This window comes from Dendrobates tinctorius, unplaced genomic scaffold (assembly GCF_039654945.1).
Source record: "Dendrobates tinctorius isolate UK_male_01 unplaced genomic scaffold, ASM3965494v1 ptg000019l, whole genome shotgun sequence".
In the NCBI taxonomy this organism is placed as follows: Eukaryota; Metazoa; Chordata; class Amphibia; order Anura; family Dendrobatidae; genus Dendrobates; species Dendrobates tinctorius.
In genome coordinates, this window is record NW_027361687.1 from 66270802 (window position 1) to 66559159 (window position 288358).

Consider the following 288358-nt stretch of genomic DNA (forward strand, 5'->3'; position numbering starts at 1 on the left):
CGGCAGCGGTGAGGGCAATCGGTATCTCACCCCCTTCTAGTTCGTCGTCTCGACTCTTCCCTGGGGTTGTATGTCGAATCCTGGAGAGAGCATCAGCGTGTACATTCTCGGCCCCTCTTTTATAGATAATTTTATAGTTGAATTTCGCAACCGGGCCACCCATCTTTGTTCCAGAGCTCCCAGTTTGGCGTTTCCCAAATGGGCCAGCGGGTTATTGTCGGTCTGCACCACTACCTCGGAGCCCGCCAGGTACTCTGCGAATCGCTCCTTCATGGCCCACACTACTGCGAGGAGCTCGAGCTTAAAGGAGCTGTAATTGTCAGGGTTGCGCTCGGAATCATGGAGTGAGTGGCTTCCATACGCGATCACTCTCTCCCGGCCATCTTGAACTTGTGACAACACAGCCCCCAGCCCGTGAAGACTCCCATCAGTGTGCAGGATGAACGGTTGCGAGAAATCCGCATAAGCCAATACCGGAGCATCCGAAAGCGCAGCCTTAAGGTCTTGAAAGGCCTCTTCTTGAGGTTGTTGCCACTGGATTTTTTGTCCATTTGCCCCAGCGGGAGCCCCCTTCAGCAGGTCGTGCAGGGCTCGAGCCCAGCATGCAAAATTCTTTACGATACGACGATAGTATCTGACCAACCCCAGGAAGGCCCGCACGTCTTTTATCGTCTCGGGGGTAGACCATCCCTGAATGACAGCAACCTTTTCCTGGGACGGCCTTACGCCCTCCGCCGAGACGACATGGCCCAGATATTCGATCTGGGTGCGAAATAGATGGCATTTTTGGGATTTTACCTTCAACCCATACTTTTGCAGCCGGCCGAGTACCTGCCCCAACCGCTTCAGGTGGTCCTCAAACGTGGCAGCATAAATGATAATATCATCCAGGTATATCAACGTGGCCTCAAAATTGAGATCTCCCAGTCACCGCTCCATCAACCGCTGAAAGGTCCCTGGGGCGTTAGCCAGTCCAAACGGCATTCAATTGAACTCAAATAGTCCCATGGGAAGTATGAATGCCGTCTTAGCCCTGTCTTCTTCTGACATGGGTACCTGCCAGTACCCACTGGCCAGGTCCAAAGTAGAAAAGTACGTTGCCTTCCCCAAGGCGGACAAGGATTCTTCTATTCGGGGCAGTGGGCATGAGTCTTTGATGGTGCAAGCATTCAGCTTTCGATAGTCCACACAGAATCGTAAGGTGCCATCCTTTTTGCGGACCAACACAATGGGAGCTGCCCAGGGGCTTTGGCTTTCTCGAATCACTCCCTTTCGTAGCATTTGGGCCAGCAAAGTTTTCACCTCTTGGTAGAGTTGTGGAGGAATCTGTCAATATCGTTCACGGATTGGGGCTGCTCCTGCCGTTGGAATTCCATGGGTCAGGGGTGTAACTACCGGGGTAGCAGCGGAAGCAGCGGCACTGACGGCTCCCTGGCTGGCTGTCTCCAGCGGCGGCAGCTCTTGACTCACTCTGTCAGGTCTCAGGTGACGCACTGACGCCGGTGGCGATGAGTCACTCTCCTGGGCCCTGACCGCCGCGTGACCTGGTCCTTCTCTGCTGTCTGCAGGCAGTGGTTCGCGTGGGCGGTGAGTCACCGTCCCGGTCCCGCATTTCTTTCCTCTCCTCTCCGGCTGTAGCGATCCCCTGCTGGCTGCTGCTGTGTGTGACGTCTGCCTGCGGGTCTGGGCTGCAGCCAGGCAACACCCCGAGAAACACTGATACCCTTTACCCCTATACAGGGATCTGGATTTATAGCAGAGCCCAGGAGGCGCTGTCTGAATAGGAGCAGTGACCAGAGCAGGACGGTCGCCAGAAAGGTGTTCCAATACAGGACACAAACGTGGAGATATGCGAGTCTAAACCAGTCGGGCAGCAATGGTACAAAAACGGTAGACAGAAGCAGAGTCAGATTCAGGCCGAGAGTCATAAACCAGGAGAGTAGCAGAGGTACAGAATCGTTAGGCAGAAGCAGAGTCAGATTCAGGCCGAGAGTCATAAACCAGGAGAGTAGCAGAGGTACAGAATCGTTAGGCAGAAGGAGAGTCAGAAGTCCAGGCCAAAGTCAGTCAGTCAGAAAGCAATTCACACAGTAACACACAGGGGAACCAAGAATATATCCGGCGGCTTGCAAGACCAGTCCCAAGGTATTTCAGGGATCAGGTCACCCCTCATAGGTTACTGGACTGATGATGTCATCAGTACCGCCCCCAGGACCAGGCCAGATGGAGATGCAGTAACCTCTTGATGACTGACAGAGGGGTGGAGCCTGCATCCACCAGATGCCTGCGCAGGTGCCCTTACTCTGTCAGCACCATAACTCCCGGGCGAGCCATGGCGCCTCCTAGTGACCGCGACAGGAGCAGCAGACCCAGAATTTAACGGCGACGTGACAGACCGGCGCCTCCTAGAGGCTAAAGCCCGGACAGTAGGCTCTGAGCCTGACGTGACAGAACCACGGCCCTGTCCAGTGGCCGAGGCAGGAACAGCCGTCCCTGAGTCTGACGATAAAGTGGCGGTCCGGCGCCTCCTAGAGGCCGCGACCGGAACAGCAGGCCCTAAGTCTGGCGGAAACGTGACAGTACCCCCCCTCCAAGAGGGGCCTCCGGACCCTCAAAACCCGGTTTATCAGGGTGAAGGAGGTGAAACCTTCTAATCAACCCCTTGGCATGAATGTCACTAGCGGGGACCCAGGACCTCTCCTCTGGGCCATAGCCTTTCCAATGAACTAAATATTGCACAGACTTTCTCACTAAACGGGAATCAAGGATGCCCTGGACTTCGTACTCCAAGGCACCCTTGACCAAAACTGGAGGAGGAGGGGACTGGACGGGATGAATTGGGGAGCGGTACACCTTGAGAAGGGATTTGTGGAAAACATTAGGAATTTTAAAAGACTGAGGGAGCCTTAAACGAAAGGCTACCGGGTTAATTACTTCTAATATCTCGTAGGGACCAATAAACCTGGGCCCCAGTTTGGCAGATGGCACCTTAAGCTTAATGTTTCTGGTAGACAGCCAAACTTTGTCCCCAACTCCTAGGTGCGGCCCCGTGGACCTCCGTTTATTTGCGGCCGAAGCCTGCCTGACCTGGGACCCTTTCAAGTTTGTGTTCACCTCCGACCAGATTGTCCTTAAGTGACGTATGGAATTCTCTACTCCCGGAAGCTCCGACATCTTGGCCGAAAATGAACCAAAACGTGGGTGCAAACCATGATTGCAGAAGAACGGGGTGGTTTTGATAGATTCCTGGTACTGGTTATTTAGAGCGAACTCAGCTAATGGGAGATGTTCCGCCCAATCAGACTGATGTTCCGAGACATAGCAGCGAAGATATTGCTCTAGAGCCTGGTTGGTACGCTCCGTTTGACCATTGGTCTCAGGGTGGTAAGCGGAGGAGAAGGATAATTCAATACCAATACGTTTGCAGAATGCTCTCCAGAATTTGGAAACAAACTGGGTACCTCAGTCGGACACGATATTCTCTGGAGCGCCATGCAGCCTTATTACATGAACAATAAACAACTTACTCAGAGTTTCTGAATTAGGTAATCCAGAGAGGGGAACAAAATGACATTGCTTACTGAACCTGTCCACCACCACCCAGATACATGTCTTCCCCTCTGAGGGTGGTAGGTCAGTAATGAAGTCCATGGAGATGTGGGTCCATGGACTCTCTGGAGCGGGCAAGGACTGGAGCCAGCCGGCAGGCCGATTGTGAGGGGACTTGGCGCGAGCACAGGTTTCACAAGCTAGTACATAATCCTTGCAGTCCTTAACTACCGTTGGCCACCAAAAACTCCAAGTCACAAGTCTGGCGGTATTATTGACCCCAGGATGGCCTGCCAGGACGGAGTCGTGCAACTCCTTCAGAACTTGTAGGCGAAACGGCGCTGGAACAAACAATTTCTGGGGGGGCGTCGAGTCAGGGGCTGGTTCTGGGGACCTACGGATCTCCTCCAGAAGGTCCAGAGACACAGCCGACACAACAATACCATTGGCCAGTATTGGAACTGGCTCCGAGTCCTCAGCCTGTGAGGGGCAGAAACTTCGAGAGAGAGCATCAGCCCTCACATTTTTGGTACCAGGACGAAAGGTTATTAAGAAATCAAACCTAGAGAAGAACAAGGCCCACCTCGCTTGTCTAGGATTTAATCTTTTTGCTGACTCCAGGTAAGTCAGATTCTTGTGATCTGTAATCACAGTGATCTTATGTTTGGCGCCTTCGAGGAAGTGGCGCCATTCCTCGAAGGCCCATTTGATCGCCAATAACTCCCGATTACCTATATCGTAATTCTTCTCAGTGGCAGAGAATTTGCGGGAGAAAAAGGCACATGGGCGAAGCTGAGTGAGTGATGCAGTGCCTTGCGACAGCACTGCTCCCACTCCGACCTCAGAGGCGTCCACCTCTACAATAAACGGGCGGTCCAGATCAGGCTGAACCAAAACTGGGTTGGCTACAAAGCACTCTTTTAACGTAGCAAAAGCCTGAATTGCCTCAGGGTTCCAATTGGTCACGTCTGCCCCTTTTCGGGTCAAATCCGTGAGTGGTTTAGCAATTTCGGAGAAACCCCTGATGAATTTTCGGTAATAATTTGCGAACCCTAAAAATCGCTGCAGCGCTTTTAGCGACTTGGGTTGCACCCAAGTTTTAATAGGTTGGATCTTGGCAGGATCCATACGGAAGCCTGTGCTTGAAACCACATATCCTAAAAATTGTACCTCCTCCGCAAAAAAAACACATTTCTCCAGTTTAGCAAACAGGGAGTGTTCTCGCAGTCTCTGCAGTACAGAGCGAACGTGCTGAGCATGTGTCACAGGGTCAGCAGAATAAATCAAAATGTCATCTAAATACACGACGACATACACCCCACAAATGTCCCTGAAAATGTCATTTAGAAAGTGCTGGAACACGGCAGGTGCGTTACTGAGTCCGAAGGGCATTACCAGGTACTCAAAGTGGCCAAGAGGGGTATTAAAGGCTGTTTTCCACTCATCCCCGTCTCTTATGCGGACTAGATTGTATGCCCCCCGGAGGTCCAGTTTAGTAAACCAACGGGCTCCCATTAGCTGATTAAAAAGATCAGGGATGAGTGGAAGCGGGTACTGGTTCTTTATAGTGATTGCATTCAATTCCCGGTAGTCAATGCAGGGTCTGAGACCACCATCTTTCTTTTCTACAAAGAAGAAGCCAGCTCCAACTGGTGAAATGGACGGTCTAATAAACCCCTTTTTTAAGCTATCAGCTATGTACTCGTTCATAGCCTGACGCTCTGGACCTGAGAGATTAAATATTCTCCCTTTTGGGAGACGGGCATCTGGAATCAGATCTATAGGGCAATCATACTTTCTGTGAGGGGGTAGCTTTTCAGATTTTGCAATAGAAAAGACATCCTCAAAATCTCTGAAGGCAAACGGTATGTGGAGGGGTTTAACTTTAACTTGGTTTACTGTTAGCGACATGCAGTTTTCCTGACAGTGTGAACTCCAGCGTATAACATCGCCTAGGTGCCAGTCGATGACTGGATTATGCTGGCGTAGCCATGGCATCCCCAAAATGACTGAAGCAGACAAATTATCCATCACAAAAAATGACATAACCTCGGTATGCAATGCTCCCACCGACATAGTGATTTTGTCAGTAACAAATTTAACCCCCTCCTGGACAATAGATGGGCCATTAATAGCCGTAGTTTTTATAGGGGCATTAAGTCTTAATAGGGGTACACCGAGACTTTTAGCAACCAAAGAATCCATAAAATTCCCTTCAGATCCACAATCCACATATGCGTTCACACACTGAGATTTCTGACCAAAAGAAAGGGCAATAGGCAATAAAACTTTAGCCGCATCTGCGGGCAATACCTGTGCCCCTGGGCAACCATAGCCAGAGTTGCCCAGAGGCCGATGTCTCAGTAGTATGGATCTCTGACGCTCAGCTCTCTCTCTGAAGGCTCCAGACTGCAGCATACTGGTGCAGGAAGATGAAAGTGCTCCTTCAGGCTGTGCACTGAACCAGGTGTTTAGGCCAGAAATCAGCTCAGTCAGAAGAAGGGAGAGAAAAAAAAAGTTCAGGGAGACTGCTTTTGTATATGCTGGATATATACACAAGAAGCAGTTTTTTTTTATATGGCCGGATATAATGTGACGTCCGCCTGCGGGTCTGGGCTGCAGCCAGGCAACACCCCGAGAAACACTGATACCCTTTACCCCTATACAGGGATCTGGATTTATAGCAGAGCCCAGGAGGCGCTGTCTGAATAGGAGCAGTGACCAGAGCAGGACGGTCGCCAGAAAGGTGTTCCAATACAGGACACAAACATGGAGATATGCGAGTCTAAACCAGTCGGGCAGCAATGGTACAAAAACGGTAGACAGAAGCAGAGTCAGATTCAGGCCGAGAGTCATAAACCAGGAGAGTAGCAGAGGTACAGAATCGTTAGGCAGAAGCAGAGTCAGATTCAGGCCGAGAGTCATAAACCAGGAGAGTAGCAGAGGTACAGAATCGTTAGGCAGAAGCAGAGTCAGATTCAGGCCGAGAGTCATAAACCAGGAGAGTAGCAGAGGTACAGAATCGTTAGGCAGAAGCAGAGTCAGATTCAGGCCGAAAGTCATAAACCAGGAGAGTCGCAGAGGTACAGAATCGTTAGGCAGAAGGAGAGTCAGAAGTCCAGGCCAAAGTCAGTCAGTCAGTCAGTCAGAAAGCAATTCACACAGTAACACACAGGGGAACCAAGAATATATCCGGCGGCTTGCAAGACCAGTCCCAAGGTATTTCAGGGATCAGGTCACCCCTCATAGGTTCCTGGACTGATGATGTCTTCAGTACCGCCCCCAGGACCAGGCCAGATGGAGATGCAGTAACCTCTTGATGACTGACAGAGGGGTGGAGCCTGCATCCACCAGATGCCTGCGCAGGTGCCCTTACTCTGTCAGCACCATAACTCCCGGGCGAGCCATGGCGCCTCCTAGTGACCGCGACAGGAGCAGCAGACCCAGAATTTAACGGCGACGTGACAGACCGGCGCCTCCTAGAGGCTAAAGCCGGGACAGTAGGCTCTGAGCCTGACGTGACAGAACCACGGCCCTGTCCAGTGGCCGAGGCAGGAACAGCCGTCCCTGAGTCTGACGATAAAGTGGCGGTCCGGCGCCTCCTAGAGGCCGCGACCGGAACAGCAGGCCCTAAGTCTGGCGGAAACGTGACACTGTGCTGCTGCTCCCGCTCTGTCCTGTCCTTAGTGACAGTGTCCTGTCACTGTGTGTGTCTGACAGACTCTGTTACCGTACCGCTGCCGCATCCCTGAGCGGCGCCGTGACTGAGCACTCCACTCCTGTCAGCGGGTCCGGTGAGTACCGTGATGTGAGTGAGTCACACTACTAGCATAATACACACTGGCTGCGTCTATTCCAATGTCCTCAGCTGATGGCTGTGTCTGTGTGGTGGTGGGTGGGGGACTCTCTCTGCTCTGCCGGCTGTGTGGTGGTGGTGGACGGTGGTGGTGGACTCTCTGCCGGGCTCCCTGTCTGACTCCTGCAGCCCTGCGGCCTGCTCAGTGCGTCCAGTGTCCTCCTCCTCGGTCATGCAGCTCTGCCGGCTCCCGACTACTGCTGTCCTGCAGTGCCGGACAGTGCCGGCCCGGCTGTGTGGTGGTGTTGTGTGCTCTCTGCCGGCCTCCCTGTCTGACTCCTTCAACCCTGTGGCCTGCTCAGTGCGTCCAGTGTTCTCTTCCTCGGTCATGCAGCTCTGCCGGCTCCCGACTACCGCTGTCCTGCAGTGCCGGACAGTGCCGGCCCGACTGTGTGGTGGTGGTGGTGTTGTGTGCTCTCTGCCGGCCTCCCTGTCTGACTCCTGCAACCCTGCGGCCTGCTCAGTGCGTCCAGTGTCCTCCTCCTCGGTCATGCAGCTCTGCCGGCTCCCGACTACCGCTGTCTTGCAGTGCCGGACAGTGCCAGCCCGGCTGTGTGGTGGAGGTGGTGTTGTGTGCTCTCTGCCGGCCTCCCTGTCTGACTCTTGCAACCCTGCTGCCTGCTCAGTGCGTCCAGTGTCCTCCTCCTCGGTCATGCAGCTCTGCCGGCTCCCGACTACCGCTGTCCTGCAGTGCTGGACAGTGCCAGCTCGGCTGTGTGGTGGTGGTGTTGTGTGCTCTCTGCCGGCCTCACTGTTTGACTCCTGCAACCCTGCGGCCTGCTCAGTGCGTCCAGTGTCCTCCTCCTCGGGCATGCAGCTCTGCCGGCTCCCGACTACCGCTGTCCTGTAGTGCCGGACCGTGCCGGCCTGGCTGTGTGGTGGTGTGTGATTGTGTGCTCTCTGCCGGGCTCCCTCTGTCTGACTCCTGCCCTGTGGCCTGCCCTGTGTAGAGCTGGCTAGCCTGGTGTGGTGAGCTGCTCTGCTGTCTCTGCACCCTCCCTGGTGATGGGGCCCCAATGAGAGGAAAAATAGGTTTCTGGGGCCCCACGCAATGGTGGTCACCTCTATGCTGTGTTAATAGTACGTCACCATCCTCCCTGGAAGTGCCGGCTACCTGATGGGGTCCCACTGAGAGGAAAAATAGTTTTCTGGGGGCCCATGGTTGTCGCCTACGCAGTTTAATAGTATATCATTCTCGTCACCATGCTCGCTGGAAGCTGTGCCGGAGCACAGGAGGGCATAGTATGCTGCATGGAGGAGCACGGGGGCCATAATGTGCTGCATGGAAGAGCAGGGGAGGCCATAATGTGCTGCATGGAGGAGCAGGGGGCCCATAATACTGTATGAAGGAGCTGGTGCCCCATAATACTGTATGGAGGAGCATTATATGGGGCACATAATACTGTATGGCGGACTATGTGGTGCCCATAATACTGTATGGCGGACTATGAGGAGCCCATAATACTGTATGGCAGACTATGTGGGTGCTCATAATACTGTATGGTGGACTATGTGGTGCCCATAATACTGTATACTGGACTATGTGGTGCCAATAATACTGTATGCAGGACTATGTGGTGCCCATAATACTGTATGGCGGACTAGGAGGAGCCCATAATACTGTATGGAAGACTATGTGGTGCCCATAATACTGTATTCTGGACTATGAGGTGCCCATAATAATCTTAATCATAATAATCTTAATTCTAATAATCTTTCTGCAGTGGTGTTTGGTATGTTAACAAATCTATTGAGTTCTAGAGGTGGGTGAATGTAATAGAAAGGACATGCCATGTCCTTTCTTTGGGCTGTTTCACACGGGTGATTTTACCGAAGGGGCTTGTGTTGCTGGTATTTTACAGAAATATCTCGGCTTCTAGTGGTTTAATATAAACTGGGTGGTGTTAGACTGTTGGCACCTAGTGATATTATGGATCTGTTTATATGTGGTACTTTATTTTTGCAGACAAAGTGCAAAAGTCACACAAGATCACTCACTATGTCAACGTATCACCATCTGAGTGGTGCTCAAAAACGTAAAAAGAAAATGGAAGAGGGTTTGAAAAGTCAAAAAATGACTAAAATTAGTAGTTTTTTTTCGACCCCTAAAGTTGTGGGTGAAAGCTCTAAAACCCCGACCACTGTGGTATCTGTTGCAGAAGAGACAAGTTCAGAAAGTTGCGATCCTATTGTTAATGTGGAAACCCAGGTGGCGGAGTTTGCCAGCACTAGGCAGTCTGCTGTGGATGATCCTCACTTAGTAGATGAAGATAGTGAAAGTGTATGTGATAGTGATATGAGCCTATTACAAGCCATCATCCCCACCTCAGATGAGCCGATGCATACCAGTGCCACCAGTGAAACTGCAAGCACATCTACCTGTAACATTTTAGATGCTGCTGTTTCTGAGAAGTATGCAACTGATAGGGCTAATTATCCTATAACAATTTTTGACCCCACTGTAAAAAGATTCTTTATTTCCCAGGATCCCTGTAGGCCTTCTGGTCCTTTTCCCAGAGATCATGATTCAGATAAAAGATATTTTTCTGAAAAATATGAAAGAATCACACAAACAGGACTTAAAATTCCTGTCATGTGGCTGTGTTATTCTCCTAAACTCAATGCTGCTAATTGTGAACTATGCTAGTTATTTGGGGATCGTAAAAAGCAAGGTTTTGAACCAGCCTGGGCAAAAGTTATTAATAAATGGAAGAATTTAACATAAAAAATTCAGACCCATGAGAGCTCAAATGCTCACATTGAAGCATGTATGGTGTATGACCAGTGGAGGAAACAGGGAACTATAGATGAGGAAAATGAGAAGCTAATCAGGCGGGAAAAGAGCTATTGGAGGCAAGTTCTCCAAAGAATTATAAATGTGACATTAACTATGGCAATGGCAAATTTACCATTTCGCGGTCATCGAGAGCATTTAGGTGAAATGAATAATGGGAATTTTCTGTCCATAGTTCAGCTTCTTGCAGAGTATGATCCAGTTCTAAAAGAACTTGTTCAAAAGCCCCAGATATCAATGCAATATCTGAGCCCAAAAATCCAAAATGAGATCATCCAAATTCTTTCACAACAAGTACAGAAGGAAATAGTCGCAGATATTAAACAGGCACAATTTTACTCTGCTATCATGGATACTACACAGGACATTACAAAAGTCGATCAGCTAAGCCAGGTTTTCCGCTATGTTTCTATAGCCAGAGATGCAAACAGAAGAGCAACCGGTGTGAAAATTAATGAAGTATTTCTGGGTTTTCATGCTGTGAATGATCAGAGTGCCGCATGCATAGAAAATGACATCATTGGCTGTATAGAGAGTAAAGGCCTATCGTTAAAAAAGTGTCGTGGCCAGGGATATGATGGAGCTGCCACAATGAGTGGCATATACTCAGGAGTTCAGGCCAGAATTTCTGAAAAAGAACAAAATGCTCTTTATGTGCACTGTGCAGCACATAATCTTAATCTGGTACTGCAAGATTCAATGGCAAATGAGAGAAATTGCAATTTTTTTGACGTTGTGCAGAATTTGTACTCATTTTTTGGTGACAGTATAAGACGGTGGGAAATTCTTTCCTCTTTTGCAACTACATCGAGCTTGACTTTAAAAAAGTTATGCCCCACTCGTTGGTCATCATGCCATGACTCCCTGTTAGCCTTACGTTTCCGATTTATGGATGTATTGCAAGCGCTATCAAAGATCATGCTTACCTCAACCAAAACAAAAGAAAGAGAAGAGGCAGCGTCGCTAAAAAAAAAATTGAATCATTTGAGTTTATATTTTTAGTTGTTGTTCAAACAAAGATTTTGGAAAATATAGATGCAGTTTCGAAAGTTTTGCAAACAAAAAACATTGATTTGTCAAATGCATCCAAACTAATTAAAAATGTGCTAGACAATTTAAGTGACTACAGAAATCAGTTCGAGGAAGCAAAACAGACTGCAGGAATACTTGCACAACGTGGGGAATATCATCACAATTTGGAAAGAAATGGATCCCAAAAGTCAAACGTCATTTTGATGAGTTGGCAGTTGATGAGAGGTTAAGTGATGCCGAAAAACATTTTAAAGTTAAAGTTTTTTTTCCATGTTTAGACATTATAACATCTCAGCTTCAAAACAGGTTTAGGGGACTTGATCAGATTCTAAGTCGATTTGGTATAATTCAGCCTGAAATGCTTTCGTCTGCATCTGATGATGTTCTATTCAAAGCCGCAGCAAATCTGCAGGAAATCTACAAACAAGATTTAGCACTTGATTTTCCTGGTCAACTACTCAGTTTTCGCTCTGCATTAAGGGAAGAGATCCAAAAGTCCTCTTCTGTCAGTGACCTTGCCCATCTCCTTTTGGTAGACAACAATGCCCTTTCATCCACATTGCCAGATGTGTGTGTAGCCTTTCTGCTATTTTTAACACTACCTGTTACAGTAGCCAGTGCTGAAAGATCGTTTTCTAAACTAAAATTAATAAAAAACTACATGCGGAGTACCATGTCGGAGCAAAGACTTTCTGGCCTTGCGATTCTGAGCATTGAAAATGAGAGGGCTAGGAAACTAGACATAGACAGCATTGTGGACGCCTTTGCTGAAGTGAAGGCACGCAGGCGTGTGTTGTAAGAAACGATGGTCTTCTGCGTAAGTGTAAAGGAGTTTGGGAGTTGGGAAGGTTTTGACTACTAATCGTTGAACCGGTGCATGTTTTTGTTGAACTAACACAGTTTTACTAACAAAGTTTCAAGTTAAAGTTCTATTCCATGTTTGGTTTTAAGTTACACCCCAGAAAGGAATTATTGACCATTTACTGGTCTTTACAGTGTCTAAAAATATAATATTAATTGTGTTATTGTTACTTTTCTTTTAGGTTGATTAATCTTTTTATAGTTCTATTGGAGTTCAAGTTTTGTTAATGTAAGTATGGAATTTAAGTTTTAACAGTAGTATTGTAACTAAAATATATTTAACTTATTAATTTATAGAACTATAAATGAATAAAACAGAAATGTACATATAGATTGCTTAAATTTCGTTCTTTGGCCTTTAGATTCCCTCATTTTGAAACTTAGACATTTTATAAGTTGGAATACGTTTTCAAATTGCAATTGCATATCTTTTCAAGAGATGAAAACAAGTTATTTCTGCTACAGTTTCAAATGAGTTTTGTTGAATTACGTTTAGGTTTACAAATAAGTACATTTTAACTGAATGTTATACTGATATTTTAGTTTACTTTATGAGACATTTTATGACGGTTTAATAATTGTCTTCTTTTGGTTTTAGGTTGTACTTACTTATACATTTTAGAAGTTAGAACGGGTTATTAACCCCTTCACTACCAAGGGTGGTTTGCACGTTAACTCCCGGGCCAATTTTTACAATTCTGACCACTGTACCTTTATGAGGTCATAACTCTGGAACGCTTCCATGGATCCCGGTGATTCTGACATTGTTTTCTCGTGACATATTGTACTTCATGTTAGTGGTAAAATTGCATTCAAATAACTTGCGTTTATTTGTGAAAAAAAACGGAAAATTGTTGAAAATTTTGAAAATTTCGCAATTTTCCAACTTTGAATTTTTATGCCCTTAAATCACAGCGATACGGCACACAAAAAACTTAATACATAACATTTCCCACATGTTTACTTTACATGAGCACAATTTTGGAACCAAAATTTTTTTTTGTTAGGAAGTTATAAGGGTTAAAAATTGACCAGCGATTTCTCATTTTTGCAACACCATTTTATTTTTAGGGACCACTTCACATTTGAAGCCACTTTGAGGGGTCTATATGATAGAAAATACCCAAAAGTGACACCATTCTAAAAAATGCACCCCTTAAGGTGCTTAAAACCACATTCAAGAAGTTTATTAACCCTTTAGGTGCGTCACAGGAATCTTTTGAATATTAAAAAAAAAATGAACATTTAACTTTTTTTCACAAAAAAAATACTTCAGGTTCAATTTTCTTTATTTTACCAAGGGTAACAGGAGAAATTGGACTGCAAAAGTTATTGTGCAATTTGTCCTGAGTATGCTGATACCTGATATGTGGGGGGGAACCACTGTTTCGGCGCATGGCAGACCTCAGTAGGGAAGGAGCGCCGTTTGACTTTTTCAATGCAAAATTGGCTGGAATTCAGATCGGACGCCATGTCGCGTTTGGAGAGCCCCTGATGTACCTAAACAGTAGAAACCCCCCACAAATGACACCATTTTGGAAACTAGACCCCCCAAGGAACTTATCTAGATGTGTGGTGAGCACTTTGGACCCCCCAGTGCTTCACTGAAGTTTATAACGTACAGCAGTACAATTAAAAAATCATATTTTTTCCACAAAAATGATCTTTTCACCCTCAATTCTTATTTTTCCAAAAGTAACAGGACCCTAAAAGATATTGTGCAATTTATCCTGAGTACGCTGATACCCCACATGTGGGTGTAAACCACTATTTGGGCGCATGGCAGAGCTCGGAAGGGAAGCAGCGCCATTTGACGTTTTTGGCTGGAATTGAGATCGGACACCATGTCGCGTTAGGAAAGCCCCTGATGTACCAAAACAGTAGAAACCCCCCACAACTGACACCATTTTGGAAACTAGACCCCCCAAGGAACTTATCTAGATGTGTGGTGAGCACTTTGAACCCCCCAGTGCTTCACTGAAGTTTATAACGTCCGGGCGTGAAAATAAAAAAATCGTATTTTTTCCACAAACATCATCTTTTAGTGCCCATTTTTTTATTTTCCCAAGGATAACAGGAGAAATTGGACCCCAAAAGTTGTTGTCCAATTTGTCCTGAGTACGCTGATACCTCATATGTGGGAGAAAACTACTGTATGGGCACACATCAGGGCTCGGAAGGGAAGTAGTGACGTTTTGGAATGCAGACTTTGATGGCATGGTCTGCGGGTGTCATGTTGCTTTTGGAGAGCCCCTGATGTACCTAAACAGTGGAAACTCCCCACAAGTGACCCCATTTTGGAAACTAGACCCCCTAATGAACTTATTTAGATGTGTGGTGAGCACTTTGAACCCCCCAGTGCTTCACAGAAGTTTATGACGACCGGGCGTGAAAATAAAAATATCGTATTTTTTCAACAAACATCATCTTTTAGTCCCCATTTTTTTTATTTTCCCAAGGGTAACAGGAGAAATTGGACCCCAAAAGTTGTTGTCCAATTTGTCCTGAGTACGCTGATACCTCATATGTGGGAGAAAACTACTGTATGGGCACACGTCGGGGCTCGGAAGGGAAGTAGTGACGTTTTGGAATGCAGACTTTGATGGATTGGTCTGCGGGTGTCATGTGCGTTTGGAGAGCCCCTGATGTACCTAAACTGTTGAAACTCCCCACAAGTGACCCCATTTTGGAAACTAGACCCCCCACGGAGCTTATCTAGATGTGTGGAGAGCACTTTGAACCCCCAAGTGCTTCACAGAAGTTTATAACGCCTGGGCGTGAAAATAAAAAAAACATTTTTTTCCGCAAAATTATATTTTTGCCCCCAATTTTTTATTTTCCTAAGGGTAACAGGAGAAATTGGACCCCAAAAGTTGTTTTGTAATTTGTCCTGAGTAGGCTGATACCCTACATGTGGGGGTAAAACACTGTTTGGGCGCATGGCAGAGCTTGGAAGGGAAGGAGCACCATTTGACTTTTTCAATGCAGAATTGGCTGGAATTGAGATCAGACGCCATGTTGCCTTTGGAGAGCACCTGATGTGCCCAAACAGTGGAAACCCCCCAATTATAACTCCAACCCTAACCTCAACACACCCCTATCCCTAATCTGAGCCCTAGCCCTAACCCTAGCCCTAACCCTAGCCCTAACCCTAACCCTAACCCTAGCCCTAACCCTAACCCTAGCCCTAACCCTAACCCTAGCCCTAACCCTAACCCTAACCCTAGCGGGAAAATGGAAATAAATACACTTTCTTTTAGTTTTATTATTTTTCCCTAACTAAGGGGGTGATAACGGGGGGTTTGATTTACTATTTATGGCGGTTTTTATGTTTGGCAGCTGTCGCACGCTAAAGACGCTTTTTATTGTAAAAATAGTTTTTGCATCACCACATATTGTGAGCTATAATTTTTCCGTATTTTGACCCACCGAGTCATGTGAGGTCTTATTTTTTGCTGGACGTGTTGACGTTTTTATTGGTACCATTTCCGGGCACGTGACTTTTTTGATCGCTTTTTATTCCGATTTTTGGGACGCAGAATGAACAAAAACCAGCGTTTCATGAATTTCTTTTGGGGGGTGCGTTTACACCGTTCCGCGTGCGGTAAAATTGATAAAGCGTTTTTATTCTTCGGGTCAGTACGGTTATAGCGATACCTCATTTAGGTCATTTTTTTATGTTTTGTCGGTTTTTTGCAATGAAAACAATTTTATATAAAAAATAATTATTTTTGTATCGCTTTATTCTGCGAGCTATAACTTTTTTATTTTTTGCGGATGATGCTGTATGGCAGCTCGTTTTTTGCGGGACAAGATGACGTTTTCAGCGGTACCATGGATATTTATATGCGTCTTTTTGATCGCGCGTTATTGCACTTTTTGTTCGGTGGTATGATAATAAATCATTATTTTTTGCTTTGTTTTTTATTTTTATTTTTTAAGGGGTTCGCTAAAGGGGTTAACTAATGGGACAGTTTCATAGGGCAGGTCATTACGGACGCGGTGATACCAAATATGTGTACTTTTATTGTTTTTGGGTTTTTTTATTTTGAAAAAATGGATTTATTGGGGAATATTTTTTTTTTTTTTACTAATTTATTTAGCAATTTTTTTTAAATTATTTTTAACACTTTTTTTTTTTTTTACTTTATTACCTTGTCCCAGGTGGGACATCACTGTCCTGTGACAGATCGCTGATCTGTCACATCACAGATCACTGTGACAAATCAGCCATCTGTCACAGGCACTGCTGCAGACTTCCTCATGCCTGCGCTTTGCAGGCAGTGAGGAAGTCAGCTCCCTGCAGGCCCCCGTCGCCATCTTGGATCCGGGGGCCTGTAGGGAAAGAGCCCCCCGCAGCAGCGCTGCACATTGCGCTGCCGTGGGGGGCTCAGGTAAGCACGGAGGGAGCCCCCTCCCTGCCGATGCTTCCCTTTAACCCCCGGTACACCGCGATCGCGTTTGATCGCGGTGTGCAAGGGGTTAACGTGTCGGGGGCGGTCCGTGACTGCCCCTGACACATTGTGCCGGGTGTCAGCTATGATAATTAGCTGACACCTGGCCGCGATCAGCGGCGCTCACCATGTGGGCGCCGCTGATCGCTGGGACGTAATATTCCATCCATGGTAGTTAGGTCCAGGGTCACATGGATGGAATATTACGTCCTTTGTAGGTAAGGGGTTAAGCAAGAAGAGATAGAAACTTGTCATGTCCACGGTAGTACTTCAAATTTCAGGTAAGTGTTTAATGAACTATTGTGTATTTGTATTTACATAAGTGAGCAATCCTAAAATATAAAATTATCAATGCTTAACTAATTTGATTGTATTGACTGAGTTACAGGATTAGGAATAATTGTGTTACATTATTTCTAATTCTGTTACTTAATGTGACTCTAGTTTGCATTATCGGTAAGGGTGTGTGTCTTTAAGGGGGTTTGACTTTAAGGGTGTGTCTTTAAGGGGGTGTGTCTTCAAGGGGGCCCCGTTTAAAAGTTTGCTATGGGGCCCAATCAGTTCTAGTTACGCCCCTGCCATGGGTGATGGCGGTGGTACATCCAAAATCTTCCTCATGACTAGCAAATACCTCGTGGTACTGTCCGAGCAGTGTTTTAATCTGAAAGAGCTGGGCCGCAGTTAGTCCAGAGAGCTCGGCCCGCATTTGTTCCAGGATGTCTCGACCCTTTTCCTGAGTTGAAATTTCGGTAGACTGCAGAGTCCGGATAGTTACTTCCCAAGGGTCCTCGGACTGCACTCTCAATTGAACCGCAGGAGCCGGTAGCACTTCTTCAAAAGGCCTTACTAGCTTGGCCAGTTCTGTCCGGGGCTTCAGGACGATGTCTTGGTCTTAAGGGTTGACGCAGTGCACCAGCACAGTCTCCTTCTGCACTGTGGTCAGGGAGCGAGCCACCAGTATGCCAGGGGGTAAGCGCTCCGAGTAGCATGGCTCCACCTGCATCTCCATGCCCTCCAATGGTATCGGGGCTTGGATGGGTAGGGCCACCACTGTCTGTCCAGGGGGCAGTACAAGCAGGGGAGCCGCTGGCGAGATGACTTTGCCCAGGGCCTCGCCCTCCTGGCAGTCCTGGAGGACTCGTGTGAATCGCCCGCCAGTGCAGTGGGGTACTCAGTACCGGGCCGGTATTTCAGAGGGGATTGTCACAGCAGCGGTGACCCGGTCCGTGGCCCTGGGCGTCAATGTAAGGGAGTGAAGTGATGGAATAAAGTTTATGAATAGATGATTCGTGACGCCACCTGTGGTGTTCGGCAAATGTTAAGCTGACGCTGCAGTCAGATCCTCTGGGACAGATGGTGTAGTGCAGCAATGATGTTATAGCCCTCCACAGGCAGGGCTCTAGTCCCAGGGCAGTGTAGGTGGGTGTTGGGTAGGAAGGTGCAGTGTCAGGCACAGATATGTAGCAGTGCCGGGGAGGTTGCAGCAAGAAGGCAAGGACACAATAGGTTGCAGTTTCTTTACTTTTACTTGGCAAATACAGTCCAGGGTCCTGAGTACAGATGGCACAGAAGCTGGTTAGCCTGGAAGCAAATCAGGAAACACTCTGGCAGATGGGTTGTGCAGTCTCCTTACTAGCGCTCTCTATGAAGTATTCCCAGTACTGAGTTACACTGGAGTTCCTCCTTTCTGATGTTATCCACACTCCACTCGCATGGCAGACAGCCGTAGCCTTTTATCTCTCTTGGCTCACCCATCGCTGTTGTGCCTCCGAGGATTATGTGGGAATAAGGCATTTACAGCTTCCTATTCCTCTGGTTTCTGGTGCAGGACCATTAGTATCCATACACCCTTGGAGACCAGGCTCCAGATCATGCGCTATCACTGGGACTGAGCTCTCCACTTTCCTCAGTCTCCCCAGCTCTTCTCCTCCACGTCTGCACACGACACCCTCCTCACACTGACTTATTTCCCTTCCTGGCCCTCAGAGAGCACTCCTCCCCCAATTCTGGTTCAGAGCTCCCTCTGCTGACCCTGAGTTGGAACTGTGTTGCATGTTATGGTTAACTGCCAGAGAGACCCTTCATTGCTTCCAGGCATGACATCACTCTCCCTAAGAGGAAGGCAATGCCACTGTGGCGACCATACTCCTGGGAGCGCCACACCTGCTTCCCGCACCAACTGCTGGAATACATGTCCTTGGACCGTGCGGGAACCCCACTGTTTCAAGGTCTCATGTGTGGGATCATTGAGGAGTAGGTTGCCAAACTCCCGCAGTATGTTCATGCCCAAAATGACTGGGTGCTGTTTATCAGTTTCTCCGTGGGTCATTTCCTCTACCCATTGAAACTCCGCAACTGCGTTCAGGGAAGCCTCCACGCTCCGGACCTTCCCCAAGGGGGCCGCCATTCCCTGCTCCTGCTCTCGAGCGAGTGCTTGACTTCCCACCTCGGAAAAGTCTACATGTGGATTCATTCTAATTTGTTCCCGTAATGCCTGTTTTACTAATGGGTCCCGCAGGCCAGTCACCAACAGGTCCCGTAATGTAATGTCAACAGGTCCTACCCCTATGCTGTCCTTTCTTTCGATGGCCGTGTGTAACTCTTGGAGGACATTCATATACTTGGTGATGGTCTCCCCCTCCCCCTGCATCTGACTGAACAACTGGGTTCTTAACTCTCCCATGTTGGTTGGGTCCCCATGGGTCTGTTCTAAAATCTGCAAAACCTTATCAAAGGAGTTGCGGTGTCCCGAGGGTTTTAACATCACTGAATTCCGAGCCTCCCCGTCTAATGCCATGATGGTCAGGAGTCATCGGGTGCATTCGAAAGAGCCCCCGCATTCGTTCTGTCCAGCTCCATAGCATGGTATTGGAGCCGGAAAATTTGGCAAGTTGCTCAGCATAGCCCCCAACGAAATGCTGGAACGAGGGCCTTCGTCAGCTGTTAAGTTCACGGCCCTGCCCTGGTCTGGGGCGTCGTTGTCCGCGCTTGGAGACTGCATCCTGCCGACTACGCCAAATGTAGGTAACAGCAGGTTCGCAGGATGCAGTGACGAGATGCGAGACTGGTTGAACTTTGAAAAGCAAACTCTTTATAATTTAAGGCCACTAGGGCTATACTAAGCAACCAAAAAGGGGTAACAACAGTTGTCCTCGCAGGTACTCAGTACAACCAAACACTATTTGGAAAGAACACGGCTAACCCGGCCGAGGCCGGTTACTATGGGGCCACGGTATGGCCGTCTACGGGTCCTTATACTCTATAATGTCACTTATCTGTCCTGACGTCCCTCGGTGTCTCTGTGGAAGCTGCGTTGTTGATGAAGCTGCTTTGGCGTCTTTGATGAGGCTGCTGTGGAGTCTTTGATGAGGCTGCTGTGGAGTCTTTGATGAGGCTGCCTTGGCGTCGCAGCCGCTGGGCCCAGCTGCTGAAGATTTGGAGTAGTCTTCGGGCGCCCCAGTGCCCAGGAGGAGTTGGGGCACAACAGGCCCTGATGGAGTCCTGAGATGAAGTAACCCCCTGTTGTAGCAGCGGGGTTGCACTTGTTAGCGAGTTCAATGGGACTCCTGTTCCCAAGCAGGGTGGTGTTGCAGTGGTCAAGAGTGGGGGTTTTACTGGCCGCGTGCACAGCCTGGGGCTGTGTGCAGAGTGCCTCTGTTGATGAGGAACAGGCCCCCACTGCCGACTGCAGCGGGGTGAAGGCGGCTGTGAGCGGTGATAGACAGGTCGCAACCACGGACTGACGTGAACCGGCAGTGTCCGCGGGTGGCAGCGGGCAGGCCGCAACCAGGGGCTGAAAAGGAATGGCAGCAGCCGGGAGAGGAAGCAGACAGGCTGCGGAGGGCTCGAGCTCAGCGGTAATGGCTGAGGATGACTGGGGGCAGGCCGTAACCCGGGATTGGGGTGAAGAGACAGTCCCCTGTCGGTAAGCTCGGCGCCTCTTTCCTGAGGGCCACTGCGTATCTACCCTCTGCTGCTGGTCGCTTCTCTCAACTGTCAGTGTCCTTCCCGCTCTCTCACGCCACCTCCGTCTCCTGCTCCGTGTCTGACGTATCACCAACTGACTCCCCTGCGCGCTCCCTGTCTCTTTTATACTCGCCCCTCCCCTTGCTGTCCTGTCACTCTCAGCAGTGCACTCTCCTCCTCTGCTCCCTGGGTACTGTTTCCTTAGGAACTCAGATGGCGGTCCCCTTGGTTCCGGTGTGGTAGTGGCCCGGATTGGGGGGTGGTCCGCTGCTTACCGCGCACAGACAACATAGACAACAGACGGAGGCAGATTTTGCTTGTAACAGGTCCGAGTTTATTGGCCGTCCTCCTGACGACCATAGCCATACACCGCAGCTCCTTTACAGCTCTCCATATTCAGGCCTGGGTACCTTCACCTTCCTTCAGTCATAGTGATGTTCCTCACGGATTTTTCGCTGGGGCTGTCCTAGACCTATCTACCGCCTGCGCTTCACATGTCCGAGGTCATCATCCAATCGGTACCCCCGGGGCCTCGTCTGTCCTGTGGTTCTTTGTGTCAAGGCCACCCCCTGACTGTCTCTTCCTATCAGTCCCCTGGTCGAGCTCTCCACCGTCGTCAGTCCTCCATACTGAGTCTTCTCCTTCTGAGCTCCTCCTGGGACTAGCCTCGCCTGGAACCCTGTCCTGTCCTATTTATCTCCTTCCTCGGGAATTCCCCTCCTGGGTTCCTATCTCCCCGCCCCCCATGACTAAGCGATTTCGTAGCCGTAAGCTGCTGTCAAGTCCTGTTCTCATGCTCCCCCATGCCATCTTGTGGTCAAATCTAGGTACTGCACTCCTATTCCATCTTCCCCAGCTGTTTCCCTTCTTTTATTATAAACGTCCATCTACAGTGCACAAATCAACCCTTCTCCCTTCAGTCAAGTTCGTCCGTCAGGTCACCATCCCTACACCGGCCCGGACACTCTGCGGGGGTCCTCCTCCCTACACGTGTGTCCATAATCATCCCAGGGGTGAGACAAAGAGACAGAGCAGAGCACATCTTGTCTATTTATGTGTTCAGCTAAACGAGGAGTGTCCAGCTCTAGGTGTGGGGAATGAGGTCATGAGTCTATTATCCACTAAGATACATCCCCTCAATAAACCTGTTTGACTAGAACATGGCAGAATACAGTAGTCTGGAGGAGGGGCTTCTGAGCACATGTGGGGGAATTCTGTATAGATAGATCTATCACTATACACATCTCTATATAAAGATATACATTTTGGGGCACTTCCCTTCTACAGTGTCATGACAACTTCATTCATTTCTTGCAAGACATTGGAGTATTGCATTAGAGTTTCGCTTTCCAGCTGTGACCAGTTGAAAAAGAAACTTCACAGTTAAGTTACTTTGGCACGCCCACCATGGGTTCCTTCCAGCAGCGCAAGCATTTTGTCAAAGGTGTCTTTTTCGTAAAGTACCATTTCTGTCTGTTTGCGGTCACCTTTTAGGGCATTCAGTGCTATTTCTGCTAGTTAGGGTATGTTCCCACATTCCATATGGGAATGTTCTAACATTTTGTTAGATTAACTAGGTAGTTTGCATCCATTAATATATAAGGTGGAAGGTGGAGTATATGTTTTTCATTACCTGTTGATAAGATTTTATATACTTATACCAGGTGCTTTGTTAGCACATTTGCAAATAATAGTATCATGAAGGGTTTGTGCAGGGGTTATTGTGTTAAATGAACGCGATTGTGCGGTTTTAATTGTTTTTATAATTGCACTGCATGTTGTTTGTTTTGGATGATTAATAAAAAGTTTACTATCTTGTATTTTGTTATACCTTATTGGTGATCCCTCCACTTTACATGCCTCTTTTCTGGTTTATGATATTGGTCTTAAGCATGTAATTGGTGATCCCTTATAGTGGTGCCCTCCACAATTTTTGAGGTTATAACTGTTTTCTGGGGTATCTCTTTTGGTTCCCCTTTTCATAGGAGGAGGCACGCTATAGCAATTTTATTGGTATTTTACCATTGAGAGATGGATTTATCTGCCAGGGAAACGGCTTGGAGCCAAAGGGCTCAGGGGATTTTTGATACGGGCAGTAGTGATGTAGGTGGTCCATCTAATACAGATGAGAGCTTTACCGCCACTACTAATGAGTTGATCAATCTACATAAATCACTCACAAAAGTATGGTGGAATATAAGGAGTTTGGAGGAGTATAAGGTCACAGGCCTCATACCAAGGGGCTTGAGAGTACAAATTTTTCCAGCCTGGGAAGTCGATGAGACTTTTCAGGATATGTGGGAGGCTGGTTTGGTTAAATGTTTCCTTTTATTGATGGACATGTTAATAGCCCATGATCAGGGTTTGTTGGTCAAACTTAAGGATGATATTAAACTGTTGGAGACTAAACTTCTAACTTTTGACCCCACTATGGTTTCTCCATTTAAACAGCAACTAAAAACAGTTATAGACAAATTTGAAAAGGAGATCATAGAGGGGAAACGTCATAAATTTCAGCGGGATAAAATGGATTTCAATAATGGCCGAGCCTATAAGTGGAGACATAAAGGGAACAAGCGGGCTACCTTCTCTCAAACAGTGACCCATAAAGAAATTAACCCTAGATACGAACAGTCCTCTAGTGATTTTTTATCTTCGGACCACAGCGACCCAGAAGGAGCAACAGGAGGGGTAGATGCAAGAATAGGTGGCACAAGGAAAAGAAACAGGGGCTACAAACAGACGTCTCCAGCTTACAAGAGGGAAACGAGGTACAACCGCAGGAAACGGTGACCACCCCCTCCTCATCATCTGCAACAGGTGGTACATCCGGTCCAGGTAATTTACAAATTATCAACTTAACATCTTATAATCTCACTACAGCTGAGAGATCTGTTTTGGAACGGGGTCTAACTTTTGCTCCCATGAACACCTTGGATAAATTTACCCTTGTAAAGGATGTGTATCTCTTTTGTCGGCAGCTGACGTTTAAGCTGCTTTACCATCATCCCTCTCCAGTCGATAATTTTCCGAATGTTGATAGACAAGTCCTTAGAGACCTGATGGACTTGCTGCAGGAGAATGAAAATACGACCTCCAGAAGACCTTTTACTAGTCGTCTGCCTTCCCAAAGTACACCTTCTTTGGCCCTTTTTCCAGCAGTTCATATTTTCTTTATGAATGTATGTCGGGACATTCAGAATCTTCCTCTTGACACGCTTAAGAATCAAAATTTAAGTAAGGACGAATACAAAGCACTCCTTGATTTACAACGTAACAAGGACTTTTTGATACGGGAAGCTGACAAGGGGGGAAATATTGTTCTGTGGCCTAACTCTCTCTATTTACAGGAGGTGATGCGTCAACTACAAGCCACTCCATGTTATACCCGCCTTCCAGCTGATCCCAGTGAAGTATTCAAAAAGAGGTTGGATGCTCTAATTGGACAAGCTTTGCGTCAGGGGACCATCAATAAGAAAGAGGCTGATTTTCTGACTACTGATGACCCAATAGTACCTACTTTTTATCTTCTTCCCAAGGTACACAAATCTTTGGAAAATCCACCTGGCAGACCAATAGTCTCTGGTATTGGGGGTTTGTTTGAAAAACCGTGTATTTACCTTGATTTCTTTTTACAGCCTCTTGCTGTTAATTTGAGCTCTTACATTCGGGACTCGACATATCTTATTCAAATTTTGAATAATTTTTGCTTACCATCACAGACCTTACTGGTCACTTTGGATGTTGAGTCCCTGTACACGAGCATTAGCCACGATTTGGGCCTGGAGGCCATTGCCTTTCACTTAAACAAAGATTCCATGGGCGACAGGGCACACAACCGCTTCCTTTTGGATTTACTTTTCTTTATTCTCGATAAAAACTATTTTGTATTTGATAGGACCTTTTACAGACAGAGTATGGGGACTGCTATGGGAGCACGCTGTGCCCCCGCTTATGCGAATTTGTTTTTGGGGTGGTGGGAGGAGTTGGTGGTGTATTCTCATGTTGGCTTTAAAACACACTGTTTTAAATGGCTACGGTATATTGATGATGTCATCTTTTTCTGGACAGGCACAGAAGAAAGTTGCAGATCATTCATCAGTGAGCTGAACCAGAATCCCTATAATATCAAATTAACGTTTAACATTTCTTGTACGACGGTGGAATTTCTGGATCTCAGTCTCTCTTTGGAAGGTTCGCATATTTCAACTAAATTATATCGTAAGCCTACAGCCACCAACAGCCTCCTACATTATACCAGTTTTCACCCCCAACACTTAAAAAACGGTATCCCCACAGGTCAGTTTTTCCGAGCTAAAAGAAATTGTACTGATCCATCGGACTTTTTGTCGGAAGCAAGAACATTGACAGATCGTTTTAAGAGCCGTGGTTATCCCAAGAAAGTTATCTCTGCCTCATATCAAAGAGCAAGAACAAGTACACGCGCAGAATTGCTACAGAGAAAGCCACGTGAGTCTTCTAGACCTATAGGGATAGTGACAACTTACAACAATCAGTGGCACGATGTACGTAAAATCTTGGGCAAGAATTGGGGTATTCTATTGAGTGAGGCAAAATTGGTACCACATATCTCCAATACGCCCAGTCTGGTAGCACGAAGGGCTCGGAATCTCAAGGATCGGCTTTGCCATAGCCACTATATACGCCCCACGGTTAGACTGAACAGGGGGGTTAGGACTTTGGGTACCTACCCTTGTGGTGATTGCAATGTGTGCCAGTACATGGTTGCCAGACATGGCATTTCATTACCTATCTACCCTTTCCAGATTGTACCCAAAAAGGCATACTTTAATTGCAAGTCACGAAATTTAGTCTATGCCCTTGTCTGTAATTGTCCAAAGATATATGTGGGACAAACCACTCAAGAATTCAGAAGGAGATTACAACAACATCTTTCTAATATCTCCACTGCCAACAGGGATCGTGACAAGGGCAAACATATCAACCCAGTGGCTGCACACTTTTTAGAGGTACATAATGGACGTTCCATGGGACTAAGGGCAATGGCCCTGGAAGAAGTGCCTACTAATATTAGAGGGGGCGATGTGGGCCTGAGACTGCTCAGATGTGAATTCAAATGGATACACGATCTGGGCAGTCTCTCTCCAAGGGGCCTGAATGCAGAATTACTCTTTACAGGGTTTTATAAACAACTATAAACGATCGTGACTCTGTTGTGCTCCCTCTGGGTTTCTACTTTATGGTTTTTGTGTATAGCTTTTTCATATCTCATCATTCTTTATTTCAACAGATTTCTTAGTCTCCTTCTCCTTTTACGGCTCAACTGGACATGGACATCTTTATTGCCTAGTATTCAACTTCAGTGCTCACAGACTGAGAATTGGTCACTGCAATCAAATCCGTTTTAGATCTTTGGTGGACCTATTTTGATTTTCATTATGTTTGCCGGTCCTTGCGCTTTTTCATGGGGGCTAGTCAATTATTATATCTGCATATACCTTTTTTTTTTTTTTTTTTTCTTCTTATCTTTATAAGTGTATATTTATTGTTGTATATTGCAATGGGTTATAGGGGTAAAATCTGATTAAAACTTAAGGAATATAAATTTAAAACCTATTTTTTCTTGGTATTTCAACTCTGCAGATGAATTGTATTCTATCTGCTTAAAAAACCATGGTTTTTTAATTAAATGCAAAAGAAAGCATGGAACTGCTAGTCTGTCAAACTCATATGAGACCTGTTTTTTTCTCTTTGTGTATATTTTCAGGCTATATTTTCAGGCTAGTTGCCTCAATTTTATTGTAAGGTACACATGTGGTCTCATCATGATATAGCTGGCCGCTATTCTAATCCCCCATTTAACCCCTTTTTCATTTTCTCCTATTCTTTTCTGTATGGTATTTTTTCATACACTTTTTCTATTATACCAAGTAGCACCTGAATAGAACTGTGGCTTATGACTTTAAGCTCTCTTAGCGCATTCATCCTAAAACTGGGATTTCGTTATTATTTTTATTACAGAGTGACCTTTTTTTTTTTTTTTTTCGGTCTCTGATAGGATGTGGGAGATGGCTGGTGACCCTTACCCGCTCATTATTGTCTTTTGTATCTAGGCATGCGCTCTGGAGCCCGCCAGACGCCATCTTGGTGTACTTTGTACGCTTTATTTTGGCCTATTACGGCTGCGCAACACCGGACATTCTACTTCCGGTGTGGTCCCGGAAGTTGCGCTACTTTGGGCATGCGCATTAGAGTTTTCTCAGCGCCATTTTGGTACACCATTATGAAGACTTCATTTCAGTCTACTGCGGCTGTGCAAAACCAGACACCTCCCTTTCGGTTTGTGATTATTGCACTATGTCATGGTAACCCTTGAGCCTTGCTCTCACACCTGTTCCCTGGCTGAAAGCTGATGTTATGGGTATTCTTACACCATCCACTCACAACATGACACTGCTCCTGATGAAGCCAGTTGCTCTGGCGTAACGCGTCGGGCGTTTCCTCTGCCCCTGCCTCACCACTTCTCACTCTTTCCTCCACTGGTTACTGGATTAGGGCTTTACCTGCCAGCATTATTTTGCTCTTAACAGGTTGTATAGAGGGGGCCATTGGCAATTGGGACCCTTGATTTTTGGCCTGTTTATACTGCATTAGCAGTCCTTAACCCTATCAACCCCTATGCTCATATTTGTGCATATACACCGTTTATTTGTTAGGGGTTTTTGTGCTAATTTGAGCAGGTTTTTTGTTCTAACATTTTGTTAGATTAACTAGGTAGTTTGCATCCATTAATATATAAGGTGGAAGGTGGAGTATATGTTTTTCATTACCTGTTGATAAGATTTTATATACTTATACCAGGTGCTTTGTTAGCACATTTGCAAATAATAGTATCATGAAGGGTTTGTGCAGGGGTTATTGTGTTAAATGAACGCGATTGTGCGGTTTTAATTGTTTTTATAATTGCACTGCATGTTGTTTGTTTTGGATGATTAATAAAAAGTTTACTATCTTGTATTTTGTTATACCTTATTGGTGATCCCTCCACTTTACATGCCTCTTTTCTGGTTTATGATATTGGTCTTAAGCATGTAATTGGTGATCCCTTATAGTGGTGCCCTCCACAATTTTTGAGGTTATAACACATTCCATATATGCAGCGCTTTGGATGCAGCTCCGCCCAAAGCGCTGCCGACTTTTGTACGCACGGTGATTCCGCATGTGTTCATTGAACACATGTGTAATCACCGCATCCTATACATAGACTGTGTAATTTATCTTGCGGAGATTGAGTGTCTCCGCAAGATAAATAGACATGCTGCAGTCTAGAAAGACGCTCCGCATGTGCGTATACGCAGGTCTGCCACTTGCGTCTTTGAACTCATAGTGGACATGATGTTTTATAAAATCCTCTCCACTATGCTGTAACATCTGTCCCCTGTGGATTGGACGCTGCGGCTGTACGCAGCATCCAATCTGCGTTTCCTGACTGTGGAAACATACCCTAACTCTAGGACCAAGTTACTCATTTTAATAACATCCTTTCTGTCCAGTCTTGCAAGCTCATGTTTTTACTGTCATATTTTGCCAAATGCTGCAATAACGCCCCAGGCGAAAGGTAACACACTGGAAATAAGACTGTAGCACACAGGTTCGGAACCTGAGCTGGGGCCACTGGCAATAAGGGATTATTTCCCTCCATGTTCTGGTCCATGGCGATCGATGCATCCTGCTGACTACGTCAAGTTGTAGACAACGTACCGGGGTGGTCACTCCCAAGATACTGTGGGCCAAGGACAAAGAACACAACCAGACAATTTGTGAAGGAACTTCTCTTTACTAACAACGGAACCTGAGTACCCTGACAAAGCAAGATAGGAGCACTGTTAAATTTCACACTCCTAGCCTGGGTCAGCAATGACCCCTGCGCTGCACAATGGAATATTCTGGGCCTAACGGTTACACTATAATTTGTGGTTCCACCTAATGCGGCAACCGAGAGTTACCCAGGACCAAGGATGTAACTAGATGGGTGCAAGAGGCGGCTCCTGCAGTGGTACAGTGCAGAGATTCACAAACCTAAAAATTCTCTAAGATTACAATTCTGTTAGGATATCTGTACACAAGTTCCCCCCTAATTTGGTGAGTATTTAGCTCTGGTTCACACAGTCCTACTGTCACGCTGGGTGAGGGAGAAGCAAGGTGCACATGGATCGCCCGCTAGGGCTGTGGGGTACTCGGAGCCTGGCCTGTTGATTTCAATGGGAGATGTCACAGTGGCGGTGACCCGGTCCGTGGCCCTGGGCGTCCATGTAAAAGAAATAGTGTGGCTGATGATTAAAGTTTATAAGTGGATGATTCGTGACGCCACCTGTGGTGTTCGGCAATAAAGATGTTAAGCCGACGCTGCAGACAGATCCTCTGGGACAGATGGTGTGGTGCAGCAATGATATTGTGGCCCTCCACAGGTAGGGCTGTAGTCCCAGGGCAGTGTAGATGGAGAGGTAGTGAGGAGAGGAGAACGATGTAGTGTTAAGCACAGAGATGTAGCAGTGCTGAGTGAGTTGGCGCAGGAATAAGAGGAGGACACCAGGGCATGTAGTGCCAAAGCTTTACTCACAGTCTGTTGTGCATACAGGTGCCCGCCTCGGTGCCGTGTCCTCCAGGTCAGGGGCTCAGCCAACCTCCAGGCAAGATGAAGTACTCCGTTCCAACACTCCGCCAACATATATGACTTTTCTGAACGTCTCCTTTCTAGCGCTTGTAATGAAGTACTTGGGGTTGTGTGTTAAACCCAAGTTCCTCCTTTAAGATGTTCCTTTGAACTCTACTTGTACGGCAGACAGCTGTAGCCTGCTTCGGGGACTCCTTACTACCAAGTCCCGGCTCACTCACGTTGCTGTTGTGCCCCCAAGTCTTGTGTGGGAATAAAGTGGTGACAACTTCTGTTCCTCCGGTGTCTGCTGCAGGACCATTAGTATCCATACAACCTCGGGGTCCGGACCCCGGCCATGCGCTTAGAACTTGAGGAAGGGCCCTGCTCTGACCCTAGTCCTTAGATCTCTTCTTCTCCTCACATTCCGTACAAATCTTTCTTCCTTATGGAGAATCAGGCTTTCTATAGCTTTCCAGTGCCAGCAGCTCCAGGTCACAGGAGACTGCTGCAGCACCTCCTTCCATCCTTCCCACTCAGGGGATCTCCTCTCACAGACTGACCTAGTCCTAATAATCTCCCGCTCTCTTGTGCAACTAAGCTACACCCACCTCCCAGCACTCTTCGTGTTCCAAGCAGGGAGCCACCAAAGGTGCTTTGCTACACTACTATGTTGTGTGGGATGCAGGTGTTGGAGTGTGGTCAGGTGTCTCCACCTTACCTGGATGATGGGGCACCACACCTCAGGAGGAGGTGCAGCACCTCTGTGGTGACTAAACCCTCAGGGGCGCCACACACAACAACTGGGAGAGGGAGGGGAAGCCCAAATACTAGGGAAGGGGGGGATGGAGACCCCTAGACAGATCTAACAACACCCTGTCTTGCCTGACGGCCCTGAATAGGTTCCTCACCTATTGCCGAGCAGGAACCTAATCCTTGCCTGACTCTAGTAATAGGCACTTGCTAAAGAGACTAAAGGTATTCAATCCTTCAGCAAGGGTATGTTAATTAGCAGAAAAAGATGATGGAAACTGTTGAGTCCTAGAGGAAGAAGGATATCACTCCATAACTGAGATGCAAAAATCAAACAGGTGCTTGCAGAGCTAATTGCAATGACCTTCTACAGCAAGATCCAGCATGATTGTCATACCTGACACACTCGTGACACCTACTAGCAAACAATATCTCTGAGTATCTATGTTTGGCGCCAAACTCTCTCTACAGTCTGCATGCATGCTCCCACCGTGATTCGTGTGGTGGGGCCTGATTTCATGACTTACCGGCCGTAACCTGGTTCCTGATGAGGCTGGCTGATTGTTTGTTTGGCTGTTTATCTGTGAGGCCAAGGAGTGGATCCTGGACTTGTCACCTGAAGCGTAGTTTTAGCCTGGTAGAAAAATAGGAGGCCTTCCATGTCACAGCAGATGCCTTGGGGGGGAATTCAACTGTGCATCAAACCACAGTCATCTTTTCTTCACTACCCTGATCACTTTCTAGCACAGAGCACACTCGGAGCTTCAGAATGTCATTGGATTGTTCTACTCTGTTAGCTCCAGCTCCAACTGAAAAACCAACATGATGTCTGCAATAGCGTCTATTTAAGAGGCAACATTGATCTCTTGTGGCTGGATTCCGATACTGCATCAATTCATTACCACTCACACAAGGACCGTTCACAACATTATCATGCCAGGTGTCCACACATCTTTGAGGATGGGTTCCTGTACCAAAAGAGGCAAGCTACACTAAATGTCCAGCCAGGGGACAGTTTTCAAGGAGGATTAAATGAAGGATCAGGAACAATCGTTTCAGAGCAGGGTGGCCCTCAAATCAGCTCACATGCATTACTGAAGCATGGCTGGGGGTTGTGGTACAGTAAAGGGTGTTTTACTGGATGGGAGATATTTTTCTCCCAGCAGATTAATGGTTGGCCAGGTTTTTCCCTAAAGACAGGACCTGCGATGATGTCAGGGTCACGTGATCAGCCCATGTGATGTCTATCTCACTGGTGGGAGGGGTTGGGCCCTATGTAATGGAGGTTGGCAATTGCCACAAGGAGAGTGTGTTTCTGGAAGCTACAGGAACTTGGCGGACTCAGCCTGAGACTTGTATACAGGATCCCCATGCTGCAGGACTATAGCAGCAATGTCACGCCGTTTTGTTTGTATTTGATTCTCGGCGTGACAATACATGTTTTTTGCTTTAACCCCTTACTCCTTTCCCCCTAATTGAGCAGGGATACTGCTGGCTTTTACCTGTATGGAGCCTGCTCAGTTCCCTGCTCTGCTGTGTAGCTGCACATGTGATGTTAGGTCTTTACTCTGCTGCTTGACCATTCACATGTGCGGTCCCTGGTTGCTGCTGTGGAAGCTTTCCGCGGGTTGTGAGGTCATTTGCAGCTGGTGCATGACTTTCCACGTGTGTCTTGGCTGGCAGCCATGGCCAGGTGCTCTAAGCTGCAGTTCCTGCACTGATTGTGCTGCAGTGGTTTCTGTGTGTGCTTAGGGTGTGCGCGGCCACACCTCCCCTGCTTTTATCAGGGTTAGTGTGTGTACTTGAATTGCTGTCCCCAGCCAATTGCTGAGGGGCAGCTCCTTTATAAGCTGGCCCTGCCCTATGCTAGTGTTCCTGCTGAGCATCTACTATGCTGTGCTCTGACTACCATGCGGTGCTAGCTCCATGCAGGCCCAGCAATCCTGCGGTGTTAGCACCATCACGCTTGAGTTCCTTCCTAGGTCCGATGCCAGGAGCCTGACGACCGCAGTTTAGAACCTGATGACCGCTGCCTGGAGCCTGGGGCTGGATGACTCCAGTGGTGCCTGTAGGTCGTGTTGGATGTCCAGAACCAAACGACTCCCACCTGATGTCTGCCGGTGACTCTGATGTCCTGTGGGTAACCCTGATGTCCTGCCTGCGTCTGCATGACCTTGTGTATCCTGATGACCTTGTGTGTCCTGATGTCCTGATGACCTCGTGTGTCCTGATGTCCTGATGACCTCGTGTGTCCTGATGTCTTGATGACCTCGTGTGTCCTGGTTTTGTCTATGTACTGTGACTTTACTTTAAGTAAACTTTACTTTATTTGTACCTGAAGTTGTGTGTTGTCATCAAGTCCTACGTGTCCTTGTCCACATGCTCAGCTGCCACAGAATCCCGCTGCCCTTCCCTAGTTCGGGTAGGCCCGGGTCCCCCTCTGTGGTATAGAGGGTCCATATTGCGTCCCCGGGGGATGCCCGCCCCTCGCCATCGGCGTGGAGGCGCCTGCTGGGCCGCGTCTGCGGCTGCAGTCGTGACAAGCAAGACTCAGAAGAACCCCGGGAATGGCACCTGGCAGATGCCGCAGGACCTGGCAGCCGCTTAGTTAAGCCTGTCCTGTGCAAGGGGTGAGTCTGGGACCAGTGGTTCTCCAAGCTGGAGTATGTGTATGGTTTTTCCTTATGTTCTGTTAACCAACTGGTTACTAAGTGACATTAAAACCACTAAACTGGACTTTATGCCTGTGTGTTGCCTCGTTACTGCCGCCCTGCCATTGCCTACCAGAGCGAATCCCTACAGGGGATACAAACGCTACATTGGACACAGACATACACCGCCCATTGAGGACAGCTTGTTGTTGTGACGTGCCCCAGAGGCTGTGGGATACTCGGTACCGGGCCGAGCGTCTTAAAGGGATGTGTCACAATGGCAGTGACCCGGTCCGTGGCCCCAGGCAGTCATGTAAAAGGGGAGTATTGATTAGGGATAAAGATTATGTCGTGATTCGTGCCGCCGGTTGGAGTGTTCGACTGTAGTATAGCCGGCACTGCAGATGATCCCTGGGGGAGTAGATGTTGATGGCAGTGCAGATGTTTAACCCTCTCCAACCAGGGCTGACCCCCAGAGATTGTGATGGAAGTAGAAGGCATGGAGTAATCAGGCAGGAGACAAGGAAAGTCACTTCATCATTTACTGTAGTTCAGGTGCAGTTCAGAGGAGATATTACAACTCTCACCAGGTTACAATATGCTCTGCAGAATGGGAGTTATCCTTCACTCTGTTGTGACTCGGTGTAAGCTTCCTGCTATTCTAATCCCTTCTGGGAGCAAGGCTTTCCGGAGTCTAGAACTTCCCGTATAGCCACTACTCACTGTGTATTCCTCCTCTGGCAACTTGCAGCTTGGATCCTGTGTGAAGCTCAAGTTCCTTCTTGCACAATTCTTCACTGATCCTAGTCTGCTGCAGTTTTCCCGGGGGAAAACACTCTGCTGTTGGTTGTATAAACCCACACAGTCTCTCAGCTTACCACCCTGCTCTGAAAGCATGGATGGTCTAGGGGCTGATTCCCTGATTCTTCTTTGCTTTACTTCTGGAGGGAGTACATGTCATAGCTTCCAGGAGCATTCTCCATCTTCCTCCACCTTCTTCTTCACTGAAAATAACAACTCAACTCCTCCCCCACCCAGTTAGGGTATGTCTGCAAAGCTCCAAGCTTCAGACAAGTAAGGGAGTGAGGTAAATTGTGTGTGTGTGCGTTGTGGTCTCTAGCAGAGAAAGCATAACTCCCATTGCTCACAAAACACATACAAAATAGTGCATATTTAACCCTTTTGTGGCGGTAAAGACGCAGGGCGACACATTTGCCTTTGGGCAGTCTTGCACACATGAGGCAATACATACTGCTGTGTCTGCGCAACAACAGCTGAATTGGCAGTATTGTTACAAGTGCTGAGCTGAATACTGTGTGGCCACCCTACTGGATCCCCACTACAAGCACAGCGTGTCATCCTAATTTCCATAACTAGAGCGTGGTCCTAAAATGCAGGAACACAAATGCACACTGATAGACGCACTTCTGATGGCGTCCTCACCTGACAGTGGGGGATCAGTGGAGGCACAAGGCACAAGAGGAAGAGGAAGTCACCAACACAGCTGGGAAGGGGCATTAGTAGGGATGAGCGAGTAGTGAAATACTCGGACTCGCTGTACTCGTTACGAGTACCTCCTAATACTCGGGTACTCGTAACGAGTAGCGAGTCCAATGTAAGTCTATGGGAAATGAGAGTAATGGGCTGTGTGTGTGCTGGGCTGAGTGGGAACTGTGCGAAGACTGTGCCAGGCTCTGCGAGACTGTGCTGGACTGTGCAGGTACTGTGCCGGTACTGTGCGGGGACTGTGCTGGGCTGTGCGGGACTGTGCCGGGCTGTGCGGGGGACTGTGCTGGCTGTGTGGAACTGTGCGGGACTGTGACAGGCTGTGCGGGACTGTGCTGGCTGTGTGGGACTGTGACACTGTGTGGGACTGTGCAGGGACTGTGACACGCTTTGCGGGACTGTGCTGGCTGTGCGGGACTGTGACAGGCTGTGCGGGACTATGCTGGCTGTGCGGGTCCGTGACAGGCTGTGCAGGACTATGCAGGACTCTGCTGGGCTGTGTGGGACTGTGCGGGACTGTGACAGGCTGTGCGGGGACTGTGACACGCTGTGCGGGACTATGCCGGGCTGTGCGGGGACTGTGCGGGCTGCTGTGCCGAATATTGCGAGGCGAGTAGTGAAATACATGGCTGCATCTTCTTCCTGCTGGAGAGGAGCTGGCGGATGGGTCAGACCGGAGACATCAGTAAGAGCTTCAGCTCTCTGTGTGGTGAGGAGGATGCTGCTCACCTCCCTATAAGTCCAGGGCCGTGTGTGTCTGGCATCAGCGGCCACACTGCTGATGCTCACAGATTTTTTGCAGGAGTTGGGTCACCCTGTCAGTGCCAGGTCATTGGCTCCAGGGTCACCAGACTTCAGTAAAGTTCAGTCTGATGCAATAAATATCCCTATACTGAGAGTGACCAGAGACTCTATACAGAATCCAGCACTGGAGTGATCAAGCCTGAACCTGGTGACTTGACATCACATGCTATATACATGGCCCTGTATGTATACAGTGTATATATTTTTACGGACCACATCACATTTGAAGTCACTTTGAGGGGTCTATATGATAGAAAATACCCAAAAGTGACACCATTCTAAAAACTGCACCCCTCAACGTGCTCAAAACCACATTCAAGAAGTTTATTAACCCTTCAGGTGCTTCACAGGAATTTTTTAAATGAACATTTAACTTTGTTTCACAAAAAAAGTACTTCAGGTCCAATTTTATTTTACCAAGGGTAACAGGAGAAATTGGACTGCAAAAGTTATTGTCCAATTTGTCCTGAGTACGCTGATACCTGATATGTGGGGGGAACCACTGTTTCAGCGCATGGCAGAGCTCAAAAGGGAAGGAGCACCGTTTGACTTTTTCAATGCAAAATTGGCTGGAATTCAGATTGGATGCCATGTCACGATTGGAGAGCCCCTGATGTGCCTAAACAGTAGAAACCCCCCAAAAGTGACCCCATTTTGGAAACTAGACCCCCCAAGGAACTTATCTAGATATGTGGTGAGAACTTTGAACCCACAATGGCTTTACAGAAGTTTATAACGTACAGCCGTACAATTAAAAAATCATATTTTTTCCACAAAAATGATCTTTTCACCCCCAATTTTTATTTTCCTAAGGGTAACAGGGCCGTAAAAGTTATTGTGCAATTTGTCCTGAGTACGCTGATACCCCATATGTGGGTGTAAACGACTATTTGGGCGCATGGCAGAGCTTGGAAGGGAAGCAGCGCCATTTGACTTTTTTGGCAGGAATTGAGATTGGACGCCATGTCACGTTTGCAGAGCCCCTAATGTGCCTAAACAGTAGAAATCCCCCACAATTGACCCCATTTTGGAAACTAGACCCCCCAAGGAACTTATCTAGATGTGTGGTGAACACTTTGAACCCCCAAGGGCTTCACAGAAGTTTATAACGCCCGTGCGTGAAAATAAAAAAAATCATATTTTTTCCACAAACATGATCTTTTAGCCCCCATTTTTTTATTTTCCCAAGGGTAACAGGAGAAATTGGACCCCAAAAGTTGTTGTCCAATTTGCCCTGAGCATACTTATACCCCATATGTGGGAGAAAACTACTGTATGGGCACACGTCGGGGCTCGGAAGGGAAGTAGTGACGTTTTGGAATGCAGACTTTGATGGAATGGTCTGCGGCTGTCATGTCACATTTGGAGAGCCTCTGATGTGCCTAAACTGTTGAAACTCCCCACAAGTGACCCCATTTTGGAAACTAGACCCCCTCACGGAACTTATTTAGATGTGTGGTGTAGAGAAGAGTGACTTTGCCTTTTTTCGGGTCGAGTCGGGTTTCATGAAACCCAACTTTCACAAAAGTCGGGTCGAACGAAATCGGCCGGTTATAGGGAAAAGTCGGAGGCCGATTGAAACACGAAACCCAATGCAAGTCAATGGGGAACCAAAGTTGGCAGGGAGTGGAGGACAATAAACACACCTACAGTGCCCATTTCAATGCCAAAAACATCAATTCTTATAACTGAAGCTTGTCAACCTTAATTTACTTCCTAATAATAGTTATGCATTGAAAACTGGGGGTTATTTGGCTAAAGTTGTGGGGGGGTTGGGCTGGCTCCAGGTTTTCGTGTGCCCTGGGCCAAAGAGTGTCAGTGCGCCCCTTTAACACATACCACAACTTATGATGCTCCGATACGCCACAGAAATATAGGTATAGTACAATGACACATACTTCACTGCTTACCTGACATGACTGATCTATTGTAAATTGTACAATAGCTCAAAAACAGGACAGTATATTACTCCATACAGTGTTATGGGCACCACATTGTGGGCCATACAGAATAATGAGCCCCATATATTTCTCCATACCAAATAATTAGTCACATATAATGTTCCATACAGTATCTGATGAGCTCCAAATAATGCTCCATATATAATGGGCCCCATTTGTAATGCTCCAGTGTATAATGTGCCCCTTAGATGCTGCTCCAGTGTCTGATCTGCCCCATTTACATTGCTCCAGTACATGATGGGCCTCAAGGATTTATGGATGATGCTCCAGTGTCTGATGGGCTCCAATAACGCTCCATATACTGTATAATGGCACCCATTTGTAATGCTCCAGTGTATAATGTGCCCCTTAGATGCTGCTCCAGTGTCTGATCTGCCCCATTTACATTGCTCCAGTACAAGATGGGCCTCATGGATGATGCTCCAGTGTATCATGGGCTCTAATAATGCTCCATATATAATGGACCCCATTTGTAATGCTCCAGTGTATAATGTGCTCCTTAGATGCTGCTCCAGTGTGTGATCTGCCCCATTTACATTGCTCCAGTACATGATGGGCCTCATGGATGATGCTCCAGTGTATGATGGGCTTTAATAATGCTCCATATATAATGGGCCCCATTTGTAATGCTCCAGTGTATAATGTGCCCCTTAGATGCTGCTCCAGTGTCTGATCTGCCCCATTTACATTGCTCCAGTACATGATGGGCCTCATGGATGATGCTCCAGTGTATGATGGGCTCTAATAATGCTCCATATATAATGGACCCCATTTGTAATGCTCCAGTGTATAATGTGCCCCTTAGATGCTGCTCCAGTGTGTGATCTGCCCCATTTACATTGCTCCAGTACATGATGGGCCCTATTTTTAATTAACCCAGGCATGGTATGTGAAAAGAGCTCCATGGAGTAATCTGAGGTGTGTGCTTCCACATCCTTCACTTTTGGTGTGGGTGAAGGACACAAGGAAAGGGGTTGCTCCTGACCAGAAGCCTGCAGTTACGACTCAGTGCTTGCATTTTTTACAACTTCAGAATAGGAGGCGATAGAGCTGGAGGATGTTTCAGCAATGTAAGCCACAAACAGTTCCTGATACTCCTGCTTTAAAAGCAGTCTACCAACTCCTAGAAAAGGGAGCCTTACAGGCCTTCCAGAGCTACACCATGACGCTGGCTCAACACCTCCTGCCTTAGCTGCTATTGTGTTTTTGGCACTACCAGCAGATGCACCACCACCATCATTATCAGGTTGCCCTCCACGCCCACATCCGCATCCTCTTCCACCATACTTCCTCATGTTTTTGAAAATGGACCCAAAATACCAGCAGATATATGGTACTGTATCATAAGCGTACAGCTCTATACAGTCAATGGATAACAGTAAATCTCCATATATATTTCATGAGGCATACACAGACGCTCACAGGCTCAGTATGGATTACCCAATAAAATAACAAGTTGAAAGAGGGTACAGTATCATCAGATAAAAGGTATATATAGTATAGTGTAAACATTCTGATTCTCCGTATACATTTCAGGAGGCAGACACAAACGCTCTCAGGCCCAGTATGGATTACACAAGAATATGAAAAGCTGTAAATGGGTTATGTAACACATGTGTACAGCTGTATACAGTGTTGGGGTAATCTTAAAGTTCCAAATATATTGCCGAAGTAACAGACAGACGTTTACAGGCTCATTATGGATTACACCAGAATCTAAATAGCTAAAAAGGTTACTGTATCAGAAGCGTTCTGCTGTATACAGTGTTGGCCAAATTGAAAATATTGGTATATATTTCTGTATTCACCCTCAGATGCTCACTCAGTTTGGTTTTGACCATAATAAAAAATGTTGTAAAAAAGGTCCTGGATAACAAGATAGCAAGTATATATTTTTTAGGGGACAATTGAAATCTCCGTATAAATAGTCCCGTAGTCACTCTCAGACGCTTACACAGTATGGATTGGACCGTAATGCTAAATGTCGAACAATGGTACTGTATTACAAGATACAAGCTGTATCGAGTATAGTGTAAAAATTTGTTTCTCCAATTCACTGTATATATAGAAGGCGTAACCCACACACGCTCACTCACTATGGATGATGTAGGGAAGGTGGACTGACAGACAAACCAGCCTGTAGTGAGAAGTAGAGGTGTAGCGCAGTGTGGGTGTGAAACCGCTAAGATAAAGAGAAAGGGTGCAGTGTTTTAGCTTGCCCACTGGAGGGCAGTATAGAGTGTAGGAGTGGAACTGAATAACTGCCATTGGTCAGAGAAACTGTTAGGTGATGGTGGGCGGAGTTACCAGGACTGGAAGTATAAAAGGCTGAGGGAAGGTTCTGGAAGAGTCAGTCAGCAAAGAGAGCGCAGTAAAGAGGAAGTTCTGCTGAGGAAATAGAGACAGTGGAAAGGCTCCAGAGAGGACTGACAGTTGAGGTGGTCATGGGGGGTGGGCCAGAGGACGGTAGCCACAGACAAAGACGGCCTGGGGCTATCATACGGACGGTGTGCTCAGACTGGTGCAGCGCTGTGGTGTTTGGGCCTAGGCCAGCCACAGTGGAAGAGCCACAGAGGACGCCACGATTATAGTTGCAAAGGAAGTGAAGGTACCAGGGCCTGTGTACAGAGAAATGTGAAACGGCTGTGGTGAATTGCTGTTGTTGACAGAAGGCTGGGCACTAAAAACGAACCTGTTCAATACAAACTCAGTCTCGTGTTTGTCTGCGGCAAGAAGAGGGTCCCCCCCCCACAGTTGGTTATCCTACAGATGATACCTTAATACAAATTTTTGAAACAAGGTACTGTATCAACACATACCAGCATACCAGGTGTGTCCAGTCTAGGGTTAAATTTCTGTCTATACTTCCGGAGTCAGACACAGACACTCACAAGCTCACTATGTATTACACCAGAATTAAAAAAGTAGAAAAAGGGAAAGGTATTCATAGTGTACATGAGTATACAGTGTTGTGGTACTTTTAAATCTTCGTATACATTTCAATCTCAGTAAGCCAGTCAAGAATCTCCGCTACTGGACAAGTATAGATGCAAAGTCGAGTGTCAGCAGAAATTTTGGAATTACTCATCACGGGGAAACCTCCCGGTATATGTTGCAGAGGCGATGCAGACCCTCAATTACTGAGTCTGTGGAGAAAGCGAAAAAGGTTCTTTTTGAAGAAAGGATTGCTTTATCGCAGTAGCGTGGATCACATCACCGTTACTCGTCTCCATCAAATTGTGATCACAGGGAGAGATGTACCCATGGTCTTCACTGCCTATCATGATGTGTATGGTCATTCTGGAATGCAAAAGATAGAAGCCACAGGCCGTAGGCGATTCTATTGGATTGGCATGAGAGGAGACATTGAAAAATGGTGGCAGGAATGTCACACGTCTGTGACTATCACAACTGTGAAAGGTGATCATAAAGCACCACTGCATTCGCTTGTAAGTGCTGTGGCCATGACCAAGAAGGGGGGCACAATCGTGGTCGACGCTACTGGCACAGGGCCCCTCATAGTACACTTGTGTGTCTGACGGCGAGTGGGCCCTCCAACCGTCTGAGGCACTCTATTGTACTATGAGTGGCCCTGTGCCATTGCTGGCGGCCATCAGTGGGCCCATCCACCTGATCAGAGCAACGGCACTTGCCTGGGTGCACCAGGTCTTGACCCCAGTCGTTGGGGGAGGGGTGGGCAGCCCAGTTAGGGAGGTTTAAAAATTGGCATATGTAGATGTGTTGGCTGGACATTCAGCTGATGCAAAGGGCGTAATTGGGCAAGTCCGAGGAAGAGGAGGTGTGCTTAATGGTGGCGGTGGTCTTATAGTGGGGGTAGCGATGGAGCGTTGTTGGCTACCTTCAGTCGGAGCAGGTGCACATGTGCTACCTGAGGTTTTGTAGTGCGTCCACGCTTGCAAGTGCATGTTGATTAAATGTCTAAGCATGCAACTGGTATTCAAATTTCTGAGTTGTTTACCTTGGCTAAAGGTCCTTCCGCACTTACAGGTAACCTTTGCCTCATCAGTAGGATTTTGGACAAAGAAGTGCCACACTGCACTCTTCCTACTATGGTAAACATTTTCTGGCCATGCACGCTGTGCTAAGTTCACCGTCTGGTCAAGCTGTCCTGCAACTCTTTTAGTTTTTGTTCCAAGTTTTAGGACAGCTACGGGCCTGCCGGATAACCGCTGCTGCGATGTCAATGCCTGCTGCGGATCCTTCTCCTTATCTGAACTATTGCCAGCGCCAGCTTCCTCCCCCAATGGATGCCAATCCAGTCCAGAAATGGGTCATCCATCACCTCCTCTTTAAAGTCATCTGCACCTTCCTCTTTACCTTCCTCTGTGTCACCGTGTAAGGTGTTATGGTATGTGGGAAGGGGCACCTGGGTTTCATCAGGGTCAGATTCTGGCTCAATAGACTGCGAGGGCAATGTAGTGCTGTGGGTCAATGTACCAGCAGAATCATCTAGCAGTCGCTGTGCATCAGTGCAGTCCATGTAAGATTCATCTTGGACTGGGGAATTCAGGATTTGACTGGATAACCCAGGCATGGTATGTGAAAAGAGCTCCATAGAGTAATCTGAAGTGTGGGCTGCCGCATCCTTAACTTTTGGAGGGGGTGAAGGACACAAGGAAAGGGGTTTTTATGACCAGAACCCTGCACTGACAACTCCGTGCTTGCAGGTTTCGACCGTTCAGAAGAGGAGGCAATAGAGCTGGTGGCTGTTTCGGCAATGTACGCCAAAACCTGTTCCTCATGCTCCGGCTTTAAAAGCGGTTTTCCTACTCCAAGAAAAGGCAACCTTACATGCCTTCTTGGGCCAGAGGATGATGCAGGGTCAACACCTCCTGCCTTAGTTGCTATTGTGCTTTTGCCAGAACCAGCCGATGCACCACCACCATCATTACCTGCCGTGCCCCCCTGCCCACGTCTGCGGCCTGTTCCACCATACTTCCTCATGTTTGGGAAAATGTAACCAAAATACCAGCAGAGAGATGGTACTGTATGAGATGCGTCCAGCTGTGTAAGGTGTATTAAACAAATTAAATCAACGTATATATTATGTTAGTCACAGACGCTCTCACAGTATGTATTGGACCGTAATCCAACAAGCAGATATACGGAACTGTTTGAAAAACGGACACGACTCTAAGGTGTAGGTGTGGAAAAACGGACAAACTCGTTTTTTTTTCCAGAGGCACACACAGGTAGCTTCTATTTGTCCGTGCTAGAAGGCGGTACACAGTAGTGTGTGAGGAGCCTACACCGCTGTACGGTGTGTATGTAAAATTGTCAAGCTCCGTGTATTTGTATACAGACTGACACATGCTGTCTCTGTCTAGTTTTTACCATAATCAAACAGCAGATATTCGAAACTGTTTGAAAAACGGACACGACTCTAATGTGTAGGTGTGGAAAAACGGACAAACTCGTCATTTTTTTTTTCCAGAGTCACACACAGGTAGTTTCTATTTGTCTGTGCTAGAAGGCGTTACACGGTAGTGTGTGAGGAGCGTACACCGCTGTACGATATGTGTATGTAAAATTATCAAGCTCCGTGTATTTGTATACGGACTGACACACGTTGTCTCTGCCTAGTTTTGACTGTTTGACTGTTTGAAAAATGGACACGACTCTAAGGTGTAGGTCTGGAAAAACGGAAACACTCCTCGTTTTTTTCCACAGTCATACACAGGTAGCTTCTATTTGTCCGTGCTAGAAGGCGGTACACGGTAGTGTGTGAGGAGCGTACACCGCTATATGGTGTCTGTATGGAAAATTGTCAATCTCCGACTATTTGTATAGGGACTGACTCACGCTGTCTCTGTCTAGTTTTGACTATAATCAAACAGCAGATATACAAAACTGTTTGAAAAGTGGGCAGCACTATAAGGTGTAGGTCTGGAAAAATGGAAAAACTCCTCGGCTTTTTTTCCCAGAGTCACACACAGATAGCTTCTATTTGTCCGTGATACAAGGCGGTACACGGTAGTGTGTGAGAAGCGTACACCGCTGTACGGTGTGTATGTAAAATTGTCAAGCTCCGTGTATTTGTATACAGACTGACACACGCTGTCTCTGTCTAGTTTTTACCATAATTAAACAGCAGATATACGAAACTGTTTGAAAAATGGACACGACTCTAAGATGTAGGTGTGGAAAAACGGAAAAACTCCTCGGTTTTTTGTCCAGTCACACACAGGTAGTTTCTATTTGTCCGTGATACCAGCCAGAATACACAGTAGTGAGTGAGGAGCGTACACCGCTGTACGGTGTGAATGTAAAATTGTCAAGCTCTGTGTATTTGTATACAGACTGACACACGCTGTATCTGTCTAGCTTTTACCGTAATCAAACAGCAGATATACGAAACTGTTTGAAAAATGGACACGACTCTAAGGTGTAGGTCTGGAAAAACGGAAAAACTCCTCGGTTTTTTTTCCAGAGTCACACACAGGTAGTTTCTATTTGTCCGTGATACCAGCCGGAATACACGGTAGTGTGTGAGGAGCGTATACCGGTAGACGATGTCTGTATGGAAAATTATCAAGCTCCGTGTATTTGTATATGGACTGACACACGCTGTCTGTGTCTAGTTTTTTCCGTAATCAAACAGCAGATATATGAAACTGTTTGAAAAACGGACACAACTCTAAGGTGTAGGTCTGGAAAAACGGACAAACGCCTCGTTTTTTTTCCAGAGTCACACACAGGTAGCTTCTATTTGTCAGTGATACCAGCTGGAATACACGGTAGTGTGTGAGGAGCATACACCGCTGTACGGTGTGTGTATGTAAAATTGTCAAGCTCTGTGCATTTGTATACGGACTGACACACGCTGTCTCTGTCTAGTTTTGACTGTAATCAAACTGTCAGGATCCTGTCAGCGTCGGCAACTGCCAAGGCTGAGCAGGGTGACTTACCCACACCGCGGGAGAGCACGGGGCCCAATACAGTAGTGAAGGTTTAAGCAGACAGGACCTGAGGCACGGAAAATAGTAAGGAGTACCAGGACCTACAATAATGTGACTGCAGGGGGCGGGGCTTAGCATCCTACTACTGCAGATGATGTAATGTACCTACTGCAGGAATACTGTAGTAGAGGAGAGGAAAACGCAGGTCAGACAAGCAGAGGTCATACACGAGAGGGCGGTGCAGTACAAAAGGGATGAGCAGAGAATAGTCAAGTCACAAGCAGAGAGTCATACACGAGAGGGCGGTGCGGTACAAGAGAGACAGGCAAAATCGTAACAGGGACAGAACCGGATCAAAACCAAACAAGCAACAAGCTATCAGGCACAAGGCACAAGTACACAAGAGGTCAACTAACTCAGCCGAGGGCAGGAGTATAACTAACACACCGGTGTACGCTCCTCACACACTACCGTGTACCGGCTGGTATCACGGACAGATAGACCTATCTGGGTGTGACTCTGGAAGAACAAGCCGAGGATCTTTTCCATTTTTACAGTCCTACACCTTAGAGAGCTGTCCGTTTTTCACACAGTTTCGTATATCTGGTGTTTGAAAACGGTCAAAACTAAATAGAGACATCGTGTGTCAGTCCCTATACAAATAGACAGAGATTGACAATTTTCCAGACAGACACCGTATAGCGGTGTACGCTCCTCACACACTACCGTGTACCGCCTTGTATCATGGACAAATAGAAGCTATCTGTGTGTGACTCTGGAAAAAAAGCTGAGGAGTTTTTCCATTTTTCCAAACCTACACCTTAGAGAGCTGTCCGCTTTTCAAACAGTTTCGTATATCTGCTGTTTGATCACGGTCAAAACTAGACAAAGACAGCGTGTGTCAGTCCATATAAAAATAGATGGAGATTGACAAATTTCCATACACACACCGAATAGAGCTGTCCGATTCTCAAACAGTATTGTATGTCTGCCGTTCGCATTACAGTCACATCTATACAGAGTCAGCGTGTGTGTGTGACACTCCGTAAATACATATAGGGAGATTGTTAGTTACACAAAAAGCGTATACAGCTATACACTTCTGATACAGTCCCGCATATCTGCTTGTTCGATTACGGTCCAATACATACTGTGAGAGCGTCTGTGACTAACAAAATATATACGTAGATTTAATTTTTTTAATACACCTTACACAGCTGGACGCTCCTCAAACAGTACCATCTCTCTGCTGGTATTTTTGGTACATTTTCCCAAACATGAGGAAGTATGGTGGAAGAGGCCGCGGACATGGGCAGGGGGGCGCAGCTGGTACTGATGGTGGTGGTGCATCGGCTGGTTCTGGCAAAAGCACAATAGCAGCTAAGGCAGGAGGTGTTGAGCCTGCGTCATCGTCTGGCCCAAGAACGCCTGTAAGGATGTCTTTTCTTGGAGTAGGAAAACCGCTTTTAAAGCCGGAGCATCAGGAACAGGTTTTGGCGTACATTGCCGAAACAGCCACCAGCTCTATTGCCTCCTCTTCTGAACGTTCGAAACCTGCAAGCACGGAGTCGTCAGTGCAGGGTTCTAGACAGGAAAAACACCTTTCCTTGTGTCCTTCAACCCCACCAAAAGTTAAGGATGTGGCAGCCCACACTTCAGATTACTCTATGGAGCTCTTTTCACATACCATGCCTGGGTTATCCAGTCAAATCCAGAATTCCCCAGTCCAAGATGAATCTGACATGGAGTGCACTGATGCACAGCCACTGCTAGATGATTCTGCTGGTACATCGACCCAGAGCACTACATTGCCCTCGCAGTCTATTGAGCCAGAATCTGACTCTGATGAAACTCAGATGCCCGTTCCCACATACTATACCACCTTACACGGTGACACAGAGGAAGGTAAAGAGGAAGGTGCAAATGACTTTGAAGAGGAGGTGATGGATGACCCAGTTCTTGACCCGGATTGGCATCCATTGGGGGGGGGAGGGTGGCGCTGGCAATAGTTCAGATAAGGAGAAGGATCAGCAGCGGTTATCTGGCAGGCCCGTAGCTGTCCAAAAACGTGGAACAAAAACTAAAAGATTTGCAGGACAGCTTGGCCAGACGATCAACTTAACACAGCATGCAAGGCCAGAAAATGTATACCATAGTAGGAAGAGTGCAGTGTGGCACTTCTTTGTCCAAAATCCTACTGATGAGGCAAAGGTTACCTGTAAGAAGTGCGGAAGGACCTTTAGCCAAGGTAAACAACTCAGAAATTTGAATACCAGTTGCATGCTTAGGCATTTAATTAACATGCTGTCATGATCCAGCGTGGATCTGACAGTTTAAATGTATAAGTGAACTTTTTTTGATAATGTCACGGTCACGTGTGTCTGGACGCAGCGAGTACCGCAAGGCCAACCCATATGACACACGTGACCCTGGATACACCGCCTCCAGTGGGGCGAATTTAAATAATAAGACGTGCAGCTGGATACGCCGCCTCCAACAGGGGAATTTAGGTATTACACGTAAATCTGGAAACCCCGCCTCCAGGAAGGCGAATTTAAATAATAAAGGGGGAACCTGGGTAACATTAACAATGGTGGGCCCTGCAATAGGCACTAGGGAAGCGGAGACCTCCTGTACTTCCCTGAGCCAGTGTCCCTGCACTCCTAACGCTCCCTATGCCGGTTCCGCACCGGGCGACGCACAGGAACCTAAAAACCCTAGCTCGCCCTGAACCTAAACCCTTACTAGGGAATTGGTTGGTGCGGAAACTAATCCCACCACTGCACTAAACACCCATGAGGGAAAATGACAATACAGGGGAAACGCCACTTAGCTTTGCTCTGTTGCGTACGCTCCTAGCAACACAGCCCACCACCCTTGTGCATATTCTCCTCCAACCGGATGCATCACCATAACTAGATCCTTCACCATAGTGCAGCCTTGGAGCAGAGTCCACCACCAATTGCAGAAGTCCAGTAACAGAGTCCCAAAGATGAGTTCAGCTCCTGCCCAAAAAGTCAAGCATGCTTGAGTCCAGCTCTCAGCAACCAAGTCCCGCATGCTGAGTGCAACTCTTTCCATAGTCGTCACTCCACCAAGCCATGCAAGCACTTCCTGCCAACACCATAAACTGTGACTCCACCACGCCATGCCAGCCCTTCTTGCAGACCACCTAGCTGCCACTCGTTCCCTCTGGCTGGGCTGCGCAGGACTCATGTTCAGCTCCTTCTTTCACCCAGGCTTCCTTGTGAATGACTAACACACAATATCACCAACTGTCATCAAACCCACCTGACCCGCTTTTATAGAGCCTAACACCTGATTTGTAATTAAGTGCACATTAAACCAAAGAAACTAAAGTGCACTACCGCTCACCACCACCGGGGCAACTTAGAATGAACGACACCACGTGTAATAATTCTAATGGCCACCGGGGGGCAATCACATCACTTTGGCACCTAGCCAAAGGAAAAAAAAAAGTTCACTTATCCATTTAAACTGTCAGACCACGCTGGATCATGACACATGCACTTGCAAGCGTGGACGGACTACAAAACCTCAGGTAGCACATGTGCACCTGCTCCGACTGAGGGAAGTGATGGAGTGTTGCGGGCTACCTTCACTGTAAGACCACTGCCACCGTTAAGCACACCACCAGCACTAAATGTGGAGGTGTCGTCGCAAGGCCAAAGCACTTAGGGAATCACAATGGTTTTGCAACACAACACTGAATCTAGGCCATCACCACCAATACCATCACCAACCCCCACTCACTCCGTCCGGTCTACCGCTACTTCCCCCATATGCAGCTCTCCAGTCCAGCTCACCCTACCAGACACTCTGAGTAGGACAAGAAAGTACTCATCATCTCATCCGCGTACACTTTGTTTGAGCACCTACATTGCCAAACTAATCTCATTAGAGATGATGCCCTACCATTTGGTTGAAAGCGAAGCTTTCCATGACCTCATGGCCTACGCTGTCCCACGCTATGACCTACCCAGTTGGCACTTCTTTTCTCGAAAAGCCATCCCTGCCCTCCACCGGCATGTGAAAGACTGAATTGTCCATGCACTAAAACAGTCAGTGAGTGGAAACGTGCAACTCACAACAGATGCATGGACCAGTAGGCATGGCCAGGGCCATTACGTGTCCATCACTACGCACTGGGTTAATGTAGTGGATGCAGGCTCCACTGGGGACAGCGGCGGTGGAACAGTGCTGCCTAGCCCACGGTATAGGAAACAGTTGGCTGTAGGCTTTCGATCCTCCTCTATCAACGAAAGCTCGTCCACAGAGCGCAGTCGCACGAGCACTCCATCCGCAGCTGGCAGTGTTGCACACGAGGTGTCCCACTATCGAACAGCTAGTGGTAAGCGTCAGCAGGCTGTGTTAAAGATGATGTCTTTGGGTGACAACAGACACACCGCGGAGGTACTGGCCAACTACTTGCAGAGACAAACTGAGTCATGGCTGGGCAGTCTACATCTTGAGGCAGGCAAGGTAGTCAGTGATAACGGCCGTAATTTTGTGGCAGCCATAGCCCGTGCAAAACTTACACACATACCCTGCCTGGCTCACACTTTGAACCTGGTGGTGCAGTGCTTCCTTAATAATTATCTGGAGTTAACATCCCTGCTCCATAAGGTGCGAAGACTGTGCTCGCACATCCATCGCTCAAACGTCCACTCCACTCGTATGCAGAAGCTGCAGCGATTGCTCCACCTCCCCAAGCACCGCCTAATCATAGACGTTGCAACAAGGTGGAACTCCATCCTGCACATGGCTGAGAGGCTGTGCGAACAGAGGCAGGCTGTAATGCATTTGTGGGAGGATACATGGGCAGGCAGTTTGAGGGAAGACATGGAATTGTCGGGTGTGCAGTGGTCAAAGCTGAAAGACCTCTGTAAAGTCCTTCAGTGTTTTGAGGAATGCACACGCTGGTAAGTGCAGACGACGCCATCATAAGCATGAGCATCCCACTTATGCGTCTGCTCATGCAAAGTTTGATGCACATTAAGGATCAGGCGTCTGCAGCGGAGGAGGAGGTGGAGGGAAGCCTTGATGACAGTCAGCCATTGTCTGGTCAGGGAACTGTCCTGGACAAGGTGGAGGAAGAAGAGGAAGAGGAGGATGAGGGGGATGATTATTTTGGGCAGGAGGATACTTCTCAGGGGGCAAGAGAAAATGTTGGCGTTCCAAGGTCAGGTACAGTGTTTGTGCGTGACTGTAGGAATGTGGATTTGCCAGAAAGTGCTCCTCCACCCACCACTGGCAGTGAATCATTGACACCTGGAACATTGGCCCACATGTGCAATTATGCCTTGCGGATCCTAAAAAGGGACCCCCACATTGCCAAAATGATGAGGGATGACGACTACTGGCTGGCCAGCATCCTCGATCCACGCTACAAAGGCAAATTACACAACATCATGCCACAGGAGAACCTAGAGATAATATTGGCTACCAAAAAAGCAACTCTGGTAAACCATTTGTTTGAAGCTTTCCAGCACACAGTAGCGGTGCTGGTTCTCCCACGAGCCGTAGTGGGCACAATGGAAGAGATGATGGTGGTGCACACAGCCGAAGTGGCGTTGGAGACAGGGGTTTAATGACCATGTTGTGGAATGTTTTCTCAAGTACCGCTCACACGACTGCTAATACTGCATCAATTAAAAGTGACAGGAGACAGCAGTTGTCAACTATGGTTACAAACTACTTTTCCTCCCATATCGATGTTCTCCCTCACAGGTCATTCTCCTTTGACTATTGGGCCTCTAAACTGGACGCCTGGTCTGAATTGGCACAATATGCCTTACAGGAACTCGCTTGCCCTGCTGCTAGTGTGTTATCTGAAAGCGTCCTCAGTGCTGCTGGATCAATCCTGACAGAAAAAAGGACCCGTCTGTCTACTCAAAATGTTGATGATCTAACCTTCATTAAAATGAACCATGCATGGGTTTCAAAGGATTTTTTACCCACCTTCCCCTGAGGACACATAGGTTGCCAGAAAACTGCCTCGCTTTTGTCCTCTTCCTCGGACTTGCCCAATTCCACCCTTTGCAGCAGCTGAATGTCCAGCCAACACATCAACATATGTCATTTTTTAAACCTCCCTAAGTGGGCTGCCCACTACCCCCAATGGCTGGGGTCAACACCCAGGCAAGTGCTGTTGCTCTGAACAGGTGGATGGGCCCACTGATAGCCGACGGCACTGGCACAGGGCCCCTCATAGTACAATACAGTGTCTCTGATGGTGTGGGGGCCCACTCGCCGTCAGACACACCAGCGTACTATAAGGGGCCCTGTGCCAGTACCATTGACCACGAGTGTGCCCTCCTGCTTGGTCATGGCCACAGCACTTGCAAATTGCAATACTTACCTCTCCCTACTCCACCGCTGTGTAGTCTGAGCAGTTAAATCCTTCACAGGGATGGCCACTAGAAATTTGGTTTATTGATCGATGATGGTTAAGATATAGCTATGGCCTTTCCTGCAGGCCTCTACCTTCAGATGATCAATGGCTACCATTTGTAATGGATGTCAACTTACAAGCGAATGCAGTGGTGCTTTATGATCAACCTTTCACAGTTGTGATGGTCACAGACGTGTGATATTCCTGCCACCATTTTTCAATGTCTCCTCTCAAGCCAATCCAATAGAATCGCCTACGGTCTGTGGCTTCTGTCTTTTGCACTCCAAAATGACCAGACACATCATGATAGGCAGTGAGGACCATGTCTACATCTCTCCCTGTGATCACAATTTGATGGAGATGAGTAATGGTGATGTGATCCACGCTACTGCGATAAAGCAATCCTTTCTTCACAAAGAACCGTTTTCACTGTCTCCACAAACACAGTAACTGAGGGTCTGCATCGCCTCTGCAACATCTACCGGGAGGTTTTCCCGCGATGAGTAATTCCCAAATTTCTGCTGACACTCGACTTTCCGTCTGTACTTGTATCCATGTAGTTTCCAGTAGTGGAGAGTCTGGACTGGCTTACTGAGATTGAAATATATACGAAGATTTAAAAGTACCACAACACTGTATACTGTTGTACGCTTCGACTACCTTTCCCTTTTTCTACTTTTTAAATTCTGGTGTAATACAAACTGAGCCTGTGAGTGTCTGTGTCTGACTCCGGAAATATATAGACAGAAATTTACAATTACCCCTAGACTGTACACACCTGGTATGTGCTGATACAGTACCTTTGTTCAAAATTTTGAATTACAGTATCATCCATAGTGAGTGAGCGTGTGTGGTTGACGCCTTCTATATATACGGTGAATCGGAGATACCAATTTTTACCCTATATTCGATACAGCTTGTATCTTGTTATACAGTACCTTTGTTCGACATTTAGTAATACGGTCAAATCCATACTAAGTAAGCGTCTGAGAGTGACAACGGGACTATGTATATGGAGATTTCAATTGTACCCTATAATATATATACTTGCTATCTTGTTATCCAGTACCTTTTTTACAACATTTTTTATTATGGTTAAACCCAGACTGAGTGAGCGTCTGAGGGTGACTCCGGAAATATATACCGAGATTTCAAATTTGGTCAACAATTTGGCTGTACCCTTGTGTTACATTGCCCATTTACAACTTTTCATATTCTTGAGTAATCCATACTGGGCCTGAGAGCGTTTGTGTCTGCCTCCTGAAATGTATACGGAGATTCAGAATGTTTATACTATACTATATATACCTTGTACCTGGTGATACTGTACCCTTTTTCACCTTTTTATTTTATTGGGTAATTCATACTGAGCCTGTGAGCATCTGTGTATGACTCATGAAATATATATGGAGATTTACTGCTATGCCTAGACTGTATAGAGCTGTACTCTTCTGATACAGTACCATATATCTGCTGGTATTTTGGGTCAATTTTCTAAAACTTGAGGAAGTATGGTGGAAGAGGAGCGGACGTGGGCGTGGGGGGCCACCTGGTACTGATGGTGGTGGTGGTGCATCTGCTGGTAGTGCCAAAAACACAATAGCAGCTAAGGCAGGAGGTGTTGAGCCTGCGTCATGGTGTAGCTCTAGAAGGCCTGTAAAGCTCCGTTTTCAGGGAGTAGGTAGACTGCTTTTAAAGCCGGAGCATCAGGAACTGTTTTTGGCTTACATTGATGAAACATCCTCCGGCTCTATCGCCTCCTCTTCTGAAGTTTTAAAAAATACAAGCACTGAGTCGTAAGTGCAGGCTTCTGGTCAGGAGTAACCACTTTCCTTGTGTCCTTCACCCACACCAAAAGTGAAGGATGCGGCAGCACACACTTCAGATTACTCCATGGAGCTCTTTTCACATACCATGCCTGGGTTAATTAAAAATGGGGCCCATCATATACTGGAGCATTCAAAATGGGGGACATCTGACACTGGAGCATCATCCATGAGGCCCATCTTATACTGGAGCATTCTAAATGGGGCAGATCAGACACTGGAGCAGCATCTATGGGGCACATGATACACTGGAGCATTAGAAATGGGGCCCATTATGTATGGAGCATTATTAGGGCCCATAAGACACTGGAGCATCATCGATGAGGCCCATCATACACTGGAGCATCATCCATGAGACCCATCATATACTGGAGCAATCCAAATGGGGCAGATCAGACGCTGAAGCAGCATCTATGGGGCACATGATACACTGGAGCATTAGAAATGGGGCCCATTATGTATGGAGCATTATTAGGACACATAAGACACAGGAGCATCATCCATGAGGCCCATCACATACTGGAGCATTCCAAATGGGGGATATCAGACACTGGAGCAGCATTTATGGGGCCCATTATACACTGGAGCATTAGAAATGGAGCCCATTATATGTGGAGCATTATTTGGGCCCATAACACACTGAAGCATCATCCATGGGGACCATCATATATTGTAGCATTATGTGGAGCTCATCACTGTATGGAACATTATATGTGGCCAATTATTCTGTATGGAGAAATATATGGGGCTCATCATTCTGTATGGCGCACAATGTGGTGGCCATAATACTGCATGGAGTAATATACTGTCCTTATTTTGAGCTATTGTACAGTTTAAAATAGATCAGTCATGTCATGTAAGCAGTGAAGTATTTGTCATTGTACTATACCTATATTTCTGTGCTGTATCGGAGCATCATGAGTTGTGGTGTGTGTTAAAGGGGCGCACTGACACTCTTTGGCCCAGGGCACACGAAAACCTGGAGCCAGCCCTACCCCCCCACAACTTTAGCCAAATAACCTCTTGTTTCAATGTGTAACTATTATTATGAAGTAAATTAAGGTTGCCAAGCTTAAGTAATAAGAATTGATGTTTTTGGCATTGAAATGGGCACTGTAGGGGTGTTTACTGTCCTCCACTCCCTGCCGACTTTGCTTCCCCATTGACTTGCATTGTGTTTCTTGTTTCAGTCGGTTCCGACTTTTCCCTATAGTCGGCCGATTTCGTTCTTTTGAGAAAGTCGGGTTTCATGAAACCCGACTCGACCCTAAAAAAGGCAAAGTCGCTCATCTCTACTGGTGAGCACTTTGAACCCCCAAGTGCTTCACAGAAGTTTATAACGCCCAGGCGTGAAAATAAACAAAACCATATTTTTTTCCCACAAAAATGATATTTTTGCCCCCAATTTTTCATTTTCCTAAGGGTAACAGGAGAAATTGGACCCCAAAAGTTGTTCTGGCCCTGCGGGTCTGCAGCAGTGTCTGCTGCGTTGTACAGTACCATTGTTTTCAATGGTAAAACAAAAACCGCTGTGCACACGGTGCGTTTTTTTCCCGCGTGGATTTGCTGCGGGTTACAATCTGCAGCATGTCAATTCTGAGTGCGGAATCCGTTGCGGTTTCACACCTTATCCATTATGAGGTGTGAAAACCGCAGGCTAAATCGCAGGACTTTTGACCTGGGGATTTGTGGCGCCCCTGAGGCTCAGTCGCCACCGAGGTACTGCACCTTCTCCTAAGGTGTAGTGCCCCACCATCCAGGTAAGGTGGGATCTCCTTTCCACACTCCAACACTCGCACCCCACACAACAGGGTAGTTCTACACAACCACAATGCGGCTCAGTGCTTAGAGAGTAGCAGAGCACCTCTGGGGGTTCCCTGCATGGAACACTGAATGTGCTGGGAGGTGGGTGGAGTTGAGATATATAAAAGAGGGGGAAAGTGTAGGATTACAGGGCAGTCTGACAGAGGTCAGTGAGGAAGGAAGCCACTCGGGAGGAGTGAGGATCCCTGGAAGAAGGGATGGAGGAAAGAGATGCAGCTGCCTCAGTGATCTGAGCGAGCTGGCACGGGAAAGGAACAGAAGGAGAAAGACGTAGAACTGCAACCTAAGCTTCCATAAGAGAGAGAAGGATCAGTACAGAACGAAGGAGTAGGAGAACAGAGAGGAGACGTGGGTTGGAAGAGGAACCCTGCCTATAGGTTCTCAGCGCGAGGCCGGGGTCCGGTCCCCGAGGTTGTATGGACACTTATGGTTCTGCAGCAGACACCAGTGGAGTAGTTGGCTGTAAATGCACTACTCCCAACTAAGACTTGGGGCACAACAGCAATTGAATGGAGAGCCAGGACTCTGGAGAGAGGAGTCCCCGAGAGAGGCTACAGCTGTCTGCCATACGAGTAGAATTCTTAGGACCATCTGACAGGAGGAACTCCAGAGTACCACGGTACTGGAGATCTTCACAATTTGAGGCGCTATAGAGGAGTCTTTTCAGGAAAGGTACATGTTGGCGGAGTGTTGGAGAGGAGCTTCCCTTCTGGCCTGGAGGTTGGCTGAGTCTCTGACCTGGAGGACACGGCCCGGAGGCAGGCACCCTTGTGTACCGCAGACTGTGAGTAAAGCTTTGGAACTGCAGGCCTTGGTGTCCTCCATTCATTCTTGCGCCAACCCGCTCAGCACCACTACATCTGGGTACCATTCTTTACGCTGCCTGCGCCTTTCCACAACCATTACAACTACACTGCCCTGGGACACCAGCCCTGCCTGTGGAGGGCTATACCATCACTGCTGCATCCTACCATCTGTCCCAGAGGATCTGTCTGCAGCGTCGGCTTAACACCTCCCATGCCGAGCACCACAGGTGGCGTCACAAACTATTCCATTCCATTAACTACAACTACATTCCGCCATTGACTTGGGCGCCCAGGGCCACGGTCCGGGTCACCGCTGCGGTGACTCATCCCCCTGACACCGGCCCGGTACCGAGGACCCCGCAGCCCTGGGAGGGCGACCCAGATTTACCTGCGTTTTTTTACAAATCCGCAGGGACAAATCTGCAGCTCTCAAAAGTACGTGTGCACATAGCCTAACTCCAACCCTAACCCTAATCGGAAAATGGAAATAAATACTTTTTTTATTTTATTATTTTTCCCTAACTAATGCTAATTTCACACTTGCTTTTTTTTGCAGCGCGTTTTTCCCGCAAAAAAACACATTGAAAAAATGCATACAAAAGCATACAACTGCTGCGTTTTTTTCAAGCATTTTTATGAGCATGCATGAAAAAACGCAGCGTTTTTATGCGTTTGTATGCGTTTTTAGTGCGTTTTTACCGCGTTTGCGTTTTTTTCCAAACATTAGGTGGCCCCTCACACTAACCCAAACCATGACTTTACTAACCCTAACCCTAACCCTTAACCAAACCATACTTAACCCTAACCCTAACCCTGACCCTAACCCTGACCCTAACCCTTAACCAAACCATACTTAACCCTAACCCTAACTCTGACCCTAACCAACCCTGACCCTAACCCTAACCCTGACCCTAACTAACCCTGACCCTAACCCTAACTAACCCTGACCCTGACCCTAACCCTGACCCTGACCCTAACCCTAAACCCCTTTAACTAACCCTAACTCTAACCCAAACCCCTAAATTCCATGGTTAACAAAAAAAACACATGTGCAAAAAAACGCATACATAAGCATGCCAATGCGCACATATGCGCACCCATAGACTTATAATGGGTGTCTTGCTGTAAAAAAACGCATTGCGCGCGCATGCGTTTTTTTGAGGCAAGTCGGACGCCCAAAAAATGCAACAGGATGCATTTTGTGCGCATACCGCAAAAAAACGCATGCGCGGAAAAACGCGTACAAACGCATGTGTATGCGCACATAAGCGCATCCCATGCAAAGTATAGGAAAAAAAATGCATGCGCTATTTAGCGCTAAAATACCGCGAAAAAAAACGCAAATGTGAAACCAGCCTAAGGGGGTGATAAAGGGGGGTTTGATTTACTATATATGGTGGGTTTTTATGTTTGGCAGGTGTCACACGCTAAAAGATGCTTTTTATTGTAAAAATAGTTTTTGCATCACCACATTTTGAGAGCTATAATTTTTCCATATTTTGAATCACCGAGCCATGTGAGGTCTTATTTTTTGTGGGACGAGTTGACGTTTTTATTGGTACCATTTTCGGGCATGTGACTTTTTTTGATCGCTTTTTATTCCGATTTTTGGGACACAGAATGAACAAAAACCAGCGTTTCATGAATTTCTTTTGGGGGGTGCATTTACACCGTTCCGCGTGCGGTAAAATTGATAAAGCGGTATTATTCTTCGGGTCAGTACGGTTACAGCGATACCTCATTTATGTTGTTTTTTTATGTTTTGGCGCTTTTATGCAATGAAAAAATTTTTATATAAAAATAATTATTTTTGCATCGCTTTATTCTGCGAGCTATAGCTTTTTAATTTTTTCGCTGATGATGCTGTATGGCAGCTCATTTTTTGCGGGACAAGATGACGTTTTCGGCGGTACCATGGTTATTTATATGCGTCTTTTTGATTGCGCGTTATTGCACTTTTTGTTTGGCAGTATGATAAAAAAAAAAAAAGCAAAAAATAATGCTTTATTATTTTTTAAGTGGCTCGCTAAAGAGGTTAACTAATGGGACTGTTTATAGGGCAGGTAGTTACAGATGCGACGATATTAATATGTTTACCTTTGTGTTTTCCAAAAAAATGAGTTAGGGATTTTTTTTTTTTTTTTAATTTATTTAGCAATTTTTTATAAATTATTTTTACACTTTTTTTTTTTTTTTTTTTTAACTCTATCACATTGTCCCAGGGGGGACATAACTGTCATGTGTCAGATCGCTGATCTGACACATCACAGATCGCTATGACAGATCAGCCATCTCACACAGGCAGTGCTGCAGGCTTCCTCATGCCTGCGCTGTGCAGGCAGTGAGGAAGCCGGCTCCCTGCAGGCCCCCGCCGCCATATTGGATCTGGGGACCTGCAGGGAAGGAGGCCCCCGCAGCAGCGCTGCACATTGCGCTGCTGCGGGGGTCTCAGGGAAGCACGGAGGGAGCCCCCCCCCGTCTCCCTAAGGTTGGAGTCACACACAACGAATAAAAAAATCGGTCCCATTTTAACCGTCCGAAATCGCACAAAGGTATCTTAACCAGTGATGCGTTTTTGATGCGATTTATCTTCATTGATGCGATTTTAATCGCATGTAAGCATCCTTTTGACATCCGTCTGGCGAGATTTTCTCGCAGGAAAGCAAAATGGACATATAATGGAGCCCAATGACAGGTTTCCCCACACAAACTAATTAATAGATATAGACACATTAAATAAATATATATATATATATATATATATATATACACTCACTGGCCACTTTATTAGGTACACCTGTCCAACTGTGTGTTAAGACTTAATTTCTAATCAGCCAATCACATGGCGGCAACTCAGTGCATTTAGGCATGTAGACATGGTCAAGACAATCTCCTGCAGTTCAAACCGAGCATCAGTATGGGGAAGAAAGGTGATTTGAGTGCCTTTGAACGTGGCATGATTGTTGGTGCCAGAAGGGCTGGTCTGAGTATTTCAGAAACTGCTGATCTACTGGGATTTTCACGCACAACCATCTCTAGGGTTTACAGAGAATGGTCCGAAAAAGAAAAAAAATCCAGTGAGCGGCAGTTCTGTGGCCGGAAATGCCTTGTTGATGCCAGAGGTCAGAGGAGAATGGGCAGACTGGTTCGAGCTGATAGAAAGGCAACAGTGACTCAAATTGCCACCCGTTACAACCAAGGTAGGCAGAAGAGCATCTCTGAACGCACAGTGCGTCGAACTTTGAGGCAGATGGGCTACAGCAGCAGAAGACCACACTGGGTACCACTCCTCTCAGCTAAGAACAGGAAACTGAGGCTACAATTTGCACAAGCTCATCGAAATTGGACAGTAGAAGATTGGAAAAACGTTGCCTGGTCTGATGAGTCTCGATTTCTGCTGCGACATTCGGATGGTAGGGTCAGAATTTGGCGTAAACAACATGAAAGCATGGTTCCATCCTGCCTTGTATCAACGGTTCAGGCTGGTGGTGGTGGTGTCATGGTGTGGGGAATTTTTTCTTGGCACTCTTTGGGCCCCTTGGTACCAATTGAGCATCGTTGCAACGCCACAGCCTACCTGAGTATTGTTGCTGACCATGTCCATCCCTTTATGACCACAATGTACCCAACATCTGATGGCTACTTTCAGCAGGATAATGCGCCATGTCATAAAGCTCGAATCATCTCAGATTGGTTTCTTGAACATGACAATGAGTTCACTGTACTCAAATGGCCTCCTCAGTCACCAGATCTCAATCCAATAGAGCATCTTTGGGATGTGGTGGAACGGGAGATTCGCATCAGGGATGTGCAGCCGACAAATCTGCGCCAACTGTGTGATGCCATCATGTCAATATGGTCCAAAATCTCTGAGGAATGCTTCCAGCACCTTGTTGAATCTCTGCCACGAAGAATTGAGGCAGTTCTGAAGGCAAAAGGGGGTCCAACCCCTTACTAGCATGGTGTACCTAATAAAGTGGCCAGTGAGTGTATATATATATATATTATACATGTTATAGAGACACATTAATATATATATATTTCTAGTTCATACAGTTCTTAATTGCAGAATAGCCGCTGACACATTTGCCGGCTTTTGTATAACATTCTCCTGCCCGACATGAAATGACACATGGTTTACATATAAAAACAAAAAACATGAAATGAAATGGTTAACTATGTCTATCACTAGAGTTGAGCGAAACGGGTCGAAAAAATTCAAAAGTCGCCGACTTTTGGCAAAGTCGGGTTTCATGAAACGAAACCCGACCCTAGGATGAGGTCGGCCACGAGGTCGGCGACTTACGCGCCAAAGTCGCGTTTCAAAAGTTTGTTTTGCGCTCTTTTTCAGCCAATCAGGATCCACGGACACTGTGGGCAACGTGATGACATAGGCACGGGTCACCACCATCTTTCAGAAGGGCATGCAAGTGATTGGCTTGCTTTGGGGGGCGTCACAGGGGGTATAAAAGGGCGTGCAGGCCGACCGCCATGTTACTCATGCTGATCTCAGAATAAGGAGAGCTGCTGCTGCTGCTGATTTTGTAGGGAGAGCGTTAGGCAGGGAAGAAGACACCAAAAACTGCTTCTGCTGCTAGCGATTTTGCCTGTACAACACACCAGTCACTGTGCAGTGCAAGGGGAGGCTATATAGTGGTGTATCAGTGGTGTTGGTTGTTGGGCTGTCTTCTAAGGCTTCCTGACATTCCTGCATTGCTGTTTACCCACTGCTCCGCAAACTGCTTTTTTAAAAGCAATCCCAATTTTTTTTTTTTGTCCTGCTGAGAAGAAAAAAAAACTGCTTCTGCTGCTAGCGATTTGGCCTGTACAACACACCAGTCACTGTGTGTGCAGTGCAAGGGGAGGCTATATAGTGGTGTATCAGTGGTGTTGGTTGTTGGGCTGCCTTCTAAGGCTTCCTGACAGGCTGGCATTGCTGTTTACCCACTGCTCTGCAAAAGCAATCCAATCTCCCTTATCCTCTAGTCACTTTTGTCACAGCTGTGCCATCGAGCCTGTGACATAGCGCTCAGATATCAGTGGGCCTCACACAATCCAAAAGTGTCCAGTGTCCACAAGTGTCTGCAGAAATTCAAAATCTCCCTTATCCTCTCGTCACTTTGGTCACAGCTGTGCCATCGAGCCTGTGACATAGCGCTCAGATATTCATTGGGCCTCACACAATCCAAAAGTGTCCAGTGTCCACAAGTGTGTGCAGAAATTCAAAATCTCCTTTATCCTCTAGTCACTTTGGTCACAGCTGTGCCATCGAGCCTGTCACATAGCGCTCAGATATTCATTGGGCCTCACACAATCCAAAAGTGTCCAGTGTCCACAAGTGTCTGCAGAAATTCAAAATCTCCCTTATCCTCTAGTCACTTTAGTCACAGCTGTGCCATCGAGCCTGTCACATAGCGCTCAGATATCAGTGGGCCTCACACAATCCAAAAGTGTCCAGTGTCCACAAGTGTCTGCAGAAATTCAAAATCTCCCTTATCCTCTAGTCACTTTGGTCACAGCTGTGCCATCGAGCCTGTCACATAGCGCTCAGATATCAGTGGGCCTCACACAATCCAAAAGTGTCCAGTGTCCACAAGTGTCTGCAGAAATTCAAAATCTCCCTTATCCTCTAGTCACTTTGGTCACAGCTGTGCCATCGAGCCTGTCACATAGCGCTCAGATATCAGTGGGCCTCACACAATCCAAAAGTGTCCAGTGTCCACAAGTGTCTGCAGAAATTCAAAATCTCCTTTATCCTCTAGTCACTTTGGTCACAGCTGTGCCATCGAGCCTGTCACATAGCGCTCAGCTATTCATTGGGCCTCACACAATCCAAAAGTGTCCAGTGTCCACAAGTGTCTGCAGAAATTCAAAATCTCCTTTATCCTCTAGTCACTTTGGTCACAGCTGTGCCATCGAGCCTGTCACATAGCAACAATCCAAAAGTGTCCAGTGTCCACAAGTGTCTGCAGAAATTCAAAATCTCCCTTATCCTCTAGTCACTTTGGTCACAGCTGTGCCATCGAGCCTGTCACATAGCGCTCAGATATCAGTGGGCCTCACACAATCCAAAAGTGTCCAGTGTCCACAAGTGTCTGCAGAAATTCAAAATCTCCCTTATCCTCTAGTCACTTTGGTCACAGCTGTGCCATCGAGCCTGTCACATAGCGCTCAGATATTCATTGGGTCTCACACAATCCAAAAGTGTCCAGTGTCCACAAGTGTCTGCAGAAATTCAAAATCTCCCTTATCCTCTAGTCACTTTGGTCACAGCTGTGCCATCGAGCCTGTCACATAGTGCTCAGATATTCATTGGGCCTCACACAATCCAAAAGTGTCCAGTGTCCACAAGTGTGTGCAGAAATTCAAAATCTCCTTTATCCTCTAGTCACTTTGGTCACAGCTGTGCCATCGAGCCTGTCACATAGCGCTCAGATATTCATTGGGCCTCACACAATCCAAAAGTGTCCAGTGTCCACAAGTGTGTGCAGAAATTCAAAATCTCCCTTATCCTCTAGTCACTTTGGTCACAGCTGTGCCATCGAGCCTGTTACATAGCACTCAGATATCAGTGGGCCTCACACAATCCAAAAATGTCCAGTGTCCACAAGTGTCTGCAGAAATTCAAAATCTCCCTTATCCTCTAGTCACTTTGGTCACAGCTGTGCCATCGAGCCTGTCACATAGCGCTCAGATATTCATTGGGCCTCACACAATCCATAAGTGTCCAGTATCCACAAGTGTGTGCAGAAATTAAAAATCTCCCCTGTCCTATAGACACCTTGTACCTTGTTTTACATTACTATATAGTTTGTTGGATTTTGTCTACATTTCTACCAAAAATGAGGAAGGCTGGTGGAAGAGGCCGTGGAATTGGGCGGGGGCTGGCAGCCGGTAATGATGGTGTTGGTGGTGGATCTGATGGTAGTGGCAAGAGCAAAATAGGACCGAATGCAGGAGGTGCTGACCCTGCGTTATCGTCTGACTACATAAGGCCTCGAACGCTTAGTTTTCTAGGAGTTGGCAAACCGCTTTTAAAGCCAGAGCATCAGGAAAAAGTTTTGTCTTACATTGCTGACTCAGCCTCCAGCTCTATCGCCTCCTCTTCTTCAGTTGTAAAAAGTAAAAGCACTGAGTCGTCATTGGAGGCTCATGTTCATGAACCACACCTTTCCTTGTGTCCTTCACCCCAACCAAGATTGAAGGATGACGCAGGCCATACTACTGATTACTCCATGGAGCTGTTTTCACAAACCATGCCTGGATTATCAAGTGAAATGGTGAATTACCCAGGCCAAGATGAATCTGACATGGAGTGCACTGATGCACAGCCGCTGATGGATGATTCTGCTGGTACATTCACTCAGAGCACTACATTGTCCTCGCAGTGTACAGAGCCAGATTCTGACCCTGATGAGACTCAGGTGCCCCTTCCCGCACACTATACCACCATACACGGTGACACAGAGGAAGGTGCACATGACATAGAAGAGGAGGTGATGGATGACCCAGTTGTTGACCCAGATTGGCATCCATTGGGGGAAGAGGGTGCTGCTTCCAATAGCTCAGATGAGGAGCATCCACAGCAGACATCGACATCGCAACAGCTGTTATCTGGCAGGCCCGGAGCACTCCAAAGACAGGTTCCAAACATCAAAATAGTTGCTGGACAGCTTGTCCAGAGGGTCAAAAGATCACAGCGTGCTAGGCCGCAAAATGTCTGCCAAAGTAGGAAGAGTGCAGTGTGGCACTTTTTTTGAACAAAATCCTCATGATCAGGCCAAGGTTATCTGTAAGAAGTGCGCAAAGACCTTTAGCCGAGGGAAAAATCTGAAAAATTTGAATACCAGTTGCATGCTTAGACATTTAACCAGCATGCACTTGCAAGCGTGGACACAACACCAAACCTCAAGTGCCACATGTGCAACTGATCACAACGAAAGTAGTCAGCAACGCTACATTGTTTCCCCCACTGTAAGCCCACCGGTTAGCAGAGCAGCAAATGTTGACGTGTCGTTGCAAGGCCACAGCAGTCAGGGAATCCCACTGTTATATCAACGAAAGACTGATTCTAGGCCATCAGAAAGAACAACAACTCCATCACCATCATCAACCCTCTCTCAGTCCGCCCTGTCCACCGCTACTTCCACCATATGCAGCTCTCAAGTCCAGCTCACCCTCCCAGACACTATGAGTAGGTCAAGAAAGTACTCAGTCTCTCATCCGCGTACACTGGGTTTGAATGCCCACATTACCAAACTAATCTCGTTTGAGATGATGCCCTTTCGGTTGGTGGAAAGCACAGGGAACATTGGCCCACATGTCAGATTATGCCTTGCAGATCCTAAAAAGGGACCCCCGCATTGCCAAAATGATGAACGATGACGACTACTGGTTGGCCAGCATCCTGGATCCACGCTATAAAGGCAAATTACAAAACATCATGCCACAGGAGAACCTTGACCTAATATTGGCTAATAAACAAGCAACTCTGGTAAATCGGTTGCTTGAGGCATTCCCAGCACACAGCAGCGGTGATGGTTCTCACACGAGCCGTACGGGCCGGGGGCAGCTTGACAGAGGTGTTCGTGGTGCACACAGCAGAAGTGGCGTTGGAGACAGGGGTTTCATGACAATGTTGTGGACTGATTTTTCAAATACCGCTCACACAACTGGTAATACTGCATCGATGGAAAGTGACAGGAGACAGCAGTTGTCAACTATGGTTACAAACTACTTTTCCTCCCATATCGATGTTCTCCCACACAGGTCATTCCCCTTTGACTATTGGGCCGCTAAACTGGACACCTGGCCTGAATTGGCCCAGTATGCCTTACAGGAGCTCGCTTGCCCAGCTGCAAGTGTGCTATCGGAAAGAGTCTTCAGTGCAGCTGGATCAATCCTGACAGAAAAAAGGACCCGTCTGTCAACCCAAAATGTGGATGATCTAACCTTCATTAAAATGAACCATGCATGGGTTTCCAAGGATTTTGTCCCACCTTCCCCTGATGACACATAGGGTGACAGAAAAATGGCTTGCTTTGGTCCACCTCTTCCTGGGACTTCACCTATTTCGCCTTTTGCATCAGCTGAATGTCCAACATCAACATATGCCACTTTCTAAACCTCCCTAACTGTGCTGCCTCCCCCCCGATGGCCGGGGTCACCACCTAGCGCACGACACCGTGCGAGTGCCGTTGCCCTGGACAGGTGGGTAGGCCGACTCTTGGGCGCGGGCACTGGCACAGGGTCCCTCATAGTGCAATCAAGTGTCTCTGACGGTGGTGGTGCACACCCGCCGTCAGACACACCGCTGTACTATGAGGGGCCCAGTGCCAGTACCGACGCCCACGAGTGGGCCCCCCTTGCTTGGGCAGGGCCCCAGCATTTGCACTCTTTACCTCTCCCTGCTCCTCCGCTGTGTAATCTGGGCCGTCAAATCCATACTGTGCCTGACACCGTCTGAGCCTGCCTCCTGATGTATAGACATATATTTTGAATGTGTACGCTATCCATACATGTTATCCGGGGATACGGTACCCTTTCTAACCTTTGTGCAATCACGTGCAATCCATACTGGGCCTAACACCGTCTGAGCCTGCCTCCTGATGTATAGACATATATTTTGAATGTGTACGCTATCCATACATGTTATCCGGGGATACGGTACCCTTTCTAACCTTTGTGCAATCACGTGCAATCCATACTGGGCCTAACACCGTCTGAGCCTGCCTCCTGATGTATAGACATATATTTTGAATGTGTACGCTATCCATACATGTTATCCGGGGATACGGTACCCTTTCTAACCTTTGTGCAATCACGTGCAATCCATACCGGGCCTAACACCGTCTGAGCCTGCCTCCTGATGTATAGACATATATTTTGAATGTGTACGCTATCCATACATGTTATCCGGGGATACGGTACCCTTTCTAACATTTGTGGAATCACGTGCAATCCATACTGGGCCTAACACCGTCTGAGCCTGCCTCCTGATGTATAGACATATATTTTGAATGTGTACGCTATCCATACATGTTATCCGGGGATACGGTACCCTTTCTAACCTTTGTGCAATCACGTGCAATCCATACTGGGCCTAACACCGTCTGAGCCTGCCTCCTGATGTATAGACATATATTTTGAATGTGTACGCTATCCATACATGTTATCTGGGGATACGGTACCCTTTCTCACCTTTGTGCAATCACGTGTAATCCATACTGGGCGTGAGAACGGCTGGCGAGCTGTTAAGCAAGCTACAGCACCTGTGGTTTGCACACGTAAGTTTTTAATTTTTTTCAGGAATGACGGTTAGGCCTAATTCCGGAACTGCGGTTGACCTGCACTTACTGGGAAATCATCGTTCGCGGGTAATAATTGTAATCACAGATCCCCATCACTAACGTTGTTCAGCGGGTTATCTGCACCTGTAAGCGACAAACGCTGGCCTTTTCAGTGTAGCGCACATGCAGCCACGGACATGTAAGGGCATGACACACCAGTTATTGGCCAATCTCATGTGCCAGAGCCTCACGTGTCCCTCTAGTAAGCCGGACTCGGACCGCGGGGCATGACGGAGTCTCGTTCGTTAACGGAATTAAGCTTGCAATGTGTGCATCTGTTCTGTAGCTGGCATGGTTGAGGTTGCCCGTGTTGAGTCAAATTACGCAGTAGGCTCCACTCCTGGTGGTGCCCTTCTGGACATTCCTTTAAGGTTCAGCTTTGCAACCATACTGCCCACGTAAAACAAACACTTTGCCTTCATGAACGCTGTTTGGAGGGTCATGACTCGTGGGAATAACACCGCCCAATCAGTTAACCTGCTAGAGAGATCCTTCGTTGCTCCCAAGCATGACATCACACTCCCTAGGAGGAAGGTAATGCCACTGTGGCCACCGTACTCCTGGGGGCGACACAAGTGCACTGATGCCCAGCCACTGCTCGATGAATCTGCTGGTACATTGACCCAGACCACTACATTCCCCTCGCACGCTACCCGGCCTGAATCTGACCCTGATGAAACTCAGGTTACCCTTCCCATATACAGTTCCATCTTACACGATGACAAAGAGGAAGCTGCAGATGAAAGTGCAGGTTCGGCCCACCCGCCATCAGACACACCACCGTACTATCAGGGGCCCTGTGCCAGTGCCGTCGCCAATGAGTGGGCCCCCCCTGCTTGCTCAGGATCACAGCACTTGCAAGGTTGAAATACTGTGCAGTGAGATGGAAGATGGGGACGACGAGGAGTCCAGACTAGTACAGGGATTCCCTAGCGTGGAGACTTATTTCATTGTTTTCAATGTTGGGACAGCAATTTTTGGGGAGCACTATACTCTAGAGAATGATAGATGGGGCCCACCATACACTGGAACATTCCAAAGGTGGACATCAGACACTGGAGCAGCATTTACAGGGCCCATTATACACTAGAGCATTAGAAATGGGGCCCATTATGTTTGGAGCATTATTTGGGCCCATAACACAGTGGAGCTTCATCCATGGGGACCAACATATACTGTAGCATTATGTGGAGCTCATCATATACTGTTTCAAACATTATACGGGACCAATGATTCTGTATGGAGAAATAGATGGGCCTCGTCACGAGATGTAAAAGGTGAAGTATTTTTCATTGTACTATACCGCTATTTCTCTGCCGTATCGGAGCATGATGAGTTGTGGTATGTGTTAAAGGGGCGCTCTTTCGCCCAGGGCACATGAAAACCTGGAGCCAGCCCTACTTCCCCACAACTTTAGCCAAATAACCCCCATTTTTCAGTGCGTAACTTGTATTATTAAGTTAATTAATGTTGACAAGCTTAAGTAAGAAGAATTGATGCTTTTGGCATTCAAATGGGCACTGTAGGTGTGTTTCCTGTCCTCCTCTCACTGCCGACTTTTATTCCCCATTGACTTACATTGGGTTTCGTGTTTCGGGACGACCCCGACTTTTCCCTATAATCGGACGATCTTGCTCGACCCGACTTTTGGAAAAGTCGGGTTTCACGAAACGAAACTCTACCCTAAAAAAACAAAAGTCGCTTAACTCTATCTATCACTATTAATTATATGAGGGCTTGTGGGTTAAATTTTGGGCTTGTAGGGGTTCATTTAAGGGGTTAATTCGTTGTATTAAATTGCGGAGACTCCCGCTGACGTCACTGAGGCTGCAGGGAGTCCCCGTAATTTAATACAACGAACTAACCCCTTAAATGAACCCCTACAAGCCCAAAATTTAACCCACAAGCCCTCATATAATTAATAGTGATAGACATAAAAACAAAAACATGAAATGAAATGGTTAACTATATGTAAACCATGTGTCATTTCATGTCGGGCAGGAGAATGTTATACAAAAGCCGGCAAATGTGTCAGCGGCTATTCTGCAATTAAGAACTGTATGAACTAGAAATATATATATTAATGTGTCTCTATGACATGTATGAAATATATAAATATATATTTAATGTGTCTATATCTATTAAATTGTTGCTTTATTTAACCGGTCACTGTGATTTTACTGTATTTAGGAAAAAAAATTTGGGCTTTTGGTGCGATTTTTAATCGCAACTCACACATCGGGTCCGTTTGCAATCCCATTTTTTCTCGCCCCCATAGACTTGCATTGGCGAATCCGATCCGAAAATCGGTGACAATCGCAGCTTGTCTCGGTCAGAGGATCGGATGCGATAAAAAAAAAAAAAAAAAATCGCATGATGAGAGCTGCCCCATAGAATAACATGGGTTCAAATGCAATGCGATTTTTTATCGCATTGCATTCGTCCGTTTTATTCACCAGTGTGACCCCGGCCTAAACCCCCGGTACACTGCGATTGTGTTTGATCGGAGTGTGCCAGGGGTTAACGTGCTGGGGGAGGTCCATGACAGCCCCTGACACATAGTGCCGGGTATCAGCTGTGAGCGCCGCTGATCGCTATGACGTACTATCCCGTCCTTGGGAATTAAGTCCCAGGGCCCATGGATGGGATAGTACATCATATGTCAGAATGGGGTTAATGAACACATGCAGAATCACTGCCCATACAAAGAGGGGGGCGCACTTTGGGCGGAGCTGAGTTTTCGCTGTGTTCAAAGCGCAGGGATAACGCCCTGTGGAAACTCACCCTTACGGCCTGTGCACAATTTGCAGACTGTCGCAGATTTTTCTGCACAAATTTGTCAAACCTGAAGAGTTTCCCGAAGTCAGCAAAGTGAATGAGAACCCTAAGGTCTCATGCACACTTTGCTTATTTTTCCTTGCAGATTAAAATTTGGGGCCGGTATCTCCTCCGTTGTTCGAGGCTACAGGGATCTAGACCACAAACTCCTGGTTCCCCCCAGAAAAGTGCAGGTCAGCAGGAGGTGTGATGTGGCCACAATAATGAAGGCTGAAAAAGTAATCACTGCCAGGAAACGTATGGTCCATTCATCACGGACCCTCCATGCACAGCGCAGACCAAGGCAGTCACCCCAATGACTGCAGTATTATCCCACTATAAGACAAAGTGTGCACCATATGGCGGCATAATTTAGTAATGGCATAGTATTATTTCAGCTCTGATTTATAGCATTGCTTGGTTACTGGGTGGTATTAAATAGTGGTGTCATTTCAGCACTTTATTGAGGTATTATTTATGCACTCTGTGGTGGCTTTATTTAGGCACTGTCTGGTGGTATAATATATTAGTACTATTTAGGAAGAAATCAGGATGGAGCACCGGATAGTTACGCCACTGAAGTAAGACTATACAACATTGGCACAAAGCTATAATTTTAGAAATGAATAGGGAAAATGTGAATTTGGGTGGACAATATTTTGGCGTGGGGGACCCCCATTTGAAAGTTTGAACCGGGGCCCATAACTTTGTAGTTATGCCACTGATCAAGCATACAGAACTCAAGGCACAGAGTGCAAACCTGACCTATTGAACGTCTGGCAGAAACAGCTCAGTTAAGCAGCAAGGCAATCACCAGGGATAATGAACACTTAAGAGTCAGCCAGCACCTCCCAGTTTCAGATTGGATAGCGGAGCTCACACACTGACAGCTCAGGATGCCCCTGTACCAGACTGGATGACTTAGCTGTCAATAACTGCATCCCCGACACACTGAGGGGGTGGAACAGTGACACTGCCGAGTTCGAGTCCTGACAGAAGAACCTGCTTGAAGCGCTGGACTGCTTTCCTTTAGGGTGTGTGCACACGCTGCGGATCCGCAGCAGTTTTGGCCCTGCCGATCCGCAGCAGAAATGCTGTGTACAGTACCATAATATCCTATGGGAAATACAGAAAGAAATGACGTCAATTCTTTCTGCGGATTCCGCTGCGGTTTACCATCTCCTCCATTGTAGAGGTGATAAACCGGCAGGGCAAAACCGCAGGATAATCCACAGATAAACTGCAGGTCTTTTGACGTAATATTACAGCAAAGGTATATAACAGCATACTGTAAATAGATATCCGTAAATCTGTGCTGTTAAATAAGGGACAATTAAGGATCAGTTATATAACAGAGCGGGGATGTGGAAAACCACACAAAACTCGACTTCTGGATCCAAATGTTACAAAAAGGATTACTTTATTGAGGAATACGGACAGAACAGGAAAATGGGGGAGCATGTGCAGGGGACAATAAGGTGCGACAGTGCTGAAAGACGCGCCGGTCCTGACAAAAAACATACCAGACAATATCAATACATAAATAGCTGCGAACAAACAGCAATTGTAGAATTAAATTAAATGTGCCACATTAGTATAACAAATGGTAACACCTGTAAATGTATTCTCAATCTCATAATAGTGACCATAATAAAAGACTCTAGAAAAATTAGCCCATGAGACCATCCTTCTCCCAGTGCCCATTACAATTAAGTTGGCACCTCATCAAAGAGTAAACCTGAATCCTCATAATGTTTATGGAAACCAAAATTAGGGAGTGGTAGGGTAATACAATTATCATCTGTCTCAAAATATGGCTAATATAACATACATTGCCCACATGGTATCACCAAAAGGTTACAGGTAAGCACATATAGCTCCATGTGGGAAATGTATTACCCCCACAAAAAGAGTACAAAGTGAACTCCCACAGGACACTACCGTGGGGGGGAAACAAAAAGAAGAAAGAGAAGTCTCGGTGTTTACCTGTATGGGCACAGATGCGGTCGGGCAACAATGGCGGCGCGTCTCCCCGACGCGCTTTTCGGAGCAAGGCTCCGTCAGGGGGCGTGACTATGGTGTGAGTGCGAGAGTAAAAATAGCGCCGGACCGGAAGGCCTCTGACGCTTACCGGAAGTGATGCATGTGTCACCATGGCTACCCAGAAGGCAAGGTGAACGCCGCGTCATGCAGTGGGAGGCACCGGGTATTAACCCCGGTGTCCCCCACCCGCATGGAGATGCCGCGGCCACCATACACGTCGGGGCATGGCTCACATGCGTACAGGGACGCGGTCATGGCCATACAAATTATAACCTCAGGAAGGAAAACTTAGGGGAAGAATAATAGAAATAATCATAGCACATTAACCCCATATGGGCTTGTTTATAGGAGACTATAGCAATGATAACCAGATATATACATAGGAAAATATGGAATAGAGCTATTAGATGGCACATAACAAAAACACATCATAGAGGAAGCCCTAATTTGCAAAATACAACATTGTCACATACAAAATATGTATATCTCATATATTAAGAAAATAAAATATGTATGTCTCATATTTATAATAGGGACATATCATGGAAGAATTCATGATTTACAAAGTATAGCAAGGTCGTAAGCAAAATGTGTATATCTCATATATACTAAACGCATAATCAAATAACTTCAATTGGAGATAACAAGTCCCTCCTCAAGAAACTGTGAATGGTGAAAATGCTCATCCATATAATAAACTCGTATGTCCACCATGTATATCCGTATTCAGGAGACATCATTGAAAAGGCTCCAAAGTCTTCCTCACCGAAGAGATACAAATATTGAAGGAATGACATTCATCGAATCCCATCCAAGCGCACAGGACATAAATCTAAAACAATGTCAAACAGCAACCAATGTTAAAACCAAATTAAAAACAATAATAACACTGCAGCACATACACTCACTGGCCACTTTATTAGGTACACCTGTCCAACTGTGTGTTAAGACTTAATTTCTAATCAGCCAATCACATGGCGGCAACTCAGTGCATTTAGGCATGTAGACATGGTCAAGACAATCTCCTGCAGTTCAAACCGAGCATCAGTATGGGGAAGAAAGGTGATTTGAGTGCCTTTGAACGTGGCATGATTGTTGGTGCTAGAAGGGCTGGTCTGAGAATTTCAGAAACTGCTGATCTACTGGGATTTTCACGCACAACCATCTCTAGGGTTTACAGAGAATGGTCCGAAAAAGAAAAAAAATCCAGTGAGTGGCAGTTCTGTGGCCGGAAATGCCTTGTTGATGCCAGAGGTCAGAGGAGAATGGGCAGACTGGTTCGAGCTGATAGAAAGGCAACAGTGACTCAAATTGCCACCCGTTACAACCAAGGTAGGCAGAAGAGCATCTCTGAACGCACAGTGCGTCGAACTTTGAGGCAGATGGGCTACAGCAGCAGAAGACCACACTGGGTACCACTCCTCTCAGCTAAGAACAGGAAACTGAGGCTACAATTTGCACAAGCTCATCGAAATTGGACAGTAGAAGATTGGAAAAACGTTGCCTGGTCTGATGAGTCTCGATTTCTGCTGCGACATTCGGATGGTAGGGTCAGAATTTGGCGTAAACAACATGAAAGCATGGATCCATCCTGCCTTGTATCAACGGTTCAGGCTGGTGGTGGTGGTGTCATGGTGTGGGGAATTTTTTCTGGGCACTCTTTGGGCCCCTTGGTACCAATTGAGCATCGTTGCAACGCCACAGCCTACCTGAGTATTGTTGCTGACCATGTCCATCCCTTTATGACCACAATGTACCCAACATCTGATGGCTACTTTCAGCAGGATAATGCGCCATGTCATAAAGCTCGAATCATCTCAGATTGGTTTCTTGAACATGACAATGAGTTTACTGTACTCAAATGGCCTCCTCAGTCACCAGATCTCAATCCAATAGAGCATCTTTGGGATGTGGTGGAACGGGAGATTCGCATCAGGGATGTGCAGCCGACAAATCTGCGCCAACTGTGTGATGCCATCATGTCAATATGGTCCAAAATCTCTGAGGAATGCTTCCAGCACCTTGTTGAATCTCTGCCACGAAGAATTGAGGCAGTTCTGAAGGCAAAAGGGGTCCAACCCCTTACTAGCATGGTGTACCTAATAAAGTGGCCAGTGAGTGTATGTCCGCCGCAACATTGCCCATCGAGGAAAGGATATCACAAGAATGGATAAGACAGATTTTCATTCAACCCATGTGGATGAACCGTGCTCAGGGCCCAGATCCACCGTGTCTCTTTTTGGGCAAGGCGTTGGTGGATTTGGGGATACGGGGTAGGAGAATATCCCATGTCGATTCCCCTTACTTTAAGGCCTTTGCAGTTACAATTGTGAAAGGATTTAAAGTGTCTCGGGAGTGTTTTCAACACATGTAAATCTGTTTCATTGGCCTCTTTCATTCCTCATTGAAAGAGGAATTTGAGGATCAGGCTAGAGATATGAAGATCCGCTTCTCCAAAAGGGGATACAGTAACCGATCCATTAAAAGGGCCTATTTACGGGCCAAATATAGTGATAGGAATGTCCTTTTGTATAAATCAAGAGATGTACCAGTTAAATCAGATGTAGTGAGGTTCATTACCAACTTCAATACTCGATCAGAGCAGATGCGGAACATTTAAAAAAAAAAATCATGGGCAATTTTAAAGACGGACCCGGTGATTGCTAAAATTATCCCCGACACACCACAAATCACGTTCAGGAGGGCCAAAAATCATTTAGTACGAAGCCACTATGTCGGGGATCCCCCTAGGTCCTTTCTAGATACTTTTACTCGCAATAGAAGCGGTGGTAGTGCCGCCTGTGGTCATTATGTAGCATGTTCCAATATGGTGAGAGAGGACACATTTGTGGACTCCTCAGGCCATAAGGTATATAAGATCAAAGAAATCTATTACGTGTATGTCTCGGAATGTGGTCTACTATGCCACATGTCCCTATTCTCTAATCTATGTGGGGCTGACCACTCGACAACTCAAGATTAGGGTCAGGGAACAAGTTCTAGGCATAGACGCCGCAGCGAATGAAACAGATTTACATGTGTTGAAAACACTCCCGAGACACTTTAAAACCTTTCACGATTGTAACAGCAAAGGCCTTAAAGTAAGGGGAATCGACATGGTGGATTTGGGGATACGGGGTGGGAGAATATCCCAACGCCTTGCCCAAAAAGAGACACGGTGGATCTGGGCCCTGAACACGGTTCATCCACAAGGGTTGAATGAAAATCTGTCTTATGTTCCATTCTTGTGATATCCTTTCCTCGATGGGCAATGTTGCGGCGGACATATGTGCTGCAGTGTTATTGTTTTTAATTTGGTTTTAACATTGGTTGTTGTTTGACATTGTTTTAGATTTATGTCCTGTGCGCTTGGATGGGATTCGATGAATGTCATTCCTTCAATATTTGTATCTCTTCGGCGAGGAAGACTTTGGAGCCTTTTCAATGATGTCTCCTGAATACGGATATACATGGTGGACATACGAGTTTATTATATGGATGAGCATTTTCACCATTCACAGTTTCTTGAGGAGGGACTTGTTATCTCCAATTGAAGTTATCTGATTATGCATTTAGTATATATGAGATATACACATTTTGTTTACAACATTGCTATACTTTGTAAATCATGAATTCTTCTATGATGTGTCCCTGTTATAAATATGAGACATACATATTATTAAAATATGAGATATACATATTTTGTATGTGACAATGTTATATTTTGCAAATTAGGGCTTCCTCTATGATGTGTTTGTTACATGCCATCTAATAGCTTAAGTCCATATTTTCCTATGTATATATCTGGTTATCATTGCTATAGTCTCCTATAAACAAGCCCATATGTGGTTAATGTGCTATGATTATTTCTATTATTCTTCCCCTAAGTTTTCCTTCCTGAGGTTATGATTTGTATGGCCATGACACCGTCCCTGTACGCATATGAGCCATGCCCCGACGTGTATGGTGGCCGCGGCGTCTCCATGTGGGTGAGGGACACTGGGGTTAATACCCGGTGCCTCCCACTGCATGACGCGATGTTCACCTTGCGTTCTGGGTAGCCATGGTGACACATGCATCACTTCCGGTACGCGTCAGAGGCCTTCCGGTACGGTGCTATTTTTACTCTCGCCCTCACACCATAGTCACGCCCCCTGACGAAGGAGCCTCGCTCCTAAACGCGCGTCAGGGAGACGTGTCGCCATTTTTGCCTGACGCATCGGTGCCCATACAGGTAAACACCGAGACTTCTCTTTCTTCTTTTTGTTTCCCCCCCCCCCGGTAATGTCCTGTGGGAGTTTACTTTGTACTCTCTTTTTGTGGGGGTAATGCATTTCCCACATGGAGCTATATGTGCTTACCTGTAACCTTTTGGTGATACCATGTGGGCAATGTATGTTATATTAGCCATATTTTGAGACAGGTGATAATCGTATTACCCTACCACCCCCTAATTTTGGTTTCCATAAACATTATGAGGATTCAGGTTTACTCTTTGATGAGGTGCCAACTTAATTGTAATGGGCACTGGGAGAAGGATGGTCTCATGGGCTAATTTTTCTAGAGTCTTTTATTATGGTCACTATTATGAGATTGAGAATACATTTACAGGTGTTACCATATGTTATACTAATGTGGCACATTTAATTTAATTCTACAATTGCTGTTTGTTCGCAGCTATTTATGCATTGATATTGTCTGGTATGTTTTTTGTCAGGACCGGCACGTCTTTCAGCACTGTCGCACCTTATTGTCCCCCTGCACATGCTCCCCCATTTTCCCTGTTCTGTTCGTATTCCTCAATAAAGTAATCCTTTTTGTAACATTTGGATCCAGAAGTCATGTTTTGTGTGGTTTTCCACATACCCGCTCTAGGTCTTTTGATGTGCGGATTTTGCAAAATCCGCGCAGATCAATCTACAGCGTGTGCACACACCCTTACTTTGCTATTGTGTGCAATGGCAGAGTCGGGGTCAAAGCTCCAACTGTGTTGGGAGAATACCAACGGTGAACTAGAATTACTTTATTTCCAGATGCCTCTGTTAGTCCTTTCACATTGCAGTCAATTTCCATGTTTAAGTGTTAATTTTTTTCCTCATGTTCTTCCCAGAGTCATAACTTTTTTTTCTGTTCACACAGATATTTGAGGGCTTGTTTTTGTTGTGACAAGTTATACTTTTGAATGACACCATTCATTTTACCACATAGTGTATTGGAAAAGAAAAAAAGAAAAAAAAGTAACAAGTTACAGTTAGGGAGAAACTGCAAAAAACGCAATTTCCAAGACACGTAAAGTTTTCATTTTGCAGTTGGAGCTGTGTGATGGCTTATTTTTTGTGGGGAGAGAAAATTTTAACAGTCAGGTTATTTTTATATTTTGATAGCTTAGACTTATGAATGTGGAGATGCCATGTCTATTTTTTAGTGGAGGGAAAGCAGGGGTGATTTGATTTTTTTTGATTTTTTAAAGATTTTTTTTTTACTTTTCACTGAAAGCAGTGACAAACCTCCTGCTGAAGGCAAAAAGCTGAAAAGTGCATTGGGTGTACACTATACAGGAGTGGGATCTAGACACTTAGTGAGTATGACTCATGCATTATGCATGAGCACTTGATTTCTGAAGGACAAACAGTAGTGCATATGATTTGTTTCTGCTGATGATTAACCAGTATAGTTTTAAAATGGATCAAGTCACTACATCTATACAGTAATGACCCAATGTATATATGGGATATCCATCAGCAATGTTTGATGCACAACTGCTTAATACACTCTTTTGGATACAAGAGTTTGATGTGACCCTTTACCTTTTTCTTTTTGTGCATTTTTGCACATGTGCATGATCTATTCTATGGTACATTTATGCAAATTGAAATACCTGCACTTTCTATTAGTAATAGTGATCAGCTACTACATTTACCTGCAAGGATTCATACATATTGTGCACTATGCAGAAATATAAGTTCTTCATGTACTAGCACCTTATATATTTATTTTTTAAATCAGTCCGAATATAGGACATAATATAATAGTTAAAGTATGATCCATTATTATGTGCAATAATGTTCAATTCCCACTAGTTATACATTTTAGTTTTTCTGATAGTGTCTTCTGTCTGTATGCATTAAAAAAAAAAAAAAAAAAATATGTCCTTTTTGTAAATCCGATGTCATCACCTGGTCATCAATAAAGATTTATTATACTTTATATCACTTGAACTATTTGGACTTTTTGGTTAAATTTTCTTGTTTTTTTCTACATTAGAGTATCTGCCAAACCTGATAATATCTGAGTGTGGCAGATATTAACTTAATGTGTATTGGGGAATTAAGGCTTAAACAATAGGAGGTGTCGACATCACACTGGCCCACTGGGGTCTTGCTGTGCACAACGCCAAGAGAAGGGAAAAAAGTGAATGTCCATAGCAGGCGCTCCACCTACACGACTGAGAAAGATCAGCCATCAACAGAAACGACGAGCAGATCATGCACACAAAAAAAAAAAAAAAAGCAGGATCTCTGAATGATTTGAAGTTTAAGAGACCTTTCTGATTGTACTTTAAAAGTGATTTTATGTCAGCAAAGTTTATTATTTCTTCATACCTAAAGAAGGAACCAGACCAGGCCCAAAACACTTATTTTATTGCATTCAAAAACAAAGTGTATCGGTGCCCATACAGAACCTGCACAATCCACTTGTCAGTATAAACACTTATTAAACTGGTGGACTACAACCAATGAGTCCCGATATAGCAGTTACTATATCATAGCAAGAATCAACTTTGCTACATAAAACTCAGTGGTTGCAGCTCCCTTTTATTGGTAACTGGTCAAAGGGAATTGATTGGGAATATATTAGCTGGTCAGCCTCAAACCTACCAAAGCCCAAACCAAATACCTAAACCAATTATCACCCAGACAGGCACATTTTACTTTAATTTTATACTGATTTAATAAAATCAAGCCAGACAGTTACAGAATAGAAAGAAATTAATGCCCCAAGTTAGCTATTCCAAACATAATAGTATATCTCTAATGGTGAATCAAGAACATTTTACTGGATTTCAAGGACTCTGAAAACTTCCACGATGACCACGACACAGAAGTACTCCTGTATCGATGTCTTGGTGCCGCGTGCCAAACGCCATTCAGATTTGCCAGTCCGCAGGCGTTAAACCACCAGCCTGCTTGGTATTGGTCACTGCAGCTCTGATACTTGATGTCAGTAGTACCACATACTGGGTGACACTTGTCATGGTAATTATCCCAAGTGCTGAAATAACTACCATGCTGGTTGCTTCCGGCAATGTTTGGAAGTCCAAGAAAACCATCTCCTACAATGGAAAATATAGAAAATATTCAAAGTCTTTGACAGTTTTTTTTAATGTATAATATTTGGTATTCCCAATTTTTATGGAATTCTGGAACTGCTCACCTGCTGTACCCGAATAATTTGCTGCTGACAATTTATAGAATTTGTTAGCCTCCCCTATGCTAAAGGATCTGTATTCTGCATAGGCTTCATTCCCATCAAAGTCCCCCAGGATGATGTGTAGTTTGGAGGGTCTTTGTGTCTGGTGGGTTAGGGCATAAATGTGCTCCAGTCCAAGCCAATGCTCACCTTTAAAAAAAAAATAAAAAAATAAAAAAAAAAAAATTGTAGAACAGGGTTGACATCTAACCATAGGTGACCAACATCAAAAAGAATTTTTACACCTACAATAGAAAATATAGACAATGATGGCATGGTCTACAAGACACTTGTGTTTAATGGACAACAACTGCTGATGAGAAATAGCTTCTTGAAGTTTGTGAATTTTTCAGGGTGTTAAAAAAATGCAACACTTTTAGCATAAAGCATATTTTATAGCATTAAAAGTCTATTAAGAGTTTTAAAACATTGGTCCTATCTCACAAAAAAAAGTTTGTAAAAGCTTTGAGAAGCCTCAAAAATTGCGTCGCAACTCAGTTGCTCCAAAATTTTGCAGCTTTTGGTGTTTTCAGGCCAATTTCTCCCCAGCTCTATCCAAATCGGCAAAGATGGTAAAATGTTGCTGGACTAGGGAGCGGCATAGGAGTATCACTACAGCTCATAATTCATGACAAGCTGTAGTGTTCCCTACACCAGGACTTTCACTCCCCTAACTTGAGTAAAGTTCCTAGTACAGTGCACACCTCTTCATGAATCAGGAGCATCTAACTCCATTACGCCCCCTCATTAAGATCAGTGAGAAAAATCACTGACCTTGATTAATCAGGGCTGCTATGCTTCCCTGAGAAGTTGTAGCTTGTGTCTTAAAGATTTTTTAAGCCTTTTGAAGAAGGTACACAGAAATGTTTTGGGATTTTTCATTGAATTGTATTCTATACTAAAACAAACAATACAAAAAAATAAATAATGGGCTGAGGTTTATGATTTAACTTGTGGCATGATTCAATGTTCTAATTTGCCACATATATACTGCCTATATATGCATACAGGCGAGTTGTGTATAAAAATGTCTCAGTTTATTAGACTGAGTTTTGGAGAGACTTTACAGCATCATAAAGAGTTATTTGATTCATGTCAAAAATTAATTACAAATTTATTGGCCAAAGTTGAGCAATTCTGGTGAATTACCATATATACTTGAGTATAAGCCGACCTGAGTACAAGCAGACCCTCCTAATTTTGCCACAAAAGAAACTGGGAAACCTTGACTCTAGTATAAGCCTAGGGTGGAAAAATGCAGCAGCTACTGGTAAGTTTCAAAAATAAAAATGGATACCAATAAAAGAAAAATAGAGACATCAGTAGGTTAAATGTTTTTTGAATATCCATATTGAATCAGGAGCCCCATATAATGCTCCATACAGTCCATGATGGCCCCATAAGATGCTCCATACAAAATACTCCCCATATAAATGCTCCACAAAAGGTTATTAATGGCCCCATAAGATGTTCCATAAAGGTTATGGCCCCATAAAATGCTCCATAGATTATGCCCCATATGCTGCTGCAATCCAAAAAATCCCAGCCAGGACAGGAACCCTACTGAAGATAAAAGGGCGGTACCTCTCCCTCGCTTCAGTTGGTTTACAGAGCATGAGAGGCCCCCGGCTTAGTTCACCTGGTAAAACTATCACCACATTACATCTAACTAAAAAAACAACACCCAAACTATAGTGCACACCAAAGGAGTGATAAGGGGGGGGGGGGGGAATACACAGGTGCCATCATGGGCTCCGGAAAAAACGGCTACCGGTAAGTAACCTTGGTGTTTTCCCGTCTCCCATGATGGCACACGAGACTTTTGTAGAATAAGACACCATTAGGGAGGGACCACCGCTTGCAGCACCCTTCTACCAAAGGTTAGGTCAGTAGAGGAAGATAGATCAAGTTGGTAGTGCTTAAAAAAGGTTGAAGGTGAGGACCAAGTAGCGGCTTTACAAATTTGTTCAATCGATACCTCAGCCTTCTCTGCCCAGTAGGTAGCCACAGCTCTGGTGGAGTGAGCCTTGATGCCTTCTGGAACCAGAGCACCACTTGCATAGTAGGATAACATAATGGCCTCCCTGATCCATCTGGCAATGGTACTCTTAGCTACCCCATGCCCTTTTCTACTACCCTGAAAGGCTACAAAAAGGGGCTGATCTTTACTCCACTGACTAGTTATTGATATATACACTGTAATATGGCCCTCCTTACATCTAATGTATGGAACTTTTGCTCCCTAGGGTTTCTAGGATTATTACAGAAAGACGGCAAGGAGATTTCTCGAGTTCTATGAAACTTTTGGACTACCTTGGGGAGGTAGGCCGGGTCTGGTCTTAGAACCACTCCGTCATCCAAGATCTGCGTATATGGAGGGTATATATATATATATATCTATCTTGCAGGTCGCTCACTCTACGGGCCGATGTTAAGGCTACCAGTAACAGTTTTAAGTGAGTAATTTTGGCGACAGTTCTAATAATGCTTCAAAGGGATCCTTGGTTAAAGCCTCTAAGACTAGGTTGAGGTCCCAGGGTGGCATCTTTGGGATAATGACCGGCCTGGACCTGCCACAAGACTTTATGAACCAGGACACCCACCTATTGGCTGCTAGGTTGCAGTTATAAAAAACAAATCTGAACTGAGAAAGTAAGTTAATGTGTATGCACAATGTAAGTGCATATTAACACATGACCATTAACCAGAGAAAACAAAAAGCAAAAAACACAAATATCCTGAACTAAAAAGTAAAAAATATACTGCAAATAATGCATAAAGGTAGTAATAATAATAAGGGTATTTAGTAAACATAATTTATCAAAATAATGTACAAGCCATCCCACCATGTCACGGCAACCCTTGTGGGACAGTCCCTACTCTAGTATTTAAAACCTTTTCACTTGCCAAGTGACGTGAATGTGAATAAGGATCGAGCGGCTGAACCACTAGTAACAGCTTAGGCCAGACTGGATGGCTTTCCCAGCTCAGAAAAACTGAACTTACTTTCTCAGTTCATATTTGTTTTTTATTCATTTCATTGTGCATATATGGGTGTGACCGCCCTTTTTCTGAGCTGGGAAAGCCATCCAGTCTGGCCTAAGCTGTTACCAGTGGTTCAGCCGCTCGATCCTTATTCACATTCACGTCACTTGGCAAGTGAAAAGGTTTTAAATACTAGAGTAGGGACTGTCCCACAAGGGTTGCCATGACGTGGCGGGATGGCTTGTACATTATTTTGATCAAAATTATGTTTACTAAATACCCTTATTATTATTACTACCTTTATGCATTTGCAGTATATTTTTTACTTTTTAGTTCAGGATATTTGTGTTTTTTGCTTTTTGTTTTCTTAGGTTGCAGTTATATAGGGCCCCCAGAGCTGAGACTTGGGTTAGCCACTAACACCCTCAAAATCCAAGTTGCAGCCCAGACTGTAGGAATTCTAGAATAGGTCCCACTGGAGCTACATCCCCTAAAGGTTCCCCCAGGAAGTTATTCCATGTTCTACCGTAGATTTGGGATGTTATAGGTTTCCTACTTTTCAACAGGGTGGAGACTAACCCTGGAGAGAATCCCTGGCGACTCAGTAGCGCCCTCTCAAAATTTCAGGCTGCTAGATGGAAGCCCTTCACCTGAGAGTGGACCACTGGTCCCTGGGAAAGCAGGTCAGAACCTCTGGTAATATCCATGGATCTGTCACTGACATGAGTCTCAGAAGGGAGAACCAAGGCCTCCTCGGCCAAAATGGAGCTATGAGAATTATTCTCGCTCGATCCTCCCCGATTTTCCGGACCACTACTGGGATCATTGTTATCGGGGTGGAATGCATAGGCCAGGGTAAACTTCCATGGTATTTGTAGGGCATCTACTGCGAAGGGGTTTTCTCTTTGATTTAGTGAGCAGAAATTCCTGACCTTTCTGTTGCTTGCGGTGGCGAACAGGTCTATTTCTGGTTTGCCCCAGGCACCATTCCCCCTGTCTTAGGTGCCTGTGACTCAGGAAGTCTGCCTGTGTATTCTCTACCCCCTTTACATGCAGTGCTGTGATGGATAACAGATGTTGTTCTGCTAATTGGAAAAGTAGATCTGATATTTCCATGAGGCCCCGAGATCTCGTTCCCCCCTGGTGGTTGATGTAGGCTACCACTGCCTGATTGTCCATCATGACTCGAGTGTGGCAGCCCCGAAGCAAGAGGAGAAAATGTTTCATGGCTTTTTCTACTGTGCATAGTTCTTTCGTTTGAACCGTGATCCTTTTCTAGCGAGGACCAGGTTCCCTGTATGGAGTGGGATCTTAGGTGTGCTCCCCATCCCGTGGTACTCACATCGGTTGTGATGTAGTCGACTGGTTTTTGCCACGGAACACGGCCTGTTAGATGCTTTTCTACAGTCCACCAGAGCAGGGAATCTTACAGCCACTGAGAGACATAGTTCACCCTCTAAATGCCCTTTCAATTGTTTCTGTGCTAACAGAACTTCCCACTGTAGTTGTCTTAAGTGGTACTGTGCCCACGCTACCACGGGTATGCATGATGTCAACGAGCCTAAAAAGGGACATTGCATTTGTCAGTGTCATAGCTGGCCTTTGTATTGCTGTGTGAACTAGGCCCCTTATCTTGGTTACCTTGTTCTCTGGTAAGAGGCAGCGTTGTCGCTTGGAGTCCAGTATTAACCCTAGGAAGGATTGCACCCTTACAGGTGTTAATCTTGACTTGGGGATGTTTACTATCCATCCTAGTCCTACTAAGGTTGATATCACTTCCTTCACTTGGCGTGTGCAGTGGGTCTCCGACCTCCCTACGACAAGAAAGTCGTCCAGGTATGGGACGATCACTATGTCCGGGTGTTAAGGGGAGAATATATGGCACATGAATATATACAAGAATCAAAACTGTACCACTATATAGTGGCTTTGTAGAATATTAGGATCATGTTGCTTTAAGATACTTCTGGCTTTCTGCTGAATTATTTCTGTGCATGACCCACCTAGGCTTCATATAATACCGCAATACTGGGTGGATCGGGTGGATCGGGCTAAAGAACAATACTTATGTACACGGTGATTATGTAGCATATGGGAGCAGTAAACGGTAACCCAGAAATGTACATAATGATTGTGTAGCGACCTGGGAAAAGCAAATAGTAACTGGAAACATGTCCATGATGTAACTGATGATGTAGCTCAAATTCTGTTATAAAAGCTGTACACGTTTGATTAAAGACGGAGAAGAATCATACTGACACGATACACCTTGTCTTGTGTATTCTTTTCTCCGTGCACGTAAAATCTCTACCAAAGATCCAATTTGGCCACAGACAATTAAGACGGGCCACACCCTAGTGCGGCAGAATCAACAGTTGGCGCCCATCGTGGGGCTCAGGACGATACCAGATGATCACAGCCGCAACAAAATCTCCCCCAGGACGGACGTCTTTCCAGCAGGACAAGGCTGCAGCTCGAGACCTGGTGAGAAAATATATCATCTTACCTACCCTTCTGTATTCACGTCCGGCTGGGAGGAGATAGTTGGCTGTCTTCTCTGAACCCTTAAACTGACCACGTTTGAAAGTCCTGAGCCTACGGACCCGGTCAGGTATATAATTCCTTAATTGTCTGTGTGTATTATCCGGTCTAACCAATTCGGAGGGTGTATCTAGAATCCATCTAGTATCTGATAAAAAACTATTTCATACTGCACTAGAGCTACTAGAAACAAAACAGAGCAGAGTACAAAAGGGGTGTTCACACTGGGTTATCACCCTGGTTCCGACCTTAGAAGGTCGAAGAAGTTAAGGAAAGAGGTGATTACTAAATTTTCCCCCCTCTGCTGAAATATCAACCACCTATCTAGAGGTGATTACCACTATTTACTATACCTAAAGTGACAAAAAGCCCAGCCCTAGTTGCCTTGGTAACAAAAGAACAGTGAAAGGGATAAGGAATACATTCATAATAGTTTTTTTTTATGTTTGAAGTATTGATGCATTGTTGTGACACGCCTGTCCGCAGCTCTCATATTGAATATACTGCCATACTGGTTAGACTGCTATTTCAGCTGCATTTCCTGAATGCAAAGTGTTTAACAATCACGCTACATTATCTGTATTCAGTCCGGAGGATATAAAATATAGAGTGTAATAAGTTGTTTTATAGTATACACACAGTAACCCTTCAAGCATATTTATAATTACGGTAATCTAAAAGTTTAATTGTCTGCCTTATCTGCTTTGCCTCTCTGCTTTGCTGTTTTGGTTGTTTGCATACGTGATTGTTACCTCAGCCAGCCTGAAAAGGAAAAAAATATAGATAGGGAGACGTACTGAGCAAATTCACTGTCACTCTGCTTCCGGTCCTGCTCTCGGCTTGACCGATGATCGCAGAAGTCTGAACTGTGTCTCTCCCAGTGGGCAAGTGGGAGTAGGGGCTTGATTACTCTCAGTGATTTTCCAACCTCTAAGTGGTTGGTGACTTCTTGCGGGTTTCCCACCGGACATCATCTGGCTAAGATGATGGTGTTTTAGCTGCAGCATAGGTTCATAAGTTATATGGGTGGAAGGGTAATTTCAATTACCGTGTTGATGTGACTGAGTGATTGCTCTCTCCCTGAAAAGTATGGTTTGCCCAGGTGTAGATTTTTCACCTCTACAAATCAGGCTGGCATATGGATAGGTAAATTGCGAATTGTTTTGGTGTCAAGGATTCGCAGTATTTGATGTCAGTACCAGTTTTAAATTCATTGTCTTTTGTAGTGTGTATAATTTGCAGGAGGCGTACTAGCATGTGGTTAAAATTTTTGAATGCATTCTATGTGTGTATATATATATATATGTTGTGAAATTAGAGAATTGGATAAACTGGTTTTGTTCTGCATACTATAATTATAAGGTTAGTTGGTTCAGGTAGAAAGAGAATTACTTGAATGGTAATTGCTTGATTTGTACAGATATCTCTGTGAGATCCGAGGTCTATTGTTACTTGTTAGTTATTGTTTTACTAATGTCACTACATTTCTCTATGAGATGGTTTTCTTTGAAATGTTTTAGAGCGAAAGTTTTGAGGAAACAGAAATTTTAACAATTTATAAGGTATTTTTATACTACACAGTTTCTGGATACACAAGATTTGTGAAATACTCTGGTGTTAGTTGTTGGTTAATTCCCTATATTACTGTGTTCAAGATAGCTAGACATGACTATGTTCACTGAAGACCCCTTTACTCGGACATAAGGAGTACATACAGCTTTTACAGTCACATATCCAACTGTTCATAACCCCGTGAGAATTTGTTTCAAGACGCCCACATACATATGTTTTTCAGATATACTCAGAATTCAGATGATAGAATGGGTGGGAGCGGTCAGTCAATATCTATAAGACAGATATGACCCATAGTGGAGTGAGAAAGAAAATGTACGTTAAGAAACCCTCCGATCACGAGGGGAGGAGCATTAGATAAGAAGGCATGGAAGAATGTGTTAATGAGTGGAGAGCAGCGTCCCAGCCTCAGGTATTATGAGGTGTTACAGGACCCTGAAGCATTTTATAAGATGGCAGAGGAAGTTAGGAAAAAAGGCATGAGGAGAGGAATATAACAAGATTGCTGAATTTTGTGCAAAACAAATATTTACACAGGAAGATGTCAGTTGCAATATCTGCATTACATTCATTTATACTTCTATATACATTCCCGATGACTGGACGTGTGCCAGCTGTCAAACACAGAATGCAGAATATCGTGAGACTTGTTCTGACTGTCAGATGAGCAACCCAAAGAGCCGTACCTTCTTTCCAACTATTTATATAGACGGCACGTCTTATGCTACATCCATTATAGTTTTATTAATTAATGTAATTTATGAAAAGAATAATGAAGAAAAAGATGAATATGACATGGAGGTATATAATTAAACAGAACAGGAGGAGACAGGAAATAAATAGCTCAGACTGATAATCTACAGTATTTATCGTTATATGGTGAGGGGGATCTTCATCCTCATCCTCCTTCTTCATCATCATCCTCATCCTCATCCTCCTTCTTCATCATCATCATCATCCTCATCCTCATCCTCCTTCATCCTCATCCTCATCCTCCTTCATCCTCCTTCATCATCATCATCCTCCTTCATCATCATCATCCTCCTCCATCCTCCATCCTCCATCCTCCATCCTCCATCCTCCATCCTCCATCCTCCATCCTCCATCCTCCATCCTCCATCCTCCATCCTCCATCCTCCATCCTCCACAATCTACTCCACACAAGGACTCCTGGAAATATGCAGGGAAAAGGAGAACCTGTGGATAATTTCTTCCACCAATGTAACAAAAAGTTTCTGGATCTCAGATTTGAAATGCAAATTAGTCCCCATTTGGAAGAAGCTTGACACCCACCAATACCGAGCTCCAGATTTTAATAGGGTATTGGCATACTGATTCCACAACCCATGAAAGTACGTATACTCTTGCAGCCCCCCCCCCACAAAAATACAATAGAGAAACAACATCTCTCACCCAGACAGAGGTTGAGGATACTCCTCTCAAATTCCTGGTGGGTCCCGATGCAATCAGAAGATTGATCAGGGACATTGATCTACTTGCTGAAGAAGTATGTAGTCTTTTCTTTTTTTTACAGGACACATCTGTAGATCATGTGGGCGTTGAACTAATGGCACTGATCCCAGACTCAATATTGGCAGGCTGAAAATCCAGTTTGTAAAGGTGGGGCAGAAGCCAGTAGCCCAGCTGCCAAGGAAATTGCAATATTTACCCTCCATTTCATAATTTGCAATTATTTCTATGAAGTTATGGATAATACATGACTTATGTGCTGTCAATGAAGTTATAGTACTGAACACATCTATGGTACCAAACCCACACACTATGTTTTGTTTTTATCAATTCTATTTATTTTTCTATGGTTCACGGTGATTGACGTGGCCAATGCTTTCTTCAGTTTATTTCTACATGCTGCAAGCCAGTACCTGCTTGTTTTCACACGAGGGCCAGCAATATATTTGGACTATGATGCCTCAAGGGGCACAGTATAGCCTCTCTATGTTCACCTGAGCCATGACCACGGTCCTGGAGCCCTGGAAGAGGATACATCCCACAGCCACTTTTTTTTTTTTTTACAATACATATGGATGACCTCCGACCCTGACTGAAGACAGCCAAGACAATACTGCTCTTCTACACATGCAACCTTTTTTATAACTATTTTAAGGTTAACCAAAGAAGGTATCGGTGTGTTTTATATACTAAATTGCAATCACATTTTCACAGCTCTAGGACTGCCAGGCTATACCAAACTGTTTTGTCTGTTTGTCATGAAGAAGCCTGACCATGTAAATGGAGTCCTAACACAGCTTCACGGAGGAAGACAATGCCCTCCTGGCTTCTACTCTCCAAGACTTGACCAAGTGGCTCGTGGAGTCCCAACTTGCATGAGAACCGTGTTTGCAACCCACCTGTGCTGGACAAAACTTCTGATATTTTTATGGGTCACCAGTTGAAGATCCTGGCCCAAAGCACCTGTCTGCAATGCCCTACTCTGCTCCCGGACGTCACCATCTCCAGATGTGCTGTCCATAATCCAGCTACTCTTCTACCTCTGCCAAAGGGGGGAGGAAGATGGAGGATGAAAACCACATCTCTGACACATTAGTGGAAGAGGTAGTCGACTCTGAAATGGCTGAACGCGATTGTCTTGCTGTCATGAGGCAAGAGAACACCTGGAAGATCCTGACCTGATGCTCTTTGTGGCTAGACCAAGGTATGCAGACCAAGAAGGCCGTTCGCACACTGGTATAGCAGTAGCCACAGAAGTAACTTGCTGCCAGCAAAACCACTGCCTACATCCAAAGGCAGGACTGCGGGCCTTGACAGAAGCATACGAGAGGTCCACTCAACATGAAGCTGTCAAGATCAATCTGGAGGGAAAGAGGCTTCATCACGGCTAACGGAACACCAGTCTGACACCACAAAGCCATACAAGAATTAATGGAGTCCTTGTTGATGCCAGGAAGAGTTGCGGTGGTAAAAGTAAAAGCACACACACTGGAGACACTTCAAGGGAAGCAGTGGGCAACAGGCTAGCTGAAGTAACAGCAAAAGAAGCAGCAGTAATACCGGTTGACACGGAAACAGAGGAAAAGGAATAACACTCCAGAAACAAGTATCCAAGGAAGAAAAGAAGAAATGGACCTAAGATGAAGTTATACAGGATGAAATACGCCAAAGGATGAACAAGGAAAATTTAAGGCCTCGAACAAAACTCTACATACTTGATGCTACACAGGAAACAGGGAAGTCATAGCATAAGAGTTTAGTCTTTCCCTTGGGTCACATACACGCACAAGTATAATTGCCTATATGTAGACTAAGTTTAAAAACATGTGACTAAAATGCATTTTCGAGTCTTTTCATTCATCCCAGATCCTGAGGACATAGGAGCCCACCAGATCCTGCCCGGTGACTGAGTCCTCATCACCAAGAGGTTCAACAGACGTACCCTTGAACCTAGAGATGACAGCCTGTTCCAAGTCCTGTCAACTATCGCAGCAGTCCATGGGTCCTCGCTTCCCACTGCAAGGAGATGCCGGATCCAGAGTCCAGTAGCGGCTGCCACTCTTCATCCGTCTGCACTTATCCTTCTCCTAGCTCAAGGGGTAGTCAGTCACCAAGGGGTAGTCACTCATGAGAAGGGCATACTGACTTTCTGGTATAATGTCTCCACCCCAAGAGTAACATATCAATTTGACTACTGTCTCACAATAAGAATGTCCAGGCCCCATGGCAGTTTCATATCAGGTTTAATACACAATTCATCTGTGTCACTACTGCTGAAATAGGGGAAGGTTCAAACTGGGAGGATTAGTCTCTTGTTGGGTGGCACACTGGTGAAAGTGACTGGAGACATCAACCAGCCCAGGCCCTACAGCGAAGGGACAAATGGGGAATAAGCCTATTAAGTCGCATGACCCTGTCCAAAGCCCATTTTAAGGGTCAGAGTGGCCTTCCAGATTCAATACTCCCTGTCACTGCCACTCACTGCCCCAAGGAGGGATGCATAGTTCTGTACCTTACTATTGACAACCCTTCAGAATCAACAGTGAGCAAGGGTTATATGTACTAGGCTCAAGTACTAAACTTGTGAGGGAAAATGGTGACACAAAAGGTAAATTTTGGCTAAGAAGCATAGATACCAGTGGGGGCACACAGGGAGCACCTGACAAATTCAAAGTCGAGAACGAGACAATAGTTGTGTTTAAACCCACCATCCCCGTAAATAAGAATGCAAAGCGGATAAACTATTTATACAATAATCAACAACGGTTTATAAAAAAAACACTGGGGATGCCATAAAGGCAATTATTGACCCATTAAGTTTGCAAAAGTTATTTTATGTCCTTTGATCATATTTTCTTTAATTCTATGCTGCATAGTGCCATGCCTTAAGAAAATGATGATGAAAACTATGGAAACCACAGTGATGACCATGCATGCCGATTTTGAAGATCCCCTGTATGAAAGATGTCCCAATGAAAACATGCAAGCACCACCTCCGGAATATGCCTGCTTGAAGCAAACCAACGAGGGAAAGTCCAGGATCTGACTTCCTCCTGTGCAAAGTCCGTTAGGAGGGGGTCCATCTACTAGAGATGGGTCGTCTCGTATATACGGTGAAGATTAGTTAGCTAGGTTCCAGCATTGTTGAGATAGGTAGGCCGGGAGGACAGATTGATAGGTTCGACGAGATTAGGATTTTGATTTTGCATATCTCCAAAGGAGGGACTGTTAAGGGGAGAATATATGGCACATGAATATATACAAGAATCAAAACTGTACCACTATATAGTGGCTTTGTAGAATATTAGGATCATGTTGCTTTAAGATACTTCTGGCTTTCTGCTGAATTATTTCTGTGCATGACCCACCTAGGCTTCATATAATACCGCAATACTGGGTGGATCGGGCTAAAGAACAATACTTATGTACACGGTGATTATGTAGCATATGGGAGCAGTAAACGGTAACCCAGAAATGTACATAATGATTCTGTAGCGACCTGGGAAAAGCAAATAGTAACTGGAAACATGTCCATGATGTAACTGATGATGTAGCTCAAATTCTGTTATAAAAGCTGTACACGTTTGATTAAAGACGGAGAAGAATCATACTGACACGATACACCTTGTCTTGTGTATTCTTTTCTCCGTGCACGTAAAATCTCTACCAAAGATCCAATTTGGCCACAGACAATTAAGACGGGCCACACCCTAGTGCGGCAGAATCAACACGGGGAACGAAGAAAAGACATTACTTCGGCCATCACTTTGGTGAAAACTCTGGGGGCTGTGGACAAGCCGAATGGAAGGGCTGTGTATTGGTAGTGTTTACCTGACCTTGGACAGAGCGCTACTCAAGTATTTTTGATACTCCCGATGAATCAGGATTTGATAGTAGGCATCTTAAATCTAATCACTGCCATGAGGCAGTGCTGGAACAGGATCTTTGTGGCCATATTGATTGACTCCATTTTGAAGGAGCAATTGTCTACCCACTGATTGAGTCTCCTCAGATTGACTATGGTTCTCCAGGAGCGTCTGGTTTTTGTATTAAAAAGAGGGGGGAATAAAACACCCTTTCTTTTTGCACTGGGACTTCTTGTAGGACCCGTTTTTGCACTAGTCCCAGGACTTCTGTCTCCAGGGCCAGCTGCTGCTCTTGGGCTCTCCTTCACGGTGTCATTATAAAGGTATGCCTGGGCGGTCGGGTGAATTTTATTTTTAAGCCGTCCTTGATCATGTTTAGGACCCATGTACTGGGGGAGATATTTGCCCAGGCGGAAAGAAAGAGAAAGCCTTCCCCCTACCTCCAACCTGATGTCATTGTGGAGATGTTTTGGAGGAAGTAGAGGGCCCTTTAAACATATAGCCCAATCCTCACCTTTCTTTAAAGTCCCAATTTTTCTTATCTCCCATGGGACGCCCCCTGTTAAATCTTCTCCTCCGAAAGGGCGGCTTTTTGAGTTCTCCCGGAAATCAGGGAAAGCCTTTCTTCCTATCCCCCGCATGTTCCAAAATTTCCTCTAGTTTTTTCCGAAGAGGAATTGGCCATCACATGGAATGGAACATAATCTGTTTCGATGGCAAATCTCCTGGACACCCTTTAAGCCACAGGGCTCGTCTTGCCGCATTTGACAGCCAGAGCAGCAAGCCTGTCAATCTCGCAGAATCTGCAGAGGTATCCGCTAGGAAAGTCGCTGCTCCATGTACCAGTGTCAGATTAGACAGTATTTCATCCCTCGGAACTCTATCCTTGATCTGGTCCTCTATTTGTTGTAGCCAGACCATGAGGGCACGAGCGGTACAAGTGCCAGCTATCGCTGGTTTTAATCCACCTGCTGAAGCTTCCCAGATATGTGTCAGGAAACCGTCTGCTTTTTCATCAAGTGGGTCGTTCAGCACGCCAGAGTCCTCTAATGGTAAAGATACCTTTTTTGAGGATTTGGCTACGACTCCGTCAATTTTCGGGACTTTCTCCCAGGTCTCAGAATCCTTTTGCTCAAAAGGGTACCTCCTTTTTGATGTAGAAGGCAAGCCCCCTGACCTCTCAGGTTTTTTCCATTCCCTGTCAATTAAGGCCTTTATCTTATCGTTTACAGGGAAGGTGCATTTTTTCCATTCCTCCAAACATCACATCCTCCAATGATTTAGGAGTCTTTCTTCTTAAGGCCTATAGTAGCCCTGATAGCTTTGACCAGCTTTTCCACGTCCTCTGTTGGGAAACACGGACGGCCCCCTATATCACTGTCCGAGGAGGATTCTGAGGACTGAGAAGAGGAAGAGGAGGTGGAGGGGGATCTGGATCTCTCCCGACCTTTCTGCACTAGCGAGGCCTCCGAATCGGAATCCCTTCTACGGCTTTTTCTATCCTTTTTAAGGGCTGCCTTTAGGGAGCCTTTTACCTCCTGTTGTATTAATGCATTAAGGCTAGTCACCAAATCAGGAGTTTCATCCTGTATGGTTTTATTTATACAGTCAGCGCAGAGGTCTTTCTGCCACTGATCTGCCAGCGGGTGTTTGCATAGGGCGCACTCTATTCTTTGTTTTGCCGCTAGACTTCCTCGACCCCTAGTGATCAAAGAGAAAATGGAACCCCGTTACCATAAGGGTGACATTCACGTAGATCACTCACCACCGCTGTCACTCAGGGGTACCGATCTCAGAGGCTCCTCAGATGCACTCGTGACGTTATTTCTGGACGTCTCCGTGTCATGCCGTTTACGACTGCCGCTCCCACTTGAGCTGCTGCTCCTGGTATGCTGGCGGCTCAGCCTGGCATCTGGCGAGAGCTCTTGCTGCTGCTGACGCTGCTACTCATCCTGCCCCACTTCAATTGTGAAGCTTTGGGCATGAGTGTGTCTTCTGTGGTCATCCCCCTTATAAGGGGGATCCACTGCACTCTCCGCCTCCTCCGGTTACCCCCACAGCCCCTCCCCCCACCACGCCGCCGGGATCTTTTACCAGCCGACGTTTTCCTGATGGGCGACGCCATCTTGGATTTCTGCGCCGCCTCCCAACGTCATGCAGGCACGCCTCTTCCCAGCATGCAACATCAGAGGGGCGCGACCCGGAAGCGTCCGCTCCTGTATTCAAGGCAGAAGGGGGAGGGCGGCACGGCAGCCATGGCAGAGCCCCCAGACACCGGGCCGTGCTGCTCCTACGCCCCGCTCGGACACTGAGCCCCCAGGGGACCCACGGACGGCGCTTCCCCCTCCCGACGCACAGCGCCCGGGACCCCGCCTGTTCTTCCACGCCGGCACGGGAGAGGGGCAGGTACGTGCTCCATCTTCAGCACATGGGTCCCTGTCAGGACAGGAAACCCAACTGAAGCGAGGGAGAGGTACTGCCCTTTTATCTTCAGTAGGGTTCCTGTCCTGTCTCTCGTGTGCAGTCATGGGAGACGGGAAAATTATGACACTCACCTCTCGCAGCTGGGGGCCAGGTGCCGGTGTCATCGCTTGCTCAAGGCCCAGGCACCTGAGATATTCTCACCTGTCCCCGTTCCACCACTGTGCGATGCTCAGTCGTCGGGTCCTCTGACTGTTCAGGTAGAAGGTGCAGTGAGCACCAACTACATCACCGCGCCCTCTGACCTGAACATCAGACAGGACAGAGCGGCGCACTGCGGTGGAACACAGGTGAATATCGCATATACTTACCCCCTCCTGGCACGGTCTCTGCAGCTCCCCTGCAGCTCTTCCTTCCTTCAGCGGTCATGTGGTACCGCTCATTAAAGTCATGAATATGCGCATATTCATGACTTTAACCCCTTCATGACCAAGCCCATTTTGACCTTAATGACCAGGCCATTTTTTGTAATTCTGACCAGTGTCCCTTTATGAGGTAATAACTCTGGAACGCTTCAACGGATCCTAGCGATTCGGAGAATGTTTTCTAGTGACATATTGGGCTTCATGTTAGTGGTAAAATTTAGGTCGATAATTTTTGCGTGTGTGAAAAAAAATCAGGAATTTGGTGAAAATTTTGAAAATTTCGCAATTTTCAAATTGTATTTTTATTCTGTTAAACCAGAGAGTTATGTGACACAAAATAGTTACTAAATAATATTTCCCACATGTCTACTTTACATCAGCACAATTTTGGAAACAAATTTTTTTTTGTTTGGAAGTTATAAGGGTTAAAATTTGACCAGTGATTTCTCATTTTTACAACAAAATTTACAAAACCATTTTTTATGGACTACCTCACATTTGAAGTCACTTTGAGGGGTCTATATGGCAGAAAATACCCAAAAGTGACACCATTCTAAAAACTGCACCACTCAAAACTACATTCAAGAAGATTATTAACCCTTCAGGTGCTTCACAAGAACTAAAGCAATGTGGAAGGAAAAAAAATGGACATTAATTTTTCCAAAAATTTTCTTTTAGCATCAATTTTTTCATTTTCACATGGGCAACAGGATAAAATGGATCCTAAAATTTGTTGGGCAATTTCTCCTGAGTACACAGATACCTCATATGTGGTCATAAACCACTGCTTGGGTGCACGGCAGGGCTCAGAAGGAAAGGAGCGCCATTTGACTTTGAATGGAAAATTAGCACCAATCGTTATCGGACACCATGTCACGTTAGGAGAGCCCCTGTGTGCCTAGACAGTGAAACCCCCCCCACAAGTGACACCATTTTGGAAACTAGACCCCTTAAGGAACTTATCTAGATGTTTAGTGAGCACTTTGAACCCCCAAGTGCGTCACAAAAGTTTATAACAGAGCAGTGAAAATAAAAAAATCATTTTTTTCCCCTCAAAAATGATTTAGCCCGCTATTTATTTTCACATGGCTAACAGGACAAACTGGACAACATCTTTTGTGGTCCAGTATCTCCTGAGTACACTGGTACCCCATATGTGGGGGGGGAACCACTGTTTGGGCGCACAGCAGGGCTCAGAAGGGAAGGAGCGTCATTTGACTTTTTGAAATGAAAATTGGCTCCAATTGGTAGTGGACACCATGTCGTGTTTGGAGAGCCCCTGTGTGCCTAAACTTTGGAGCTCCCCCACAAATGACCCCATTTTGGAAACTACACCTCCTAAGGAACTTATCTAGATGCATAGTGAGCACTTTGAACCCCCAGGTGCTTCACAAAAGTTTATAACGCAGAGCCGTGAAAATAAAAATTATTTTTCCCTCAACAAAAATTAGCCTGCAATTTTTCACAAGGGTAACAGGATAAATTGGACCCCAAAAGTTGTTGTCCTGAGTACACTGGTACCCCATATGTGGGGGGGGGGGGGGGGGGACACCACTGTTTTGGCACACGTCGGGGCTCGGTAGGGAAGTAGTGACGTTTTGAAATGCAGACTTTGATGGAATGGTCTGCGGTCGTTAAACAGTAGAAACCCCCCCACAAGTGACCCCAATTTGGAAACTAGACCCCCCCAAGGAACTTATCAGAGACGTGAAAATAAAAATTTCTCACAAAAATAATTTAGCCCCCAATTTTTTTATTTTCCCAAGGGTAACAGGAGAATTTAGAGCCCCAAAGTTGTTGTGCAATTTTTCCTGAGTACACCAATACCCCATATGTTGGGGTAAACCACTGTTTAGGCACACATCGGGGCTTGGCAGGGAGGGAGCATCGTTTGACTTTTTGAACACAAAACTGGCTGGAATCAATGGTGGCGCCATGTCACGTTTGGAGACCCCCTGATGTGCCTAAACAGTGGAAACCCCTCAATTCTAACTCCAACCCTAACCCCAAAACACCCCCACCCTTAAACCCAACCTCACCCCCAACCCCAACTGTTATGAATGGGTCACCGAGGAGGGAAAAAAAAACAAAACAAAACAAGCTAAGTCTCAGAAAACCAGAGAAGTTGGTAACTATGTAGATTGCAGATCCCTGATCTTAACCACACAACTAGCAGCAGTTGTGGAGCGTTCCTACAATGGTCCTAGACGCCTCATCACAACCGGAGAGCTACATAAGCCTAAAGCAGGAAGAGAGGAAAACTAACTGCCCCAGAGCAGACCCCAAAGGAAAGACAGCCCCCCACATGTATTGACGGTGAAACAAGATGAAAATACAAACAAAGGGAGGAAAATAGGCTGAGAAAACGATGGGGCCCGGCTAACTAAAAAGGACAGGAAAGGAAAGACACTGTCTGCAATCTGCCCAAAAAAACCCTACAAAAATATTGTCCAACACTTCTGATAGCAAAATTAACCCTGAAGTCACTAAACTTCAAAACCTATATCAGCACTCTGAAATATTCTGAGACAGAACAAAAAGAGGCCAATCTAATAAGGGACAAAAAGCAGATTGGCAAATACTGATAAATAGGAGTGGAAATTAAGCATAGCCCCAGCAGGGGCAGGCTGATTACACAAGAAACTGAATTGACCAACAAGCGCAAGTGTGAACATAAACTGTGTTCCAAATTATTATGCAAAAAGAGTTTAGGAGTGATAAGGTTAGAATTTTTTTGTTTGTCATTTAAACTCATTGATGGTGAGGTGTGTCAGGGCTCTTTATATCACTGAAAGCAATTGCAGATACCTGTGCAAATTAGTTTGGCAGGTGAGTCCAAATAAAGGCAAGACTACTTAAGAAGGCTGTTTCACATTATTAAGCAGCCTACATTTTTTGCCAAAATAGGAAAGAAAAAAGGATGTGTCGGCTGCTGAGAAGCAACAAATTGTGTAGTATTTAGGTCAAGGCATGACTACAATCAACATTGCCAAGACAGTTCATCGTGATCATCGCACAATCAAGTAGTATGTAGCTGATTCCCAGCACACACGTGTGCGTGCTGATAAGGAAAAATTGAGGACTCTTTCCAACAGGCAATTGCGTCAGGTTAAAAGAGCAGCTGCAAAAATGCCTTGTCATAGCAGCAGACAAGTTTTTGAAGCTGCTGGTGCCTCCAACGTCCCCCGAACAACAAGATGCAGGGTCCTTCAGAGGTTTGCAGCTGTGCGTAAGCCATCCTGTCGACCACCTCTATCCACTGCACACAAGCAGAAACGGCTCCAGTGGGCCAAACGATACATGAAGACTGACTTCCAAACTGTTTTGTTCACCGATGAGTGCCGTGCAACGCTCGATGGTCCAGATGGATGGAGTGGAGGATGGCTGGTTGATGGACACCCCATGAAAACACGGCTAAGGCGCCAACAAGGAGGAGGTGGAGTAATGTTTTGGGCTGGAATCATGGGGAGAGATTGTCGGCCCCTTTAGGATCCCTGAAGGGGTAAAGATGAACTCCATAATCTATGTGGAGTTTCTAAAACAGCACTTCCTGACATGGTTCAAGAGGAAGAACCGTGCTTTCCACAGCAAGATCATTTTCATGCATGATAATGCACCGTCTCATGCTGCAAATAACACATCTGCATCTCTGGCTGCTATGGGCATAAAAGAGGACAAACTTATGGTGTGGCCACCATCTTCCCCTGACCTCAACCCCATTGAGAACCTCTGGAGCATCATCAAAAGGAGTGTCTATGATGGCGGGAGGCAGTTCACATCTAAGCAACAGCTCTGGGAGGGTATTCTGTCCACATGCAAAACAATTGAAGCACAAACCATCTAAAAACTGACAAATTCAATGGACGAGAGAGTTTAGAAGCTTCTTTCGAACAAGGGGTCCTATGTACAAATGTAACATCACCTAGAATAAAGTTTTGACTTGAAAACTGTTTGATTTCATTTTGTAATAAGCTGATAATGCTTATAAATTTCACAATTCACCATTTTTTTGTTCAAAATAAAAAAGGTTAAACTCTGCTGTGCATAATAATTTGGAACATGAATTTTGAGTGTTCCTTATTTTTAAAAATATACTGTTTTCATAGGCAGTTTGTTCAAAAACATTGCAATTATACTAGAATATTAGATGACTGGAAAACAACAATGACTGCAATTCACATAGGTAATTTAGAGAAAATATGAGGAAATATTTTTTGCGTAATCATTTGGAACACAGTGTAAGCAAAAAAACAAACTTAACTTGAGAAGACTGGAAGAGAGCTGAAGTCAAGGACTTGAGAAGCAGACTGAATCACCAGCACTAGGATAGGGCGTCGGCTGTCTTATATCCAGTCTGATACTCCAGAGATACAATCGTTATCTTCCTCATCAGGTGGCAGATCACTACCACTTAAACCAACCTCACTACCTCCTGTCACCACCAGAGGGAGAACGGAAGGGGAACTCAACTGGTGGAGCAGAAAATGAGTTCATAACACCCAACCCCAACCACAACCTCAACCCTAACCCTAACTGTAAAATAAAAATATTTTCTTTATTTTATTTGTCCCTACCTATAGGGGTAATAAAGGGGGGGCAGGGTTTTACTTTTTATTTTGATCACTGTGAAAGTTTATCACAGTGATCAAAATGAACGAATGGAATACTGCAGCATCGGCCATGGCTGGTTTGTAATATTTAGTCAAATTTCATCGATGAAATATTACTATCGCTCTGATTGGCTGTTTCACTTTTAACAGCCAATCAGAGCCATTGTAACCACGTGGGGCAAAGCCACCCCCCTGTGAAGTACAAAGCCCCCTGTATCTGCGGGTCGGGTGAACTTCATTGACCCCGGTCACCCGACCCGCAGGGGGGCTTTAAAGTTATGACACAGCATATGAGTCATTGGTCGGATTGGCACCGACTTTCATGATGCATACGCTGTGTCACTGGTCAGAAAGGAGTACCACATGACTGCTGAACACAGGCACCTGAGACCGTGGGAGAAGCAGGGGAGCTGTGGAGACACAGAGGGGGTAAGTATGATCTGACACCCTCTCTCCCTCCCCTGCAGACCCCCTGGTTTATATAACTCGAGTATAAGCTGAGAGGGGGACATTCAGCCCAAAAAAAGGGGCTGAAAATCTCAGGCTTATACTTGAGTATATACAGCAAGTTCCAAAGTAATCACTGTCATGATCTTTTTCTGTTATGACTTTGTCCAGTTTACCTTGAAGACGTCCAAATCCATTTTGATATTGTTTCCATGTTGCAAAAAAGTCTAAATCATCTTCTCCATTGTGCTTTTGTATAAGAGTCCAGCCGCCATTTCCAGTCATTTCGCAATATACCTTAAATTGAGAGCATGAATATATTTTTTGTAAAATATAACATTAACAATTTAAGTTATATTATCTTAAAGATTAACTATTAACCAAGTAACTTTTGATGTAAATATGAAATTATTAATCAGTTTTGTAAAGTGGTGAATCTCTGTATTGTACTCCCATTTTCTTAGGCTGGTTTCACACTAGTGTTTTTTAGCACTGCGATTTGTGCGCAATAGAAACGCATGCAAAAAATGCATCATGCGTTTTGCACGCGTTTGAGGTTTAGGTGCATGCGTGTTAACCAGTTTGTAGCCATGTTAACTCTTAAAACGCATGCGGTTTCTAACGCAGGTGTGCGCATGTCCATGGGCATACCTGCGTTCCTATAGGCTGCAATGTATTTTTTCACGCATTCCGTGCTCTAGTGTGCGCATGCATTTTGACGCCGTTGGATGAAGCCAAAAATGCAACAGGTTGCTTCGGGCGCGCCTAGGCACACACTACAGAAACACATGCGCACGAAAACGCATACGTGCGCGCACAAACGCTAGACCATGCGCCCGCCATGTTAAAGATATGGACGCACACGATGCGCTAAAAAACGCTAGTGTTAAACCAGCCTTACCTTGCTTTTTTCCCCTCTTAAAAAAGCACCTTCAGCATAGGGTTAATTTGCCTTGTTCATGCACTTAGTGTTGATGGTTTGAGCTGCTGATCATGAAAATATCTTTACACCAGTATCAACTCCTCTGCTCCCCTCTGCCATGCTCAGACTGGGAAAGTGGTTAATGTCTTGGCATGGTGAAGGGGAGTAGAGAAACACACAGGAGTACAGATATTTGATAGACCTGTAGTTCAAAATAGCTACTCCAGAAACAAACTAGGTGTTAACAATCGCATGATGTCACAAAACTAAACCAGAAGCGGCAACAATTATTCTGACATGTAGGAGGCCTGTCATTGGTCTCATCTAGTGGCCACAAATTTTTAACCAAGGTCCAGCAAGTCTCCTCAAAGATTGATACTTAACCCATTTTTTATTTTTTAATCAAAACCCATTTTTATTATGCCAATCACAATGTCCCAGCAATACATATTACATTCTTATATTACATAACACTGTATATCCATTTTTAACACATTGCTCTGATCATACCTGCATTGTATCATGGTATAACGTTAAAATTCTATTGTAAGCCAATGAACAAATCCCCCCCAATTAAACTACTTAACCCATTTCTGACATCAGACGCACTTATTCCATCCATGTGACCTGGCACAATTTGATCATGGATGGAATAGTACATCTGACCGATCGGCCGTGCTCACGGGGGGGGGCGCGCGAGTGCCAGCTGATTTTGACTGCTGACACCCAATCACTAGGTGCCAGGAGTGGTCACAGATAACTCCAGGCACTTTAAGCCCCAAAATACTACGATCTAACAATCACAGCATTCGGGAGTCGGCACAGGGGCTGACGGCCCCTCAGTCTTTGGATCGGAGACCCCATGGCATCCTAATCATTGGCATTGTGAGCTGGATGTAGTCATGATGGCATCCAGTGAAAATGAGGATGAGTGACCTCAGATCAACATCCAACACTGTGGAGACACCATCACATGTTTCTCAATGCAGTGATGCTAGAGCAATGCCCCCATCCCTTATGGGAAATATGCAAAACATGTAAATCAACAGCCGCAGAAACACCATCACATGTTTCTCAACGCAAGCAATGACTAGCCAGGCCTTTCGGCAATAGAGATGCAAGCCGACGCTGCAGACAGATCCTCTGGGACAGATGGTGTGATGCAGCAGTGATGTTATAGCCCTCCACAGGCAGGGCTGTAGTCCCAGGGCAGTGTAGGTGAAGTGACACGTAGATGGTGTAGTGTCAGGCACGAGGGATGCAGCAGTGCTGGGCAGGTTGGCACAGGAATAAGTGGAGGACACCAGGGCATGTAGTTCCAAAGCTTTACTCACAGTGTTGTACAAACAGGTGCGGGCTTCCGTGCAGTGTCCTCCGGGTTAGTGACTCAGTCAACCTCCAGGCCAGATGGAATACTCCTTTCCAACACTCCGCCAACATATGTGCCTTTTCTGAACGTCTCCTCTTATCGTGCCTTTGAGTGAAGTACACCTAGTACGGAGTTACACTGGATTTCCTCCTGTCAGATGTTCCTATGAACTCTACTTGTACGGCAGACAGCTGTAGCCTGCTTCGGGGACTCCTTGCTATTAAGTCCCAGCTCACTAATATGTTGCTGTTGTGCCCCCAAGTCTTGTGTGGGAATAAAGCGGTCACTACTTCTATTCCTCCGATGTTTGCTGCAGGACCATTAGTATCCATACAACCTTGGGGACTGGGCCCTGGCCTTGCGATTAGAACTTGAAAAGGGTTCTCCTCTAACCCTTGTCCTCTTATTCTCCTCACGTTCCATGCGAATCCTTCTTCCCAATGGAGAATCAAGCTTCCTTTCTCTGTCTCTTTCCTGTGCCAGCAGACCCAGATCACTGTGGCCTGCTGCAGCACTTCCTTCTTCCATCCCTCTCCCGAGGATCTTCTCTGTCTCACATTCTGTCCTTCTACATCCTCACTCACTGACTGAGTGTAAAGACTGACTGAACTCTTCCCGCTCTTTTGGTGCGAACTAAACTCCACCCACCTCCCACTACGTTTCGTGTTCCAAGCAGGGAGCCACCGAAGGTGCTCTGCTACACTACTTTGTGGTGTGGGGTGCAGGTGTTGGAGCGTGGTCAGGTGTTTCCACCTTACCTGGATGGTGGGGAACCACACCTCAGGAGGAGGTGCAGTGCCTCTGTGGCTACTGAGCCTCAGGGGCGCCACAACAGCAGCCAAACAATAGATTTCAACCTGGACAGTGCCAAGATGCGACCGCCCATGCTGAGAACCACTGGTTAATGAGCTGCTGGGAATGCAGCATCGGTAACCTCGATGACATCACAGCTAGTCACTGTGGCTGCATTCCCAGCTGGGCTATACTGCGGTGACCTCAGTAAGATCCCCATTAGCACAGTGAGAAAAGTTTCACTGTGCAGAGGTGAGTTCTTCAGGAGAATGTCACTGCAGTGAATTTAAACTGCAGTTAACTCGCCTCTGCACCGTGAGACTGAATATTTAAAAAAAAAAAAAAAAAAAAAAAAAAAAAAAAAAAAAAAAGTGGGGGCCTCTCTATTCTTGATAAACAGCCTTGCTGAAGTGACATCTGAGGGTTGAAGCCTCCAGCTGTGAGTTCTGACTGGCTTGTTATCAAAGATACAGGGGAACCCAACGTCAGAGGTTACCTCCGGTCACCGTTCCCAGTCAAGCTGAGCTGCGGTGAGATCCCTGCTAGCACCATGTGCTCTCACAGTGCTAGTGGGGATCTCACTGAAGTAACCGCAGTTACTGAGCTCTGCTACCAGCTGGGCTTGAGCTGTGGTGAGATCCGAGGTCACTTATAAAAATTCACAAGCCAGGAAACAGTAGATTAGTTCCGAAAAGGGGGCACTTTGGCATTACTTCTGTTAAAGCACATCAGGGGCTCTCCAAACGTGACATGACACCCGCAGACCATTCCATCAAAGTCTACATTCCAAAAAGTCACTACTTCCCTTCCAAGCTCTGCCATGCTCCCAAACAGTTTTCTCCCACATATGGGGTACCAGCGTACGCAGGACAAATTGGACAGCTTTTGGGGTCCAATTTCTCCTGTTACACTTGGGGAAAATAAGAAATTGGGGGCAAAAAAAATAAATCATTGTTTGCAGAAAAAATTTTTTTTTTACTTTTTTACACTGCCGGGCATTATAAACTTTAGTGAGACACTTGAGGGTTCAAAGTTCTCACCACTTATCTACATAAGTTCCTTGGGGGGGGGGTCTAGTTTCCAAAGTCTTGTCACTTTGGGGGTTTCCACTGTTTAGGCACATCATTGGTCAGGGGTGGATTAAGAGTAGCCAGGGACCCAGGCTGTTCAGACTCTGTGGGCCCCCCGGTCATGTGACGGGGTCAGGAAGTCACTAGTTTTCATGATGCATATGGTGCGTCAAGGGGTGGGAAGGGGTTAAATACTGAGGTAAAAAAAACCTCTGCAAATACGCAACGTGTGCACGAGGCCTCACAAATACAGCTGTAAAAAAAAAAAAAAAAAAAAAAACACACCAAATGCTCAGCGTGTCCATGAGGCCTTACAAATACTGGAAGACTTCCACCCAACATCTAGCCCTGACTCACCTGTACCTAACATCAAAGCCAGCTAATAGTCTGCAATCACCTGCTGACCTGGACCCATGACATGTCAGACAAGTTACTTCACATGAGTCACACAGAGGCTCCTGCATCATGAACTTCCACAGATAGAAGAAGCAGCCTCTGGTGTGCAGCCTGTGGCCAGATACACAGGAAGAGACGCTCCCCATCACAGGCTGTGCCCAACATGTCAGCAGAGGGGTTACCGCCACAGACAAGTCGCCGTCTCCTCACACACTGGACACAACACTGCATCTGGCGACCAACAAGCACATACTGCGCAATGTTAGTCATGTCCCAGATGTTCAGCATGTGGAGGAGCAAGGGGGGACTAAAAAAGACCCCAGGATTGGAACACGAGCATGGGAAAGTGGACGGCGGTCGGAGTAAGTAAATATATGTGGGCAGCGCACACCTGCACAATCCTCAGGTTGTATAACTTTCAACTGGTCAAAATATTTCTCTCAGTAGGCCAAGAAAGAAATGTGACAGGAATAAAGTACACCTCATAATAACTTATGTGTGAGGCATCCATAAAAAATGGAAAGCAGCACACCTTAAAAAATATAAAGGTGTTTATTCAGCCCATAGGGCTATGTGACCATTCAGTGCAACGTTTCGGTCCAGAAAGGGTGCGGACCTTTCTCCAGCTTGAGAAAGAAAGAAAGCGAAAGCGAGCGAGCGAAAGAAAGCGAAAGAAAGCGAGCGAAAGAAAGCGAGCGAACACACACACACACACAGAGAACACACACACACACACACACACACACAGAGAGCACACACACACACACACAGAGAGCACACACACACACACACACACAGAGAGCACACACACACACACACACACACAGAGAGCACACACACACACACACACACACAGAGAGCACACACACACACACACACACACACACACACACACAGAGAGCACACACACACACACACACACAGAGAGCACACACACACACACAGAGAGCACACACACACACACACAGAGAGCACACACACACACACACAGAGAGCACACACACACACAGAGCACACACACACACACAGAGCACACACACACACACAGAGCACACACACACACACAGAGCACACACACAGAGAGCACACACACAGAGAGCACACACACAGAGAGCACACACACAGAGAGCACACACACACACACACAGAGAGCGCACACACACACACACACACACACAGAGAGCACACACACACACACACACACACAGAGAGAGAGAACACACAGAGAGAGAACACGAAAAAAAAAAAAGGGGGAAATAAAGAACAGAAAGTGAAAGAAAGATTCTATAAAGATACTATACGAGCCCGGCTCACATTATGGTTCCCACTTGAGCTTCCTGGTGCAGGACATATCATGATCCACTCACATGGCCGACATCCTCAAGTCAAAGGTGATCCTGCTGTCAGAAGAGGACATGGGACATGGTGATGATCTGAAGCATTCCCTGAAGTGCCTCCATGGTTCAGTTACAATCTCCTCCTGTCAGCTTCCAGCACGTCACTTCCGATGGAATGTCACGTGTGAGTTTTCAAGTGCTCTGCTGTATACTCCTGTGTCCGCGGGTAAAGTAAGCTCCCGGTCGGGGCAGTCTCAGAATCTGGGACAGTTGGGAGGTATGAATGCTCCACATCATACACCTTGCACACGCATGGCTCTGCACATCTCATACACACGGCTTCACTCCATACACCTCGCACACACAGCTCCACTCTGTAAACCTCGTACACATGCGGCTCTGCTCCGTACACAATATACACAGGTGGCCACGCTCCATAAACCTTGTACACACGCGGCTCCGCACACCATGTACACACATGCGGCTTCGCTCCGTACACCTGGCTCTGCAAACGGCTCCGCTCTTTACACACGCGGCTTCGCTCCATACACGCACAGCTCCGTACACCTTGCACATTCACAGCTCTGCTCTGCTCACCTCGCACACACACAGCTACATTCACCCTGTAAACCCCTCCTGACCCCACACAATTCCCTCATCCCGCACCATGACAACCAGCACAGCAGTTCCACATACAATACATTGAGGGCTGTGTGCACAGGACCTGTGATGAGGTCACAGGAGGGGAGGAGTCAGGTGTCACATAATCAGGGGCCTCCACTGAAGGGCCCCTGATCATGTAACCCCTGACTCCTCCCCTCCTGTGACCTCATCACAGGTCCTGTGCACACAGAACAGGGATTTAGTAGTGAGGGGCTGGCGCTGCGGTGGCCGGTGGGTCTGGGAGGGGGAGGAAGGGGTCAGTACATGGGGGGGCATGGCGCTATCGTGGCGGATTATAATGGGGCAATTTTCCTTGGGTTGGTGCGCCCCCCACACCACTGGGCCCTGGGCTATCGCCCAGATTGGCCTCATAATCCGCCACTGTCAGTGGTTCTCCTAATGTAACAAGGCATCCGATCTCAATTCCAGCCAATTTTGCATTGAAAAGTCAAATGGCGCTCCTTCCCTTCCGAGCTCTGCCATGTACCCAAACAATGGTTCCCCCACATATGGGGTATCAGCATACTCAGGACAAATTGAACGATAACTTTTAGTGTCCAATTTCTCATGGATCTGAAGTAAATTTTTTGTCAAGTTAAATGTTTATTTTTTTAATCTTTTTAAACATTCCAAAAATTCCTGTGATGCACCAGAATGGTTAATAAACTTATTGAATGTGGTTTTGAGTACCTTGAAGGGTGCAATTTAGAATGGTATCACTTTTGGGTATTTTCTATCAAATAAACCCCTCAAAAGTGAATTCAAATGTGATGTAGTCCCTTAAAATAAATAAGTAAATAAAATAAATAATCGCTGTTTAAGTTTTAACCCTTAGCTTCCTAACCAAAAAAAATTTGGTTCCAAAATTGTGCCGATGTACAGTAAACATGTGGGAAATATATTACCTAGTATTTTGTGTGAAATATCTGATTTAAGGGCATGAAAATTGGAAAACTGAAATTTTCGCCAAATTTGTTTTTTTTAGAAATAAATGCAAGTCATAGCAAAGAAATTTTACCACTATCATGAAGTACAATATGTCACCAGAAAACATTTATCAGGATCACCGGGATCCATGGAAGCGTTCCAGAGTTATTACCTCATAAAGGGACAGTGGTCAGAATTGTAAAAATTGGCCCGGTCATTAACATGCAAGCCACCCTCGAGGTTAAAGGGGTCGTCCACTATTTTTTTTATCCTAAATAAAAACCAGGATTAAGTTTACCATCTTACCTGAAAGGAACATTGAGCATTTCTTGGTTGTATCATGTATATTCCACTGGTAGCAAAATTATTTCTTTCCCATACATTTGAGCAGTCATATCCTACCAAAAGCAAGAAATGAAAGTCAATACTTTCAACAAATTATCCACACATCTAAACAATCATTGATAGCAATTATATTTTATACATGAAAAAATTGCATATTTTAAATCTCTACAATTTAAAAATACATTTCAGAATTTGGAGATTTTGACTGATACATAAAATGTGTTCTTATTGATGACATTTTATTTTAAAAAATGATGTACTTGAGAAAAAATTCCTAAATTTGTAAGTGGAATTTCTTACCTTGTACAGCTTTGGATTGAGCCTGAAAATCACAAAAAGAAAAATTTGATTAGTAAACTAATTTTATAACCCTTAGTATGTAACAATCCTATTCTGGAAGACCAATTTGTTCGCTTTGCAGCCTTTTATATCTACATTTATTTTTTTAGGCCTTATTTTTGTGTTTTATCATTTTACTTCGTACAATTAACTATATTTGGAATATTTAAAGTTTTTTTTCCCCTTGGAAATTTTGATAAAATTTCAACGTTTGCAAATACAATTCACTTAATCTTTAAGTATTCTAAAAATGGTTTTCAATTTCTTAACTATAAAAAAAAAAAAAAATACTCGCCTGTGATGCACTTTCATGGCAATAAAGATTTACGAATAAGAGACTTAGGAATAGTTTCATGGCTTCCATGGTTCTACTTCTACAAATATAAGAATTATAGTAAACAATTTTTTAATAAAATTAAAACTTATGAATTAGCATTTCAGTTATCTGGGATATAATTACAGTATTGTAAACTTAATATAAAAATATATTGGTATATGTAGAAAAAATAAGATTTATTTTACTTTTTTTTAATTAACCCTTTAGAGACCTATTAATAAACTGCATATGAGGGGGAAAGAAAAAAAATCAAAATGCCAAAATTATGGCAGAGATCATAACATTATATCTACCTCAAAGTGATATAAACAAAAACATTGGCTCAGGACACAAGAAAAAGCCCTCACAGCTCCATATCCTGAAAATTTAAAACTTCACAGCTCTCAGAAAGCGGCATTTTTTTTTTACAATGTTTCACCACTTAAAAAAAAACAAAAAAAAAAAAAACTAAAACTATGCATGTTTTGCATCTGCAAAATCATACTGACCTAGAGAATCATATAGCCAGGTCAATTTTATCATAAAATGAATGCTGTAAAAAAACAAAAAAAAAACAAAACTATTTTTGCTATTTTGCCAAGCTTGGAATTTTTTCCCCCACTTTATGGTCGATCATATGACACAACATGCATTTTTATTCAAAATTACAACTTATCCCACAAAAAACAAAAAAACAAGCCTTTATATGGCTATAAAGATGGAAAAATCAAAATGGTTATGGTTATGGCTCTTGGAATAAAAGGAAGAAAAGAAAAATGGAAAAGCGCCCTGTCGGGAAGCGGTTAAGTTAATTTTGTTTAAAATAATCATTTTAATTTAGATTAAAAATACAAAGTAAGAATGATACTGCTATATGTAGAGAAAATCAGAATATTTTACTTTAGAAAAAAAATGTCTAATTTAACAGTTAATTCAATACATGGATCATGTTAGGAAACAGTTTTTCTGCAGAACTTACTCAATGAATCCAGTGTCCAGATCACCTACATCTGAGTGGAGTACAATATACTTCTGTCATCTTTATAGCTCCGAGCAAAGGGAGGAGTAGAGAAAACCCCACAACAAATTAGTGGTTTTTATCAGTATTTTTCAAATAGGTTGTTAGCAGTTTAGATAAGACGTCTAGACAGATAACGTACAATCTTAAGGTACGGTCACACTTAGCGATGCACCAGCAATCCCAACCAGCGATATGACCCGGTCAGGATCACTGGTACATCGCTAAGTGGTCGCTAGTGAGCTGCGACACAGGCAGATCTCACCAGCGACATAGCAGCGGTCGGCAGTCGCTACTTACCTGTCAGAACAGGCGATCCTGACGTCCTCCCGTCTCTCGTCGGCGCCACAGGAAGCTGACGAGAAACGGCCCAGGACGTTCTCGCGCGATCAGCGATAATCAGCGGGGGAGCCAGTCGGAGGCAAGTATCACACATAGCGATATCACTAGCAATATCGCTGCTACGTCACAAAAACCAGTGACGTTATAGTGATATTGCTAGCGATATCGCTTAGTGTGACAGGCCCTATAAATCTTTCACTTCAACGTGGTCCAGGTTAAATTCTATTTATTCTTTTTAAATTATATTTAAAATGATTTATTCAAAATTTGTTAAATTTTTTAAATTAATGTTAACATTGTTATATAAATAGAGGAAAGAATTGTGGAGGAGGAGAGCGCAGGCATTCTCTTGCCTCTATGCCACCTCGGCGCCTTTCAGCTCCCCCATACTCCACTCAGCATTTCTAGGATGAGACCAAAATAAAGAGCAGTGCTCTTCACGGAGAATAGTGTATTTCACTTCCCATGTGAGACAAAAAAAAGGAAGTCAGACGGACTATTTGCACACATTGCGGACCTGCAGCGCTTCCCCCACAGATTGGCACCAAATCCACAGAGGGTAGCTCAAGCAATGTTAATCAATAGGAATCCAGAATTGGTGTGCACATGCTGTGGAAAATCCACATGGCTTCTCAGTGTTTTATTTTCCACAACAGGTCAATTTTTAGCGGATCTGCAGCGTTTCTGCACCCATTGATTTGATTTAAATCAGTCAAATCTGCAGTTGTAAAAAGGTCCGCGGATTAGCGGATTGCGGAAAGGAAGGAGGAAGTGTGTGGGCGGAGACCATGTGCGTGTGTCTGTGGGTGTGTGTAGCCTGGCATAGTCTGATGGGACTATCATCCCATCCAGCTATGCCTGCTGTCACATATAAAACAGTGACAGCATGAGCAGATGGGATAGTAGTCATCCCATCTGGTGACTGTTCGATTGTAAAACAAAAGAAAAAAAGAAAAACCACATTCATACTCCAACACCTAGTTCGATGGACTCGATCTCCTGCAACAATAAAAACATACATCCCTTTCCACTGTAGTCCATTTAACGAGCGTCCCGTGGTGATCTCACATGTAAAATTGTCACATCGGGAGATGCGACTGCTCTACATTGCTCCGGTGATACACTGACAGGAGGTGATGATCCCACAGTGTATCACTGCGCTGCCATGAGAGGTCAGATGTAGTGCTGTCACTTGCGGCACCGCTGTGTGAGAAATTTCTCTCAGCAGTAGTGCCATAAAGTGAGAGCACAAACTCCAGTGAACTCTGATACACTGACAGGAGATAATCGTGCCTGCAGTGCATCACTGGAGCCACGTAGAGCGGTCACATCTTCTGATTTGACTGTTCTACATGCGAGATAGTTGTGGGAAACTCTGCAATTGGACTACGTCGGACAGGGAGTATTTGTGCTGGTTTATTTTGTTTTTGTTGAGATCGAGTGATTTCGGGATTAGGTGATGCAGCAAGTATGGTAAATTAAGATTAAGTTAAAGGAGTCTGATGATTTCAACTAAAAAGGACTTTATTCTGGGTGTGTTTATTTACCATGTAACTATAGGATTAGTAATGGATAGGCGTCTTATTGATGCTTCTCCATCACTAGTCCGTGGGCTTGATGTAACCAGAAAATACAAAGGTGACATCAACCCTACAAATATTACCCCACTTGCCACTGCTACAAAGCAAGTGGGAAGAGTGAGGGTAAGTGCCTGAATCGGCACATCTATAAGATGCACCATTTCTGGGGCAGCAGAGAACTGATGTTTTTACCTTGGGGGTGCCAATATACACGGCCCCTTCCCAGGCTATTAATATCAGCTCGCAACTGTCTTACTAGCATTTGCTGGTTCGATTTTATAGGGGGACCCCCATGTCAATTGTTTTCTGGGGTTCCCTTGTAAACTAACCAGTAATGGCTAAGCAAACATCTGTAAGGCATGTTCATGACTAGGCCAATTTTTACAATTCTGACTAAGGTGCCTTTAGGAGGTAATAACTCTGGACCGCTTCCATGGATACCGGTAATTCTGAATGTTTTCTTGTGACATATTGTACTTCATGATAGTGGTAAAATTTTTCATGACTTGTATTTGTGAAGAAAAAAAAAAAAAAAAAATGGAGATTTGGTTAAAATTTTCACAGTTTCCCCACTTTGTGATTTAACGGCATGAAAATTCAGCGATATGTCACAAAATACTTAAGTAACATTTCCCACATGTCTACTTTACATCAGCGCAATTTTGGAACCAAATTTTTTTTGCTAGGAAGTTAAGGATTAAAAAGTTAAACAGCGATTTCTCATTTATACAACATTGCTTTTTTTGGGACCACATCACATTTGAAGTCACTTTGAGGTGGTTTACATGACAGAAGATACTCAAAAGTGACACCATTCTAAAAACTGCACCCCTGTAGGTGCTCAAAACCACATTCAAGAAGTTTATTAACCCTTCAGGTGCTTCACAGGAATTTGTTTAAAAAAAAAAAATGTTCATGGTGGTTTTTAATGAAAAAAAATTTCTTTATTTTCACAAGGGTAACAGGAGAAATTGGACCCCAACAGTTGTTGTGCAATTTGTCATGAGTATGCCGATACCCCATATGTGGTGGTAAACCACTGTTTGGGTGCATGGCTGAGATCGGAATGAAGGAGCACTGACTTTCACGCAAAATTGGCTGGAATTGAGATCTGATGCCATGTCATATTTGGAGAGCCCCTGATGTGCCTAAACAGTGGAAACACCCCCCCAATTTTAACTCTAACCTCAACACACCCCTAACCCAAAAATGGAAATAAAAAGTATTTTAATTTTTCCCCCTAACTAAGGGGATGATAAAGGAGGGGTCTTGATTTACTATTTTTGCATAAAAATAAACCAAGAGGTAAAAAACCTATTGTTGCCGGGTGTCAGCCAGCATGCGCCCGCCATTTTGTCCCAGAAGAAGCCAGCGGCCCGGGAGACTTCTGGGGGGCATGCAAGGAAAACGGAGGTACCGTGGGGGGGGGGGGTGATCGGGGGGGGGGGGGGGGAGAAGACTCTCTCCTCTGATGTGCGATCACAGAGAAATTAAATGGAAAAGTCTGACTTTTGCGGTTGCCGTTATACAGTTAATGACAGCGATCGTAACACTGGGCTCGGTAGCTGAGGCCCCGGAGAGATTCCAATGCTGGGGGGCCCTATAACCTTAAACCTCAGCAGCGTTAAAAAGTGACGCTGTGGTTTAAGTACCCTTAACTGCAGCCATTAAAGGTGTATCAGCTGTTAAGGGGTTAAATCTAACTCCTCATTCTCCCCTACTCGAGCCGATTGCCGGCGTTGGTTTTCAATGGAGAATGTAAGAGAAGAGGTTGGACAAGGAAATTACATTATTTAAAAAAAATAAAAATTTATATTTATTTAGCTTGCAAACCCGCATGAAAAAAAAATGAAAAGCGAAACATTTCAAAAGGGAGGTAAAACCAAAACACCACACTATGCAGACTAGAAAAGTGACTATGTGAAACACTGCACAATGTCACCTGGGGCTCCTGACTGGTACGAGGTCTTGTCCTGATGACCTGGTGCATGGCATGAGACTTATCAGTTGTTAGATGCCACAACTGCAGCACCTGCACATAGATATGCACTGCTATAATTTTTTTAGATTGGTCTAATATATTAACACATTAAAAGTAAAGTAAGAAAATAAGAAGCTATACTGAACAAAACATTTAGGCCCGATTCATAAAGGTAGCAGAAGCAGATTTAATCATTGCTATAAGTGCAGTTAATATTCTTAAATTTAAGATTTTTCCCACTTAGAGGACAGTCGTGTCGGCTTTGGTGTGATGCCACCTGCTTTGCCGAAAACCTCCTTTGTGCAATGGAGGCTGAACAAGAAGTACACCGATAGAAAATTGGACCAATTCCTCCCACTAGTCCAATCAACTGAACGAGAAGTACATGGGTATTCTCCATTGTCTGTTCACGTAATCACTTGAATTACATCTGAGTGCAGTCTGATGCTTCATACGCACCTGTGAAGAAACCAGAGTATAATCTTAATTGCCCAGACGGCTATGTTTTAACACGCCTGGAGGAATTGACTTTCTAGCTGCATATTTGACTTGTGGATTTAAGTGTGGATCCTGGTGGGTCAAGAAGGCTGACTTGCACAATGATATACCATGTAACATAGTGTGTGCTTATCTGATGTTTGTTTATATTCTGGAATCAGTTTGACTTGAATGTAGATAGGGAATGGCTGTGAGGGTGTACTGAAGGACACTGGGTAATTCTAAAAATAGCTCACCTGCTTCGGGTATAAAAGACCCAGAGGACAGAGAGACGGTGTCTCATCTCACCACATAGAGCTACTAGCCAGACCCTCCTGCTAAACACCCAATGGACAAAAAAAAAAAAAAAATAAATAATAAAACTCTTCAGGATGCCAGGTGAGGGTACGTCAGACCCGGCTGAAAGAACACTGGACTGCTCTTGGTCATCTCCATACACTTGTTGGGACCTCATCGCTGTGTGTTATCACAGGTGGAATAGCAACCCTGGGAGCTCTGACACAGCATCCACTAGCATCTCGGTGAGTCAGCAGAGGGGTGAGACCCTGTGGTGTGCACCATTTTGGGTACTTTCTGAAATTATTCTGTTTGCTAATGGGTGTTGTAGTTCAATAAAGCTTGGCCACAATGTTTTACCCTAACCCTGTGTTGTCTGTGTAGTGTCCTGCCCACAAGGAGACAGAGCGAGCGTTCAGTGGTATGAGCCCTGGTCCATGCAGTCTTTCTAAAAGGCAGACAGGCCAGCAGACAAGAGCACCCAGTGACCCAGTTTCTCCACACTTGGGGGCAGCAGTGGGATACTACTCAGCCCGGTGGAACCAGGGGAGCTGCAGGGGACTGGTGTTCATAGACACCGTCCAGGGCTTCACAACCAGGGATGCATACTGTACAGACAGACCCAGCAGACCATTGATGAGGCATACATAGAGTAGGTTTCGGATGGCACCATGTCCAACCCCACTAACTCGGCCTTGGGAAGAGGACCAGAGTGGATGTATAGCCGTAACAATAAACGACAACAGGAGCTGTGCCAGCTACAACGTATTGAATACGGGACCACGGACACACGTTCGGATTTGATCAAGGAATTAGTTCGTTGGGATACCCAGAACATCGTGGAGGATGACGAAAACTCTGCTGAGATGGACCCAGAGGAATTGCCAGAACCAAGACCCTGTGCCGGTCTGGAACTATCCAGTCACCTGCAGCCCGAATCCAGGAGTTGTTGGTTGCATTGGGACCTGGAGCCTCAAGCTGTGAAAGGGCTTGTGTTATGGGATCAGTTTTGGGAGTTCCCGTACCCCTACAGCCAGCACCGAACCCTACCACCCCGGAACCAACGGGTTATGTGAGCGTTTCAATGCAACGCTCAAGCAGCTCATTAGTCGGTATGTGGAGTCCGAGGGAGGGGACTGGGAGAAAAACCTGCAGCAGCTCCTGTTCGCCTACCGGGTGGTACCGCAGGATTCCACGGGGTTATCTCCTTTTGAATTGCTGTATGACCGAAAATTACAAGGGCACTTTTCCCCACAGAAGAGGTTCTCATTCTGGAGTATGTCCAAAAGTTTAGGGAGAAGATGAGGTGCCTCATGGCCTTAGCCCATGGGAATTTAGAAGTAGCTCAGGAAAGGCAACGACGGTGTTACAACCGTACTGCCAGATTGCAAGAATTTACCTGTGGACAGAAGGTTCTAGCACTGGTACCAGTATGCAAAAACAAGCTGCAAGCCTTGTGGGCAGGTCCGTTCACCATCACCAGGAAATGCAGGGAGACCGACTACACTGTGGCTTTGGATCGAGCAGGTGTTCGTGAATGGACCATCATGTGAACAGGCTAAAGGCTTATGAGGAAAGGGAAGTTACCAACATAGCGGTTTGTTGTCCCCCTTTAGATGATCCAGATCTGGACCAGATCCCGGACTTATTGGTGGAATCCAAAAGGGGAATGGGGGTAGTGGATGTCCCGTTGGGGAAGCGGCTTGGTCCATCACAGACGCAACAATTAACAGAACTGCTTGGTACATATGGCTCTCTGTTCACGAGTCAGCCTGGTCAAACCCCCTTGGTCCATCATCATGTCAACACAGGGGTAACCACTCCACTCAGACAACCGGCCTACCGGGTGACACCTCCAGTGTTGGCAATGATGAAGGCCGAAATGGATGACATGTTGAACATGGGGGGGTCATAGTTCCTTCCCATGGGCAGCCAGTGTAGTGTTGGTGCCCAAGACAGACAAGAGTACTCACTTCTGTGTGGACTATAGGTTACTCAATTAGGTCACTGTTACAGACGCATACCCCATGCCTCAAGTGGATGAACTACTAGACAGATTAGGTGGATCTCAGTTCATATCTACTATTGATTTGAGCAAGGGATACTGGCAGATCCCACTCACAAAAGAGGCTAAAGAGAAGTCTGCATTAATCACCCCTTTTGGCCTGTTTGAGTTTACCAGCATGCCATTTGGGATGAAGAATGCCCTGGTTACCTTCCAAAGGATGGTAGACCAGTTACTAGAGGGATGTCAGGGGTATGGCCAGGCCCACCTGGATGACATTGCAATCTTCAGCAATACCTGGGAAGAGCATCTACAACATGTGTCACAGGTGCTGCAGAGGGTAGCAAAAGCCCACCTTACCATTCGACCTGACAAGTGCCAGATGGGGATGGCCAAGGTACTATACACCTTGGACATCGGGTTGGAAGTGGGTGCATTCGTCCTGACCCTGCAAAAGTAGAAGCCATTACCCAGTGGCCTCGCCCATCAAAAACAGGTACGGACCTTTCTAGGGATCACAAATTATCGAAAGTTTATCTCCAATTACAGTAAAGTAGCAAAGCCCCTCATTGACCTTACCACCAAACGATATGCCCACAGTCTCATCTGGACCCCAGAGTGCAAATCCGCATTTCTACAGTTGAAAACCCAGCTAGCCCAAAGCCCAGTCCTGACTGCTCCTGACTTTTGCCGTCGATTCATTGTTCAAATCGACGCATCAGAACCTAGATTGGGAGCCGTACTCAGTCAAGTGATGGACGATGGTCAGGAACACCCGGTAGCTTACATTTCTCAGAAGCTGTTGGACCAGGAGAATGCATAAGCAACAATAGAAAAAGAATGCTTAGCCATAGTCAGGCCTTAAAGAAATTGCAGCCCTTCCTCTACAGCAGGGAATTCACGGTCATAACCGAGCATTAATCCTTTGAGTTAGTTAAATCGGACTGCTGGGGACAACGGACGTTTACTCAGATGGAGTCTGGCCTTACAGTCCTATAATTTTTCTGTCTCCCATAAAAAGGGCAAAGATCATGGAAACGCCAATGGACTGTCCCGACAAATAGAGACGGATGACCGGAAGCCAATCACGTCTGGTTAATTAAGATGGGGGAGCAATGTGAAGAAACCAGAGTATATCTTAATTGCCCAGACGGCTATGTTTCAACAGGCCTGGAGGAATTGACTTTGCATATTTGGCTTGTGGATTTAAGTGTGGATTCTGGTGGGTCAAGAAGGCTGACTTTCACAATGATATACCATGTAAGTGTGTGCTTATCTGATGTTTGTTTATATTCTGGAATCAGTTTGTTGACTTTGAATGTAGATAGAGAATGGCTGTGAGGGTGTACTGAAGGACACTGGATAATTCTAAAAATAGCTTACCTGCCTCAGGTATAAAAAAAACCATGAGACAGAGACGGTGTCTCATCTCACCACAGAGCCACTAGCCGGACCTCCTGCTAAACACCCAACGGACAAGAAACTCTTCAGGATCCCAGCTGAGGGTACGTCAAACCCGGCTGAAAGAACACTGGACTGCTCTCAGTCATCTCCATACGCTTGTTGTGACCTTCACGCTGTGTGTTATCACAGGTGGAATAGCGACCCTGAGAGCTCTGACATAACATCCACTAGCATCTCGGTGAGTCAGCAGAGGGGCGAGACCCTATGGTGTACACCATTTTGGGTAATTGCTGAAATTGTTCTGTTTGCTAATGGGTGTTGTGGTTCAACAAAGCTTGGCCACACTGTTTTACCCTAACCCTGTGTTGTCTGTGTAGTGTCCTGCCCACAAGGAGATAGAGCGGGCGTTCAGTGGTATGAGCCCTGGTCCATGCAGTCTTTCTAAAAGGCAGCCAGGCCAGCAGACAAAAGCACCCACTGACCCAGTTTCTCCACAGCACCCAAAGATGGTGGACGTGATCCGATTTGCTGAGCTACCCAGTTTGCTGTAATTTTTTCCACAGATCAATTCAGTTTGTACAGTCATGGCCAAAAGTTTAGAGAATGACACAAATATTTGCACATGATGTGCTGCCCTCTGGTTTTTATGTGTGTTTGTCAGATGTTTTTATCACATACAGAAATATAATTGCAATCATATTATGAGTAACAAAAGGTTATATTGACAGTTAGAATGAGTTAATGCAGCAAGTCAATATTTGCAGTGTTGACCCTTCTTCAGGACCTCAGCAATTCTCCCTGGCATGCTCTCAATCAACTTCTGGATCAAATCCTGACTGATAGAAGTCCATTCTTGCAAAATCAATGCTTTTATTTTGTCTGAATTTGAAGGTTTTTGTTTGTCCACCAGTCTCTTGATGATTGACCACAAGTTCTCAATGGGATTAAGATCTGGGGAGTTTCCAGGCCATGGTCCCAAAATCTCTGTTTTGTTCCCTGAGCCATTTCGTTATCACCTTTGCTTTATGGCAAGGTGCTCCATCATGTTGAAAAAGGCATTGTTGATCGCCAAACTGCTCTTGGACGGTTGGGAGAAGTTGCTCTCGGAGGACATTCTGGTACCATTATTTATTCATGGCTGTGTTTTTAGGCAAGACAGAGAGATCCCAATCCCTTGGCTGAGAAGCAACCCCACACATGAATGGTTTCAGGATGCTTGACAGTTGGCATGAGACAAGACTGGTGGTAGCGCTCACCTGGTCTTCTCCGAATAAGCCGTTTTCCAGATGTCCCAAGCAATCGAAAAGGGGATTCATCAGAGAAAATGACTTTACCCCAGTCCTCAGCAGTCCACTCCCTGTACCTCTTGCAGAATATCAGTCTGTCCATGATGTTTTTTCTGGAGAGAAGTGGCTTCTTTGCTGCCCTCCTTGAGACCAGGCCTTGCTCCAAGAGTCTCCGCCTCACAGTGCATGCAGATGCACTCACACCTGTCTGCTGCCATTCCTGAGCAAGCTCTGCACTGCTGGTAACCCGATCCCGCAGCTGAAACACTTTTAAGAGACGGTCCTGGCATTTGCTGGTCTTTCTTGGGCGCCCTGGAGCCTTTTTGGCAACAAGGGAACCTATCTCCTTGAAGTTCTTGATGATGCGATAGATTGTTGACTGAGGTACAATCTTTCTATCTGCGATACTCTTCCCTGTTAGGCCATTTTTGTGCAGTGCAATGATGACTGCAGGTGTTTCTTTAGAGATAACCATGGTTAACAGAAGAGAAACAATGATGCCAAGCACCAGCCTCCTTTTAAAGTGTCCAGTGGTGTCATTCTTACTTAATCATGACAGATTGATCTCCAGCCCTGTCTTCATCAACACCCACACCTGTGTTAATGGAGCAATCACTGAAACGATGTTAGCTGGTCCTTTTAAGGCAGGGCTGCAATGATGTTGAAATGTGTTTTGGGGGATAAAGTTAATTTTCTAGGCAAATATTGACTTTGCTGTTAAGCTGATCACTCTTTATAACATTCTGGAGTATATGCAAATTGCCATTAGAAAAAATGAAGCAGTAGACTTTGTAAAAATTAATATTTGTGTCATTGTCTAAAATTTGGGCCATGACTGTAGAAAAAAAAAAAAGTGTAGATCAGCACTGCCCCATAGTGTAACATTGGTCCAAGTGCTATCCAATAAAACTCTGGCTAGCAATCGTGTGATATATACTGTATGCCTCTATGAGAGCCCTTAAACCGATCTTTTACAGCCATCAGGGCATTACCTTCTAGTTACACACTTGTCTGATAGCATAAGCTTGTGCAAGACTCCTATTCCCTTAACCCCTTCCAACATGTACCACATATATACTGTGCGGCAAGAGCTGCGTTCCTGCAAAGTGAAGTATATACAGCACTGCTATTTCCAGTCACAACGGGATGTTATGATGGCCATATCTGACAGCAGGCGATCCCTGCACGTTGTACCGGCAGGGGGAGGTGGGGACAATTGTGGCGCCCCTGAGGCTCAGTCGCCACAGAGGTACTGCACCTTCTCCTAAAGGTGTAGTGCCCCACCAACTAGGTAAGTTGGGAACTCCTTTCCACACTCCAACACCTGCACCCACACACACAGGATAGTTCAGCAATGGACCAGATTGCGGCTCCATGCTTAGAGAGTAGCAGAGCACCTTTCGTGGGTCCTTGCTTCATAACACGAGATGTGCTGGGAGGTGGGTGGAGTTAGATATAAAAGAGTGGGAAAGTTTAGAATTAGAGGTCAGTTCAGTCTGGAGGTCAGTCAAGAGAGTCTGAGGACAGATCCCTGGAAGAGGGATGGAGGAAGGAGTGCTGCAGCTGCCTCAGTGACCTGAGCCAGCTGGCACGGGAAAGGAACAGAAGGAGAAAGATGTAGAACTGCAAACTAAGCTTCCATAAGGCCGGTTTCACATTTGCGCTTTATAGAGCAGCGACGGCCTGCGCACGGCCGCCGCTAAGCCCCGCCCCTTCCGGTCATCGCCGCCTACTTGCGCACGTGGACGCTTGCGATCTGCGCACCCTATCTTTAGCATAGGGTGCGCAGATCGTGCGCTAGCAGGATTTTGCTGTGCGCTGCGCACTTTTGAATGTGCGCCCGTGTGCGCCAAACGCAGCATGTTGCATTTCGGCGGGCACGGCGCACCTTCAAAAGTGCGCAGCGCACGGCAAAATCCTGCTAGCGCACGACCAGCGCACGATCTGCGCACCCTATGCTAAAGATAGGGTGCGCAGATCGCAAGTGCCCATGTGCGCTAGTAGGCGGCAATGACCGGATGGGGCAGGCAGGGAGCCGGCAGGGGGTGTGGCTTAGCGGCACCGTGCGCTGCAGGAAATAAACGCTAGTGTGAAACTAGCCTAAGAGAGAAGGAACAGCGCGGAACGAAGGAGTAGGAGAACAGAGGAGTTGTGGGTTGGAAGAGGAACGCTGCCTATAGGTTCTCAGCGCAAGGCCGGGGCCCGGTCCCCGAGGTTGTATGGACACTTATGGTTCTGCAGCAGACACCAGTGGAGTAGTTGGCTGTAAATGCACTACTCCCATCTAAGACTTGGGACACTACAGCAACACAGATAGAGAGCCGGGATACAGGAGGTCCCTGATCAGGCTACAGCCGTCTGTTATACAAGTAGAGTTGTTAGGCACATCTAACAGGAGGAACTTCAGAGTAACCACGGTACTGGAGCTCTTCACACTAAAAGGCGCAATATAGGAGTCGTTCAGGCCAGGTACATGTTGGCGGAGTGTTGGAGAGGAGAAGCCTGACTTGCCCGGGAGGTTGATTGAGTCTCTGCCCCAGAGGACATGGCACGGCGGCAGGCACCAGTGTGTACCACGAACTGAGTAAAGCTTTGGAACTACAAGCCCTGGTGTCTTCCAGTCATTGTGCGCCAACACCGCTACATCTGGGTATCATCCTTTACACTACCTGCACCTACACACTGCCCTGGGGTTACAGCTTCACCTGTGGGAGCTATACCATCTATGCTGCAACACACCATCGGCCCCAGAAGATCTGCACGCAGCGTTGGCTTAACATCTTGCTTGCCAAACACCACAGGTGGCATCACGAACTATTCAATTCCATTAACCACACACCACCATTGACATTGGGTGCCCAGGGCCACGGACCGGGTCACCGTTGCTGTGACACATCCCTCTGACACCGGCCTGGTACCGAGTACCCCAAAGCCCTGGGTGACAAAGGGCGACCCACAATCATTGTGATTGGCTGGTCAATTGACCAACCAATCACAGTGATATCACAATAAAATTTTTTTAAAAAATCCATGTGACATGCTGTGACTTGTGTTTGAGAAGCAGCAGCCCCAATGGATGGGGCTATAGCGACATCACCTCGCCTGATTAACTCCATTGGCACCAATTGGCTGAATAGTTACTGACCAATCAGCACCAAAGTGGTTAAACTAAAATAGCGATCACTACGCTACATACATTCTTTACCATGTTGTTGCGTTGCAGAGTGTTTGCAGACCGACCCCTTTCCTCCTCTCTGCCCAATTAACAGAAAGAAAAAAACTAGTTTAATTTGTGACTAGTGCAATCCTTCCGCAATCTGCAGCAGTTCCTCAATCCCTGTTCCCATCCCTTCACCCCAAATGTATTTTTGGTGAAGAGTCCTGCGCTGAGCATTCATCCTCTTCCCATGACCGCAGCACTCTGATCAGTATCCCTGCTGAATAGAGTCTGTGCAAAAGGACTGTTAGCTAGTTAGAGTAGTGAACATCGGAGTGCAAGTAGCATTATTTTTTTTTTTTTTTTTTAACATCTACTGATAATTTTCTTCTAGGTGTTTCATTCTAAAATTTTTCATTTTCAATTTTCTCTTTATAATAGTACCCTTCACACAAGTCCCACATACACATTCCCCAGGTGTTTTGAACAAAAAAAAAAAAAAAAAAAAAAAAAAAAAGCCTATTCACCAAGGAGACGTTATTCACCAGAGTAGGCATACGCTTTTCGTGTTTCCGACACCGATTCTAGTGGTGAGGAAGATTCCACATTCCTCCATTCTTTTGCATCTAGTGAGGAGGGACCCCCCAGCAAAGCGCTTAGGACCCAGGCAACCCCTGCAGCAATCGATCTCATATGGACTCACTCCCACAAAAATTATCAGCCTGTTATTCCACATTTCATGGGCAGATCCGAAATCCATTCTGTTACAGGCCTCACTGACTGACTTTCAAATTCTTTTTTAGCGAGGAAATAAATTGTGGCCCAGGCAAATTTGTATGCCCATCAATTTTTAACCCCAAATCAAACAAACAATCATACATCAGATGGATGTAAATTCAACAGGGATTGTGACATTTTGGGGCATTGTGAAGCATAAAGGCAAAGTCAGAAAACCAAAGTTCCAGTACTGGAGTACCGATATTCTCTAAAGCACACAGATCTTCCGTATGGCTATGACAAGGAAAGGGAGAAAGCCAATCCCAATTCAGCAACAACATGCTGGTGGTCATGTATAAAGGCAAGAGGGATGTCCTTATCTTGACCACCATACACTGACGTTGGCTCCATTATCACTGTCTGAGGTACCACAGCACCCAAGTTCCAAAGCCAGATTGTATCCAAGATTATAACAAGGCTGTTGGGGATGTAGCAGAGCAGCTCCTCAAACTATACACTGACAACGCGATGGCACTGTACAATGCTTTTTGTGCTCTTTTGATCTGCAGGCAATACAGGGATCTTACTTCAGTTTCAGGCCCTAGTCAAAGCCCAAATGTTTGGCACTCAGGAAAGTGAGGGTCCCAGTACTTCTGAAACTGATGGTACCGTGTCATCCCAGGTCAACATTTTCTAGGAGAGATTCCCTAAGCAATGAAGGCAGGAAGATCACAAAAAAGGTGAAGAGGGGGAATCAGAAAGTACAATTTACCATTGTGAAACCTGCCCTGAGAAATCAGGCATGTGCATTAAGGATTGCTTCAAAGCATACAACACATCCACAAAATAAAGTTTGTATTTACCCAGATGACAGAACACACTTTTAGAATCTGATGTTCTCCGAACATCAGGGGCTCTCCAAATGCGACATGGCGTGCAGAGAACGTTCCAAAGTCTGTGCTCCAAGCAGTCATTCTTTCCCTTCTGAGCCCACCACATGTGGGTTATCTGCATACTCAGAGGAAGTTGATAACAATTTCTGGAGTCTGTTTACTCGTTACCCTTGGGAAAAAAAAAAAAAAAAAAAAAAAAAAAAAAAGGGGGGGGGAAGCTAAAAACAATTGTGTAAGAATTAGATTTATTTTCATGGCTCAACATTACACATTTCTGTGAAGCACCTGAGGGTTCAAGGTGCTCACCACATGTCTAGATAAATTTCTTGGGGTGGGGTTCTAGTTTCCAAAACAGGGTCAGATGTGGAGGGTTTACACTTATTCCCCTCAGGGGTCATGTCACATTTGGAGAGCATCTGCTCTCGATTCCAGACAATTTTGCATTCAAAAAGTCAAATGGTGCTCCTTTTTCAAGCGCTACCATGCATCCAAATAGTGGTTTTCCCCCCACATATGGGGTTTCACCATACTCCACTTACCTTATTGACATCAGCGCTTGGCACTGAAATTGTGTTCACGGTCAGCGTCTCCTGAATGCTGAGCGGTCACATGCCACTGCTCAGCAATGCATCCAGATGTAGCAGAGTTGGAGCATGTCATGGGACATAAGGATTATCGATGGACAGGTAAATACTTTGTATTTTTATTTAGAAAATAAAGGGGTAAGAGTCTTGGAGAGTTTTTATTTCAAATAAAGGAATTTACTCTGTTATCTAACTTAAACTTATGAGTTCGTAATGGGGGCATCTAATAGATGCCTCTAACCCCTGGGCTTGATGTCAGCTGACATTAAAAAACTGACCAACTCCACTTGCCACTACACTAGTGCAAGTGGAAAGAGCCAGGCGGCGCATCTGTTAGATGAGCCTTTTCTGGGTCTGCTGCTTTTAGGCTGAGAATGGCCAATATCCATGTCAATATTGAGGGCCACTATGTGCGCTTCAGCTTGGCTTGTTGTAAAGAAAAAAAAAAAAAAGGGGATCCCCAGTTTTTTTAATTTAAAACTGTGTGGGGATCCCTCCATTTTGGATAACCAGCCAAGATAAAGCTGACAACTGAGGGCTGATGCTTGCAGCTGTTAGCTTTACCAGAGTAGGTTAAGAATAGTGGTGACCCCATGCCTTTTTCTTTTATTTATTAATTTACTACAGAAGCCAGCTGGTGAATACTCTCATCAGCATATGCCTGCACTCACTGCCATCAGCGAGACCAGGCATATGATGGTGAAACACGGGTATTACATACCTGGTAATGTGTTTTTCCATTCTACATGACGGCACCACGAGAGTTAGAGATTTGTATTCTCTTAGGGAGGGATCACAGCTTGTAACACTCTTCTCCCAAATATGAGATCAGAGGTAGCAAATAGGTCCAACCTATAATGTTTGACAAAGGTAGACAGAGCGGACCAAGTGGCCGCTTTACTGAATTGGTAAATGGGAGCGTCTGCTCTGTCCAGGAAGTCGTCACAGCCCTCGTGGAGTGGGCTTTTAGGCCTTCTGGAATAGCCCTGCCTGCACTGTTATCTGCTGGCATAATGACCTCTCACACTCATCTAGCTATAGTTTGTCTAGAGGCTTTTAAGGCCCCTCCTTGCCCCTTGGAATGAGAAATAATGCCCCCTGTTTTCTCCAAGGTCTCATTCCCTCCAAATACTGCAGGAGATATCTCCTCATATCTAGGCCATGAAGCCTCTCCTCCTTCTGGTTGCTAGGGTCAGGACAAAAGAGAAGGTAAGGTTATCTCCTGAGCCCTTATGAAATTTTGATATCACCTTGAGACGGTATGCTGGATCTAATTTTTGACACAATTCTATCATCTATGGCCTGAGTGTAGGGATGGTCTTGTTGATAATGCGAGTAACTCCTCAACCTACTGGCCGACGCAAGCACCTTTAATAAGGCTGTTTAATGTTAGAATCCTTATCTAATGATGTGTTTTTAAATGGTTCCAACGGACTGTCAAAGATGACAGGACTAAATTTAGATCCCAAGGAGGAGGAGTAGAGGATGGACAGAGTCAGCTCTAGTACAGGCCTGGATAAACCTGGCCACCCACCTATTGTTTGTCAGGTCGCAGCTGAATAAGGCTGCCAGGGCTGAGACGTGTACTTTCAGGGTACTGACAGCTAACCCCAATCCTAAACCTTTCTGCAGAAAATTCCAGTATTGCCACTATTGGGACTTTCCCTTCCCATATTGGGTCAGAGGTAGATAAGAATTTTCACATATCCTCCTACAAAAATTTTTTGTAGTCATTGGTTTTCAGCTCCTGAGAATCCCTTTTCCTCTAATAGTGACCTTTTAAATTTCAGGCTGTCAACTGCAGCCCAGATCTCTGAGGGACGCTGTGTTAGAGGGCCCTAGACCTCTGTCACTGACATTACTCAGCCAATAGAACCATGGCCTTATCGGCCAAAAAAAGTGCTATCAAAGTCACTCTGGCTCTGTCCTCCCTGATCTTCCTCAGAAGCGCTGGTATGAGGCATATTAGAGGGAAGGCATACAGGAGACCTGATGTCCACTATCCTGAAGGCATCTACTGCCAATGGTCTGTCCGCTGGACTAGGGAGCAGAATTTCTAAACCTTCCTGTAGGCTTTTTTGAGGCAGAGAGATCTATACTGGGATTTTCCCACATGTGCCTTATCCGTTGAAAAACGGATTCTTTTTGATACTATTTTCCTTGCCTCAAGTGGTTCCTGCTCAGACAGTCTGCCTTCAGGTTGTCTATACCTCGAATATGCAGGGCCGATAATGAGAGGGACTGGTGTTCTGCAAGAGTCATGATCCGGCCTCAATCTGTTTAGCAGAGGCCCTTTGACAAGAGCAGTCACCTTCAGCCTGAAAGGGCCAGTGATTATCTGCCTCAAGGACTGAGAATGGGTGTCTCCCTGGTGGTTTACCTATGCAACCATTGCTTAGTTGTCCTGATAGGACTCTCACGTGGTGTCCACTTTAAGTGTGGTAACAATTCCTCTGGCGTTTTTTCTATTGTTAGAAGTTCTCAATCGTTCGAGGATAGATTCTTTTCCTCCTGGGCCCAGGGATTCTGGAGCCATAATGTGTCTAGGTGGGCTCCCCACCACCAAGGACTAGTGTCCGCTGTTCTCACCTTGGAGGCAGTGTGTGTGTGTGCCAGGTACTCCCCTCGGAGAGGACTATCTGTAACCACCACCTGAGTGACTGGAGTACAGAGTCCAGAAGGGTGAGCTTTTGCTCCAACCTTCCCTGCAGTTCCCTGTTCTGCAGCACACACCTTTACAGTTCCCTTTTGTGGAACTGGGCCCATTTCACTGTTGGTATGCATGAGGTGAGGGACCCCCAACACCAACAAGGTCCTCCACAGAGCTCTGGCATTTATTTATTTTTTTTTTTATCTCCCTTGTCTTCCTCTGGGAGGTGATGCTCCTGCTCCACCGAGTTCGTTGTTAACCTCAAATTTCTAGATCATTGCTGGTTCCAGTTTGGATTTTTTTTCCCCCCCCCCCCCTTCTTTTTGAGGTCCAGCTGCCATCCTAACATCTATAGTGTTTTCATCACTATTCTGACTTGATCTTGACAGTAAGGGAGATTTCTTCCCTATTATCAAGAAGTTGTCCTGATAGGGCATCTTTCCCTCTGAGGTGCGCTGTGATTTCTGAGATTAGCCTTGTGAAAACTTGAGGGCTATCACTACTGCACAGGTCAGGGCCCTGTATTGGAAGTGACACTACTGAGACCCATCCGGACTGTCACTCTGAGACATATATGGCCTTATTGCCGATCTGGTGATAAGTGTTCGTGAGCTCTCGGAACGGTTATATAACATTCGAGGAAGGAGGAATTCTACTGCTGGCCTTATAGTCTCCACCAGGATTATCAGATACCTATTGAGGTCTTTTCAGAATTATAATTGACCTCCAGGAACTTATCTGGGGCTCCTATCAAAATCTTTTCCAGGACATGTTTGTCTAGGAGTGTGTCAGGAACACCACACTGTACTTGCTCATTGAGCCAGTGCGCATGTCCGGAGTGTCAGGATCCTGTCTGCGCCGGCATGCAACCTCCGCTGAGCAGGGACTCACCCACGCTGTAGGGGTACCGGGGTCAGGTACAGCCAGAAAGTACCGATGCACAGGACCTGTTGATGCTGAATTTTAGCAAGCAGACACGGGACCTACGGTCATGTGACTGCAAGGGGGCGGGGCTAGCGTCCTGCTTAGTGAGATGGAAAGACACTATACAGAATTACTCAGAGTCACGCAAAACGGGGTTCATACACAGAGATAGCCGTAATGTACCAAGGATGAGACAGAGCGGATAGTCAGGGCCAAGCAGCAGTCAAAACCAAACAGACATAGAAGGTACCAAGCAGAATCCAAAGCAATGTCCAGAGAACAGACCGAGTCATACACAGATTATCAAGCAACCAGAACACAACAAAGACACTCAGGGGTCACCACACTATGCCAAGGGCAAGAGTATAACTGACAGGGATGGGAGCGTCCCGAGGCTATAAGAAGCCTCTCCCAGAACAAGCGACAGGCCACAATCAAAGCCCCAGGTGTGCAGGTAAGCCTGCATTGGGATCACAACCTTTAACCCCAGAAATGCCAGTCATCAGCACTGGTTCCAGACATTAACCCCACGTGGGCGTGTCAAACCCACACTGAGATCATGACAGAGTGAGGTTGTTTCCCCTTCCAGACAGTCTTTCTTTGAGAGGATTGCATATGTCCTCTTGGAAGCCAGTGGTGGAACCTTAACTCCAGACCTGATCCCACAATTTGCCGGATCCAGGTGTTGAATGAGAACCTCTCCCAAGCTGGGAGGAATTGCACCTGAGAATGCCTGTCACTTGAAGGGTTTTTTGGAGTCTAGAGGGTTTGCTAAAATAGAAGCCTCTCACCTATGGATCGTTTGTCAGAGCTGTTTGTCTTGATCCTTATATTGTCATCTCCTGGATTTCAGGCCCTTCCAAAAGGAGCGCCGAAAGAGGCCTGAAGATGGCTGTCTTTTGGGAAAATCTTTTTTGTTGTCGGTTTCCCCTCATACGTCATCCAATGTCTGACCAAAATAGGAAATTTCCTTCACACAGTAAAGGGCAGAGTTACATCTTTGCCTGTATGTCCCCCAGCCAGCATTTAAGCCATCCTGCGCCGCGTCCTATATTAGCTAAAGTTCTTTGTGCTTGCGGGCTGGTCTCCCCTTCCGGTCCCAGCCCAGCCTCAAGCTGCATTGTGGACGCCACCTGACGTATGCAGTCACACTCAGCCTAGAATGGCCGGTGCCCTAATTTGCTGTATAGCCTTGCTGAATCCTGCTGAAGTTTCAGCAAGGAATACTGCCGCTGCTCTTATGGCTGGTATTGCCTCTAGGATAGTCTCCCTGGGGATTCTTTGCTCTGATCCTCTAGGTTATTGATCCATATCTTAAGGGATCTAACCATACCAGTGGCCGCGATGGCCGGTCTAAAGGTATTGTCACATTTAGCGATGCACCAGCGATCCCGACAACGATATGACCCGGTCAGGATCGCTGGTGCATCGCTAAGTAGTCGCTAGTGAGCTGCCACACAGGCAGATCTCACCAGCGACATAGCAGCGGTCGCTACTTACCTGTCAGACGAGGTGATGAAGACGTCCTTCCACCCACGTCCACGTGTCGTTCGTTGCCACAGCAGGAAGCCGACGAGAAACGGCCCAGGCCGTTCTCGCACGATCAGCGATAACCAGCGGAGGAGCCGGTCGGAGGCAAGTATCACACATAGCGATATCGCTAGCAATATCGCTGCTGCGTCACAAAACCAGTGACATTATAGCGATATCGCTTAGTGTGACGGGCCCCTAAGGGTTTCCGCTGAGGTCTCCCATGCTGTTTTAAACACAATTACACAGGTCTGCGACTAAAAAGCTGTTTGATTATTTTCATCTAATTTCCATGTATTTTGGTGTGCTGAAAACGAAAAATATTAAAAAAAATCCTGGATGTCAGGATTTGCCACAAAATGCAAAATTCTCTTCAAATTTAGTAAATTTTTCTCAATTTTTTTTATCTTAGGGTTTTGAAAGTCAAAATTACTATTAATTCACATCAATGCATTGAAGATATACAATGCCAAAAAAAATCTAAACTTTCAAAGAAAAGAACTTGCAGAGTGAGCTAATGAAACCAGCATCAACATGTTGCAAGCTGAACGAGCAGGCTCTGACATTCCCGGGCTTGTTTCAATTGATTTATCTTGGTTCTCGCCTGTTCACACGTTTTAAATCTCAGTTTGTGTTAGCTTGTCATATTCAACTGTGTATCCCAAAATTAGCATTATGGCTCAGCGGAAGAGTATTAATTCGCCTGACAGTTTGTTACATTTGTGGTGAATATACAGTGTTGAAGCAATAGCTGAATATTACAGACTGAAAAAAGTATACTTCGCATATTTCGGACTAAAGCTTGGAGAACGAGATAAAGCTTGGGCGCCTCATAAAGTGTGCAAACTGTGTTGAGGACCTCCAAAATTGGTTCAAGGGTAAGAAAAAAAAAAAAAAGCTTTCCGTTATGGATTCCTACGGTATGGCGAGAGCAAAAGAACCATAGTGACAATTGTTACTTTTGTTCATGCAATGTGAAAGGGTATAATTCAATATGGAAGCATTCCAATTCATAACCCAATATTCACTCAGCAATTCGTCCCATCCCCCATGGCACAGATATACCAGTAACCAAGGCCCCTGCTACCTTGGAAGAGATAACTAGCTCCGATGAAGATGGAGTCATACCTGAACCAGATGATGAATCAAGTTCTGTCTTTGAAGATGATACAAGACCAAAAATTGTTTTCCCCAGGCAGGGGCGTATCTAGCGGGGCAGCCAGGGCAGTTGCCCCAGGCGCAGCCGGCAGGGGGCGCAGTCCGGGCCGCAATGCAGCGGTCCGCAGTGTCCTCCCTGGTGGCTGCGTTCTGCCGCCCCCTCTGGCCTGAGAGTCGGCGGTTCTCTGTGTCAGCTGTCAAGCTGACAGCTGGCGCAGAGAAGGTGCGCGTGCTGGCTCCCAGGGAACAATATTGCAGCTCTGACCGCCGGGCCAGAGCAACGTCAGCAGCGTGACATGTCATGTGATCACGCTGCTGACGCCACTCCCCGGTGCCCAGAGTGCTCAGTGAACGCTTAGCGCTGGTGGTAAGTGTGCTCCAATGTGGAGCTGAAGAAACCACCGAAGATGGGGGGTGTTAATGTGTGTCGATGGGGTTAATGAGTGGAGAAGAGGTTAATGTGGGGATGGGGATTAATGTGTGGGGGTTAATGAGTGGGGATGGAATTAATGTCTGGGGGGGGTTAATGAGTGGGGATGGGGGTTAATGTGTAGTGGGGATGGGGTTAATGCGTGGGGGGTTAGAGTGGGGATGGGGTTAATGGATGGGTGTTAATGAGTGGGGATGGGGGTTACTGTGTGTGGGGTTAAAGAGTGGGGATGGGGTTAATGAGTGGGGATGGAATTAATTTGTGGAGGGTTAATGAGTGGGGATGGAATTAATGTCTGGGGGGTACATAATGTGTTGGGGGATTTGGGAGTATGGACGGGGGGGTTAATTAGTGGGAATGGGGTTAATGTGTGGGGGATTTGGAGTGGGTGTACATAATGTGGGGGGGGGGATTTGGGAGTGGGGATGGGGGGCTATTTAATGTGTCTGAGGGATTTGGAGTGGGGATGGGGGGGATTTAATGTGTGTGGGGAGATTTGCTAATTATGCAAATTGTCTCTTCAGAGAGGAAGAGGACTAGAACTCTAGTGCCACCTATTGGAGGTAGCAATCCTAAAAGTCAATGTTGACCCTTTAACGAGCCTAGTTACATGACTTAGGATAAAAGCGGAGCAGAGGAGCATTGCGGCTTTAAGTCTCCTCACCTCGACATGCTTAGCATGTCATTCTCCGCAAGGAGAAATGCCACTTCTTGGATATTGGGGAGATTTGAGGACACAGTATGTATGAGGAAACAGTATGGGGGTTGGGTGCAGACAGTATGGGGAGCGAACAGGTTAATGTATGTGGACACAGTATAGGGAGTCAGGGGTATGTGTGAACAGACAGTATAGAGAGTGAGGGGGTAAATATATGAGGAGACAGTATTGAACAGAGGGATCTTAGAGGAGGGAGGGGAGTAGTGTGAGGAGACAGTATATTGCAGACATTTTTATTTAGGAGCATTATAATGACACTTCTATCTTTAAGGGCATCGTGTGGAGATTTGCTGCAGAAGACCGGAGAAGATGGAAGTCTGCAGAGACGAGATGTGGGTGAGAACACTCATCATGGGGTTTGGACAAGAAGAAAAGGAGACCGACTGCAGAGACGACGTCATCTATAAGGTACCTGAATGCAAATGTTATTTGTGCTACTGACTTATTCTCATGTTTTTATTTATGTTAGGAGCATTATAGGGGTTGTCCAGGTTTGTGCTGAGTCTGCAGTCATTCTATGTGACTGCAGACTTCTGAATTCTCAGTGCTCACTGAACGCTGTTAGGATTCTCTTGTGCCGGTGATTTACATACATGTGGTCACATGCTGACTAGACGTGTGTGGCCTCACTCAATGAATATGAACGGAGCGAGGCCAGAATTATATAAATCACATACTTGTGCTGTGCTGACTGTACATCAGCAAAGGAGAATCCTAGAAGTGTGCAGTGCATTCGTTGTGAGAATTCAGAAGCTGCAATGTCAGGATTCAGCTCTGCAGGTTCCAGTAGTCATCACACGGACACTTCACTCATATGCGATTTTCACACTTGACAACGAGCTTCTCTTCCTGCTTACAGTTTTTACTGAACATTGAGAGCATTAGGGAGAGCAGCTCGTGGGTACATGGCTAAGAGTGCAAGTCGCATATGTACCTGGTGGGGGGGGGGCGCCAAACCAAATTCTTGCCCCGGGTGCCAGGAAGCCTAGATACGCCTCTGTCCCCAGGAGGAGATGATTGATTTGGTAAGAGACTTGAATCTTCCCAAAGATGCCGCTGAGTTACTCGGATCAAGGCTCAAAAGCAAGAATTTATTGTTGCCAGGAGTGTCTTGCATGGTTCAGACAAGTTCATTCCTTACTTTGCCCAGGAAGATAAGTTGGTTTATTGCATCGATGTCGAAGGTTTGATGGGTCAATTCAAAATCCAATATGATTCAGCGCAATGGCATCTTTTTATAGATTCTTCAAAAGAAGTCTCAAAGCAGTTTTACTCCACAACGGCGGTTTTTATGCTTCCATCCCTGTAGGTCATTCCGTACACCTCAAGGAAACCGACGAGAACTTGGAATTGGTTCTTCGTAAGCTTAAATATGAAGACCACGGATGGCAAGTGTCCAGGGATTTGAAAGTCTTGTGCATGCTGCTCGGGCAACAAGCTGGGTATACCAAATACCCTTGTTTTCTGTGTCTATGGGACAGTCGAGACCAACAATCACTGGACCAAGAAGAATTGGCAGCCGAGGGTGCTCACAGTTGGTAAAAAAAAAAAAAAAAAAAAAAAAAAATCCTCCGAGAAACTTTGGTTCCTCCCCAAAATGTTCTTCTACCACCTCTCCACATCAAATTGGGATTGATGAAGCAATTCATAAAATCACTTCCAAAAGATGGAGAATGCTTCAAATACTTGGTCACCAAGTTTCCTGGCCTCTCGGAGGCCAAATTGAAGGAAGGTGTGTTCGTCAGACCAGCCATTAGAAGGCTTATAGCTGATCAAGAGTTTATCAATACCATGACGCATCCTCAAAAAAGGGTGGATTGCATTTAAAGAGGTCGTAGAGAAATTTTTAGGCAATAACAAAGACCCTGACTACAAAAAAATCGTCGGACGAATGCTGAAAGCATTTCAAGCTTTAGGTTGCCTGATGAGTTTGAAAGTGCATTTCCTCCATTCCCACCTTGACAACTTTCCTGAAAATTTGGGAGCTGTGAGTGAAGAGCAAGGTGAACGATTCCACCAGGACATTAAAGAGATGGAAAGAAGATACCAGGGAAGATGGAGCATTACAATGATGGCAGACTACTGTTGGACGCTTCAGAGAGACATTACAGATGCTACTCACAAGCGTAAATGTACCAAGAGAAGCCTCACAGGGAAGAAATCGATTTTAGTGTGTGTTAGTGAGCTCATTGCAGTTAAAAAGGATTTTCATGATACATTTGTAATAAAAAATTAATTTTATGAGTCTATTTTCATTTATTTTGAGGTATTGTCTTATTTAACATAGTTACTTAAATTGTTAGAAAACGTGATGTCCTGTGACAAAACGGAGACCGTTTTTGGATTCAGCGCACTCAAAGATTACGTGGAATAACCAAAACAACTCTTGAAAAAAATTTTTTTGCAGACCTGTGTTATCAGAGGTTCTTTCAGGGAACCTAAATCCTTTAAGGAACAGGGAGGACTTTCTGGCAACCTTTGATATCGCTACATCAATTTCGAAGCCTCATCCCAGGATGAGGATGCCTTTTCATCAAAAGGGTACCTCCTTTACAGGGAATTGATTATGAGACTTCCTCTCTGGTTTTTCCCATTCCCTTTTAATGAGTCATTGCTAAAAATAGGGAAGGCTTTATATTTTTTCCCCTCATAGCAAGCTTGTCGAACATAAGTTCTATGGCTTTTGCATCTACCAGCCTCACGGTAGGTCAGACTGCTTGAATAAGCTTATCTGTATTGTATCCTCTACTAGGAACGCATCTTTCTCATCTGAGCTACCTTCTCAGTAGCGAGATTTAACAGAGTCCTCCTCTGATCCTGATGGTCTTCCTGTGAGATCAATGAGGGGCTGGTCTATCCCTTGCTTTGCCATCCATGTTTGTTGACTGCAAAGCCCTTCCTGATTGTAGACTTCTGACAATCAGGGATCTCCAGCTCAGAAGAGCGGGTGTCTCTTCCGCTACTGTTCTAACAGTACAGGTCTGACAACCCCTTATGCCTAAGGGACGTCTCTTTTTTTAATAAGGATTATTCCTTATTCCTAGCTTCTAATTTACCTTTTTTAGGGACCTCCAATGCTCTACCCCACCAATGTATGCAAGAAGAGGGGAGAGAGGAGACAAGAGAAAGAATAGACATTATCGTACTGGACTTTCTCGAAGCTCACTCACCACTCGGACGCTTCACAAGACGGGTACTGGATCTGGAGGCTGACTGGTCTGTACACATGACTCCCATCGGGACTGTGGACCCCTCCTTGTTAACACCATGACGATCCTCCCGTACACTGTCCAAGCGGCTTCCACTGTAGTTATGGCGAGTTTGGCTCTTCTCATCTGAGCGAGACCGCCACTTTTGCACCTCCTGGCGTGGCTGTAAGTAGTCTGGCAAAAAAGGCTCTCAATCTTAACAAGTAAGCTGCTAAGAACAGTCATATTCAACCTAGAATGGTTGGTGACCCCTGCCAGCACTTCTGACAGCATTACCCCATTTTTTTTTTTTTTTTTTTTTAATTAACTGATCACCTGGTTGATCCTGCACGTCACCTGTGCTTCCTGGGTGTTATCCACATGCGCACTACATCCGACTTGTTTGCACCCCCAGTAACCACTACTGGTGTGCGCTGATCTCCTCCCCATGCATGCCCTGGAGCACGCCCCCTTTCTACGCTCGGGGAGACTGACCAGTTCCTGGTGCGCGTCTGTCCTGCCACTACCGGGCACGTCACTTCCGATGCACGCCCGGCTCCCGGCCTCTCCCAGAGTTCTTCTGATGCCCTGCCGCCATGACACCCGGCACTGCTGCCCCCTCCCTACGTGGACCTGCCCGGAGGGGGCGATAATGTTGCCCCACTTCTGGTTACCAAGATGCCCGGTCACCTCCACCTCCTCCATACCTGTGCTGGATTTTACCTGGAGGGAGCGATCACACCGCTGGCCACCACTGTTCTGCAGGTACTCCTTTATGGCCCAAACGGTGACCAGCGTCCTGGGCTCAACTGGGAGGGATTCCGGGAGGATCCTCCAAGAAGTCTTACCTCTGCCTGGGCACCGATGTGCTTCACAGGCTGCATGGCCACCACACGTCAACAGGGAGGGAGCACAAAAGTGGCCTCCGTGGACTTCTATGGGGTATGTCGGCATCTGGGAGGGTACACCCAATGTGGTCTCCGAGGCATAAAACTTGACCTGGGCAATTGCCTCGTGGGCTGTGGCCATGCACTCGCTCAGTGGGGGCATAGGAATATATGGCCCCCTGAGGCAACTACCGGTACCTGGCGACGGGTGTAGCAGACCAGTGCCTGCCAGTGATCACCCGACCCAGGCATCCTTCTTTCTTCCAGAATCTTCAAGAGGTTTTCATCTTGCCGTCATGTAGAATTGAAGAAGTAGTACTCTCGTCAGCAGATGTCTATGACCTGCAGCAACCTTTTTACCTCTGGTCACAGCTGCTGGCTTACTTGGTCATCTTTGTAGCAGTGGGGAATAGCAGTGATTTGACTGGCGGCAACGAACTTGCCACCATTCAAAGCCGGTGTTTCCCGCACTGTCACACACATTACAATGTGGGAAACGCTGGATATTTGGACCTCCCATTCATTTGAATGGGATCTGGGTTCAGGTACCCTGTTTAACCCCTTAACAACCAGAGTTATTGTTGGTTTTGCATTTTCATTTTTTGCCTTTTTTCCCCAGAGCCATAACTTTAATTTTTGGTCAAAATGGCCATGTCAGGGCTTGATTTTGCTACAAATATTGTATTTTCACAAGAGCAAAAGGAGAAAATGTACCCCGAGTTGTTGTGCAATTTCTCCTGAGTTCACCGATATTGGTTGAAAACTACCTTTGAGGCACAGTGCAGTTGTAAGCAGGTTGCAGGATGCAGTGACAGGCAGGAGGCAGAGCAAGGGTTAACAATTTTTACTGTTTTATTTGAACAGAGGGTTAACTCCTTGCAGGGAGATGATATGTTAAACAGGGGAACAAACAGTCTAATTGCAAGAGGATATGCAGAGTTAGGCTACGCTCACACGTAGCGGAACGCGAAGTTACCGTGAGAATTCCATTTCCTGTGGAAAAACTAGCGATTTGCAAGTGTAATTAGCTTGCAGAATGCTAGCGTTTTCCAATCTGGATCATCACTTGGAGAACTGATTGATAGGTTAGTCACACTTGTCAAACAGTGTTTGAGGAGTGTGACCAACTTTTTACTATTGAGGCTGCCTATGCAGCGTCAGTAGTAAAATATAAAAAAAAATTTGGTATTCTCACCTTCCGGCGTCCCGCACAGCCGTCCCGCCTCTCTCCACGCTCCCAGTGATCCTTTGCCGAATGGCCGCGAGACGTCGCTCTCCTGCGAGACTGCAACATCACTGCGGTCACTCTCGCAAAGGATTACTGGGACCGGGAGCGTGGAGAGAGGCGGGAAGGCTGCGCGGGACGCCGGAAGGTGAGACTAATATTTTAATTCTATTTTTTACAGGGATATGGTACCCAAAGCCCGGAGGACAGTCCTCTCCTCCGGACCGTGGGTACCATCCGCAAATGTTCTGCTTACTTTTCGCATTGTGGGCACAGCCACATGTGGAAAGTAAGCAGAACAATGCACTCCTATGTGAGCGGAATCGCCGCGATTCTGCTAAATTAATGCGCATGCTGCGTTTTTTTTACCGCGAAGCGATCCCGCCGCGGAAAAAAAACGCAGCATTAGCACAGCATTGCGGAATCCCATAGGATTGCATGGGATGCTTATTTTTCGTGGCAAAATCACATGTTCAAAACTGCAGCAAAAACGCCACGACGTGTGAACTCAGCCTTAATGAACAAGGTAATGGCAGTTCTTTTGTACACTTATCGTGTCAGAAGTTCCTCAGCGAATAGATACTACTTGGGGGGTTTGCAGCACCAACAAAGGCTGGGGCAGTGCTTGTCCAAGAAGGTCCTGCTGGCAACGATTGTCAATCTTGCGGCAGCGGTTGGTCTCCGGTAGCTTCCGCTGAGCCCCTAGTCCATAAGCAAGTGCTGTGGCCTTGTTTGTTTTGGCTGCACAATCAGAGTGCAATGTGTATGGCAAGTGTCAACTGGCAAGGTAGGCTGCAAATGTCTGCCCAGTACTCTGCTTTCTTTATGTGGCACAGATGCAGCACACATCACCTTGCTCTCTCAGGCTCTTAAGCTTTCATGCGGCGCTCAGCTGAATATGGCTCCCAGCTACTCCCCGTTATTGCGGCAGGCTCCGGCAGCGTCCTGGCGTATGGCCAACCCCATTTAGTGTTGGCCTGGCTGTGCACCTCACGCGCACTCCTGGCCTCTCACAGCTGGCGGGAAACTGCCCGACGCTGTGTGTGCTCTCACTTTTAACCACACCCCCAGCTTCTGGGTAAGAGCACCTGTCCAGGCCTTTTTGCCTTCCCCCCGGAAAACAAGGGACACAGCCTCAGTACAGGTACCCGCAGACTGGTCTTCCTCCTTATACAATGCAGATTTTGGTGCACTTGTTTAAGGGTGCCATGTTACATTGGCAGAGCTCCTGAGGTGCCAGAACAGCAGAACCCCCATAAGGGACACCATTTTACCAACTAAACCTCAGTGAATTCAACTAAGGGTGCACTGATTATATTGACTCCACAGATGTGTCAGACTTTTATACCATTAGGCAGTGAAGTTTTACATTTTTACCACCAAGATTGTGTTAGCCCAAGTTACATTTTCACTCTGGGAAATGGGTAAAAAGTGGCACCAGAATTTGTCACAATTTCTGCTGAATGTAGAAATACTCCATATGTGGCTGTACAGTACTACTTTGACATATGAAGTGATGGAGCGCCATTTGTCTCCTGGAGTGCAGATTTTCCTAGACTAGTTTGTGGATTCCATAAAACAAGCCACCAAGTGCTAGAAAAGCAAAAGTTTCCCCCTCAAGTGACCCCATTTTGGCAATTCTAACTCTTTGGACTTTATCTACAGATCTAGTGACTATTTTGACTCCATGGGTGTTTTCCAGAAACAGGTAGAAGTGAATGTTGCTGAGTGAAAATTGGAAACTGCCGTTGTAGTAACCAATAAGCTGTAGATACCAGTACATTATGCCCTGCTCATGCTTCTGGAGACACGCACTTGTAAATTAGGCAGGCTCTCATCACTACAGAAATGCCAAACATGTGGGCACTATATTTTGTTTAGGCACACTGGGGGAGGGGATAGAACAATTAATTTAAGAATGAATAGAGGTCCAGAAAGATAAATAAAGTGCATGTAAACTAATGCCAGAAGCCTCGCCAACAAAATGTAGGAATTGGAGTTAATGTTGTTGGAACATAATTATGACATGGTGGGGATCTGAGACATGGCTGGACGGTTAATTTACAGGGCTATAGTCTCTTCAGAAATGACCAAACAAATAAGCGAGGGGTGTGTGTGTTTATATGTAAAATCATCCTTAAAACCCATCCTGCGTGATAATATATGAATCTATTGAAAATGTAGAGTCCCTGTGGGTGGAGATAAGGTGAGGGGTAAAAATAATAAATTACTGATCGGGGTTTGTTATAAGTCTCCAAAAATAATGGAAGCAACAGAATATCCTCGTAAAGCAAATAAATGAAGTGACTCAAGGAGAAGTCATTATTATGGGGGACTTCAACTACCCTGAAATACATTGGGGAACCGAAACCTGCAATTCCAGCAAAGGTAATAGGTTTTTGTCAACTATGAGATACAATTACCTTTCACAACTGGTTCAGGACCCAACAAGAGGGGGGGGCACTGCTAGACCTAATATTAACCAACAGGCCAGACCGCATATCAAATATAAGGGTTGAGGGTCACTTGGGTAATAGTGATCACAAATTAATAAGTTTTCATGTATCCTTTAGAAAGATGTATAGCAGAGGGGTTACAAGGGCACTAAACTTCAGGAAAGCAAATTTCCAACGGATGAAAGATGATCTGGGAGGCGTTCATTAGCATCCTGAATAGGACCTGTGCACAATATATACTGTATGAGAATAAACATGCTAGAAATAGGAGGAAACCACTACTGATAATTAGAGCTGTAAGGGGCACAATAAGTGACAAAAAGAAAGCATTTAGAGAATTAAAGCAAGTAGATTAAATACAGAAGAATAAATTTTGTAAAAAGCAAATCAAGGCAGCAAAGATTGAGACCGAGAGACTCTTTGCCAGAGAAAGTAAATAATGCCAAAATATTCTTTAACTACATAAATAGTAAGAAACTAAAAAATGTTATAGTGTTGGTCCCCTTAAAAATAGTCTGGGTGAAATGGTGGATGAGGAAAAAGCCAATATGCATAGGCAGCATCAGTAGTAAGAAGTCGGTCACACTTGTCAAGCATAGCGCTTGACAAGTGACCAACCCATCAATCCCCTCTCCAAGCGATGCTACAAATCGCTTGGAAAGTGCAAGCATTCTGAAAGCTAAACACTTTCAAAACGCTTGTGTTTTGCAGGAAAATGCATGCAAATTCTGCATCCGTTTTACCCGCCGCAGGGACTTGCGGAAATGCTGTGGACAATTCTGCAATGTGGGCACAGCCTAAAGATTCCATAATAGCGTCTGTACCACAGGACTTGTGTATAGCAAATGTGGTGCCAATATTCAAAAAGGGGGACAAAAACTGGACTTGGAAAAAATAGGCCAGTAAGCTTAACCTCCTTTTCTAAAGGCCCTGTTACACATAACGATGTCCCAGCGATCCCACCAATGATCCGCCATGATGGGATCACTGGGACATGGTTAGGCTGAAAGAAGGGTGAGCTGTCACAAGACAGCCCCTCCAGCGATCAGGACCAGCGAAGCTGGATGCTGGTTTCTAATGTAAACATCTGGTATCCAGGAGCTGTGGATCCTGGATACCCACTGTTTACCTTGGAAACCGGCGTACTCGCTGGTTTCCAAGGTAAACATTGGGTATCTAAGAGCCACGCGACTCCTGGATACCCAATGTTTACCTTGGAAACCAGCGTGTACATGCTTACATTAGAAGCCAGCATCGCTGATCTCTCGCTGCCACACGCAGCGATGCGTGCTGGCCAGCGGGAGAACAGCGATAGAAAGACGGCCCAGGCTGATAGAGCATGATCAGCGATAACCGGCAGGGGGGCAGGTCGCTGATCCCCGTCACACGATCAGCGATCTTGCTAGCGAGATCGCTGTGTGTGACGGGGCCTTAAGAGAAGCTATACTGGATTATCTGAAGAATAACCTCATAACCCAATATTAACACGGGTTTATGAGGGAATGTTCCTGTCAGACTAATCTGATAAGCTTTTATGAAGAGGTATTCCGGACTGGACCAAGGAAATGCAGTGGACGTGGTGTATATGGACTTTTCAAAAGCTTTTGATACGGTGCCACACAAAAGGTTGATACATAAAATGAGAACAATGGGAATAGGGGAAAATGTGTAAGTGGGTTAAGTGCTGACTCAAGGATAGGAAACAAAGGGTGGTTATTAATGGAGCACACTCGGACTGGGTCATGGTTAGCAGTGGGGTACCACAGGGGTCAGTATTGGGCCTGATTTTTAACATCTATCAATGACCTTGTAGGGGGCATAGAGAGTAAAATTTCAATATTTGCAGAGGACACTAAACTCTGCAGGGAAGTCAATACAGAGGAGGAAAATTTCATATTACAGGAGGATTTATGTAAACTAGAAGCTTGAGCTGATTAAATGGCAAATGAGCTTTAATGGGGATAAATGTAAGGTCATGCACTTGGGTAGAACGAACAAGATGTATAATTATGTGCTTAATTGTAGAACACTGGGCAAAACTGTCACTGAAAAAGACTGGGTGTATGGATGACAAACTCACATTTAGCGGCCAGTGTCAGGCAGCTTCTGCAAAGGCAAATAAAATAATGGGATGCATAAAAGGCATAGATGCTCCTGAGGAGAACATAATTTTACCTCTATATAAGTCACTAGTGCAACGACACTGAGAATACTGTGTACAGTTCTGGTCTTCGGTGTACAAGAAAGACTGCTGAACTGGAACGGGTACAGAGAAGAGCGACCAAGGTTGTTAGGGAAATGAGGGGTCTGCAATACCAAGACAGGTTATTACACTTGGAGTTACTTAGTTGGAAAAATGAAGGCTTAGGGGTGATCTTATTACAATGTAGAAATATATGCGGGGACAGTACAAAGACCTTTTCTTTTCAATGATCTTTTTAGTTATTATTCAAGAAATGACACCAGTTAGGACTAACCAATTTAAACAAGGAATATAATGGTGTAATGCTTAAAAAGCATATTATATGTACTTATGAAAAACAGAAGTAGAAGTAGAGATGAGAGGGGGGTGGGGGCTGTAAAAGGAGAGAAGAGAAAGAAAAGAAAGAGAAAGGAAAGGAAGTGGTGGAAGCAAGGGAGGAAAAAGGTGGAGGGGGGGTAGAAAAAGTCCGACAACACCACAAACTGAGCTTCGTGTTGGTCATGAGTTCATATATTTAAAGGGTTAAGGGAGGATCTGTAACTAATCCATGGGTGCCAATTTTTCTCAAAAGATAGTACAAAAGCCATTCTAGTGATCTTTTTATTCTTAGACCTGTGACGGGGACAAAGGGGCATCCTCTACGTTTGGAGGAAACGTTTAAGCATAATCAGATTCTTTACTTTAAGAGCAGAGAGACTATGGAACTCTCTGCCATATGATGTTGCAATGAGCGATTGCCTTCTAAAATTTAAGAAGGGTCTGGGTGCCTTTCTTGAAAAGTAGATTACAGGTTATACACACTAGTTTCCTTGATTTGCGTTGATTCAGGGAGCTACTCTGAAAGGAATTTTTTCCCCAATGTGAAGCTTACCGTTTGCCACATGGGTTTTTTTGCCTTCCTCTGGATCAACATGTTAGGGCAGGTTAGGATAGGATATGGGTTGAACTAGATGGACTTAAAGTCTTCCTTCAACCTTAACTAGGTTACTCTGTTACTAAGGGGGCGCATTTGGAAGCGGAGAATGAGCCAAATTTTTGGCGGGTGAGGAGCCATTTCACTTTTCCAGAGCCTGTGTCCTACCAGTAACGTGGAAGCCCCTATGAGAGAGGCCTGTAACTGACATCATAGGCAGACCACAACTGTAAGGGTCAACCAGGACTATAGTCATGGCCAGAGATACTAAAGCATCAGTGTCCAGGCCTTTCTCCCCCCCCCCCCACTGTAAAATACAATCCACTGCTCGGCGTATTTGCGTCTGCAGGTTGGGTCCCCCTGGACACTTCCTAAGAGGCGATGGCCCCTCTGAGGCAATTCCCAGCAACTGAGACACAGCCCATGGTAACTTGATCGGTTTCTTTACTGACAACTTCACACAATATATCCCCATTTGCCACATCACTGATAACACATCCATCTTAACTTGCTTCATCAGCTTTCCCTACTTTGCCATCACTTCTCTACTGTGCGTGACCAGGCAGTCTTAGACTGCTTCCCAGCTCCTTCCTGGCTTAACCTTGTCATGACGATCATTCCTTCCGCCAGTTTTGCTCCAGACTTGAAATCTGCCACCTGGTTTGGTTGCCTCTGGAAAAGATCCGACCCATCTGTAACACTCCCTGTGAAGCTACAGCATCCTTCTGTTCCTCACTCCGTCTGTCTCCTTCCCTAAGAGTGTCCACCCAGGATACAAGTTGCCACATCCTTTCTTATGTCTTGGCTCACTGTAATGATGTCCAATAACCGTGGATAACTTGGACTGTTGCTACTTAATGTTGAGTGGCTGCCAAGCCGTCCAAGGACTATAGCCCATGTGGACACTTCGGGCACCCTGGCCCCGTCTGAACTTCAGTCTAACCTAGCCTAACCTCCCAGCAGCCCCTCCTACACTTAACCCCATCCTACTAAAGAGCTCTATATACTAACGTGCCCCCTCTAGTGTCCAAAGGGCACACTACACTTTCTTAATCTAAAACAGATGAAAATATATTTAGAGCAAATGGTAACTGTTATGATGAGTCACCGAAGGAGGAAAAAACAAAATACCAGCTAAGGCTGGTTTCACATTTGCGTTTTTTAGCGCTGGAAAAAAACGCATACGTGCGCATGCGATTTTTCCCCTATATTTAACATGGGTGCGCATACATGCGCGCTTGTAAGCGCATGTATGCGATTTTCATGCGCTGCGTTTTTTTGGGGTGTGCGTTGGTATTTTCCAGACGCTGCATGTTGCATTTTTTGGCCCTGGAAAAAAGCGCATGCGCACGTATGCGCACGTTTTGCGCTAAAAATGGCCATTATAGCCTATGGATGCGCATACGTGCGCACTGGCATGCGCAGGTATGCGATTTTTTAGCGCTGCGTTTTTTGGGTGGTGTCCACTTTTTATCCTAGTTAGAATCTTCTAAAGTCAAAAAAAAAAAGTCTATATAAAGGAGGTGCCTGCCAAAACTCTGCCACTACTACACTGAGAGATTGAAGAGCAGACAGTCAACCAAGAACCCATTATATCAGCGAAGAATGTGAGTATATTACATTATATGCCTGTCCTTTTAAATTATGTATGTACTAATGATTTTTATTATTTTTACATGCAGTATGTCTTCAGAATCCGAGTATTCCCCATCGCGGCAGGAATTGGCGCAAGCAGACCGTGAGGTGATTATTTTCGTGCATCTGGTAAGTATATCTGCTGCTTCTCCAAATCTCTTACGTTTTTTTCAACTTTCAGACATCGTCATCATCATCTGCGGACGGCACTAGTGAGGGCGAAGAGCAGGAGCAGCGAAGCCAAGTCCCGGTGGTGATACGGAATGTAAGTATCAAATGATTTGTAATGTTCTTTATTTTTTATCTTCTATTTTTACTCATTTTTTTGTTTCTTTTTTTGTAACTTTTTATTCAATTTAAATTTGATTATTCTAATGAATGTGTTTTGTCTAGGTTCCACAACGGGATGAAGACGTCTACCTGGATAATGAGCAGCTCATCAGCCTGGTCCAGGAGCGTTCGCCGTTGTGGGACAGCCGTGACCGGCTGTACAAGGACAATGTGGTGACCCGGCGGCTATGGAATGAGGTGGCCGCAGCGTTGATGGATGGCTGGGACAGCGCCACAGCATCCTCCAAAAAGGCGTTTAGTGAGTATTTCCCTGCTCTGTATTGTGCCGCAGTGACTGTTGTCCTTGACGGCACTGTTGGGTTTCGTGCTAGGCGTATTCTAGCAGGAAACCCAACAGTGTCATCGGTGTCTACAGTGACTGCTTTGAGTATTGTATTGCTACATTGTGCCGCAGTGACTGTTGTCCTTGACGGCACTGTTGGGTTTCGTGCTTGGCGTATTCTAGCAGGAAACCCAACAGTGTCATCGGTGTCTACAGTGACTGCTTTGAGTATTGTATTGCTACATTGTTCCGCAGTGACTGTTGTCCTTGACGGCACTGTTGGGTTTCGTGCTAGGCGTATTCTAGCAGGAAACCCAACAGTGTCATCGGGGTCTACAGTGACTGCTTTGAGTATTGTATTGCTACATTGTGCCGCAGTGACTGTTGTCCTTGACGGCACTGTTGGGTTTCGTGCTAGGCGTATTCTAGCAGGAAACCCAACAGTGTCATCGGGGTCTACAGTGACTGCTTTGAGTATTGTATTGCTACATTGTGCCGCAGTGACTGTTGTCCTTGACGGCACTGTTGGGTTTCGTGCTAGGCATATTCTAGCAGGAAACCCAACAGTGTCATCGGTGTCTACAGTGACTGCTTTGAGTATTGTATTGCTACATTGTGCCGCAGTGACTGTTGTCCTTGACGGCACTGTTGGGTTTCGTGCTTGGCGTATTCTAGCAGGAAACCCAACAGTGTCATCGGGGTCTACAGTGACTGCTTTGAGTATTGTATTGCTACATTGTGCCGCAGTGACTGTTGTCCTTGACGGCACTGTTTTTTTTTATCAACAGTGGACAAAGTCCGAACACGTTGGCGTTCGATCAAGGACCGCTTCAACAGTGATGTTCGTGCTGAGGGCCAGGTTCGCAGTGGATCTGCGTCAAGGACCAGAACTAGATACCGTCACTATCACGCGTTGCAGTTCCTAAGACCGGTCCTTGCCACAAGATCGTAAGTATTATACATTTTGGGTTTTTATTTTTATTAATCTGTGTTTTTCTAATCCACAGCTGATGCTTCTTGTAAAGGCATGGTAGTAATGATTTTCCTTTCTTCCACAGCACCTGGAGCAGCACCCTGCAACCTGGCCCTGGAGCGGTCCTTCCTCGGACGTCCTCTGACCCGTCCCAGCCATCCGACAGCCAGGAAGCACCTTGCAGGTCAGCCACACACACAGCTGGTGACCAGGAAGCTGGGCCATCAGGTGTTCCCCTGTCCCAGGTCTCTGCCACTGGTTATGCGGGCACTACCCGCCAGCGGCAGAGGGCCTTGAACAGGAATGTCTTGCCCGAGTTTATGCATTTGAGCGAGACATTTAATTCCAGCCTCAAGTCACTGTCCGACAGAGTTGAAAGCGGTTTTGCACTAATGGAACGTGGTTTTAACCACTTTGAACACCGCTTCAATTCTGTAGAACAGCGCCTTGACCGTCTGGAGGCCGACCTCAACAGACCAGCACACCATTTTTTTAGTAAGATTGAAAAGGGCATGGCGGAACACCTTAGTCCTGATCAACAGCTGAATGTGCTGCAGGCCTGCAACAATGCTTTCTTGCAGGCTATGCAGCATAATCGGTACGGTCAGCAGTCAGTGGTGTCCTTTCCACCTGTGCCACCATTGACTCGCTTCACCTCACTACCGACTTGTGCTGCATACCACTGCACGGACACCTCTCTTCAAAGCCAGGACACCCACCGTTACACCACCACAAGTCTGAGTGCAGCTGGTCACTTCACCGACACCACCATGGCAAGCGCTGCTCCTGTCTGGAGCACCACCGCCAATCCCATGCATGCGTGGAGCTCAGCCACCACTAGGCAAACATGGAACAGCCCTGCCGCTACAACAACATGTAGTAGCCCTGCCACCACCACTCTGCAAACCTGGGCCATCACTGCCGCCACCAGTCCTCCTGCAAGGACGAGCACTGACAACGAAGAGCAGCATCAGCCACCTCAGCAGCAGCAGCAACCACCTCAGCAGCAGCAGCAACCACCTCAGCAGCAGCAGCAACCACCTCAGCAGCAGCAGCAACCACCTCAGCAGCAGCAGCAACCACCTCAGCAGCAGCAGCAACAGCAGCAGCAGCAACCGCAGCAGCAGCAACCACCTCAGCAGCAACCACCTCAGCAGCAGCAGCCACCACCTCTGCAGCAGCAGCCGCCACCTCTGCAGCAGCAGCCGCCACCTCTGCAGCAGCAGCCGCCACCTCTGCAGCAGCAGCCGCCACCTCTGCAGCAGCAGCCGCCACCTCTGCAGCAGCAGCCGCCACCTCTGCAGCAGCAGCCGCCACCTCTGCAGCAGCAGCCGCCACCTCTGCAGCAGCAGCCGCCACCTCTGCAGCAGCAGCCGCCACCTCTGCAGCAGCAGCCGCCACCTCTGCAGCAGCAGCCGCCACCTCTGCAGCAGCAGCCGCCACCTCTGCAGCAGCAGCCGCCACCTCTGCAGCAGCAGCCGCCACCTCTGCAGCAGCAGCCGCCACCTCTGCAGCAGCAGCCGCCACCTCTGCAGCAGCAGCCGCCACCTCTGCAGCAGCAGCCGCCACCTCTGCAGCAGCAGCCGCCACCTCTGCAGCAGCAGCCATACCAGCAGACGGGGGACCTACATTCCATATTTGCCCCTACTTCAAGGCGAAATCAATCAAGGCGGGCATTGGGCCAAAGTCGGTCCAGGCACACAAGCCTACGGCGACATGCCATTACAACTAATGTAAATGAACAGATTTCCTCTCCTACAAGTGTTCCAAGTTTAATTCCCTTAACTGGACTACCTTCCCCCACAAGTTTTGTTGCCCCTTCCCCTCAAACACCGTCTTCAACTGCAAGTGTTGCATATTCCCTGCACACCCCCAAATTGAAACCATCTGCCCCCAAACGCCGTAAAAAATAATTTTTTTTTTTTTTTTTGTGATAAAAAATAAATTTACATTTGTGGTTCACCATTAATAAGTTTCATTAATGTTGTTTGCGCCGCTCACACACACTGATGGGTAAATACATGTTAAAAACCAACCCAAGGGCTAGTATAGTCATATGTGAAATAACATGGACTAGTATAGTCATTCCAAGGCCTAGTGTAATAACTCTAGTTTTACCAAATAGAATCTGGTTTCATGAAAAACAAACTGTTGAAACTATAAGTTTCTTTCTAGTTTCACCAGTTTGTTTTTTGTGAAACAAGATGCTAGTTGTTAAAAATCGAGTTATTACAGTAGGCCTTGGTATGACTATACTAGGCCGTGGTATTTCACATATTACTATACTACTAGCCCCAAGGCCTACTATACTCATATTTGAAATACCACGGCCTAGTATAGTCATTCCAAGGCCTAGTGTAATAACTCTAGTTTTACAAATAGAATCTGGTTTCATGAAAAACAAACTGTTGAAACTTGTCTAAAAAATAAGTTTCTTTCTAGTTTCACCAGTTTGTTTTTTGTGAAACAAGATGCTAGTTGTTAAAAATGCTAGTTGTTAAAAATTGAGTTATTACAGTAGGCCTTGGTATGACTATACTAGGCCGTGGTATTTCACATATTGCTATACTACTAGCCCCAAGGCCTAGTATACTCATATTTGAAATACCACGGCCTAGTATAGTCATTCCAAGGCCTAGTGTAATAACTCTAGTTTTACCAAATAGAATCTGGTTTCATGAAAAACAAATTGTTGAAACTTGTCTAAAAAATAAGTTTCTTTCTAGTTTCACCAGTTTGTTTTTTGTGAAACAAGATGCTAGTTGTTAAAAATCGAGTTATTACAGTAGGCCTTGGTATGACTATACTAGGCCGTGGTATTTCACATATTACTATACTACTAGCCCCAAGGCCTACTATACTCATATTTGAAATACCACGGCCTAGTATAGTCATTCCAACGCCTAGTGTAATAACTTGTAATGGAGCAGATTACATGAGCAGATTACATTCATCCACTCAATGCTGACTTGTATTCCCCATGGACTTTCATTGGGGTTGGGTTTTGAGGGTTGTGTTTTGAGAAAATCACATACTTTGTTTTAAACTAGTTGCACAATTTTCTCTTAAATGGTTTCCTGATTCATGGCCTGCAGCTTTGCTCATTCCAATATATTTCACGCAGACTAGCAATGCTGCATTTTAACTCGTATGTGTATTTACCTGCCCAGGTGTGTGAACATAACAAAATTCAGTTATACATGGGAAGTTTTTTAATTAATTGGAGTTTAAAAAATATAGTGCACTCAGTAATGGTATCAAATAAGGATTTTTATTACCATAAACAACAACATTACACCATTTCATCTTGCCAGTGCACCCGTCCTACATCAGAAATAAAGTAGGCCGCAAATTTGTCCCTCATTTGGCCAACTTCAACGGATGACCTGAGAGTGTGCTGAGTGAATTCAGGCAATGGGTTAGGAGCATCATCGTCCAGTTCAAAGGTCGGGTGCTCTTTAGCCATCACAAAGTTATGTAGAACCACACAGGCCTTCACCACCTCATCGACTGTTTCAAGTTTAAGATTAATGGCCGTGCCCAGAATTCGCCATCTGGAAACAAGAATCCCAAAAGCACACTCGACAGTTCTTCTGGCCCTGGTCAGCCTGTAATTAAAAATTTTTTTGGTGTGGTCCAAGTCCCGGCTGGAGTAGGGTTTCAGTAAGTTTCCGCACATTTGAAAAGCCTCATCGCCAACCATTACAAAGGGCAGTGGCGGAGCTTCGGTGTGAGGAAGAGGCCGTGGCATAGGGAAATTAAGTTGGTTGCCATACAACCTCCGGCCCATGTCTGAGTTTTTAAAAGCCTGCGAGTCATTACCACGGCCAAATGCTCCAATGTCCACTGCTACAAACATACATCCGGCATCCGCAATCGCAATGAGTACTATTGAAAAGTACTTTTTGTAATTATAGTACTCAGATCCCGTTCTTTGGGGTTTGATGATCCGTATGTGTTTCCCATCAACAGCTCCCAAACAGTTGGGAAAATTGCATACTGTCCAGAATTTGTCAGCAATTTCCATCCACTTTTCAGCGGTGGGCAGGGGCATAAATTCTGGGCAAAGAACATTCCAGAGAGCCCGGCAGGTGTCAGCAACAATTCCAGACAAGGTAGAGATTCCAATACGGTACTGGAAGTGTAGTGAGGATAGGGTTTCTCCAGTCGCCAGGAATCTGTGAACAGACAAAGAAGTAAAATTAATATTTATGTATATTATTTTTAAAAACTATAAAAAAAAATATTAGTACATTCACGAAAACTAATTACCCAAGGTTTTGAATACTAAATTTACAAAAAAAAACATCAGACCACACCCCTTTGTTTTTAAAACATACCGTAATGTCACCAGTAGCCGTTCCTCAGGAGGAATCGCACGACGGAGCTGTGTGTCCTGTCTCCGGATGGATTGTTGGACACGAGCAAGCAAATCCATGAAACTTTCGTGGGACATCCGGATATAATCAGTAAATTTCTCCGGGTTTGCACGTAGCTCGCTGTAGAGGGTGTGGTATGCCCCACGGCTCTCCCGGAGTTCAACAATCGGATGTATCCACATACGCCGCCGTCTTCGCTGCCTCTCTCTCTTCCTTTGTTCATGGCAAGCAACTGCATACGCCTGAGCCATCGCGATGTCCAAATCCAAGTTGAAGTGAAAACTCTTCCAGCGCAGATCCATGGTCACGAGAAGAATCAAGCAAATGTGAAGAATACTGTAGACAGGGTCTATATATATTAACATACCACACCCACAATGAAGTCCCATTGGTCTTGTGTGTTGTTGAATGGTTGTTTTTTCTTTTTTGTGGGGTTTTTCAAAAATCTGTAAAAAAACGCAAACGCACAAAAACGCATACAAACGCGCAAAAACGCTGCGTTTTTTTCCTGCATGCGCATTAAAATGCTGGAAAAAAACGCAGCGTTTGTATGCATTTGTATGCGTTTTTTTAATGCGTTTTTTTGCGGGAAAAACGCGCTGCAAAAAAAAGCAAGTGTGAAACTAGCCTAAGTCCAGAAAAACCAGAGAGGTTGGCAGCTATCGGATTGCAGACCCCTGAACCTATCCACAACAACTAGCAGTGGCCGTGGGGGGTTCCTACGGTGCCCTAGACCCCTCAATCACAGCCGGAGAGCTACATTGCCTAAAGACAGAAAGGGGAAAAACTAAACTGCCCCAGAGCAGACCCCAAAGCAATAGGCAGCCCCCAACATATGACGGTGAAGCAAGATGAAAACACTAACACAGATAGAAAGATAGGTTGAGCAGATGATGGGGCCCAAGCTAACTACATAGGACAGGATAGGAAAGCTGCTGTCTGCCATCCGAAAAAACCCTATCAAAATGAGCCAACCGACTGATAGGAAAAACAGGCCCTGAAGTCGCTAGGCTTCAAAAGACTATATCAGCACTCAGGTATATTCTGAAGACAGAGCAAAAGATCAACAGATCAGAGACAAAAATGGAATTCAGCTCACCCCCGGCCGGGGATGGCAGAACTCCCAAAAAACAAGGCAAAACAAAAACAAAACTGAAGAGTACAAAGCAGAGCAGAAAGACTTAGCTTTGAGATGCAGGAATCAGACTGGTCTCCAAGAATCCAGCAGGAAAGTCACCAGCCAGGAAGAAGGGCATCGGCAGCCTTATATCCAGTCCTCAATTCCAGCCACCCAGTTATCATCTAGCTGCCCAGGTGTTTGGTAATCAGTCTCACTACCTTCCTTCACCAGAGGAGGGAGTTCATCAGACCTCAATGGTGAAGGGAAAAATAAACTCACAACAGGCAACAGTGTGGCAATACCATTTACTCTGGGTGGTAATACATGACGACATGTAGCAGCACCACCAGATTATTATAAAAACATTAACACTAAAGGAGGCAGAGCAAGGAAGTAGTATCATTCCACCCCCTTACACAACTATAAGAGTCAAAATGAGGGGGAAAAAAAAAAAAAAAAAAAAAAAAAAAAAAAAAAAAAATCTAGAAAGTCAACTTGTCTGATTTGGCAACATTTTGCAAATTATGGTGGAATATAATTATTTGGTCACCTAAAAACCATGCAAGATTTCTGGCTCTCACAGACCTGCAACTTTAAGAGGCTCCTCTGTCCTCCACTCATTACCTGTAGTAATGGCACCTGTTTGAACTTGTTATCATAAAATACAACTGTCCACAACCTTAAACAGATTCAAAGGAATAAATTTTATGGATTAACGTGCGCTGCTGAACAATCACTCCTTCAAAAGGTGTGTACTTTATATTTTTATTTCCCAACGCATTTCGAAGTTAGAAACTTCTTCATCATCCCCTGATGAAGAAGTTTCTAACTTCGAAACGCGTTGGGAAATAAAAATATAAAGTACACACCTTTGAAGGAGTGATTGTTCAGCAGCGCACGTTAATCCATAAAATTTATTCCTTTGAATCTGATGATTCGTGGTCACGACGTGGCCATTTGGAAGTGCAGCAGGCTGACCCTTGTTCCTTTTTGTTTGAAACTCTCCTACATATGGTGAGTATAATATATTGAATATATCTATTTTTTCTCGGATAAGACCCTATTGCGCTCTTTGCCTTTCAGTTGTAACCACAACCTTAAACAGTCACACTCCAAACGCCACTATGGTGAAGACCAAAGAGCTGTCAAAGGACACCAGAAACAAAATTGTAGCACTGCACCAGGATGGGAAGACTGAATCTGCAATAGGCAAGCAGCTTGATGTGATGAAATCATCTGTGGGAGCAATAATAAGAAAATGAAAGACATAAGACCACCTATGATCTCCCTTGATCTGGGGCTCCAGGCAAGATCTCACCCCGTGGGGTCAAAATGATAAGAACGGTGAGCAAAAATCCCAAAACCACAGTGGGAGACCTAGTGAATGACCTACATAGAGCTGGGACCACCTTAACAAAGGCTGCCATCAGTAACCCACTACGCCACTAGGGACTCAGAGCCTGCAGTGCCAGACGTGTCCCTCTGCTTAAGCCAGTACATGTTCAGGCCCATTTGAAGTTTGCTAGAGAGCATTTGGATTATCCAGAAGAGTACTGGGAGAGACTGTCTTATGGTCTGATGAAACCAAAGTGGAATTGTTTGGTAGAAACAAAACTCATCGTGTTTGGAGGAGACAGAATGCCGAGTTGCATCTGAAGAACACCATACCTACTGTGAAGCATGGGGGTGGCAACATCATGCTTTGGGGCCGTTTCTCTGCAGAGGGACCAGGACGACTGATCCGTGTACATGAAGGAATGAATGGGGCCATGTATCATGAGATTTTGAGTGCAAACCTCCTTCCGTCAGCAAGGGCATTGAAGATGAAACATGGATGGTTCTTCCAGCATGATAATGATCCCAAGCACACCAGGGAAACAAATGAGTGGCTTCATAAGAAGCATATGAAGTTCCTGGAGTGACCTAGCCAGTCTCCAGATCTCAACCCCATAGAAAACCTTTGGAGGGATTTGAAAGTCAGTGTTGCCCAGCGACAGGCTCAAAACATCACTGCTCTGGAGGAGATTTGTATGGAGGAATGGATTAACATAGCACCAAACAATGTGTGTCAACCTTGAAGACTTACAGAAAACGTTTGACCTCTCATTGCCAAAGGATATGTAACAAGATATTGAGATGAACTTGTTAATCACCAAATACTTGTTACCCACCATAATTTGCAAAACAAATCTTGCCAAATCAGACAAGATGATTTTCTGGATTTGTTTTGTCATTTTGACTCTCATAGTTGTGGTATACCTATGATGTCAATTACAGGCCTTATCTTTAAGTGGAAGAACTTGCACAATTGGTGGCTGACTAAATTCCTTTCCCCCTCCCCCCACTGTATTTCCATTAACAGATGACAGATCTGAGTGGGGATTGGATTTTTTGTGGTTTGAGTGGAAACTTTTGAGAACATTTTACATGATGTTTTGGATCAGTTATTTGGCACTCTAAGCTGAGAACTTTGGGGTTCCCATCTAAATCTTAGTGATGCGATTCAGATGAAACCTTCATTAGATCCATTCACTATAATGAGGCAGAAGAGTTACTCTGGACTCTGTCTGGTGTGATACCCCAGAGTCCGGTTGTCACAGTGACACTGCCTCCCTCTAAAAGGTGAAGTCATGCTTGGAGGCAGAAAGGGACCCCCATGCCAGGTAATAGATTTAATCACAATTTCCTGCTGCAAGTCAGAAAAGGGAGATGCCTTACAAATTCTGGCCAGCAGAGGGGGTTGGCGAGTCAGCTAGAAATCAGCTGAGGGAGTTGTCATGGAAACAAAGCAGCTGTGAGGGGAAAAAAAAAAAAAAAAAAAAATGACACGGCAGTAAAACGTGAGGTAAAAAGATCTTTCTGGAAGATCCTTTCAGATGAAGACAGGGAGCTGATCTGTGAAGGAGTGGGACAAGAGCAGAGACTGAGACTCTGAGGAAGCTAAAATACTGCATATAGCAGACCCCTGAGTGAAGCGCTAATAGAAAAGGGACATCAGAGTCCTAGGCCGACAGGAACTGTACGCCCTGATAGCCGAATCTGAAAGTACAGGGGATTGTAAATTCCTGTGCACATTGAACACCTGAGGGCATGTCAGCGGATAAGGAGCCTGGGGCTGATGGTAAAAAAGGACGGTACCCGTGGAATAGGCTCACGCTGACAGCCATACAGGTTAGTGAAACCATCACGAATAGAGGGTCGCAGCATAGTTATATACAGCGGAGACCCACACACATAGCGCAGATAGGAAATCCCCACCTGGCAAGGTGGATCCCCTGAATGCCTCCAAGCGAGCTGGACTCATTCCATCACCTGTATGTGGTACTCCAGACTGCAATCTATTACCAGTAAAAGGTAAAGAAACTGCAGCTCTGTGTCTCTCTCATTTATCTGCACCCCAACGTTAAGGCTGTGTGCCCACGTAGCGATTTTTAAGCGTTTTTGCCGCGATTTTCGGCGCAAAAACGTTTAAAAATCATGAACAGAACGCCTCCCATGCATTCCTATGGCATGCCGCACATGCGGTGCTAATGCTGCACTTTTTTCCGCGGCGGCATCGCAAAAAAAAAAAAAAAAAAAAAAAAAAAAAAAAAAAAAAAAAAAAAAAATCGCAGCATGCTCATTCTTTTGTGCGAAATCGCAAAGAATTGCCGTGATTCCGCACCCATAGGAATGCATGAGAATCGCTTACTTCCCGCATGTGGCTATGCCCACCATGCGGGAAGTTAAGAGTCTCATGTGCGGTTGGTACCCACGGTGTGGAGGAGAGGAGACTGTCCTCCAGGCCCTGGGTACCATGCCCCTGTAAAAAAAATGAATAAAAAAAAGAAAGAGGTATATTTACCTTCCGGCATCCCGCGCTGCATTCCCAGCCTAAGCGTTCCCAGTAATGCCTTGCGACACGGTCCAGTGATGACGTAGTCTCGCGTGACTCTAGTGGTCTTGCGAGATCGCTATAGCAACGCGAGACCAACGTCATCACAGGTCTCGCAAGGCATTACTGGGAACGTGTGGCCCGGGAATGCAGCGCGGGACGCCGGAAGGTAAATATGCACCGATTTTTTTATTTTTTTTTAGCATTTTAACATTCTATCTTTTACTATTGATGCCGCATAGGCGGCCTCAATAGTAAAAACCTGGTTACACTTGTCAAACACTATGTTTGACGAGTGTGACCAACCTGTCAATCACTTTCCAAGCGATGCTTCAAATCGCTTGGAAAGTGCTTGAATATCGCACACGAAAATCACGGCAAAATCGCGATCATAATTGCAGTAAAATCATGGTGAAATCGCGTGGAAAAAAACGCGCAATTTCTGGGAAGGAGTCCGGTTTTTGGTGTGCGTTTTAACACGCACCGTGGGCACATAGCCTTACAGCCACTTTTACTATTTATTTAACATCTTTGCCCTGGGACTACAGCCATAACTGTGGAGGGCTACAACATCATAGCTGCGCCCAACATCCATCCCAGAGAAGCAACACTGCTGTGCTGGTCACCTCTGACTAGAATACCACAGGTGGCATCATGTATTTCACCATCTGATAAATTTTCATCTTTTTACCACAAAAATACCACACAACTTTCCCCTATTACTGGACACCTCTGGGCCATGGACCGGGTTGCCGCGACACCGTCCCCCATGGAAGTCGATGGGCCCGGTAACGAGTACCCCCCCAGGCCCCGCGGGGCGCTCCACTGGCCTTTCTACAGTGTCCTTTTCAGAAGTGCACAGAACTGTGGCTGACGGCACTTTTATGCAATCATAAAGAGATGGACAACGCCAGATCGCAGGTTAGTCGGCGTCCTGTGCCTCCATCTGCCTCATAGGAAATCTTCAGCCAGAGGTTGTGACTGAATCACATTTCAGAGATTTACATGGAAACCCTGGTGGTATAAAGCTAAGTTCACATTACAGTAGCGTTCGACTGAGCTGCGGACTTCCTCAGTTAACCTCTACCTACTGCATGTGTCCTGCAGGACATGCAGATGCATAATTTTGACTTGCCCGCCAAACGTGCAGAAACACAACATTAGCTGAATGCTAATGTGAAACCAGCCTAAGTGCTCAGCTCAGGACAAATGTGCGCCGAGCCTTACTGCAATCTTTGGGAGGCAGAATCTAAAAAAACTGCATGTGAAGAATGAGTTTTATTTAGTATGCCATTTCTCATGCGGGATAAATTAGACGACTTTATTCTTCGGGTTGTGCGATTAAAGCGATACCAGATTTGTATCGGTTGTTAGGTTTGGCTTCTGTCACTCTAAAAGACACTATTGCGAAAACTCGTTTTTGCATCACAACATTTTTTGAAAGCTATATTTTTAAATATTTCTGCCAACAGAGCCATGTGAGGGCTTGTTTCTTGCGAGACGAGCCGACGTGTATTGGTAGCATTTTCGGGCACATAACATTTTGATCGCTTTCCATTTTGATTTTTTGGGAGACAGAATGAACAAAAACGAGCAATTCAGGGATTGCCTTTTGTTTTTTTATACTGTTCCACATGTGGTAAACTTGGAAAGGCAGCTGTATTCTTCGGGTCAGTACAATTACAGCTATACTTTATGTTTTAGCGCTTTTATATAAAAACTATTTTATAGAAAAAAGTTTTTGCATCACTTTATTCTGAGAGAACTTGTTTTTCTGCTGATGGAGCTGTATTGCAGGCTTGTTTTTTGCCGGAGAAGATGACATTTTCAACAGTACCATTTTTATTTATAGCCGTATTTTTGATCGCGGTTTATTGCACTTTTGCGGTCTGATAAAGCATTGGTTTTTTGCCTTGCTTATTTTTTTTATGGTATGGTGCTCAATGAATGGGTTAACTTGTGGAATAGTTTTAAAACTATAGATCGTTACAGACGTGGCAATGCCAAATGTGTACTTTTATTTACATAAAATATTTTATTTGTACTCCCACATGACAGCACCTCGAGAGAGGGGATCTGCCCTTTGGGAAAAGGAAACCTACAGATACAAGAGGGGGCACCTCCCCCATGCATCAGTTTCCTGTTGGGACAGGATCCTACAGATTCAATATGTCCCCAGGCCTGGCCAGCTCTGGTAGTGGCGGGGGGGGGGGGCGGTTTTGGAGTTTCTCCCATCCCTGACTGATGCGGAGGCCCTGGAAGTACCACGGTGGTCCTCTATGGACTTCACAGCAGTTTGCGTGCAGCAGAGAGCGGGATCCAGAGGATCGCCATCTCCGGAAGGTAACCAGCGCAAGACAAGTATCCCCTGGGTCTCCCTGTGGCTCTAGCGGTGCGGGGGCTCTGTGTGCCCAGGACCGGTGGTGTCTGGTGTGGGGAGCGCATGCAGCTCCCCTCTGGGCCTCTGCGGTGCCGCCAGGGGTATGGTCGCCACACTGGCCTTGCCTTCCTCCAGGGGAGGGTAATGCCAGGCTTTGAAGCAGTGATGGGTCTCTCCAGCAGTTAACCTAATGCATGCAACACAGTTCCAGTCCAAGCCAGCAGGGGGAACTCAACCAGGATGAAGGGGAGGGGGTGTTCCCTGAGGGGTGAGAGTAAGGAGTGGTCAGTTAGTTGAAGGAGGTCCACGTGTGCAGACGTGTGGAACGAAGCTGGAGGTTGAGCTAGGAAGGAGAGCTCCCTCAGCTGAGAGCGTAAGAACTAGAGCCTGGTCTCCACAGTGGTACAGATACTAACGGTCCTGCCACAGATACCAGAGGAGTAGGAGGCTGTCAGTGCCCTACTCCCATCTGAGACTTGGGACACAACAGCAATTGAATAGAGAGCCAGGACTCTGGAGAGGAGTCCCCGAGAGAGGCTACAGCTGTCTGTCATACAAGTATAGTTCTAAGAACATCTGAAGAGAGGCATTCCAGAGTAACTAAGTACTGGGGTGCTTCACACCACAAGGTGCTAGGAAGGAGACTGCACAGCCCTTCTGCTGAGAGAGAATACTGATCGGCTTCCAGGGTAACATGCTCCAACACCATCTGTAATCAGGACCCTGGACTGCATATACTCAGTAAAGATACAGAAACTGCAACCGCTGTGCCTTGTCTGTTCCCTACGCTTCCAGCACTGCTACATCCTCGTGCTGGTTACATCTACACTGCCCTGGGACTACAGCTCCACCAGTTGGGAGCCTTTACATCTTTGCTGCACCCTACCATCAGTCCCAGCAGATCTGTATGCAGCGTTTGCCTAACACCATACTTGCCAAACACCACGGGTGGCGTCACGAACTATTCTACCATTAACTACATACCCCACTGCTTGGGCGCCCAGGGCCACAGACCAGGTCACCGCTGCTGTGACACATCCCCCCCCCCCCCCCCCCCCCGACAACGGCCCGGTACCGAGTACCCCACAGCCCTGGGAGGGCGACCCACATCCTGGAGCGGCCTCAGGACATGGTCAGTGCCATTTTGGGGTTGCTGGGTGACTGGGGGGGCGGGGCCTGTTGGCATACGCAACAGAAATGGACTTATGTAAAAGGAGAACTTTATGCTGATCTGACAATAGATGGTGATATTGTGTAAAGTTTCCTTGCTTAATGTGTTGTAAGAGAAAAGGTCTGTTAATTTCATTTTATTTTACTGCTTCCTGATGATGCAGCATTTTGTATGACTGCTTTTTTTCCTTTACCTCATGCTCTGACAAGTAAAAGCTTGTTATCCCATGTAATCTGCTCTGAAGGTTTTCTAATGAACTGTGGATATTCAAGGAGCTATACAACAAGCTGTGCAATAGGTTATGGGCCCAGGCATGAAGAAATCCCAGAGACTCACCAAGGATCCCAAGCAGAGAATACCACACACCAAGGACACCTAACTCAGCAAACACCCTGGTGAATGCAGAAGAATGTCAGTACAATTCTCTACAAATAAGACAAGTTAAAGATAATGAGTAGCACAGAGCCAAAACTTGCAGTAGCCAAGCTGAATAATGAGAACTATCAGTTATGGAAGTTCAAAGTAGAGATCTTATTGTCTAAAGATGATTTATGGGAATTACTACAGATAGACCTGATGAAGATAATCAGACATGGGATAGAAAAAAATAGGCAAGCAAAAGCTACCATCAGCCTATTAGTGGATGATGCTCAATTAATCCACATACGGAATGAGGATACAGCTAAAGAAATGTGTGAGGCACTGAGAAAGCTGCATGAAAGAGCCAGCTTAAAATCTCAAGTTATTTCTGTTAAGAAAGCTTTACAGTATGAGATTAAGTGCAGACAATGACATGCAAAAGCATATTCTATTATGGAAGGATATCATAGCCAAGTTCAATTGGTGAAGATATTAAGGAAAGCCATGTAGCAGCATTATTGTGCAGTTTCCCGGACTCCCACTGCTTTAATAAATGCACTAGAGACAAGACCTGAAAGAGACATCACATTAGAATTTGTGAAGACCAGACTCAGATGAATATCAAAGCAGGAAAGAACAAAAAGGATTCTTCTACTGAAAAAGATAACGGAAATGCTCTTCGGCTACTTTCAGACTTGCGTTACCAGGCGCAGCACTTGGCCGCCGCTAAGCTCTGCCCTGGCCACGCCCCCTCCGGTCAGTTCCTCCTATGGTCGCATCACGCTGCATGCGATCAGCGTACCCTATATTTAGCAAGTATGAAAGTAGCCTTAAAGCTACAGAATCAAAAAGACCCTATAATAAAGAAACAAGAGAATGTGTCAGAAGTTAGAAAAAAAATGACATTTAGAGAAAGACTGTACTATATGGAAAGCAGAACAGAAGTTATACTAAAGGGAGAATACACAAGGTGAAAAACACAATTTCTGATTCATGTGAAAATTGTAATGGGTCATTTAAAGTAACTAATAAGAAATCATTTGGTTGGTTCATTGACTCAGGAGCAACAAGTCACATGACAAGTAATAAAAATTTCTTTACTTAACTTGATTTAAAATAAGAAGGAAGCCATTTATCTTGCAGATGGAAGCAAAATAACTGCAGAAGGTGTTTGACAAGGAATGCTAAACTGTTCTAACAAATTTTGGCATGATTCAAAAATACTTGTACAGGATGTGTTTTACGTTACAGGATTAGAAGGCAGATTGTTATCTGTAAAATGTCTAACAGCTAAAGGACTGACTGTAAAATTCAAAGATGATGAATGTACAATCCTAGCAGGAAATAAGGTAATAATCATTGTTGGATATAGTGAAAATTACAAATGCTATAGAATCCTAGATCCCCAGACAGTGTGACATTCATTGAGGATCTAAATGAAGACACTATGATTTCACTGGAAACAAAAAATGACAAAGATAGCAGTGATATAGCTGAAGGAATATCTGATGAAAAAAGTTGATAAAACAGAATTCTGAAAGTAAAGAGAAACTACAAACTACAAAGTTCAACAAGAGAAAACTAAAAGCCTCTCATACAAGGCAAGTACAAGAAAAATTTATGAACCTACCTCTTGGGAAGACATATCTCGACTTCCTGAAGCTAATAAATGGATAGAAGCAGCAGAAATAGAAATAAGATCCATGTATGACTCAAAGACATGGACACTAACAGAATTACCAGAAGGAAGAAAAAGCTATAGGATGTAAATGGATTTTTAAAGTAAAATACCAGACAGATGGCACAACTGAACGATACCAAGCAAGACTCGTAGCTAAAGGTTATTCTCAAAAATATGGAGAAGACTGATGAAACATTTGCTCCAGTTGTCATACAATAAGACCTTTGTTTGCAGTTGCAGCAGTGAAACAAATGGAACTGAAACATCTGGATGTAAAGACAGCATTTTTGAATGGAAGTTTAACAGAAGATGTTTACATGGAACAACCTCTACAATTCAAAGATAAAAGTAACCCAAAGATGGTTTGCAAGTTACAGAAAAGTGTGGAATGAGAATCACAGAAGTGCTCACAAATGAAAAATTTCAAAGAAGCAAAGCTGATCCTTTCTTGTACACAAAAAGACTAATTAACAGATGAATTTATGTACTCATATGTTGGATGACATTTTAGTTTGTTTTGAAAAAGATAGATAAAGACATACTAAAAATCCTGAATCAACATTTTGAGATCAAAGACTTGGGAAATGTGAAACAGTACCTAGGAATACAGATAGAAAGAAAAGATGGAAGTTTCTTACTTAATCAAAATCACATGATTCAAGACATCACCGAAATATTTGGATTGAAAGATGCAAAATAGCAAAGTCTCCAATGGAAACTAATTATCTTAAAGTGATGAATAGTGAGAAAGAGGTGTTACCAAATAATGAGTACAGAATCGCAACAGGAAAATTACTGTAGCGACTGTTACAAAACCAGACATAGCAGCATCAGTAGGAATTCTGAATAGAAAAGTATCTAAGCCAAATAAAGCAGATTGGAATGCTATGAAGAGTGTAATACGTTATTTGAAAGGAACTAGCAATGTTAAACTGAAACTGCCTACAAGTGATAAATGCATTTTAACTGGATACTGCCCTTTGTAGTTACCCCCGACCGGCCTCTTGTCCAGAGAAATTATGCCCCCCTGATTGCAGCAGACGGTGAAGTCTCAGGGAATGGGGAGGGGGGGGGGGAGCAGCGCTAGGCCTAGAGAGTCTATAATGCCCATTAATATTCCCCTCAGGTGGCAGAAGAGACTCCCAAGTTCACCTCAAATCTAAAAGGACATCAGAACTGAAGTAAGGGAGTCCATGAAATCCCTGACGCAGGGCGGAAGTTCTAGGCAGGAAGATCCCCCAGAATCCGATTCATTGGTTGACTGGAGGAGAGATGACAGTTCCCCCTGAATCATCCTTCTCTGCATCTTCATCCGAGGAGGACTTGGCCTGCTTCTGTCTGCCACTAGATCAGGTAAATAAACTAGTAAAGGTGGTCAGGGGAACAATGAGGATAGTGGAATCCAGGCCAGAACTATCCATGCGAGACATTATGTTTAACCCCTTCACGACCCATGATGCCTACGTAGGCGTCATGAAAAGTCATGCCCAAACGACCTATGACGCCTACGTAGGCATCATGCTATAAATAGCCCCCCTGCGGGTCGGGTGACTGGGGTCACTGAAAGGTCACCCGACCCGCACACAAAGGACACTCTAGAGTTAATCCCTGGGGGCGTGGCTTAGCCCCCACGTGCCTACGATCGCTCTGATTGGCTGTTAAAAGTGAAACAGCCAATCAGAGCGATTTGTAATATTTCACCAATGAAATTTGGTGAAATATTACAATCCAGCCATGGCCGATGCTGCAATAGCATCGGACATGGCTGGACACTGACCCCCGACCCCCCCACACACCGACTGGCGGGGCCGATCGTTCGCCGCCATCATCTGCTCCCCCTCCCCTTCCTATCACTTCCTCCCACCTTTCCGATCCCCCCTGGGACCTCCGATGGTGCTCCCGGTGTCCCGCCGTGGCTCCCGGCGTCCGGATCATGGGCGCCGCCATCTTGCAAAATGGCGGGCGCATGCGCAGTGCGCCTGCCATTGTCCAAGATGGCGGCGCCCATGAATTTGCCGGTTGCCCGTTCATTTTTCATTTTGATCACTGTGATACACTCTCACAGTGATCAAAATGAAAAAAAAGAGTAAATACACCCCCCTTTTATCACCCCCATAGCCAGGTGCAAATAAAATAAAAAAAATATTTTTTTTTCCATTTAGGGTTCGAATTAGGGTTAGGGCTGGAATTAGGGCTAGGGCTGGATTGGGATTAGGGTTAGAGTTGGGATTAGGGTTAGGGGTGTGTTGGGGTTAGGGTTGGAGTTAGAATTGAGGGTTTTCCACTGTTTAGGCACATCACGGGGTCTCAGAGCGCGACATGGCGCCACGATTTATTCCAGCCAATTTTGCGTTCAAAATGTCAAACAGCACTCTCTCCATTCCGAGCCCCGACGTGTGCCCAAACAGTGGTTTACCCCCACATATGGGGTATCAGCATACTCAGGAAAAATTGCACAACAACTTTGGGAGTCTAATTTCTCCTGTTACCCTTGGGAAAATAAAAAATTGGGGGCTAAAAAAAAAATGATTTTCGTGAAAAAAAATGATTTTTTTTTTTCACGGCTCTGAGTTATAAACTTCGGTGAAGCACTTGGGGGTTCAAAGTGCTCAAACATCTAGATAAGTTCCTTGGGGGGTCTAGTTTCCAAAATGGGGTTACTTGTGGGGGGTTTCCACTGTTTAGGCACATCAGGGGCTCTGCAAACGTAACATGACGCCCGCAGATCATTCCATCAAGTCGGTATTTCAAAACGTCACTACTTCCCTTCCGAGCCCCGATGTGTGCCCAAACAGTGGTCCCCCCCCCACATATGGGGTACCAGCGTACTCAGGACAAACTGGACAACAACTTTTGGGGTCCAATTTCTCCTGTTACTATTGTGAAAATAAAAAAATAGCGGGCTAAAAAAATCATTTTTTGAGGAAAAAAATTTTTATTTTCACAGCTCTGCGTTATACACTTCTGTAAAGCACCTGGGGGTTCAAAGTGCTCACTATGCATCTAGATAACTTCCTTAGGGGGTCTAGTTTCCAAAATGGGGTGATATGTGGGGGAGCTCCAAAGTGTAGGCAGACAGGGCCTCTCCAAACACGACATGGTGTCCGCTAACGATTGGAGCTAATTTTCCATTCAAAAAGTCAAATGGCGCTCCTTCCCTTCTGAGCCCTGCCGTGCGCCCAAACAGTTGTTCCCTCCCACATATGGGGTGCCACCGTACTCAGGACAAACTGAACAGCAACTTTAGGGGTCCAATTTATCCTGTTACCCTTGTGAAAATAAATAGCGGGCTAAAAAATCATTTTTGAGGAAATAAAATGATTTTTTATTTTCATGGCTCTGCGTTTATAAACTTCTGTGAAGCACTTGGGGGTTCAAAGTGCTCACTACACATCTAGATAAGCTCCTTGGGGGGTCTAGTTTCCAAAATGGGGTCACTTGTGGGGGGTTTCTACTGTTTAGGCACATCAGGGGCTCTGCAAACGCAACATGATGCCCGCAGAACATCCCATCAGTCTGCATTCCAAAATTGCGCTCCTTCCCTTCTGAGCTCTCCCATGCGCCCAAACAGTGGTTTCCCCTGACATATGGGGTATCGGTGTACTCAGGACAAATTACACAACAACTTTTGAGGTCCAATTTCTCCTGTTAGCCTTGTGAAAATAAAAAATAGCGGGCTAAAAAAATCATTTTTGAGGAAAAATTTTTTTTTTTATTTTCACTTTTCTGCGTCAAACTTCTGTGAAGCACTTGTGGGTTCAAAGTCCTCACCACACATCTAGAAAAGTTCCTTGGGTGGTCTAGTTTCCAAAGTGGGGTCACTTGTGGGGGAGCTCTAATGTTTAGGCACACAGGGGCTCTCCAAACACGACATGGTGTCCACTAACGATTGGAGCTAATTTTCCATTCAAAAAGTCAAATGGTGCTCCTTCCCTTCGGGACCCTGCCGTGTGCCCAAACAGTGGTTTATGACCACATATGAGGTATCTGTGCACTCAGGAGAAATTTCCCAACAAATTTTAGGATCCATTTTATCCCACTGCCCATGTGAAAATGAAAAAACTGAGGCTAAAAGAAAATTTTTGTGAAAAAAAAAAAGTCCTTTTTTTTATGGATCAATTTGTGAAGCACCTGGCGGTTCAAAGTGCTCACTATGCATCTAAGCATATTTTCCATTCAAAAAGTCAAATGACGGTCCTTCCCTTCTGAGCCCTGCCGTGCGCCCAAACAGTGGTTTATGACCACATATGAGGTATCGGTGTACTCAGGAGAAATTGCCCAACAAATTTTAGGATCCATTTTATCCTGTTGCCCGTGTGAAAATGAAAAAATTGATGCTAAAAGAAATTTTTTATTGGAAAAATTAAAATGTTCATTTTTTCCTTCCACATTGCTTTAGTAGCTGTGAAGCACCTGAAGGGTTAATCTTCTTGAATATAGTTTTGAGTAGCTTGGAGGGGTGCAGTTTTTAGAATGGTGTCACTTTGGGGTATTTTCTGCCATATAGACCCCTCAAAGTGACTTCAAATGTGAGGTGGTCCCTAAAAAAAGGTTTTGTAAATTTTGTTGTAAAAATGAGAAATCGCTGGTCAACTTTTAACCCTTATAACTTCCCAACAAAAAAAATTTTTTTTCCAAAATTGTGCTGATGTAAAGTAGACATGTGGGAAATGTTATTTATTAGCTATTTTGTGTCACATAACTCTGGTTTAACGGAATAAAAATGTCAAAATTTTCGCCAAATTTCCTTTTTTTCACAAATAAATGAAAACATTATTGACCTAATTTTACCACTAAAATGAAGCCAAATATGTCACGAAAAAAAACAATCTCAGAATCGCTAGGATCCGTTGAAGCGTTCCTGAGTTACCTCATAAAGGGACACTGGTCAATATTGCCAAAAATGGCCAGGTCATTAAGGTCAAAATAGGCTGGGTCATGAAGGGGTTAAGGGATTGGATCAGGGGAAAAAAAAAAAAAAGGGGATCCTTTCCCCCCGAATAAAGAGATTGAAGAATTCATTCTCCCGGGAGTGGAAGAGGCTGAAAGAGAAGGGCTCCTTACCTCCGGACCTTGAGCGGAGATACCCCTTTGATGACCTAGCTTGTTCTGCCCATTCATGTGCAGGAAGAAATTTTCTATTCCAACTATGGCCATTAGACGTCATAGTTGCCCCTCTTGTTCATGGATTTAGAACCCTTTCCCTTTATTAGTTCTGTTTAGAACCACCCTCCAGGTTTCCTGGGCTTGAAGCCTTTTTCTCCTGGATCTGAGATACGGTATGTGTCCTGTTCTATGCAAAATCACTGCTTCTGCCAAGTGAATTCTGGTGTAGGTTTAATAGTTATTCGTTTTTCCAATGCATCTGTGTAAGCTAGCCATTATGCGGCCATGTGATATGTGCAATGTTTTTCCAACTCGTTGTAATGCTCTTGCACTGCATGAGGTTAGATGCATCCCTGTTCAGTTAGTGCAATGCTGGAAGCCTTAAGCTTAGATATCTCTCTTCACTGCATTGTGTTGTATATTTTGATGGCAAAATATACTTCTACACATTTTTTCACCTGGATTGGATGCTGCTCCTTTTCATTTTTCTGGATCTTTGTTGTCCAGCTGGGTCTTTGGACGTTTGAGCGTGCATCTCCTTGATCCTGGAAGTGCTGTCAGCTATCTTCTTCTATGCTTGATCATCTCAATATAGACTTAAGCACCCAGTCTTTTTACTGGGAGTGGATGAAGGGTTTAGCTGTATGCTGAAATCCACACAGCATCATACATGGAAGGAGGCAGAATACAGCTGTTACTGTCTGGGAGAAAGCCCCTAAATTGGATGCAGCAGTTTCTGGACCGTGAAGAAGGCAGGTTCTACCGCTGAAACGCGTAGTCCTATCTGCACGACTTTCCTGCGTTATTGCTGTTTTGAACTGCTTGGACCATTGCATTTTAATGGATTTATGAATAAAAAGAAAAAAAATTTTAACAGCATCCTGGATTGCTCACGTTATTGCTGGACTTTGCTTAGTCGTTGTTCACATTTGTATGGATGGACTCCTACATCCAGATCCGGGCACAACGGAGTTAACCAGGTCAGCTGAGGTTCCAGGTGGTTCACAGGAGTGAGCTGGTCTACATTGTTGGATATATATCTCCTGCCTTTTGGGGATATGGAGGCCCTTAAAGGTCCCCAGGATAAAAAGTTGGACATTTTTCTTAAAGGAACTTGGGAGATGGCAGCCAGATCCCTTAGACCTGCAGTGGCATCCACTTGCATGGCCAGATCTATGATGGTCTGGCTAGACCAACGAGTCTCAGCTAAGAGAGGAGCCTCCTAGGAAATTATTCTGGGAGCCCTTACAACAATTCAGGGGGCTGCAGCCTATCAGACGCCTTGGTGGATTAGGCAAGGACAGCAGCAAGGGCAGCTGTCCTCTACAATGTGGCTCAGAGCACTATGGTTAAAGTGCTGGCCAGGTGATATCCAAGCAAGGTCTAAACTCTGCACCATCCAGTGTGGAAAAAAAAAAAAAAAAAAAAAAAAAAAATTTATATATATATATATATATATATATATATATATATATATATATATATATATATATATATATATATTTCCCCCAACCTAGTGTCCTCTGCTTACCAACGCCCCTTCAGCAGGAGAAAATTCAGTCAGAGAAGGCCAACAAGAGATCGTTCCAAGTGGAATGACAGGAAAAGAAGAGGTACTGGCTTCATGTTTAGGTGTTCACCACAGGAGAGAAAGAAGCCATCCCAATGACTAGCAATCCCCGTAGGGGGTAGACTGTCTGCTTTTAATCCAGGCTGGACTCCTATCACCAACAGTATTTGTGTTCAGGATGTGATATCAACAGGACTAAAGCTTGAGTTCCTCTCGATACCAGGGGATAGGTTTAGGATAACTCCAGCCCGTCCCTCTCAGATAGAACAAACGGCTCTTGAAACAGATTGTTGAATTGTGCCACAAAAAATAAAAATCCTAGTGGAAGTACCAGAATCTGAGAAGGGTAGAGGATTTTACTCTCCCCTGTTCTTGGTTCAGAAGCTGGATAATTCTTACAGGACCATTATCAATCTTCAGTTCCTTAATAGGTTCCTAGTAGCTCGGCCCTTTAAAATGGAAACAGTTGGTTCAGCAATAAAAATGTTTTAAAACAGTTTTAGATTTAAAAGACATGTACTACCACATGCCAATTCATACAATACACCAACGCTTCTCAAGAGTGGCAGTTTCCATAGATGGCATAATCCGGCATTTCTAGTATCAAGCTCTCCCTTTGGCCTTTCAGCAGCACCTCGAGTTTTCACAAAGTTAATATCTGAAGTTATGGCCCACCTTTGAGAGTCGGACATCTTAATAGTACTTTACTTAGGCAATTCTGCAGACCATTGCCTTTTCCAATTAGAAAGGTCTATATCTGTTCTAGAAGATTTGGGTTGGCTGATACACTTTGAAAAATCCCATTTACAACCCTTGAAGGTCCAGCAATGTGATGTCCCCATTGGGTTCCCCAACATTTTGTATCCTGGCCATCAGATGGGCTCAGTTTCATACCAGAGCCCTTCAGAGAGATTTTATCTAATGATAGGGCCCTGCTCGGTAAAATTGCAGTAGGTCCATCTGCGTTGAATTCCCTAAAAAGTTGGCTTAACAAAAGCTTGTCCTCCGGAGTTCTCTGGAAGAATCGCATATCCCGTGTAGTAACTACAGATGCAAGCCCATATGGGGGATATTATGGTCCAGGGACAATGGGACCCCTCAGTAAAAAGTTCCTCCAATCGGAGGAACTATCGGCGGTAGAGCTGTCAGTTAACAAAACTCCTTGTGTGCCTACAGGGACACAACGTCAGAATTCTCTCAGACAGCCAGGTGACAGTGACGTATATCAGCCACCAAGGTGGGACCCAATCCAAGGATCTGATTGAGGTAGCAGAATGCCTTTTTGAGACAGTGGAATGACATTTTCTATTTTTATCAGCATTACACATAAGGGGAAAGGACAAAGTCACAGCAGACTCTAAGCCACAATACTCAAAGACAGGGAGAATGGTGTCTGAATGCAGTCATCTTCAACCAGATTGAATGTGGGGTCAACTGGATGTAGACCTCTTCACCACCAGAGAGAACAGAAAAGTAAAACAGTTCTGTTCTGAATTGGGGAGAGAAACTTATGGTGGTTGATGCCTTCCTGAGGAAGTGGGATTTCGATCTGGCCTACGCCTCCCCCCCCCCCCCCCCTCATTATCCCCATTACCTCTGGTAGTAAGGAAAATCAGAGAAGACAGGGCAAGGATCATTCTTATTGCCCCATTCTGGCCCAGAAGGACCTGGTTTTCATGGCTGAGATCAATGTCAGTCTGTGACCCCTGGGTACTTCCAAATCTCCTGGATCTTCTCTTCCAGGGCCCGGTCAATCACCTGCAGGTAGCAGGGCTCCACCTGATGGCGTGGAGTTTGAAAGGTCATTATTGAAGGACAAACGATTCTCCCCCAATCTAATAGACACCCTTCTGAAAAGTAGAAAATCAATAACCAAAATCTATGCTAGAACCTGGAGATAACTTCTAGCCACTTTCGACCATAAAAACCGAAAAGGAGTTCCTATAGGAGAGATTTTAGAAGGGTCTGGAATTGGGTTAGCTTCCAGCACCTTGAAAGTGCAGATTTTAGCCCTTGGTGCCTTATTTAATTGTGATGTTGCATAGAAAGTCTTAGTTACTCACCAGTTAACAGTATTTTTCAGAGTCCATGACAGCACCACCTGAGAGGGGATCCGCCCTTCAGGAACAGGAAATCCTATTGATGCATAAGGGCGGCACCTCTCCCACGCATCAGTTGGTTTAAACAGCACAAGAGGACCACCAAGGTTAATAGCATGATTTATGTACAATACTCCTACTTATTTATTACCAGAGTACATATAAGAGGAAGAGGTGCACACCCAAACTAAATAAAAGGGAGGGAATCTACAGGTACTGTCATGGACTCCGAAAGATACCATTAACTGGTGAGTAACAGACTTTATGCGATTGTCCATGACCGCACCACCTGAGAGAATTACAGAGAGTAATTACTTAGGGAAGGACTACAGCCTGCAGAACCCTTACACCAAAGGAGAGGTCTAAGGAATCACCCAAGTCTAACCTATAATGGTTGTAAAAGGTGTTTGGAAAGGACCAGGTAGCTGCCTTACATATTTGGTCGATAAAGACTTCTGATCTCTTCGCCCACAAGGTTGCCATGGCTCTGGTGGAATGCGCCCTCAGCTTGCCAGGTGCTGACCTGCCCTTCGAGGTGTATGCTAATGAAATGGCCTCCCTAATCCACCTAGCTAGCCAGCTTTTTGAAACCCCAAGGCCCTTCCTAATGCTGTGATAGGAGATAAACAAAGCATTGTCTTTTTTCCAGGGATCGGTAACTGCTATGTATTCCAGGAGACACCTCACGTCTAGGGTGTGTAGTTTCCTTTCCTTTTTGTTGACTGGATTAGGGAGGAAGGATGGAAGGACTATTTCCTGTGTTCCGTTGAAACTGGAAGCTACCTTAGGCAAGTATGCTGGATCAGGTGTAAGTATTACCCCATCGTCCCTGAATCGTATGTAAGGAGGAAGTCTAGATAACACCTGTATGTCACTTACTCTACGGGCTGACGTCAGTGCTACCAGAAAGGCCGCTTTAAGGGACTTTTGTAGAGGCTGATGCAATAGGTTCAAACAGGACCTCTGTCATGGCTGTGAGGACTAGGTTTAGATCCCATGGCATAAACCTTTCGCTACCAGTCTGGATCTGCCTGCTGCTTTAATAAATCTACTGATCCAATAGTTACCTAAGGTTGACACTTGTACTTTAAGGGTACTGGTGGAAAGCCCCATGTCCAGACCTCTTTGTAACAACTCTAGGATCTGCGCTATCGGTGTTGACTATTCAGAACTCAGGGGTAGTAGCTGAAGAAATCTTTTCCAGATCCTAACGTAGATTTTGGTTGTGATTAACACCCTGCTTAAAAGCAGAAAGTCAATCAAGGCTGGAGAGAAACCTCTTAACAGTGACCGTTCAAAATCCACGCTGTCAGATGTAGGCCAGCCACCTGAGGATGGTAAACTGGGCCCTGGGATAGGAGATCCAGGACATCTGGTAGGACCCATGGGTTGGACACCGACATGGTCCTGAGGCATGAGAACCATGCCTTCCTGGGCCAAAATGGGGCGATCACTATAGTCTTCGCCTTGTCCTTCCTGACTTTCCTCATCACCAGGGGTAAAAGAGACAGGGGAGGGAAGGCATATGCTAGCCTGAAGTCCCACTTTATGAGAAGAGTATCTACTGCCAGAGGGCCTTTTCTGGGATTTAGAGAGCAAAACTGAGACACTTTCCTGTTCTCCCTGGTGGCAAAGGTCCACTTCTGGCTGTTCCCATTTTTGTACTATCAGGTCAAAGGTAGGTTTTCAAGGACCATTCCCCTTGTTTTAGAAGGTTGCAGCTTAAGTCCACTGTGGTGTTTTCTCTTCCTTTTATATGCAGAGCTGTTAAAGACAGAAGATCCTTTTCTGCCAGTTGGAATAGCCGCTCTGCTACATTCATCAGGGGTCTGGAATGAGTCCCACCTTGGTGATTGATATAAGCCACGGTGACCTGATTGTCAGAGAATATTCAAACATGATGACCCTGTAGATACACAAAGCTTTTAACCGCCTGTCCTACTACTGTTAGCCCTTTGAGGTTAGAGGACATTTCTACCTGATGGTGCTCCCATAGGTCCTGGACTAAGACCTCCCCCATATGGGCCCCCCCAATTCGGTAGGGCTTGCGTCCGTGGTGACTGCACGGGTTATGTTATATTCCCAGGGCACCCCTCTGGCTAGGTTGTATTCCTCTAGCCGCCAACCAAGGGATTTTATAGTATTTTGGGACAAAGTCAATTGGCCTTCTAGGTAACCCCCAGGGATTTTTTTGATGAAGTAAAACCTTGCCCTGTAGTACCCTTGTATGGAACTGGGCCCACCGGACCACGGGGATGCAGGACAAGAGGGAACCTAGGAGAGACATGGCAGGGTTATTTGAGGCGTTCAAGACCTGATAACGTAGGTGAATGAATTTTTTGGGTGGCAGACACTCCCGATTCTGCAAATCTAAGATTAGGCACAAGAACTGCTGAATTCTCATGGACTGTAGATGGGACTTTTAATGTCCAGTAGCCACCCTAAATGTTCTAGGGCTGACTTAGCTTTTTGCAACTGATCCATACAATGGTCTGTTTAGCCTACAATAAGGAAGTCATCCAGGTAGGAGATTACTAGGATATCTGCTTCGTGCAGATGGGCCATAACCTCAGCTATCACCTTAGTGAACACTCGGGGGGGACGACTGCAATACCAAAGGGAAGGGCGAAATATTGGAAATGCTGGACCGACTCCTCTAAATGAACCGCTACTCTAAGGAAATGCTGATGAGATGCATGGATGGTTATATGGTGGTAGGCATCCTTTGAAAACTGCTTTATGGTGTGTGATTTAAACAGTAATTTTATTATGGAATTGATTGTTTCCATTTTAAATGGGTGAATGACCAGGAATTTATTGAGTACCTTCAGATGGATTGTGGTCCTGTAAGAGCCATCTGGCTTATAGACCAGGAATAGAGGGGAGTAGAAGCCTTTGCCTTTTTCCACCTCCAGTACCTCTGTCAGGACCTTTTTATAGCACAGGTCATGGATTTCAGTTTCTAGGGCAGCTTGTTCCGATAGGGAAGACCTGAGAGGGGGTGATCTTAAAACTGTTCCGGGGGATACAGGAGAATTCTAGCCGTAGACCTGAGGCTACCAACCCCAGGATCCAGTTACTGTTTGAAATCAGTGACCAGGCTGGGTAGAAGGCAGATAGTCATTGGGGAGGCTTCTTGGTCTCATGGGATGATCCGTCCTGGTGTCCCCCTCCAAACATAAAACTGGTGCCTTTCTTCCTCTTATCTTCCCATCTGCCTCGATCTCTGGATGATCTTCTATGGAAAAACCTCTTTCTAGTGAAGGGTTGTCTATAGGAAGGGGTTGGCAGGCTAGGGAATTTTTTTTATCGTCCCCGACTTTCTCCAAAAGTTCATCTAGAACTGGACCGAAGAGATATTCCCCCTCATACGGGATGGAGCAAAGACGGGATCTGGCCTGGATATCTCTGGGCCAGCACTTCAGCCATATTGCCCTTCAGGCTGCATTTGATAGACCTGTGGCTTTGGCCGCCATCATTGCCGAATCATTGGCTTAAAAGGCTGCAGCATTTTGGATTTTAGGAAGGTTCTTCAGGATGGACTCTCGAGGCTCCGTCCTCTGACTCAAGCTGGTCAAGCCAGACCATCATATCTGACTGTGCATGTAGCCACTGCCGCCAGCCTTAGGGCGCCAGCTGACATTTCCCATGTCCCTTTCAGAAAGGAATCTGACTTTTTGTCCAGTGGATCTTTCAAGGAGGCCATGTCGTCAGAGGGAATAGCTGATTTTTTGGATGCTTTAGCCACCGGTGCATCCGATTTTGGGGCTTTATCCCACCTGTTCACCAAGGGGTCCTCAAAGGGATATCATTGCGTAAAGGTCAGTGGTAGGGAGCCCTTTTCTGGTTTCTTCCACCTTACTGTTTTGACTAATTTGTCCACCTGTTCTAGACTTAAGCAGAAACGATTGGAGTCTTCTTTGAAGAGGATGTATTAGAGGTTGAGGGCTCTGAGGAATCTTCATTTCCCCTAGGGGCAGCTGAGGAGTCTGATCCTGAGAAACTCTGCCTTTTTCCTCTTAAGGATTCTCTAAAGTCTCTATCTCAAGGGGAATCCTCTATCACTGGGACTGAGCTCTCCACTTTCCTCAGTCTCCCCAGCTCTTCTACTCCACGTCTGCACACGACGCCCTCCTCACACTAACTGACCCACTCCTTCCTGGCTCCCAGAGAGCTCTTCCCCTTAGTATTGGTTCAGAGCTCCCCTGCTGGCCTGGAGAGGAACTGTGTTGTATGCAATGGTTAACTGCCAGAGAGACCCTTCATTACTTCCAGGCATGACATCACTCTCCCTGGAGAAAGGCAATTCCACTGTGGCGACCATACTCCTGGGGGCGCCACACTGTCATGGACGATCAAATACTGGATATCCAGATTCATTAAAGCAGCTGGCAGATCTAGGCCCATACATAGGGTAAGGTGCGTACCATGGGACTTAAACTTAGTCTTTACGGCAATGATGGAGACTATGCTTAAACCCATGGTATCTGCCTCAATTAAGATCCTATCCCTCAAACAGGGCTGGCGTTAGGGGCAGGCAGCTGCTTAGCGCCCCCGCTCCCCCAGCTAGCAGCACATCATGCAGCTGCTATGGAGCCCATGAGGCAGGAGGGCCTGCCTGACCCCAGTGCCGACTCCCCCTTCGCCACATTGAATGACACTGGTACAGGTCAAAGCAATGATGGAGGAGAGCTCCCCCTCCCATCATTCCCCGCTCTGCCTCTGACACTGCGGGTGCGCGATGGCACACTCACAGTGTACCAGGCAGAGCAGCCGCCGAGACAGGAGCAGGCGGGCATGAGGAGGGAATAGTAGTTTTATGTAAAAGCGAGTACTTGGGGGGGGGGGGGGGGGCTGTACTATATTATATTCTATGGGGGGGTGATTGCATCACACTCTAGAATATATTGTAGCCCCCTCGGAGTGTATGATACAATCACCCCCCCATAGAATATAATGTAGCCCCCTCATATAGGGGCTAGATTATATTGTATGGGGGACTTTGTTATACTATGAGGGGGCTACATTATTCTATGGGGGTTACATTATATTCTGTGGGATGGCTGCATTATATTCTATGGGGGGGTTACATTATATTGAATGGTGGGGCTGCATTATACTGTATCGAGGACTATGGGGAATAGATTATACTATGTGAAGAACTATGGGGTGCATTATACTATGGAAAGTGAATTGTACTACATGGATGAATGGCGGTGTATTATACTATATGGAGCACTATGAGGAGTATCATACTATATGGAGGACTGAGCAGTGTATTTTAATATATGGAGGACTATGAGGAGTGTATTATATTGTATGGAGGACTGAGTGTATTATACTATATGGAGGACTATGGGGCACATTATATGGAGTGTAAACTGAAGATGTGCTGCTGATAACGATACTGTATGGGGACAGATAGATCCATTAGTGATTGTTGTGTCCCCATCATTCTGACAACATTGTCGATCATACTCATTTAGCGGCCTGAACTCAGCGCATGTAAATACAATCGAAATGCTTCTGTGTGATGTGCAGTGTTAGCATTTGGGGCCCCATTTTAAACTTTGCCTAGGGCCCCACTGCCTAAAACAGGCCCTGCCCTCAAAAATAGAATTAGACTTACCGGTAATTCGGTTTCTAGAAATCTTCCACGACAGCATAGGAGGATGTCTCCATGCCCTAATGGGGGACAGGAAGCACGAGAGGTTAAGAGGTCCCTCCCACCTCCCTCTCACCAGTGACTTACAACTGATTACCATAGGTTATCTTAGGATTCTCAGAATTTGTCCAAGAATGCAGGGAGGGAAATAGTGGTGTCGTGGAATTAGAATTACCGGTAAGTCTAATTCTATTTTCTCTAGCAACCTTCCACGACAGCATAGGAGGCATAACAACCTATACTGCACTGGGGGGTGGGGGTGGGGAGTGACGGCCTGAAGAACTTTTCGTCCAAAGACTAGATCCCTGTTGGACACAAGGTCTAATATATAGTGTTTAGTAAAAGTATGTAAGGAGGACCAGGTTGCTGCCTTACAAATCTGCTCTGAAGATGCACCTGCCCTCTCAGCCCATGAAGTAGAGGTAGATTGTGTTGAATGCACTTTGATCCCTGCAGGGGGAGTGATATTTTGCGCCAGGTATGCTTCAGAGATGAAAGTCAGACACATCCTTTGGTAGAAAAGATGGATCAAGGGAGAGAACTATGGAATCGTCTGTTAGGTAGGGTTCCTTGATTGAGAGAGCCTGGAGCTCTCCTTCTCACCTTGCTGAGGTTATTGCTATAAGGAAGGCTAATTTGTAGGTGAGGAGCTGAGAAGTACAGGATGATAGAGGCTCAAAAGGTGATTGAGTGAGTCCCGTAAGCACCACATTCAAGTCCCATGGTGGAACGGAAATTAGTTTTTTGGATGTAGCCTAGCGGCTGATGTCATGAATCTTTTTATCCACCTGTGGTTAGCCAAGTCACAGTCAAACATGGAACTTAATGCTGATACTTGTACTTTTAGTGTGCTAGGTTTTAGACCTAGTTCCAGCCCCCTCTGCAAGAAATCCAGGATACGGGAAGTGTTAGGGTTGTCTGGGTCGGGCAGGTCTGGCAGACACCATGAGGAGACTCTCCCATATTTTATTATATATGGCAATGGTGACCGGCTTCCGAGATTTCTGGAGGGTTTTAATTACTGCCTCAGATAGCCCCTTGGCTCTCAAGATCTGGGCTTCAGAAGCCAGGCCGCTAACCTCATTCCCTGAAGGTTTGGGTGGTATAGGAGGGACCTGCAAGAGAAGGTAGTCTTCTATGGGCAGGATGAATGGCCCATCTACCCGTAGTTCTGTAATTAGAGAATACCAGCTCCTCTTTGGCCACAGCGGAGCTACTAGAATGGTTGGGGTCTGATCCTCCCGGATTTTTCTCAGGGTTGCAGCAAGGATTGGAACCGGCGGGAAGGCATATGCTAGACGGAACCTCCACTTGTGGGCAAAGGCGTCCACTCCCAGGGATCAGTAGTCTCTCACTTGAGCATTCTCTCCTGAGGCTAGAAGGTCCACCTCTGGAAGACCCCACCTGCTGACTAGTATTCAAAAGATTCTTCCATTCAGGGTCCATTCGCCAGGCTGGATGCGTTTTCTGCTCAGGAAATCTTCCTGAAGATTGGCCGTACCTTTCAGGTGGACCGCTGTCAGGGAACGGAGGTGTCTTTTGGCCCAGCAAAATATTCGGCCCGAGACGCCCTCCAGGTTGCTGGATCTTGTGCCGCCCTGATGCCTGAGATGTGCCACTGTTACATTGTCCGAGTAGACTGATATGTTGATCTTGGACCAGATGTCTTGCTGTCCGGAGGGCTTCCTCCACTGCCTTCAGCTCCCTGAAAATTGAGGATCTTGCACTCATTTCTGGCTCCATAACCCTTGGAATGGTTGTCGAGACACTACAGCTCCCCAGCCTTTTTTGCAACTAATTAAGGGGATCTGGGACCAGTTGATTCCCCTGCACAGGTTTTTGCGGTCCATCCACCATGCCAGTGAGGCTTTCACTGTTCCTGGGGTCTGGACTCTTGTTCAGGCAGGTGTGATCCCTGTTCCAGTTTCTTAAGATATGGGATTGGAGCGTTCTGGAGTGGGCCTGAGCCCAGGGCACTGACTGGATGGAGGAGGCCATTAACCCTAATATGGACAAGGCTGACCTGAGGGTCAGGGACCTCTGTCCCCTGAAATATGAGACTCTTGACATTATGGACCTCTGATGTTCCTCCAGGAGGAAGGACATCTGATTCTTTGAATCTAGTAAGATTCCTAAGAATTTTACCTCCAGAGAGGGTTGAATGTGTGATTTCTTTATATTTGGGATCCACCCCAATGATTGAAGAATGTCCAGAGTCTGCGCTACCTGGTCTTCCAGGGTCTGGTAAGAGGACCCTATTATCAGTAGGTCATCCAGATAAGGTACAATACATATACACCGGCTTCTGATGTAGGACATGGCTTCTGTCATAAATTTTGTAAAAAAAACCTCGGGGGGGGGGGGGGGGGCAGAGGATATTCCAAAGGGAAGCACATTGTATTGAAAGTGCTTGACTTCCAGACCTTGACAAATTGCAAAGCTCAGATACATCCTTCCCACAGGAAGTATGGGGATGTGGAAAAGAGCATCCTTCAGATCTATGGTTGCCATGAAGTACGACGGCCCTATCAGAGGAATGGCGGTCTTTACTGACTCCACCTTAAATTTGCGATACGCAATGTGTCGGTTGAGGCCTTTCAGATTTATTATTCTTGCCTCCCCTGTGGGCTTATTTACTAGGAACAATCTGGAATAATGCCCCCTTCCTTGTTCAATGCTGGGATCTGCCGAGGTGGTAGGGAGGTAACTCTTATACCCCGCGGGGGGGAGAGGATTCGAGCTCTAGCAGAAGGCCCTCTCTGATCACACTGAGGACCCAGGGGCTGTTGGAGATCAACTGCCAAGCAAGAAAAAAAAAAAAAAAAAAAAAAAAAACCTCGAAAGCCTTCCCCCGACCGGGATCGAGTCATTGCTTTTCTTGAGGTTACTGCTGCTGGGGGACCAGAATGTTCCTGCCTCTCCCTTTAGCGTAGCTCCATCTTCACATCTTTCCCTTTCCTCACGGTTGGGATGACTGACTCTGGGGGGGCTCGAAAAAGACGCTTTGTGGTCCTCTGCTCTGGAAGCACCTTTTTATCTCTGTGTCCTTTTCTAATTTCGTCTAAGGCTGGGCCGAAAACATGTTCGCCTTTGAAGGGTAAAGAGCAGAGTTTAACTTTGGATGTAATGTCCCCAATCCATGTTTTATGCCAGAGGGCCCGTATGGCGGAATTTGACTGGACCATGGCCCTGGCAGAGGCACGGATCATCTCCATTGATGCATCCACCAGGAAACCTGGATAGGAAGGGAGTTGAGGTCACTCCTTGAGGTACCATGAGAAATATGGCTCTCTAGCTCCCCTATCCATTGGAAGAGGGACCTAGAGACACAGGTGGATGCGATTCCAGATTTTAAAGTAAAGGCAGAGGTTTCCCAGGCTTTTCTTAGGAGGCTTTCTGCTTTACGGTCCATCGGGTCTCTAAGCTGGGATGCATCATCGAATGGCAGAACCGCTTTTACCACTCTTGCTACCTGGACATCTACCTTCGGGATGTCCCATCTAAATTCCTCTCCCTCTAGGGGAAATCTATGTCAGAGTTCTGAAGGGGCCGAGTAGCATTTTTCTGGATACTCCCATTCCTGGGAAATCATATTTGCTACACTCCTGTGAACTGGAAACCCTGTTCGCTTAGGCCCCTCATATCCACCGAACATGCAATCCTGTGCTGTCTGCGTGATGGGTTTGTCCTCTAGGCTCATAGTGGCATGTACTGCACTGACCAGCTCCTCCACATATTCCGTGGAAAGGAGGTACCTTCTAGTGTCAGCTGACCTAGAGGTTCCTGGTTGTTACCAATTCTCAGATCCCTAATTGTATGATCTTTCTGATTCTGAATCCTCTATTTGAATCTTCTGTTTTTTAGGGGGTGGTGAACCCACCATCGGAGGGAGTGGAGGTGGTGGTGGGGGGGGGGCAGCTCAGCTAAAGAGGTTTGAACCTGATTGGTAACCAAGCTGCGGATTTTGTCAATGACGAATGCTCCCACCTTATCCGTGCAAGCTTGACATAGCTTCTTCTCCCAATTTGAGGGAAGTTTTGTGCTACATATGGCACATTTGGCCGACTTGCTAGATGTATTGGTGCTCTTATGGGCAGACTTTTCTCCCTATGGAATAAGGGGGAGAAGCATTTTGGAGGACCTATGCCCTGACCGCACCATTAGGACCCCCCCTGGACACTTACTGTGGCTGGGGCAGCACTGGGCTCTGCAGACACAGGGCAGGAAGACCCGTCCATGCTAACAGGGGATACTCATCTTACCCGTCGGTGTCTTCCGGCGGGTTAATATGAGATTAACCCCACCCTCAGCGCAGTTACCTGTTTCCCCCTCCTACTCCCTGGGTCCCGGAGCAGGCACAGCAACGCTGGCGAGCTCCACGCGCCGGCAATAGGATGGGAGGCCGCCATGATAGCGCGACCTCCACATACCCCGGAAGTGACACGCGCGCTGACGTCACTTCCGGTATCGCACTGCACGCAGTGGGAGGAGGAGAGACCGGAGAGCTGCAGGAGACCTCCGGTCAGGGATCACTGGCCCGCTTTACTCCCCATAGGGGAGCGCCAGGAAACGGTCCCGAATTCAGAGAAGACGGGAGCAGAAACTGAGGGGAGGCGGCGCCACCGACCACCACTGCCCGGCTTTTGGCATCTTCCAAGTATGCTGCGGCAGCCGGCCACACCGCATACCAGACCTCTCCATGCCCCATGGGGGACAGGAAAGTCACTGGTGAGAGGGAGGGACCTTTTAACCTCTCGTGCTTCCTGTCCCTCATTAGGGCGTGGAGACATCCTCCTATGCTGTCGTGGAAGGTTGCTAGAGAAAGTAGCCTTTACTTCGGCACATAAAATAACCTATATCCAGGCACTCTAGGATCCCTCCTTACATGCAGATGTTGAATGCCAGGGTAGTACTTAGGCCAAACCCTACCTACCTGCCCAAGATTGCCTCAGACTTCCAGAGAACACAATAGAGTTCTCCCCTCTTTCCTCCCTAACCAGAAGGAGGAAAAACTTCATACCTTAGATGTTAGAAGATGCCCATTAAAGTATCTGTCACTAATCCCTGGAAAAGAGACAACGCCTTATTTATATCCTTCCAGGGCTCTAGGAAGGGTCTTAAGGGCCTGTCATACTAAGCGATATCGCTAGCAATATTGCTATAACGTCACTGGTTTTTGTGACGTAGCAGCGATATCGCCATGTCTGATACTTGCCTCCGGCCGGCTTCCCCGCTGATTATTGCTGATCGCGTGAGAACGGCCACCGCCGTTTCTCGTCGTCAGCTTCCTGTTGGGCTTCCTGTGGCACCGACGAGCGACGCATGGAAGGACGTCAGGATCGCCTTGTCTGACAGGTAAGTAACGACCCCCGACTGCTGCTATGTCGCTGGTGAGATCTGCCTGTGTGGCAGCCCACTAGCGATGCACCAGTGATCCTGACCGCATCATATCGCTGGTTGGGATCGCTGGTGCATCACTAAGTGTGACAGTACCTTTAGAGTTAAGCTGGAGTCACACATAGCGACTTGCCAGCGATACCGACACCGATATCAAGGTGTCAGGATCGCTGGTAAGTCGCTATGTGATCGCTGGTGAGCTGTCACACAACAGCTTCACCAGATATCAGCACAGCGATGCCAAGCGCCCGGCATCGCTTGCCTTCCCTGTAAAAAAATAGAATTAAAATAAAAAATATTGTTATTCTCACCTTCCGACGTCCCGCGCAGCATTCCCGCCTCTCCACGCTCCAGGTCCCAGTAATCCTTTGCGAGAATGACCGCGAGACGTCACGGTCTTGCGGGAGCATGAAGTCTCGCGGTCATTCATGCAAAGGATCACTGGGACCGGAGCGTGGAGAGAGGCGGGAATGCTGCGCGGGACGTCGGAAGGTGAGAATAACAATATTTTTTATTTTAATTCTATTTTTTACAGCTGATCGCTGGTCTCCCGCAATGATGTGTTCTGGCCAGCGGGAGACCAGCGACCAAAAAAAAAAAAAAAAAAAAAAAAAAATGTCCAGAGGTTTCATACAGCGATCTCGGCAGGGTGGCCGGTTGCTGATCGCTGTCACACACAACGATCTCGCTGGTGAGATCGCTGTTACGTCACAAAAGTTGTGACTCAGCAGTGGTATCGCTAGCGAGATTGCTATGTGTGACTCCCGCTTTAGAGTGTACGTTAGCCAGATGGATTAGGGAGGTTCTAGGTTACACAGCAGGTGGCAGTCTGGCTCCACAGAACTTAAGGGCGCATTCTACCAGAGCCATGGCAACCTCTTGGGCAGAAAGATCGAGAGTCCAACCAGATATGTAAGGTGTTATGAATGAGTCACCGTAGGAGGCAAAAGCAGAAATACAAGCTAAGTCCAAAAAACCAGAGAAGTTGGCAGCTATCAGATTGCAGACCCCTGAACCTATCAACACAACTAGCAGTAGCCGTGGGGGGTTCCTACAATGCCCTAGACCCCTCGATCACAGCCGGAGAATTAAATAGGCCTAAAGAAAGAAAGGGGAAATCTAAACTGCCCCAGAGCAGACCCCAAAGCAATAGGCAGCCCCCAACATATAATGACGGTGAAGCAAGATAAAAACACTAACACAGACAGAAAGATAGACTGAGCAAAGACGGGGCCCAAGCTAACTAGATAGGAAAGGACAGGAAGGCTGCTGTCTGCAATCTGCCAAAACCCTATCAAAGACATAAGCCAACAAGCTGATATGAAAAAGGCCCTGAAGCAGCTAGGCTTCAAACACTAAATCAGCACTCAGGTATTTTCAGAAGACAGAGCTAAAGGAATTCAGCACACCCCAGCAGGGAATGGCAGAAATCCAGAAATACAAAGCAAAACAAAGTCAAAGCACAAATGCAAAAGGCCGAGCAGCAAACTTAGCTTTAGAGGAGCAGGAAATCAGACTGGTCTCCAAGGATCCCACAGAGAAATCACCCGCAGGGCAGAAGGGCGTCGACAGCCTTATATCCAGTCAGTAACTCCACTCAGCCAGTCATCATCATCAGCCTCAGGTGTTTGATAATAAGGCTCACTACCCTTCTTTACCAGAAGAGGAAGTTCCTCAGGCCTCAGTAATGAAGGGGAAAATGAACTCAACAGTAAGGTGGCTATGTGGTCATTGCCTTGCACCTTTAGCCATTATAGGCAAGACATGGGCGATTCCTCAGATCTCAGCTTCAGGTTAAGGGTACTGCAGGCTGTGGTCCCTCCCTCCATGGTGCTGTCATGGGAGTCTGAATAAAGTATTAAGTTACGTACCGTAATGGTATTTTTTGGAAGCCCATGACAGCACCCTTAGTTTCCCTCCCTTTCACGTGTGGGTGCGCACTTCCTTATTTTCACGTGGGTTGATTAGCTCAGGTTGTGTATATATTTTGTCCCATTAACCATGGAGGTCCTCAAGCTATGTAATCCAAATGATGCATGGGAGAGGTGCCGCCCTTTTATATCTGTAGGTTTCCTGTTCCCAGAGGGTGGATCCTGTGGCACCCCAGGAGTTCGGTTGCCATAATGGCCTTGCCTGCCTCAAGGGTGGAGTGAGGTCATGCCAGGGAGCAAGGAAGGGATCCCCTTTTCAGGTAGTTCCAGCATACAACACAGTTCCTGCTTCAGGCCAGCAGAGGGAGCTCTAAACAGCTTCAGAGGAGCTGCTCTCTGGCCAGGAGGAGGAAGTTAGAGATAAGGCCCTGTTACACATAACGATGTCCCAGCGATCCCACCAACGATCTGACATGGATGGGACCACTGGGACATCGTTCGACAGCCCCTCCAGTGATCAGGACCAGCGAGCAAGCTGGTTTCCAATGTAAACAGCGGGTATCTAAGCCACGTGGCTTTTGGATACCTGCTGTTTACCCTAGATACCAGCGTGTGATGGTATCTAGGGTAAACAGCAGGTATCCAAGAGCCTCGCGGCTCTTAGTTATCCGATGTTTATGTTGGAAACCAGCGTCGCTGATCTCTCGCAGCGATGAGTGCTGGCCAGCAGGAGACCAACGATCAAAAAAAATGGCCCAGGATGATCGTGCACGATACCAGGCAGGGGGCTGTTCACACACAGCGATAATCACTGGAGAGATCGCTGATGCGTCACAAAATCAACAATCTCGCTGTGTGTTACGGGCCCTTGGTTAATGCCTGAGCAGGGTGAAGAGAGGACATGCAGAGAGAAGCTGGGGACAGGAGTAGAGTTGAGCGAAACGGGTCGAAAAAAATTCAAAAGTCGCCGACTTTTGGCAAAGTCGGGTTTCATGAAACGAAACCCGACCCTAGGATGAGGTCGGCCACGAGGTCGGCGACTTACGCGCCAAAGTCGCGTTTCAAAAGTTTGTTTTGCGCTCTTTCAGCCAATCAGGATCCACGGACACTGTGGGCAACGTGATGACATAGGCACGGGTCACCACCATCTTTCAGAAGGGCATGCAAGTGATTGGCTTGCTTTGGTGGGCGTCACAGGGGGTATAAAAGGGCGTGCACGCCGACCGCCATCTTACTTCTGCCGATCTTAGTATAGGGAGAGGTTGCTGCTGATTCTGTAGGGAGAGCGTTAGGCAGGGAAGAAGACAAAAAAACTGCTTCTGCTGCTAGCGATTTGGCCTGCACAACACACAAGTCACTGTGTGTGCAGTGCAAGGGGAGGCTATATTGTGGTGTATCAGTGGTGTTGGTTGTTGGGCTGCCTTTTAAGGCTTCCTGACACGCTGGCATTGCTGTTTACCCACTGCTCCGCAAACTGCTTTTTTAAAAGCAATCCAATCTCCCTTATCCTCTCGTCACTTTGGTCACAGGCAGCTGTGCCATCGAGCGTGTCACATAGCGCTCAGATATCAGTGGGCCGGACACAAACCACAAGTGTCCACTGTCCACAAGTGTACGCAGAGATTCAAAATCTCCATTATCCTCTCGTCACTTTGGTCACAGGCAGCTGTGCCATCGAGTGTGTCACATAGCGCTCAGATATCAGTGGGCCGCACACAATCCACAAGTGTCCACTGTCCACAAGTGTGTGCAGAAATTCAGAATCTCCCCTGTCCTATAGACACCTTGTACCTTGTTTTACATTACTATATAGTTTGTTGGATTTTGTCTACATTTCTACCAAAAATGAGGAAGGCTGGTGGAAGAGGCCGTGGAATTGGGCGGGGGTTGGCAGCTGGTAATGATGGTGTTGGTGGTGGATCTGATGGTAGTGGCAAGAGCAAAATAGGACCGAATGCAGGAGGTGCTGACCCTGCGTCATCGTCTGGCTACATAAGGACTCGAACGCTTAGTTTTCTAGGAGTTGGCAAACCGCTTTTAAAGGCAGAGCATCAGGAAAAAGTTTTGTCTTACATTGCTGACTCAGCCTCCAGCTCTATCGCCTCCTCTTCTTCAGTTGTAAAAAGTAAAAGCACTGAGTCGTCATTGGAGGCTCATGTTCATGAACCACACCTTTCCTTGTGTCCTTCACCCCAACCAAGATTGAAGGATGACGCAGGCCATACTACTGATTACTCCATGGAGCTGTTTTCACATACCATGCCTGGATTATCAAGTCAAATGGTGAATTACCCAGGCCAAGATGAATCTGACATGGAGTGCACTGATGCACAGCCGCTGATGGATGATTCTGCTGGTACATTCACTCAGAGCACTACATTGTCCTCGCAGTGTACAGAGCCAGATTTTGACCCTGATGAGACTCAGGTGCCCCTTCCCGCACACTATACCACCATACACGGTGACACAGAGAAAGGTGCACATGACATAGAAGAGGAGGTGATGGATGACCCAGTTGTTCAACCCAGATTGGCATCCATTGGGGGAAGAGGGTGCTGCTTCCAATAGCTCACATGAGGAGCATCCACAGCAGACATCGACATCGCAACAGCTGTTATCTGGCAGGCCCGGAGCACTCCAAAGACAGGTTCCAAACATCAAAAGAGTTGCTGGACAGCTTGTCCAGAGGGTCAAAAGATCACAGCGTGCTAGGCCGCAAAATGTCTGCCAAAGTAGGAAGAGTGCAGTGTGGCACTTTTTTGAACAAAATCCTCATGATCAGGCCAAGGTTATCTGTAAGAAGTGCGCAAAGACCTTTAGCCGAGGGAAAAATCTGAAAAATTTGAATACCAGTTGCATGCTTAGACATTTAACCAGCATGCACTTGCAAGCGTGGACACAACACCAAACCTCAAGTGCCACATGTGCAACTGATCACAACGAAGGTAGTCAGCAACGCTACATTGTTTCCCCCACTGTAAGCCCACCGGTTAGCACAGCAGCAAATGTTGAGGTGTCGTTGCAAGGCCACAGCAGTCAGGGAATCCCACTGTTATATCAGCGAAAGACTGATTCTAGGCCATCAGAAAGAACACCAACTCCATCACCATCATCAACCCTCTCAGTCCGCCCTGTCCACCGCATGCAGCTCTCAAGTCCAGCTCACCCTCCCAGACACTGAGTAGGTCAAGAAAGTACTCAGTCTCTCATCCGTGTACACTGGGTTTGAACGCCCACATTGCCAAACTAATCTCGTTTGAGATGATGCCCTTTCGGTTGGTGGAAAGCACAGCTTTCCGCGAACTCATGGCCTATGCAGTACCACGCTATGACCTACCCAGTCGCCACTTCTCTCGCAAAGCCATCCCAGCCCTCCACCATCATGTGAAAGACCGCATTGTCCATGCACTCAAGCAGTCAGTGAGCGGAAAGGTGCACCTCACAACTGATGCATGGTCCAGTCGGCATGGCCAGGGCCGTTACGTGTCCATCACTGCGCACTGGGTTAATGTGGTGGATGCAGGGTCCACAGGGGACAGCGGTGGTGGGACAGTGCTGCCTAGCCCACGGTATAGGAAACAGTTGGCTGTAGGCGTTCGACCCTCCTCCTCCAGAAGCGACAGCTCGTCCACAGAGCGCAGTCGTACGAGCACTCCATCTGCAGCTGCCACTGTTGCACATGATGTGTCCCCCTATCGAGCAGCTAGTGGAAAGCGTCAGCAGGCTGTGTTGCAGATGATGTGTTTGGGCGACAGACACACCGCCGAGGTGCTGGCCGAGTACTTGAAGCGACAAACTGAGTCATGGCTGGGCAGTGTACATCTTGAGGCAGGCAAGGTAGTTAGTGATAACGGCCGTAATTTTGTGGCAGCCATAGCCCTTTCAAAACTCAGCCACATACCTTGCTTGGCTCACACCTTGAACCTGGTGGTGCAGTGCTTCCTCAAAAATTATCCGGAGTTAACAGCCCTGCTCCAGAAGGTGCGAAGACTGTGCGCGCACATCCGCCGGTCGCCTGTACACTCCGTTCGTATGCAGAAGCTGCAGCGATTGCTCCACCTTCCCAACCACCGCCTCATTATCGACAATGCAACAAGGTGGAACTCCACCCTGCACATGGTGGAGCGGCTGTGCGAGCAGAGGCAGGCCATAATGCATTTATGGGAGGATACACGGCCAGGCACTTTGAGAGCAGACATGGAGTTGACAGGTGTGCAGTGGTCGAAGCTGAAAGACCTTTGTAAAGTCCTTCAGTGTTTTGAGGAATGCACACGGCTGGTAAGCGCAGACGCCATCCTAAGCATGAGCATCCCACTTATGCGTCTGCTCATGCAAACTTTGACGCACCTTAAGGAGCAGGCGTCTGCAGCCAATGTTGATGAGGAGGAAGAGGAGGAGGGAATCCTTGATGACATTCAGCCATTGTCTGCTCAGGGACCTCTCCTGGACGAGGTGGAGGAAGAAGAGGAGGAGGAGGAGGAGGAGGAGGAGGAGGAGGAGGAGGAGGAGGAGGAGGAGGATGATGGGGATGATTACTTAGGGGAGGAGGATGCATCTCGTGGGGCAAGTGAAAATGTTGGCGTGGCAAGGTCTGGTACAGGGTTTGTGAGTGACTGGAGGGATGTGGATTTGCCAGAAAGTGCTCCTCCACCCAGCACTCGCAGTGCATCATTGACACCGGGAACATTGGCCCACATGTCAGATTATGCCTTGCGGATCCTAAAAAGGGACCCCCGCATTGCCAAAATGATGAACGATGACGACTACTGGTTGGCCAGCATCCTGGATCCACGCTATAAAGGCAAATTACAAAACATCATGCCACAGGAGAACCTTGACCTAATATTGGCTAATAAACAAGCAACTCTGGTAAATCGGTTGCTTGAGGCATTCCCAGCACACAGCAGCGGTGATGGTTCTCACACGAGCCGTACGGGCCGGGGGCAGCTTGGCAGAGGTGTTCGTGGTGCACACAGCAGAAGTGGCGTTGGAGACAGGGGTTTCATGACAATGTTGTGGACTGATTTTTCAAATACCGCTCACACAACTGGTAATACTGCATCGATGGAAAGTGACAGGAGACAGCAGTTGTCAACTATGGTTACAAACTACTTTTCCTCCCATATCGATGTTCTCCCACACAGGTCATTCCCCTTTGACTATTGGGCCGCTAAACTGGACACCTGGCCTGAATTGGCCCAATATGCCTTACAGGAGCTCGCTTGCCCAGCTGCAAGTGTGCTATCGGAAAGAGTCTTCAGTGCAGCTGGATCAATCCTGACAGAAAAAAGGACCCGTCTGTCAACCCAAAATGTGGATGATCTAACCTTCATTAAAATGAACCACGCATGGGTTTCCAAGGATTTTGTCCCACCTTCCCCTGATGACACATAGGGTGACAGAAAAATGGCTTGCTTTGGTCCACCTCTTCCTGGTACTTCACCTATTTCGCCTTTTGCATCAGTTGAATGTCCAACATCAACATATGCCACTTTCTAAAACTCCCTAACTGTGCTGCCTCCCCCCCCCCCATGGCCGGGGTCACCACCTAGCGCACGACACCGTGCGAGTGCCGTTGCCCTGGACAGGTGGGTAGGCCGACTCTTGGGCGCGGGCACTGGCACAGGGTCCCTCATAGTGCAATCAAGTGTCTGACGGTGGTGGTGCACACCCGCCGTCAGACACACCGCTGTACTATGAGGGGCCCAGTGCCAGTACCGACGCCCACGAGTGGGCCCCCCTTGCTTGGGCAGGGCCCCAGCATTTGCAATCTTTACTTCTCCCTGCTCCTCCGCTGTGTAATCTGGGCCGTCAAATCCATACTGTGCCTGACACCGTCTGAGCCTGCCTCCTGAGACATATATTTTGAATGTGTATGCTATCCATACATGTTATCCGGGGATACGGTACCCTTTCTAACCTTTGTGCAATGACGTGCAATCCATACTGTGCCTGACACCGTCTGAGCCTGCCTCCTGAGACATATTTTGAATGTGTATGCTATCCATACATGTTATCCGGGGATACGGTACCCTTTCTAACCTTTGTGCAATGACGTGCAATCCATACTGTGCCTGACACCGTCTGAGCCTGCCTCCTGAGACATATTTTGAATGTGTACGCTATCCATACATGTTATCCGGGGATACGGTACCCTTTCTAACCTTTGTGCAATCACGTGCAATCCATACTGGGCGTGAGAACGGCTGGCGAGCTGTTAAGCAAGCTACAGCACCTGTCCAGACAAGTACAGGGATTCCCTAGCGAGGAGACTTATTTGATTGTTTTCTATGTTGGGACAGCAATTTTTGGGGAGCACTATACTCTGGAGAATGATAGATGGGGCCCACCATACACTGGAACATTCCAAAGGTGGACATCAGACACTGGAGCAGCATTTACAGGGCCCATTATACACTAGAGCATTAGAAATGGGGCCCATTATGTTTGGAGCATTATTTGGGCCCATAAGACAGTGGAGCTTCATCCATGGGGACCAACATATACTGTAGCATTATGTGGAGCTCATCATATACTGATTCAAACATTATATGGGACCAATGATTTTGTATGGAGAAATAGATGGGCCTCGTCATGAGATGTAAAAAGTGAGGTATTTTTCATTGTACTATACCGCTATTTCTCTGCCGTATCGGAGCATGATGAGTTGTGGTATGTGTTAAAGGGGCGCTCTTTCGCCCAGGGCACATGAAAACCTGCAGCCAGCCCTCCCCCCCCACAACTTTAGCCAAATAACCCCCATTTTTCAGTGCGTAACTTGTATTATGAAGTTAATTAAGGTTGACAAGCTTAAGTAAGAATTGATGCTTTTGGCATTCAAATGGGCACTGTAGGTGTGTTTCCTGTCCTCCTCTCACTGCCGACTTTTATTCCCCATTGACTTACATTGGGTTTCGTGTTTCGGGACGACCCCGACTTTTCCCTATAATCGGACGATCTTGCTCGACCCGACTTTTGGAAAAGTCGGGTTTCACGAAACGAAACGCGACCCTAAAAAAGCAAAAGTCGCTCAACTCTAGACAGGAGCGATAGCCGAGCTCATCCCCAGGCTTCAGTGCCAAAGACTGGACCCTGGAGTCCTAGGCTGTGTGGGTACTAGAGTTCCGCAGCAGAATCCGGGAGGACAGGAGGCCACAGATCCTCTTTCCACAACTGAGACTCGAGGACATAGCAGCACGTGTGTGCCGGAGACGCCATAGAGGAGCGATCCCTGAAGCAGGATACAGCTGCCTGTCATGCGAGTGGAGTTCTACCCAAGTAGCAGACAGGGAGAGGAACTTGGAGTTCACAGCAGCAAGTACCTCAGAATAGCACTAGAGAGGAGGCCACTCAACTCAACTGAATAAGGAGATTCCCAAATTGCTTTCAGGCTGACAGACTCCAGAACCATCTGTAACCTGAGCCCTGGACTGTACCTGCACAGCTCAGTAAAAAGGTAAAAGGAAACTTCACTGTTGTGTCCTCTAGTCATTCCTGTGTCACCTATCCATCATCTTCAAACACAACATCTTCACTACCACAACTGCCCTGAGACAAAGCTCTGCCTGTGGAGAGCTATACCAACTGTGCTGCATCACCATCAATCCCAGAGGATCTGCCTGCAGCACTGTTCACCTCTGATTAGGCACCACAGGTGGCGTCAAACTTAACAGACTTTTTCCCCCTTTGCAAAACATCCCCTTTTTATTGGACGCCCAGGGCCACGGACCATGTCACTGCTGCTGTGACGCTGCCCTTTTAAAGGATCGTCCTGGTACCGAGTACTCCCCACTGCCCTGGCGGGCGCTCCAATCCCCTCTTGGTTCTGTCAGGGGCTTCTGAAAAAAAAAGCTACTGTACAGTTATGCAGCTTAATACTTTTTATTTAGGGTTTTTTTAAAAAATTCTCACTTTATTTTTTCGTACATTGTCCTGATATGGGATATTACTATATTACTTCAGATCACTAGTCTGATACACTGTAGAATCAGATCAGGATCTGACAGGCAGGGAAGGAGGCATCAGCAGGCGCTCACAAGCCATCTTCCCTACATGACCCGGAAGGGCCCTGTGGCAATCTTGGTGCTGGGGTCTCCATGGGGACCATCAGTATGTTGCAACGCGATTGCAATATGCTGATGGAAGCATGCAGGGAGGAGGCTTCACTATGCTGCTGTCTGACAGTGGCATGAGAGGGGTTAAATGCCCACAATAGGTGCTAGCACCGATCGTGGGCATTGCTGATGGGCGTCAGCTATCACATACATCGGACACACACCTGCCACGGCACTCAGCATGAGGCCACGTGATCCTGCCGCTGTACCAATATTGATCTGGGCATGAACGTACCTCCTGCAGAGCAGTACTTGTACAGCGCATGTCACTAAGGGGGCTAAACCACTAATTTGCTTCAAATTAGTCACTGTACAACAATACTATGCCTCTAATAGTTCATATTGAGGCAATTATGATAAATAACTAGAGATTAGCAAATATTTCACAGTTTTGGATTACAAATCCCCAAATTTGCAATATTTGCCGATTCATTTGTTTTATATTCGCCAAACACCATACAAGTCAATGGGAGGGAGAAACAAAAAAAGGCAGCATACACAACACCTTCAACTGGCCCAAAAAAGCTGCCAAAACATGAAGTTAGGGACAGACACCAGGAAAGTGGCCTCAATTTACCCACAGTACAACCTTTAGAATGGCACGGCAACAATTAGCCATACATGAGGTATTGGGTCTGAGCCAGCATTTATAGGTTTCAATTGAACTTCAAATTAAAGGGAAACTGTCACCTCATTTTTGCCCTACGAGATGCGGCCACCGCCATCAGGGGCTCATCTACAGCATTCTATAATACTGTATATAGTCCCTGATGTAACCTGAAAAAAAAAAAAAAAAAAAAAAAAAAAAAAAAACCCACACACACACACAACACTAGATTATAGTCACCCGGGGGTCCACTTCGGTGCCTCCCATCTTCTAGCAATGACATCCTCCCAACTCCTGGCGTGGCTCCTGCACAGGTGTATTTTATCTACGCTGTTGAGGGCAGAGTGAAATACTGCAGTGCGCAGGTGCCAGACCTCTGACCTTTCCTGGCACACTGCAGTATCCCTTGTTGTCTTTGCTGCAGTCACAAGGGGTTAACTAATTTACAACAGGGACCAGTGCGAATGCTACCAGCCCTGCTGTAAACCACTGCCGAATGAATGACTTCAACTCTGCACAGCCTCCCCGGCTGACCGGAGATGAACTAAGTGTGGGAAAGTTTCTGAACTCTTCCCCATGCTCCCGAGTTCACCTCAGGTCAGCCAGGGACTCCAGGCAGCCTCACTGACTACTGCTGATATCACTGAGGCTGCACAGAGTCCCTGGCTGACCTGAGGTGAACTTGACAGTGTGAGAAAATGTTCTGAAACTTTCTCACACTTATGAGTTCATCCCCAGTCAGCTGGTGAGCATGCGCAGACATGATTTCATTCTGCAGTGGTTCACACCTGGGCCGGTAGCATTAGCACCGGTCATGGTTGTAGACTAGTTAACCCCTTATGACGATTGCAGTGGGGGTCCTGACTGAACTGAGGAGACGTATGGATATTGTTGGTTTATTTTACATTTATTACAGGAGAACGATGGCTTCAGTTGGATTGGCAGCATAAATTTGGTCAAAAACTCTTAAAATTTTTAATTGATGTGAGTATTTAACCCTTTACTACTATAGGATTAATAATTGATAGGCGTCTTGTCTTAACACAGCTTAATGTCACCTTTAAATAGCAAGGTGACATTAACCCATGAGCAACAGCTAAAGGCAATGGGACTAGAGAGGCTGGGGCAGATGTTTTTAGCCAAGGGGGGGGGGGGCCAAAACAATTGTTCCTCTCTAGGCTAATGTCTGCCCTCAGTCACTGGCTTTCCCTCTGGTGGAGAAAAACACTGCAGGAGCCCATGCAGATTTACCCGTTAAACACCTACATGTTCCAAATTTTACACACACCAAATTAGTCAAAGACAAACTAAATTAAATGGTTCTGTTCCATCAGGTGCACCACTGCCTTTGCCACCAAATAAACACCCGAGGGGCTACAGACAAGCCGAATGGAAGGGCTTTGTATTGGGGGGGGGGGGGGGGGAAATAATTGTTTTCCTTTTTATGACTAGATGACTAGCACAAAGATGTGGTGACTCATAGCCTGGGTGGACACCATTAGAGCAGGAGTCATTTAGAGTGAGGAACAGAAGGAAGTTGAAGCTTCGCAGGGAATGACACAGACTTGCCGGATGCTTTACCAGAGGCAACTAAACCAGGTGGCGAATGATTGCAAGTCTGGGGCGAAACAGTCAGAAGGAATTGTCATTGTGGCACCCCTGAGGCTCAGTCACCACAGAGGTACTGCACCTTCTCCTAAGGTGGGGTGCCCCACCATCCAGGTAAGGTGGGAACTCCTTTCCACACTCCAACACTCGCACCCCACACAACAGGGTAGTTCTGCACAACCACATTGCGGCTCAGTGCTTAGAGTGTAGCAGAGCACCTTTGGTGATTCCCTGCTTGGAACACTGGATGTGCTGGGAGGTGGGTGGAGTTAAGATACATAAAAGAGTGGGAAAGTGTAGGATGACAGGTCAGTCTGACAGAAGGTCAGTCGGGTAGGAAGTCAGACAGGAGTGAGGATCCCTGGAAGAAGGGATGGAGGAAGGAGTGCTGCAGCTGCCTCAGTGATCTGAGCCAGCTGGCACGGGAAAGGAGTAAGACGTAGAACTGAAACCTAAGCTTCCATGAGAGAGAAAGACAAGTTCGGAACGAAGGAGTAGGAGAACAGAGGACGTGGGTTGGAAGAGGAACCCTGCCTATAGGTTCTCAGCACAAGGCCGGGGCCCGGTCCCCGAGGTTGTATGGACACTTATGGTTCTGCAGCAGACACCGGTGGAGGAGTTGGCTGTAAATGCACTACTCCCATCTAAGACTTGGGGCACAACAGCAACTGGATAGAGAGCCGGGACTCGGGAGAAGGGAGTCCCCGAAGCAGGCTACAGCTGTCTGCCATACAAGTAGAGTTCTTGGGAACATCAGTCAGGAGGAACTCCAGTGTAACTCAGTACTAGGAGATCTTCACACTTTAAGGTGCTATAGAGGAGTCGTTCAGAAAGGTACATGTTGGCGGAGTGTTGGAGAGGAGTGTTCCATCTTGCCTGGAGGTTGACGGAGTCTCTGACCCGGAGGACACGGCCTGGAGGCAGGCACCTTTGTGTACCGCAGACTGAGTAAAGCTTTGGAACTACAAGCCCCAGTGTCCTACATTCATTCTTGAGCCAACCCGCTCAGCACCGCTACATCTGAACACCATCATTTACACCGCCTGCGCCTCTCCTCATCCATTGCAACTACACAGCCCTGTGGCTACAGCTTCACCTGTGGGGAGCTACACCATCTATGCTGTAACACACCAGCCCCAGAGGATCTGCATGCAGCGTCGGCCTAACATCTCACTTGCCGAACACCACAGGTGGCGTCAAACCATTCCACTTAAACTACATTACAAACTCCCATTGATTACTTGGGCGCCCAGGGCCACGGACCAGGTCACCGCTGCTGTGACACATTCCCCCTGACACCGGCCTGGTACCGAGTACCCCACAGCCCTGGGAGGGCGACCCATCATCATGGGGAGGTTGGGCCAGAAAGAATCTGGGAAGCATCTAAGATGGTCTGAATGTGTGCCGCACAGAAGAATCAAAGTAGGAAAAGCTGAGAAAGCCAGTAAAGTTGAATGTGAATTCCATGATGTGCCAACTGTGGATGTAATGTGTGAAGTTCTAAGTAAAGAAAACATTAGAGTTATTCTGGACTGTCTCCATTACTGGGGGTGGGTCGCCTGGAAGAAGGGCCATCGCTGCCTGGGAAGTGCCCAGGGGGACCTGAACCTGGAGACACAGGTATGCTCAGCAGTGGATTATGGACTTGCTTTGGCAAAACTAATGTGTATTTAGTCCTGCCAATAAAGCTTCTTTGAATTACAGTTTTCTGCGAGGGAGAAGGTTGGGACATGGATGCTTTAGTGTCTATGGCCATGACTACTGTCCTGGCATCCCCTTACACATGCATGTTCAGTTTTTTTTTTAATTTTATAATTGCCTGGTATGATCGATCTGATTTGTTTACCAGGAAAAATGGGGAGTAGAAACCTTCCATCCTTCCTGAGGGACCTCCTGGAAAATCGCTTTGTTCACTTGGTCCAATACCTTGCATTTTGTTCCTCTGGGGAGGATCATAGGGGAGTCACAGTTCTGGGGAGGCAATGAACAGAAGTCTATCCTCAGGCCTGACCTGATAAGGTTTAGTATCCCGTGACTGTTGGAAGTTTTTTTTTCAGGCCGGATGGAATTGGGTAGTCTGCTCCCCACCTGGGAGGGACTGTCACTTGGAGGTCTTCCCATCATGAGAGGAGCTTCTAAAGAGAAATGCCTTTTCTTCCTCCTTCCTGTCTGTTCTCTCAGGGGCCTTATTTGGAAAAATTTTATACTCCGAAAGGACTGTTTGTAAGTGGGAGTGGCCAGGTTAGGGAACCCCTTTTTCTTATCCCCTGCCTTCTCAAGGATGTCCTCCAAATAAACTTTTCCTTCACTGGGAATAAAGCATAATTTTAATTTAGGTTGCAGGTCTCCTGGCCAGCATTTAAGCCAAAGTGCTCTACAGGCTTCATTCAAGAGCTGCAAAAAGCTGCTGCCCCCCATACTAAAAAAGGAATGGACTCGAGCATTCTTATCCCTGGGCACCCTATCCCGGGGCTTTTTTCTAGTTGACCCAACCAGATCATGAGGGATCTAGAGGTGCAGGTTGCTGCTATAACAGACCTAGAACCAACACACACACTGTTTTCCATGCACCTCTAAAAAAAAGGAATATAAAAAAAAAAAAAAAAAAATAAAAAAAAAAATAAAATAGAGATATATATCTAACTGGTCTTTTAAGGCTCCCATGTCCTCAGAAGTGGAGGGCAAATTTTTTTGGAGGCCTTTGCTACTGCAACGTCTAGTTTTGGGGCTTTATCCCAGGATGTTGATGCTACCTCCGAGATAAATCCTTTTTAAGAATGGTATAGAAGAATTTTTTCTATTTGGTTTCTCCTACTCTTAAATCAGGGCTTGTATGTTTTTTGTTCAGGGGAAATGATCTCCAGGAAAAAAAAAAAAAAGAAAAAAAAAAAAAGGTACATTACCCACATAGTGGATCTCACCGCCTTAAACCAGGCTTTCTACCTCTAAGGTAAACAGTGGCACCCCCTACTTAGTGTGAAAATGAGGAACATCTGACGAATCCGAGTCCCTATTTGAGCTAGAGGACTCAGATTGCGGGTGCTTGCTGACCTTCTGTTCCCCGACTATCCCCGAGAGAGATATATTTTTTTAATATTAAAATAAAGGAACTGCCAACCGCCGTCCTAATCACTGATCTCAATTTGGAGGCAAAGTTTGGTGTTTCCTTATATAACACCTGTTCTCTGCATGAACAGCAAAGTCCCAGGTAACAGGTAAATCCTTGTTACACATGGGGCAACTTCTGTTTGGTTTTAGCCACACTTTCCTCTGAAGAAAGAAAAAGGGACCCCCAATTACATGGTGAACTTCACGAAGATCACTCACCAATCAGATGCAGCTGTGGGTACTGGTTTTGGAGGAGGAATAAGGTCCATTGATGGGCTTTGAGAATGGAGACTTGTCCACTGTGCCAGATATTTTGCTGTGCTGAGTGGAATGGCTGCTGGAACGTCCACTCCACTTGTTTGAAGAATCAGTTTTAGGCTGCTGCGGTTTTTGCTGTTCTCCATTCTACTGAGCACAGCTAGCTGCAGGAAGCACGTCACCCCGCTCTTGCTATTTGAACAAGCCACCCAGCATCCTTTATACTACTTCTGGTTCCACCACAGAAGTTCCTCCTTGTCAATTGACCTCTCGGGCCATATCAGAGGGCAACTTCAGAGCGTCCGGGTGCATGCTCCAGCCAGATGCCCTGCAATAGCGTATGGTGCAGTGGCTGTGCAATCTCCTGCAAGACACCTTGGTCTCAGTGGTGGTGGCTTCAGGACACTGCGCCAGCCGCAGCAGGGGCCTCCATGCTGCCTGTACTGGTCTGGCTGGGCCTGGACCATCTTCAGAGACAGAAAGCCAACTGATGCACGCAAGGGAGAGGTACCACCCGTTTTATGTGTAGTTTTTTTTTTCGTCCCTGAAGGGTGGATCCCCTCTCTCTGTGGTGCTGTCATGGGGGGGGGGGGGGGGGGGTGTGGTGTGCTTGTTCTCTCAGATCGGTCAGTCAAAAACAGCGGGCATGACAGTTTCCGTTACAGCTGCCACCGGCTCTCAGTCAGCATGATGGGAGCGGTTAAAGAATCCGATATACTATGGTTGGAGACCTGCGTCACAATACTTGGCATTGTAACAGGAGGAAGTTGCAGCCGATTGTCACAGATGTGGTTTGTGGAACCACTGTGCCACAGACCATGGAGAGCCCGGAGGGACGTGACTAAGCAAGCACAGGACTGTTCACTAGAGCCTCTGATTGTGAGGTTAGGTTTTGCTCCCGATGAACACCAGGTGCCACTCCAGGACAGGCCAACAGTTGCACAGCAGCTGGACCCAGAAGGACAGACTGGATGGAGCAGCAGGCAGGATCTGCACCAGAGTGCAGCAGGGACTGGTACGTGTGTGTGTGTGTATATATATATATATATATATAGATATATAGATATATATAGATATATAGCCTCTCAGCCATTGGCTGGGGAGGTTATGGCAAGTGCATGCGCTAGCCCTTTAAGAGGATGAGGTCATGCACGTGTGTCCTAAGGACATGTCTGGAAGCCTGGCTGGGAGCATGCAACGCATGGGGAAGGGAAGAACCAACCACAGCACCGGCAAGTGAAGATGCATGCTGGAAACCCTGCATGTCAGAGCAGAACTGCGGCGTGGTGCTAACACCAATGCAATTGATGGGGTGGCTGATGTTGTCTGCATTTTAGCATGTTGCTCTGGGAATCCCATTGCATGTTGATTGCACATGTGAAGGCTCATACATGTAGTAGTCAACTTATTGCACTTTTACCCCTCTACTCACTTTTTTGCTAAGTTAGCAGATTACATGAATTGGCTCATCCTTTGCGGTGTCAAAAAAAAGCCCAGGCTAGGCAATATTTGCTGCCCCAACAAGCTGCAGACCCGCAAATGCTGCTGACCTCAGTCACAGTTGTGGCTGAGGCTGTATTGCTCTTTGTGGCTGCATCACTACATGTCTGATGTACAGCACATACATAGCCTCCTAGTCTTCCTCCTCCACCTCCTCAGATGATGAACTCAGCTGTGCGCATCTGTGTTCACACCATCTGGGATCTACCACCTCATCCTCTGTGTCATCACACTTACCATCCTTGGAGTCACCCTCCTCCTCCTCTTCCTGCCCTGACAGCACAGTACAGTCTGTGTGAGCCTCAGATATCCAAGTCTCAGTCATGTCCCCCCCCCCCAGGGTTAATGTCTGGTAACAAGGATCAGGATGCTGCAGGGACCCTACTTCGTCCGGCCCCAAATAAGCTGAGAAAAGTGTTGGGCATCGGTGCGGACAATTTCCTCCTCTTGACTCTGAAGCTTTTCAGTACACTTCTGAATCCCATGGCATAGAATGTGTGAACAGCTCTGCACAGTCACCCAACTGTGGTTCCCCACAGTTAGTTGGAGAGTTGTGACCCAGGGATAAGCAAGAGTAATCGGGGTGCCACCTCTGTGGACTCTACTGGGTGTGATGTTGAGGTGGAGTATGAGGAGGAGAGGCCATTTGAAGCTATGTTTGCCATCCACTCAAGCACATGCTCTTTCTGGGCCTCATCAGCAAGGCGTACCGCTGTGAGTGCCAAAGAAAGTGGAGTAGCCCTTCCAGTAACAGAAATCAGTTGTCCTTGTATATGATGTGACGTTATTGGTTCGCCAGCATTTTCAAACCACCACCTATCCCACATACAGCCTGAACAAACCCAATCCCCTCTCCACCACAACCTCACTTTTTCCCCCAGTCATGTTGCTCAGATAGTGTAGTAGAAGCACACTATTAGCAGCCAAAAAAAAAAAAAAAAAAAAAAAAAAAGAAAAGTGTGGATGAGGCCTGTATGACAAAGATACCCTCCAAAGCAAGTTTCAGACACATCTCCACTATGGTATGTTATTTTTTGGGACCTGTGTATGAAGCCTGTATAACAGACTAGATGCTCCAAACAAGAATAAAACACTTGTTGGCCTAGATTTATGGTACTTCCACAAAAACAAGGAAGCCTATACCAAGTAAAATTGTTAATCTATATTTACTAAAATACGTACACAAATAAGAACAAAAGGAGATACAATTAGACTAACTGCTAAAGCTTTCCAATGTTTATGATGATAGCATATGAAATAAAACTAAAGTGTCTACCACTTGCTTTTTCATGCTACAAGACCAAGTCTTAAATAAAGAAGGGCTACACAAGCTCACCTAGAAGGGGGTTTAAAGTGCAATAACAGTGCCACATGAATTCAGGAAGTCCTATCGGAAAACAATCTAGCTTTGTGCAAAATAAGACGCAAAATCATAGTTACTTACCGATAACAGTATTTTTCTGATCCCATGACGGCACCACGGAGAGAGGGATCCGCCCTCAGGGACAGGAAACCTACAGATGAAAAAGGCAGTACCTCTCTCCCGCATCAGTTGGTTTACAGAGCATTACACAGAACTCTCAGCTGCAACTCAAACTGTTATAAAAAAAATCCAACATTAATCAAATTAAGCTTAACAAAGGCACTGCGTGGCCAAGTAGTAACGCTAACTAACTCACTCATGTGCACACCTGTGTGTGAAAGGGAGGGGGATGTACGGGTGCCGTCATGGGATCAGAGAAATACAGTTATCGGTAAGTAACTACGATTTTCTCTATCCCCCATGACGGCACCACGGAGAAAATTACAAAGATTGTACATCTAGGGAGGGACCACCGCCTCCAGGCGAGGTGAGATCAGAAGAGGAGGTCAAGTCTAGACGGTAAGGTTTGAAAAATGTAGAGGGGGGGGGGGGGGGGGAGACCAAGCAGCAGCTCTACACATCTGATCTATTGAAGCGCCGGCTTTCTCTGCCCAGGATGATGCCACTGCCCTGGTTGAATGGGCCCTTACGTCCTCTGGGATGGCCGCCCCGCAGGACGAGTAGGATAAGGTGATGGCTTCTCTTATCCACCTCGCCAGTGTGGACTTCGATGCCTTCTGCCCCTTCCGAGGACCCTGAAAGACAAAGAGCCCTATCCTTCCAAAATTCCCTCGTGGTTGTCAAATATTGGACCAGGCATTTTTTTTTTTTTATTTACATCTGAAGTGTGTAATCTCTTCTGTTTTGTTTTTGGGATCGGGACAGAAAGAGGGTAGGGAGATTTCCTGAGTCCTATGAAAGTGTGAAGACACTGGATCAGTTCTAAGAATTACCCCATCATCCAGAATTTGCATGAAGGGTGAGTGGGCCGACAAAGCTTGTATATCACTAACACGGTGGGCAGAAGTTAAGGCCACTAGGATGGAGGTCTTAGTGACAATATTTTTAAGGGAATTTCCGTTAGGGGTTCGAAGGGAGATTTGGTTAGAGCATTTAGCACTAGGTTTAGATCCCAGGGTGGGGTGGTGTGTAGAGGGATCAGTCTAGATCTACTTGAGGCTCTAATGAATCTCTTAACCCATCTATTTTTGGCTAGGTCGTGGTTATACAGAGCTCCCAAGGCCCGCACCTGTACTTTTAAGGTGCTGGTAGCTAACCCCTTCTCCAACCCCCTTTGTAGGAATTCCAGAATCTTATCTACAGGGATTTCGCCCGTTTCGTCGGAACCTGACACTGACATGAATTTCTTCCACACTTTGCCATATGCTTTGGTGGTTACTGGCTTCCTACTCTGTAGTAGCATGGTTACCAAGTTTGATGAGAAGCCCCTGATGCTTAGGAGCTCCCTCTCAAAAGCCAAGCTGTCAAGTGTAGGTTTTTTATGTGTGGGTGATAAACTGGACCCTGGCATAACAGGTCTGGATTTTCTGGTAGAACCCAGGGTTCTGTCACGGACATTCTTCTCAGCCAGGAAAACCATATTCTCTGTGGCCAGAAGAGCGCCATTACCACTACTGTCGCCTTGTCCTCCTGTATTTTCCTCAGTACTAAGGGAATGAGAGATATTGTGGTGAAGGCGTAGGCCAGATGATAATCCCAGGGTATCGTGAAGGCGTCTAGGGCTACTGGGGCCCCCCCCGGGGGATCGATTGAGCAGAAGGTCTCCAGCTCCCGGTTCTGACTGTTCGCAAATAAGTCTCTGGTTGACCCCAGAGTTTCACGATCTGGTTGAAGACCAACCAGCTTAGTTCCCACTCACCCTGTTTTAGACGTGTCCTGCTTAAAAAGTCTGCCATTCGATTTTCTGAACCTTTTATGTGAAGGGCTGTCAGGGATTCTAGATTGTGTTCTGCCAGGTGGAAAATGGACTTTGTTACCTCCATCAGTGGTCAAGACCTGGTACCCCCCCAGTGGTTTAGGTATGCTACCACTACCTGGTTGTCTGAGAAAACGCTTATGTGATGGGAACGTAGTGAATCTAGAAAATAAACTAGGGCTAGTTTCACTGCCAGCAGCTCTTTCATATTGGAGGAAGCGGACTCTTCCCTGATCCCAGGGCCCCTGTGCCACCTGGTTGACTAGATGTGCACCCCACCCCCAAGGACTTGCGTCCGTAGTTAGGATCTTTGTTGCAGGCAATGCCCAAGGAACCTCCTTGGCTAGGTTGGCTGGAGCTGTCCACCACGTTAAGGAATGCCTTGTTTCCGGCGAGATGTTTAACTGCGTGTCTACAGGTATGCTGTAGGTTCCCCCGTCAGGGACAGGAAACCAACTGATGTGGGAGAGAGGTACCGCCTTTTTCATCTGTAGGTTTCCTGTCCCTGAGGGCAGATCCCTCTCTGTGGTGCCGTCATGGGGGAAAGAGAAAATAAAGAACTTATTGATGGCTGCCAGCGATTTGTTCAAAAAGGTACATAGGTAAACAGCCTTATACTAATGATTGAGTGTGGTTAGCAGCAAGTGTAATGGATAGAATCAGCAGCAGTCAGTCATGTACATACAAAGCAGGGTATACATCCTGAGTGTGCAGAGCCCCAGTGCACGTTTCACAAGTTGCTTCTTTCTGGGGGGGATTTAGTCTTACCAAGTGTGATGGCAGCTTTTTTTTTTATTTTATTTTTTTTTAACTTTTAATGGGTCCTTCTACCTACAGCTCCAGGGGACAGCCATGGGTATGGCCTGAGCACCATGCTATGTCAACCTATTCTTGGGGCTGTGGGAGAAGGATCCATTTTCATCAGATTTGTAAAAGTATCTCATACCTCCCACATTTCAGTCTTATTCACACCCAGTATTTTTTGCATTCTCAACAGCCCCACTGCCATCATTTTTGCAGTCCTTCACCCATCTTTTGCACATCTCCACTTCACTATTTTTGCATGTTGCAATTCTAATGAATGTTTCCTCCATAAAATCCCAGAATATGCATTTCACTATTGAAATAGTCACTTTAACCATGCTTTGCACTTTATGCTATTAATATTTACACATCGTACAACATTGTTGGATCAGGTTTTAGGTCTTGCACTGTCACTTTATATATGTTCATCAGTTATACCCATATTCAGCATATTCATCTTATGGTTTAAGGACCATCATATGTGTATACAATTATGGCTCTGTGTTCCATTATGGAATCTCCCTGTGCACATTTACTATGGTTATTTATGCATAGTATCTTATTCTTCATGCACCAGTGGGGTGCATGCAGGTCCATCTTCCCCTCTCATCCCATGGAACATCTCCACAGCTGCATCGTGGTCTCTTGGTCCGGCATCTGCTCATTTGATCCATGTGGGAGGGCCCTGGGTCACATGGTCAGGATGCCTCAGTGACATGCTGATGGATGGGAGCACAGTGAGCATCCACATGCGCCAATCCACGCACTGTTAATCAATAAATTACTTGTTCAATTTTGTGGACTCATATCTTTCCTTTTATATGATTTTTCATTCATGTGGTGTAAAGCCATTTCTTTAGTCCTTAATTTCTTGCTCCATTGTTGCATTTCACATTTGATGCTACACTTTGTAGTAATTCTTATGACAGGAGGAACTCCATTTAACAATATCCTGCTGACCCCAATCTAACAGGATTATGGATATGCAGCCATGGAAATCCCAACACCAACCCAGCAGGTAAATTAACACAGCAGGAGATGGACTCCAAGTGCATAGTTTCCAAAGTGTGAATTCCACCGTTACCAACTGGACAAAGTTCTGGAGTAACGGAGTCTTGTCAATTTGAATGGGTCCTTTCAGTCTGTCCCTAATCCTAATTTAAGAGCCAGTCTAGAATTAAATTGGCAGCAGATTCACAGTCAATGAAAGCAAGAGCAGATAAACAGGTTCTGAAAACAAAGTTCCATGTTCATCAATAAAAGATTACATGGAAGTCTAGGTGACCTCCTCGAAGATCACCCAGACTTAAATATATTCCGATGGCTTGCTGGTGTGAGGGCATATTGAGCAGTCCATGAGAAGACATCCAGCACAACCACAATAAAAGGCAGTGTCCAAAATCATGCAGACTCCTCTCCAAGTCCAAAGAGCGGGCTGCTCCAACCTCCATTGGTTCAGTCTCTGGCAAGTGACCAGACTTGGGCAGGACAACCAAAACCCCCTGGCATTCGCCACACCTCACAAATTTGGCAGTCCATTTGAATGGAATGGTTCATGGCCTCCCCTGGGGAACAAGGTGGAGAATGCAAAGCCAGAGAATCCTTTAGAGTATCCAAAAGGCCACAGTGAAACTGACACCTGAGAGCTGCATCATTCCACAAAATCTCAGAGGACCATTGCTGAAACTCAGCTGTAGTCTTCTGCATTGTGGCCCCCCTGTGTCAGGTTATAATATAATTAATTTTTATCTCTATAGCACCGACATATTCCGCAGCACTTTACATGTCAGAGGGGACTTGTACAGACAATAGACATTACAGCATAACAATAATCACATAGATCATAGCAGATATCAAGAGTGAGGGCCCTGCAAACAAGCTTAAGCCCCCGTTACACACTGCGATATCGCTAGCAATATCGCTGTAAAGTCACCGATTTTGTGACGTTACAGCAATATTACTAGCGATATCGCTATGTGTGATACTTACCTCCGACCGGCTCCCCCGCTGGTAATTGCTGATCGCGCGAGAAGCTGCTGGACCATTCCTCGTCGTCCACTTCCTGCGGCGCTTCCTGCTGTGACGACGAGCGACGCGTGGAGCCGGGCGGGAGGATGCAGGATCGCCGCGTCTGACAGGTAAGTAGCGATCCCCGTCCCCTGCGATGTCGCTGGTGAGAACTGCCTGAGTGGCAGCTCACTAGCGACCACCCAGCGGTTCAGCAGCGATCCCGACCGCGTCATATCGCTGGTGAGTCGCTAGGTGTAACGGTACCCTTACAATCTATGAGGGGAAAAAAAAAATAAAAAAAATAAAAAAAAGGTAGACACGATAGGTGGGTGGTAACAGTTGCCCTGATTGTATGGACCAGCCATAATGTTAAGTGTGTAACAGTACAGACAGAGGGATAATGCATACATAAAGCATGTAGGAACATGATGCGGGGAACCTGGTTATGGTAAAAACTTTTGGCTGTGCCACACAGGGATAGATTAGGTTAGTGTGCTGAGGCGGTAGGCCAGTCTGAATAAATGCGTTTTCAGGGCACACTTAAAATTGTGGTGATTGGGGACTAGTCGTATTGACCTGGGAAGTGCATTCCAAAGAATTGGCGCAGCACGTGTATAGTCTTGGAGACGGGAGTGGGAGGTTCTGATTGAGGATGCTAACCTCAGGTCATCAGCAGAACAGAGGGCATTGGTAGGGTGGTATAATGAAACAAGGGAGGAGATGTAGGGTGGTGCTGAGCCATGGAGAGCTTTGTGGGTGAGGGTAGTAAGTTTGTACTTGAGTGGATGGGGAGCCAGTGTAATGACTTGCACAAGGTAGAGGCATCGGTGCAACGATTGGCGAGATATATGATCCTGGCTGCAGCATTCAAGGCAGATTGAAGGGGGGGGGGGGGGGGGGAAGAGTTTGGTAAGAGGGAGACCGATTAGAAGAGAGTTACAATAGTCGAGATCAGAGTGAATAAGAGAAACAGTAAGTTTTTGCGGAGTCAAAAGTAAGAAAAGGTCAAATTCTAGAAATGTTTGAGGTGCAGATAACAAGAGCGCTATAGTGATCGTATGTGGGGGCAAAGGAAATCTCGGAGTCAAGTATTACCCCAAGACAGTGGGCATGTTGATGGGGAGTATGCTATGAGTGGGAAACCGAGGAGGGAAAAAAAAAAAAAAAAAAAAAAAACCCACACCACACACACCACAATAAGCCAAGTCTCAGAAAACCAGAGAAGTTGGTAACTATGCAGATTGAAGATCCCTGATCTTAACCGCACAACTAGAAGCAGTGGTGGAGCGTTCCTACATTGGTCCTAGACGCCTCGTCACAACCGGAAAACTACATAAGCCTAAAGCAGGAATAGAGGAAAACTGCCCCAGAGCAGACCCCAAAGGAAAGACAGCCCCCCACATGTATTGACGGTGAAACAAGATGAAACTACAAACAAAGGCAGGAAAATAGGCTGAGCAAACGATGGGGCCCAGCTAACTAAAAAGGACAGGAGAGGAGAGACACTGTCTGCAATCTGCCAAAAACAACCTACAAAAATATTGTCCAACACTTCTGATAGCAAAATTAACCCTGAAGTCACTAGATTTCTAAACCTATATCAGCACTCTGAAATATTCTGAGAGAGCAAAAAAGAGGCCAATCTAATAAGGGACAAAAAGCAGATTGGCTAATACCGATTAATAGGAGTGGAATTTCAGCATAGCCCCAACAGGGGCAGGCTCATTACACAAAAAACTGAATTGACCAACAAGCGCAAGTGTGAACAATAGCAAAAAACAAACTTAACAAGACTGGAAGAGAACTGAAGTCCAGGACCTGAGAAGCAGACTGAATCACCAGCACCCGGATAGGGCGTCGGCTGTCTTATATCCAGTCTGATACTCCAGAGATCAAATAGTTATCTTCCTCATGAGGTGGCAAATCACTACCACATAAACCAACCGCACTACCTCCTGTCACCAGAGGGAGAACAGAAGGGGAACTCTCAACTGGTGGAGCAGAAAATGAGTTCATGACAGGAGTAATAATGGAACCACACACTGAAATGGCAGTGTCGGGTATAGGTACATTAGTAGGAAACACAAGGAGTTCAGTCTTTGACAGGTTCAGTTTCAGATATAGTGAGGACATGTTAGACAGCATTTAGACAATCGCTGGTGTTGTCTAGAAAGGCAGGCGTGATGTCAGGAGAAGAGTTTAATTGGGTGTCATCAGCATAGAGATGGTACTGGAAACCAAATCTACTGATTGTTTGACCAATAGGGGCAGTGTACAAAGAGAAGGGGGCCTAGGACTGATCCTTGAGGAACCCCAACAGTAAGGGGAAGATGAGAGGAGGCGGAACCAGCAAAAGATACAGTAAAGGAGTGGTCAGCAAGATAGGAGGAGAACCAAGAGAGAATGGCGTCCTTGAGGCCAATGGAACGGAGCATAGTGAGGAGGAGCTGTCTACAGTGCCGAATGCTGCAGAGAGATCCAAGAGAATTAGCATGGAGTAATGACCATTTGATTTAGCTGTTAGTAGATTAGAGACTTTAGTGAGGGTAGTTTAAGCAGAGTGTAAAGAGCGGAAATCGGATTGGAGAGGGTCGAGAAGAGTTATCTGAGAGAGCGGATAAGACGGGAGTGGACCAGGCCTTCCAGGAGTTTAGAGATGAAGGGAAGATTAGAGACAGGTCTATAGTTACCAGTACAGTTTTGGTCAAGGGATGGTTTAAGTAGTGAATGTATGATGGCATGCTTAAATTAGGGAAAGATACCAGAAGAGAGATTAAATATTTTAGTTAGGCGAGTGGTGACAGCAGGGGAAAGGGACTGGAGGAGATGTGACAAATGGGTCACTGGTGCAAGTGGTTGGGCGAGAAGATGCAAGGAGCCCGTTTACTTTTTCTGTGACTTGTTCAAAATCAGAGTGAGCTAGATGCAGTGGGGGAGGAAGGAAAATGCATGGCATGAGTTGATTGGGAGATAATTTCCTGTCGGATCTGGTCAATTTTCTCTTTGAAGTAATTGGCCAGATCATCAGCTTGAAGCTCCGTGGTCGGGGCCTGCACTCTTGGGTTGAGTAGGGAATGAAAAGTGTCAAAGAGACGTTTAGGGTTATTGGACAGTGAGGTGATGAGGGTGTTGAAATAGGTTTGTTTTGAGGGGTGAAGGGCAGTGTTGTATGTTCTAAGCATAAACTTATAATGGATGAAATCTTCCATGTAGATTGGAGTTTCTCCAGATGTTCAGCACACCTGGAGCACCGCTGCAGGGTGTGCCTGGGTTGTCGCATGTATAGGAGGTGCAAATTTATCCAGGGCACTTGGAAAGGTTTCATTGTAATGCTTCAATGCAGAATCAGGACATGAAAGGGAGGAGCTAGGGGCCAATGAAGACTGCAAGTTCTTCATAAGTTTCTGCGTGTTAATGGCCTGCATGTTTCTATAAATATGGACAGTGGAGGTGACCTGAGAGGCCTGGCAGTTCTTGGAGAATGAAAGAAGTTTGTGGTCAAGAGTGGGAGAGGGGAGTTTGCAAAATCATCTAATGCACAAAGCCGAGAGAAGACTAAGTCAAGGGAGTTTCCGTCTTCATGTGTTGGAGAATTAGTAAGCTGCGAAAGGCCAAACGAGGAGGTCAGAGATAAAAGGTGAGTAGCAGATGGGGAGAGGGGGGGGGAAGAGCAATGGGGATGTTGAAATCGTCCATGATGAGGGTAGGGAAGTCACAGGAGAGAAAATGTGGAAGCCAAGTGGCAACATGATCCAGGAACTGATGGGAGGGGCCGGGAGGACAATATATCACCACCACTTGCATGGAGAAGGGGGTGTAGAGTGATGGCATGGACCTCAAAAGGGAAGACAAGTGAGGGTACTTGAGGGATAACCTGAAAAGGTACTTTTTGGTTCATATTCGCTTCTGTTATCTGGGCCCTGTCTGATTCATTCTGGATCATCCCTAAGGCATCTAAAAAGGCATCAGCAGAAGACAGTTCTGGGAACAAAGAATGGCCCTTGTTATAGGGACATTATTCCCACCTGCTGATCAGAAGGTACAGGAGTCATTGCAACAGTCAATGGAGAGCTTTGGGAAGCATCCCTAGTTCTAGAAAACTGACCCTGCAGCTCAGACTGAATATTCAAGTTTATGGTGTTCCCTTGCCAGATCCTGAACCAAATGGGTCAGATTGACCACTTGATCACGAATGGGATCCATTGGTGGAGAGGGAAAAAACAAAAACACACATTTGTGGTCAAAGAGTGACGATTGTTACAACTAGAGGTGAGCGAATATTTCAACGTTCGGTATGGATTAAGATGGCTGAATTTGCAATATTCGCCAAATGCCAATGGAGTGAATGGGAGGCAAGAACAAACATCTTCAAATGTTCCCATTCAAACGGTCAACTTAGGGGTAGACACCAGGAAAGTTGCCTCAATTCACCCATAGCATGGCAGCAATCAGCCATGCATGATGTATTGGGGTCTGGGCCAGCAGTTACAGCTCAATTTGAAATTAAACTGAAAGATGAGGTGGGTGAGGTATTGTAGGCCTTCTGTGCTGGGTGCCCTGATATCACATGCAACAGCTCCACCTGATTTCATGCTCAGCCACTCAGGTGGCACAAATTTTAGTTGGATGCAAGGATAGTAACATGGGTAACTGACTCAAATTGCAGAGGCCTACCAGTCTAAAAGGCCTACTGATACAGGCCATACACATAAAGGAGACCCAACCAGGAGTCACACATTGCCAAAAGTTAGTGGCAGACACCAAAGTGGCATCATTTCCAGTAGATTAGAACTAGTATGATGGGGACCAAAGCCTCTTCCACTACAACCAACCTGGCAGATTGAGACCAACAGGCAAGGTTGCCAAACCACTGTGCCATAGCCCTCGGAAAGCCTAGCAAATCTGGCCTTGGATAAGTAGCAGGCGAAGACCCACGATTTAAGGAGCGACAATTATGCGGCATCAGGTGCTACTCCATGGCTGACCTACAGAGGGTGGCAGTTGACCCCCTAGAGCAAGTAGACTGCTACAGCCAGAATGTGGGATGAAGAATGCAGGCTGGCACTGTATGGAAACTGGAACCAGGGGTGCAGATGGGACCAGCTGAAGAGCAGAAAAGCACTGGTGGGTGCTATCTGGACCAGCTGATGAACAGAAGAGTGCAGACAGTTGTGAGTAGATGGGTACAGGGTAGACAAGCAGACAGGCGGACCTGGGGAACATGACAAGTAGCAAGCATGCAAGGCAAACTAACATTGCTCAAGCTCCTCCATATTGGAGGAGCCTTAAATAGAAGGTGTCACCCAGCTATTGGCTGGGAACACCTTAAGGCGATGTGCGCAGTCTGTTTAAGAGGGAGGGAGCACACGGAGAATAAGTATAGTGACAAGGCCTATAACTGAACCTTGGTGGACACAGACACATAGGGGGCAAGATGAGGTGGTGTGTGTTTGAAACTGAATGTCATGTCTGTTAGGCAAGAGGAGACCCAACAAAAAGCCAAGTCTGTAATGGCTGGATATCTAAAAGTCTAACATTAGGGAATGGTCCCGTGTCAAAGGCAGATCCAGGAGAAGGACAAACTGGCGTCTTTCATTTGGCGGTTAGTAGGTCATTGGTGACTTTAGTCAGGGCAGTTTCAGTGGAATGGTGCAGTCAGAAGCAAGACTGTAAGCGGTCTAAGATGGAGCAAGAGGAGAAGTACAAGGACAGTTCAAAATGGACGTGTTCCAGTAATTTGGATGCATATGGGAGAAGTGAGATGGGGCTATAGCTAGACAGAGGATGGATCAACAGAGGGCTTTTTGAGGATGGGTGTGATCAAAGCATGTTTGAATCAGGACGGGATGACACCAGTTAGTGACAGGCTGATGAGGTGGGTTAGGCTTGGGATGAAGACTGTGGCAAGGTTTGGAATGAGGTGGGATGTTATTGGGTCAAGGTCACAGGTAGTGAGGCAAAGTTTTCACCTGAGATGTGAGGAGATTGAGGGGGAACTGGTGGACGTAGGAAAGAAATAAAAGTACTGAATAGCCGTTTAGGGTTGTGAGACAAGTATGATATGATAGATAAGAAGTCAGTTTGTTTTGCTGCAGTGAGCAATTGTGCAGCATATTTTTTTTTTTTTTTTAACTTCTGTTACTGGAGGGGCTACTCCACTCCCTTTCTTTTGCAACCACACAATGGTATGCTTTGTAGATGAGCGTCAGAACGAAAATGTGCTCCAGTAGATGGCAAGCCCTGCATCTAGTGGCTCCTCTTACCCCACCTTACCATCTAACAGCACTCATAGGTGGCACCCCAGTTAACCTTGTTTTCCCCCCACATCACAACTCTCCAATAGCCCATCTGACTGTTGGGAGCCACAGATGGCTGAGTCTGCAGATCTGTTCACACATCTATGCCATGGCCATCGGAAGTGTACTCCAAAGATTCACAGCATGAAGGTGGAAACCTACACAGATGACCAAGTTTTTTTTAGTTTGATCTGGGGCCAGATGAAGTAGGGCATGAGCAGAATGCAAACCTGGGGGGGAGATTTGGAGGTGATCCTCAGAAGACTCATACTTGAGGCACTCATGGACTGTACTGTCAGGGAACGAAAAGGAGGAGGGTGACTAAGGGAAAGGAGGAAAGGAGTGCGAGAACAGAGGAGATGAGGTAGTAGATCCCACTTGGTTTAAACCCAGAGGCATGCAGCCGAGTAGCTCAGCAGAGGAGGTGGTTGTGTTGCAGCTTTGTGCAATTATGCAACCATGACAAGCAATGCCTCCTCAGCCCCAACTCTGTCAATGGCCAGCAGCATTCATGGGTCTGCAGTTGCTTAGCTTAGGACTTTTATTCAGTATGCCAAAGATTACAAAAATCACAGTATCTGCCAACTTTGTTAAACACAACAGGAGTTAAAAAAAAAAAGTGACCATTACTTACTTCAATTGACACGTGCGTGATCAACGTGTGTTAATATGGGAATCTCACTGTGCTAAAATGCAGACTGGCTGGCCTCGCCAACCACATCTTCTGGTTCTCGCCTCCCTCACCGTCACAAGTGTTGTCACGTATGTCTCCAGCTGCAGAACCTCCACATTTACCCGCTACAGTCGGGGGTGAGTGAGTGCCCATCAGCTGATGCGGAAGTGGACATGCCTACTGTTTTTGACTGATCTTACATACCTAGCACACCCCATCTTTCTTAATCCACTGTAACATCTCCACCTCTCATGCCGTGTCCATCCTACTCCACCCTGTGTCCGCACAGCAGCCAGCCCTCGTTTGTGCAGTTGGGCTCACGTAAAAGATAGTTTTCTTCTACACATGGCAAACCTAAGAGCTTGAACTTCACCATATCTCTATATATAAAACTGAATGTATGTGCGTATCACCAACCAATCATGAAGCATCTTTCATTTCACCAGAGCTGTTCAAAGGAAGCTGAGCTTTGATTGGTGGCTATGGCCAACAGTTTTCCTTGCAACCAATCACTAAGCATCTCTCGTCACCAGAGCTGGTTAAGAGAAGCTGAGCTGTGATTGGTTGCTATGAGCAAGTTTTCCCACTTAACACCTCAGCAGACACTGACATGGTGGGAGAAATCTAGCATCCCCGGGAACAAGCTCCAGCCAGTGTCTGTCCCCCAAAAAGGATCAGAGCACATGACAGAAATGAATCCCCCCCCCCCCCTCCTGTGCCCATATCCCCATCACACAGGCACATCTTGCCTCTTAAAAGGATCTCTGGTATGGAAATTAGGACCGTTCCACTCAGCTGTGGTTCTGACCCCAGTTTCTCTTAAAGCGATGGAATTTAAGGCAAATCCACTTTGCACTTTGGTACTGCCCACAGGCCTTTCTTAAAGGGATCTCCGGTATGGAAGTCAGGGCTATTGCCTTCAAATGCTCTGATACTCACCCCAGGCTCTTAAAGGGATCTCCTGTATGGAAGTTAGAGTGCTGAGAGATTTGCCCTATTAAAAAGATCATTGGTATGGAAGTCAGGGTAAATCCACTCAGCGCTCTGGTTCTGACACCAGGCCTCTCTTAAAGGGATCCCCGGTAAGGAAGTTAGGACCATTCCTCTTAGCGCTCTGGTTCTGAGCCCAGACTGACAGAATGATGTGGGATATTAGGGGTAGTAGTCCAGTGGCTCCTGGATACCCGTTTACATTAGAACCCAGCTTGCTCACTGGTCCTGATTGCTGGAGGGGCTGTCTATGTGACAGTTCACCAGCGACCAGCCTAACGATGTCCCAGCAATCCCATCCATGTCGGATTGTTGGTGGGATCGCTGGGACATCGCTAAGTGTAACGGGGCCTTTAGTGTTTGACGAGTGTGACCAACTTTTTTACTGTTGAGTAGTGTTGAGCGATACCATCCGATACTGAAAAATATCGTATCGGAATGGATCGGCCGATCTTCAAAAAAAAAAAAAAAAAATCAATCAGGTATCGCTGGTTCCGATCCCGGAAGTCCCATTCAAGTCAATGGAACAGAAATATCGGAATTAAAAAACCTCTTTCCCTGTTGGTTAATTCTACTTGGAGAAAAACTAAAAATATAGAATGTATTGTGGGAGGTGTAGGAGACATTAAAGCCATAGAGCTTTAGCCCAATCCAATGGAATAGCAGGATTTTTTTTTTTTTTTTTTTTTTTTTTTTTTTAGACTTTCGTAGTTAAAGATATTGACTATGTTAAAGTCTTTAATTTTTTTGTCAGATATGTATATGTTTCACTACTTCCATGCTCTTCACCTTTTTTACTTCTCCCACACTTTCTCCTTCATCTTCAGCAGCAGCATCTTCTATTCTTCATCATATTCTTATTTGTGTCAGGCATTCCTGTAGTTATCTATAAAAGTTTGAAGATTACACCTTCCGTTCAGCCTGTCACAAAAGATTTACAACAGGATTTGTCCGCGTTCAGTTTGGCCTGCAGCAGCAGGCCTTTTCCAGGGGCACCACGAGGAGGAACGGACTCACCCCCATACACTGCTTAGTCTTCTTCTGCTTATAAACTAGATATCATTTGCTCTGATTGTTAGTCTTATGCTTCATGTTCTTCTGCATCTTGGTGGTTGTCTTCCTGTTCTTTGTCCTCTTGGTCATCTTCTTCAGGGTCATCTTTTAGGTATTCTTCTGTGTGGTCTTCAGGGTCGTCGTCTTCAGGGTCATTGTCAGGGAGATCCAAAAACCATTTCCACAAGCTTGAACTTGGAAAAGTAGCAGAAGATACAAGAAGGCTGAGGAACTGCCGAGAACCAGCTGACGGTACTGGAATCCGGAGGGGCAGCAGAATGAACAAGAGCCAATGGCACAACCGTGGACCAGCTGACGTTGCTGGAACACAGTTACTAAGCAGGAGGTACCTGTGCTCCAAAGCACTACCAAGGATCAGGAGACATTGCTGGAACTCGGATACCAAGAAGGAGGCACCTAGGCCAAAGGCTCTGTCGAGAAACAGCTGACTGTGCTGGAACCCGGCTGGGCAGGAGGGAGTACCCGTGGAAAACACACTCCTGAGCAGCAACATGCAATGTTGAAGCCCAGGGGTCAATCATGCAGCAGGCTGAGGCCAACTTGGAGCGAGTTTTATATTGGTTGTACACAACTGATTGTAACCGTGCTCCACTTTGGCCTCTGGCTCTGTCTCTAGTATATCCCCTGGCCTCCAACCACGGCAGTTGCTGCTCTGCAGAGTTGTCTGCACAAGCCACACTTGTTCCCAAGTTACTGGGGCTCAGTCACGTCATTTGATCCCCTGATGTGTGTCCGGCAAGGTGTCCTGCTCTGTCCACATTCCCACAACTATTAAAACTAAAAGGATGTGACCAAAGATTTGAAAGTCAGAGTATCACCAACTTTCTTGAGCTATTACAATGCAGGCAGGTAACCTACAATGCAAAAGATGAGGCTCCAAAAAAATTGGGTAATACTAATCTGGCTGCAGCTGAAGGGCACAAGCCAGAAAAAAAGGCTCCTCTATCTACTCCAATATAGTGTTTGCAACCAACCAATGTAGATGGATATGGATGGATGCACACTAATAGGAGAAGAAAAAATGAGCTGCAATTAAAGAAAAATGTGTGAGGCAGTGACGCACGCTGAGCAGCCTACAACCAGACGTAGCTGCAGGACACTACTCAGCGTGAGCTGCACTCACACACAGTCAGAGACCTCTCAGACAGCCGTGGGCACTAGCACTGAAAGGCTGCAGAAAGGCTCCGCTGTCTACTACTAGTGTTTGCAACCAACGTATATGGATACGGATGGAAGCACACTAGATAGAATTTTTTAAAACTAAGCAGCTCAAAAAGAAAGATGTATTAGGCAGCAGTGAGGCACGCTGGGCGGCCTACAACCAGACATGGCTGCAGGACCCACTCTACAGCATGAGCTGCACTCACACAGCTCTTGCAGACAGCTGTGAACACTGCTGCTAGGGAAAAGAAAGCTACAGTGGTGGCTCATGTAGCCTGGGTAAAGCACAATATTGTTTTGAGAATCGCCATTTCTAACTGTCCCTCACATTCTTCAACAGCAGCCTGTCCCTAACTGAATTCACAGCAGAGTGACCAGAAATGGCGGCAGCAGTGGCTTTTATTGTGCATCATGATATTTCAGCAGCTAATCACAGCCATGCCAATAGTTAACATGCCTACATGCCTAACAGGATGTGCCCACACTTCTGAGGATTCCCATTGGCTGAATCAAAGCGAGCGGGCTCATAGCATTTTGGGGACTTCCGATTCCGGTATGGAAAAAGTATCAGAAGTCAGTATCGGAATTCCGATACTTGCGGTATCGGAAAGCTCAACACTACTGTTGAGGCTACCTATGCAGCATCAGTAGTAAAAAGATCTAATGTTTATAAAACACACACACACACACACACACACACACACGTTAAAAACCGCTGTGAAAACTCAACGGGTGAACGCAGCCTAAGACATCGGATGACAAGATGCACCTAGGTTTTAGAGGAGGAAATCGGAAAAAAAAAAAAAAAAAAAAAGTTGAAGCAAAAAATGTGGTCAATTCTGTACTTCATATCCCTTAGCCTGGTAGATATGGTCCCCTCATCCCCACCCTGGGAGGCATGGCCCCCCCCTCATCCCAAGACTGGTATGCATGCCCTATCCTGACAAGAATGGTCCCCCTCAACCTTATCCTGTTATGAAGGGCCTCCATGTCATCTTAATATGCATGGCCCCTTAAATAAAAAGAAAAAAAAAAAATAATATACACTTATCTTTCTGGCACTCCATTGCAGTGTCCTGCTCCGATGCCAGCAGCTGCTTAATGCATGTAAGCAGTGCATGGCAGGGACGTCATGTGCTGCTTGCAAGCTGAAGGGCCGCTGCCGGAATACTCAATGCACTGCACGCTAGGACTGTGCGCAAAGCATTGAGTATTCATTGCTATCTCGCAAGCACAGTGTCAGACGGAGCCTTTCTGCTGCTGCCGGTGGTCACGTGTGACAATACCAAGAAAGGAATATTCATCCCATTACTGAATACACATTTCAGTAGGCCAACATTTTGGATTTTAGAATCATTTTTTCAAGCTGGTGATAAAGTATTCCAATTTACTGTGATGATTTTCAGGTTTTCATTGGCTGTAAGCCATAATCATCATTAACAGAAATAGCCACTTGAAAGAGTACTCCATTTGTAATTACTATAATATAGGAGTTGCACTTTTTGCATTAAAGAACTGAAATAAATTCATTTGAGATTCTAATTTAGTGAGAAGCACTTGTATGTAAGCCCTAGATCACGCGACATCACAGGTCATGTCAGCACACAGCAAAGACAGCTTTGCATGTGGAGACAAGGTGGACACCCTCCCACCCACTATGGATGTCCACATAAAAACTAGCCCATTTTTGCTTAAACCATGCAACATGTAGGGTGCTGGAAGAAGTTACTCTGGGTTTCACATCACCGACGCCATTAAGCGTAGTGACACATCTCCCCTCCAACATCTTGCCAGTTACTTTATCACAGGCAGTATATACACAAGCATTCCTGCATTGAAATCCAGAGGTGGATATGCTGTACACTCACCATTAGTTCTGAGATATAGTTGTTAACAGCCTCCTCAGTTGATAGTCGCCCAATCATGTAGTTGTATGGACGACAGGGGCCAGCTGAGAGCTTTAGGGTGTATGCACACGGTGCGGATTTTGCTGCGGATTTGCCTCTGCGGATCCACAAGCAGTGTACAGTACTAGGTTAGCCAATGGCTTTTAAAAACTGCAGTGCACATGCTGCAGATTTTTTCACACAGATTTGCTGCAGTTTTAAATCTGCAGCATGTCAATTCTTTCTGCGGATTCTGCAGCGGTTTGAAACCTGTTCTATTGTACAGGTGTCAAAACGTAGGGGCAAACCCTCAGGTCATTTTACCTGCAAATCTGCAGTTCAAGCCGCACTCTGTGCACTCACCCTTAAGGGCCTGTCACACCAAGCGATATCGCTAGCAATATCGCTATAACGCCACTGGTTTTTGTGACGTAGCAGCAATATTGCCATGTGAGATCCTTGCCTGCGACCAGCTCCCCAGCTGATCGCACGAGAACATCCTGGACCGTTTGTAGTCAGCTTCCTGCTGGGCTTCCTGTGGCGTTGACAGACGAGACGATCATGCATCGCTTGACAGGTAAGAGCCGACCCCCGACCGCTGCTATGTCGCTGGTGAGATCTGCATGTGTGGCAGCTCACTAGCGACCATAATGCACCAGCGATCCTCACCATGTCATATTGCTAGTGCATCGCTAAGTGTGACAGTACCTTTACACTCCAAAGATCAGTGGGTGGTTCTGCATGACTCACGGCCTGTGATCTGTGTGATTATTGGATGGCCAATCCAATCTGTTGTCCATGGAAATGTTGCCTGCCTTGTGGATACAGATGTGTCTGAAAGCTGATGGCAGTATCAGTAACCCAGTCAACATTACATCTCTAATAAAAGATGTGCCTGCCCTTCACCAGCTTGTTGCAGACATCACCTGTTCCCTCAAAAATTGCATGTCTGCCAGGGTGCATTTCAACAATGACACGTGGATGAGCAAGCATGGACCGGGGCATTACATCTCGTTGACTCGGCACTGGGTGACTTGTGGCTGTGGGGGCAAGACTTGTGGAGCTTCCCCCCCAGAAAGGGACATTCACGCCCATGTGGCAGTATCAAAACATGCTTAAGTAATCTTGTCAGTGGTTCCCCCCAAAAAAAAACAAACAAAAAAAAAAAAAAAAAAAAACCAACAGGAGTGAGACACGATGTGTATTGCAGTGATGGGCTTCCAACCCCGGGAACGCCGAATCGTCAGTGCAAGACTAGCAGCACTGGAGTCCTGGGTTCCAACCCCACCAAGAACAGCATCTGCAAAGATTTTGTATGTTCTACCCGTGTTGGCGAGGCTTTCCTCCCAGTGCTTATTTTTCTTCCCACACTCCAAAGACATACTGATAGGAAATTTAGATTTTTCATATAGTACCCCGAGGATAGGGAATATAAAAGGGACAGCACTGCACAGGATCTAAGTGCAATATTAAAAATGTCCCAAATAAAAATACAAAGCTGATGCACTCACCAAATTGAGGTTGAAGGAACAGCATATAGGCCCTGGGGGAATGTCCCAAACCAAGGTCCTAGTTAGTTAGCTGCACGACTCCTGGTCAACAGGGCGATCCTCAGTTGTCTGCAGGTGCAAGAAAAAAAAAAAAAAAAAATTCCAGTCTGATGCTGGCGCTCCCGAAAAAAGTGAAATGTGAGATCGGTTTTCTTAAAGAATTTTTTTTCGTAAAGACTTTTATTCTGAAGTGTAGCAGTAAAAACAAGTTTGGGCTTAAAAAAAATAAAATAAAAAGCATTCATCAGGTAAAAATATACATCTATACCAAAACAATGACCATGTCTTTATAAACACTTCTTACAACTGGAAATGAAGGGGTGTTTGTTACTAGCAGCAATCCTTCACTTACTTTGCATACTCCTCTTAATTAGTTAAACTCTTCAGCAGGGGTAAGTAAAAGATATAATTCACATTCCTTAAGAGGTTAAACTCTAGTGGAAAAAAGAATATAAAAATAAAAAAAAACTTAATAAACCTAATCACTATATCAATAAGTATAGCATCTCTAAACTTTCTCAATCACATCATTCAAACCATTCGGGTACAAGGTTTGTAACTGAAAAATCCAAACGATTCCTTTTTGTTTAATGTTTGATTGCGATTAAGCACTCCGGAAGGCATCATTTCTACTGGTGTAACTGTTATGTGGAATCTATGCTGAGAGAAACCGATTTTAGTATTATGACGGTGTCCATTCATTCTTGCTTTGACAGTTTGTGTTGTGCAGCCAACATATTGGAGGCCGCAACATGTAATTATGTAAACATAGTCACTGCCGCAGGATAGATGCTGCTCAATCTCATAGACCTCACCTGCGCTATATGAAGTGATTGAGCAAGCCCCATGTTGTAAGATGTTGCCTGTATAGCAAATTCCTCAATCCACATTTGTAGACGCCCAGAGATGAATTTCTAGAGACAGCTTTTAAAAAAGCCACAAGTGAGGTGTTTTTTGTTTGTTTGTTTTTTTAAAGTTACTGGGTGCTATTAAATTTCTTATGGTGTGACCCCTCCTAAAGGTAATACCAGGTTTTTTCGGTAACAAGTTCTTTAAGATGGGTGTGTTTGATTAAGAGATGCCAACATTTTTCAAGGATGTCTTATTTCATGATTGCCTTTATTGAACCGAGTCACGAGATTAAGACGCCAGGGATTAGATTGGTTCATCCCATCCATTGTTCAAATTACTCCTAATCCCATATTCTATGGAAAAAAACTTTTCTGGTTAGTCTGTGGGAGGCAATCAACCAGAGTTTTTATCAGATTCTTTGCATATGGACCGTGCACTAATTTTTTGGGGATATTTTTTCCCCCTCAAGAAATCTAGCCTTCAATGTTCCACAGTCATCCTCACTACTGCAATTCTTTCGAATGCGCAGAAATTGGCTATATGGAATATTTTTCTTCCATTTGCAGTAGAGTGCACCATTGCTGTCTACTTTTTTGAAAAAGGTTTGTCACCATGCAGCTGTCTTTGAGGCTTAGGGTACCGTTACACCTAGCGATGCACCAGCGATCCCGACTAGCGATATGACGCGGTCAGGATCGCGGGAGCATCGCTAGGTGGTCGCTAGTGAGCTGCCACACAGGCAGATCTCACCAGCGACATCGCTGGGGACAGGGATCGCTACTTACCTGTCAAACGAGGCGATCTTGCGTCCTCCCGCCCGCGTCCACGCGTCGCTCGTCGGCGCCACAGGAAGCCCAGCAGGAAGTGGCTGACGAGGAATGGTCCAGGAGCTTCTCGTGCGATCAGCGATAACCAGCGGGGGAGCCAGTCGGAGGTAAGTATCACATTCAGCAATATCGCTAGCAATATCGCCGCAACGTCACAAAATCGGTGACTTTACAGCGATATTGCTAGCGATGTCGCAGTGTGTAACGGGGGCTTTACTTAAAGATCTAGAAAGGATTTTATCTTTATCTAAATTGGCAGTAAATGTAATCCCCCACTCATGTTCTGTAATGCTGTAGATAAGCCCCCAATGCAACCTGAAAGATAAGAAAAATTAGTTATAATTTACTCACCCAGGGGCGGTCCGGTCCAGCAACTCCCATCTTCTAACGGTGACTACCTCCTTGCTGCCTGTCATGGCTCCTGCGCAGGTGCACTGCTCTGCCCTGTTGAGGGCAGAGTACTGCAGTGCGCAGGTGCCAGACAGCATTACAGAATGCTGTGGATAAGCCCCTGATGTCGGTGCTGTATTATACAATACAGGTGCCAGCAGCTGATACTCGAAAAATGGGGTGACAGATTCCTTTTAACTGACTGGGGCTCGGCGGAAGGTACCGGAGACAGACCACTGCCGCTATAAGACGGATCATCGTTTAACCGCTTTCTGCCATCCGACGTACTATCCCGTCCATGGGACCTGGGCCCCTATGCCCATGGACGGGATAGTACGTCGGCGCGATCAGCGGCGCCCACGTGGTGAGCGCCGCTGATCGCGGCCGGGTGTCAGCTGATTATCACAGCTGACACCCGGCACAATGTGTCAGGGGTGGTCACGGACCGCCCCGACACGTTAACCCCTTGCACACCGCGATCAAACATGATCGCGGTGTACCGGGGGTTAAAGGGAAGCATCGGCAGGGAGGGGGCTCCCTCCGTGCTTCCCTGAGCCCCCCACGGCAGCGCAATGTGCAGCGCTGCTGCGGGGGACTCCTTTCCTCCAGGCCCCCCGAATCCAAGATGGCGACGAGGGCCTTCGGGGGCCCGCAGGAAGCTGGCCTCCTCAGTGCCTGCAAAGCGCAGGCATGAGGAAGCCTTCTGCAGTGCCTGTGTCAGATCGCTGATCTGTCACAGTGATCTGTGATGTGACAGATCAGCGATCTGTCACAGGACAGTGATGTCCCACCTGGGACTATTTAATAAAGTAAAAAAAAAAATAAAAAAAAGTGTAAAAATAATTAAAAAAAAAAAACGCCAAATATATTAGAAAAAAAAATTATTCCCCCAATAAATCCATTTTTTGGAAATAAAAAACAAAAATAATAAAAGTACACATATTAGGCATCGCTGCGTCCGTAACGACCCGCCCTATAAAACTGTCCCATTAGTTAGCCCCTTTAGCGAACCCCTTAAAAAATAAAAAACGAAGCAAAAAGTAATGATTTAATATCATACCGCCAAACAAAAAGTGTAATAACGCGCGATCAAAAAGACGCATATAAATATCCATGGCATATCCACCGCTGAAAACGTCATCTTGTCCCGCAAAAAACGAGCCACCACACAGCATCAGCGAAAAAATAAAAAAGTTATAGCTCGCTGAATAAAGCGATGCAAAAATATTTATGTTTCATATAAAATAGTTTTCATTGCATAAAACCGACAAAAACATAAAAAAAAGACGTAAATGAGGTATTGCTGTAACCGTACTGACCCGAAGAATAAAACCGCTTTATCAATTTTACCGCACGCGGAACGGTGTAAACGCACCCCCCCAAAAGAAATTCATGAAACGCTGGTTTTTGTTCATTCTGCGTCCCAAAAATCGGAATAAAAAGCGATCAAAAAATTTCACGTGCCCAAAAATGGTACCAATAAAAATGTCAACTTGTCCCGCAAAAAATAAGACCTCACATGACTCGGTGGGTCAACATACGGAAAAATTATAGCTCTCAATATGTGGTGATGCAAAAACTATTTTTACAATAAAAAGCGTCTTTTATCGTGTGACAGCCGCCAAACAAAAACTGCCATAAATAGTAAATCAAACCCCCCGTTATCACCCCCTTAGTTAGGGAAAAATAATAAAATAAAAAAATGTATTTATTTCCATTTTTCCATTAGGGTTAGGGCTGGAATTGGGGGTTTCCACTGTTTGGGCACATCAGGGGCTCTCCAAATGCAACATGGCGTCTGATCTCAATTCCAGCCAATTCTGAGTTGAAAAAGTCAAATGGTGCTCCTTCCCTTCCAAGCTCTGCTATGCGCCCATTTTTTTTTTTCCCCCACATGTAGGGTATCAGCCTACTCAGGACAAATTGCAAAACAATTTTTGGTGTCCAATTTCTCCTGTTACCCTTAGGAAAATAAAAAATTGGGGGCAAAAATATCATTTTTGTGGAAAAAAATGATTTTTTTTATTTTCACGTCCGAGTGTTATAAACTTCTGTGAAGCACTTGGAACTACTGCATTGTATGTACAGTTTGTATGTTTGCCTGTCTATTTCCCCACTTTGTGGGGATATCCCTGTCTTTACAGGGATTTGTTCTCCTACCCTAATCCCCTTGTTTTTGTTCTGTACCCTATTCCCCCTCCCTCATAAAAATGTTAAAATAAATAAAAAATATTGGAACACAAAGTGCTCACCATACATCTAGATAAGTTCCGTGGGGGGTCTAGTGTCCAAAATGGGGTCACTTGTGGGGAGTTTCAATAGTTTAGGTACATCAGGGGCTCTCCAAACGCACATGACACCCACAGACCATTCCATCAAAGTCTGCATTCCAAAACGTCACTGCTTCCCTTCCGAGCCCCGACGTGTGTCCATACAGTAGTTTTCTCCCACATATGGGGTATCAGCATACTCAGGACAAATTGGACCCCAAAAGTTGTTGTCCAATTTCTCCTGGTACCCTTGGGAAAATAAAAAAAATGGTGACTAAAAGATTATGTTTGTGGAAAAAATACGAATTTATTTTCACGCCCGGGCGTTATAAACTTCTGTGAAGCACTGGGGGGTTCAAAGTGCTCACCACACATCTAGATAAGTTCCTTAGGGGGTCTAGTTTCCAAAATGGTGTCATTTGTGGGGGGTTCCACTGTTATAGTACATCAGGAGTTTTCCAAATGCGACATGGTGTCCGATCTCAATTCCAGCCAAAAACGTCAAATGGCGCTGCTTCCCTTCCGAGCTCTGCCATGCGCCCAAATAGTGGTTTACCCCCACATGTGGGGTATCAGCGTACTCAGGACAAATTACACAATAACTTTTAGGGTCCTGTTACCCTTGGGAAAATAAACATTGGGGTGAAAAGATCATTTTTGTGGAAAAAATATGATTTTTTAATTGTACCGCTGTACGTTATAAACTTCTGTAAAGCCCTTGTGGGTTCAAAGTTCTCACCACATATCTAGATAGGTTCCTTGGGGGGTCTAGTTTCCAAAATGGGGTCACTTGTAGGGGGTTTCCACTGTTTAGGTACATCAGGGACTCTCCAAACGTGACATAGCGTCCAATCTGAATTCCAGCCAATTTTGCATTGAAAAAGTCAAACGGCGCTCCTTCCATTCTGAGCTCTGCCATGCGCCGAAACAGTCGTTCCCCCCCCACATATCAGGTATCTGCGTACTCAGGACAAATTGCACAATAACTTTTGCAGTTCAATTTCTCCTGTTACCCTAGTTAAAATAAAAAAAATTGAACCTGAAGTATTTTTTTTTTATGAAAAAAGTTAGATGTTCTTTTTTTTTAAATATTCAAAAAAATTCCTGTGACGCACCTAAAGGGTTAATAAACTTCTTGAATGTGGTTTTGAGCACCTTAAGGGGTGCAGTTTTTAGAATGGTGTCACTTTTGGGTATTTTCTATCATATAGACCCCTCAAAGTGGCTTCAAATGTGATGTGGTCCTAAAAATAAAATGGTGTTGTAAAAATGAGAAATCGCTGGTCAACTTTTAACCCTTGTAACTTCCTAACAAAAAAAAAATTTTGGTTCCAAAATTGTGCTGATGTAAAGTAAACATGTGGGAAATGTTAGTTATCAAGTTTTTTGTGCGCCGTATCTGTGATTTAAGGGCATAAAAATTCAAAGTTGGAAAATTGCAATAAAAAAAAAAAAAAAAATTATATATATATATATATATATATATATATATATATATATATATATATATATATTTTAAACAGCAAGTGTTAGGAAAAAGATAATTAAAACAGGGTATTTAGTTGACACATTTTTTGCAAAAAATGTATACTAAGCCACTCCACCAACATCACAGTATACCCATCTCGGAGCAGTCCTACCTAATGTATTTAAAACCTGATCACGTGAGCAGTACTTATGAGCATACATATTAACCACCAAACAATCATTGTGAATCACAGTAGCAACAAAAAAAAAAAAAAAAAAAAAAAAAAAAAAAAAAAAAAAGGAAAAGAAAAGTTTTCCTGGCCAACAGCTCAAATCACAGAACAATGTTCACCACAGCACTAAATGACAAGGTGGGATACAGCAAGCTTTTTCACATTTAGCAAGTGAAAAAAAACAAAGATTTAAGACAATATAATATACTCATACACAACACTTGTGCCCTACTGGCTTTGTCTGTGAACCTCAGTGAGAGCCAAAATAAAAAAAGTTCTGCTGGAGTGGCAATTTCAAAGCCACACAGGACACTAGCTACACTATTTGACTTAGAAACAGCCGCCTAGCTAAAATCTAGCAGGAAACAGGGGGGGGGGGGGGGGGGGGGGGAAAAAAAAAAAAAAAAAAAAAAAAAAAAAAAGGTTCCAAGCATACAGCACCTCTGAGCTCTCCCCACAAACATGTTCCCCACGCTCATGATACACCAACATTATCCTAGCCAAAACGCTCAAAAAATACTTTAGCAACAACAAATATTTTCAAGCACTTTTTACCGAGCATTTCCGATTTTAGAAAGTTTTGCTCATGTTTCCAATCATGAATCTGAATCTGCCGCATTCGTGCATATTTCATATTTGGTGATGGTTTTAAACAAATTCGATCACCACTAGTCACAACCCACAGACAGGCTGTGAGCAAAATCATGACGTCTGAGGTCACTACCCAAAGAGCATGCAGTAAACCAAGGAGAAAATGCAAAGTCATAAGTCAGGTCACATTCCAGGATCAGAATACCAGAGATACAGCAGATAAGTAAATTGGCTATAACTATAAATACAGTCAGAACACAGTCCAAAGGTCAGCAGCAGAAGATCAACACTTACAGCACAGTAATCAGGCAACCAGCACACACAGACTTAAAACAAGCTTTGACTGGGAGTGATCTTGACCAGACAGCTCAACTAAATAGCAGGGAAATTACCAAGAACAGGGAGCACCTGTGGAAATCTTTGCATCTCCTAGTCTCAGATAGGTCAACCGAGCTGTCAATCAAAGCACTGATAGCTCAGTACATGCCAACACATGATAGGATGACAGAGCTGTCCATCACTGAGTCCCAGACACTCTGAGCAGAGGAATCGTGACAAAGCCTTTATGAGTATAGCAGTACCACAATTACACTTTCTTCACAATATTTGAATGAGGCAGTACAGTTGGTGCCTTCAAGGGTGTATGGATGACCCTGCTAATATTGTTTTTTTTAATTAAAAAAAATTGTTTTACTTAGATTATATTTTTTAAAATCCTTTTTAACTCTTGCCTTATATACAAGCCAATATACGGGAAAAAAAATTCTGAACATTTTTTTCCTGTAAAATGCAATTTCTCGTCGGTTTGGAATGTTTAATTGTCAGTACTTACCCCTTCATGACAGAGCCCTTTTTTATTTTTGCGTTTCTGTTTTACTCTCCCCTTCTTCCCAGAGCCATAACTTTTTTATTTTTCTGTCATTATGGCAATGTGAGGGCTTGTTTTTTGTGGGACGAGTTGTACTTTTGATCGACACCATTGGTTTTACTATATTGTGCACTCAAAAATGAGAAAAAATTCCAAGTGCGGTAAAATTGCAAAAAAAGTGCAATCTCACGCTTGTTTTTTGCTTGGCGTTTTTATTAGGTTCACTAAATGCTAAAACTGACTTTTTTATTGCTACGTTGTTTAACAATCAGGTTAATCCTTTTTTATTGATAGATCAGGCGATTCTGAATGCGGCGATACCAAATATGTGTATGTTTGATTTTTTTAATTGTTTTATTTTGAATGGGGCAAAAGGGGGGGTGATTTGAACTTTTTAAAATTTTTTTATTTTTTTAAAACTTTTTTTTAAACGTTTGGTATGCTTCGATAGTCTCCATGGGAGACTAGCAGCTGTCATAACCCGATCGGCTCTGATACATACAGGCGATGATCAGATCGCCTATATGTAGCTGAATTACTCACTTTCTATGAGCGCCGACCAATGGGTTGTACTCACAGCAAGCCGGCAGTGACAACCATACAGGTCTCCAGGAGACCTCTGGTTGTCATGCCAACAAACCAGTGACCCGCGATCACGTGATGAGGGTCATCGCTTGGAGGATTTCTGAACCGATGGCAGGAAGCATACGTGAAATGCCTCTGTCAGAGTTTGACAACACCATTTAACAAATTAATAGCCGTGGGTGGATCGCAATTCCACCCGTGGCTATTGCGGGCACATGTCAGCTGTTCAAAACAGCTGACATGTCCCGGGCAAGATGTGAGCTCACCGCCGGAGCCCACATCAAAGGTGGAGACATGACATGTGCAGTACTAGTACGGCGCATGTCATGAAGGGGTTAAAATAGAGTAAAAGTGTGACCCCCCATTGTTCTCAACAGCAATCTGGGAGTCAGGGATGCTTCCAGTGGTCTTCCCCATGCTGTTCTCCTTCTATTCACAACTCTTCCCATCGATGTGAACACTTCCACTGCTCCCCCCAACCTCTTTGTAAGGTCTGCCGGTATAAAGCTTGGCTTTCCCATTGACTCCCAATATACTCATTACTTGCCAGTATTAGGAATTGCTTCCTTCCAGTATCGAGCACACGAGCATTTTAGTGCTCGCTCATCTCTACTAATGACCCTTTAGGGCTGGATACAATTACATTATAACTAGTGACAAGAATGGGATCTTACCAGCACAGAGCAGAAGATGTTGCCTAAAGGCTTCTCTGCAATACTACACATTGAATATTTGGATATGTAATTGGCCATTAGCATGTAGGGTTAGAATGAAATATTCATTGTATGTCCATCAGTGTCCAGGTTGTTTTGCACTCCGTCCATGTATAGTCAGTCACAAACATGGACAGCACACCCACCAAAAAGACCCTCAGCTAATTGAGCCCAAGGTTACAGCAGATTGTGGGACTTTAACAAGGACACTATATGTGGACAGGAAAGAAAATGAGTCCTTTCTAAGGAACGAATCATTTTTGGAGGCGTTTATCATGTGGCATCAATAACACATCATCTTTATTCTGCGCTCAGTATCATAACAGCAGTAACATTTATACAGAATTTATTTTACTGTTTTGTATGTTTGCACAATAAAATACATTAAAATAACAACTTGTGGCCATATTCAGAGGTGGACATACTGCATGTGCAGCCAGTGCAGCTGCACAGGGCCCCTGAGGTGGAAGGAGGCCCCTGCAGGGTGGCTAACACTGAGGGCAATCTGACCTGTTTCTCTGGCCCCCGAGGGTCCCCGGCCAGATTGCCCTTATGTGTGGCAGGCAGAAAATGATCCCTGAAGCTACGCTGCCTACAGGAGAAAATGGCAGTGGAGTGGAGCTGCAAGGATCCGTCCTTCACTTCCTTCCCGCGCTTCCTGGCTGTAATAACCCTGCCAGCATCAGTGCATGGCCTCCCATCCCCCACACACCAACTTACTGACTGCTCCAGGCCATGCTGTGACTTCTGTCTGCTGCCGGCTCCATGCTGTGTACGTCTTGCTTCCTGCCTGCTCTCTGCATGCTTCCTGGCTGTATGCATAGGGGGCGGTGCCAGAACTCTGGTTCTTATGCAATCAGGGTGCACCTGTCTAATGTGTCGCTGGCCAATTACCAAGAGGCCTCTAGTAGTTAGGGCAGCTCCACCCGGTGGTAGCTGCCTGAGCAAAGCCTTAACTCGGTTAGTGTCTTGCTACTGAGTTGACTGGTCCTGTCCTGTGTTTCGCCTTCTCTGGAGGCTTGATTTCTAGTCCTGTGCCTGTCTTGTCCCCCTCCAGGAGGCAGAATACTCTGTGTCCTTGTTCCTTGCCTTGTCTTCTACCTCTCCATCCGCCCTCCAGGAGGCAGAATATCCTGGTCCCTGTGCTACTTGCTATTGTTCCTTGCCTTGTCTTGTACCAGTCCTGTCTGCCCTTCAGGAGGCAGTATATTCGACTCTCAGTGTCTTTGTTCCAGTACCTTGTCTTGCACCATTATCGTGCCTCAACTCTGTCCTACCTCTGTGTCTCGGTCTCCTTGTCTGTGGCTCCTTTCCCTGCTGTGCCTACCCTTGTGTCCTCTCTGTCTGCCTGTGCTCCGCACCCTTGCACCTCTGCCTGTGCTCCATACCCTTGCGGTTCTGCATTGTTCAGCTTCTGCTGCTGCAGAACCTCTTGCTGCTAACTGCAGCTCCTCTCTGCAGCCTTGCGAATCTCCTCCAGTGTGAACAGGTCCAAACCTGTTTCTTTATACACCACTCCTTCCTACCAGTACCAGTACCTGCACCTGCTGTGTGAACAGGTCTCTATCTATTCCATACACCACTCCTTCCTGCCCATGTCCCTGTGTCTCAGCAGTGCTCACCTGCCAGTGTCTCAGTCGTGCCCGCCTACCAGTGTCTCAGCCGTGCCCGCCTGCCAGTGTCTCTGCCGTGCCCGCCTGCCTGTGTCTCAGCCGTGCCCGCATGCCTGTGTCTCAGCTGTACCCGGTTGCCAGAGTACCAGCCGTGCCTGCTGTGCTCTCTTGCCTGTCTGCCAGTCATGACTGTCACCCGCACATGTCCTAGAGTCCTGTTCCCCAGTGGGATGAGCAGCCACAGCCAGACACCACCCTGGAGTGGCACCTAGTAGCTACCTGCCGCACAAGCCTGACCTCACCATCAGAGGCTCCAGCGAAGACCGAGGTAGCTGTCCTAGTCACGCCCCTTCCAGGGTAGTCTAGTTTGTGGCACAGTGGCGCCACAACCCCCTCGCTCGCGCCAACCTGCCAAGGTGCCAGCGTGACACTGTCTGACACAGCCACGTGTCTGGATAGCATCAGAGAGGGTAAGCTGCCAGTGATTATGTTGCAGCTGTGGGAGAGTGTTGCGAGTTCATTTTCCCCTTCGTCACTGAGGTCTGGTGAACTCCCTATTCTGGTAAAGGAAGGTAATGAGCCTGATTATCAGGTACCTGAGCCTAATGAGGATGACTGGCTGAGTGGAGTCACGGATTGGATATAAGGCTGCCGACACCCTTCTGCCCTGCGGGTGATTTCTCTGTGGACTTCTAGGACACCAGTCTGTTTCCTGCTCCTCTAAAGCTAAGTTTTCTGCTTTGCCTGTTAGCATTGTGTTTTGTTTTTGTTTTCCTTGCTTTTCTGGATTCTGCCATTCCCTGCTGGGGTGAGCTGAATCTCCTTTTGCCGGTTGCTCTGTCTTCAGAATATTCCTGAGTACTGACATAGCTTTTTTGAAGCCTAGCGTCTTCAGGGCCTTTTTCACTGTCAGTTTGTTGGCTCTTAATTTCATAGGGTTTTTCACGGATTGCAGACAGCAGCCTTCCTGTCCTTTCCTATCTAGTTAGCTTGGGCCCCGTCTTTGCTCAGTCTTTCTTTCTGTCTGTGTTAGTGTTTTCATCTTGCTTCACCGTCATTATATGTTGGGGGCTGCCTATTGCTTTGGGGTCTGCTCTGGGGCAGTTTAGATTTCCCCTTTCTTTCTTTAGGCCTATTTAATTCTCCGGCTGTGATCGAGGGGTCTAGGACATCGTAGGAACCCCCCACGGCTACTGTTAGTTGTTGTGGATAGGATCAGGGGTCTGCAATCCGATAGCTAGCATTTCTGTTTTTGCCTCCTACGCTGACTCAATCATAACAGGAGAGCATATGAAGAGGTGAGCGGTCATGTGTGTGTGTTAGGGTTTCTAGGGAAAACCCGAAAGCGGACCCTCTGGGTAGTGACTCTAGAGCCCCCGAGGGTGAGCGGACGAGGGAGTGTTAGGGGAATGCCCAAGGGAGATGGAACCACAACAGCTGGAGCCAAAGGGGCAACTCAGTGCAGCACAGGGAAGATATGAAGGAGGACTGAGATGAGGACGGAGACAATGGAATGAGAAAGGAGATACCCAGGGACGGGAAAATACGGAAGAGAAGCGGGACCAGAATGACCTGGGACTGGCGGGGGCTTGATGCTGCAAGAGAGGGAGAGAAACAAAATGAGGGCAGTACATAGGGATAGTTCCAGGGAAATGGACACAAAGCTGAGAGGACACAGGAAGCACACGGACTCCAGGCTGAGAGGACACAGGAGGCACACGGACTCAAGGCTGAGAAGGCACAGGAGGCACATGGACTCAAGGCTGAGAGGACACAGGAAGCACATGGACTCAAGGCTGAGAGGGAACAGGAGATACGGAAGCCTACAGGTAGCAAGGCGAGGGGCTTGAGGACAAGGGAAGGCGCCAGATGGAAAGAGGCTACCGCTAACCGTGTTGATAATCAGGCATCTTACCTGTGCAGATGCCGTGCTGAAATACCCAGTGGGCGCCACCATGATGGGGAGGAGCCACTGGATCAGGGCCTCCCAGGAACCCTTGCAGCAGGGGAAGCGCGGCCGCGCATGCACGAACCGCCGACGCGCTGAGCCCCCTAGAAGACAGGTGGGGAGCAGCGCGAGACAGCATTGGGGATGCGCCGGGGCAGAGACGCACTGGTGAGTATCGGTGGCCGTGACAGTGTGTACATGGAGGTGGTGGGGGAGAACAATGATAGAGGTGGTGATAGAGAAAAATGATAGAAGTGGTGGAGAGGGCAATGATGGAGGTGATCAAAAGTGCAACGATGGAGGTGGTGGAGAGGGTAATGATGGAGGTGAAGGAGGAGAACAATGATGGAGGTAGTGGGGGGAAACAATGATGGAAGTGGTGTAGAGAGCAATGATGGAGGTGTTGGGGAGAACAACGATGGGATGCGGGGGGAGGACAATGTGGGATGTGGTGTATTGGGATGGGAAAAATGGCGACTTATAATGGACTTTCGAACAGGGGAAGGAGGATATTAGATATGAATGTAAAATGAATTAGGTGGTGGAGGAGGGTGCTAAGCCCCTACCGTGGACTTACAATTTATTGAGGAGTGGAAGAGGAGGCGATAAGGTGCATAGGACAATTTATAATGAACTGAAAGGTGGGAGAAAATGATGTCAGGGACTTGTAATGAAATGGGAAGTGGCGGAGGATGCTCAGTACCTGATAGCATCTTCTCCCATCCCCAAATTCATTATGATGCTATCAACGAGTTATAATGAATGGGGGGGGACACAGGACAGGGACTAAGGCTATGTGCACATATTCAGGATTTGCAGGAGAAAACTCTGCTGCATATCCTAATATGTTGACAGGAAGGAAGTTGCACAAAATACATTTTTTTTCCACATTTTTGCCATTGATTTCGTTACGCATTTTTCCCATTAGTAGGGGTGAAATACGCTGCAAGATGCAGATTTTAATCTGCTGCAAATCTGCAATGAGACTTCAGGAATCTCATTCACTTCACTTGTACTGTAAAACCTTGCACATTTTCCGTGTGCACATAGCCTTACAGGTAATTGGGGAAAGTCACAGAGACTGAATAATTTATATTATTGGGTGGCAGAGATAATAGTTAATGGGGGGCATAGTTCAGCTTACCACTTTATATTTTTCATGGTGCGTGGCTAATAGCATATTAAGGCCGGGGTTACACTTGCGTTGAGTACAGACGAGTGCTATGCGATTAAACATTGTTAATGTACGGGGGAGCTCCCCTCACCTTTTTTTTCTCACCCGTATTCTACGAGCGAGAGAAATCGCAGCATGCTGAGATTGGCACTGAGACTCGGCCGAGTCTCGGCTCACTCGCACCCATAGTCGAAGGGTGCGAATGACACAGCGCACATCATTCGAATATCATCCATGTGCTGTGCGATATACACTGACCCCGGCAATAGAGGAGATGGAGAAATTAGTTTCTCTGACTCCTCCGCAGCTGTGCCCCATTTCTCTCTGTGTGAGAGGCTCAGAGCACAGTAGCATGAGGCCATGTGCACACGATGCATTTTTCCTGCGGATCCGCAGCAGATTTTACCGCGCAGAAACGCTGCAGATCCGCAAAGTGATTTACAGTGCAATGTTAATCAATTTTTTTAAAAAACCGCTGTGCAGACGCTGCGGGTTTTTCCGTGCGGTTTTTGTGCGGTACAAAAAATGCAGCATGTCACTTCTTTTGTGCGGTTTTCCACCTGCTCCATTCTCCAAATCCGCAGGGAGAAAACCGCAGTGGAAAACCGCACAAAAACCGCAAGAAAACGCACAAAAACAGGAAGAAATCCGCAGGAAAAATGCAGGTCATTTGACCTGCGGATTTCTTCAAATCTGCGCGGAAAAATCCGCAGGAGGAAAATCTACATGTGCACTCAGCCTGACACTCCCGCTCGCAGCAGAGTAGGAGCTGAGGGTCATTGCTATTCGCTAGTGTGACCCCGGCCTAATGGTGGGGTACATATCTGTATTTGGAGGAGACACGTATGCTGTGAAATGTCAACTCACTTAGCTGCTCCTCGGGGTAGACACAGGACCACGTTTGGCTAACCCCTTAGTTAAGGGTACTTAAAGCACAGCGATGTTAATGTGGAAAAAGTGTATAGTGCCCCCCCAGAGTCGGATATTCTCCAGGGTCTCGGCTGCCGGGGATAGCCGAAACCCCAGAGAACATGGGGTAGATAAAAAATCGCATTGCATTCGTCCCAATGTTATTCTATGGGGCAGCTCCCATCATGCGATTTTTGATCGGATCCGATCCTTGGACCGAGACAATCGCAGCATGCTGCGATTGTCACCGATTTTGGGATCGGATTCGACAATACAAGTCTATGGGGGCGAGAAAAAATGGGACTAAAAACGGACTAGATGTGTGACTTGCGATAAAATCGCACCAGGTGTGCTAGCAAAAGCCGGCAATTCTTCCAATACAGAAAAATCACAGAGAACGGTTAAATAAAGAATGAAGAGATCTAGACATATATACACTCACTGGCCACTTTATTAGGTACACCATGCTAGTAAGGGGTTGGACCCCCTTTTGCCTTCAGAACTGCCTCAATTCTTCGTGGCAGAGATTCAACAAGGTGCTGGAAGCATTCCTCAGAGATTTTGGACCATATTGACATGATGGCATCACACAGTTGGCGCAGATTTGTCGGCTGCACATCCCTGATGCGAATCTCCCGTTCCACCACATCCCAAAGATGCTCTATTGGATTGAGATCTGGTGACTGAGGAGGCCATTTGAGTACAGTAAACTCATTGTCATGTTCAAGAAACCAATCTGAGATGATTCGAGCTTTATGACATGGCGCATTATCCTGCTGAAAGTAGCCATCAGATGTTGGGTACATTGTGGTCATAAAGGGATGGACATGGTCAGCAACAATACTCAGGTAGGCTGTGGCGTTGCAACGATGCTCAATTGGTACCAAGGGGCCCAAAGAGTGCCCAGAAAAAATTCCCCACACCATGACACCACCACCACCAGCCTGAACCGTTGATACAAGGCAGGATGGATCCATGCTTTCATGTTGTTTACCCCAAATTCTGACCCTACCATCCGAATGTCGCAGCAGAAATCGAGACTCATCAGACCAGGCAACGTTTTTCCAATCTTCTACTGTCCAATTTCGATGAGCTTGTGCAAATTGTAGCCTCAGTTTCCTGTTCTTAGCTGAGAGGAGTGGTACCCAGTGTGGTCTTCTGCTGCTGTAGCCCATCTGCCTCAAAGTTCGACGCACTGTGCGTTCAGAGATGCTCTTCTGCCTACCTTGGTTGTAACGGGTGGCAATTTGAGTCACTGTTGCCTTTCTATCAGCTCGAACCAGTCTGCCCATTCTCCTCTGACCTCTGGCATCAACATGGCATTTCCGGCCACAGAACTGCCGCTCACTGGATTTTTTTTCTTTTTCGGACCATTCTCTGTAAACCCTAGAGATGGTTGTGCGTGAAAATCCCAGTAGATCAGCAGTTTCTGAAATTCTCAGACCAGCCCTTCTGGCACCAACAATCATGCCACGTTCAAAGGCACTCAAATCACCTTTCTTCCCCATACTGATGCTCGGTTTGAACTGCAGGAGATTGTCTTGACCATGTCTACATGCCTAAATGCACTGAGTTGCCGCCATGTGATTGGCTGATTAGAAATTAAGTCTTAACACACAGTTGGACAGGTGTACCTAATAAAGTGGCCAGTGAGTGTATATATATATATATATATATATATATATATATATATATATATTTTATACATGTCATAGAGACACATTTATACATATATTTCGAATTCATACAGTTCATCATAGCAGAATAGCCGCAGAAACATTTGCCGGCTTTTGTATGATTATTCTCCTGCCCGACATGAAATGACACATGGTTTACATATAGTTAACCATTTCATTTCATTTTTTTTTAATTATGTCTATCACTATTAATTAGATGAGGGTTTGTGGGTAAAATGTTGGACTTGTAGGGGTTAATTTAAGGGGTTAATTCGTTGTATGAAATTACAGGGACTCCCTGCAGCCTCAGTGACGTCAGCAGGAGTCCCTGCAATTACATACAACGAATTAACCCCTTAAATTAACCACATTTTACCCACAAACCCTCATCTAATTAATAGTGATAGACATAACAAAAAAAACATGAAATGAAATGGTTAACTATATGTAAACCATGTGTCATTTCATGTTGGGCAGGAGAATAATTATACAAAAGCCGGCAAATGTTTCTGCGGCTATTCTGCTATGATGAACTGTATGAATTTGTAATATATATATTAATGTGTCTCTATGACATGTAAAATATATATATATATATATATATATATATATATATATATATATGTGTGTGTGTCTAGATCTATTCATTCTTTGTGTGGGGAAACCTGCCATTGGACTCCATTATATGTCCATTTAGCTACCCTGCGAGAAAATCTCGCGAGACGGATGTCAAACGGATCCTTACATGCGATTAAAATCGAATCAATTAAGAAAAATCGCATCAAAAACGGATCAGTGATTAAGATACCTTTGTGCGATTTCGGACCGTTAAAATGGGACCTTTTTTTAATGGTTGTGTGTGACTCCAGCCTTAATGGTATAACGGCGACCGCAAAAAAGTCAGATGTGCCATTTAATTTCTCTCTCTCCTCTGATGTGATTGCACATCAGAGGAGAGAGAAATAGGGTCCACGATCCCACCAATACCTCCCAGTGTCCCTCTGTCTCCAGGCCTCCCCCCACAGCTGCTGGCGTCTTCCGGTAAGAAAACTGCGGCGCTTGCGCAGTGCGTCCGCCGAGATCTGCCGGCCGGCAACTGGCAACAATAGGGAGATTTTTCCTATTGGTTCATTTTGGTCACTGTGATAGACCTTAGTACAGTGATCAAAATTAAAAAAAATAGTAAATAACCCCCGCTTTACCGCCTCCTTAGTTAGGGAAAAATAATGAAATTCCCATTAGGGTTAGAGCTAAATTAAAGTGAGTTGGGCTAAAGTTAGTGTTAGGTGTTGGGTTCCTGCCACTGCACAGCAGGAATCCAGAGCCTTGCACCCAGCAGTCTCCCATTCTTCTTCGGCCACAGTGGAGCCTGCTCAGCAGATTCGTCTGTCCCAGTGCTCTGCCCAGGTCAACACCGTGGGTTTGCTTGCTGCTGCTACCTCTGGCACAGCTATGACAATGCATGCTGATCAGCAGCGAGATTCTCCAGGGACTAAGTCCTCATATCGGGCCACTGAGCATGCCCGTGGAGTGATCTCCCATTGGAGATCGAGGGTCACGTGCTCAGGTCCTGCTTGTGTTCGGATTGGCCCATCCAAGAAGCCAGGAAGGTCCCGGACGCCCGTGGCTATAAAAGGTTTGCATGGCCGCTCGCCCATGCGCTAGGATAGAAGATATTTACAGACTATAAGGTGTGAGAGATGTATGCACGTATGAATGTATCTGGTGACTGACTCATTATGGAACTCCTACCCTTGGTATGCATGTGTTGTGCAGCCTAGTGTTATGAGCTCATTTTCTGCTTCACCAGTTGAGAGTTCCCCTTCCGTTCTCCCTCTGGTGGTGACAGGAGGTAGTGAGGTTGGTTTGATTGGTAGTAATCAGCCACCTGGTGAGGAAGATAATGATTGGATCTCTGGAGTATCAGACTGGATATAAGACAGCCGACGCCCTATCCAGGTGCTGGTGATTCAGTCTGCTTCTCAGGTCTAGGACTCAGCTCTGTTCCAGTCTTCTCAAAGATAAGTTTGTTTTTAGCTAATGTTCACACTTGCTCTTGCTGTTCTTTTCAGTTTTTTGTGTGGTCAGCCAGCCCGGCTGGGCTGTGCTGAATTTCCACTCTTATTTGCCAAATTGCCTATTTTTTGTCCCTTATTAGATTAGTCTCTTTTTGCTCTGTCTCAGAATATTTCAGAGTGCTGATATAGTGGGAGAAGTCTAGTGACTTCAGGGTTATTTTTGCTATCAGTTGTGTTGGACATTTTGTAGGGTTTTTTGGCAGACTGCAGACAGTGTCTTTCCTTTCCTGTCCTTTCTAGTTAGTTGGGCCCCATCGTTTGCTCAGCCTGTTTTCCTGCCTTGTTTGTGTTTTCATCTTTTTTCACCGTCAATACATGTGGGGGGTTGTCTCTCCTTTGGGGGCTGCTCTGGGGCAGTTAGTTTTCCTCTTTTCCTGCTTTAGGCTTATCTAGTTCTCCGGTTGTGACGAGGCGTCTAGGACCACCATAGAAACGCTCCACGACTGCTGCTAGTTGTGTGTTAGGATCAGGGGTTTGCAGTCTGCATAGTTACCAACCTCTTTGGTTTTCTGAGACTTAGCTTGTATTGTTTTTATTTCCTCCTCGGCTACCCGTTCATAACAGAATCACCAGCCATACCGCAGATTCTAGGGTACTCAAAAGCAGGAAAAAAAAGAAGAAAAAAAAAGAAAAAATTGTCAGAATTTTTTTTTAATGCATTTTTTCCTCTTTTTCTCTGGGGCCGTAGGAGGATTTTTCCTTAATGGAGATTAAGTAATTGTCTGATCGTGTGGAGCAGCTCGCTGCTGAAGTGCAGGGAATTTCCGCCTATCTCGCTCAATCACATGCTGTTGAACCCAAGATCCCCACTCCTGATGTGTTTTCTGGGGATCGGTCTAAATTTTTGAATTTTAAGAATAATTGTAAATTATTTCTTGCCTTGAAGCCTAACTCATCGGGAAGCTCTGCGCAGCAGGTTAAAATTGTTATCTCCTTGCTGCGCGGCGATTCCCAGGATTGGTTGTTTTCTCTGACACCTGAAAATCCTATTCTGACTAATGTGGATGCATTTTTTCAGACCTTGGGGTTGTATGATGAACCTAATTCCGTTGATCAAGCTGAGAGAACCCTGTTGGCATTAAACCAGGCTCAGGATCCTGCAGTTATATTGTCAAAAATTCCAAAAGTGGGCGGTCCTTACTACATGGAATGATAGTGCATTGGCAGCCCTCTTTCGGAAAGGTTTATCAGAGACCGTAAAAGATGTTATGGTGGGATTTCCTGTTCCCTCTGGTCTGGATGGCTCTATGTCATTAGCCATTCAAGTTGATTGGCGTTTATGTGAACGTAAAAATACACGGGAGGCGCTGCCACCTTTTGAACAAATGTCTGAACCTATGCAATGTGATGGGGTTTTGTCTAGGGCGCAACGTCGGGAGTTTGGAAGGCGTAATAAGCTGTGTTTTTTCTGTGGAGACGCCTCTCATACTATTTCTGTCTGCCCTAAACGAGAGAAACATTTTGCACACACATTTGCTTTGGGCAGTATACAACCTAAGTTCCTTTTGGCAATTACTCTGATCTGCTCCTTGTCCACATTTTCCACTAAGGCTTTTGTGGATTCAGGAGCAGCTCTGAATTTGATGGATTTGGACTTTGCTAAACGTTGTGGTTTGTCCATGACACCTCTGCGGATGCCTGTTCCTTTGAGGGGTATTGATGCCACTCCGTTGGTGGAGAATAAACCTCAGTTTTGGACCCAGGTGATAATGCGAGTTGCCCCTGACCACCAGGAAAATTGAAAATTTTTGGTGCATAATTTGCATGACACTATTGTTCTGGGGTTCCCCTGGTTGCAAACTCATAACCCAGTTTTGGATTGGAAATCTGTGTCTGTGGTGAGTTGGGGTTGTCAGTGTGTTCTTAGGGACGCTCCTGTTTTCTCCACCTCTCCTCAGTCTCATGATATTCCTGATTATCTGGCTGAATTCTCTGATGTATTTAGTGAGAGTAAGTCTGCGTCTTTGCCCCCTCATAGGATTTATGACTGTGCAATTAAGTTGATGCCTGGGTGTAAATTTCCCAAGGGTCGGCTTTTTAACTTATCTGTACCCGAACATGATGCTATGCGATCCTATATTAAGGAGTCGTTGGAGAAGGGTCATATTAGACCATCCTCGTCACCTTTAGGTGCTGGTTTTTTTTTTGTGGCCAAGAAAGATGGTTCATTAAGACCATGTATTAACTATCGTTCCCTTAACAAGATGACGGTTAAATATCAGTACCCGTTACCTCTAATGTCTGATTTACTCTCCAGAGTTAAGAGTGCCTGCTGGTTTACTAAGCTTGACCTCAGGGGGGCGTATAATTTTATTCGCATCAAGCACGGGGATGAATGGAAGATGGCGTTTAATATTCCGGAGGGACATTGAGTACCTGGTGATGCCTTTTGGGCTCTCCAATGCCCATTCTGTCTTCCAGTCCTTTATGAATGATATTTTCCGAGACTTTGTGGATAAGTTTTTGATCATCTATCTGGATGATATTTTGATCTTTTCTAGTGATTGGGATTCTCATGTGGAACATGTCTGGACTGTGTTTCGGATTTTGAGGGAGAATTCCCTGTTTGTTAAGGGATCGAAATGTCTCTTTGGTGTACAGGGGATTTCATTTTTGGGATTTATCTTGTCTCCATCGACTATTGAAATGGACCCGGCCAAGGTACAGGCCATTTATGATTGGGTTCAGCCTACTTCTATGAAGGCTCTTCAGAAGTTTTTGGGTTTTGCTAATTTCTATCGTAAATTTATAGGTAATTGTTCTAGTATTGTCAAACCACTGACTGATCTGACCAAGAAGGAAGCTGATGTGCTGAATTGGTCTCCTGAGGCTGTCTCAGCATTTCAGGAGCTTAAGCAGAGGTTTACTTCAGCTCCAGTTTTTCGGCAACCTGATGTCACACTTCCATTTCAGGTGGAGGTAGACGCTTCTGAGATTGGTGCAGGAGCTGTTTTGTCCCAAAAAGACCCTGTGACTTCAAAGATGAATCCCTGTGCCTTCTTTTCTCGAAAGTTCTCCACATCTGAACGCAACTATGACGTAGGGAATCGGGAATTGTTGGCCATGAAATGGGCATTTGAGGAGTGGAGACATTGGTTGGAGGGAAATAGACATCAACTTGTGGTCCTCACCGATCACAAGAATTTGACCTATCTGGAGTCGGCTAAACGCTTGAATCCTAGACAGGCTAGATGGGCCTTGTTTTTCACGCGTTTTAATTTTGCGGTCTCTTCTTCCGGGCACTAAGAATCTTAAGGCAGACGCCCTTTCTAGGCGTTTCTTTGCTGATTCTCTTAATGTGACCGAGCCTACTACTATCCTAGGTGAGGGGGTAGTTCTTTCTGCCATTTCGCCCGATTTGAGACGCGCCCTGGAGGAATTTCAGGAGGATAAACCTGAGCGTTGCCCTATGGGAAGATTGTATGTTCCGGACCAGTGGAGAAAGAGAGTGATGTCTGAAGTCCATTGCTCCGCATTGGCTGGTCATCCAGGTATTTTTGGTACCAGAGATTTGGTGATTCGGTCGTTTTGGTGGCCTGCTTTATCTCGTGATGTCAGGAATTTTGTACAGTCCTGTGGGACTTGTTCCCGGTCTAAACCCTGTTCTCGTTCTAGTGGGTTGCTGATGCCCCTGCCAGTGCCCAAGAGGCCATGGACCCATATCTCAATGGATTTTATTTCTGATCTTCCTGTCTCTCAGAGAATGACTGTTATCTGGGTAATTTGTGATAGATTTTAGAAGATGGTCCATCTTGTACCACTCCCAAAGTTGCCATCTTCCGCTGAGTTGGTACCCTTGTTTTTACAACAGGTGGTTCGGTTACACGGGATTCCTGAGAACATTGTGTCCGATAGAGGGGTCCAGTTTGTTTCCAGATTTTGGAAAGCCTTTTGTTCCAATCTGGGAATTCAGTTATCCTTCTCCTCCGCGTTTCATCCCCAGACCAATGGGCAGACTGAGAGAACAAACCAGACCTTGGAGTCTTATTTAAGATGTTTTATATCTGCTGATCAAGATGATTGGGTCTCATTTTTGCCCTTGGCCGAATTTGCGCTGAACAGTAGAGCTAGTTCTGCCACCTTGATGTCACCCTTTTTCTGTAATTTTGGGTTTCATCCTAGATTCTCTTCAGGGCAAGTAGAATCTTCGTCCTGCCCAGGTGTGGACACTGTGGTTGTGAGAATGCAGCAGATTTGGGACCAAGTGGTGGATAAATTGTCTCTCTCTCAGGAAAAGGCCCAGCGTTTTTCCAACCGGCATAGGACCATTGGTCCCCGGTTTAAAGTGGGTGATATGGTTTGGTTGTCGTCTAAGAATATTCCTATGAAGGTTGCATCTCCAAAATTCAAGCCAAGATTTATTGGACCTTATAGGATTTTGGAGATTCTTAATCCTGTTTCTTTTCGATTGGCTCTTCCAGTTACGTTCAAAATCCATAACGTATTTCACAAATCACTGTTGAAGAGGTTTGTTAAGCCTGTAGTTCCTGTGGCGGCACCTCCTGACCCTGTGTTGGTTAAAGGCAATATGGAATATGAGGTAGAGAAAATATTGGATTCTCGTTTGGTTAGACGGAGACTCCAGTATTTGGTCAAATGGAAGGGTTATGGCCAGGAGGATAATTCTTGGGTCTCTGCCTCTGATGTTCATGCCAATAAATTGGTTCGTGCTTTTCACTGGGCCCATCTTGATCGGCCTAGTGGTATGGATGAGGGTTCGGTGACCCCTCCTCAAGGGGGGGGTACTGTTATGAGTTCATTTTCTGCTCCACCAGTTGAGCATTCCCCTTCCGTTCTCGCTCTGGTGGTGACAGGAGGTAGTGAGGTTGGTTTGAGTGGTAGTAATCAGCCACCTGGTGATGAAGATAATGATTGGATCTCTGGAGTATCAGACTGGATATAAGACAGCTGACGCCCTATCCAGGTGCTGGTGATGCAGTCTGCTTCTCAGGTCTAGGACTCAGCTCTGTTCCAGTCTTCTCAAAGATAAGTTTGTTTTTTGCTAATGTTCACACTTGCTCATGTTGGTCTTTTCAGTTTTTTGTGTGGTCAGCCAGCCCGGCTGGGCTGTGCTGAATTTCCACTCTTATTTGCCAAATTGCTTTTTTTTGTCCCTTATTAGATTGGTCTCTTTTTGCTCTGTCTCAGAATATTTCAGAGTGCTGATATAGTGGGAGAAGTCTAGTGACTTCAGTGTTATTTTTGCTATCAGTTGTGTTGGACAGTTTGTAGGGTTTTTTGGCAGACTGCAGACAGTGTCTTTCCTTTCCTGTCCTTTCTAGTTAGTCGGGCCCCATCTTTTGCTCAGCCTATTTTCCTACCTTGTTTGTGTTTTCATCTTTTTTCACTGTCAATACATGTGGGGGGCTGTCTCTCCTTTGAGGTCTGCCCTGGGGCAGTTAGTTTTCCTCTTTTCCTGCTTTAGGCTTATCTAGTTCTCCGGTTGTGATGAGGCGTCTAGGACCACCGTAGGAACGCTCCACGACTGCTGCTAGTTGCGTGTTAGGATCAGGGGTCTGCAGTCTGCATAGTTACCAACCTCTTTGGTTTTCTGAGACTTAGCTTGCATTGTTTTTATTTCCTCCTCGGCTACCCGTTCATAACAGCCTAGCCTGCTAGCGCCCAGGCTTAGGTGTAGGTAGGTCAGGGTTTGAGTCAGACATTGGTCCTCACCAGTGATCCAGCATGCCTCAGTGCACGTGCACCACGCTCCTCTGCCAGCATCTTTAGCGGCGCTCGTGGCAGCGACGCCGCACGCTCATTGGGCCTAGAGGGACTCTAACCTCGTGTCCTTGGGGTAGCGTTCTGTGGCCGTTCACTGAGCGCTCTTTTAGCCGAGCTCTGTGAGCACAAACCGGCTCCGGCGTTTATGCTCAGTGGTAGTGCGACTCTGTGAAGCAACAGAGTCCGCCCCCGTACACACCGGGTGACGATAACCCGCGTGTGTCTTTATAGTATACCGCCATATAGCATCCGCCATTACTGAGCAGCAGGTTACCACCCCTGCACGGTGGACCTCGGGCTGCGAACGCACCTTATTACCATCTTTATTATTTGGTGCGTTCCGTCAGCCCTAATAGTTAGGGTTGGAATTAGGGTTAGGGATGGAATTAGGGTTAGGGTTGGGATTAGGGTTGAAATTAGTGTTAGGGTTGGGATTAGGGTTAGCATTGGGATTAGGGATAGGGGTGTGTTGGGGTTAGGTTTGTGGTTAGGTTTGTGGTTAGGGTTATGGTTGGGATTAGGGTTAGGGTAATGGTTAGGGTTGGGATTAGTGTTAAGGTTGTGGTTAGGGTTATGACTAGGGTTGGGATTATGGTTAGGGGTGTGTTGGGGTTAGGATTGGAGTTAGACTTGAGGGGTTTCCACTGTTTAGGCACATCAGAGGGTCTCCAAACGCGACATCATTGATTCCATCCAATTTTGCGTTCAAAAAGTCAAACGGTGCTCCCTCCCTTCCGAGCCCTGACATGTGCCCAAACAGTGGTTTACCCCAACATATGGAGCATCAGCGGACTCAGGACAAATTGCACAACAACTTTGGGGTCTAATTTCTCCTGTTACCTTTGGGAAAATAAAAAATTAGGGGCTAAAAAATCTTTTTTGTGGAAAAAAATGATTTTTTATTTTCATGGCTCTGCGTTATAAACTTCTCTGAAGTACTTAGGGATTCAAAGTGCTCACGATACATCTAGATAAGCTCCTTGGGGAGTCTAGTTTCCAAAATGGGGTCGCATGTGGAGGGTTTCTACTGTTTAGGCACATCAAGGGCTCTGCAAATACAACCTGATGCCTGCAAACCATTCCATCAAAGTCTGCATTCCAACACAGCGCTCCTTCCCTTCCAAGCTCTGCCATGCACCCAAACAGTGGTTCCCTCTTGCATATGGGGTATCAGCGTACTCAGGACAAATTGTACAACAACTTTTGTGGTCCAATATCTCCTGTTACCCTTGTGAAAGTAAAAATTTGGGGGTGAAAACATTATTTTTGTGGAAAAAATATGATTTTTTATTTTCACGGCTCTACGTTACAAACCTCTGTTAAGCACTTGAGGGTTTAAAGTGCTCACCACACATTTAGATAAGCTCCTTGGGGAGTCTAGTTTCCAAAATGGGGTCACTTGTGGGGGGTTTCTAATGTTTAGGCACATCAGGGGCTCTGCAAATGCAACATGACGCCCGCAGACCATTCCATCAAAGTCTGCATTCCAAAATGGCGCTCCTTCCCTTCCGAGCTCTGGGCCCAAACAGTGGCTCCCCCCATATATGGGGTACCAGCATACTCAGGACAAACTGGACAACAAATTTTGGGGTCCAATTTCTCCTGTTACACTTGTGAAAATAAAAAATAGCGGGCAAAAAAATCATTTTTGAGGAAAAAAAAATGATTTTTCATTTTTTCACAAGAATGCGTTATAAACTTCTGTAAAACACTTGGGGGTTCAAAGTGCTCACCACACATCTAGATAAGTTCCTTAAGGGGTCTAGTTTACACAATGGTGCCACTTGTTGGGCGTCTCCACTGTTTAGGCACATCAGGGGGTCTCCAAACGCGACATGGCGTCCCAGCTCAATTCCAGCCAATTCTGCCTTGAAAAAGTCAATAGGCGCTCCTTCCCTTCCAAGCCCTGCTGTGCGCACAAACAGTGGTTTACCCATACATATGGGGTATCAGCGTATTCAGGAGAAATTGCACAACAAATTTCATGGTTCACTTTCTCTTTTTATACTTGTGAAAATAAAAAAAATTGGTTCTGAAATAAAATGTTTGTAAAAAAAAGTTAAATGTTAATTTTTTCCTTCCACATTGCTTCAGTTCCTGAGAAACACCTGAGGGGTTAATAAACTTCTTGAATGTGGTTTTGATCAGGTTGGGGATGCAGTTTTTATAATGTTGTCACTTTTGGGTATTTTCTGCCATATAGAACCCTCAAAGTGACTTCAAATGGGAGGTGGTCCCTAAAAAAAATGGTTTTGTAAATTTTGTTGTAAAAATGAGAAATCGCTGGTCAACGTTTTACCCTTATAACTTCCTAAAAAAAAATTTGTTTCCAAAATTGTGCTGATGTAAAGTAGAAATGTGTGAAATGTTATTTATTAAGTATTTTGTGTGAAATATCTCTCTGATTTAAGTGCATAAAAATTAAAATTTTGAAAATTGCTAAATTTAAATTTTTTTGCTAGATTTCTGTTTTTTTTTTATAAATAAACCCAATTCATATCGAAGAAATTTTACCACTAATATGAAGTACAATATGTCACGAAAAATCAGAATCAGCAGTATCCTCTAAAGCGTTCCAGAGTTATTTTCTCTTATTAAAGTGACAGTGGTCAGAATTGTAAAAATTGGCCTGGTCATTGAGCTGTAAATTGGCTCCGTCACTAAGGGGTTAAGGGAAATGCCTCATCCGATATCATCACAAAGGAAACTGGATGTGTGGAACCCAGCAAAAACGTGGGTCTGGAAGCGTTCCGCAATCTTGAAGAATTTGCAGACCAATCTGTGATAATCGCAACACCCAAGAGTCCCCAGTACTGCCATAGGCACCAACATCAATGGCAACACATTTGTAATGTGCATCAGTCACTGCCATCAGGACCACAGAAAAATACTTCTTATAATTAACCCCTTAACGACCGCTGATACGCCTTTTAACGGCGGTAATTAAGGGTACTAAAACCACAGCGCCGTTAATTCACGGCGCTGTGATTTAAGTGAATAGCGCCCCCCAGTGTCGGATTTTCTCCGGGGTCTCGGCTGCCAGGGGTAGCCGAGACCCCAGAGAACATGAATCGGTCGGTTTTTACCGACCCCCGCTTTTGCGATCGCCGTTATTAACCCTATAACAGCGACCGCAAAAAAAAAAAAAGCCGCGATTTTACATTTAATTTCTCTCTCCTCTGATGTGATCGCACATCAGAGGAGAGAGAAATAGGGTCCCTGATCCCCCCCGGTACCTCTCCGTGGCCCTCCGTCCCCTCCCGGTGGTCCCACGTCCCACCGGCATCCTCCGATGGGCGCCGCCATCTTGAAAATGGCGGGCGCATGCGCAGTGCGCCGCCGGGAATCTGCCGGCTCCGGCTGGCAGATTCCATTCAGAATTTTGATCACTATGATAAACGATCATAGTGATCAAAATAAAAAAAATAGTACATAACCCCCCCGTTTATCACTCCCTTATATAGGCCAATATAATGAAATAAAGAAAATATTTTTTTTTTCAGTTTTCCATTAGGGTTAGGGTTAGGGTAGGGTTAGGGCTAGGGTTAGGGCTTGGGTTAGGGTTAGGGTTAGGGTTAGGCTAGGGTTAGGGTTGGGCTAGGGTTAGGATTGGGCTAGGGTTAGGGCTAGGGTTAGGGCTAGGGTTAGGGTTGTGCTAGGGCTAGGGATGGGCTAGGGTTAGGGCTAGGGTTAGGGCTAGGGTTAGGGTTGTGCTAGGGCTAGGGATGGGCTAGGGTTAGGGCTCGGGTCACGACTAGGGTTAGAATTAGGGTTAGGGCGAACTAGAATTAGGGTTACGATTAGGGATTAGGGTTGGGATTAGGGTTAGGGTTAGGGATTAGGGTTAGGGGTGTGCTGGGGTTGGGGTTGGAGCAAGAATTGAGGGGTTTCCACTATTTGCCAACTTTGGGGGTCTAAAAATTGGGGTCTAAAAAATCACTTTTTGTGGAAATAAAAAAAGACTTTTTATTTTCACGGCTCTGCGTTTATAAACTTTTGTGAAGCGCTTGGGGGTTCAAAGTGCTCACCACACATCTAGATAAGTTCCTTAGGGGGTCTAATTTCCAAAATGGGGTCACTTGTGGGGGGTTTCCACTGTTTAGGCCCATCAGGGGCTCTGCAAGCGCAACATGATGCCCGCAGACCATTCCATCAAAGTCTGCATTCCAAAATGGCACTCCTTCCCTTCCGAGCTCTCCCATGCGCCCAAACAGTGGTCCCCCCCACATATGGGGTATCGGCGTACTCAGGACAAATCGCATAACAACTGTGCAGGTATGATTTCTCCTGTTACCCTTGTAAAAATAAAAATTTGGGGGTGAAAAGATCATTTTTGTGGAAAAAAAATGGATTTTTTATTTTCACGGCTCTACGTTATAAACTTCTGTGAAGCACTTGAAGGTTCAAAGTGCTCAGCACACATCTAGATAAGTTCCTTAATGGGTCTAGTTTCCAAAATGGGGTCACTTGTTGGAGGTTTCAACTGTTTAGGCACATTAAGGGCTCTCCGAACGCAACATGGCATCCGATCTCAATTCCAGCCAATTTTGCCTTGAAAAAGTCAAACGGCGCTCCATCCCTTGCGAGCTCTGCCGTGTGCTGAAAAAGTGGTTTACCCCCACATATAGGGTATCAGCGTATTCAGGAGAAATTGTACAATAAATTTTGTGGTTGATTTTCTCTTTTAACACTTGTGAAAATAAAAAAAATTGGTACTGAAGTAAATTTTTTGCAAAAAAAAGTTAAATGTTAATTTTTTCCTTCCACATTGCTTTAGTTCCTGTGAAGCACTTAAAGGGTTAATAAACTTCTTGAATGTGGTTTTGAGCACCTTGAGGGGTCTAGTGTTTAGAATGGTGCCACTTTTGGGTATTTTCTGTCATGTACACCCCTCAAAATGACTTTAAATATGATGTGGTCCCTAAAAAAAAATGGTTTTGTAATTTTTGTTGTAAAAATGAGAAATCGCTGGTCAACTTTTAACCCTTATAACTTCCTAACAAAAAAAAATTTTGCTTCCAAAATTGTGCTGATGTAAAGTAGACATGTGGGAAATGTTATTTATTAAGAAATTTGTGTGACACATCTCTCTGATTTGAGGGCATAAAATTTTAAAGTTTTAAAATTGCAAAATTTTCAAAATTTTCGCCATATTTCTGTTTTTTTTCATAAATAAACACAAGACTTATCGAAGAAATTTTACCACTAACATGAAGTACAATAGGTCACGAAAAAACAATCTTAGAATCAGCGGGATCCATTAAAGCGTTCCAGAGTTATAACCTCATAAAGGGACAGTGGTCAGAATTGTAAAAATTGGCCTGGTCATTAAGCTGCAAACTGGCTCTGTCGCTAAGGGGTTAAAGAAACGAGATCCTGATCATGGTGGCTGTTGAACCCTTACATGTTTTCCATCAACGGCACCTATGCAGTTTGGGAAATTGGCCACAGACTGAAAGCCTGCTGCAACCTGCAGCCAAGTCTCCGGTTGGGAAAGGCATCACGATGGGCTGCATCTTCTGCCAGATCACGTTACATGTGTGTCGCGCCCCTGAGGCTCAGTCGCCACAGAGGTACAGCACCTTCTCCTAAGGTGTAGTGCCCCACCACCTAGTGAAGTTGGGAACTCTTTTCCACACTCCAGCACCTGCACCGCACACACAGGATAGTTCAGCAGGACCACATTGCGGCTCCATGCTTCGAGGGTAGCAGAGCACCTTTCGTGGGTCATTGCTTCGTAACACGAGATATGCTGGGAGGTGAGTGGAGTTGAGAGATATAAAAGGTTGGGAAGGTTTAGAATTACAGTTCAGTCTGACAGAAGGTCAGTCGGGTAGGAAGTCACTCAGACAGGAGTGAGGATCCCTGAAAGAAGGGATGGAGGAAGGAGTGCTGCAGCTGCCTCAGTGACCTGAGCCAGCTGGCATGGGAAAGGAACAGAAGGAGAAAGATGTAGAACTGCAACCTAAGCTTCCATAAGAGAGAGAAAGAACAGTGCGGAACGAAGGAGTAGGAGAACAGAGAGGAGTTGTGGGTTGGAAGAGGAAGCCTGCCTATAGGTTCTCAGCGCAAGGCCGGGGCCCGGTCCCCAAGGTTGTATGGACACTTATGGTTCTGCAGCAGACACCGGTGGAGTAGTTGGCTGTAAATGCATTACTCCCATCCAAGACTCGGGGCACAACAGCAACTGAATAGAGAGCCAGGACTCCGGAGAAGGGAGTCCCCGAGAGAGGCTACAGCTGTCTGTCATACGAGTAGAGTTGTTAGGAACATCTGACAGGAGGAACTTCAGAGTACCACAGTACTGGAGCTCTTCACACCTTAAGGCGCAATAGAGGCGTCGTTCAGGAGAGGTACATTTTGGCAGAGTGTTGGAGAGGAGAATCCTGACTTGCCCGGGAGGTTGATTGAGTCTCTGCCCCAGAGGACACGGCACGGAGGTAGGCACCAGTGTGTACCACGGACTGTGAGTAAAGCTTTGGAACTACAAGCCCTGGTGTCTTCCATTCATTTGTGCGCTAACACCGTCAGCGCTGCTACATCTGGGTGCCAGCATTCCTCACACCGCCTGCGCCTATACACTGCCCTGGGGTTACAGCTTCACCTGTGGGGAGCTACACCATCTATGCTGCAACACACCATCAGCCCCAGAGGATTTGCACGCAGCGTTGGCTTAACATCTTGCTTGCCAAACACCACAGGTGGCGTCACGAACTATCACATAAACTATAACACAAACCACCATTGATTTGGACGCACAGGGCCACGGACCGGGTCACCGCTGCTGTGACACCACATCCCCCTGACACCGGCCCGGTACCGAGTACCCCACAGCCCTGGGAGGGCGACCCATGTGCACCTCACAATTTGAAAGATTGGGGATTCACCAACTCTAAATTTGAGGTGTATTGATGTATACTGTAGCTCTCTCCTGTGGCCAGAAATCTGCAAAAGAAAAGAAAAGATGATTAGAAATATCACCACAAAATTAAAGGGAACCTGTCAGCAGTTATGGCCGCTATAAGATGTGGCAACCGCCTTTCAGGGCTTATGTGCAGCATTCTCTAATGCTGTCGATAAGCCCCCAGTCCAACAGGAAATATAACAAAAATAAGTTTAATTATACTCACCTGTGTGTCACCCCTGAGGGACCAGTCACCACAGAGGTACTGCACCTCACCCAGAGGTGTAGTATCCCACCTTTCAGGTAAGATGGAGACACCTGACCTGGCTCTAACAACACTGCATCCACTATACACTAGGGGAGCAGGTGCTCCTAACTGCTGGCTAGGAAAGGGTTTTAGAAGGTGGGTGGAGCTTGAGGGTTAGAGCTGGAGAACAGAAGGGAAGTTAGAGGAGTCTTGCCATAGGGGAAGAAGGGGAAATATGTGCATATGCAACCTTCCCATAGGGGAAGGTGGGAAGAGATTTGATTGTGCAGCAGACCCCTGGTTTGAGGGGCTGCTGGTACAGACTGAAGGACTGTAAGAAGCTCCCTGAAGGGAAAAGGCATTTCCCAGAGGCACAGGAGGAGAGTGTGCTCCCCATGGGGCTCATTCCATGCTTACGGACATCAGGTGGGGGAAAATCTAGGTCGCAGAAGGGTTTCAGACCCTAGCCTAGTATTGTGGACATCAGGACTCAGCTAGCAAACTGACAGCTGTGGCAACTTTAGGGGCCACAGCCAACTACCACAGTTATCTTCTCCGGAAAGGCAGCCAGATAGAATAGGAAACGTCTTGGGTGCGTTATCCAACAGGATCCGAGGCAGCTGGCCTGGGACACTGTGAGGTGCTGGAAGGGAAGGAAAGTGGAAAACAGCACTGTGGAGACGGCCGGGGAAGGCACATACTGACATGGAGAACTGGAAAAGGTGTTCTCTATCTGCCTGGAAGTTGGCTGGATCCCTCACCTGGAGGATGTAGCACTAAGCGGGTATCTGTGCGCACCAGAACTGTGAGTTAAGCTTTGCAACTGCATTTAGCTGTGTCTTCTGCCTTCTTCCTGCATCACCCACTCAGCACTGCTACATCCCTTGCTTCACACTACAACACCATCTCCCTCAACATCTCTTATCTGCCCTGGGACTCAGCGCTGCCTGTGGAGAGCTACTTCAACTCTGCTGCATCACACCATCAGTCCCAGAGGAACTGTACTGCAGCGCTGGTCGCCTCTGACTAGATACCACAGGTGGCGTCACAAACTCTTTACAAAACTCTTTACCTTTCATCCCCTGTAAATATTCCCCTTTTATTGGACACACCGGGTCACCGCCACTGTGACACTGCCCCTTTAAGAAGCAGCCCAGTACCGAGTATTTCCCCACTGCCCTGGCAGGCGCTCCACCTGCATGGGGCGGTCCGGTCAGATGGGAGTCGCAGGTCAGAGTCCGGCGCCTCGCATCTTTTTGCAACTCGGCCCTCATGCTTTCTTCTTCGCTCTACTGCTCAACAATACTTATCTGCCCTGTTGAGGAATAAATTCCTGCAGTGCACAGGCACCAGAAAAGGTCTAAGAAGCCCAGCGTATGCGCACCTCAGTACTTTGCTTTATACTCATCAGGGCAGAAAAGTACGCCTGTGCAGTAGAGCGATGAAGCAAGCAGGAGGGTGGCGTCGCAAGAAGATGGAATGCGCCGTACCTGGAGCTACGACACCCATTGGACCGGACCGCACCGTACAGCCCCATGGGTGAATATAATAAAAGTTATTTTTCTTATCTTGCAGGTCGGACCGGGGGGTTATCTAATTTAATTATAGAATGCTGTAGATAAGCCTTAAAAGGCAGTGGCCGCATCTTATAGCAGCAAAAAATGCTGACAAGTTCCCTTTAGGCTGGTTTCACACGTCCTGATAATTCCGGTACCGGAAAAAATGGTACCAGAGATATCCATGTCCATGTGTGCGTGTGTCTGTGTGTGTAATACATGCGGCACATGTGTGGCAACTAGAGTTGAGCGAAACGGGTAGGTCAAATTCATAAGTCGCCGGCTTTCGCTGAAGTCGGGTTTCATGAAACGAAACCCGGCCATAGCGTGAGGTCGGCCACAAGGTCGGGGACCAGAGCGCCAAAGTTGCGTTTCAAATGATGCTTCCAGCGCCCTTTTTCAGCCAATGATGGAGGACGCACACTGTGGGCAACGCGATGACATGGGCATCGGTCACCACCATCTTTGAGAAGGGCATGCAAGTGATTGGCTTGCTTTGTGTGGCGTCACAGGGGCTTTAAAAGGGCGTGCAAGCCGACCGCCATCTTACTTCTGCCGATATTAGCATTAGGGAGAGGTTGCAGCTGCTGATTCTGAATAAGGGAGAGAGTTAGGCAGGGAAGAAGAACAAAAAAACTGCTTCTGCTGTTAGCGATTTCCACTGTACAACACAACAGTTTGTGTGCAGTGACAGAGGAGGCTATATTTTTGTGCATCAGCTCTGTTGGTTATTAGGCTGCCTTATAAGGCTCCCTGATAGCTGCATTGCTGTTTGCACACTGCTGTGCAAACTGCTTTTTTAAAAGCAAAAATACTTTTCTTCCTCTTTTCTGCACAGTTAATAAACGTTCATTTTTCCACACTTTTGTATGCAGCAGTCCTGCTTATTAGGCTGCCTGCTGCCATACTTGGACTAAGAGCATCATTGTCAGCCTCCTAAAATCTCTAGGGAGATTCAAATTCTCCCCAATACTATATACACCTTGTACTTTGTCATACACCAGCCAATTTCAGCCTGTTAAATTGAGGTGTAATCTATATTGGGCCTGAGATAATAGTTCAGCCTCCTAAAATCGCTAGGGAGATTCAAATTCTCCACAACACAATATATGTGGCACCCCTGAGGCTCAGTCGCCACAGAGGTACTGCACCTTCTCCTAAGGTGTGGTGCCCCACCATCCAGGTAAGTTGGAGGCTCCTGACCATGCTCTAACACTCGCACCCCACACAATAGAGTAGTTCAGCAAAACCACATTGCGGCTCCTTGCTTAGAGAGAGGCAGAGCACCTTTGGTGGTTCCCTGCTTGGAACACTAGACGTGCTGGGAGGTGGGAGGAGTTTAGAATACATATAAAAGAGCGGGACAGTTCCAGGATTGGAGTTCAGTTGAGTTCAGAGGTTGAGGAGGAGAGAGGAAGCCACTCGGGAGGAGTGGGGATCCCAGGAAGAGGGATGGAGGAAGGAGTGCTGCAGCTGCCTCAGTGATCTGAGCCAGCTGGCACAGGAAAGGAAAGAAGGAGAAGGACATTGAACCAAAGCCTGAGCTTCCATAGAAGGGAAAAGACAGGTACGGAACGTAGGAGTAAAAGGGAACACAGAGGACGTGGGTTAGAGGAAGAACCCTGCCTACAAATTCTAAGCGCAAGGCCGGGGCCCGGTCCCCGAGGTTGTACGGACACTAATGGTTCTGCAGCAGACACCGGTGGAGTAGTGGGCTGTAAATGCACTACTCCCATCTAAGACTTGAGGGCACAACAGCAACATGGATAGAGAGTCGGGACTCAGGAGTAGAGAGTCCCCGAAGCAGGCTACAGCTGTCTGCCATGCAAGTAGAGTTCTTGGGAACATCTGTCAGGAGGAACTCCGGTGTAACATAGTACTAGAAGATCTTCACACTTAAAGGCGCTATAGAGGAGACGTTCAGGAAAGGCACATAAGTTGGCGGAGTGTGGAAAGGAGCATTCCATCTTGCCTGGAGGTTGACTGAGTCCCTGACCCGGAGGACACGGCACAGAAGCGGGCACTACAGACTGTGAGTAAAGCTATGGAACTACATGCCCTGGTGTCCTCCATTCCTTCCTACATCCGTCCGCCTGGCACTTCTACATCCCCTGCGCCAAACACTACACCATCTAAGTGTCTCCACATCTACACTGCCCTGGGACAACAGCCCTGCCTGTGGAGGGCTATAACATCATTGCTGCACTACACCATCTGTCCCGGAGGATCTGTCTGCAGCGTCGGCTTAACACCTCCCTTGCCGAATACTACAGGTGGCGTCACGAACTATTCATTTAACTACATTCCACCATTCAACATCTTCCTATTACTTGGGTGCCCAGGGCCACGGTCCGGGTCACCGCCGCTGTGACACATCCTACTGATACCGGCCCGGTTACGAGTACCCCACGGCCCTGGGAGGGCGACCCATATACACCTTGTACTTTGTCATACACCAGCCAATTTCAGCCTGTTAAATTGAGGTGTAATCTATAGTGGGCCTGAGATAATAGTTCAGCCTCCTAAAATCTCTAGGGAGATTCAAATTCTCCACAATACTATATACACCTTGTACTTTGTCATACACCAGCCAATTTCAGCCTGTTAAATTGAGGTGTAATCTATAGTGGGCCTGAGATAATAGTTCAGCCTCCTAAAATCTCTAGGGAGATTCAAATTCTCCCCAATATTATATACACCTTGTACTTTGTCATACACCAGCCAATTTCAACCTGTTAAATTGAGGTGTAATCTATATTGGGCCTGAGATAATAGTTCAGCCTCCTAAAATCTCTAGGGAGATTCAAATTCTCCACAATACTATATACACCTTGTACCTTGCTTTACAGTACCATATAGCTGGTGGTATTTTGGGTACATTTTTCCAAAAATGAGGAAGTATCTGGAAGAGGCTGTGGAAGTGGGCAGGAGTTGCCAGCTGGTACTGATGGTGGTGGGGGTGGTGGTGCATCTTCTGGTAGTGGTGAAAGCACAATAGCACCTAAGGCAGGAGGTGTTGAGCCTGCATCATCGTCTGGCTCCACAAGGCCTCAAAGGCTCCCTTTTCTGGGGGTAGGTAAACCGCTTTTAAAGCCGGAGCTTCAGGAACAAGTTTTGGCTTACATTGCTGACACAGCCTCCAGCTCTATCGCCTCCGCTTCTGAAGTTTCAAAAAATAAAAGCACTGAGTCATCAGTGGAGGCTCCTGGTCAGGAACAACACCTTTCCTTGTGTCCTTCACCCCTACCAAAAGTGAAGGATGTGGCAGGCCACACTACAGATTACTCCATGGAGCTCTTTTCACGTACCATGCCTGGGTTATCAAGTCAAATCGTGAATTCCCCAGTCCAAGATGAATCGGACATGGAGTGCACTGATGCACAGCCACTGCTAGATTTTTCTGCTGGTACATTCACTCAGAGCACTACATTGTCCTCGCAGTGTACTGAGCCATAATCTGACCCTGATGAAACTCAGGTGCCCATTCCCGCATACTATACCACCTTACACGGTGACAGAGAGGAAGGTGCACATGAAATTGAAGAGGAGGTGATGGATGACCCAGTTGTTGACCCAGATTGGCATCCATTGGGGGAAGAGGGTGCCGCTGCCAATAGCCCAGAAGAGGAGGAGGAGGATTGGCAGCAGGCATTGACATCGCAACAGCTATTATCTGGCAGGCCCTTAGCAGTCCAAAAACGGTTTACAAAAACCCAAAGAGTTGCAGGACAGCTTGGCCAGACGGTCAAATTAGCACAGCGTGCAAGGCCTCAAAATGTCTTCCATAGTAGGAAGAGTGCAGTGTGGCACTTTTTTGAACAAAATCCTAATGATCAGGCAAAGGTTATCTGTAAGAAGTGCGCAAAGACCTTTAGCCGAGGGAAAAATCTGAGAAATTTGAATACCAGTTGCATGCTTAGACATTTAACCACCATGCACTTGCAAGCGTGGATGGACTACCAAACCTCAAGTACCACATGTGCACCTGCTCCGAATGAAGGTAGTCAGCAACGCTACATCGCTTCCCCCACTGTAAGCCCACTGGTTAGCACACCACCAGCAGCAACTGTTGAGGTGTTGTCGCAAGGCCAAAGCAGTCAGGGAATCACAATGTTATTGCTACGAAAGACTGAATCTAGGCCATTAGCAAGACCACCAACACTTTCACCATCACCAACCCTCTCTCGGTCCGCCATGTCCACCGCTAGTTCCACCATATGCAGCTCTCAAGTCCAGCTCACCCTACCAGAGACTTTCAGTAGGACAAGAAAAAACTCATCCTCTCATCCGCGTACACAGTGTTTGTACGTCCACATTGCCAAACTAATCTAGTTAGAGATGATGCCCTACCGGTTGGTTGAAGGTGAAGCTTTCCGCGAGCTCATGGCCTACGCAGTACCATGCTATGGCCTACCCAGTCGGCACTTCTTTTCTCGAAAAGCCATCCCAGCCCTCCACCTGCATGTGAAAGACCACATTGTCCATGCACTCAAGCAATCAGTGAGTGGAAAGGTGCACCTCACAACAGATGCATGGTCCAGTAGGCATGGCCAGGGCCGTTACGTGTCCATCACTGCGCACTGGGTTAATGTGGTGGATGCAGGGTCCACAGGGGACAGTGGCGGTGGGATAGTGCTGCCTAGCCCACGGTATAGGAAACAGTTGGCTGTAGGCGTTCGACCCTCCTCCTCCTCCAGAAGCGAAAGCTCGTCCACAGAGCGCAGTCGCACGAGCACTCCATCCGCAGCTGCCACGAGGTGTCCCACTATCGAACAGCTAGTGGTAAGCGTCAGCATGCTGTGTTGAAGATAATGTGTTTGGGCGACAACAGACACACCGCGGAGGTACTGGCTGACTACTTGCAGCGACAAACTGAGTCATGGCAGGGCAGTCTACATCTTGAGGCAGGCAAGGTAGTTAGTGATAACGGCCAGAATTTTGTTATAGCCATAGCCCTTTCAAAACTCAGACACATGCCTTGCTGGCTCACACCTTGAACCTGGTGGTGCAGTGCTTCCTCAATAATTATCCGGAGTTAACAGCCCTGCTCCATAAGGTGCGAAGACTGTGCTCGCACATCCGCCGGTCGCCCGTACACTCCAGTCGTATGCAGAAGCTGCAGCGATTGCTCCACCTTCCCAAGCACTGCCTAATTATCGACGTTGCAACAAGGTGAAACTCCACCCTGCACATGGTTCAGAGGCTGTGCGAACAGAGGCAGGCTGTAATGCATTTGTGGGAGGATACACGGGCAGGCAGTTTGAGGGCAGACATGGAGTTGTCTGGTGTGCAGTCGTCGAAGCTGAAAGACCTCTGTAAAGTCCTTCAGTGTTTTGAGGAATGCACACGGCTGGTAAGAGCAGACGATGCCATCATAAGCATGAGCATCTCACTTATGCGTCTGCTCATGCAAACTTTGACGCACATTAAGAAGCAGGCGTTTGCAGTCGAGGAGGAAGAGGAGGAGGGAAGCCTTGATGACCATCAGCCATTGTCTGCTCAGGGAACTCTCCTGGACGAGGTGGAGGAAGAAGAGGAAGAGGAGGAGGATGATGATTTAGGGGAGGAGGATGCTTCTCAGGGGGCAAGAGAAAATATTGGCGTGGCAAGGTCAGATACAGGGTTTGTGCATGACTGGACGGATGTTGATTTGCCAGAAAGTGCTCCTTCACCCAGCACTCGCAGTGCATCATTGACACCTGGAACATTGGCTCACATGTGTGATTATGCCTTGCAGATCCTAAAAAGGGACCCCCGCGTTGCCAAAATGATGAATGATGACGACTACTGGTTGGCCAGCATCCTGGATCCATGCTATAAAGGCAAATTCCAAAACATCATGCCACAGGAGAACCTAGAGCTAATATTGGCTAACAAACAAGCAACTCTGGTAAACCATTTGTTTGAGGCATTCCCAGCACACAGCAGCTGTGATGGTTCTCCCACGAGCCGTAGGGGGCAACATGGAAGAGGTGTTCGTGGTGCACACAGCCGAAGTGGCATTGGACACAGGGGTTTCATGACCATGTTGTGGACTGATTTTTCAAGTACCGCTCACACGACTGGTAATACTGCATCAATTGAAAGTGACAGGAGACAGCAGTTGTCAACTATGGTTACAAACTACTTCTCCTCCCATATCGATGTTCTCCCTCACAGGTCATTCCCCTTTGACTATTGGGCCTGTAAACTGGACACCTGGCCTGAATTGGCACAATATGCCTTACAGGAGCTCGCTTGCCCTGCTGCTAGTGTGCTACCTGAAAGAGTCTTCAGTGCTGCTGGATCAATCCTGACAGAAAAAAAGACCCGTCTGTCGACCCAAAATGTTGATGATCTAACCTTCATTAAAATGAACCATGCATGGGTTTCAAAGGATTTTGTCCCACCTTCCCCTGCTGACACGTAGGTTGCCAGAAAAATGGCTCGCTTTTGTCCTCCTCTTCCTCAGACTTTTCCAATTCCTCCATTTTCAGCTGCTGAATGTCCAACATCAATATATGCCATTTTTTCAACCTCCCTAACTGGGCTGCCTCCCCCCCAGGGCCGGGGTCACCACCTGGCGCACGCACCCGTGCGAGTGCCGTTGCCCTGGACAGGTGGGTTGTCCCACTCTTGAGCGACGGCACTGGCACAGGGTCCCTCATAGTACAATCAAGTTTCTCTGACGGTGGGGGTGCACACCCACCGTCAGACACACCGGCCCTCCCTACTTGCTCAGGGCCCCAGCACTTGCAATACTTACCTCTCCCTGCTCCTCCACTATGTAGTCTGGGCTGTTAAATCCTTCACTGGGACTGCCAATACAATTTGGTGAACTGATAGATGATGGTTAAGACGTAGCTATGCCCTGTCCTGCTGGGCTCTATCTTCAGATGATCAATGGCTTCCATTTGTTATGGACATCGACTCACAATGAGATGCAGTGGTGGTTTATCATCAGCTTTCACGGTTTTCCTACTCACAGACGTGTGACATTCATGCCCACATTTTTAAATGTGTCCTCTCATGCCAATCCAATAGAATTGTCTACGGCCTGTGGCTTCTGTCTTTTGCACTCCAAAGTTACCTGACAGATCATGATAGGCAGTGAGGACAATGTCTACATCTCTCCCTGTGATCACAATTTGATGGAGATGAGTAACGGTGATGGGATCCACGGTACTGCGATACAGCAAACCTTTCTTCACAAGAACTGTTTTTGCTGTCTCTACAGACAAAGTAATTGAGGGTCAGCGTCGCCTCTGAGAATTCTCCAGGGAGTTTTTCCCGTGATTAGTAACACCAAAATTTCTGCAATCACTCGACTTTCTGTCTGTACTTGTATCCATCTCGTTTCCTCTTGCGGAGAGTCTGGACTGTCTTACTGAGACTGAAATATATATGAAGATTGAAAAATACCCCAACAGTGTATACTGGTGTACGCTTCGAATACATTACCATTTTTCTACTTTTTAGATTCTTCTCTAATCCATACTGAGGCTGTGAGTGTCTTTGTCGGACTACGGAAATACACACGGAGATTTTTTAATGTTTAAACTATGCTATATATACCTGGTATCCAGTGATACTGTACCCTTTCTCAACTCTCTACAATCTTGTCGAATCCATACTGGGCCTGAGACCGTCTGAGTCTGCCTCCTGATTAGAGATGAGCAGTGTTCGAGTCGACCTGTTCGCCAAGTTCAAATGCGAGCTGTTTTGGGCGGTGTTCGAGCAGTTCATCAAACTCGAACACTTTGCTTAAAATTCGGCTGTTCGAGGTTCCGATTGAGAACGGTTCGTTCACCAAAAGCGTAACTTTATTTTCACATTAATAATGGTTTTAAATGTTAATAGACAGTTTCATGGCATAGTAGCAGTGTCTGGTAGCCAGCGGTGTAGTGCACCTGTCAAGGAGCTACACCGTGTGTGTTTCTAATAATTTTTTTACCGCATCTTGTCCAGAAAATCCTTTTGGATCTTGTAGCACTGTCTCCTACTCAGCAGAGGAGCCCACCCGCGAACTAGCTATGCTGTCTGTTTATGAAAGAACCAGTTTTTGACTGCATTTAGCCCAGTAAATACTTTGGGCCTAGTAACGGTGTCTGCTACTCAGCAGAGGAGCCCACCCGTGAACCTAACTATGTCACCTGTTTATCTAACCATTGTCTGCTACTCAGCAGAGTTGCCCACCCTTGAACCAAACTATGCCACCTGTTTATGTAAGAACTGCGTGCTACTCAGCAGAGGAGCCCAGCTATTAAGCAAGCTACAGCACCTGTGGTTTGGACAATTACTTTTTTCACATTCTTTCTGGAATGCTGGTTAGGCCTCATTCTGGAATTCTGGTTGACCTGCACTTACTGGGAAATCCTCGTTCGCGGGGAAGAATTGGAATCCCAGATACCCATCACTAATGGGGTTCAGCGGGTTATCCGCACCTGTAAGCGATACACGCTGGTCCTTTCAGTGTAGCGCGCATGCAGCCCCGGACATGTAAGGGCATGACAGACCTGTCATTGCTCGATCTTGCGTGCCAGAGCCTCGCGTGTCCCTCTAGTAAGCTGGACGCGGACCACAGGGGCAGGCCGGAGTCTCGTTCGTTAACGGAATTAAGCTGACAAATCGCTAGCACAACTAAAAACGGCCATGCACCACCACCCACAGAATCGACAAAGCTTGCAATCTGTCCATCTTTTCCGTGGCTGGCATGGTTGAGGTTGCCCGTGTGGAGTCCAATTAAACCACAGGCTCCACTCCCAGTGGTGCCCTTCTGGACATTCCTTTAAGGTTCAGCTTTGCAACCATACTGCCCCCGGAACCCAAACACTTTGCCTTCATGGATGCTGTTCGGAGGGTCGTGGGAATAACGCCGCCCGATTGGCAGTTGGCATAATTTATGGTGGGAAGTCCAACGGTATATGATCGTCTTCGATTGTAGAATTTTAGATTTTTTTTTTAATTTAGATTTTTAGTCCAGCCTTTCTTGACTTTATAAGGGCATGACATGCCTATATCTGTGTCTTCTCCTCCTTTTACTCCTCCACCTCTTTTCGATATGTAGTTGCCCTTTTCCATATGTTATTTTTGTCTTCTCAGCATCTTGTCTGCTTTGGGACACCTTTAAAGGTATTTTGTAATTGTTTTCTATGTGTTTATATGTGTTTGTGTTTGCCTGCCATTGTTTTCAATGGCATTCAACGAACTTGCCTCCTGTTCGACGAACCGAACCGAACTCGAACACTAGCGGGGTGGCTCAACACTACTCCTGATATATACACGTACATTGTTAATGTTTAAACTATGCTATATATACCTGGTATCTGGTGATACTGTAACCTTTCTGCCAGGAAGTCCTCCTCCACCCACCACTCTAAGTGTATCGTTGACACCTGGAACATTGGCCCACATGTGTGATTATTTCTTGCGGATCTTCTTTTTATATTGTGGTGTGATCCATCCTGAGCGTGTGAGAGTCTGTGGGTTACTCCTGCAATTTATATGAAGATTTAAAAATTACCCCAACACTGTATACAGCTCTACGCTTGTGATACATTACCCATTTACTGCTTCTTATATTCTGGTCTAATCCAAACTGACCAAGTGAGAGTAAGTTTCTGACTGTGGAAATAAATACTGAGATTGACAATGACCCCTACAATGTGTACAGGTGTACGCGTCAGATCCATTACCGTTTTACAGCTTTTTATATTGTGTTGTAATCCATACTGAGTCTGAGAGCGTCTGTCTGCCTCCTGAAATATATACGGAGATTTAGAATGTTTAAACTATACTATATATACCTGGTATTTGATGATACTGTACTCTTTTTCTACTTTTTATATTCTTGTCTAATCCATACTGAGCCTGTGAGCATCTCTGTGTGACTCATGAAATATATAGGGAGATTGACAATTATCCTTTGACTGTATAGAGCTGTACGCTTCTGATACAGTACCATATATCTGATGTTATTTTGGGTACATTTTCTCCAAAATTTGGAAGTATGGTGGAAGAGGCTGCGGACGTGGGCGTGGGGGGGCCAGCTGGTACTGATGGTGGTGGTGCATCTGCTGGTAGTGGCAAAAGCACAATAGCAACTAAGGCAGGAGGTGTTGAGCCTGCGTCATGGTCCAGCTCGAACGCCAGGGAGTAGGTTAACTGCTTTTAGGCTAAGTGCACACGTAGCAGAAAATTTCTGCTTGAAAACCTGACACCCTTCCCAGAAAACCGCGCGTTTTTTTCTGCGCGTTTTCACTGCGATTTTTGCGCGTTTTTTATGCGTTTTTTTCCGCGCGTTTTCTAAACGCATGGAAATAATCAGAAACGCGGAAAAATCCGCGAAATTAATGAGCATGCTGCGTTTTTTACCGCAATGCATTTTTTTACCGCGAAAAAAACGCATCAATGTGCACAAAAAGTGGAAAATGTATAGAAATGAATGGGAAGCTTATTTTTCGCGTTTTTCCCGCGGATTTTTTGGCAAATCTGCGGGAAAAACTGCTAAAAAAACGCTGTGTGTGACCACAGCCTTAGAGCCGGAGCATCAGGAACTGGTTTTGGCTTACATTGCCAAAACAGACTCCATCAAATATGCCCTCCTCTTCTGAAGTTTCAAAAAATGCAAGCACTGAGTCGTCAAGTGCTGGCTCCTGGTCAGGAAGAACCCCTTTTCTTGTGTCCTTCACCCCCACCAAAAGTGAAAGATGCAGCAGACCACACTTCACATTAGTCCATGTAGCTCTTTCCCACATACCATGCCTGGGTTATCAAGTCAAATCGTGAATTCCCCAGTCCAAGATGAATCTGACATCGAGTGTGGGTGGCCAGCCAGGGCAGTGGGGTTAATCGGTACCGGGCCGGTGTCTCAGAGGGATGTGTCACGGTGGTGGTGACCCGGTCCGTGGGCATGGGCCTCCATGCAAAGGGGTGAATAACGTTTATAGGTGAATGATACGTGACGCCACCTGTGGTTTCTGATCAGATTGTCCAGCGCTGCAGTGTCGCTTCTCTGGGACAGATGTTGTGGTGCAGCTAAGATGTAGAAGCCCTGCACAGGTAGGGCCATAGTCGCAGGGCAGATGAAAGAGTTGGTAGATGGTGTGCTGTGTAGGATGTAGCAGAGCCATGCGCCAGGCGCAGGAGAAAGATGACTGACACAGTCGTGCAGTTCCTTTACCTGTACTTGGTAAGTGCCGTCCAGGACCCAGAGTACAGATGGAGAAGGCGTTGGTCAGCCTGGAAGCAAATTAGGAATTCTCTCTCTGCAGATAGGTAGTGTGGCCTCCGTTCTAGCGCTTATCTGAGGTACTCGCAGTACTGAGTTCACTGAAGTTCCCCCTGTTGACTCTCTTTTGAAACTTTCTCGTATGGCAGGCAGCCGTAGCCTTTTCCTTCTGGTTCACACAAGTCGCTGCTGAGGCCTCCGAGCCTTAGTTGGGAACAGAGCATTTACAGCTGCTACTTCCTCCGGTTTCTGCTGCAGGACCGTCAGTGTCTCTACAAACTCGGAGACCGAAATCCGGACCATGCGCTCCAGCTAGGAGTGAGCCTTAACTCTGCTCATCCTCCAGCTCCCCTTCTCACATCCACACTCTTCCCCTTCCCTTCACAGACTGCCCTAACTTCCCTCCTCCCGACCACAGAGAGCAGCTCCTCAGCAGTCAGGTTCAGAGCTCTCCCTGCTGGCCTTGAGTGGGAACTGTGTTGTGTGTTGGTTTAACTGCTAGAGAGATCTTTCGTTGCTCCCAAGCATGACATCACACTCCCTAGGAGGAAGGTAATGCCACTGTGGCGACCATACTCCTGGGGGTGCAACAAGTGCACTGATGCCCAGCCACTGCTAGATGATTCTGCTGGTACTTTGACCCAGACCACTACATTCCCCTCGCACTCTACACAGCCAGAATCTGACCCTGATGAAACTCAGGTTCCCCTTCCCGCATACTATACCACCTTACACGGTGACAAAGAGGAAGATGCAGATGAAAGTGCAGGTTCCTTGAGCAGGTGGGGGGGCATACTCATGGGCGAAGGCACTACCACAGGGTCCCTCATAGTACGCAAAAGTGTCTCTGCCGGTGGGAGGGCCCACCCGCCGTCAGACACACCGCCCACCCACCGTCAGACACGCCGCCGTACTATGAGGGGCCCTGTGCCAGTGCCGTCGCCAATGAGTGGGCCCTCCTGCTTGCTCACAGCACTTGCAAAGTCGAAATACTTACCTCTCCCTGCTCCACCGCCGTGACGTCTTCCACGTTTCCTGACAGTGACATTTTGGTCAGAGAGCGCGATGACATCACATCTGTACGCCCTCTGCCTAAACAGTCCAAGTGCAGCGAGATGGAAGATGGGGACGGCGAGGAGTCCAGACTAGTACAGGGATTCCCTAGCGAGGAGACATATTTAAGTGTTTTAAAGGTTGGGAGCAATTTTTTGGGAGCACTATACTCTGGAGAATGATATATGGGGCCAACCATACACTGAAGCATTCCAAAGGTGGACATCAGACACTGGAGCTGCATTTACAGGGCCCATTATACACTGGAGCATTAGAAATGGGGCCCATTATATATGGACTAACATATACTGTAGCATTATGTGGAGCTCATCATATACTGTATGGAACATTATATGGGACCAGTGATTCTGTATGGAGAAATATATGGGCCTCATTACACTGTATAGCGCACTATGCGGTGGCCATAATACTGTATGGAGTAATATACTGTCCGTTTTTGGAGCTATTGGAGAATTTAAAATGGATATCAGTCATGTGATGTAAGAAGTGAAGTATTTTTCATTGTACTATACCGCTATTTCTCTGCCGTATCAGAGGATCATGAATTGTGGCATGTGTTAAAGGAGCCCATTGACTCTCTCTTTGGCCCTGGGCCCACGAAAATCTGGAGCCAGCCCTACCCCCCCACAACTTTAGCCAATGGAAGTCTTCAAACAGCGGCTGGACAGACATCTGACTGGGATGATTTAGCGAATCCTGCTTTGAGCAGGGGGTTGGACCAGATGGCCCAGGAGGTCCCTTCCAACTCTACGATTCTATGAACCCCCAGTTTTCAATGCCTAACTATTATTATAAAGTAAATTAAGGTTGACAAGCTTAAGTAATAAGAATTTATGTTTTTGGCATTAAAATGGGCACTGTAGGTGTGTTTCCTGTCCTCCACTCACTGCCGACTTTTCTTCCCCATTGACTTGCATTGGGTTTCGTGTTTCAGTCGGCCTTCGACTTTTCACGATAATTGGCCAATTTCGTTCGACCCAACTTTTGCGAAAGTCGGGTTTCATGAAACCCGACTCAACCCGAAAAAAGGCAAAGTCGCTCATCTCTAGTGGCAACCATGTGCCGCCCGTGTGCAGCTCGTGAGCCGCATCATTACTATACGGATGGCCGCCGGGGAAGAAGTGCTACAGTAAGCGATGTTCCAAGGTGGCAGGTGCTGAAGATGGATCTCATTCTTCCCTGCTCGCGTTGATTGCTGGCAGAGCAGGGGAGAATGATGAGAGCATCTCCAGCACCTGCTGCCGGAAAACAGCGCTTACTCTAGCTCTCTTTCCCCGGTGCCAATGCACGTCATACAGAGGACATCAATGTGTGTTCTCAGTGTGCACGTGTACGGAACGGTTTGCGTACCATGCTACCGGTAAAAAACGAACATGTGAGCATGTTTTGCCTACGGACACACAGTCCGTGAAAACATGCTGACATGTGCACTGACCCATTCATTTGAATGGGTCTACGTGTGTCAGTGTCTCCGGGACATGTGAAAACTGTCACCAAATATACCGGACACACTGACGTGTGAAAGAGGCCTTATGACATACAAGCAAAAAACAAAAATTACTTACTGCAAAGTGATGAGCAGCCTTTCCTCAGCAGAGATCTCCTTTCTCATGACCGCATCGGAAAAGGTAAGGTCAGGTGATAATATTACTGCAAAACGCCTGGATGGGTATGCAGCAAAACTCCATGAATTTCTCGGGATATCTGCAAAAAAAAAAAAAATTGACATGAAAAAAATGGTTAGGTAATATATGGTTAGTTTTTTTGGGACACATTTTACATAGGAAATTATCTTTATATATGGTTAACTTACCTCCTTAAATCTCTGTATAGCACATGAAAGTGCACCTTCTCAGTCCGCTCTGCAACAATGGGGTGCACCCAAAGCTTTCGGGCTCTCCTTCTGGGCCACTACTAAGATAAAACTATTGGATAGTGCACAAAAGAGTGAAAAAAGAAAGACATGTAAATATTATTTGCATATGCTTTAGCTTACCTGCTCTCTGTGACTATTAATAATTTGTAGTGTAGGAGGGTGGACTGATATGTGGACCTGTCTGATGGAGGAAAGTGAATGTAAAATGTGCAATGTACAATGTTTGATGGGAATTTGTATATATGTGTGAGACAACAGCAAGAATGAGTTAGAGACGGTGTAGTACTGAGTTTTGGCCACTAGATGGAGACATAGGAATAGTGAGAAGAGGACCTAACAGCAGCTGAAGCTAGGAAACGCCAAGTCATGGTGGGAGGAGTTATGGGGACTAAGGAGGGGAATTCCCAGGAAAGGGGATAAAAGGAAGGAGAGTCCTGGGGTTAGGGAGAACCCAGGAGGAGACAGAGGAAAGAAGAGCTCAGGAGGAGACAGAGGAAAGAAGAGCTCAGGAAGAGACAGAGGAGAGAGACGGATAGTTGGGGTGTGGCCTTGACAGGACAGCTGCAGAACACAGGACGCAGAATAAAGGATGCTTGGGGTATCGGATGGCTGGACACTGAAGGGGTAGTAAGTGTCGCAGCGGGCGGGCTCGACTGGGGGAGGTGCTGTGGCAGTGGGCCTAATGGCAGCCACAGTGAAATAACCCAGAGGGCCGTCGCCAACAGGAGTAGGAGGAGGTGACAGGTACCCAGGCCGGTGTGCAGAAGCTGTCGTATTGCTGTGGATGTCAAAGAAGACACCCAATAAAGTGGACCTGATTGAATGTATTTCTGTGTCTGTCTCCAGTTTGTTTTGCAGCCGAAAGGGACCACCCCCCAGTCGGCACATGTTACTACAGTAGCAACAAGCCCAAAAGTATAGTTCGGAATAGCTTGCGCTCTGCTGCTCGCTATGCTCTGCGATCAGCTGTGCACTCATGTCTGTGGTATTATTTCCAAAATGGAGAGTGGAAGAAGAGGTTGGACAAGGAAATGTCATCACAATTGTTTTTTTTTTGTTAAATAATATATCTTTATTTAGCTTACAAAAACGCAGGCAAACCCGCATGAAAATCCACATCAAAAATGCATCAAATCCGCGCAGATGTTTTCCTGTGTTTTCTGCCAAGAGAGGAAGAATCTGAAAATCCCACAGGCAAATCCGCAACGTGTGCACATAGCCTAATGCTCCCAACATGTGTATACAGACCTCTTTTAATGCACCCCATGATCTTGTTTGCCTTGGCAGCCGCTGCCTGGCACTGGCTGCTCCAGGAAAGTTTATCATTAACCTGGATCCCCAGGTCCCCTGCACATATAATGGTATCACATATAGCCCAGCACATATAATGACCCCCCTTATAATGCTATCACATATATAGCTCTGTATATATGATGGTATCACATATAGCCCTGTACATATAATGACATCACATATAGCCCTGCACATATAATGGCATCACATATAGTCCTGCACATATAATGACCCCCCATATAATGGTATCACATATAGCTCTGTATATATAATGATATCACATATATACCCCCACAGTATGATGGCCCCATATACATATACCCCCACAGTAAGATGGCCCCACATACATATACCCCCACAGTAAGATGGCCCCACATACATATACCCCCACAGTATGATGGCCCCACATACATATACCCCCACAGTAAGATGGCCCCACATACATATACCCCCACAGTATGATGGCCCCACATGCAAAACCCCCCACTGTATGATGGCCATACATATACCCCCACAGTAAGATGGCCCCCACATACATATACCCCCACAGTATGATGGCCCCATATACATATACCCCCACAGTAAGATGGCCTCACATACATATACCCCCACAGTAAGATGGCCCCAACATACATATACCCCCACAGTATGATGGCCCCACATACATATACCCCCACAGTAAGATGGCCCCACATACATATACCCCCACAATATGATGGCTATACATATACCCCCACAGTATGATGTCCCCAAATACATATACCCACACATTATCATGGCCCCACATACATACACTCCCACAGTCTAATGGCCCCACATACATATACCATCCACAGTTTGATGGCCCCACATACATATACTCCCACAGTATGATGGCCCCACATATATATATAACCCCACAGTATGATGGCCATGCATATATTCCCAGAGTATGATGGCCATACATATACCCCGACCGTATGATGGCCATACATACATATACCCCCCACAGTATGATGGCTAAACATATACCTCCACAGTATGATGGCCCCACATACATCTACCCCCACAGTATGATGGCCCCACATACATATACGTATGTACTGTATGCCCTCACACTATGATGGCCCCACATACATATATCCCCACAGTATGATGGCCCCACATAAATATACCCCCACAGTATGATGGCCCCACATACGTACTGTATACCCTCACACTATGATGGCCCAACATACATATATCCCCACAGTATGATGGCCCCACATACATATACCCCCCGCAGTATGATGGCCCCACATACATATACCCCCACAATATGATGACCATACATATACCCTCACAGTAAGATGGCCCCACATACATATACCCCCACGATTGTCCCACGGGAGATCGTCGTGGGACAATCATATTGGATTACGTCGGACACAGGGAGTACATTCTTGGTTTATTATTCTAATTTTTGTTTCACATGATCGATGGCTTCGGGGATTAGCAGTATATGGTAAGTATGAACTATATGTGGGTATGTTATTTTCTTTTTTTTTTTTACATTCAACACATTAGCTGGATGATGGGACTACTACTGTCCCATCACTGGCTAATGTGTCAATCAATAACTGTAGCAGACAAAGCCCGATGGGACTTGTAGTCCCATCGGACAATGCCTGCATACGCACACACACAAACACACACATACAGCCCCGCACAGCCCCCCGCATACCCCTGCACAGCCCCGCATACCCCCGCACAGCCCCGCCACACACGCACACAAATATATCCCGCACACACCATACAGGCACACTAGTCCATGAGCCAAGAGCCAATTTTGACGATATCGGTACCACCCAGAGTGACTAATTCTCTTTGGTGTTTTTAGGTAGATGCATGTCTGTAGTTTATGTTTTGATATGATAGCCCTTGCACATCAGTAGCTTAACCCCTTCAGGCCTATTTGTACCCAAATGCCTAGGCCATTTTTTGTAAATCTGACCTGTCACTTCATGCGGTAATAACTTTGGGACGCTATCACCTACCCACGCCATTCTGAGATTGTTTTCTCGTGACATATTGTACTTCATGGTAGTGCTAATTGTGAGTCAATAGATTTTACCTTTCTGCATAAAAAATTACAAAATACACGAAAATTTGGGAAAAATTCGCCATTTTTGAACTTTGAAATTCTCTACTTTTTACAAAAATGCTGATACCCCCCATAACAGTTATTAGTGTACATTCTCCACATGTCTACTTCACATTGGCATCATTTTGGAAATGAAATTTTATATTTTTCGGATGTGATAAGGCTCATAGTTTTATACGCAATTTTTAAAGTTTACGACTAAATTTCCAAAACCCATTTTTCCAAGGACCAAGTCAGTTCGGACGTCACTTTATGGGTCTTGTATAACAGAACCCACCCATACATTACCCCATTTTGCAAACTACACCCCTCAAGGTGTCCAAAACGGATTTTCAAAACTTTGTTAACCCCTTAGGTGTTGCACAGGAATTCAAGCAAAATGACAGTGAAATATCAAAATTTCAATTTTTTGGCAGATATTCCATTGTAATCCAATTTTACCTGCAACCCAGCAAGGGTTAACAGCAAACCCAAACCCAAAATTGGTTACCCCAATGCCGCAGTTTATAGAAACACCCCACATGTACACGTAAACTAAATTATGGGCGTGCAAGAGGGCTCAGGACAGAAGGAGAGCTAGGCGGTTTTTGGGATAATAGATTACACTGGAAGAAATCCAGTGGGCCATGTCGTATTGGAGAGACCCTGAGGTACCCCCAGAGTGGAAACCCCCAAAAGGTTACCACATTTTGGAAACTACAACCCCTAAGGAATGTTTTAGGGGGTATAGTAACCACTTTGACCCAACAAGCGCTCCATTGGAGTTTCATGCACTTGGTTGAGGAAATTGAAAAGTACGTTTTTTTACCGGAAAAAGTCGCTTTAGTCCCACATTTTTCATTTTGAAAAGGGGGACCAGGAAAAAGTACACCCCACTTTTTATTCCCCATTGTCTCCCGAACACGGCAATACCATAAGTGTTGTCTAAAACCACAGTACTGGTGCATATGGGAGGGGGAGGAGGGGGATGTGTAGTGTAGTGTTTTGTTTTTTTTTAACTTTCTTTTACACTTTTTGCCTGCCTGCCCAGACTTGCTGGGACTTGTGGTACCACAAGTTCCAGCGAGTGCAGGCAGGTCCGGCCAGCCTGCACAGTGCAGCGATCGTCCCTGTATGAGACCCTGTGCTGACAGGATCTCATACAGGCAGAGGCGACACTGTGTCGGCCCTACTACATCGCTGCTATGGCTAGAACGATGTTCTAGCCAATCGCAGCACAGGGGGAGGAGATCAGACACTGACATCCTCCCCCTGGCCTGTGGAGTGACTGGTAAATGCACCAATCGCTCCACAGGCACAAACTCCTGCAGCGAATCACGCCATGTTTTACAAGGCATGCTGCGATTCGCTGGGCTATATAGCCCAGCGAATCACAGTGATTCTAGCTGCAGGGGGTCGGCGCGATGGCCACACATGGCGAGGGGATAAGCCCTGCTGCCGGTAAGTGCGGCCATCTACCCCCGATCCCCGCGCGATTAGCGGCGGGGACGCTAAAGGGGTTGTGCCGTACTAGTACTGCTCTTGTCCTTTGGTCCAGGACGAGAGAGCAGTACTCGTACGGCGCTTGGTGCCAAGGGTTTTAATGTTTTTCTTTGTGTTTACAGGTGTTTACTGACATATCTAATGGCATGATGGAAGTACCAGCGAGGAAGAAATCACGGATCGACTGTATCATACACTGCTCTGCTCTAATGATGACAGTGATGATCTGGCGTCCCTACAGGATTTGGACTCCTGGAAAACATTGCTTAGGGCTGCAGAGATCAGACAGCATGAATCAATCCTGGAAGCAGCTAAGGGCCTTGAAGAACGAGAAATACCACACATACAATATCACCGTAAATGTCGTAGTCTCTTTACAATGAAGAAGTCACTGGATTCTATCCTTGCCAAGGGTGTCAATGTCGAAACAGCAAGCGAAATCCCCAGGAGGAGGCTACCGAGGGGTACCCCCAGTGATAGCAGGGTGTATGCCAAAGTATGTATGTTCTGCGAGAAGTCAAGCAAGTATCTCAAAGGAGAAAAAACAAGGGAGCCAATCGTCCAGTGTGTTGAGCTACGAGCAGATGAGACGATCCGCAGAGGAGCGATAAGGAAAGGCACACAGAGAATCCTTGGTTTACTTAGCAGAGACCTTGTTGCTTCAGAGGGGCACTACCACAAGTCATGCTACAAACTATTCACAAAAGATGATTCCCAAGTGGCCTGTAGGTCTGGTGCAGCAGAAAATCAGGAAGAAAGCAAGGAAGTACGCTACGGAGAGGCAGAGAGAGAAGCCCTTGAGGAACTCTTCTTGTATATAAGGACTGAATTGTTCCCAAACCCAGAAGTACTGCCTATGATAAACCTCACATCTAGGCTTCAGAGATGCATGATGTCCCGTGGTATCATCAAACTGAAACCATCGACAAAGAAACATGTTCGCCGAAAACTTGAAACAGAGTTTGGTGAATCACTCCGCTTTCTCTCCGATGAGAAAGGTAAGCTTCTAGTCTATCCATATAGCCTATCAATGGACGACCTTGCCCGGCAAGCACACAGCATGACAAAAGATCTGCAAGAAGCAAGAGCCGCTAACTCTGGAGATGTCGTAACCAAAGCAGCAATGCAGCTGAGGAATGAGATCAAGAAGCAAGATGTGAGTCAGCCATGGCCTCCCGATACAGATCAGAATGTCGTTCCTGCATTAGTCACTCAATTCCTGCAAACCCTGCTTACAGGAGATTGTGAGTGCCAAACTCCCTCTGAAAGAGCTCAACGTCTTGCCACATCCTTCGGCAGTGACTTGGTTTTTGCTGTTACCAATGGAAAGACAAAGCCACCCAAGCACGTACTGCTGTCCTTTGCAATTAAGTCTTTGACCGGCAATACAGAACTGGTTCGAACTCTGAATCGTCTTGGCCACTGTGTGTCATATTCAACGGCTGAGGAGATCGATACAGCCCTTTGTATCCAGAAGTTGGAATGTTCAACGGATGACATCCCAATGCCAGCAAATATCTACCCTGGTGTGTTCACAACCTTGGCCTGGGATAACATTGACAGACTTGAGGAGACACTAAGTGGAGCAGGTACATCTCATAGAGTCAATGGCATCGCTGTTCAGTCCAATGTTGCATGCTCTGTGACAAAAGTCCTGCCAGATCTAACCAAGTCGAAGAAAAGAAGCATAATTCCGACAGAATTAATGCTACCAATATACAATGTTGGGCGGCGGGGAGGGCCACCCAGGATTGAGACTGCGAATGTTAACACTACCGAGGAGGTCAAGGATTCAAAAACCAAGAACCATATCTGGCTTCTGGCTAGAATGTCAGACCATGAGGATCAGACCATTAGCAGTTGGACTGGGTTCAACATCCAAATCCGCAGCGACATTGTAGTGGCCCAGGACACTGTAAGCTACCTGCCCACTATCAATGCTCCTGCAACAGCCATGTCCACTGTGAATGAAGTCTTGGAGCAAACACATGCCATCATGCAGACCCTGAAGCTTAACAGAATTGTATGCGTGTTTGATCAAGCACTCTATGCCAAAGCTGCCGAGGTTATCTGGAAACAGGAGAAGTTCAAGAACATTATAATTAGAATGGGTGTCTTCCACACAATCTGTAATCTCCTCTCCATCATAGGTAAGAGATTTCAGGATGCAGGCCTTAGAGATCTGTGTGTTGAATCCGGTGTCATCGCTGAAGGATCAGTGTCTGGAGTGATGGACGGCCGGAGGTACAACAGAGCAGTGAGACTACACAAGCTGGTCTATGAAGCATTTATGAGGCTTGCATGGAAAAACTTCCTTCCATGGCTAGAAGAAAACCATGCAAGGGACCTTCACCATCTGGATGAAACACTGAAGAACATCACAAACTTTCGCATCAGTGTGTCGCAGGGATCCTTCGAAAAGTTCTTGGATAATGAATCTTGCACACTTACCCTGAAGCTCTTTCAAGTTTATCTTGAGACCTTCAAAAATGAACAACTCTCAGCATTCTGGATGTCATACTTGGACATGGTCGAGACCATGCTGGCCCTGGTTCGAGCTTCAAGAGAAGGCAACTGGATGCTTCACCTAGGAGCAATCCGACAGATGATACCGTGGTGTTTTGCCTATGACAAGGTCAACTATGCCCGATACCTAACCTATTACTATGCTACGATGTCTCGACTGCCCATAGACCACCCAGAGGTCCATGAATACTTCATGAAAGGTGGCTTTTCGGTCCAGATCGGTAGCAAGAATCCTTTTGGACGGATTCCTGTGGACCAGACCAGCGAAGAAACAATCAACAAAGACACCCAGACACCAGGGGGCACAAAAGGCTTCAGCCACAAAGTTAGAGCTGTCGCCAGATTCTACCTGACATCGGAGTACCGCAGCATGTACTTGAGGCAGCTGAGGGCCCTAGTAGGCCAACAATATACTGACTTCAGTCATTCAGACCTACAGGTGTCCAGGATTAGAAGAGATGAAGCCGATGTCCGATCTTTTGTTGAACTGCTGGAGACTGGTTGGTTGAACCCCTTCAACAAAGAGCATAATGGTGAACTTATCAGTTTATCAACAGCGACTGCAGCACCACCAGATGTAGCCAAAGACCTTCTAGGGGCATACAGTATAGGAGAGGATGCATATCACACATTCAAGGATGAGCGTTTGGGTACCGAAACGCCAACTACACTGTTTCATGACAAGATGACGAAGAACAATCTTAAAACGTTCTCTAACATCAGAATGAAGACACACAGACAAGGCCTTGGCAAGGAGGTAATTTTGAAGGCTGACAGGAACTTATTTGGCCAGATGATACTTGTAGCTGAGAACAGAAAGCTACAAATGAGTGATGTCTTGACTCATCCCCTGGGGCCATTGCCATGGGCACTTGCCAATGGTGATGGGTCTATCCGCAAGACCAACAAGGCTGCCCTAGCAAGGGAGTTGGAGAGGAATGCTCCTCCTGCAGAGGTGATCCCTGAGCCCTCTGCAACCATCATTGATGGGATGAGCCTGGTTCAGAAACTGAAGGGAAACGATGCAACATTTGCCCAGCTAGCAGGCACAGCAATGAGTCGCGCTATCCATGAGGGTGCTAAGAGCAAGCACATTGATATTGTCTTTGACGTCTACAAGGAGACATCCATCAAAGATACAGAAAGAGTCAACAGATATGAAGGCACAGGGATCCATTTCAAGAACATTCAACATGGGCACAACATCCAGCAGTGGAGAAAGCTACTAAGCAATTCCTCCAACAAGGCAAGTCTCATAAATTTTCTGGTAGAAGAATGGAAGGCGAAACACCACAGGGAGAAGCTTGAGGTGAAGGAGATGTATGTCACACGTGAGCAGCTCTGCTTTAAGATCACCAATGAACAGTGGGAAGAGGCTGCTGACCTTAAGTCAAGTCAAGAAGAAGCAAACACACGCCTCCTTCTCCATGCTCTTCATGCAGCAGAATCTGGTTACAAGTCTGTCATCATCACTTCAGAGGATACTGATGTCATGGTCCTGTGTCTGGGCATGTGCCACAAAATCCCATCCCACCTGTTCCAGAAATGCGGTACACAGAACCGGACAAGATTCCTGGATATCACCACTCTGAGCAGAACATTGGGAGGCAGCGTGTGTGATTCATTGGTATGCATGCATTTACAGGCTGTGACACAGTCAGTGCATTCGCTGGCCGTGGGAAGATGACGACACTCAAGCAGTTGAAGATGAACAAGACATACCAGGATGCCTTTCAGGAAGTTGGTCATTCATGGGAAGTGTCTCCCGAACTCTTTGAGAAGTTACAGGAAATCACCTGCCACATGTACCTGCCAACTACCCAAACAACTGAGGTAAACAGGCTCCGGTATCAGCTGTTCTGTGCTAGACGTGGAGTGGTAGAGTCAAGTCAACTCCCTCCTTGCCAAGACTGCCTTTTCATGCATGCACTGCGTGCAAACTACCAGGCTGCGATCTGGAGGAGAAGTCTGCAGAGCCAGCCATTTGTTGCAAACCCAACAGACTGCGGTTGGATGATAGATAATGATGGAAAGCTTGTTGTCAAGTGGATGCGAGGGGCACCAGCACCAGAAGCTATTATCCAGCTACTGTCCTGCAAGTGTGTGCGGTCATGCGAACTTCCTCAGTGTACTTGCCTCAGCAATGCCCTGAAGTGCACGGACATGTGCAGGTTACAGACATGCCAGAACAAGGGTATTGAAGACGAGCCAGTAGAACAACAGTCAGATTCAGAGTCTGATGTTGAAGATATTATGGAGTAACGTTATATAATTATACATACACACACAATAAATATATATATATATATATATACACACTCACTGGCCACTTTATTAGGTACACCTGTCCAACTGTGTGTTAAGACTTAATTTCTAATCAGCCAATCACATGGCGGCAACTCAGTGCATTTAGGCATGTAGACATGGTCAAGACAATCTCCTGCAGTTCAAACCGAGCATCAGTATGGGGAAGAAAGGTGATTTGAGTGCCTTTGAACGTGGCATGATTGTTGGTGCCAGAAGGGCTGGTCTGAGAATTTCAGAAACTGCTGATCTACTGGGATTTTCACGCACAACCATCTCTAGGGTTTACAGAGAATGGTCCGAAAAAGAAAAAAAATCCAGTGAGCGGCAGTTCTGTGGCCGGAAATGCCATGTTGATGCCAGAGGTCAGAGGAGAATGGGCAGACTGGTTCGAGCTGATAGAAAGGCAACAGTGACTCAAATTGCCACCCGTTACAACCAAGGTAGGCAGAAGAGCATCTCTGAACGCACAGTGCGTCGAACTTTGAGGCAGATGGGCTACAGCAGCAGAAGACCACACTGGGTACCACTCCTCTCAGCTAAGAACAGGAAACTGAGGCTACAATTTGCACAAGCTCATCGAAATTGGACAGTAGAAGATTGGAAAAACGTTGCCTGGTCTGATGAGTCTCGATTTCTGCTGCGACATTCGGATGGTAGGGTCAGAAATTGGCGTAAACAACATGAAAGCATGGATCCATCCTGCCTTGTATCAACGGTTCAGGCTGGTGGTGGTGGTGTCATGGTGTGGGGAATTTTTTCTGGGCACTCTTTGGGCCCCTTGGTACCAATTGAGCATCGTTGCAACGCCACAGCCTACCTGAGTATTGTTGCTGACCATGTCCATCCCTTTATGACCACAATGTACCCAACATCTGATGGCTACTTTCAGCAGGATAATGCGCCATGTCATAAAGCTCGAATCATCTCAGATTGGTTTCTTGAACATGACAATGAGTTTACTGTACTCAAATGGCCTCCTAAGTCACCAGATCTCAATCCAATAGAGCATCTTTGGGATGTGGTGGAACGGGAGATTCGCATCAGGGATGTGCAGCCGACAAATCTGCGCCAACTGTGTGATGCCATCATGTCAATATGGTCCAAAATCTCTGAGGAATGCTTCCAGCACCTTGTTGAATCTCTGCCACGAAGAATTGAGGCAGTTCTGAAGGCAAAAGGGGGTCCAACCCCTTACTAGCATGGTGTACCTAATAAAGTGGCCAGTGAGTGTATATACACACACACACACACACACACACACACACCTACACACACACACAAACACATTAGTATGGACAAGCCCATGACATGTTCAGTGTGCATTTACATAACTTGGATTAAATTTTGTTACAAATACTACATGCATTGTATTGACATTTTGGCATTTCCCCTAAATTGACCTTTAATCATTATTTTTTGGTAATATAAGTAGGATCTATTCAAAAGGTGAAAAATACCATTAACCCCTTCGCGCCGGCCGCCGTAGCGGTACGGCGAATCGTACCCGGATCATATGCCGGGCGATCGCCGCGGGTCGGGAGCCGGTTCCCGGTGCAAAGAGGTTACTGTACCTCCTAAAACATTCCTTAGGGGGTGTAGTTTCAAAAATGGGGTCACTTTTTTGGGGTTTCCACTGTGCGGGACCTCAGTGTGTCTCCAAATGTGACATGGCCCCATAGATTTCTTACAGTGAATTTTGCCGCAGCTTCGCTTACGAAGCCTGCCGTGCGCCAATACTGTGGTTTTAGACAACACTTGTGGTATTGCCGTGTTTGGGAGACAATGGGGAATAAAAAGTGGGGTGTACTTTTTCCTGGTCCCCCTTTTCAAAATGAAAAATGTGGGCCTAAAGCGACTTTTTTCGGTAAAAAACGTACTTTTCAATTTCCTCAACCAAGTGCATGAAACTCCAATGGAGCGCTTGTAGGGTCAAAGTGGTTACTATACCCCCTAAAACATTCCTTAGGGGGTGTAGTTTCCAAAATGCGGTAACCTTTTGGGGGTTTCCACTCTGGGGGTACCTCAGGGTCTCTCCAATACGACATGGCCCACTGGATTTCTTCCAGTGTAATCTATTATCCCAAAAACCGCCTAGCTCTCCTTCTGTCCTGAGCCCTCTTGCGCGCCCATAATTTAGTTTACGTGTACATGTGGGGTGTTTCTATAAACTGCGGAATTGGGGTAACCAATTTTGGGTTTGGGTTTGCTGTTAACCCTTGCTGGGTTGCAGGTAAAATTGGATTACAATGGAATATCTGCCAAAAAATTGAAATTTTGATATTTCACTGTCATTTTGCTTGAATTCCTGTGCAACACCTAAGGGGTTAACAAAGTTTTGAAAATCCATTTTGGACACCTTGAGGGGTGTAGTTTGCAAAATGGGGTAATGTATGGGTGGGTTCTGTTATAATAAAGCACAAAAAGAGGACTTGAAAGTCCACCAATAATATGAAACAGCAAAAAGAGCAAAGAGGTTTACCCGTATAGGCCTCCAGACAAATGCACTCTCAGGGTGCAGTGGACCCATATAGTTAAGATGGCAACACAGGTGCATGAATACCGATATAAAACAACCGCTCGCAGCCTACCAATATATGGAGGGGGCGGTTGCCTGGTATGTTAATGCACAGCAAAACACTTGCATGCGGCGCTGTTCACACTAAGGCAATGCACAGCATCCAGGCCAGCCTAGTAGTGACACCCTTCTATTAGCTCAGGCGGGCTGGCCCAGCGCTATCAAAATGCATGCCATGTGAACAGACGCCGCAGTTTGCAAGACCAAATGGGCCCAACTGCACCCTGGATAAAAAGTGCAAAAAACACATTAAAAAATTTTATTAATTAATGTGGAGTATTAGCTGATATTTTGGCCAAAATACGTGACGTAGGTTACGGGCTCACGTATTTTGGCCAAAATATCTAGCCATAGCAGCGATGTAGTAGGGCCGACAGTGTCGCCTCTGCCTGTATGAGATCCTGTCAGCACAGGGTCTCATACAGGGACGATCGCTGCACTGTGCAGGCTGGCCGGACCTGCCTGCACTTGCTGGAACTTGTGGTACCACAAGTCCCAGCAAGTCTGGGCAGGCAGGCAAAAAGTGTAAAAGAAAGTTAAAAAAAAACAAAACACTACACTACACATCCCCCTCCTCCCCCTCCCATATGCGCCAGTACTGTGGTTTTAGACAACACTTATGGTATTGCCGTGTTCGGGAGACAATGGGGAATAAAAAGTGGGGTGTACTTTTTCCTGGTCCCCCTTTTCAAAATGAAAAATGTGGGACTAAAGCGACTTTTTCCGGTAAAAAAACGTACTTTTCAATTTCCTCAACCAAGTGCATGAAACTCCAATGGAGCGCTTGTTGGGTCAAAGTGGTTACTATACCCCCTAAAACATTCCTTAGGGGGTGTAGTTTCCAAAATGTGGTAACCTTTTGGGGGTTTCCACTCTGGGGGTACCTCAGGGTCTCTCCAATACGACATGGCCCACTGGATTTCTTCCAGTGTAATCTATTATCCCAAAAACCGCCTAGCTCTCCTTCTGTCCTGAGCCCTCTTGCGCGCCCATAATTTAGTTTACGTGTACATGTGGGGTGTTTCTATAAACTGCGGCATTGGGGTAACCAATTTTGGGTTTGGGTTTGCTGTTAACCCTTGCTGGGTTGCAGGTAAAATTGGATTACAATGGAATATCTGCCAAAAAATTGAAATTTTGATATTTCACTGTCATTTTGCTTGAATTCCTGTGCAACACCTAAGGGGTTAACAAAGTTTTGAAAATCCGTTTTGGACACCTTGAGGGGTGTAGTTTGCAAAATGGGGTAATGTATGGGTGGGTTCTGTTATACAAGACCCATAAAGTGACGTCCGAACTGACTTGGTCCTTGGAAAAATGGGTTTTGGAAATTTAGTCGTAAACTTTAAAAATTGCGTATAAAACTATGAGCCTTATCACATCCGAAAAATATAAAATTTCATTTCCAAAATGATGCCAATGTGAAGTAGACACACTAATAACTGTTATGGGGGGTATCAGCATTTTTGTATATAGTAGAGAATTTCAAAGTTCAAAAATGGCGAATTTTTCCCTAATTTTCGTGTATTTTGTAATTTTTTATGCAGAAAGGTAAAATCTATTGACTCACAATTAGCACTACCATGAAGTACAATATGTCACGAGAAAACAGTCTCAGAATGGCGTGGGTAGGTGATAGCGTCCCAAAGTTATTACCGCATGAAGTGACAGGTCAGATTTACAAAAAATGGCCTAGGCATTTGGGTACAAATAGGCCTGAAGGGGTTAAGCTACTGATGTGCAAGGGCTATCATATCAAAACATAAACTACAGACATGCATCTACCTAAAAACACCAAAGAGAATTAGTCACTCCGGGTAGTACCGATATCTGGCCCGGCTCATGGACTACACAGTGTTGGCGCATGCGCAGTTAAAGAAAAACGGAATCTGTCACCCATAGGCTTCTGTTCTGTCCGATTTTTCGACGTAGATAAAAAACTTTCCTTTGTCCGTTGTCTCCGGCCGACGGACAAAAAATTTCCGACGGATCCGTCAAACGACGGATGAAACGTGCAGCCATCCGTCGCAATCCATCGCTAATACAAGACTATGAGAAAAAAACGGATTCAGCAGCATCAGTCGCCGGATGCGTTTTTTTAAAATATTTGACGGATTGTGACTGATGGCAAAAAACTGATATGTGAAGGGGCCTAATTTGTACACTTGTGTCATGTCCCCACTAGATTCTCTGTTACTTTTCTCAATACTATTTTTAGTGTGCTGCCCAGAAAATGCCCTTAGGCTATGTGCACACGCTGCGGATTCACCTGCAGATTTTTCCATGCGGATCCGCAGGTAAAACCGCAGGTAAAGTGACCTGCGGTTTTCCTGTGGATTTGCCTGCAGTTTTCCTCTGTGGTTTGACACCTGGATAATGCTTTCAACGGGGCAGAGCAGTGCGCCTGTGCCGGAGCTGAGACGGGAAGCAGAGGACGTCACTGCTACAAGATGGAAGGCGCCGGACCGCGACAGCCATCGGACCAAGACCGGACCCGGACCGCCCCTGGGTGACTATAATCTAACTCATTTTTCTTATCTTTCAGGTTACATAGGGGGCTTATCCACAGCATTACAGAATACTGTACATAAGCCCCTGATGGCAGTGCCGGCAGCTGTCCAGAAATGGGGTGACAGATTCCCTTTGCAAAGCTGCTTGTTTTTTACAAATACTTTGTAATATACCCAGTAAAGAATTTGAGAATAACCCTTTAATGACTTAGTAGTGAGCCAGGTATTATTTTAGGGGCTGTGTCTACTTCCCTGCACTGTCTGCCCTTATTTTCTTGGGCATAGTGGTGTAGGATGACAGGCCATGAGGACAGCCCTTCCCCGTCACACGTGTCATTGTACAGCCCGCCCCCTGCCTGGAGAGGTGAGGTGGTGGTCATTATTATCATCACTCCAGCCACCACCGATGAGGGTGAGCACCGTGGAGTAGAGTTGAGCGACTTTTGGTTTTTTAGGGTCGCGTTTCGTTTCGTGAAACACGACTTTTCCAAAAGTCGGGTCGAGCAAGATCGTCCGATTATAGGGAAAAGTCGGGGTCGTCCCGAAACACGAAACCCAATGTAAGTCAATGGGGAATAAAAGTCGGCAGTGAGAGGAGGACAGGAAACACACCTACAGTGCCCATTTGAATGCCAAAAGCATCAATTCTTCTTACTTAAGCTTGTCAACCTTAATTAACTTCATAATATAAGTTACGCACTGAAAAATGGGGGTTATTTGGCTAAAGTTGTGGGGGGGGAGGGCTGGCTGCAGGTTTTCATGTGCCCTGGGCGAAAGAGCGCCCCTTTAACACATACCACAGCTCATCATGCTCCGATACGGCAGATAAATAGCGGTATAGTACAATGAAAAATACCTCACTTTTTACATCTCATGACGAGGCCCATCTATTTCTCCATACAGAATCATTGGTCCCATATAATGTTTGAAACAGTATATGATGAGCTCCACATAATGCTACAGTATATGTTGGTCCCCATGGATGAAGCTCCACTGTGTTATGGGCCCAAATAATGCTCCAAACATAATGGGCCCCATTTCTAATGCTCTAGTGTATAATGGGCCCTGTAAATGCTGCTCCAGTGTCTGATGTCCACCTTTGGAATGTTCCAGTGTATGGTGGGCCCCATCTATCATTCTCCAGAGTATAGTGCTCCCCAAAAATTGCTGTCCCAACATTGAAAACAATCAAATAAGTCTCCTCGCTAGGGAATCCCTGTACTTGTCTGGACAGGTGCTGTAGCTTGCTTAACAGCTCGCCAGCCGTTCTCACGCCCAGTATGGATTGCACGTGATTGCACAAAGGTTAGAAAGGGTACCGTATCCCTGGATAACATGTATGGATAGCGTACACATTCAAAATATATGTCTCAGGAGGCAGGCTCAGACGGTGTCAGGCCCAGTATGGATTGCACGTGATTGCACAAAGGTTAGAAAGGGTACCGTATCCCTGGATAACATGTATGGATAGCGTACACATTCAAAATATATGTCTCAGGAGGCAGGCTAAGACGGTGTCAGGCACAGTATGGATTGCACGTGATTGCACAAAGGTTAGAAAGGGTACCGTATCCCAGGATAACATGTATGGATAGCGTACACATTCAAAATATATGTCTCAGGAGGCAGGCTCAGACGGTGTTAGGCCCAGTATGGATTGCACGTGATTGCACAAAGGTTAGAAAGGGTACCGTATCCCCGGATAACATGTATGGATAGCATACACATTCAAAATATATGTCTCAGGAGGCAGGCTCAGACGGTGTTAGGCCCAGTATGGATTGCACGTGATTGCACAAAGGTTAGAAAGGGTACCGTATCCCCGGATAACATGTATGGATAGCGTACACATTCAAAATATATGTCTCAGGAGGCAGGCTCAGACGGTGTTAGGCCCAGTATGAATTGCACGTGATTGCACAAAGGTTAGAAAGGGTACCGTATCCCCGGATAACATGTATGGATAGCGTACACATTCAAAATATATGTCTCAGGAGGCAGGCTCAGACGGTGTTAGGCCCAGTATGGATTGCACGTGATTGCACAAAGGTTAGAAAGGGTACCGTATCCCCGGATAACATGTATGGATAGCGTACACATTCAAAATATATGTCTCAGGAGGCAGGCTCAGACGGTGTTAGGCCCAGTATGGATTGCACGTGATTGCACAAAGGTTAGAAAGGGTACCGTATCCCCGGATAACATGTATGGATAGCGTACACATTCAAAATATATGTCTCAGGAGGCAGGCTCAGACGGTGTCAGGCACAGTATGGATTTGACGGCCCAGATTACACAGCGGAGGAGCAGGGAGAGGTAAAGATTGCAAATGCTGGGGCCCTGCCCAAGCAAGGGGGGCCCACTCGTGGGCGTCGGTACTGGCACTGGGACCCTCATAGTACAGCGGTGTGTCTGACGGCGGGTGTGCACCACCACCGTCAGAGACACTTGATTGCACTATGAGGGACCCTGTGCCAGTGCCCGCGCCCAAGAGTCGGCCTACCCACCTGTCCAGGGCAACGGCACTCGCACGGTGTCGTGCGCTAGGTGGTGACCCCGGCCATGGGGGGGAGGCAGCACAGTTAGGGAGTTTTAGAAAGTGGCATATGTTGATGTTGGACATTCAGCTGATGCAAAAGGCGAAATAGGTGAAGTACCAGGAAGAGGTGGACCAAAGCAAGCCATTTTTCTGTCACCCTATGTGTCATCAGGGGAAGGTGGGACAAAATCCTTGGAAACCCATGCGTGGTTCATTTTAATGAAGGTTAGATCATCCACATTTTGGGTTGACAGACGGGTCCTTTTTTCTGTCAGGATTGATCCAGCTGCACTGAAGACTCTTTCCGATAGCACACTTGCAGCTGGGCAAGCGAGCTCCTGTAAGGCATATTGGGCCAATTCAGGCCAGGTGTCCAGTTTAGCGGCCCAATAGTCAAAGGGGAATGACCTGTGTGGGAGAACATCGATATGGGAGGAAAAGTAGTTTGTAACCATAGTTGACAACTGCTGTCTCCTGTCACTTTCCATCGATGCAGTATTACCAGTTGTGTGAGCGGTATTTGAAAAATCAGTCCACAACATTGTCATGAAACCCCTGTCTCCAACGCCACTTCTGCTGTGTGCACCACGAACACCTCTGCCAAGCTGCCCCCGGCCTGTACGGCTCGTGTGAGAACCATCACCGCTGCTGTGTGCTGGGAATGCCTCAAGCAACCGATTTACCAGAGTTGCTTGTTTATTAGCCAATATTAGGTCAAGGTTCTCCTGTGGCATGATGTTTTGTAATTTGCCTTTATAGCGTGGATCCAGGATGCTGGCCAACCAGTAGTCGTCATCGTTCATCATTTTGGCAATGCGGGGGTCCCTTTTTAGGATCCGCAAGGCATAATCTGACATGTGGGCCAATGTTCCCGGTGTCAATGATGCACTGCGAGTGCTGGGTGGAGGAGCACTTTCTGGCAAATCCACATCCCTCCAGTCACGCACAAACCCTGTACCAGACCTTGCCACGCCAACATTTTCACTTGCCCCACGAGATGCATCCTCCTCCCCTAAGTAATCATCCCCATCATCCTCCTCCTCCTCCTCTTCTTCCTCCACCTCGTCCAGGAGAGGTCCCTGAGCAGACAATGGCTGAATGTCATCAAGGATTCCCTCCTCCTCTTCCTCCTCATCAACATTGGCTGCAGACGCCTGCTCCTTAAGGTGCGTCAAAGTTTGCATGAGCAGATGCATAAGTGGGATGCTCATGCTTAGGATGGCGTCGTCTGCGCTTACCAGCCGTGTGCATTCCTCAAAACACTGAAGGACTTTACAAAGGTCTTTCAGCTTCGACCACTGCACGCCTGTCAACTCCATGTCTGCTCTCAAAGTGCCTGGCCGTGTATCCTCCCACAAATGCATTATGGCCTGCCTCTGCTCGCACAGCCGCTCCACCATGTGCAGGGTGGAGTTCCACCTTGTTGCAATGTCGATAATGAGGCGGTGGTTGGGAAGGTGGAGCAATCGCTGCAGCTTCTGCATACGAACGGAGTGTACAGGCGACCGGCGGATGTGCGCGCACAGTCTTCGCACCTTCTGAAGCAGGGCTGTTAACTCCGGATAATTTTTGAGGAAGCACTGCACCACCAGGTTCAAGGTGTGAGCCAAGCAAGGTATGTGGCTGAGTTTTGAAAGGGCTATGGCTGCCACAAAATTACGCCCGTTATCACTAACTACCTTGCCTGCCTCAAGATGTACACTGCCCAGCCATGACTCAGTTTGTCGCTTCAAGTACTCGGCCAGCACCTCGGCGGTGTGTCTGTCGCCCAAACACATCATCTGCAACACAGCCTGCTGACGCTTTCCACTAGCTGCTTGATAGGGGGACACATCGTGTGCAACAGTGGCAGCTGCAGATGGAGTGCTCGTACGACTGCGCTCTGTGGACGAGCTTTCGCTTCTGGAGGAGGAGGAGGAGGAGGAGGGTCGAACGCCTACAGCCAACTGTTTCCTATACCGTGGGCTAGGCAGCACTGTCCCACCACCGCTGTCCCCTGTGGACCCTGCATCCACCACATTAACCCAGTGCGCAGTGATGGACACGTAACGGCCCTGGCCATGCCGACTGGACCATGCATCAGTTGTGAGGTGCACCTTTCCCCTCAATGACTGCTTGAGTGCATGGACAATGCGGTCTTTCACATGATGGTGGAGGGCTGGGATGGCTTTGCGAGAGAAGTGGCGACTGGGTAGGTCATAGCGTGGTGCTGCATAGGCCATGAGTTCGCGGAAAGCTGTGCTTTCCACCAACCGAAAGGGCATCATCTCAAACGAGATTAGTTTGGCAATGTGGGCGTTCAAACCCAGTGTACGCGGATGAGAGACTGAGTACTTTCTTGACCTACTCATAGTGTCTGGGAGGGTGAGCTGGACTTGAGAGCTGCATATGGTGGAAGTAGCAGTGGACAGGGCGGACTGAGAGAGGGTTGATGATGGTGATGGAGTTGGTGTTCTTTCTGATGGCCTAGAATCAGTCTTTCGTTGATATAACAGTGGGATTCCCTGACTGCTGTGGCCTTGCAACGACACCTCAACATTTGCTGCTGTGCTAACCGGTGGGCTTACAGTGGGGGAAACAATGTAGCGTTGCTGACTACCTTCGTTGTGATCAGTTGCACATGTGGCACTTGAGGTTTGGTGTTGTGTTCACGCTTGCAAGTGCATGCTGGTTAAATGTCTAAGAATGCAACTGGTATTCAAATTTTTCAGATTTTTCCCTTGGCTAAAGGTCTTTGCGCACTTCTTACAGATAACCTTGGCCTGATCATGAGGATTTTGGTCAAAAAAGTGCCACACTGCACTCTTCCTACTTTGGCAGACATTTTGCGGCCTAGCACGCTGTGATCTTTTGACCCTCTGGACAAGCTGTCCAGCAACTCTTTTGATGTTTGGAACCTGTCTTTGGAGTCCTCCGGGCCTGCCAGATAACAGCTGTTGCGATGTCGATGTCTGCTGTGGATGCTCCTCATCTGAGCTATTGGAAGCAGCACCCTCTTCCCCCAATGGATGCCAATCTGGGTCAACAACTGGGTCATCCATCACCTCCTCTTCTATGTCATGTGCACCTTTCTCTGTGTCACCGTGTATGGTGGTATAGTGTGCGGGAAGGGGCACCTGAGTCTCATCAGGGTCAAAATCTGGCTCTGTACACTGCGAGGACAATGTAGTGCTCTGAGTGAATGTACCAGCAGAATCATCCATCAGCGGCTGTGCATCAGTGCACTCCATGTCAGATTCATCTTGGCCTGGGTAATTCACCATTTGACTTGATAATCCAGGCATGGTATGTGAAAACAGCTCCATGGAGTAATCAGTAGTATGGCCTGCGTCATCCTTCAATCTTGGTTGGGGTGAAGGACACAAGGAAAGGTGTGGTTCATGAACATGAGCCTCCAATGACGACTCAGTGCTTTTACTTTTTACAACTGAAGAAGAGGAGGCGATAGAGCCGGAGGCTGAGTCAGCAATGTAAGACAAAACTTTTTCCTGATGCTCTGCCTTTAAAAGCGGTTTGCCAACTCCTAGAAAACTAAGCGTTCAAGGCCTTATGTAGCCAGACGATGACGCAGGGTCAGCACCTCCTGCATTCGGTCCTATTTTGCTCTTGCCACTACCATCAGATCCACCACCAACACCATCATTACCAGCTGCCAACCCCCGCCCAATTCCACGGCCTCTTCCACCAGCCTTCCTCATTTTTGGTAGAAATGTAGACAAAATCCAACAAACTATATAGTAATGTAAAACAAGGTACAAGGTGTCTATAGGACAGGGGAGATTTAGAATTTCTGCACACACTTGTGGACAGTGGACACTTTTGGATTGTGTGAGGCTCACTGATATCTGAGCGCTATGTGACACGCTCGATGGCACAGCTGCCTGTGACCAAAGTGACGAGAGGATAATGGAGATTTTGAATCTATGCGCACACTTTTGGACACTGGACACTTGTGGATTGTGTGAGGCCCACTGATATCTGAGCGCTATGTGACACGCTCGATGGCACAGCTGTGACAAAAGTGACTAGAGGATAAGGGAGATTGGATTGCTTTTAAAAAAGCAGTTTGCGGAGCAGTGGGTAAACAGCAATGCCAGCGTGTCAGGAAGCCTTAAAAGGCAGCCCAACAACCAACACCACTGATACACCACTATATAGCCTCCCCTTGCACTGCACACACAGTGACTTGTGTGTTGTGCAGGCCAAATCGCTAGCAGCAGAAGCAGTTTTTTGTCTTCTTCCCTGCCTAACGCTCTCCCTACAGAATCAGCAGCAACCTCTCCCTATACTAAGATCGGCAGAAGTAAGATGGCGGTCGGCGTGCACGCCCTTTTATACCCCCTGTGACGCCCACCAAAGCAAGCCAATCACTTGCATGCCCTTCTGAAAGATGGTGGTGACCCGTGCCTAGGTCATCACGTTGCCCACAGTGTCCGTGGATCCTGATTGGCTGAAAGAGCGCAAAACAAACTTTTGAAACGCGACTTTGGCGCGTAAGTCGCCGACCTCGTGGCCGACCTCATCCTAGGGTCGGGTTTCGTTTCATGAAACCCGACTTTGCCAAAAGTCGGTGACTTTTGAATTTTTTTGACCCGTTTCGCTCAACTCTACCGTGGAGTATTGGCTGGAGGTTTTGACCTCAGACCTCGGCAAGGAGCCTACAGGAACTGGTGAGGAGCGGGGCAAGCACCATTAGCAGTTGTCCTACAGCGCGGGGGTAGAGACTTTATAGTCTAGTTAGTTCCTCCTAGAAGCTGTTTGCATTATAAAGGTTTTATTATGGCAGAAGTGAGAAATCTGTTGTCCTGGTGATTATAACTGCGCTGTTCTGCTGCAACCGCCGACGAGGACATGCCCTGACTGCGGGCAAATAAGGCGGGAAACCATAAGGCTGCGCACGCACAGTAAATGGCGGGAAGAGCGGGCACAAAATGGCTGCGCTGCTCCGCATAATTCTATAAAACGAAACGAGCAGCAAATCCGACAAATTGTGGCAGGAGCTAAACAAATAGCATGGCGCTAATGTTCAGTACTTATGCATAATGGCAGGCTTTATATATTGCACGTAGAAAGGGTATCGATAGAAAAGTGGAAATTAATGTGCAACTATCTTGGCAAATGTCGCATGCTAAACTTACTACTGTCCACAGGTTAGTAGAACAGTTACTGTAAGAGTTAAGCAAAGTTTTTGTTTATCCCATTTCATGCTCTGCTATTTGTAATATATGTAGATTTATTGCATTAATTTACTTGGTCAATTTAAAAAAATTATGGAAATAAAGCATGAGAGAAGTCCCCGCAGTTTGGCCCACGTCTGTGGAAATTGTGGAAAGCCCTTTAGGTCACTTTCACCTGACAGGATTTTGCTGAGAGTTTAGGCTTCTTTCACACTTCAGTCTTTTGGCGTCAGTCAAAATCCGCCCTTTTTGAGAAAAAAAATGGATCCGCCTTTTTTTTGCGGAATTCGTTTTTTTCCCATAGACTTGCATTAGTGGCGGATTGCAACAGATGTTTGTCCGTTTTATCCGCCTTTTGACGGATCCGTCAGAATTGTGATGTCCGGTGTCTTGATACAACGGACGTGGGAACGTTTTTTGTCTGCGTTGAAAAGGCGGACGATGACGGATCCATTGCCGTCCATCCTCTACTAGGATGGACGTCTATGGGCGGCGGATCCGTCGCTGTCCGCCACATGACGGAAGCCAGTGACGGATTCCGCTTTTTTTCATCTGAGCATGCCCAGAAGAATTTCCTTTCATAAAATTTAACCCCAAAGCCCGTTCTGGCTCAAGAAAAATCTCTCTCTCTCTCTCTTTCTCTCTCAAACAAGGATCCCGTGCATCATTTTTTTCAAATCTGCAACGGATCCGTTTTTTCACACTTTGACGGTTTGGAACTGACGTCAAAAGACTGAAGTGTGAAAGAGGCCTTAGGCCTCTTTCACACTTCAGTTTTTTACAATCAGTCACAATCCGCCAGGTTTTGAAAAAAACGGATCCTCAATTTTCTTTTGAGGATCCGTTTTTTTCTCCATTGACTTTCATTAATGGCGGATTGTGACGGATTGCTGTCCGTTGCATCCGTTTTTTTTGAGGATCCGCCAAAAGTTGCTGTCCGTCACCATCCTCAAAGATTTCAAAACGGAGCTTGTAATGTTTTTTTTCTGTGGCGGATCCTCCAGACACTCGTTTAACCTGAAATTCTTTCTGGGTGCCGGACAAAAAAAAAAATTCTCTCTCTCTCTCTCTCCCTCTCTCTCTCTCTCTCTCGATCCGTCTGAAAACGGATCCTGTGCCATCCGTTCACATCAGTTGACAACGGATCCGCTAGTCTGACTTTTTGGCGGATTTGAACTGATGCAAAAGACTGAAGTGTGAAAGAGGCCTTAGATGTAGTAATTTTCCGACTTGGCTGTACTAGAGCTAGTTATTTTGCAGGACAAGTTGTAGTTTTGAATCATACCATCTATTTTACCATATAATGTAGTGAAAAATGGGGAAAAAATGTCTCAAGTGGTGTGGAAAAATTATTCTGCTATCTTTTTTTTATTTTGTTTTTAGAGCAGTTAGTGTGATAAAGAAAAGCTGGAAACAGGATTCTCCAGATCTGTACAGTTACTGCAATAACAATTTTGTAATTTCATTTTTTATGTATTAGTATGCAGGGAGATTGACAGTCAGTGCCTTGTCCTGTTAGGGTGCTGACCTTGAAAGGCTGTGTTCACACACAGCGTTTTTTTTAGCGGTTTTTACAGCGGTTTTCACTATAAAACCGCTAAAAATAAGCTTCCCAGTCATTTCTACGCATTTTGCACTTTTTGTGCACATTGAAGCGTTTTTACCGCGAAAAAAACGCATTGTGGTAAAAACCGCAGCATGCTAATTAATTTTGCGGATTTTTCCGCAGTTTTGGCTTCTTCCATGCGGAAAAAAACGCATCAAAAACGCGTAAAAACCGCCGCGGAAAAATAGGTGCGGTTTCTGGGAAGGGATTCAGGTTTTTGAGCAGAAATTTTCTGCAACGTGTGCACTTAGCCTAAGGGTATGTGCACACGCTGCGGATTCGTATGTAGATTTTTCCGCCCGGAATCTGCAGAATCCGCAGGTCAAAATGCCTGTGTTTTAGATAGTGATGCCTTGCATCAAACCCCCTGGTCCCTCCAGCCTGGCCCAAATGCGTTCTGGGCATCAGAATTGGCATCAAACAGGCAATTTCCACAGATTTGAATAAGTAATGTTTTTAAGGGGTTAAATGACTGGGCCACTGATCTCACACTTTGATGCCAGTTCTGATTCCCAGAACACAGGCTGGAAAGACCAAAGTCATTTAACCCTTTCATTAACGCTCTTCGATGCCCACTTTGATGGACATTTTTGTGCCAATTTTATAGTTTTTGTAGCTGTTTTTAAGTGTATTCACATCAGGACACCTTGCTGCATTACATGTCATTATTGTGATGCTTATTTTTTGTTGTTAAACCTATAAAAAGCAGAAAAGAAAAAATTGCCGAATAAGAAATTGACGACTAAGAAACCAACTTCAGCTCCGAATAAGAAACCAACTTCAGCCTCTGCTTGTTGTGGTACTCAATGTCACTGCATTAAGGTCGATTCCCACGTTCAGGATCTGCTGCGGTTTTGACGCTGCATAATGCCCGCACCTATTGCGCAAATTATCGGATGCATATTTACCTTTTCTGTTTGTGAGCGTGCATGTGTAGTTTACTGTATGTGATCGTGCATGTGTATGAGCGTGCATGTGTATTTTCCTGTATGTGCATGTATATTTTCCTGTGTGTGTGAACGTGCATGTGTATTTTCCTATGTATGAGTGTGCATGTGTATTTTCCTGTGTGTGAACGTGCATGTGTATTTTCCTGTGTATGAGCGTGCATATGTATTTTCCTGTATGTGCATGTGTATGAGCATGCATGTATATTTTACTGTGTGTGTGAGCGTGCATGTGTATAAGCATGCATGTGTATTTTCCTGTGTGAGCGTGCATGTGTATTTTTCTGTATGTGCATGTGTATGAGCGTGCATGTGTATTTTCCTGTGTGAACGTGCATGTGTATTTTCCTGTGTTTGAGCGTGCATGTGTATTTTCCTGTGTGTGAACGTGCATGTGTATTTTCCTGTGTATGAGCGTGCATGTGTATTTTCCTGTATGTGCACGTGTATGAGCATGCATGTATATTTTACTGTGTGTGTGAGCGTGCATGTGTATAAGCATGCATGTGTATTTTCCTGTGTGAGCGTGCATGTGTATTTTTCTGTATGTGCATGTGTATGAGCGTGCATGTGTATTTTCCTGTGTGAACGTGCATGTGTATTTTCCTGTGTTTGAGCGTGCATGTGTATTTTCCTGTGTGTGAACGTGCATGTGTATTTTCCTGTGTATGAGCGTGCATGTGTATTTTCCTGTATGTGCACGTGTATGAGCATGCATGTATATTTTGCTGTGTGTGTGAGCGTGCATGTGTATAAGCATGCATGTGTATTTTCCTGTGTGTGAACGTGCATGTGTATTTTCCTATGTATGAATGTGCATGTGTATTTTCCTGTGTGTGAGCGTGCATGTGTATTTTTCTGTATGTGCATGTGTATGAGCGTGCATGTGTATTTTCCTGTGTGTGTGAACGTGCATGTGTATTTTCCTGTGTTTGAGCGTGCATGTGTATTTTCCTGTGTGTGAACGTGCATGTGTATTTTCCTGTGTGTGAGCGTGCATGTGTATTTTCCTGTATGAGCGTGCATGTATATTTTACTGTGTGTGAGCGTGCATGTGTATTTTCCTGTGCAGAGGTCGCGCTACATATTTTTCAGAGGAGTAAAAATACTCCTCCCAATATTTTTGAGGAGTATTTTTCACCACGGAGGAGTACGCAATTTGTATGAATGAAAATTGGCCATACAGGGGTATACATTGCCGTGCTATTAAAAAAAGGGTGGCCAGCAGAGATCCATCCAAAAATCCCAGGCAGGCAGCAGAACAGAAGCCAAACAAATCCCATAATTGTCAATAGGGTTTGTTTGGCAGATGGCACTTCTGTCATACGGCATACTCAGAGTCGGCACTTCTGTCATACAGCGAGCCGAGCACACTCACCCTGAGAATGTGGCCGGTACTATGGAACACGGAGCGGGGGTCACGTGTCCTGAAGCCGTGCTGGCTGCACTACACATGCTGGGAAGCAGAGAGAGGGCGCGGGGGTCACATCCTTTTCCCGTTGACGTGCCACCGAAGCACATCCTTTTTCC

General features: G+C 46.1%; 1 protein-coding gene and 1 long non-coding RNA gene across 7 annotated transcripts; one reads left to right on the top strand and one right to left on the bottom strand.

The window, feature by feature from the left end:
- Positions 1-23300: 23300 nt before the first annotated feature.
- On the top strand, positions 23301-25028 carry LOC141082724 (uncharacterized). Its single transcript, XR_012230560.1, has 3 exons — positions 23301-24051; positions 24584-24706; positions 24812-25028. It is a non-coding gene; the product is annotated as an uncharacterized lncRNA (long non-coding RNA).
- Positions 25029-76445: 51417 nt separating this feature from the next.
- LOC141083023 (fibrinogen-like protein 1) lies at positions 76446-221939 on the bottom strand. Of its 6 annotated transcripts, XM_073567164.1 has the most exons (11): positions 221885-221923; positions 214922-215029; positions 196662-196731; positions 172719-172774; positions 107085-107115; positions 106085-106163; positions 105751-105772; positions 105412-105503; positions 97806-97926; positions 77257-77442; positions 76446-77155 (listed from the first exon to the last, which is right to left on the bottom strand). In XM_073567164.1, the coding sequence occupies exons 2-11, from the start codon at positions 214944-214946 to the stop codon at positions 76854-76856; spliced, it is 984 nt and encodes a 327-aa protein (XP_073423265.1). In that variant the 5' UTR covers positions 214947-215029; positions 221885-221923; the 3' UTR covers positions 76446-76853. The 6 variants fall into 6 exon arrangements, with proteins under 6 accessions (XP_073423265.1, XP_073423266.1, XP_073423267.1 ...); XM_073567165.1 differs by lacking the exons at positions 172719-172774; positions 196662-196731 and having other exon boundaries at positions 221885-221924; XM_073567166.1 differs by lacking the exons at positions 172719-172774; positions 196662-196731; positions 214922-215029 and having other exon boundaries at positions 221885-221939.
- Between the last annotated feature and the right edge of the window lie 66419 nt (positions 221940-288358).

What these genes read in the sequence shown, in the direction of transcription:
- LOC141083023 (XM_073567164.1), bottom strand. Translation starts at nt 214,946, where the DNA reads ATGCTGTTCCTTCAACCTCAATTTG. An exon ending in TGGATTTGGACGTCTTCAAG is followed by an intron (nt 77,443 to 97,805) that starts GTAAACTGGACA and finishes TTTTTTTTAAAG; the next exon opens with GTGAGCATTGGCTTGGACTG. An exon ending in AAATTATTCGGGTACAGCAG is followed by an intron (nt 77,156 to 77,256) that starts GTGAGCAGTTCC and finishes TTTCCATTGTAG; the next exon opens with GAGATGGTTTTCTTGGACTT.